Source organism: Rhinolophus sinicus, chromosome 6 (genome assembly GCF_057876585.1).
Source record: "Rhinolophus sinicus isolate RSI-liver-muscle chromosome 6, RSI-T2T, whole genome shotgun sequence".
In the NCBI taxonomy this organism is placed as follows: domain Eukaryota; kingdom Metazoa; phylum Chordata; class Mammalia; order Chiroptera; family Rhinolophidae; genus Rhinolophus; species Rhinolophus sinicus.
In genome coordinates, this window is record NC_142506.1 from 51,519,440 (window position 1) to 51,807,797 (window position 288,358).

At 40.5% G+C, this 288,358-nt stretch overlaps 1 protein-coding gene and 1 pseudogene across 9 annotated transcripts; both read right to left on the minus strand.

The window, feature by feature from the left end:
- Nucleotides 1-1,709: 1,709 nt before the first annotated feature.
- On the minus strand, nucleotides 1,710-241,748 carry PLD5 (phospholipase D family member 5). 9 transcript variants are annotated; one of them, XR_016021550.1, is made up of 12 exons: nucleotides 189,134-189,513; nucleotides 156,836-156,896; nucleotides 129,054-129,197; nucleotides 96,192-96,360; nucleotides 73,329-73,440; nucleotides 53,112-53,239; nucleotides 28,081-28,278; nucleotides 22,241-22,377; nucleotides 19,087-19,255; nucleotides 12,648-12,762; nucleotides 3,381-8,660; nucleotides 1,710-3,338 (listed from the first exon to the last, which is right to left on the minus strand). XR_016021550.1 is itself a non-coding variant. In XM_019746839.3 (10 exons), the coding sequence occupies exons 1-10, from the start codon at nucleotides 241,602-241,604 to the stop codon at nucleotides 8,404-8,406; spliced, it is 1,611 nt and encodes a 536-aa protein (XP_019602398.3). In that variant the 5' UTR covers nucleotides 241,605-241,748; the 3' UTR covers nucleotides 1,710-8,403. The 9 variants fall into 9 exon arrangements, 1 of the variants encoding a protein (XP_019602398.3); XR_016021547.1 differs by having other exon boundaries at nucleotides 129,061-129,197; nucleotides 189,134-189,512; XR_016021545.1 differs by lacking the exons at nucleotides 156,836-156,896; nucleotides 189,134-189,513 and adding an exon at nucleotides 241,416-241,748 and having other exon boundaries at nucleotides 129,061-129,197.
- On the minus strand, nucleotides 26,684-27,991 carry LOC109455318 (small ribosomal subunit protein uS8 pseudogene; annotated as a pseudogene).
- Nucleotides 241,749-288,358: the final 46,610 nt, after the last annotated feature.

The following is a 288,358-nucleotide window of genomic DNA, read 5'->3' on the forward strand; positions in this document are numbered from 1 at the left end:
TCTGCATGGTACTTAAGCTCACCCATCCCCATGGAGAGCGGGGTCAGAGTGGCCCAACATTCTACCCTCTACCCAAGGAAAGGCAAGAGAAGGAAGCAGATGTCACATAGTTACTGATTCCCCTGGAGACTCTTAGTCGGGATCTATAATTTACCCAGAAAGCCATTTTCCTGTAAATGTCCTAGGAACCAGATGCCAACACTCAAGGTTTTCCTGCTTGAATCACAGAGCCTTTTACTGCTCTTTGCATCTTCATTTCTAAATATGTCAGTTCAAATTTATGTATACGTGCCATCACGTCCATGTAAGAGCCGCTGTGTAACTGCTCAGTTCAGTTACTTATAACCATTAGGCAGGAGAAGGGATAATCACTAGGTAAAAATAATATTCCAAACCCACAGCCTATTTTTCATGTGAATTTTTAAATTTAGGACTTTTTGTTAAATATCATAAAAGAATAAAGAGAGCAGTCCAGACATAACATCTATCTTTATTTAAAGACAAGCATAGTTGGGTTGGAAATTAGCTTACAACTCAGTGAAGGAAACACGACCTCAGATTTGACTTAGCTGTCCTTGTGTCAATTTGTTTCACACTCTCTTCTGCAGCGTGGGTGGTCCTCGCCCATTTCTTTTTTCAAAATGCTCATTTTTCATTATTCACATCTTAGTCACCTGTGTACTCTACAATTCTGAAGTGTTAAAATTTTTTCCAGGCTGAAGGGTTTACCTTAGTGTTTATGGGTAAAACTATGATTCACTGGAATCAGTAAATATTCAACACAGGCCTTTCAGAAACTCATGAAAAACAAAGGAAAAAAATGCTTCAGTTATAAATTATAATAACACTTCCATGAGGCAGAAGGATAAACAGTTCAAAATTTACTGGGCCTTTAACTCTGAAATTATGATTCTTTAAATAAATAATATGAAGGCATCGTGAGAACAGAAGGAGGAGACGTTTTATTATTTCAACAGTGTTGTAGTCATGTCTTGCTGTGTAACAAATCACCCCCGAATGTAACGACTCTAAACAACACACATTTATTATGTAAGGTTCTTGCAGATCTGGCCTCTGGGCACAAGTGGAGCTGGACTCTGTTTCATGGTCTCTCATGAGGTTGCCTAGGTATAGGTCTAAGGTCTCTTCCAGGCTAGACTGGGGAATAGTTTTGTGTGGTTGTTGGAGGAGTTTGCTTCCTCACCACTGTTGGACTGAGGGTCTCAGTTCCTTGTTGGCTATTGTTTGAAAAGGCTGCCCTTCAATTCTTTGCCATGTGGACCTTTCCAACATGGCAGCCTGCTTCATTCAAATGCACGAGCCAAGAAGGCAATAGAGAGAATCTGCCAGCAATACGGAGTTTACAGTATTTTGAAACCTATTTACAGAAGTGACATCCCATCAATTTCCAATATTTCATTAGTTAGACGTCACTAGATCCAGCCCACACTCACAGTGCAATTTAACAAGTCAAGTCATTGTTTTCAATCCAGTTGTGGAGGGCGCAGCTCACTGGCCCATGTGGAAATTGAACCTGTGACCTTGGTGTTATGAGCATTACTCTCTAACCATTGAGCCAAACTGTCGCCCACTATAGTGCTTCTTTTATTTCATCATTTACTTCCCTGCTACCTAAAAATAAGCATAGGTTTAACTTTAGTAAATATGTTAGGCCCCTCTGGATTGCAAAGAACAGACATGCAGTCAGGTTTTCTCAATTAATGTGAGTTTATTTGTGTTGATACATAAGAAAATAAGGAAGATAAGAAAGCAACCCAGTAACTACAAAGTCCAGCCTCGTTGTTCAGGAATCTACCATTATTACTCCAGTAACCTAAGAGCAGAAACAGTGCATCAACAAGAACTCTTACTTGTCTTAACTGCAGAAGTTAAGTAGTTGCCATTACTGTTGCAAGGTGGTACCATTAGGGTGACTTAGTTCCTCTCTCTATTTTGGCAGCTCTCAGCACTATTCATTTTTGTTTTTACTTTCCATGCCTCATATTCAGACTCCCTAAAGGAGGGCTCTGGTTGGCTGGGCCAGGTGCCATCCAACCAGAATACAACTGCTGGGTACGTCTCCTTTCCTAGGCCACTCCCTAGCCTGTAGATGGGTGTCTTTGAGTCAGGTATGAACTTTGGTAAAATTAACTGTGACCAGCATGGAGAGTTCACATGACAGAAAACATGATTCTGTTCATGCAGGAATATGAAAACTATAGATCCACTCATGAAGTATAGATAATACAACTTTACTGCTAGGAACAAAACAGCTTTTGTTTCACAATGACACTTTCTCATGGAAGATTTTCAAAGTGCTCTATTGATACCGTAATCTCCCCAAAACTACGGTACTGCATTCTTTTATTACATTGTGTGTGTGTGTGTGTGTGTGTGTGTGTGTGTGTGTGTTGCCTTTAGTAACATGCACTTTCTAAAGAAGCAGGTAACCTCTGCCTTTAAGTACAAGTAAAATTATGGATTAAGCTTTGATTCTCATGAATGTTGTTGGAACATATTTTCTGAGTTGTGTTTAAAGAACTTCTTCCTCTATTTATATTGGAAAGTAATATATTATTTCAATATTTTAAATCCTGGAAATTGAGGTCATATTCCCAAGACCTATTGTATACTTACGTGGGGACACTCTAAATTAGAAACCAGGTGTGGCTGCGTTTGTATCTTATAAGCTCAGAATTTCTCAACCGTTCCTCATAACTGTCCTCCCATAGTAGAGTCCACGAGGGAATTAACAATTTTTCAAAATGTCTGAAGTTAAAAGGAAAGGGTTTGAGAGCCAGGTATCCACTTTATAAAAGGAAAACTTTTCCGCTTACTAATTTTTCTCTCATATAAAAGAAAAATAAATGGTAAATAATCTTCACGCTTACCATGATTTAACTGGACTCCTTGCATACAATTGTCTCTCATCAAACTGTTAGCCCAATATAAAAAAAGACCATAAATTGAAGGACTCAGAAAATGTTGATCAAATCAAATTATTATTAACTATGCAGATTCAGTTGGCTTTGTTAAGCCTTTGCTAAACTCTCAAATGACAGCTTTAAAAAAGTATGCCTCTTCAGATTTTTTCTCTTTACAAAAAGGGTACCCACCTTATGCATGTACCACACACATTCTTTCAGAGAGAAGACTTTTCCTCAAACATGATTTAGCTGAGCAAATCAACAAAATTGTATTCTGAATGGGTCTTGTGAAAGGCACTGTACTAAGCTTTCAAACATGAGCAGGCCCTCAACTTCTAATTGGCAAAATGGGAAGGAAACCTGTGCTTTTGGAGGAGTTGATTCCGATGGCTGTTAAGGTAGCTTCTAAACCTGTGATTCAGTATGTGTTTATGGAGCGGGTAGCTTCTAAACCTGTGATTCAGTATGTGTTTATGGAGTGGGTAGATATCAGGTGTTTTTGATTATGGATTTAAGTCTGGAAAGAAGAGAGTGTGGTGGGGAGGTATAGGAGGCAGCTGAAATCATATCCACAAATGCCAGTTCTATCATTGGGCCGGAAGATACAGCCAGGTCTCTACAATGTTTTCTTCACTAAAAAAAATACCTACCAGTTATTTACTCAAAACGAAGACATATTGGAAACAAACTTTATATACATATATAGACAGGGATATCATTACTAAGATGCCTCTTTGGGCAAATATACAAAATGTTGGGAACATAGCCCATTGGCCCAGCTGCAGACTTAATTCATCACTTGGAGTACAGCTTGAAAGTCGTAAGAGAGTGGTTTGTTTCTAAGATCAAGCTGAAGAGAAAAATAAATGCCTCACCTCACAGAATGGAAAATAAAACCACATATTTACTTCTGAAAAAATTCAGCACTTGCTTATATGAAAGGTTAGAGAATTTTAATGATGTCTCCAAATTCAGCCCTTTATCACACCAATTTATTTAGGTATCTTAAGGTTAGTAATATAGATATGTCCAGGTACAACTTCATCCTATTTACATAAAGAAACATTAAAAATTCAAGATATCCTTTGTAAAAGAATGAGAAATTTAGTAGTTGAACATAGCAAAAGAAAATGCATACTAGCCAATTAAATCTCACAGTTCTTTTCATCAAATTGCCAAAAGGAGCATAAAAGTGATCAGTGACCTTTTATAGAACTCCATCAATACAAGACTGCCAATGGGTCAAAAATAAGAAAATTCAGTTTTTGCCATTTCAAGAAACCTCTGAAGAATACCTCGCTAGCCAGTCACCATAAAAAGCAGTTATCTTCATAATTCAGCCAAAGATGGAAATTCTCTCAAATGGAAAAGGCAGGCTATGAACTGGGATTGACTTCAGGGCTATTGAAAATCTTCCACCAATTTAATTAGGTGAAAATAATAAATAGCTATTTGGTTACCAACATATAAAAGGAAAAGGAAATATGCTAAATCACAGCAAATGCAAAAATGCTGAATATAGATTAAATTATCCAATCTGCCTTAGGCCAAATGAACATTCCGTTAATTTCTCCTTCAAAATGTCTTCTAGTAAAGTGCACAAGGTCACTGAGAATAAGTACAGGAAACCAAAGAATTGACCATTGATCCACAATATGTAGGGCTGTTTGTAAGGAACTGAGTTTGAGTGAGCAATAACGAAGTATCTTTCATTACAGAAGATGACTGTTCTGTTGTGAGCGAAGGCAGTTTTTTCCCATTCCTTAAATGTTGATAATAATGGAATGGATTTTGGACAAAGAAACTCACACAAGTGGTCTTACATATGATAAAAAGGCAGATTCTGGGATCGAATTCCTGAGACAGACGGACCCTGGGTCTGATCTTATCAAGAAATTCTTACAGTCTTTTAATTTTTCCCCCTTGGAATTTAGTTCAGTAAAAACGCTAACCGAAAACTCAGACTGAATCAGAGTCACTTGAGAATAGCCACAGGCTGGTGGGAAATGAGCTTCTGTCACTCCCAGGTTCAGTGAGGCACTTTTAACAAACCAGTAACTGCAGTAACAAAACACGTTTTTCAAACGGTAAGATCAGCCCAAAATGTGATCAGACCCATCTCACTAAGAACCAAATCAGAAGTGAGACAACCAACAGCACAAATATAGCCCAAATGGGAAAAGTAGGGCCAGAGCTACATAGATGCAAAGTTTTTCCACAGCCCTTTCATTTCTTTTACTGAGTCTGCTTTGACTTTTTAAAGACACTAGTTTTCATTGTGTCCCACAAGACTTTGGAAGTCCCTGAAGTGTCTCTTTACAAGGTCCTCTAAAGACAGTGGGGACATTTTCAGTGTGCCTCACTTTTATCATTTTCAGTTACCCTCAATGTACAGTTTGCAGAGCATGGGTATAATACAGAATGTTCCATGTCCTCTCCAGCGTTTTCATAAGCATTTTCAATTACTTGATATGCTAGTGGACAGTGGCAGTGCAGTGGAAGCCAACAGTATTGACATTTAACAGTGTGTGTCAGTGGTTTGATTTGGGGGTGATCAAAGTTGTGTGGCTTGGGAGGAGAGCAGGATACATAAAAACTCATATGCAAGTTTTCAGCCGGAAGGTCCATCAGAAGTTCCTATGGAACTCTACAGTAAGCAGAAGTATACTCATATATATAGTGGCCACTGTTTAAAATTCATGCTTGAGAATAAATAAGGCACTAGGTTAATGTTAGTTGCACAGAAACCTAAAATACAGTCTCATATTATGTTTGCTTTTCTTCCCCCAACCCCCTGGGAAATAACTCCTGGGGAGTTTGTGGGGGAGAAGTGGAAGTCGGTAGTCTGTTTAGCATAGACAGTTTAAAAGAGGAAGACCACTTCTAGAGGGGTCCAGAAAGCATCCAAATGAAAAAGAAAGTTCTGCAGAATTAGCTTTCCTTTAGGAGACATGGACCCCTTTAGGACACTCTGCACGGGGGCTGTTTTTGTGGCTGCCACAGAAGGTCCGCTTGCCTCCTGGCGTTGGTAGCCTGGCTGCTGCCACCTGGACCACCTTGAAGAGGTGGGCTGCTGGGCAGGCAGGCAGGGCTGCTGCTGCTGCTGGTGCGTGGCAGAAAATCCCGGGGCACAGTTCCTGGTGCCACCTGTTTGATGGGGCTCAGAAGGAAATGGCAATGGTGGTCATTTGGCTAAGGACAAAATTCTCTTCTCCTATCCCATATAAAGATAGTGACAGTGAAGGGGCCCCATTGCACCGAGCATATGTACGTCCCATGGCTGTGACAAATACTCCAGGAGACAACTTGAGAACAGACAAGGAAGCAACTACCTCTCATCTTTTCACATGTCCTTGACAAACTCAGCCCCAGTTGCTTTTCTTGGCCCAGGATTGAAGTTGGTGTGTTTGTCTCTACGCCTGCTCTCGGCTTGGTTTCTTTTGCCTCTTTCCTTTTTAATCATCACCCAAACCACCTTTACTTTATTGAGATGACTGGCTGGATAGCTCCCTACAGAAACAGAGATTGGGTATATGGTAAATATTTTGATTTTACGGGCTGGCCATTATTAATGAAGAGTTTCATTAAGAATCCCCCAGTCATTCATAAAAAAATGTCACCCTTAAAAATACAGCTGTCTTCCAGCTCTTCACTGCCTGTTAAACATCCTGTAAAGCAATACTTGGAAGCAACAGGAATGAAAGTTACATGATTGCTGGACGACCAACAAAAGCCATTGTACACCAAGCAAACCCACTGGATAAGATTCATGGGTTCCTTCATCACTCGTTCTAGCATATTAGAAATCAAATCTAGAAATAGAAAAAAGTCATTGAGATTGCTTTTCTTGGCTCCGAAAACACATGTACATGCCAGTCCTAAAGACAATCCCTAGCACAATGCCTAGTTTTGTGTTGGTGTTCTTTAAGCCAAAGAGACCCGACAAACTGAAGACCATCCCAGCAGGAATGACGATCTCCAGCAGGGTTTTGGCAATGCTGTGTTCCTCCACATTTGCAACTGGATTTGTTTCCCCTTGGAGGCTCTCGGGGAGAACCTGGTATTGATTCTGATCAGGATACCACAAAAATTATTCCAAGAAAAAGATTCTACATCATAATGCTTTGCATTTATATAGGTTCTTTTGATTTCAAAACAAGGTATAAATATTTCCTACCATGACAACATCTTCCCGAGGTAGGTGAGTATTTACTGTCCCTACATTACCAAAAGAAACCCGGGGCCAAGGAGCACAGGGAGTTCCAGGCCAGAAAGTCAGGCAACAAGACTGGGCTCTGGGCTCCGAAGAGGCCGTGCTCTCTCTAGGGTAGCAACAGTCTCCATTAATATAGGGTTATACATTGTATAGATAGAAAACAACAACATACAATGATATTATAGAACAATACTCCAATATTTTTGTTTCTTAGTAAAATATGTTAAGCTCGTTATTTAAATTGCATTTCTCTGAAAAGCATTTGGTATATTAAATAGCAGAAGGTATATTAAATAGCTCTATAAACGTTTGCTGGCATACTCTTAACAGCATAATTATTCTAAAGAAATTAAAATCCACTGACACATGGAGATCTTTCCTTTATAACCCCATGAACTAGGCAAAAATGTGAAAAACTACTCTAGTCTCATAATGCAGACTTAATAGCTTGCTGGGTATTTGCAGGTGGCTACCTAATTTTTCTGAGCTTGAGAGAAAGGATATATATTGCTGGCTGTGGTTTTAAAATACCACCAACTTGGTAGGGAAAAATGTAGTTGCAAGGTGAAAATTAAAGACTGCTATTTCCATTTTGTATTCATTCTGAGGAATTCATACACTTTCAAAAGATATTATCACACTTGGAACTAGTGTTGAGGTGAATGTAGGGACACTACATCATAAGAACTTTTTGTGAAAAGAAAAACGATACAAAATAAAAGCTACAGTATTAGAAGAAAATGAACAGGGAGGCAAAAAGAGTATTTTTCCAGGGTACTGAAAGCTGGCACGAGAATTTCATGCTTAGATGACCATATAGGCCCTGGAGATGGTTTATAAGGATAAATACTTGGTTTGATCTCTTCTCCAAGGTGAGATCCTCATTCTGCTTTCTCCGTCAGTTCTCAGAATGGGGTTAAAGAGCTTACATGCTAAGCTTCCTAAGACTGGACCAGGTGAGTCAGCAGAAAAAGTTCTAAAACTAGAAAGAGGCATCAAAGTCTTAAAATCTGTATGCAAACGTAAAAACTAACTTCCAAGCCAAAATGACATTCTCTGTCAGAAATAACAAATACAAAAGTCTTAAATTTCATGTACACGTCGCGAAGATATGGTTAGATATTACATGGCATTCAGAGATTATTTTCTATAAGTGTGCTTTTTTTTTTCCTCCTAAAAAAGACATATTAAATTGATTTTCTCTCCTCAAGTCCTTTATGTATAAATATGAAATACAAGCTGTCAGTGTGTTCGTTCGTGTTACACACTCGCGGGGTCCTTCCCACTCGCGTTGTATGTGGCAGTTTTGTTTGAGGGGAGTCTGAGTTTGACCAAGCTTGTGCAGTTCGGCTGTTTGGTTGGCTGTAAGCTTCTGGCGTAGGGTGAGTACCAGTCCCTCTCAAATACGTCTTTCAGCTGCTTAATGATGCTTGTGTTGTTCCTCACATCTGCTTGGTTGATAACAAGGCCCGTGCCCGCGTTCTGGGTAAAATCATTCCCCACCCAGTCAAAATTTCCTGCAAACAAAGGAAATAATGGTGAGGACCCACTGGGGAATAGTCCCTACATAATGAAACACAGAGCAGATTCTATTAAAAAATAACAAAATAAACACCCGGGAATAATGACCGGGAGAGTAAATTGTGTTAACAGCTCAGGAAAAAAAAAAAAAATTCCAAGAAGCCTTACATATGGCATATTAATATTTGCATGTTCTTTTGTCATTTTCTTCAGCTTTGCTCAACTGGAAACTCAAAACAAGGAATCTGCTGTTCTTTTCTGTAAATGTTATTTCTTATTGACGTTCACAAGACACACTAAATGTAACAACACTTAAAATATATAGGAATCCATTTAAAAACTCTGTGAGCAATGACTGCCTTCTCAGAGACAACATCTAATCCATATGTACAAAAGAGGGATTCTAATTATCACGCTCAGAAGCTCTGGCATCAAAGAAAAAGCTGAAGCCTGAGAAGGAGAACCAGCTCCTATTGCAGAACACAGACTGGAGCTCTGCTGCATTCGTCTGCAGACCACACTCTGGGAAGGACACATACAGAGAAACATGCTTTAGGGTAGCATGGAGGGGACAAGATGAGGGCAGGAGTGATGAAATTCTGAAGCCTTTTTCTGTGAAATTCAACTTTTTCCTTCAATACAATGGGTGGAGCCAAAATCCTGTATCTTCATTGATTCTCAAAAGCTTTCATTAGGTTCTTCTCAGCAGTTATAGCTGCAGGCTGCTTTCACAAGCCTGCAGAGGGATTTCTACACCAGAGTGACCACCTTCTCCTACCTTTCACTTTCTAATAGCTTGACTAACTTCAAAATCCACACACGTCTCAGTATTTTTTCAGTTCGGATGCAGTTTCACTCAGCTCTTTCTGAGACTGCATTTCAGCTCCCAGAGTGCATGCTGAGGTCCCAGATGCCAGGAAAACTGCGGAGCCACCCTCAGGAACACCCTGGTGAGGTGGAAAGGTATATGGGCCTCAAGGAGCCTTCTGAGTGCCTTCAATCAATCAGCCTACTACCCCTCTGTCAGCACTCTAATAATTCAAACCATCGTCCAGACAAGGCTGCTAAGATCGACTCAGATATACTCTGGAGAATTAAAACGTAGAGAGATGATACTGTTTGGGGAGTCTTCTGTAACTCTTGTGAAAATTTAATGGAGCTATAATTCCATGCAAGGTGTCGTGTGGATTTCTCTTAATTCACTGTTCTCAGCACATGTCTGAATGATGGCTTAAGAGATTTCCAGAACACACTAATATTTAAATTGTCAATGAATGTTCTCTCTTGATGCCCTTTAGATATTTTTATACTAGAATTATGCTTCACTCTCGGGAATTAATGTTTTGCTAAAGTGCTATGTGTAAAATAAACTGAATTAAAAATGCATTAAAATAGAGAGCCCGGAAATAGACCCACATAAATATAATTAACTGATCTTGACAAAAGAGCAAAAGCAATACAATAGAGCAAAGATAGTCTTTTCAATAAATGGTGCTGGGACAACAGGACATCCACATGCAAAAATGAATCTAGACACAGACCTTACACCCTTCACAAAAGTTAACTCAAAGTGGATCATAGACCTAAATGTAAAATGCAAAACTATAAAACTCCTAGGAAATAACATAGGAAAAAATCTAGATGAACTGGGGCTTGGTGACTTTTTAGATACAACACCAAAGGCATGATCCGTGAAAGAAATAATTGTTAAGCTGGACTCATTAAAATTTTAAAATTTCTGCTGTGAAAGACACTGTCAAGAAAAGAAAAAGCCATACGTTGGAAATAAATATTTGCAAAATATTAATAAATAATAAGATGGTGTCATGCGGGAGACCCTGCTCGCTGCGCCATTTGTCATGCAGGGAAGCCTGAAGGGTCTCTGCTCCCGCTGTCGTGCGGGGAGTCCGGCAGGGTCTCTGCTCCCGCTCCCCACAAGAGAACGCAGGACATGGTGTCGTGCAGGGAGGCCTGTGGGGTCTCTGCTCCTGCTCCCCATACAAGAACGCAGGATATGGTGAGGCCAAAAAGGAACACCCACGGAGCCATAGGTAGGGGAGTCATACCACTACGGTCTCACTGGAGGCTGGGTTCACTGGACGTGCGACCTGCTGTCCGTTTTGTCTGCAACCCACCGACGACTCTCTTTCACTCTCCTCCACTCTCCTCTGCTAGCGTAGCCACGGCAGTTATATTAGTGGCCAATGGCTCACTGGTTACAGCTGACGGCCAACTAGCCACAGCTGATGGCCATCCAATCACAGTTGATGGCCATTTACTACCTGAGCCAGCACCTGTCTATGTGAGGCTGAGAGCCTGGAAACTACTTTCTGGGGCTCTGCCCCCACAGATGGCAATAACTATGGACCTAGAGGGTATCACGCTAAGTGAAATAAGTCAGACTGAGAAAGACAAATACCACATGATCTCACTTGTATGTAGAATCTAAAGAACAGAATAACGAGCAAACAAAACAGAAATAGACTCAGAGATACAGAGAACAAACTGATGGTTGCTAGATAAGAGGGGGGTTGGGGGGCTGGGTGAGAAAGGTGAAGGGATTAAAAGGTGCAAATTGGTAATTACAAAATTGTCATGGGGATGGAAAGTACAATATGGGGAATATAGTCAATAATATGGTAATAACTATGTACAGTTTCTCATGGGTACTAGACTTATTGAGGGGATTGCTTCATAAATTATATAAATGTCTAACCACTGTGCTATACACCTGAAATTAACATAAAATAATATTGAATGTCAACTGTAATTGAAAAAAATATTATAAAGATGTCCAAAAAAAAAAAGGGCAGAATATCTTCTCACTGAGCCAGGAGGTGGCACTCGCCAGTGGCCGATGGCAGTGTCTTCTGCAGGGCTGCAGATGGGGAGGGCTCTGGGTGGGCTGGATTCCAGACCCAGCTCTTTTCCCCTTACATCTGTGGGTTTAAGTCATTTCACATCTTATGTCCCAACTCTCCTCATTTCTAAACTGTAGGTAATAAAAGCCGCCCTCCCTATTGGCAATGTTTCTGAGAGAATAAAATAAGATAAAGTGCTTTACAAAGTTAAAAGGGCATCATTTTTACTCACTCACTAAATTTGGAAAACAAATAGTTTCCATGTTCCTTCATTCTATACATATGTTTTTCTTCTCTGCTTTAAAGATGCCACTTCATGTGGACAATGTAATAACCATGCTGCTGTTTTGGGATGTATGCACCATAGTTTTATAGATAATCTCCATGCTGCCTGTTAGGGTACCAGTGAAGGGGTTACCCTGGATGCATACACATAATGGGAAAGTAGATAGATTTGCTGCATTAGTAAGTAACTCCACCAGTACACAGGATCTCTGCATCTGGAGCTTTACTACCTTAATAAAAAGTGCTAACACGAATCAGGTATGGTCCATGTGCCAGGTGCTTTGCATATGTTATCCCACTTAAACTTCACCCAATGAAGTAGAAACTATTAGTCCCATTTTATAGAAGAGAAAACTGAGGTTTAGAAAGCATAAGTAAATTGTCTAAACTTAGACATTTAAAAAATAGCAAGAGTGGGATATTATTGCCCAGGCAGTGTTTTGGCACCAGACTCCGATGACATCTGCCTTCCGGTCACTCACGACAGGCCAGCTGTCAGTAGGGAAGGTGCCCTGTCCTTGTTCTAGCACCAGTACTCACCTCTGATGAGCCGTTCACCTCTCGCATATAAAATGAGGCAACTGAACCAAATAATGTTTGCAAAACATTTATGAAAAGACATCTTCTGTAGTCTCCTACTAGATGAACCAGCCATAGAGGAGGTGTTCGTTTGAAGAGCTCTTTGTCCTCACACTCCTGTTTCCGGATCTCCAGGGTCCCCCACTCACCAGCAGGGGCTCCCACGGCTCTGCTTCCTCACCACGGGGTACAAAGAGCACAGCTGGTCACCACTCACCTGTGTGATCCCCTAAGGGCCCTCACAGTCCTGACACCTACCGATATAAGCTGCACCATCCGTCACCATGTACTTGTTACGGTTTAATTTAGGAAAGGTGTGATTCTTTTGTTCTTTTGTAGCACAAGCATTCTCTCTTTCCAGATCAAAAAATTTCTGTAAGACAAAAGAGAGAGAGAGAGAGAGAGAGAGAGAGAGAGAGAGAGAGAGAGAGAGAGAGAGAGAGAGAGAGAGAGAGAGAAAGAAAGAAAGAAAGAAAGAAAGAAAGAAAGAAAGAAAGAAAGAAAGAAAGAAAGAAAGAAAGAAAGAAAGAAAGAAAGAAAGAAGGAAGGTGAATAGAGAATAATTTTTGTCTTGTTCAAGAGTACAAGAGGGTTTCTTATCCAAATATCGACAACAGACTTCATGTTGGGTTATTAAACCATAATCTTGTCACTTCATACAGATGAAGCTATTTTTGTTTTCAAATCTATACAGGCAACGAGAAAGAAAATTAGCAGGCTCAAGTCACTAGTGAACACTTTTAAGCTACAAAAGGAACAGTTTCATCCTTGCCATCCATTCTTTCAGGTTGCGAGCCAGAAGGTTGTACGATTCTCCTCGTCTTACTCATCAGGCACTGGCATTTGAAGTCGGCCTCAGGGTGCTTTCTGTCAAGCACGCCAGTGGACTGCATGAATATGCTTCCATGTTGCAAACTTTATACAAAGCAGCAGGCCTGTGCCAGTGACTGGCGGCTTACACTGGGGATGTGCAAACGTCAACAGATTTTGCCGACGGAACAAATGCTTCTCCTCTGAGCACCCAGGTCTAGAGCTCTTTTTAAAAGGCCACTCAAAAAACATCAACTTCAAACCATGAACCCTGAATTTCAATGTTAATATGACCCCCAAAAGAGCCAGGGATGGGGAAACTATGATACAGGGCTGACAGCAAGACTAGGCTTGTGCCTCGGGAATGCACTGAAATTAAGTGCTTCGATGAGGTGTAAACTATGATTGAGTTTATAGGATTCTATGCCTGAGCTCACAGGAAGACGCCATCGAGGGTGAGGGGCTCAGCTCTCTCCCACATTGGACAACGTTGAACATTTTCAGAACTGTGTGGAATCTTTCCGGAGTGTCTTACACCTCTGGAGGAGTCACGTGTGTTTGAAGGAAAGAAGAGGCAGAGAGTAAAATGGACTGATACCTAGGTACGGAAACATCATTTACAGTTTGAAAACTAAGTGTTCCAATTTGGTTTGGGGAAGGAGTGCGTTGGTCCTCCCCTGCCCCGCAAGGTGAGAAAGGGGTGATAAACTAGGTGATCCCTAAGGTCTCTTCCAGCCCTGAACGTTTCATCCTGAGTTTTTGTAGAGTACTTGAGATCAATGTGCACAGGCCACAATCTTCTACCCAAGAGGAGTGTTGTCCGAGGGCCATATCACCATGGTTACAGGTGATGCTGCCTGGGTCACCTTATTTCCTCAGTTCCTGTCTTCTACAAAAGCTGCGTCCTTTGGAGGGGTCACTTACAGCCTTGGGGGTTGCTTCAAACTGATAATAACCTGTGAACGTTCTTAAGTCAAAGGTGAATCCTGAGGCTTGGCACCACTCAGTAACAGCCAGCAGTCACCTCGCTTGGACATTCCATCACAACACATGTCCACACACTTGACTGTTTCCTTTTCAGGGGAAGATATTACTGTAGACTCAAGATGGATTTGAAAAAGAATAAAATATACACCCTAATTTAAGTCAGGGATGGTGTCACAGCTTGAGGCTTTACTTAGAAACCATTTGCTCTAGAGTCGGAGATGGCCCAAAGGAGGGGAATGGCTTTATCTGGGAAACTAAAAGGACAGTGGAAATCACATGGTCTTCACTAACATACTGTTAGATACCTGATACGCTATAGGGGACGGCAGAGACATTTCGAAAGTGATTTGTCAATTTATTAAAAGGTAAAAACCCAGCTGACTGAGGCAACTTTGTGAGTTGGAGTGTCTTTCCGTGAGTCCCCTCATGGATACAAACCCACACAGCCAGGGGTGGGGAGCCCACTCCCCCCTTAGGCCAGAGGGGCCCTGCCTCTGTCCAAGATCATTGCTGTATCAGTACTCCAGTCTCCTGAAGTTGTGCTTTGTGCAAAGTTCCAGTGCCCACTCTTCTTGGAAAAGCTCCTCACCCACCTGTACTGTATTGTAGATACCTGTATTGTAGGGCCTCAAGCTGATGTGTCACCTAGGCTTATCTCGATGCTTCGAAATGCATGGCCTGCCTTAAATGAAGATCGGAGTTTCCGTTTCATAAAATGGCCAAAAGGGAACTATTAACATTTGCTTTTTTCAAGTGATGTGATTATCAGTGTTGAAAAGAAGAAGCTGAGTAAGTACTGTAGAGGTTATAATGATGAATTGTACTTTCCTTGTAATCTCTTGCAAGTCTTACATGAGAGCACTTCACATTTCACACAGGAGCTTTCCCCTGACTGCACCTGAGTGGCCAGGGTGCAGTGGGGTCAGGAAGCAGTGGGTCGGCAGGGACCACTGAGCTGGCCTGAGAGGAAGGTGAAAGGGGAGATAGGAACATAGGCACCAAGTCCATGCACAGTACACACCTTCCTCTTTGCTTCTGCTGTATTATGTCTTTTGTTTTCTATATTCTAATGCTGTGACGTCTGGGGCCTCACTGGGCCTGGAGGGCTGCCCCTCCCGGGGTCAGCTAACTGCTAGAGACAGCAGACAACGCACCGGTGAGCGCGCCTTTTGTGGGCCAACCAACCAATCCAGAGCTCATACTCTGACTCACATCCTTTATCATTGCTCTCACGCTGAGCCACTACCCACCAGCCCTATCACCCCAGAGCCGTGCCAGGCACCCAGGGGCAGCCCTAGGCCCAGCGCCAGCTGAAATTATTCAGTGGCCAACCCTAAATCGGTTTATCCTGCCTCGCCTGTTCCTTTCCATGGAAACCACAACAAAGGCTCTTGTCCAGGTTTCCCCTCACTCCTTCCGCCTCATGGATGGCCCTGGCATTTTCCCGTATGGACCTCCAGCGCATGGCGTGCCCCCTTCTCTTGAGATCTGCGAATATAACACACTCTCTTGTCGATGGCCGTCATCTTCTGATCTGTTGGCTTTGTCACACCTGAATAATAAAACCTGTATTTTAAAACACTGCTATACCTGATAAGTTGGACAATGGCACCAACTGTGACTGCAAACACTTGAATTCCCATGTGCATGACTTCACCTGGTAGACAGTCACCGCTCGGCTGCCCTGCCCCTGTATATCCCACAGAAAGCGGTGACAATGTCTGCATATCCCCCACACCTTGTTGTGGACTCTGCTCTCTCCACTTGCTAGTTCACAGAACCTGTCTTATCACTCTGCCTTCGTAGCTCCCTCCTTGGACTTCACTTATGCCTTCATTCATTCACCCACAGCTTCAACACACGTTTTGAATATTCTGTGCCAGCATCATGCTGGGCACTGGGAATACGATGGTGAATGAGACACCTGTTCTTTGCCTCATTTGATTTTTCCCTGGAGCCCCACCGGCCACTTTGATTAGCTGAAAAATGCTGTCCCTGAACTAAAATAATTCCCAGCATTGCTTTGTCCATGGAAAGGTATTGAACACAGTCTGTCTCTATTCTCCTCTGTCTCTGCCTGGCTTCCTAGGGCCATACAAGCATTTCCAATGTCTGGTCCCAAGCAGAGGATGGTACCCTGACCCAACTCCTGGTTATTTCATTTGCTTGCAAATCTGGCCTGGAAAACAGATCTGTAGTAGTAATCATAGACCTATTTACATTCCCAATACTGACACTGATTTGTGAACCCACAGATATGTACACAGCTGCCTCAGTTTACAAAAACCAGTTAAACAGAGATAAGAATTTCTATTTTCCATCAACATAATCAGAATGTTAGGGAGATGAAGATGAAAATATAAGGGAAAAGCATTGTTCTTTTGGAATTTACAAAAAATTCTAGAATTTTCTTTTTAAACTGTTAATGATTTCAACTTTTAAAAATATTTTACTGGCATGGATGACCTGAAAACATTTTATCGGACATCTTTGTTGATCCTCAGGGACACAATTTAGATGTGCAGCTTCTCATGTATCTGAGCAGATGTAACATATGGTAGTTTGAATACTTACAGAAAGGACAAAAGAGAACTTTGCAACTCTAGTGATCTGTGCTACATGCAGAGACCACAGAGTATGATGTTTAAGAGCTCAGGCTCTGGATTAGAAAGACTCGTATTTGAATTTTGCTCCACTACTAACCAGTGTCCTTGAAAGAGGTTAATCTCTCTAAGCTTCATTTTCCATGTCTGTAAAATGGAAAAGGCACCTGTTTCATAGCGTAGCTGTGAATATTAGATAATACATGTAAAGTATGTAAGACAGTGCCTGGCTACTTGTATGCATTCATGAATATAACAAATTCCACAACTTGTTTAAACAATATTAAGCATTTACTACGTACAACCAGAAAATGTGAAGTGGGATGCTGCCATAACTGCAAGGACAAAAAGTTAATACATGATGTAGCAATCATTTACCCCATGGACAGCAGGCAGCAGGATGGAAAGATGGAGACCCAGATGACAACATATTTGGTAAAACCACAACCTGCACTTATTTGAACCTTTGGCTATAAGTCAGGGGATTGGAAAACAAATTGTAGTGTGTGTTGATTGCTTGCTATTAGTGCTTTAGAAAGTTATTAGAGGAAATAAATAAGCTCAGGGCAGGATTTGCTGGTTTGCAAGCAGACATGAAAAAGAACAGATAGACCAGGAATGCTGGAATTTCAAAGGGCTGCAAAAGTGGATTGTGCTTAGAGCTCAATAGTGGAGAGTAAGTTTGTAAGTGACTGAAACCAGTTTAGACTCAGTCCTGCAGGAAAGATCAGGCAATTGGTGTCATCTTACCATGCAAGTCTGATGGCCTAAGGAAACTACCATAGAGAGAGAGAGGGAGAGAGAGAGGGAGAGAGGCAAGGGGAGTGGGCAAGGAAGCAGTTAACCAAGTTCAGGAATTATGTACAACAAAAAATGCTGGCTGCTGTACTGGTACATGGAAATGACTGGAAGCAAATAGAGCAGAAGCTGACTAAGTTTCTGAGAAAATTTGCCAAAGAAACTATGAGCTGGGACCAGAAACTCCTTTAACTGTTCACGTCTTAAAACCACTTTGGGTTCTCGACTTCACACCACCCTCCCAGAAGGATTTACAACTGCTATGGACCAGTGACTGCTGTGGGGCATTTTTATTGTCCTTAATCTGTCGCTGTTTCTGGGAGGGAGGTAACTTTAATTTGGGTTTTGGGTTTTTTTGGGTGGGTGGTTATTTTGTTGTTAGTTTATCACTGAATGATGAGACGCCACATCCAGATGTACTGTGGAGAAGAGCACGCCACTGGGAGGCCCTAACCTCTGAGTTGTGCAGAGACAGTCTGGGCTGAGGGGTGTCTATGTGGGAAGAAAGTAAAGGATATAGGGTGTGTGGAACTTCAGACTGCGATGACTCACACACCTGTTCCTCCGTCTCCTCGGGACCACAGCTACCTTTCTGACCACACTCACAGGCCTCCCTTGCCATCAGGTGTGCCTGGGTGAGTGATTTCCGGGAGTGATTTGAGTGAAAGCTAAAGGCATGCTCACCCCCTCACGCATAAATGCCTCCCATCTCCTGCTTCTCCTGTTTGGCCTTATGATACGGAGCTCATGGCAATGTTGGAAGCCATGTGTCAAAGTTGATGGTGGAGCCCCTGTCACCCTGGGTCCCTAAATGCTGCATGGAGCACAGCCCCACCACCAAGAAGAGGGCCTGGCACAGAGTAGGGTCTCAACGCACCTTGCTGAATGACCGCAGTGGAGATTGGGCAGAGCTGAGACCTAAAGGATTAGAGGGCATGGGTCAGGTAAAGCATGGAGAACAGTGCTGTTGGCAGAGGGCACAGCATGTACAAAGGCCCAGAGGACCAGAGGAGGGTCAAAGATGAGCTGGAGACTTAGCATATTTACAGTATCACAATTCCCAGGCTTGCCTCCATCAGAGGTGGATTAGCACGTGGCCTAAGGGACCCGGAGCACGTGCAGGAACCCAGGCTCAGGGACTGTAGGGCTGGGGGAGTCTGTGCTGGTGCATGTTCCAATGCTCTGTTGGTTACAAATAAGAAGGCGGCAGCTCAAACAAAATGGAGAGATGCGACAGGAAGTGTGTGTACAAAGGGCTCGACGATGAGGGCACCGGGAAACTTGGGTTCTAGTCTCCACTGTTTTTTTTTTTTTTTTTTTTTTTTGGCATGCGATTGTCTTGAAAAATTACTTACCCCAACTCTTGAAGTGTTTCTCACTATCAAAGATTGTTATTCCAGTTCTCATTGGAAGTTTATGTGTATGTGTGTGCTTACAGCTTTCATGGATGTGCAAAGGGAATACATGTTTTCTTTAATAACAGTCAAAACAATACTTACAACCTTCAAACTGCAGTTGGCTATTTCAGTGCAAATAGCTTTAAGAGACGAAATAAAGTTAAAGGTAAGGGGATCAGTTTCCTTCCAGAAGCTTATAAGCAGCCGAACTTTAACACTTCGCAAAACTAATGCTTCTCTGATTTTCCCATCCAAGTCCGGCCAGTAAGTCCTATAGAAATAATATCCATATGGATAAAAATAAAGAAAGTAAGTTAATTTTGGAAAATAAATTTACTAGACTTCAGAGAACATTGATATTAATCTGATCATTACTTTGTTCTATAATATATAAATAACCTTACAAGATAGTTTGAAAAAACGCAAGCCTCCTGGGTTAGGGCACTGAGAGACGATGCTTTGTGGAGACCTGGCCCCACCTTAGATGAGCTCTTTCACCACCAGGTTTCAGGCTGTGTGGGCACAGGGTACAGACAGACTGACCACCACCACGTGCCACCCTCCCTGCACTCCAGCCTTACCTGTGCTCCAAGAACCAACTTTTCAACAGAATTCCTGTTAGGAACCTTGAGCACCCCTTCTATCCCCAAATACTGCTCAGACCTCTCTTCTTTGGTAACTGCCTCCCAAATGAGCTTCTGCTCTGGTTACCCAAGCTTTCCCATTCTTATTTCCAGACTGTCTTCTCTCCTGACCAAGCCCCCCACTACTCTGGGCCCTTGGAAGTCTCCATCAGGCAGACATGTTTCCCCTCCTGGACCAGCTTTTTCCTTGAATCCTTAACCTTTTAATTTAACTGTTGGGCTAGGTTACATGTGGCTCTGTTGATGGTTCCTTTCTTCTTGAAAATCGATTCCATTGGCTTCTTTGACTCTTTGGTTTGCTGGCCTGTCCCTTATCTCTCAGATTGTTTATCTGTATAGGGTTTTTTCTCTAAATATCAATGTTTCCCTGGATTCTATCCTCTTCCTCTGTTATTCTCTCTACATGTTACCTCCTAGGTGGCTTCATCTACACACTTGGTTTTAACTGTCCTCTATAGACCGAAGAGTCCCAAATTCTCATTACCAGGCCAACCCTCTCCAGACTTCATTCTGGATATCCTGATAAGAGCTTTACAGATTTAAAGATCTGGATCTTTACAAAAACTTCAAATTCACAAATCCGCATATTTCCCTATACTTTTGATAGCCTTCCCTACTTTGTATAGCTTTCATCATCTAATCACCCAAAGTAAAAACCTAGGAACCATTATTGTGTCTGCTCTTCTTTCTACCAATCACCACATGCGTCAGAAACCTTCCTGGAACGTACTTCATTTATTCTCTCCTTCCTGTGACTGCCCTACTCAGGGCTCTCCTAGCCCTGACCTGGGCCAGCTCCAAATTGGCTTCTCTGCCCCCAGTCTTGTTCCTGTCAAGTATATCCTCCAATACCACCAAAGTGATCCAACTAAAAGCATATCTCATCCTTTGGTTACAACATATTGGAAGCTCCCCCAAATCACAAGGCTCCCCAGTAGTCAGGCCCTCCTATTTCTGGTCCTTGACTTCTCTCCAGTTTGATCTCTTACCACCTTACCTTGGACTCTACATTCCAGCACTGAGCTTGGTACAGATTCTGGCAGGTGCCAGGCTGTTCTTGACCCCTGAAAGTGCTCATGCTGTCCCTTCTCACTGGAAAAGTCCCTTTCTCATCCTTCTTCTAACTCCTGCATATTTTAAATGTAATTCAGGTAGAATTTCCTCAAATACACTTCTTCTGACCCTGAAACTGCTCTAGATGCCCTTCACTGAGCATCTATAATAGTCTATACATCTATCTATTTTTCCATTTACCATCACATATTATGTTATGATCATTTATTCTGTGTCCATTTGCCCCTATTGGAAATAGCTCCTGAGATCACACTCTGTTCATATTTAATCACTCTTGTACAGTACCCAATAAATATTTGTTGAATCAATACATAAATGAAAAATACAAATACCCTGCAGACTAACTGGCTTACATATTTTTATTGAATAAATTTGATGTATAACATTGTGTAAGTTTAAGCTGTACAGCCTATTACTTTGATATACTTATATATTGTAATATGGTTGCCAATGTAGCAATATTTATCGCATTATATAATTATGGTACGATATTATTGTCTATATTCATTATATTGTGTATTTGTTCTCTATTGCCTATTTACTACTTGTTGCAAGTTTGTACCCCTAAAGATCAATTTTATGCCCGTCTCCCCATTCCCTGGTAATCACCATTTTACTCTGTTTCTTATAGGTTTAACTTTTTTAGATTCTACATGTAAGTGATACCAGATAGTACTTGTCTTTCTCTGCCTGACTTATCTTGCTTGGCATAATATACTCAAAATCCATCCATGTTGTTGCAAATGGGAGGATATCTTCCTTTCTCATGGCTGAATAAGATTCCATTGTGTATATGTACACATCTTTTTTTTTTATTAATTCATCTGTTGATGGTCATTTGGGTTGTTTCCATGTCTTAGCTATTGTGAGTAATGTTGTGATAAACATGGAGAATGCATACATCCTGTCAAAATCCTCATTTCATTTCCCTTGGGTATATACCCAGAAGTGGAATTGCTGGATTGTATGGCAGTTCTATTTTTAATTTTTGAGGAACCTCCATATTGCTTTCCATAGTGGCTGCACCTATTTGCAATCCCACCAATGGTGCATGAAAGTTCCCAATGATGAATTATTGAAAAAATTCTCCATTTTGAAGATGCTCTTTCTCATTCCGAAAGATAGACTGACTGAGAACATGGACATTTTAAGTTTCCTTGTCCTTTTAAATTGAAAAGATATTATGAAAATTCAGCATTTAATTAAGACTGACATGAATACAACAAGGTGATGTATCATTTATTTTTAAAATAATTTTCAAGTTGAAAACAACCCAGTCTTCATTGTAAAGTTGTTCTCATGCCTATAACGTAAACTACCGAGCTATTTCTGTTGGGTGAGATCCTGAGTCCTAAAAATGGACTGAGGGAGGAGCTGCATCATGGGTAAGCTGTGATGCATACCCAAGCGATTTGCATGAGCTCTGACCTCACATGACCTGATGGCATCTCAGTGTCCAGGCTGGTTTTTCCTGTGGTCCCCAGTTTAGTGCCTGGTCCTGGCGACTGGATTCTGAGTTGACGTCATCACTCACTGACCTTTTGGTGCTTGTGCTGGAGATGGGCAGGTAGTCCATGACTGCAATGTACACGTACTGCTTGGCGTCGTCGATCACGCTGTAGATGGCATCGATGTCAAAGCTTCTGTTTTTGGGGCAAAAGAGTTTGGGAGAATTCTGTGAAGACACAAAAACACAAACTTTTAGAGTATTACCTTTTGCCATCTGGTAATTTCTCTTTGTCATTTTTTATTCTATTTATTTGTTTTCATGGATCCTGGCTTTTAACTGCATTTTGCAAACCTACTTTCCAGTTCCTTATGAGATAAGATAAATATATTTTCAATCCGATTAGAAGAGAGGCATGTAGAGATCAAAGTGTCGTAGGATTGGTCTCAAGTTCTTTAAGTCTATTTTGGAGGGGAATTCTTGCCTTCAATACACACACCTCTGATTTTCAGAGGAATGCTCCAGCTCTCAATTTATGAGACTCTGGCATACATTCCTGCCATCCATTGCTGTTAATTTTCTCAGCCATTACCATATGATACATATATACACATAGCATGCAGTTATCCCAGAAGTCATTTCATTTGGAAGGTGATGTGGCTATAAAAATGCTCAAGACAATCTAAAAAGATTGTGTGTTTTTTTCCTGACTCTTTCAAGTCAGGAAGAGGAGTGCTGATTGTTGAAAAAGGGTCATCAATACTTCCAGAGGAAAACCCAAGAGAGTTGTTAAATGCCCAAATTCATCAGGAGAGACAGGAGAAAAAGATTTTTGAAAGACTTAAGCAAAATGAAAACGAGGCAAGTTATACTTGAGATATTTTTCTCATGTTGTTCAAAGTGGTTTCCACCTTTAGAAAAGAGTACGGTGTTTTAAGACAAAGCTGTGCTACAAAGGGAAAGGTGTATATTGGTTTACTCATTTTTTTCCACTGGAAAGGACTGAAAATAGTGTTTTTGTAGTTCCTGTCTTATTCTGACAAGAATACTCCATGGCAAGCAGAGGATCAGAAATAATGTCAGGGGTGCTTAATACCAAAAGGCTGAATAAACAGTTTCTGGAACTGCCTGGAAAGCCAGCATCGGGTTCCTCATCAAATGTTCCACCAACAATGGTGGTCAGGGTCCCTCTTCAAATGTTTGGGGACAACGCCCCCTACTGTGCTGGGGGAACCTTATCCCAGCTCACAGAGGGAAGATGCAACTGTTGGACTGGCTGCCCAGGTGGGTACCAGAATGAGTTTTTGATTGTATAAATTATTTTTCTTTTGGCATGAAGATGCGCTTCCAAGTCTTAAAAAGAGAAAGGAAGGAAGGAAGGAAGGAAGGAAGGAAGGAAGGAAGGAAGGAAGGAAGGAAGGAAGGAAGGAAGGAAGGAAGGAAGGAAGGAAAAAAGAAAAAACAAACAAGCAACCCCCCAAAAAACAATAAAAACTAAAATAAAAACCAATGCTAGTCCTGCATTCTTTCCCCAGCACACACATACATAGATACTCCATCTGTCACCAAGACAGCTGGTGCTTGTACAGTAACTCCCGTGTTGTCCCTCCCTCTTACTCCTTGGCTGTTTCCCTCATCCGGGCACTAGTGCTGTTTGCTGGGGCTTCTGCGTATCTCCCTAACTCATTTCCTGGTCTCCATGATGGTACAAAAACAAACGCATGTCACTCTCAGAGCCCAGTCTCATCTCACTGGCAGGGATGTGAGCTGCTGGGTCACATAGCTCTTGTACCTTACGCCGTGCCACACTTAGCACGTATCATGTGCTCAATAAATATTGGTGGAGATGTGAAATTGCTTCTTAAATTAATAAGTGTTGGAAGTTTGTGTGACCCCCCCAACCTGTACTCCTAGTTAGAGTTGCATCATTCTAGGCATTTCCATGCACGTGCGAACAGGTCTTTACATGCCCCAACCTGCATTATTGTTTTCTATGCTCCCACAGCCTAACTGAACGTACAGAACATGGCAAGTGCTTCCTGCGGTTACTAAGGAAATGCATGACTGTCCGTATCAGTCCCCCTGCCCCTGCGGCCATGGCGGTACTTGACTGTGTGTTCTAGAGTCCTCTACCTTTGAAAATAGTGTCTGAATCCACTGGTGGCTTAAAAATGTTTGCTCAAGGTGTAAGTGAATTAACAACACAAAGAATGGTCTACTGACCTGGCGGAGGAAGTTAACTAGCTCCAACTGTTTAGAGGGAAGGCTGTTAAGATTCTCTCTTCTCCCTCCTGAATTAATTTTCCGAGCTCTGCACTGTGTACTCCTTCATTCCACAGTGAAGTAGGAGGAGAAGGAAAATACAGAGCTTCCTCTTTGTCTGGCTCTGTGATGCTCTCTCACCAATCGAATGCTCTGGCTTCTAGGTAATCTGTTTCTTTCTTAAATCAGTAAGTGCCTTATTTATGCATGTAACTTGTTTTGCATCTTTATTAAAGACTTGTTTAGCAGACCTCTGGTTTATTTCATAACAGATTCCTGGTTTTTAAAAAGGCCACACTTCATCCTCAGAATACACATGTGAAAATATAATTAAATATAAAAAAATAATCCACAGAGTGGAGAATATTTGCAAATCATGTATCTGATAAAGGACTTGTATCTGGAATGTATAAAGAACTCTTACAACTCAATAATAAAAACTAAGTAACCCAATTGAATAATGGACAAAGAATTCGATAAACCTTGCTCTATCTAAAAAGATACAAATGACCAATAATCACATTAAAATATGCAAATCAAAACCACAATGAGGTACCATCTCATGCCCACTAGGAGGGCTAAAATACAACAGAGAAAAGCAAACATCAGCAAGGATGTGGAAAAATTGAAACTCTTATTTACTGCTGGTGGAATTGTAAAACAGTGCAGCTGATTTGGAAGATAGTTTGTCAGTGTCTCAGAATGTTCAACACAGTTACCACATTACTTAACAATTCTACTCCTGAGTATAAACCCAAAAGAATTGAAAAGAAGTAATCAAATAAAAACTTACACATAAATGTTCATAGGAGCATTATCCACAATTTCCAAAAGGCAGAAATACCCAAATGTCCATCAACTGATGGACAGATAAACAAAATGTGTCATATCCATAGAATGGAATATTATTTGGCCATAAAAAGTAATGAAGTACTGATTCATGCTACAACATAAACGAACTTTGAAAACATTACACTAAGTAAAAGAACTGAGACTTCTTTTACAAAAGCCTACATATTGTATCACTCCACTTATAGCAAATGTCTAGAAAAAGGTAAATCCTTAGAGACAGAAAGTAGATTAGTGGTTGCCAGGGGACTGAGGGAAGGAGAAAATGGAAAGTGAAAACAGAATCCATCCTGGAACTTTGTATTGATACTACTAGTACTAAAACCAAGCCAACATTTATTACAGCTTTTGGGGAGCCCTGAGTGAAGTGCTGGGAATTCTGATGATAAAGAGAGTACAGTATAAGACATTCAGAGCCTTATGAAATAGTGAGAGAGATGATCGATAAACAAATGGCTACAAAAATGTGATAAACGTTCCAATAGAGATCAAGGAGCTCTGGGCAAATGATGTTATTCCAATAGTGGGTTGCTTTTTACTTTATTAAATACATGTTAGATTTTATACCTCTGCAGAAATGGTGCTCAATTAACATATGTTGGCTTGATATTAACAGGAAAGAGAAATAATAAGTTACAATAACAAAATAAATAAAAATAAAAAAGTAAAGGCATTACATAGTTTAAAAGACTATACCTGAAGGAATGTCTTCACAATTCAACTTATTTTGTGGTGAACGGTTTAATAAAAAGCAATTTGTAAATTTGCCCTAAATTTGCAATACAAAGGCTTTGTATTTTAGTAGATTTTGCTAAAGGCCTCAGCCTTCTCTCTGTGGTAAGCGTTAACTTTGGGATCAATAAAGGAGGGTCCCCCACCCCCTTTAAGGGTCAGAATTCAAATTTATGCAAGAACCACAGTCTCTTATTTCTCAGATTCAAGCCATAAATTTCAAATCCAGCAATTATCTGAAATTGGTTAATTCATCTCTTTCTTGAGCAAGTGGCCCGTGGGGTGTCATGTCACCCTGTTGCCAACTGGATTCATGTTTAGTTGGCAAATTTCCTATTGTTACTCATCCACAAAGTGGGAACCGTATCTGACATTCTTATTGTATAGTGCTGTCTTGAGAAGAAATGAAATGGAACATATGAAATAACTGTGAGTAAAATGCCTCATACAATGTGCTACTTGCTACTGCATTCTTGACCTCCACACATACCAAAAAAAGCTTTCCAGGTCTATTTGATGAAAATCTTTCATAGTCTATTTTCTGCTATTCACATGTACGTGAACTTATCATTTAAGACAAACAACTTCAACTTCTTCTTTGCTTTCTATTGCTACATTTCTAAATTTTCAGATTGTGTTTTCCTGTTTTCTTTCCATTGAGGCATTTTATTTGCACATATGTATGGTATCCCTAGAAAAAGAATCCCAGCATTTTCTCTCCTGCATGTTTTTGTCTTGCTTCTTCAAGGTCCATAATGCCCGCTGAGGTTGTCAGTGCAATGAAACCAAAATGGCAGGATGGGAGTAGGTTTTTCTGCCATTTTTCTAGATCTCTGCATTGCACATCAAATCTGGGCCTGATCACTCTACACTCCTTTAACCTGCCCATGAGGTTCACAATTTTCCCAGCTCTGTGATCATCAGTGATTTCAAATTCGCCCATGTAACCGTGCTTCAGCGTCACGGTTAGAAACCAGACAATGACCTTGGAGCACAGCCTGATAAGAACCTGGAGTTTGCCTCTCTTTTCGGCATTATTTATGCTCTTGAGAGCATCAGCCAGGACATTCACATTTACCACTATGGTGGCACTGAAAGATGGTGGGAAAGTGTGTTTTCATTTTAATAGGCATAAAGGATACAATTCACTCTTCAGTGAAATGCTCTTCAGTGACATAAAAGTCGTTGGCATAAAAGGGCTAATAACAATCAATACAGAAACAGCCATGTGAAATTGGAAGCGTGGTTTACAGAAGTTTCTCGAAGCATCAGATCTATTCAGAAGCTTGATGCAAGGTCCAATGGATCTGATTCGGGGTGAGGGTGGGGAGACTGTAACTCGGTATTTTAAACAGGCTCCCCAGCTGTTTCTTAAGTCCTTTAAAGTTTGAGGACCAGGGCTGTAGACCCAGATATTTTATTGCCCATTGCCAGTAACATTGTGGGGACAGCTATAGTGTGTGGGGCAGTGGAGTGGCAAGTGGGGGAGGTAGGGAGGTGGTGGTTTTCAGTGTAGTCAGAGGCCTGGGAGTCATGTAAAATGTCCTCCCCTCCTGGGTGGGCCTCTTGCCCTCCAGCCTCAATCAAGTACAACAGCTACACTTTTGTCTGTTTTGCACACTGGGGTCCCCTCAGATCTGTTTCATCAAAGGGTTCTATTACTAAAAACAAGTCTGAACATCCCTGATGCAGGGCATCAAAAATAGGATCTGGTGTCGCAAGACCTGGGTGCTGGTGGCTCTCTTGGCACTTGTCCTCTGAGGGTCTTTGTGCTAGCAGACAAGCTTCAATATCTTCATTTGTAACACGGTCACAATTCTAGGTCTACCTTAAGGGACAGTTGGGCTGGTCAAATCAGGTAACACAAAGTATCAGGAATTAGGAATGATCGTTAACATTGATCATTGTCATTATCATTAGGGACAGCATACGAATGAGCATAAGAGGGACAGATTTGAATGCTTCCAGGAATGGGACAGAACGGATCGGTCGAATTCATGTTTTCCCAACATAAGATCACACTCGAACATTCCAAGTTAATACAGGGCCCCTGGAAGAGAGTGGAGGAGGAGAAAGGGAACGACTCACCGACACAAATGCTTGAGATTTGGTTTCATTCAACTGAAGTTGCAATTTCTTTTCATTGTCATAGACGCCATACAGCCTCTTGGACCAGGTCTGAGGGACTCGGCTCTTGAATTTCAAAGAGCTATATAAAGCGAATATCCTTTGCAAATCTAGGACCAGGCAGCTGCAGTTGTAGAAGATGACCCCGAGTTCTTTCATCTGTGAAATTAAAATTGAAAACATCAATGCCATGTGCATCTGCTGGTTAGTTTCAGAGAAAAACAATGCACCAGACTGATGCGGTTGAGTGCTGCCACGTTGTCTTCTCCAAGGAAGCCTGTGGCATTTCAGGGTTTCTCAACTTTGTCTGGGTTTAGCTTTGTAACCAGGTCCTTTGTCTGGAGTGGGAGTCGGGGCGGGGCTGACACTTGGTTCCCACGGAAGAAGCTGTTCCACAGGACTAGGGCCTCCCTGAAATGCTTCCTTGTCTGCCAGACCCAGGCATGGTTACCTTGTCCAGGGGGCTGGCCTTGCCTGGGGTCATCCTCAGGAAGAAGAAAAACGAAAAATGACCTGGAGAGCAAAGATGTAGAGTGAAGTCCAGGACGGTTAACCAACCAGATCTAGTAGATAAGTTTCAGTCTCCTTATTTGTAACACGGCAGGAGCCTGGGTCCACCTTAAGGGACGGTTGTGGGGGTCAAATCAGGGAACACAAAGTATTATCCAATTTTGGAGTAAAATGGGGATAAACATCGTATCTGCCTGACCCAGTGCTGAGAGAAAATCAGTGAGGCATACTGTCTTAGTTTCCTAGGGCTGCCATCACAAAGTACCACAAACTCGGGGGCCTAAAGAGCAGGAATATATGCTTTCACAGTCCTGGAGACTAATGCACTCAGCATGCTGTTATTCTCCCCTAAGTCGCAGTGTAGGGGGAAGGACTAGGTGTTCGGAACAGGAGGTTCCCTGGCAGGAAAACCTAAGGCCAAGAGCTGCTCCTGGGACCCTGTCAGGGTTGCTCCGTGTTCAGTCGCTGCCTCTGGTATAGCCTGTCTTGGAACGTACACCATCACACATTTTAATCTGGGAATCTGGTAACCGATTCTTTAAAAGCTGGAAGCATAACATAAAAACCCTTCTCTAGCAGCACCATGATTACGAGTGACGTTGGTCCCTTTTCGGGTGACCAGATGGAGGGCAGCGTGTTGATGGACATCCCAGCACATTTCCTGCTGTTGTGGAAGCTGTTTTCTGTGAGCTTTTATCCGCAGTCCCTGACATGTTCTGCTCAGTGTCGACCTTACAGTGGGAGAATCTGAAGGTGGTGGGAGAAGCCACGGCCCTCTAGAGATGTCAACAGAATTATACCTCCTCTGAGTACCTTCCTCTCAACCTTAGCATGACTCAAGCCCGTTTCTAATTTTTCATATTTGGTTCCGGCTGGTGTCAACTGACGACGAAGAAAAAGAAACTGGCTTTCATTTTGTAGATTTTTTGCCAGAGCAAAAATTCAGGACAGGTGTGTGAACAAATCTTCTTAAAATGCTGGCAGTGGGGAAAATAGCACCAATGTAATGTGGGCTTCTGAAGAGCCTCCATGTCTAGACTGTAAAAGGAACAAAAAGCTAAAGTGATTGATTGATTGATTGATTGATTGATTGATTGATTGATTGATAAGCTGAGTCACTGACTTGCCTTACCAGTAAGACAGGCCTTTCCATGCCAGGTTTCAGCCCTCTGCCTGCTGGTGGGCTGCTCAGGGCAGCCCAGCCACACGCAAGCCAAACGCCAGGCACATACCCACTGTGAGTCCTGATGGGACACCCTGACTTTTCATTTCAGTCACACAATTGACAGGCGATTGAATGGTCCAACCATCTGAAGAAAATAATCTTGAAAAAGCTGGAGATTTATCAGCTACTGATTCTTTGGAAGATAATTATTCTTAGTAAAAGGCTGTCTTTTCCACAAAAGGGGTGTTAAGGGTCAGTGATGGACCCATGGAACTAAGAGAGGCTTGGGACCTCAACAGCCTGGAGTACCCGACCAAGAAGCTGTTCTAAGGGGAATGCTTTTATTTAAAACTTGAGTTTGACACAATCCAGGAGATGCTGTGGCCCTGCTGTGTAGGGGGAAATAACAGTAGCAGGGGAACTAATTTATCTGAGTGCTTGCTGTGTACCAGGTATGTTCTAAATGCGTCACAGGATTGCATTCACATAAAACTCACAACAGCCCATTTCACAGGGAAGGAAATTGAGGTAATACAGAGATTAAGGGATTTGCCCAAGTGCACAGCCAGTGAGCAGGGAAGCTGGTATTATGATACTCAAAGACTAGTTTAATATTTCACTTTTGGGAGGAAGAATTATTTACAAAGCGGAGCACCTCATAATACCAGAGCCCTGCCCTGTGGGTGGGGGCCAATTCCCACTGTGTGTGTGCCCTCATTTCTGCTGCCCTGGAATTTCTCTTTATATTAGTAGTTTTGGTTTCAAAGCAGAATGATGAGAGAAGAGCCATTAGCGGGGTCCTTTGCTGTAATTCAAAATGATTAATACCAATTAGCGTAACGACAGCTCAGTTATCATTTACAAATGTCCAGTTTTCATGATTTTATAGAAATGTGAACAAGCGTTTCCTTAATTTTCTTGACAAAGACAAAAGAAACTGCAACTCTGAGCAACTACCATGCATCCAGTTAGCTGCTAATTTATATTCTGAGTTACTGCAGGAAATTTAATTACCAGGAGCTCTAACTTGATTTTGTTTCTGCCCTCAAGGTGAAATCTTTGTTACTGGGAATAGAAAATAAAGAATTGAATCTTAGCTGCTCAAAGGCAGCCTGCTGCTCAGAGTTGTACTCTCTGGCCCCTTCCCTCCCACGGGGGGTGGTCTATACCACTCAGCTTCTTGATGTCTTCGTTTCTTTGTTACCAAGTGAGAATAATAATGCTTGCCGAAGGAACATGACTAATTGAAGAGAGAGGAGAATGTGTGAACTTTGGGGAACAGCTAGTTCAACCTTATTTCAAATTAAGGAAACTGAGTACGGAAAAGGGAAAGTGACTTCACAAAATCACAGAATAATGTCCTGTGATTTCAAGTCCTGGGTTCCTTTGCCCAATAAGGCTGTGACTTATTGATAAAATGAACCCACACAAGGTTCATGTGTAGGATGAATGAGGGGTATTTTTTTTTCCCTTCCTCCCTTCCATCCATCCATCCATCCATCCATCCATCCATCCATCCATCCATCCATCCATGCTTCATCTTTTATAACCATCTGAAAGCTTTCCAAAGGACTACTATTTGGTTGGCATCTGACTTTGGAAAATGTTGATGGAATCTTAAAGGAATGGGGCTGAGAGAGCAATGGGATAAAACAAATTGGAAACACATTTCAGTTATTTTTCAGAGTACTTTAATTTTATCCTGCTAGTTTAGAAGAGTTGAAAGTGATTCTAAAATGCCACCACCTGTCATGCCCACTTTCTGCCTTCTCTTCTTAATGAGTAGTGAGGAAGCTGAGATCATCCCAGCACCAGTTCAGTTCACTGTTATCTGATATCCTTTCCAAACCGCTCCAAGGATCTACTTTCCTTTGACAAAATATTCGGCCAGACCTGAGTGATTATATCTACCTTTCAGGTCTATAAAATAAACACCTGGCCCTACTTAAGCACCAGGATATTAACAGTAATGTAACTATTACCATTCAGCTTCTTATTCATGCAAAGATGAAATAATAAGGAAACCGGAGAGGTAGAGAAAATCTTTGCTATAGAAAATACCAAATGTGTAAATCTTGTGTTACTTTTCTTTGCAGCCAAGTCATCTAACAGTGGGAAGAAGGGGCACGTGGATATAACTCAGTGGGTTTTCCTTTGTAGATTATAATTCATAAAACTAATTCAGCTTCCAAGCTGGCTTTCAGAGAGACCCTGAAGTACAGAAAGGCCTTGAAAATTTTCAGAAAAAAAAGGACCCAGAGAAATGTGTTGACCCCTGTCTATTCTGTTCCTCCTGATTCATTCCTTGTACTTCACAGCAGGAAGAGCTCACTAGATTTCTCCTCCTCTGTGATGCCCTCATCAGAAGTATGGCTCCCACTTTACTTATCCCATGACAGTGGGAACAGCCAGGGCCGAGATAACTAGCCTTTTAAAAAGAAATGTTGCACCTATATGCTTAACCCCATTGGTTCTCATCTCCTCCCTGTCCGTGTAGCTCTAGAAACATCTCAGAAGGGTGAAAGGAGACTCCTCTGATCTGCAGCCATGAATGTAATTACTGGCCTTCCAGGGAGTCTATCTATCTGCCTTAGTGGACAGACATGGACTCAGCCTCCAATTCTAGTTCTGCTCCCTTCTTCAGTGTGACTTTGGGCAAGTTTCTTGACCTTCTGTGCCTGTAACTAACAAGTTCCTTAACCTTTCTGTCAAGTGGGGGTAACAATAATACTCATAATATGGTGTGATAATTAAACAAAGTCATGTGCTGCTTCACGACGGGGAGACATTCTAAGAAATGTATTGTTAGGTGGTTTTGTCATTGTGCGAACGTCACAGAGGCCCTGACACAAACCTAGATGGTACAGCCTACTGCACACCCAGGCTGTATGGTGTAACCTGCTGCTCATAGGCTACGAGCCTGTACAGCACGTTACCGTACAAAACAACATGAGATTAAATCAAGCACAAGAGAAAAGGATGCAATTATGAGATGAGGTAAACAGGAGATGTATGAGCCTGCTGCCAGTAGAACGTGGCAGTCCGTTTTACAGCAAACATTTTTTTTATATGTAGAAAGAATACATTAAAATAATGATAAAAAGTATAGTATAATCAATACATAAACAAGTAATATAGTTATTTATTATCACTATCAGGTAGTATGTACTATACATAATTGTATGTGCTACACTTTTATACAACTGGCAGTGCAGTAGGTTTGTTTACACCAGAATCACCACACATGTGAGTAATGCATTGAGCTACCACCTTACAATGGCTAAGACACCCCAAGCGATAGGAACTGTTCAGCTCCACTCTATTCTTATGGGACCCCTGTTGTGCATGGTCTTTGGGGCATTCACAGGAGCAGCCTGCAGATATGACTTTGTCTTGGGCAAGTTCAATTCTGGGCAAAATAGTAGGAGGCCTAATTTTGACCACACATCTAAACTTTATTTTCCATTCTGGCTCTATCAGTGATAAAGCTGATAGTTTGATCACCATCTGTCTGATTTCTGGAGGGTTGTTTTGTTTTTTCATTCCTCTTCATCTTCCCCCCCTTTACTTTTTCAATTACAGTTGATATTCAATATTATTTTATATTAATTTCAGGTGTACAGCATAGTGGTTAGACATATATATATATAATTTAAGAAATGATCCCTCTGACTAGTCTAGTACCCACCTGGCACTATACATAGTTATTACCATATCATTGACTATATTCCCCGTGCTTTACTTTACATCCCCATGACTATTTTATAACTACCAATTTATATGTCTTAATTCCTTCACATTTTGCACCTTGCCCCCAACTCCCCTCCCATCTATCACCCCAATAAATCTAGTACCTATCTGACACCATACAGAGTTATTACCATATTATTGACTATATTCCCTATATTATACTTTATATCCCCATGATTGCTTTGTAACAATTTGTGCTTCTTAATCCCTTCCTCTTTTTCACCCACCCCTGAACCCCCCACCCCAACCTGGCAACCATCAAACTGTTCTCTGTATCTATGAAGTCTGAAATGACTTACTCTCCACTGCTGAGACTCAAATCCCATTGCACTGTCAAAAGAAAAGCAAGAATGTCAGAAAAGTGTGAGACTGCATACAAAAGGTCAAGAAGCATTTAAGTACATGAACAAAAGATGGGCTATGTGGTAAATGTGACAAGCTCAGGGGGTCACATGAGAAGCCTGACAAGCTCGGTGACAGCAAGTAACCTCACAGGGCGATCTGATCACAAATTCCTCACTGGGCAGTCTAGTACCCACCTGGCACTATTCACACCCCAAGCTAATAACTCCTTAGTAAAACTGTTAATCTTTGCTTTAAGCCAGCCCTGTCCAGTTGTTCCTGTGCATCTAGGTTAACAGAGCTTTGAAACGAGGAGTAATCCTCTTTCCCAGACCCCTCAAGGAACACATGATCTTGTTGCCATCCCTATTTACTGTAAACATCAAACTCTCCTGCACCCACCAATGTAAAAGAAGTATGGATTTCTCCTTACTTTTTATCCAGTCATAGAGATTTCCCCACCCTGCTTTTTCCTCTGCCTCCTTAATCTACCACCAATGGATTTCATGTAACCTTCCTCAGGGTCCCCATTTTGATTTCAAATGCATGTAAAGCTCTGCAAAACTGTCATTCTCTGGGGCATTTTCTCCGTTCATTGAGATCGTGCTTCTGGGCATGTCTTCAGTTTGGCTTAAACAAACTCTAATAAAATTTTCCTATAGGTTTGGATGTTCCTATGTCAACAAGGATTTTGCCATTTTTGATATGGGACAGGAGAAATGGGTTCCTGAGATGAAAGGCAACCATCCACAGATGTGATTCAAAAATTACAACCCAGGGTGGCCTGCGAGCACTTCCTTACAAGGCCCCAGGACTCCCTCTCCTAATTCCCACCTTTTTTTCTTCAATTTCTATCTGGCTTCTTAAGCAAAGTAGCTTAACTGAGTTACTCAGCATGACCTTCCAAGAAACAGTGACTGAAGATGTGAGCAATGGTCACTCACTGAGACGGCTGGCTGCCCACGTTTCTGTCATTGGAAATCCACCCGGGAACACATACCTTCATTGGTGTGTCCTGAAATGAATAAACTGGCCCCATAAAATCAAGCAGCCCAGCCCCACACTACTACCATGCAGACTAATGCTTCATTTGCCAAATGCAATGGACCGACCGCAGGCCGGGCACTTCCAGAAACTGAAGAACTAAAGAATGAGAGGGGGAAAGAGGCTGGGTAAAAGCAATTATCAGTACATCAGATGGGAAACTTGTACAATGGAATAATTAGATGCATGTATTATTTAGGAGAATTATGACGAAGAACATTAATAAAACAAATGGTGACTACTGCATGTTCTTTTCATAATTTTGCTTTAGGGGTAGGAGGGCAAAAAAATAACAGCCGCTATTTTCTAGGTGGCCATAAACAAGAGTCTGCTTCATTTACAGATAAGACAGATAAGACACATCAATAAAACCGTTCCACAAAGCTTGCCTAGGGCATAGAGATATTACAGAAGGGAAAGCCTCATTTGTCACACTCATTTTCATGAGCCCCTTCAGGGTCTCTTAACTTCCTTAATTAGAACTTTAATGAGTCTCTCTGCTTATTTTCTAACATAAGTACACTGACTAGATCACTGAATTGAAACTAGAAGAAAAAGCTCCTCTGCCTTTTTGTTTTTTAAGGATGGTATTCTAAATTTAACTTGAGATTCTTCTACCTTTATTTACTTATTTATTTGTTTAATTGGAAAGAATGGAAAGCTACACAGGTTGGGGTGCTGGGGTGTTGACAGTGTTCCAGAAGTCCTTAGACCCCTGTGGCTTCTTGGTGAAGATTGTGGAGCCAGCATCTACCAGCACAGCTCAGAGTGATTCCTCTAAATAGGTGCTTGGTGACAATTCCAATTCATTAGCCACGTCAGAACCCAGAGTGTAGAGGAAAAAGCGATATGATCAGCTTCCTTGGCATATACCCTGTGATGGATTATGCAAGTATTTTCAATAAAATATGAATTCAGCCTTAATATGCGGGGTGATCATATGCTATGTTTTAGGCATTATTCTATATTCTATAAAGAATTTTAAAAAAGAAGGTATAGTCACTGCCCTTCAGGAGGGAAAGTTGAGAAACAAAAAAACTCACCAACAACTAAAAATGAAGGCAAAATACAGGTAACACAAGAAAGATGTGACAGAGTCACTGGAGGTTTCTGAGTGCTGGAGAGGTATGATTAATTTAGGAACATGAAACCGTGTGTGGAGAATTAACGACAACGGGGAGAGGCCAGAGCAGAAAGATGACACTGTGGGCTCATCAGTCCCAGGACAGACTGCTGAGGGCACACTTCAGGGTCACAGAGATGCATAGGTGACTACACTTGTGCGATGCATAGTAAAGACTGAATCTTCATCACTTGGAAACGCACTGGATGCATGGAATGGGAAGCGGAAGAAAGAGAGGGACAGAGAAGGAGGGAGAGGGGAGGGAGAAGTTAAAGATGTTTTCGGATGAAGTAGCTGACAAGTGAATCAATCTACAGAAATAGTGATGATAATTGGGACAGGAGCTGTTAGGGCAGGGAAAGGAGAAGGTGCAGCCATGTTTGTTTTTAAGACAGTGATAAGGCTTCGTGGAAGAATAACGGTAGAAGTTTGCAAATTGTATCTAGAGTTGGGAAAGAATTTGAACCTATAGATGTTTAGATAGAAGACATCATTGCAGAGAGATAAGATTTGAAATTGAGGCAGTGGGTGTGATCACCAAGGGAAGACTGAAGGGAGAGAGAGGCTGAGGATGCAAACGGTGAGAGCACCCTGCTGGCTCCAGCTGGCCACAGCAGGGTGGTCCGGGATGGGCACCGACAGAATCCTGTGGAGTGCGGGGCTCAAAGGGAGCAATGTGTTACTGGGTTAGCAGGATCTGGCTATTTTGATATGGTGTGGTAGAAATACTTCATAATTCAGGCCGATCGAAGGTGCCAGTTTGAATTATGAGAAGTTGTAAAATAGCTACTAGTTTGCAACCTTCAGGTACATGGAGAAACTGGTTGTAGAGTGTTTCCAAATACAGATCCTGGCTGGATTGCCAGATGAAAAGAAAAACGTTCTTTATAATCAGAAACATTAATTTGATACAAACAAACTGAGAAGAGACCTGGGTTGGTTGGACATGGCCTATGGTGAGCACGCAGTGGAAGACACAGGATGGGGCTATAGAACTATAGGGTTCTCTCCAGACTGGGCTGGAGCGGTCAGTGGTCCGTCAATGAGTATTTATTGAGTACCTTCTATGTGTCCTAGGTACTTGGGGATACGCTATTGAACAAGAGAAAGTCACTGTCCTCGTGAAGTTTAATTCTAGAGGCGGTAGACAAGCAATAAACAACTGCGTAAGATCATTTCAGGCACTGACATGTGCTAAGAGGAAAATATTGTGAGATGTGGTAGAGAGTGACTGGCTAGACAAGGTGGGGAGGTTGGGGATAGCTGCTTTGAGGGGTGGGTGGCCTTGAGCACAGGGTTAAATGATGGAAGACATGGGAGAAGAAAAATCCCAACAGGAAGAGAGGCAAATGCCAGACCCCGAGAAGGGGAGCCAGCGTGGCGTGTTCAGAGAACAGAGAGAAGGCCAGTGTCTCAGGAATGTGGTAGATGAGAAGGAAAGAGGAGGCTGAGGTCAGAGAGCTATGTGGGGCCCATAAGCTATAGAGATTCAGTGTGTTGTGAAGATTCAACTGAAATGTCACCTCTCTGCGAAGCTGTCTGGTCTCCCAGGCAGCAAAGGGCATTCCATCCTTCACTGTGCTCCCTTGAATTCTGTCTATATCCCTATTACAGGATCCTTCACAGAGTCAGTGCACTCCAAGGTCAAGACCATGGTCTATGAATCTTTGTGCTAGAACAAGCAGTGTCTTGCACACCACAAACATTCATTCCATATACATCCAGTGAATGGAAACTTAGTTTTTACTTCAAAAAATTAAAGGACAGAAGATGGCTATTTATGTGTGCAGTTACAGAACTCAGAGGACACTTTAGTACAAGGAAGTCAACCAGCAATTGTATTAGTAACTTAGGAACAAGACAATCATGAACTTTGTTCTCTGTTGGGTTCTCAGGGTTTAATCTGAGCAGCCCTGTGAAATGCTTTGGATCTGGTCTGACATGCAATCTGTGAACTTCCAAAGGAGGTGAAAAGGGGACACATGACGTGACCTAAGGGAAAGTGCACAGGACAACAGATTGGGATAATATGCACCAGCAATAATCAAATGAACACCCAGTGGGGCCAGTCAAGGGCTCCTCCTGATTTAATCAGTAGCCATGGACCTTGGGAAAATCCCCAAGGCAGGATGAATTGTGTTAACCTTTTTCCTTGGAGGAACTATAAACATTCAACTCACTTGCTTTTTAAAACGAGAATTAGGAAACTGAAATGTAGTTGATTTACACATTCAAGCAAGTTGAAAGAGGTGTTTTTAAAGGAGGAAAGGAGAGAAACAGCTACGGAGAAAGAAACAAACCCAGATATGGGTGGAAAAAAGAGGGGAGAGAGAAGAGGTGCGAGACAGAGGAGGGTGAGAGGGCTGGATGCAAGAACTTAAGCAAAGTCAGTAGACAGGAAAGAGAAAATGTAGGCTTAACATGGATATCATGAAAGAACAAGAGTAAAAGAGAGTGACAGAGAGGTAGAGAAATAGTGAGGAGGAAAGGAAGGAATGACTGAGGCAAATGAGTTTGGGATGGGGGGTGATAGAGCAGAAAGCCAGAGGGGAAAGGTAACAGAAAGAATGAGAGAGAGACTCACCCCCTCCAATGCCTTCACAGAAACACCTGGAAATGGCGTGGGCACTGCCAAACAGTGGAGAGTGGATGTACAGCCAGCAGGGCTGCGTTAGTGCATGCCAGCTGCCTACCAGCATGAGTCACAGGTTTGTGTCTGAACACTGATCTCCTCTTTGAGCTCCAAGCCTGTATATTGAACTGCCTGGTTGACATGGCCTCTTGGATTCTTTCTAGGTATCTTAAAAATACGATGTCATAACCTGTGCCTGTCATCCTGTTTCCTCGCCTGAGGAGCTGACATCACCGTTGCCGGTGGCTGCCCATGTTCCTTTCCCCAGCCCCAGCAGGCCATGTCAGCAGGTCTTTCTACTGTTAAATGTGTGACTCTGCCTCCGAGGCAGGTTGCACACCCATTCTCTTTGCCTCACGTCCACTGCTGCCATGCCCGCGAGTGTCTCCTTACTGGTCACTCCTCATTTCCGTGCCTGTCCCTTCTCCATGCAGAGGCCAGAGTGATCTGTGTAATTCAGATACTCATCACTCTGATTAAAGCCTGCGTTGCAGTTTCAACCACAGTTCCAAGAAGCATGTCTTCAGGAAGAAAAACGAAACTTACAAATCCCTGCACTATTGGGTCTTGTTTGGGGAACAAGTTCTTCCAAAGAGCAGGCAAAAGCTCCTAAGAAACTAGGCAAGTGGGAGAGGATGGTAGTTTTCACTCTAGGCTGTGGAATAGGGACCGGAATGGTTAGAGGAACAGAAAAGGCAGTTAAATGTGTGACTTAAAATACCAAGGATGCTGAAGTGCTTGAGCAGGAGGGGATGGGGTGTGGACCGCAGATTCTCAGGAGGTAAAAGAAGAGAAGGAGGGCGCTTGAGGCCCCTCCTGCTCCTCCAGCCCTTCTGCACGTCATTTACTCTCCTGGGAATGCTAAGTCTCCCATTACCTTCCTCTACCATTACCACTGGTCACAACACCCATTTGCTCCTCTCAGCATCCAGCACTTTAGTTCTTTGTTTATCTGATCTATGGTCTGACTTTCCCACCCAACTCTTTTGGAAATTCTCATAAAAGATATTGTTTTGGAAGAGTTTGAGAATTCAGGGAGGTTTTCTTGGCTGGGTCCCTGGGATGGGGAGAGGAAAGTTGCAGGCTTAGCTATTAGATAGTGAGATGAAATCCCATGAAGGAAGGTGGCCACGGCCAAAGCAATCTCCCCACACAGGGGCTCCCCTTGCAAAGGGTGCACACTGGGGGCTGCCACACAGATGGAACTGGGACCAGAGGAAGCACCTGTTTCGTTGTCCACTCATCGTAGATCATGTAGGATAAGAGGAACAATCAATCATTATTGTAAGGGCCACTCATGAGGGTGTCACCTGTGTGAGGACACCAGGATCCTTTTCAATAGAGGAGACCAAAGCAGTTGCTTTGGTTTAGCCACCTGCTAGTACCATGTCCTTGGGTTGGTCATTTAGTGTTTCTGGATCTCAGTCCCACATCTGTGGCCCCAGGAGAGTGACAGAGACCCTACGCTGTCTCCTTCACCGGCTGTGAGAGGATCAGATAAATTAATGTGTGAGAAAGTATTTTATTAGCACCACGTTCTAAGCAACTGAGCCAACCGGCCACCCCAATATTTCATAAACTAAGTGTAGACAACTTGACCAGAATGAACATCCTTCAAAAGTCTTCAGTGTCAGGATAGTTGCTGTAAAAACATTTCACTTACATTTAATCTTCTGAGGAGCTAACAAATGGTGGAGGGACTTAGAAAAACAAAAACAAAATAAAGCTTTTGAACATTACTCTAAACTGGCTCCTATGCCCGTCTACAGTGACTTCTGGCCTTAGACAGACAAGGCCGCCCTTCTCCATGGGTGATATAGAAATAGTGCCCGCAGGGTGGAACAGAAGCTCCTCTGCCTGACCCTGGGCCCCCCAGGAATGCCTGGCCCCAAGGTTCAGGGTCCTCACGTTTCTGTTCTCTGATGGGATGGGTGCTCAATGTTCACAAGTTTTTAAGTGTATGTCATAATTTTTCTAGAGCTTTAGAACTGGGATTGATGGCTAGAAGGTTTGGGAGGCAGATTTTGGATCAAGATGAAGAAAGACTTTTCTAATTAAAGGAGAAACTGAGGACTAAAGGGCTTATGTGGATGTGGACCTCCCGTCACTTGAGATGTGCGAGTGGAGGCTTGTCACTGTGAGAAGGCCTGTCCCCAGCAGCCCTGCACGGGGAGGTCTCTGCTTTCCCTTTCCCACCTAGAGAGTCCTACGGGAGGCTTCTGGCATCAGAAAATGCTCCAAGGCCTTACCCACCTGTGTGTCAGCCTCTTCCACGTTGGTGCTTATGTTTTAACTGACGAAACGCGTCTTCTCCTTGGCAGTCTCTCTCACTCTTTTCTTGGAGCTGGGTGTAACCACCAAGTGATACCAAGAAAATGACACTGCCAACTAAAATAACTTGAAAGTAAAAACATTTGGGGCTGCCTGAATTATGGTATTTCCCATCTGTTTTAGACAAAGTCTCTGAGGCTGTCTGGCAGGTATTTCAGAGTTAGAGAAGGATCCAGGACTAGCTTCTCAGGGCCCTCCATGCCCTGTGTGTCCCCACATTGCACGACAATTCCATCTGCGGACCTCTACAGTGATGGACCCACAGGGAATTCAGGAAAATCTGTCTTCCTCTCCCTCCCCACGAAAAAAGCTATTTGAGATTACTGAATGTGAAACAAAGGGAAGAAGTCTAATCATTTTATAAATCCTTTAATTTGCTCAAGGATTTAAGTTTAGAAATAAAGAAATAAGGACTCAAAGTCAAGAGTTAACACATGTAACTCAAAGAAGGGTTGAAACCCAAGTGAACGGGGCAAAGGGCCAAGAGAGAGGAGGGAGAAGTAGGAATTTGTCTCAGGTGAGGGGATGGGCAGAAATAAATGAGAACTGGTGGGGCTTTGAGGTAGAGTAGAATATGCACTGGAATGTGACTGTGGTCTGAGCAATTTCTGTTGTTGTTATTTGTTTGGTTTGGGGTGAAAGTTGGCCAAAGGAAAAAAACATTACCTAGACAGAAGCAAGTGAATTAAAATTAATTTGACATCCAGATTGAAAAAAAACAGTAGCTAGAAGGCAAATAAAATACTTGAAATTTTACTAATGAACAAATCTGAAAAACATTTGTACATGATGAAAGCATTACAAGAATTCCCACGGAACCTCCTCGTACAGTTAGGATTTTATGGGGGGAGGAGTAATCCCGCGTGGAGGTCGTTGGACAATCTCAAAGTCATTGACAACTGATACCCAGTAGGGGTCAGGCCTGGGCCAGCATTACAGTGGCACTTATTATTTAGGGGCCCAGGAGGTTAGGAATTTTTTTCCCCCTAGCTTTATTGAAATATACTAATTGACATATAATATTTTGTAAGTTTAAGGTGTATAGCGTGATGATCTGATATGTGTATATACTGTGACGTGATCAACAAAATAAGGTTAGCTGACACACCCATCAATTCACAGTTACTTTTGTGGTTGTTGTTGCTAAGATCTACTCTCTTACCAACTTCCACGTATACAGTACAGTATTGTGATATCACCATGCTGTGCATTAGGTCCCCAGAATGCATTCACCTGGGAACTGGAAGTTTGTACCCTTTGACCACAGAAAGGTCTTTGATGAGGGACCCTAGGGGCAGGCCCTAGATATTGCCTATTGGGGCAATTAAACTTCTCCTGCGGTGTCTCACTCATACACACACACACACGTATACGCATAGACAGTAAATGCTTATGTTATATATGCTTGATCTATTGAATTAAAATTAAATATATTTTACAACATAATTCTATGTAAGTATAAATGGTTACCATACACTTGCAAAGGAATACTTTGGAGCAGTGAGGGTGTCTTTGGAGGAGCAAGAAGCCCTTCCTCCTCTACCTCTGCTCCCTCTCCAGAGGCAATCCCTGTGAACAGTGTGGTGTGTCTTTCCAGACTCTTCTGTGCATATCGGCATACATGCTCACATGTGCATATGTACGTTTGGGGCTTTGTTTACAGAAATGGGATGACGTTACACTCTTCCAAGTATGAGGTGAGTGGGTGATCACCTCATGACTCACCTCATGATCACCCTGACTCAACCTGGGGCTTCTTTCAGGTTTGAAATGTGACAAAGAGGAACCTAAAGTAGAGACAATGAGCCAGACTGGGGCAGCTCAGCCAGTCCAGGGGGGGACTCTCCCCTCCTGCCCTTCCTCACTGCCGTGAACTTGATTCAGCCATGACCTTGGGTGAGGAACTCACCTTGTCCAGCACCCTCACCCGCCCCATTTCTGCAACTGCTTCCTAAGTGGTATCCCTTACTCCAGTCTGTAGTCCGTCCAATCCATTTCTCCACAGCTGTCGCTCTTCTGCCCAAAACCCTTCCAAGTTTTCCACAAACTTTACGCTAAATCCATGCTTCTCTGCATGACACCCGAGGCCCCAAAACCTCTCCATCTCCTCCCTCCATTCAAGGCGGTATCGTGTATAACTGCTTTTCCTCTGAACCAGCCAGGTCTTCTCCCATCTGTGTGAGAAGGAAAACTTCTCTCCCCTCTCCTCACTTAGCTCCTCTCCAGGTAGCCCTCAAGTTCAGCTCAGGCACCACCTCCTCTAGGAAACCAACCCAGACCCCTCCTCTAGTCTGAGTTAATTACACATGCATCAAACTGTATTATAAACACAGAGGGTGCCAAAAAAAAACTTATACACATTTTAAGAAAGGAAAAAAAAAAAGGTATGAAAATTGTAATACTCAATATATACCGATAACAAAAGATGAATACAAGTCACGTGTAACTTCTGCAATAACAAGAGGTGCTCAAAGTGGTTACCATCAGCGTCCAGACACTTCTGATTACAGCGAACTACTGCTTGAACAACGTTGACCAAAGTGTCCACTTGTATACATTTTTTTGGCACCCTGGGTATTTGTTTACTTGCTTATCTTCTTTGTATAATGTGAGCTCTTTAAAGAAAAGGAACCTGGCTTCTGCATCTTTATACCCCTGGCACACTCAATACAGCCTGGCACAAAGTAGAGGCTAAACAGATCTGCTGAATGAAGGAATGAATAAATGAATGAAAATAATGGAGCAGGGAAATGACACGTTTGCAGCAGGCAAAACACGTTGCAGAGATGTTCCCTGCTAAAAACTCTTGGCAGATAAAGATGATAAATATTTGACTTCTGAGAACAACATCAAACTCATTTCTAAGGAGGCGGAGCCCAATCCATACATTTGGAAGTAAAAATACGTAATTTACGTCAGTGCCATGTGTTGAATGGCATGAAAAGCTTTTGCAGCTTTCGAAGTCCGGAAGTGTGCGGCACCGCAGGCCGCTGGACTGCAGCGGATGTGACGTCACAATGACTGGTCCTTTCAGTTGACCTTGGTCTGTTTGCCAGACAGAAAACTAGCATTTCCGAGTAAAAGCCTTAGGTCTTTAAGCTTGTGATTAACTTAGAAAAAACATATTCTGCTTCCTATTAAAGAAAGAGATGCTCCAGACCTGTGCTACCAAGATTGCCACTAGTCACATGTGGTTCCTGAGTATTTGAAATGTGGCTCGTCTGCATTGAGATGAGCTGTGAGTGTAAAGTCCCACTGGGTTCTGAAGACTCACTTCCAAAAAAAAAAAAAAAAAAGCTTTATATTATATTGAGGACACACTGAAATGATAATATTTAGGATATATGACATTACACAAAAATATTATTAACACTAATTTGATTTGTTTCTTCTTACATTCTCATGTGGCTACCAGAAACTTTTAAATTCCATACGTGGTTTGCATCAGTGGTTTGTGGTATGTATCTATTGGACATCGCTGCTTTGGCAGTTCTACGGACGTCAGCTGTTTTGATGGATCGGTGTCTCAAAAGTTTAAGCACACTTCTTGTGTCCTCAACAGGAGGCAACGAGTGGACTGTTTTCCCTTTTTCTAAAGGGAAAGTTGGGGTCACCCTGCAGGCCAGGAGCCTGGGGAACTGGCTGTGAGGCCTTCGGCTGGCTCACACAGATTGGTTCATAAAGACGGGAATCTTCAAACTCATGTGTTACTTTTAATGGTCAGTGTTCACTCCTGCCCCATGGACAGTTCTCACTTGTCTGGACAGTTCTCACTTGTCTGTTCTTCTGTCGTGTGACTTCTTACTGGCAAAAGCTTGGAAATTCATTAGACCTGTGGTGAGCCGAAGTGTAAACAGATCTTGAATAAGGCCCTAAGAGGTGTCAACGGGTATAGTTTTTGGGAGTTTGGCTGTGCAGGGTCTGTTTCATATTTTTTGGTTCTTGGTTTTATTCCAGTTAAGAGAATGCTCTCAAATACCCAGTTTCTAGATCTTTGGGATATTACTGTAGATGTGGGATGTTGCTATATATTTGAACCACTGATGCAGCCAATTATTAACTAAGAGAAAGAGTGTAGCACAGCAAAGGAGTGTTACCTAAACCAGAAGTTTGGGTTCCAGTCCTAACTCTGATGCTAACTGATGGAATAATTCCAGGACCTTCTTCAACTGGCCTCTCGGAGACAGTTATCTGATTTGTAAAATGAAGCATCTAAAGCCTGTCCCACGTGTCACACAGGGCTGTTGTGAAGACTAAGTCAATCAATGTGCAGGGGAAATTTCTAAAAAGTACAAAGCTCTTACAACAATGAACCTATGAACATCCATACCTATAGGTTTTGGTTTATCTTAATCTTGCTTTGTTATGAAGCATGATTTCCCCCACAGGCTTCTGAGAATGAAACTCAGGCCCACCGTTTCTAGAACAAACACATCTTGCATCGCAGGCAATTCAGAAGTCAAAGAGTATCTTTAGGCCGTTCTTAAGCTTTGACTTAAACAACATAGAAGCAGTTGAGCAGTTTGTGGGTGGGGTTAGGAGTCCATGGTAAGGTGGTGCCAGGCAAAGGAGCCAGTTCTCCGCACACAGTTGCTATGGGAATTAAACTTCAGAAAACGTTTTTCAAAATATGAGTTACATTTTGGTGAATTCAACAACAAAGGACTGAAGTGACAGCTAATTATAATAACAGATGCTTGAGCGGTAACACTTGACGTATTCAGAATGATTTATGGGTATAAAAGCAGTGTTCTCGCAAGTCACTGTATCGAGATAATATGTTCCACTTTTTTCCAATTAAAATACAAAAGCCATGAAGTAAGAAGAATGGGGCAATAAAATTCACCTAAGTGAATCTTTGTTAGTATAGTTGTTAAAACAAATGCATTTCTTAGGCCTGACTAAGCCCTCAGAGAAATCCAGTGTTAACATTTTTAATAAACTTTCGTTGAAGGAAATAAAATCTGTATGTATATAGTCAATGAGCTTTGCCAATTAGAGTTTTGCCTCAATATCAAAAACAAAACAAAACCAAACCCCGTGGTTTACAGTAATATTTTTAGGCATATACAATTTTATTTTCATAATGAATAACAAATTCTCAACCCTCACGAGGGCAATGTTAGAAATGTTACTGAACTGGTGTGGACCAGCTTTGAAGGAGGTCACCGCTCTGTCACCAAGCCCACCGTACAGAGTGAGTGGGCCGGGCTCTTGGGCACGCTCACACCTGCACTGTGGTCCCTGAGTCAAGGTGGGGAAGCAGATGTGTCCTGATTCCTCCTGCTGTGTACAGAGTTGTGTACAGTGATAATGATGCTTGCTCACAGCGTGCAAGCTCTGATGAAGAAACCAGCATTACCTGAACGCCTGCCATCTCTTCCCGCCCTCAAATACACGGTCCAGTAATGCCGAACCATCTTCAGTCCCCAGGACATTTCCTCCTCTGAATCCCTGCCTGTGACAGGGAGCTGACTCTCTCACAAAGTTGGCCTGTCCTTTTGAGTTAGAAAGTTCTCGCTTACACTGATGGACATCTTTTCTCCAGTAATTTCCAGTCTCCGGTGCCAGTTCTCACATGGTATGGCTTTAAGACTTGCATGGTTATTGGACACACTCTAGTCTGTTAATTCATGCATCTAATGTAAGCACCTAGTGTGTGCCAAGTACCGAAACAGGGGCTGGGGTGTCAAGTAGTTAACCATGGTCAGGTGAGCCCCTCATCCCTTTCTCAATACTGGCATCTGGACAGCTACCTGGGATTCTCAAAGCAGTCTGTGGGGAGGCAGATGGTGGGAGCGGGGGGATTAAGGCTTTGTGTATCTGTGAGAGACTGAATATACAAATGGACATTGGGCACACCGTATATAAAAACAGGTCTCTAACCCTCAACCTGCAGCAACCAGCCCAGAAAACCAAACAATAAGACCTGTAGCATTGAGCCTCCAACTGGCCAGGACATAATAACTTTCCTTTAGCCCTGCTTCCAATTAAGGCCCACTGGAGAAAGTCAAACATGTACCTCTAACTAATCACACGTTATACCCCACTTCTAGTTAGCCAGCCTACAACTTCCCCATTCCAGAAGCCCCTAATCAGGGTTCCCTGAAGCCCTCTCTTCTTCCCACTTTGAAGCTTCCCCACCCCTCTGCCTGTCTTTGAGTCTCTGCAAAACACGAGTGATGGTGGCTGACTCCCTTCCTATAGCAAGCTTTGAACAAACAGATTTTGCTTATTCTCATCTGGATGGTTTTCATTTATTTCCACACCCTTGTTCAATTTCCTCTTGCTGGCATGGGTCTCATTAACTTGTTAAAATTTCTTTTAAGTTTTGTTTCTGAACACCTAGGTTGAACTCTTTTCCCAGATTTGCACTACTTGTGAATATGGTCAACAGCCTTTAATATATCACCACTGATAAAAACTTTGAACAGCACAGGATGTAGAATCTAGCTCTAGGCAAGACATGACAGACCTCCCCTCAGAGGAACACAGCCCCTGGCCCATACCCCCTGCGTGCTGCCACCCACCTTCCTGTGCTGTTAGGCAACCCATGTGTTTTTGGACAAACTTAAGGAGATTTGTGAAATCTTCGCCAAACACAATAAATAAAAACTAGAGTCTCTGGTATTCTCTTGACCTATTGATCTAGATAACCGATCAAGGAAGGAAAAAAAGATTACTTGTCATCAACTCTAAGGCTACAATTTATTGAGCAGGTTCAGTGCCAGGGTGTGTTAGAATATCCCACTCGATCGAGGTTTGCATTATTTGTTCAGTTGTAGAGATTGAAGCTCACAGAAATGAAAAAACTTGCCCAGGGTCATATAATTATTAAAGGTAGAAAAAATTCCATTTCAGTCCTGTTGGGCTCCAATCACTAGGCTATATCGCCAAGCATCAAGCTTGGTAACAAACAACAAAAACAACAAAGGCTGGCAAAACAGTGAATCTAGACTTAGCCTATGTTTTCAGAAATATAATGCTCTTAGGACTACAAGCCCCATGGCGTGGCCACTTTTGAAGTATCGTATTGAATTTTGGGCATCGTATTTTAGGAGGGACTTTAACCAAATGGATTATATCTAGAAAGTGGCCAGGATAGAGATCTCGAGACATGTCACATAAGGAACCATTATAGATATTTCAGATTACCACGCCATTAAGAATACGTGTTGGAGGGCTATGAGGGAGAATTTTGGAAACAACTGGAAATGACCTACTGACTAATCTCATTTTAGGAAAGGCAAACAGAAGAGAGCAATGGTGCTCTTATTTCTTCACTTAATTGCACAGATAATAACTGGCTTTGTGAGAATGTCTCCCACGGGAGATTGGGAAAGAGGATTTCCTACTTATGCCTCTTTTGAACAACATTATCTGCCAAATAGTTACTTTAAAAATTGTAGAAAGTAAGCAGGACTTTGTTATTGAAAATACAATCTCCTAATACATTTCTTTTGTAAGAAACAGGGACTTCCTTCCTTCCTTCCGTTACTTTAGCTTGTATATGCAAACAAAACTGCCCTTTCGAAGCAGACCAGGTAATCTTCTAACTCAATATTGGGAGAATCAAGTCTTTCTTTTCCTTGTTTTCATGTTGCAAAAGAAACATTAATTATTTTCTGTTGTATTTGCAGTTGAACTGCCTTTTGCCTTGCTTTGTTTCCATTTTCGTCCTGGTATCTAGTTACCTGCATTACCAAGGCACCACATCCCTAGACATGGTGCTAAGACATGTCTTCCGAACCTCATCAATTCTGAGAAAAATGTCAGCTCAGTGCTAGCAGCTATAAAAACAGAGACCTCCTCCTGCCCACTGGCATGCCCATTGGGTCTTCAAGACTGTACCCCAGTTCTTTGTTCTTTTCATTGAAAGAAAGGGGGACAAGAAGACGGAATCAAAGGCTCTTTAAGTCTTGGCACGCTTTGTCCTTGCGAACTTCAGGCTATGATTTCAACTAGGGAGTCTGATCTTGGTGAGGCAGAGGGAGGGGCAGCTCTCCTCAATATTCCAAATGGCTATTGTCAGAAATAGCAGCTATGATGAAGTCAGCAGCTTTAAGGTCAGCCAAGAACTATTACTACTCATGTGCTCAAGCTAGTAGATAAAAAGCATTAATATCAGCCAATCTCTTTGCTGGTTCTCCAGCTGCCCATTGCACATCGCAGCTGCCCCTTCCTCCTGACACTACGGTCCTTCTCTCAGTGGCCCAACTCCAGATGCTAGAAATAATGCCCACTGTTCCCTCTGGCTGTGCCATCCACCTGGGTTGCCACATGGTCCCACCACCAGCACAGGGTGCCGGCGGTCACTGGAAGAAACTCCTTTTACTGCTCCTGAGCCTGTGCACCCCAAGAGCTGGCCTGTTTTAATGTATACCCTTTAGGTCTTTTATACAATAAAGGTGGACTAAGACCAAAATACACATTAACCGAGTTTAAGTGGCATTCCTCTTTGTTCTAATTATTGTAAAAAATATTATTTATTTAAAAATCTCCCATCTCCAGAGGTGCCAGATTCTTGTGGTCAACGAACCTACTGAATCCTGCCTTCAACTCCAGGCCAGTCCTTCACTTAAGGGGGTATGTTCAAAAAATATATAAAAGCAACTTTTTCTTAAAATATGATTTTCAGGTTTTCTTTCCCAGCTTCTCCTATTTCAGAATCACGCCTCCAGAGCCCTGAGGTTTGAAGACTGCTGTGCCCTTTTCTTTCTCCTTCACACACTAGCTAGTCTTTTGTTTGCTTTGTTAGTGCTATCTTTTTTGTTTCCTCCATGATGTTTTCAGGAGCTCCTGAGGGTCACAAATCCAGACCCCTCTGTGGGAAAGCCTGTGGGGGTGTTCGCTTTCCTCCCACAGGACTCCCTGTGGCCATGGATTCTAGGAGCACACAGCCCACCTCTGGAAGAGAGGAATACAGAAGCACACACAAATTGACTTCCTAGCCTTTGCAATTCAACCCAGAGATTAAGCTGAGTTCTCAGAACTCAAGTACCTGAGCAACAGTAGGTGCCATTCTGTGATCATAATATCATCATGGGTTTGCAATCAGATGTGAGTGAGTGAAGGGTTTTTCTGATGAATAGTGTTAGCTTTTCTTCAAGGAAAGAGTGTTAGAGAGGAAATCTATAGCTTAGCATTACAGCAAGATCATGAAAGAAAATGATTTTTGATAAATGTAATTCATTGTTTAAAATTAATAGCAGTGGCATAAGAGTGAAGGCTTTGGAGCTAGAGTGCCTGGGTATGAATTCTAGCTTTGCCATATCCTGGAAGGTGACCTTGGTAAGTTACTTATGTGTGTCTCAGCTTCCACCTTTGTAAAATAAAGTGATGACAGTAACATTTATAAGAAAGGGTTATTGTACAAATTAAATGAGTTCATACTCTTTAAATGCTTAGAAGAATGCCTAGTATAGAGAAACCCCTCAATACACTGAAGCTGTTATTATTATTAGTTGTATTATTTCTCCTACTTATCCTAGATTTAAGGTGATAACTAATAAAGCGATAATCTGCTCTCACTGGAAAACTTCACAAAATATAAAGCTGATGATTTAGGTTAAATTTGACACTTGGAAAATGTATTATAATTCGTGTAATTGTTAGCTTCACACACAACTTTGCTTAAATTAAAACCTGTTCTAATGCATGGGTCCTGCTGTGCCATGGTTTATGTCATACTGAGGTCGACCAAGAAAAATCCCCCAGTCAAGCACAGTTGAAAGGGAAACTAATTTAAGATAGATGATTAAGTGTAATAACATGATCCCAAATATGGAAAACTATGGAGAAAGGGTGGACAAGGTAGGAGACAGCATTTGTGCCTAAGTGTGGAGAGGAGGGGAAGGGTGGGTGTCGCTGAAAGAGAAGTCTCAATACAGATGCAGGGGGGCTAATGGGATGTTAAATGTTCATGCAGAAAAGTTTTGAACCCTGCCCACATCCCAGCTATGTCTCCTCTCCACCCCCATTAAAGAACATAGTCTCTTCCAGGAGGAAAAGACAATAGAGAATAGAAATGAGATTTATTTTAGTTTTGAAGAGTTCGGTTTAGCAGTGGAAAGATGAGAAAATGGCGACTTTGGGCTGATTCATACCTGAGTCCCAAGTTGCTAGGAATAAAGTGAAAGATGCAGACTCCACCAACTTCACCATCAATCTAAAGACTATGAGAACCTTCTCCAAATGCCTAATTACTACACAGGTTGGAGAGTGTTTTACTATTTTAACAGGAGAGAAGGGCAACAATAGAATCAGTTCTGCTTCCATTTTTCCAATATTATCTTCACTTGGAAGATGGAGATAATATCCACCCTTAAGCGGTTATGACAAATGAAGTATATATAAAGCTACACAGAAAGATGCAGCTTTCCGCAAAAGAAGTCCATGTGGAAAGTCCCATGTGGCCTGACATCACTGAGGGCTTCACGGTTTCCCACAAACATATACATTTTATTCAAGCCTGCAGCCTTTCTGCAACCCACCCAGGGTTGCTCTCCTCCAAGGACAGTCTCCAGGGACAGCTGGCAAGAAGGACCCTTCACCCTCTCTCTCTTTATGGGGATATTCAGAGTGCTTAGCGCTTCAGGGGTTTTGATGAGAAAAAAAATTCCGAGATGTTCCAAATTAAATTACAGCAGCCGGAGAGTGAAAGAGACAGAACAGTCAGTTTGGACCAGTTAACAAAAGACTGCTCACATTCCTGTATGTCTGTTGGAACTTTGGATTAATTTCCAGGTGGCTATTTCTGAGATTATTCTAAAGACAGGACAGCAGGTGTCATAAAACCCCAGGAGCCTTTGCTTCTTAATGAACTGGCCAGACTTGCCCACAACCCACCCAGGGGAGCAAACACTTCTTCCATGGACACTGCACCTGTGCCAGAACTGCCCTGCATCCCCTAATTCCACACCCCCTCCTTTGTCTACCTCTAATGTAAATTCTTTCAGAACTGCTTACATCCTTCTCCGCCCAACTCGATGTATAAAAAAATTTGACAAGTGTAGGACGGCGTGTGTGTCTTTTCACCTAGCGCTGCTGCCGGTGGTTCAGAGCCCGTATGTCCCAGGACCTGGTCTTTCTTGCTAGCAATGGCCTAATAAATCCTTTCCTTTAAAAAAGACTTTCAGCCATGGCAGTTAAAGTTTGTTGTTTAACAGTTTCCTCTCCATGCATTTTTGATGGGTCATGAAATAAGTTTATTTCTTAACCCCGTATTCCACTTACCCCATACTTAAGAAATATCATGATAATCCACTTAGGTTTTTAAAAGTATAACTTTGCTTGCATCTTCACGCTGAAGGGGAGAAATCTGACAAATTCCCTCTGTTGATCTCCCCCTCTCATAATGCAATTCAGGGGCTGAGAACAAACCAGCCATGGGACCAGGTCAGAGAACATGTTTCTAGTCAGACCTGGAGGCCCCAGCTCCATGCCATGCCATCGTGGAGAGGCTGCAATTCTCCAGTTGCTACTGAGAATGACGTTAAACGAATAAGATGGCGTTGACTAGTCCTTAGGAAAAAAGCTTGACAAGCTCTGAAACAGAGAGCTGACTTCTGGAGCTTACCCCCTCCATCCTCTGACTCATGGACAGCTCTGGTCTTTTCTATAATATGAAGGGAAACGAGGTACCACGTAGGAATGCAGAAGGAAGGACAGAACATAGGATGGCTTTGGTGCTTCAGGGGAATAATCGGAAATAACTCGCCCCTTATCCTTACTCTGCTGCCTTTGCCATATTTCAAGTGGAGAAATTGTCGCATTTCACAATGATGATGCATTTCAAAAGGAAATAGTGTCCAAACGATTCTACAGGTCATGTATGAACATTTAAAAGATCAGCCTACTTTCCTACAAAACAAACAACAAAAAAACCAAAGACAAAGGAGTGATCCTCCAGCAGAGAAACCAATACTTGAATGCCTGTGCCTTGTCTAAGGAAAGGAGTAAAAGGAAATAAAGGAAATAAGCTTGCTCTAAAATGTGGAGAAAAATATCGTGAAAGCTCAACAATTCAAACCTCATGCAGAAGGAACGCACAGAACGTCAGAGCCTGTCAATCAGTAATATCGCATGGAGAGTACCTGTCCCAGGGACCGCCAGTCCAAACCGGCGCTGCCGATGTATACGTGCTGCTTGTCCACAATCCAGAAGGAGGACTGCAGCCGGCCCTTGTTGTAGGCGGTCATGTTCATATAGGTCACCTCGGCTCCTAGGAGTTCAAAAAGAGCCCGTCAGCCGCTGTGTCAAGGCCCTCAGCTCGCAATCAGTCATCTACCAACAGCAGTATTTATGGTTTGCATTGATCACAATTTAAGGAAGCCAAATATTTACGTTAGTTTGGTGCACAGAAGGCCCTGGAGGAGTTCCTTGGTTCTTGAAAAGAAGACAGACAAAGAGAAAAAAGGAGCTTTTTCCTACAGAGCTGCAGAGGAGGCTCTGCATAGTGATAAGAGATGGCTTCTCAACTTAGATCTGACTCAAATCCAGATGGTGAGACACATGTACCGTCCTTTCTCTTCCACTTCTTCTGGAATAGTTTTCACACAATTTTGGAATCAACAAAAGATCAGCTATGTTTATATTACAGCTCTCCTCAACGAGAAATTGGCCACCTTCTACACATTATTTTCATCTTTTATCCTTTCACTTGTCTTTACTTCTTTGTTTTCCTTTTCGTTATTTAATTTTGATTTGGTCTCTTCCTGCCTTTTCTTTATCCAATAGCTCTTAATGTAAGCAATAGTGATTCAAGCCTTATAACAGAACTTTGAATGGTTAACTAGGTCACCCAGACTATTGTTAAAACAAACAAACAAATAAAACAACCTGCATTTAAGATCTGAATTTAACCACCTGTTCTAAGTATGACGTGCCATATCCATTGTCAAGCTCTTATGTATTGCCATCTCAGGACTATGCACTTACAACTTCTCAGAAGGAGCATATAGTACACTGAATGCAAAGCCATTTAAATAAATTTCTGCTAAACGTCCATTTCTTTAAAATTCAAGACCTACATGCATATATTTAATGAACTACGCTATTCTGTCTTAAATATTCAATATCAATAAAAAGGATATATTCTGGTGGCCCACTTTATTGTCAGGATCTTCATTCCCAGAGGAAGACATAATATCGTAAGCAGAAGGATACATTCCAAGACATCACAAAGGAGGGGGAGTGATTTACACTATAGACTTAACCTGTGATCCTTGAGAAAATGTAAACTATGCAGCAGGGTTCTTGTGGGAGGATGAAAAGAGAGGCTGAGGTTGGGAGAAGATCTGAGGAGAAGTGAGCATCCAGGTAGGCTTTCCTATGTGGGCGAAGCCAGTTATTTATCCTAGAAGGGAGGGGGGATGTTCCTCGACCTCCAGCCATCCTAGATAGTAACACCGAGGAATAGCTACAGGCCTCAAAGGAGGCACAGCTGGGTAGAGCCGAATCTCAATGTCCTAAGTAGGTAGTTACCATGGCAATTATGGAGAGACCCAAATCTGCATGGAGGGAGTGTTGTGCCCCAGAGATACAGCTGCAAGTGCTTCTGTGGGGTGCAGCATTTGTCTTTGAAGACTGGACTAGTTTCCTATAGCTGCCTCAACAAGTACTACAAGCTGGGTCGCTTAAAGCAACAGAAACTTATTCTGGCAGTTCTGGGCAAAGTGTCGGCAGGGTCCTGTAATGCTCCCTCTGAAACCTGCAGAGGTGACACTGTCCTTGCCTCCTAGCTTCTGGTGGTGGCCATCAACCTTTGTCATTCCTTGGCTTGCGGTGGCATCACTCCAATCTCCAACTCTGTGGACACATGACGTCTTCTCCCTGTGTGCCTCTCTTTTGTCCTCTTCTTATGAGGGACACTAGTCACTAGTCATGTTGGGTTAAGGGCCCACCTCACTATAATATGACTCCATCTTAAGTACTGTTTGCAGCAATCCTATTCCCAGACACGGTCACATTCTGAGGTACTGGGGTTAGGTCTTCAGCTAGTCTTTGGGGGATACAATCCAACCCCTAACAAAGATCACTTCTTTAGGTATATAAATGCTGAACAACTATGGTTATACCCCGGAAACTAATATAATATTGTATGTTAGCTATATTTTTAATAAAAATCTTTAAAAAATAGTTTTGCCTGTAAACAGTCTGTCATGTGACGCTGGCAGCAGACTCATGTATTTCCTGTTTACCGCATCTCTTATTGCATCATTTCTCATGTATTTGATTTAATCTCACGTTCTTTTGTACAGGAACATGCTGGAAAGGCTCGTAGCCTGGGAACAATAGGCCACACCATACAGCCTGGGTGTGTAGTAGGCTGTACCATCTAGGTTTGGGTTAGTCCACTCTATGATGTTTTCACAACGACGAAATCACCTAATGACGCATTTCTCAGAATGTAAGAGGCCCATGACTGCTCATTTTGATCAGAAATAGATTTGCAAATAATATCAGCTATTTGTTGAACAGTAGTTATCATAGCAGGATACTTATTCCAATATAAAGTTGCTAAGAATTCCTTATCATTTCCATTTTGAAGCTCCAGAAATGTGTTGTTCTGCCTAGATTAATATGAAACTCATGTTCTCCAAATAGAATACTAGAGATTTTGAAGATTAGCATTGGGTGTCCACATACACTTATACATAAGGAGGATAGCTGTGGCAGAAATGAGCAACTTACAAGACATCTGGTTGAGGAAATTAATGTTTAATTCCAATGTAGATAAAAAGTGTTTAATTCTACCTATGCTCAGATTTGTATAACCCAGATGTAGCTCCTATATATGTAGCAGTTCTCTTTCTTTCTGTCTCTCTCAGGAGAGAAACACAATCTTCACAGGGTATTTTTGTTAGTTGATGTCACACATAGTTTAGATGTTCACTGTTTCTTCCTGGCCAACAGCCTGCGGACTGGGACAATCTAGGTATCATGACTCTATTTAGTCTCTTTTTGTCCACAGCTGATGAACTAAATGAAGACACCTGACCTACGCTGAACCAATAAAATTTGTCCTTTTGGGACTTCGCTATTGAGTCACAAAGTAAGTTAATTAAAAGAAGCTGTGCTGAACAGTCATCTATAAACGAAGTTTGCCACGACTGTCCAAGTCCCCACAGATGAAGGATAGGAGAAGGCAAGTTAGAGAGACAGAGAAAGACAGCGAGAGAGAGAGAGAGGGAGAGAGAGAGAGAGAGAGAGAGAGAGAGAGAGACAGAGACAGAGACAGAGACAGAGACAGAGACAGAGACAGAGAGAGAAAGAGATTCAGAATCAGGTATATAAGGAGAAGAGATAAAAGGAAAATTTCCTCCAAAGAGAGTAAAGTAACAAGTGAGGCAGTGGTGGGACAGAGTCTATGGCTGTCCTGTCCCCTCAGATCAATGTCACTTCGTACCTTCAGTTCCCCTAAATCTTTAGAATGAATTACTTGTTATTTAAGCTGGTTTTGGAGGGGTTCTGTTTCTTTAATGGTATTAATCAGATAATATTGTACTTCATTTTGTGGATACATAATTCTAGATGTCCCACAACCTTTATGTATTTTTAAAAAATATTTCATTAAAAATATTCAGTTCTAGCCTGAAAACTCATGCAGCTTTTATCAAAGACCCAGTTGCACAAATTGCATAATTAAACGTTTCAAATTTTGAACATTTAAAATAAACATCCTGTCAAACACTCATCATAACGACACCAAAGTAAATATGCTAGTACCTTGTAGTTAAAAAGTGGAAAATAAAGTTCCATATTCCCTGAGCATCATCATGATGAAAATAAACAAATTCTACCTCCAAGTTTATTTCCAGAAAGAGGCCTGAGGAAAGCATAGTATCAACAGCTTTAATAAATGTCATGAGTTAACATTTATGGATTCAAGAGAATATATGGAAGTTGTAACTACATTAGGAAGCACCATATACAAATGGACACCTGTGAACCTTCCACCCTTGCCAAAATCTAAAACCATACTGTCATGCAGGGTGTCATGTGGGGTCTCTGGTCCCGCTCCCCACATAAGAATGCAAGACATGGTGAGGCCAAAAAGGAACACCCACGGAGCCATAAGTAGGGGAGTCATATCACTATATTCTCGCTGGCGGCTGGGTTGGAGACACAGGAAGCAGGAGCCACACTATCCGCAACCTGCCGTCCACTTCTCCCTGCCAAACAACCTCACTTGCTAGCTGCAATCCGCCATGCTAACTGCAATCCCCCCTTGCTAGCTCAGCCACCATCTTCTTGCTAGCCCCCATTTTCTGCTAGCGTAGCCACGGCAGTTATATTAGTGGCCAATGGCTCACTGGTTACAGCTGACGGCCAACTAGCCACAGCTGATGGCCATCCAATCACAGTTGATGGCCATTTACTACCCGAGCGAGCACCTTTCCACGTGAGAGCAAGAGCCTGGGAACTGCATTTCTGGCTCTGTCCCACACATACCAATCTGACTAGAGAAGTGCTTTCCAATCAGTGGCAATATTATCTCCTGCCCCTGGGGGACATGGAGTAATATTTGGAGACATTTTTGGTTGTGACAACTGGAGGGAGGAGTCCTATTAGCATCCAGTGGGCAGAGTTCAGTGATACTGCTAACACACAGGGCAGCCCCCACGCTAAAAACTTATCCCGCTCCACAGCTGACAGTGCTAAGGGTGAGAAGTCCTGCCGTAACGTTATATGTGTGTTCATGTGTGATCCCAGATCCCTACCACTTTCCTCTGATGCAACCACCACACTGAATTTAGTGTTTACCATTGTCTCATTTTATAATATTTCATCACGTGTATGTATCCTTAATAGCATTACAAAAATGTTTATCACCAGCTTGAAAACACATTACTAACGAACCTCAAGTGTCTATCAAAGGAAAATGCATCAGCAGTGGTAATTATAGATTTCTGGAAAGGCTTTCAGATCTTTCCTGAAAGCAACGTTTGCAGCCAGAATGTCCCTTCTCAATCAAGTACTCTTTCTTCTGAATATATTAATTAGTGTGAGCAATGAAGAAGGGCACAGTTAGCCATTCTTGGAAGCTGTCATAAAACCAGTATAGCTGAATCAATTTAATTAACAACATTTTGGAATCCATTGGTTTAAAGGTTAAAGGGAATGTCAAAGGGTAAAAAATCACCTGTCATGACATACGAGTAGCTGTGCTTTCAAATCATTCAGTTGGTGATATTCAGAAAAAAAAATTATTTAACCTTTTATTTATTTATTTTAAGTGAGTTTTTCCAGGACCCATCAGCACCAAGTCAAGTAGCTGTTTCAATCTAGTTGTGGAGGGCGCAGCTCACAGTGGCCCATGCGGGGATCGAATCGGCAACCTTGTTAAGAGCACTGTGCTCTAACCAACTGAGCTAAGTGGCTGCCCATGAATAACTTTTTTTATTAGTTTCAGGTGTACAAAGAAACAGGCATTCTTGAGGGTGTTCAAGAAGATATTTTAGAGAACAATCTAAAACAAGAAAATGTTCTTAGAAATTAAAAAGATCCAAAATACAAATTCAATGAAGATAATCTAGGATTGGTAGTGCTGAAAACTGAAATGGTGATCTAGAAGTTCAAATGCACTTACAACCAGAGTGAACATAAAGAAATTGAGATGATTGTTGAAAAGTTGATGCATGAAGAATATATTTGGGGAGCTAATCCCTCAATCAAATTCTCAAAAGGAGCAAAAAGGATCTTTCCAAAAGCAGTAAAAAAAGATAAATATAAGCAATAAAGGGTATGAAATTAGAGGGTTGGATAACGATATTAAAAATCCAATTATGTAGAGAGAACCAAAATCAGAGGGGAAGAAATTATAAAATAAATTATAAAGCAAGATTTGCAAGAAGTGAAGGACGTAAGTTTCTAAATTATAAAACCTTACCAATTGCTGGGCAAGAAATTTAAAAAGACCCATACACATATGTTTTCAGAGCATTGCTGTGGGGACAGAGCCCCAAAGTGCAGTTTCCAGGCTCTCGGCCTCACGTAGAAAGGTGCTGGCTCAGGTAGTAAATGGCCATCAACTGTGATTGGATGGCCATCAGCTGTGGCTACTTGGCTGTCAGCTGTAACCAGTGAGCCATTGGCCACTAATATAACTGCTGTGGCTACGCTCGCAGAAAAATGGGGGCTAGAAAGAAGATGGTGGCTGAGCCTGCAAGTGGCGCAGTGAGGGTTGCAAACAGTGCGGCTTCTGCTTCCTGTGTCTCTAATCCAGCCGCCAGCAAGAATATAGTGGTATGACTCCCCTATCTATGGCTCTGTGGGTGTTCCTTTTTGGCCTCACCATGTCCTGCGTTCTTATGTGGGGAGCAGGAGCAGAGACCCTGCCGGATTTGCCTGCATGACAAATGGTGCAGCGAGCATGGACCCCCGCACAACAATTGCAGATAAACAAGATTCTAAAAGTTTTCAGAGAGGCAACAAACATATAAAGATTGTTTGTGTAACATACAAAGATTACTAGTAAATCTGAATTATACCAGATATTTTAACAGTAACAATGAAAACTAGGAAACAGTCTCAGGGGAAATAAGTTTTATATCTAACACAGAGTGAGGATAAAATAAACACCTTTTCAGATACGAAAAGTCTTAAGTCCAGCCTCTGTCAGAAAGTTACTGAAGAATGTGCTCCACCATAATGGGGTGGGGGGAAGGAAAAAGCATAGAAGACTCTAAAGACAGAAGCCAAGTGAACACCCAGCATGATGGTGAGGGCAAGTCCCCCTCCAGGCAACCGACCAAGAGCTTGTGGGACAGTCCTCATCTCATGCAGGGTGTCAGGCGGGGTCTCTGCTCCCGCTCCCCACATAAGAATTCAGGACATGGTGAGGCCAGAAAGGAACACCCATGGAGCCATAGATAGGGGAGTCATACCACTATATTCTCGCTGGCAGCTGGGTTGGAGGCACAGGAAGCAGGAGCCACACTATCCGCAACCTGCCGTCCACTTCTCTCTGCCAACCAACCTCACTTGCTAGGGGCAATCCGCCCTGCTAACTGCAATCCATGCTTGCCAGCTCAGCCACTATCTTCTTCCTAGCCCCCCATTTTCTGCTAGCGTAGCCACGGCAGTTGTATTAGTGGCCAATGGCTCACTGCTTACAGCTGACGGCCAACTAGCCACAGCTGATGGCCATCCAATCACAGTTGATGGCCATTTACTACCTAAGCCAACACCTTTCCATGTGAGGCCGAGAGCTTGGAAACTGCACTCCTGGCTCTGTCCCCACACCTCAGACTGGAACATGAAGGAGGCAGTCCAGGAAAGACCTCTAAGAAAAAGCAAATACGATGAATACACTGATGTGTCAGACCATGTTAAGGTTATATGTTGTAGTGTTTTGAAATGATTTAATAGGCGGTGCATACAATCATCAACTAAAAGGAAAAAAAAAGGTTGTACAAAAAGAAACGTGATTGTTGTACATAGATGAGTGGTTAATAATAGTGTAAACAGTAAAATAATAATTTAACCAAACAAAGAGGATAGACCTATAGTGGGAGGACCGGGGAAAGGAAGCATATGCTTGTAGTGGGTGGGGGGTGGCAGAGAGGGGAAGGAACAGTAGGAAAGCGATAATGTTTCATAATGCCACAGTAAGTCAACAGGCGATATTTGAAACAAAAACTAAAGAAATAGCAATATAAATAGGTTCCATCAAAAAAGGTAATACCAGAAGAAACAGCTAAAAGTAAGAAAAATTGCCACCTTTGTGAATTATGAATTAGAAGGAGGTTGACATAAGTCAGGCAGCTCCTTTTGTTAATACAAGCATCGTGGTAGTTTTTGATATTTGATTTTTATGTATTACTTTATCAATATATAAATTAAAAAGATACATAAATGGAAATACCTTAATACAACATGGGCTAATTACCAAAATGCCAAACAAGTTCCATTTTAATGGTGAAATTATACAGATATTTCCATTATAATTAGGAATAGATAGTAATTATTCACTATTATTTAATGATTAAAAAATTATATTAAAAATGAGAAAACCATAAATAATGGAACAGAAAATTCTCGCTGCTGGTGATTTGAACATTATACCTAAAAAACACAACAGAGTATAGCAAAAACATTCTTGAATTTAAAAAGATAAGGTGGTCTAGATAAAAGTTAAAACAACCTTTTCTCTGAAATATCAATATTTGGCTAGAAATTGGAATTTTAAAAATCCATTTACATAATCAAAAAGGTATAAACACATACAAAGTTATAAAAACCTTACTGAAGAACTTACAAATCTAGACAAATCGGAAAATATTCTAAGGAGTGGGTGTGTATGTATGTATATGAAACTATTTGGAAGTCTTCTCACCCTGATGTTAAAGGTACTTATTTCTGAAGTGAAAATTTGGATACTTTTATTTTTATGTTTGTATTTCCCTGATTTTCTGAATTTTAAAAAGTGAACATGTTATTTTTATAGTCATAAAAAAAGAAACCATATAAATAGCTCTTAAATGAAAAAAAAAAAAAAAAAAGCGAGATGTAGCATTTTCTCTCTAGTGCCAAATAAATGCCATCAGTGTTTCATACCTGCTTTTATCACACTTTGACGGGGAAAAATATGAATCTAGAACATAAAATATAGTATATTGCCACTATGGTATTTTCCCCTGCTTGAGTGTATGTAATTGATAGGAAAAAATCATTAGATCTTAATATCTTCAAGGGCTTGTTCAAGTTAGTTCAAGAGAAGATAAGCCCTCAGCTCATTACGAAAAGAGAAAACATGATAACACTAATCAACATGATTACAAACAATGCTTCCGCATATTTGTATAGTACTTTATTTTTTATTGCAACGAGTGACAAAGGTTACAGAGAATTCAGTCTCTTGGAGGTTGGGAAAAGAGGTACAAAGGCTGGAGCCTCCAGGAAAGTGAATGAGCTGCCTGAATGCACACAGCTAAGAAGTAAGCTGAGACTCTAGGTTTTTCCTTCAAATTCAGGGCTCTCCCTGCCCTGCTGCTCAGAACTGCACAACAATCTGAATTATTCTGACAATCCATGGGGGTGCCACTCTTGCAAATGGTGATAATTTATACAAGTATGTGAAAGGAGACTGACTTCGAATGAGGCCTCTATTCAAAATTCTTCCTAAACAAAAGCATAGGAAAAAGAAGAAAATGAAATGAAAAAAGAAACATGGGAGTTCCTTGAGGGGTAGGGTTTCATTCATTTCTTTAATTCCAGCAAGTAGCACAGTTTCAGGCATGTTTTAGGGGTTTGTAAGCATACAATAACCAATTGAATGAGTGAAGGTGTTGGCAAGCACCTATCACTTTAAAGCCTCGTGTCCCTGTCTATCTCTCTTTCTCCAAATAACTAACCAAAGGGAATCGATGGAAGGAATTTCCAGGGCAAATTCTGAACAAACACATTAGGGCATAAAGGACCCAGCCATGTGAAGAAAATAAGCTAGAAGAAAAATACTCTTTATATGTGGGAGATACGGTTATATGAAACAAAACTTGGTTCCATTCCAAGCACAAGTAAAAACAAAGGAAAATTTAGGCAGTTGGACAGGAGTTACTAACACAACTTAAACAAAACACCCAACACCTCAATTGTTTCTTCCTTTGAAAACCAACAGTTTCAACATTTATTCTTCCTCTTTGAGAAAAAAAATCACAATGTTGTCTTCCATTCCAAATAAGACAGTAATCGGTTTCTTTATATCCCAAATTATCACGGAACTCAGAGGAGAGAGTTTCTTCTTATATTCACGACAGCCAACCTTGTCTTCAAGGACAGGGCTGTAAGTCCTTAAGGGACTCATGGCTGTAAGTCCCCTAAGTTCCCATGAGTTCACCTGCTTAGATGTGCCAGCATCTGACAGTCACTGATTCCTACTCTGGTTTATTCCTTTCTCAGCTCCAAATTCCACCAGTAAGTCTAACCGGAGATGGGAGGGGAGGAAAGGCAGTGGAAGGAAGGCTCGAGAAGAAAATAATTTTATGTAGACCGAAAAATATTCCCAAACTATAAAAACTGAAAACTGGCAGAACTAAAAGGAGACAAGTTTATAATCACAGTTAGAAACTTGTACACAACTCCCTGGATAACTAATAGAACAACCATAAGAAAAAAAATCAATAGAGATAGGGAGATTTGAACAATTAATAAACTTGACCTAAGTAACATATATAGAACACTACAACTAACAAATGCAGCATACATATTCCTTTCGAGTAGAATGGAATGTTTGCCTAAATAGACTATATGCTGGGCCATAAAGTCAACCTTTAACACAGTTCAGAGCATTTAAATATTATAGAGTATATTCTCTGGCTATAGTGAAATTCAGTTAGAAACCAGTAACAAAAAGCCAACTAGAAAATCTCCAAGTGGTTGTAAATGAAACATTTCATTATTCCAAGTAATGATGGGTCAACAAAGATCTCAATGGAAAATACAACTTTAAAAATTGTATCATAGTAACGAAATATCAGTATTTGCAGAATGCAGCTAAAGTAGTGCATAGAGGTCTTACAGGTAATATATTAGACAAGAAGAAAAGCTGAAAAATCAATCACCTAAGCTTCCATCTCAAGAAAAATTTAACCCCAAGAAAGTAGAAAGGACAAAATATTAAACATAAGAGCAAAAACTAATGAATAAAAAAATGCATTATAGAGAAAGTCAAAGCCAAAAGTTGAGTTTTGAAAAGATGAATAATTTCATAAATTCCTGAGGAAAGTGGTCAAGAGAAAAAGGGTGAAGGCAAAACCTAGCAATATCAGGAATGAAAAAAGAACACCATGCAGATATTAGAGACATTAAAGAGACCATAAGAGGATGTTAAGAACAACTGCATACTAATAAATTTGAAAATTTAGATGAAGTAGACAAATACCTTGAAAATTACCTAATTAAGTGACACAGGAAGTAACAGAAAATGAAGTCCTCTCATAGAATGTTGTAGGAATTAGAGGATAATATATGTACCACATTTAGCACTGGTCTTGGCATATGTTCAGTTCTTGATGAATGACTATTATTAGAATTGCTACAGGTAGGAACAGGGTCATGGAAACCCCATGTGGTAATAATTAATAGTGCAGGCTCACAGGCCACTGGCATCATTTTGTATCAGGGGGAATGACATAAGAAACAGCTGTGTGGAATTTATAGGCCAAAACAGATCCCCCTGCACAGATGAGATATAGGAGGAGGAGATGGCAAGGTGGGTGCCCAGTGGTGAGAAAAAGGCAGGGGCAGTTAGAATGTCACACTGACATGAAAATATATGTGGAAAATATACCAGCAACAGTCTTAGAATGAAGGGAATGAATATATAAAGGAAGGATATGTACAACGTTTGTGTTACAGTTCTAACATGAAAACCTGTTCATTTGCCTTAAAAATGATAATAAAAGCCTTAAAATGAATACATAGCTACCTTCGCTCATGGCTTAAAATATTAATTCTTTTGATGTTTCAAAAGTAACTTTTCTTGAGTTTAAAAGTATGACATGTATGAAAGACGAATGCACAAAGAATGTACCTTTTCCTGACCAAACCTATGAACAACTAAATGTATAAAAGGGACCAGAAGATGAAGAGAAAATTCAGGAAGAGATGTCTATTGCCACAGGAGCCTGCTGTCAGTGTAGGAGAGACCAAATCAGTCTTGTCCAGAAATTCAAGTCAGTGAGTATTTATTGAGCATTGGTAGTTCTATGTACACGGCAGGAAATTCAATTCAATTCAACCAACCGAGTGCCTTCTAGTTCAAGGGATGACGGAAGAGGGGCGTGGAGTTTTGGGAACTCTCCCTGTGCTAGCTCCTGTCCATTCTGGATCTTTTGCAGACTGACGCCTCTCTGCCGCCCACAAAAGAAGAAGTCAGAGGCACACATCAGAGCTCTTGGGGATTCTTTCCCTGCCTGAGGCTAAACAAGTGATTTAGTACATCCTGACATTATTCTGTAAAAGACTCAATAGAGCTTTTTCTGTTTTAATCTGAAACACCATTCACATCCCATGTACTTCTTGGATTGTAAAACTAATATGTAAGTTCCTCCAAACCATGATGTTTTTTGAAAAGCCGATGTACGCGTATTTCCATTTCCTGGTTTTGATGTGATTGAGGAGACACAGGATCAGCTGTTCTGTGTTCCTTAAAGCTCCCAAACTCCTAGACCATTTTCCAAGTCTCACAACAAATTTAGATTGAACATGTTCTCTATTTGAGATGAAATATATGCATATTTTATATGACGTGGCGTGTCAGCCTGTGGTTGTGCATGGACTGTCTTGGGATATACAGAGAAAGCTCATCAAAGCCATTCTTTATGATAGCATGGACATACCCTCCATTTGCACCCCTCTAACGTGTAGTTTAATATGATGGTGTACCCCTACAAAGGCGCTTGACTAGGAGGCACTTAAGCTACCCCAAAGTACTTAGACTGTGGCAGACTTGATCCAGTAAGGACTGGTCCCTGATCGTGGAAACAGGAGACACACGTGGTGACAACCAGGAGGCAAAAGAAAGCATCATCAAATGAAGTTATAGAACATGTGACGCGGATTAGATACTGATAGGAATTCCTACATGGGGAAAACTCACTGTGTACTTAAGATAGTAAGAACAGATTCACCTTGCCAAGTGTGGGCTTTAATGAGTGCATATACACATAAGTCTCTTATAGAATCAAGGGTTAGAGACCAATTAAGCAGATGAGTATAACCAGGGTGTGATTGCCGCCTGCCATCAAAGAGTAAGGTGTTGGGAGTGTCGCTTCTTTTTGGAGAATGGGCTGCTAAAAATTGAGTATAGCTCACCATTGTTCTGTGATTTCAAGAGTCAAGACACCAGTGTCTCATAATGCCTTAGCAGCTGGTCATCCCGTCTGTTGGATGCATATAAACTTCTGAGCAAGGAGCTGTCCTGGCTCAAGACATCTTTTCCCAAGTGTGGTCTCAGGAACAACCAATCAGAAAATAAAGTTCTAGCTGAAATTCCACATCAGAATGAGATGACTACCAAACTTAGAAATTCAAATGGAACTCAGAATCTTCATCAAACTTGCCCTGTGCCCAGCACTGTGCCCTGTGCCCCTCCCCCTCCTTCTATCCATGTAGGTCCTGCCGCTGGCTTGTATCTTAAGGCAGTGTTTACAGAATTGACGACCCACCCCTTCCTTCCTTGACAGCATTTCTCCTCCATAAAATACGCTGAACTTTTTGGAAAAATACCTATCGTGTGCCAGGTACGGTGTTAAATACTTTATATGGGGTATCTCATTCACATTCAGGACAACCCTATGCAGGAGTTCTTATTATTAGCCCAATGTAGAAATCAGGAGACTTAACTTTTGAGAGGTTAAATAACTCACAGAAGTCACCCAACTGGCAGACCAGGGCCACAGTTCTACTCTAAAATCTGAGCTTTTAGCCTACACCCAATACTAATGTAGAAAAGACACCACAAACACATGCTATACAATCTGAACCTTTTCCCATGTCAGGGGCTATTCTCCCTCAATTTGATTTCTGAAGAATGATTGGCATTCCATCATGTGGCTGACCCACAGTTTACACACTCAATCTCTTTCTAGTTTTAGGAACTATGCTGCAGTGCACATATGTGTACGTAATCTTTGTGACCATACCTCTGAGCAGCTGTGGGGGTAATCAGAAGGTAACAGGCTTGGAGAAGAGGGGAGGGCAGCAGTGGGACCCCATTCCCCATGAGTTGTTTCTTGGCTGAGGCCATGGCCATCTAATGGCACAAATGCCACCGTGCCGCCCAGCACCTCTGGTCTTGCAGCTTATCACGTTGTTATAGTTATAATAAAGGCACTTATTGAACTATTGTTGTCTTTGGTTCTATGTAGTTATGTGGCTATTATCCAGTTATTTTGTATTTATTAGTTATTTTACATTTGGTTATAGCTATTTTGCATGTACCCTGTCCTCAGGAGGAACCATAATTTATGAGTTTCCTTAATAATTCTGCAAAACCATGTACCTCACTCAAACCCTTTTCCAAGGAGAGTTGAAAAATAGTCAGCAAATAACCATGAGCAGGGTAGACAAACAGTAATACCTACTTTTTTGTTGAGAAGGAAATCACCTAATTCCTCTGCCTAAGTTTGTATTAATTACCCTTAGGAACAAAGGAAGAGCCTGGCACACCTCAGCAAACCACACATCCTCTTCTAAGTCTCAGTCCCTAGCCCATTGCCCAGATGGGCAATTGACTACATGAAAAAGGACATCCAAAATAAAGTTCTTATCTCTGATTTCCATAGGAGCTTATTAAAGAAACAGAAATGCAAACCAAAGTAGTTTAAATTATGTCTTCCCTTCAAAAGACATGTTTACTACTTCCTATCAGAAGAAAGGTAGTATGTATTTTTTTACGAAAATTAGCATTTCTATAGCATTCATATTTCCAAAATGCGTGTAACATCATTTACTGATTAGCATAACATTTGAGAACCATCATAAGCTTTAAATATAGGGAAATCCGTTTTTAGTAAATTCCTCTTAGTAAAGGGAGTGTTATCCCCTCGTCACCCTCAGGTCTTAATTATGTGACACAAAACTGCTCAGCTCTTCTAAATCTGATTCTAAATTTAGCAACTTGCCACATTGCCTAGTTCCTTCCACGGAAATATAGAATGCTCAATGTTATAAAAATCAATCTCAGTCTGAAATCTGGAAAATCTGAAAGCTGCTCTATGTGATGCCTCACACACCCACAGCTTGGGCTGTTTATTCAACAAACACTAGTTTATTGCCTACACATGCCAGTCTCTATCTTGCCCTCACTGAGATTAAAGCCTAGCAGTAGAAACATGCATTACAGTCTGGTGACTGCCATGACAGAGGGAAGCCCTGGGGGCTCGTGGGAGGGGGCATGACTCAGATTGGAGGGATGTGGGGAAGCCTCCCAAGAAATCTCAATGAGGGTTGTGGAGTACTTTATCTGAGCTGCCATCTGAGTTCCAGATTATCCTTATTATTATTATTTTTAAACCAAGTCTGTCTCATTTCTCCAAAGAGGACATACAGATGGCCAATAGACTTAAGAAAAGATGCTCAACGTCACTAATCATCAGGGAAATGCAAATTAAAACCACAATGACAGATTTCCTGTTAAGATGGCAGAGTAGGTTAACACTGTGCTTGCCTCCTCTTACAACCACATCAAAATTACAACTAAACTACAGAACAACCATCATTGAGAATCTCCTGAAGTCTAGCTGTATAGAAGTCCTACAACTAAGGACATACAGAAACCATGAGGAGACTGGTAGAAGGAGCAGGGACGTGGAATGGGCTGGTCCCCATCCCCACATGTGGTGGTTAAAAATCAGGAGGGATAGCTTTGTTGCAGAGGTCCCCGCTGAGGAGCAAGGGGTCTCAGCCCAACACCAGGCTCCTAAGCACAGGGTTCCAGTGCCAGGGAGAGAAGTCCCCATAACGTCTGGCTGTGAAAACCAGTGGAGATTGTGGCTGAGGGAGATGGAGGACAGCTGGAATCCCAGCACTGCTCTTAAAGGGCCTGTGCAAGGACTTACTTACTTGCTCTGAGCTCCAGCACTAGGGCAGCAGCTTACAAGGCACCAGGGATATATGGGGAGGAACTGAATTGTCTGGCTTCAGAGAGAGGGCTGGAAGGCCAGCTTTCTTTCAGACAGAAGTGCTGGCAGAATCCATATTCCTTTGTTGAGTCCCCTCCACCCCCCACATAGTGTGCAGATGCAGGCAGCTGCCATATCTGAGTCTCCATCAACCTGGCTAACACCATTCATCCACCCTGCCCTGGTGATTCCCGGAGATCTTGTCCAATCCAACTTGGGGACCCACCCAAGCTAAATTCAGTGGCTTTTCCATACAAACAGCCTGTCTTGGCTCATGCTTCAGACATCCCTAAAATCTGTCAAAGGTTCACAAACCCCAAACATGCAGCATCTGGCCTCAGCATGGCCCAAACTTCTTGCTGAGAAGCCCAAAGCACCACACTAGCAGCAACTGGATTTGGATGGCAACTTAGCATCTCTGAGGCACATCTAAGTCTAGTGTGGGTGGAAGACATCTATGGATAACTTTGTGACTCATGCCTGGTGGCTCTGGGCAGGGCACAGGAGGCAGCTGAATTTGGCCTGTAGCAGGACACATCCCAGTGGGCTCTGAGGCCGGAACACCTGGTGGCCAGCTTCAGATCCAGCCAGAGCACCACCACCAGGCTGCCTCCACAGACAACACACCCAAAGGGCAGACTGGGCAGGCACCAGAGCCCTGCTAAACTGAATCCTGCTCTGTAGGGTCAACCCTGGCACAACAGTTCCTCCATTGTAGTCACAGCCAGTCTTCAGCCAGAGGATCAATCACACCAACTGATGTGCAAACAGCAACCAAGGTTCAACTACAACAGGAGGGCACAAACAATACACACAAGGGAAACACCTGTAGCATGCAGCTCAGGTGACCAGGGAGGTTGTGCCACTGGTCCCCACATGACACCTACTACATAAGGCCACTCTACTAAGACCTGGAGACATAGCAGCCCTACCTAATACATAGAAACAAACACAGGGAGGAAGCCAAAATTGGTAGACAAAGAAAAAGGTCTCAGATTAAAGAACAGAACAAAGCTCCAGAAAAAGAACCAAACAAAATGGGGACAAGCAATCTACCAGACTTCAAAACAGTGGTTACAAGGGTGCTCAATGATCTCAGGGAAAACTTCAACAAAGAGACAGGAAACATAAAAACGGAGATAGAAAATATAAAAAAGAACCAGTCAGAAATGAGGAATACATTAACTGAAATAAAGAATACATTAGAAAAAAGCAACAGTAGATTAGATGAAGCAGAGGACTGAATCAACAAATTAGAAGATAAACACACAATCAAAAGAGCAAAAAGAAAAAAAAAAAAAAAAAAAACCCAAAATGAGGATTGTTTTAGGGGCTCTGGGACAATTTTTTTTTTTTTTTTTAATCATGATGGAAAACTTCCCTAACCTGGCAAAGGAAATAGACATTCAAGCCCAGGAAGCACAGAGAGTCCTAAATAACATGAAACCAAAACTGGTCCACACCAAGACACAGCATAATTAAAATGTCAAAGGTTAAAGACAAAGAGAGAATTCTAAAAGTAGCAAGAGAAAAGCAGTTAGTTAGTTACCTATGTGGGAGCTCCCATAAGACTGTCAGTTGGTTTCTCAACAGAAACTTTGCAGGCCAGAAGCGATTGGCACAAAATATTCAAAGTGATGAAAAGCAAGGACCTACAACCAAGATTATTCTCCCCAACAAAGCTATCATTTAGAATCAAAGGACAGATAAAGAGTTTCCTGGACAAGAAAAAGCTAAAGGAGTTCTTCACTACCAAACCAGTATTACATGGAATGTTAGAAGGACTTCCTAAAGATGAAAAAAATAAAAAAATATGAATAATAAAATGGCAATAAGTAAATAGTTATAAACAATTACTTTAAATATAAATGGATTAAATGCTCCAATCAAAAGATAGGGTGGCTGAATAGATAAGAAAACAAAACTCTTACATATGCTGCCTATAAGAGACTCACTTCAGATCAAAAGACACACACAGACTGAAAGTAAAGGGGTGGAAAAAGATTATTTCATGAAAAGGGAAACAAACAAACAAACAAACAAAAAAGGGGGTACCAATACTTATGCCAGATAAAATAGACTTTAAAACAAAGACTTTACAACAAGAGACAAAGAAGTCCCCATTAATCTCACCTTTGGGTTTTTATCCAAAGAAACCCAAAACACTAATTTGAAGGGATATATCCATTGCAGCATTATTTACAATAACCAAGATATGGAGGCATTCTGTGTGTCCATCAATGGATAAATGGATAAAGAAGAGACAGTACATGTATGGACAATTAAGTTTGCAAATCATCCTAGAAAAAGTGCTACATACCTCATTGCTGAATATCACTGTGGTCACCTTCGAAGTACTCCCCTTGGGAAGCCATACACCAATGCCAGCACCTAGTTTACCCTTCAAAACAATTTTGGAACTCTTTTTCTGGAATTGCCATTAGAGCTGTCACATTACCCTTGATGTTCTGAATGTCATCAAAATGTCTTCCTTCCAATATTTCCTTTATCTTTGGGTAAAGAAAGAAGTCATCAGGGGGCAGATCAGGTGAGTAGGGAGGGTGTTCCAATACAGTTATTTGTTTACTGGCTAAAAACTCCTTCACAGACAGTGCTGTGTGAGCTGGTGTACTGTTGTGATAAAAGAGCAATGGATTGTTGGTGAAAAGTTCAGGTCGTTTAACTTTTTCACACAGCCTTTTCAGCACTTCCAAACAGCAAACTTGTTAAGTGTCCAGTTGGTACAAATTTGTAATGAGTAATCCCTTTGATATCAAAAAAAGGTTAGCAACATTGTTGCAACAAGTTCACAAAGTTAATTGCCAGACCTCATATATTGTACTGTCTCTCTCTCTCTCTCTCTCTCTCTCTCTCTCTCTCTCTATATATATATATATATATATATATATATATATATATATATATATATATATATATAAAAGTCAGACAGGCCTACCATTGGTACCTAGGAAATAGCTATAAGAAATTAAGGTCCTGATTATTGCTCCACTATTGTAAAGGAAAATCACTTATTTTGATTATAACTCTATTATACATTGACAGAGCCTAGGTTGTAATATAGACACAGACCTGTGAAATGCAAATACTTCCTTCTTAATGAGAAGCAGTGACTATAATGAAGCCTTAATTCACAGCTTACAGTAGAAATGTAAAGAAGCCTTCATCCATAAATTCATTAATAGTTATTTCCTATCCAATGTAGCCAAAATATTCAGCAGCTCCTAAGAACTCTCTAGTCTTAACTTTTGGTTGAGTTTACAAGATTTAGAATGGGGATGGCGAGGAACAAATCTGTGGCTGCACAGCCAAGAAGTTACAGAACTCTCAGGCTCCCACGCTCTCTTCCTAACTCATCTGCTTTCTGTTCTTCTTGGATAATCAAATAGAAAGGACATGCAAGTAGACTCCACAAGAAAACGTATCTGCAAATACAGGTACCCAGATTTAGCCCAAAGTAATCTGTTCCTAGAAATGTGTTCCATAACAAAGTTTCAGATAGTGGGGACACAATTTTGTATTTTTTTTTTTTTTTTAAGATTTTTATTGGGGAAGGGGAACAGGACTTTATTGGGAAACAGTGTGTACTTCCAGGAGTTTTTTCCAAGTCAAGTTGTTGTCCCAATTTTGTATTTTTTAAACAGGAAAAGTCACAATCCTCTGTAATCCATGTGGATTGTATCTGTCTATCCACTGAAGTAGGTGTTTTCTAGGTTTCCAAAAATATTATGCTGTGCTCAGGTAGCATAGTGAAGCTTTTCAGAGCTAGCATTCTCTCCTAAGTTTTTTTATGCATAGAAAAAATAATATGCATGGTGGTAGGTACATGTGCCCATACTAATATGAGAATGTAGGGAAGATGACAAGCAAAATGCCCAGTATGTTTAAACAGCACCAAGGTGAGATGTAATGCCGTAAGATGAAACACTGACACTCCCTGAGACCAGTGCCTTGCCCTCCCTGGGGGACACCCAGTAGCTGGAACATTTTTTCCCTGGCTCACATGTACTGATTCCTTCCAGAGGCTGATAGTTTAGATAGTAAATAGAGGGTAAACATTTTTGTAAATCAACAAAAATATTTGCAAGTGAGAGTTCAGTTAGCCAAGATGATAGCAAGATGAAGAAAGTTATTTTAGAATTCCTCTCAGTCTTCACTGGTTTGTGAGACAAATTACAAAGTGGCTCATAAATGATGCTCTTTTCTGGAATTATCTTGAAAGTCATGAATCAAGCAGCGTTCCCTAGACTCCCACATCTGACTATAGCCTTTTAAAGTCTATGGAGCAGGAGGAGGGTTTCCCTTTGATGAGCAAGAGAAAAACAGTAATCCAATGTTTGCTCTGATGGGAAGTGGCTCTTTTCTCTAATTACACTCATTGAAGTGTTCAGAGGGGGAAAGATTCTTTTTTCTAGTTAATTATCATTTAATGGCCAGTAGATTATTTTGCATATACGAATATGCAACAACACTATTAAGAAAAAATCCCAGTAGTATTGGTTAATTAGTTCTTTCATCTAAAAAGCTTTAATCAGGCTATTTTTCAAAAAAGAAATAAGTATACTAAGTGAAATGTGTTGATTATAAAGAAATTATGTATTAAATGAAATTAAAGTATCTTAACAGAATACCAGTGGTAGAGTAGCATATCAACCTTGGCCTTACCCTTTAATTTCAAGGCTTCTAATACCTTTGAATCAGCTGTTACATCACTCACTAGCTTGATTTCAATATTTTGCGAAGTCAGTTGGAGCAACTTTTCGAAAAGACGTTGACCCTAGAAAAAAATATTCAGAGACAAAGAAAGTCAGAAAACCTAAATGTATGCTATTTTAAATAGGCATACATAAACTTATTAAAAATTAAAACCATTCATTCAAATTTTAAAAGGAAAGCAATTGGTATTCATGGAAAATTCCATCAAAGTGGCTTATGTAAATAGAGTGGTAGCATGAGCACAGATTACATTATGTTTTTCTGAGTATTGTATTGTGCAATTCAACAATTACTGCAATGATAATTTCAATGCTACAGTGCAAATTTACCATTGTTTTACTTTTTTATGAACTCTGAAGTTATCTACACATGAAGAGGCAGCAGAGAACATTAAACAGTTATATTTGGGTCCAGAGAGACCTGGATTCCTGCTGGTTTTCCAGTTTATAAACTGTGTTTCTTAATCTTACTGATCTCTAGGTTTTTCTCACTAATGTAGATATTAGTATTTACTTTAAAAGGCTTTGTGAGGATTAAAAGGGTCAGTAGTATGTAAGAATCCTTTAATAGCTCTTATGGGGGGAATCATGGCTACTTATCAGTGATTTGCCTGAATTTACCTTCTTGTTTAAAACTTGTCTTATTGAATTCATTTATGCTCTGACTAGCATGTATAATTGTTAGCACAGCCTAAAAATAACTGAAATTAAGAAAAAACACAAAATGAAAGATTTTTTAAGAAAGATTTTCACAAGCATATAATTTTTACAGTAAATTTTAGTCTCAGGGACTCTGGATAGTGACAAATCCATAGACATTACATGATCTCAGTGGATTGCAACATTATCCTGTTTATTTTCCCGTGTGTGTTTTCCTGGACTTCCTCTTCTTATCACAAAAGAGAATTTGTTTTCTTATATTGATTGTTCAGTATTTTGTTATTCAGCCACAAACTCAAATGCCTTCAGGGGCCAGACAGGCAAACAGGCTTTGGTCTTAACAGCCCCCACGTGACAGACTTTTATCTCCCTTCGATAAAAATGGACTGTGTACAGAGAAAGTTTTTGGAGACTGAGAAGAGAATGGAGGACATGTGGACGTAGAGCTGTGATTCCTGCAATTCCCCTTAGAAAGGAGAGGCGCCCAAGAGGAAAACCCTGAAGCTTTGACGTGTTAAGGGGGAAGGAGGTGGGTCACCTGTGCTAAGGTGAGAGCAGCGGGGAGTGTCCGGCAAAACCCAGCCTTGCTCCAGGGCGGAGCGGGCCCAGCACAGCCGAAGCTCCGGAATCCGTGGGCGGTGGAGGAAGACCAGGGTTTGCACGCATGTCATGGTCAAGTGCAGAGGCTTCCTTTTCCTTTAGGTACGGTAAGAAAGGGGAGCTCAGTAAAGTACTGGGCACCCAGAACCTGGAAGCAGCCTCGCCACAAACTGGGTGTTCCCCTGTGCTGACATTGTAAACAGCCTCTTTCAAAAGGAAGGGTAGGGGAGAGGGAGGCAGAGAGAAAGACACAGAGGAAAGAAGGGTGGGGGGCGGTGGCGGATTTGCTGAAGGGTGGGGGAAAAACTGCTGATTTGCTGACTTCAGGGTCTGTGTAGATTTCAAACTTACAGTGGAGAGCTGAGGTCTTGGGCAGTGAGAGGCTCCGCTAGCCTGGGAAGGAAGGTCGATGCCTGTGGCTTTGGGGTTGTCCTGCAGACAGTTATCTATTGCCAACACCCTCTTTGTCAGCCACGGCACTGCTCTGAGTTGGGCATGTACTCTTGTCACACAGCCTTAAAGGCTTGGCGATGTCTGCATGGCTCAGACTCTAGAGCCCAGACCTGTGGTCATCACAGAGTCACATAAATTGTTTGTGTTTGTCTCTTTCACACAGAGAAAGGGCTTCTTTGCTGTGTGTGCTTTGTGAGACCCCATGGTGAGTGGGCCAGTATTTTCAAACAGATGAATTTCTTTTTTCTCTTAGTTAATAATATATTTACCACACACGAAACGTAAGAGATCTTCTAACCTGTCTGTATTTCTGGCTCTGTGCCTTAAACTGAGTCCCACTGTGGTATTTCTGTGAGATTTAAAATGAAGAAGACCAGAATTCTCAAACATGAATGAAAATAGAAACTCCAAAATCTCCAGCTCAGTAGACTGTCATTTAAAAAGCGTATTTTTACTTGTGGCATGTCCTAATTACTTACACCAAGGATTCTTAAAATTTTTAATTATAGTGCTCACTGTAATGAACTTGGGCTGGAGGTGGAATTTCTATTGAATTTCCCCTTTTTCGTATCTTACCTCTCTGTCCACACAGTTTTGCTAAGATATTCAAAATGTAATAACTTCCAAAGGTCTGAAACACCTACTTTATGCAGAGATCTGCAGTAAGGCTCAAGGCTTTCTGAGTTAAATTGACTCATCATATTTTCATAAAGGAGTAACAAAAGCCCCTTAGCTTTTAGACATCAGCAGTATAAAAACTTGCCTTTTCTAGTGAAAAATATTAGCCAACATTTCCAACTTAAATAAATCATCTTGAAGATAGTCAGTGGCTCAGGCATGTTGACCTACTTTAAGCCAATTTTTTCTGATGTCTGCAAAAACTTTATGAGAGTCGGGTCCTGGAGAGGGGGCTGTACCCCAAGGTCAGAGATCTAGCTCAGCCCTTCTGTAACTTTGAAGAGGCTGCTTAAAGCAGGAAGCTCTTCCAATCCCAAGAGAGCTAAGGTTAGAAAATACCACTTGTTTCTGTTGTTCCAACACAACTGGTTGAGAGGATAAAATCCTGAAATATGTCGTGAAGGGGAAAAACAAAAATACCAAAGAGAAATCAAAGAAAGTCAAGCTTCATGGATTGATTCTGGGGGTTACATAGACTATGGTGGTGGTTTTCAAACTAGTTTAGCAGTTTAACTCTTTGTTCAAATGAAAAGTTAAGCTAAACATCTCTTCAATCCCTCTCTGCTCTCCTGTACAGAATCCCCAGGGTTCCACCGAGCACAACTTGAAAATATCCAAATTTGATCCCTTCATCATACTGATATAGATAGAGAACCATCAGGATACTGACTTTGAGAATGTCAGAGCTGGAAGATACCTTTGTGATCAAGCGTCTACCAATCTCATTTTATGAATAAAGATACCGAGGCCTAAGAAAATCAAGTGATGTAAGGATGGTCACACAGTGTAGTTTCCGCTATGTGACCATTTTGTTGTGTTAAAGTTGGGAAACGAAGGGGTATTCTGGGAAGAAAGTTGCCTCCAAGTCTCTCCCTCTCTTCCACTCCCAGCTCTGGTGTCTTCAATTCTGCTGAACTAAGCATTTCTGGGGCTGGAAGGCACTTGAGTGGCTTCAGAGTCAGGTTCTGGGGAGGCCATGTACCTGCAGAGCCATTTTTAGCCCCACATGACTGTCCAGTGCTGCATATTCTCCACGAGGCTGGGCAGGAGCCGAGACAGCCACCCTAGGCCTGGGGCTGAGAGAGGAAATACAGAGGGGGGAGGTGTTCTCCAGTTGCCCCAGTGGGGAACTAGTTAACCATCTAATACTGCCCCTCCCTCACCTGAAAGGAAGAAGCCATCAATAATTTGATAAAGTCAAACATCAACACATTAAAGGGGAGCCAAGAAGAGAAAAGATCCTTGAACCCGACTGACACCTGATGATATGGGCTACTTGAGAAGACAGAACTGGAGAGAAAACACAGTATAAGTACTCAAGGACAGTCAAGTATGGCTGGGACTAACATTCTACGATTTTGGAACGAAATTAAAGCAATAATTAAAAAACAGCATGGCCACTGTTGAGGCACAAATTAGTGGCCTAAAGACCAAATGAAAGAAATATCTCAAAGTGTGCACACGCACAAAAACATAAGGGTGATAAGAGCTTAAAGTGAGAGATAAATCAAAGAGCAATAGCATATGGTTAACAGGTATATTAGAAGAGAAGAAGAGACAAAATGATTAAGTTTGCAAATCACAAAAGAAAAATTGTTCCTGAGGAACAATCTTGAGGAAAGACCTACCTCTACACATTGAAAAGATAATTGAAGATGGAGGCAAAAGTAACGTGGAAAGATACATCTTGGCACATTGTGCACAATTATCCAACACCAAGGAGAAACAGGAATTCTTACAAACTTCTTGCCAAAAACAAAACAAAAAAGTTACCCATCAGGGAAAATGGATTGGACTGGCATGGAGCTAACCACCGGTGACACTAAGCTAGTACATCGTGGCCACAGATTGTGGAAGAAAGAAGACTAAAACCCAGAGTATTTAACACAGCCCAGGATTTTACCTGCCTAGATGAAATAAATACGTGCTGACATATACAATTTAGAGACTATATTACCTACATAACCCATGCAAGGAGTATATTTAAGGAAGGATTCTAATCAAACAGTAAATAACATCAAACACCATCAGGGAGGGTTAAGGGGAGAAGACACAAGAGATGAGCAATACGATACGGAGATGTGTTTGATGTACTTGCTGAATAAAGATTCTGGAAATAGGAGAGACACATTCCAGGGGCAGGTCAACTGGAATCTGTCATGTGCATTCCCATTGAGGGTGCTATTACCCTAATGGGGCTGAGAATTGGTTCTTGTGTGTGTATTCCTCTTTTCATGACTAAAACACAGACATACATAGAGTAAATATGTAATACTATCTGTAGTATACTTTCATGGTGGGGCAAGAGTGGGAAAACCTTTTTCTAAAAAGGCTCCTTAGTAAGGTGAAAATGAAAAGATGATTGAGAAACCCTTATCTACAACTATAGGATAAAGGATCTCAGTAAAAATTAGCATAAGAGTTGGGGAGGGAGTTGAAATGTACTACAAGAGAAAAAGTCAGCCATTATCACACTAGCTAACTATATAAAGGAAAAATTAAGAGAAATGTAATTAAAACACTACCACAATATAATATTTCTAAATCTGTCTCTCAAAATTGGGCTGATCTAATAGAAAATAAATGAGGATATATGAAAATTAAATAATACTACCTATAAACTTGATTATGTGTGAATATATATGTATATATGTATATAATTTATACATATATATATCCTCATTCTATATATTAAACCCCTCAAAACAGTTTTTAGTTGTTTGCGAAACATTTATAAAAATCCTGTAACTTCCATTAAGAAAAACTGAACAAAAGTTAAAATAAGGTATTCCGCAGGCTTCATTCTCTGCTCATAATCTAACAAAATGAAAAACAGACCATTAACATATAAGGCATAAAACAAATCTTATCTACTTGAAAATTGAAAAACTTACTCTTAGATTATCCTTACATCAAAGGACAAGAGAGAAGCGATGTTTTGTATTCTCTAGAAAGCTATGACTAGGTGAGTACTCCACAGCAAAACCATGAAATGAAGCAATATCTTGTGTCAGAGAGAAATTTATAACTGTAAAATGTTTCCAGTGTTATAAAAAAGAATATACCACAAAGTCACAGTAGTCACATTAATGTGGTAGAGGCATAGGAATGGAGAAATGGAAAAAGAACTTAATAGAGAATCCGGAAATGGCACACACGTAACTTTTATCAATAACAAAGGTACTACTTTAATTCAGCCTAAAAAAGAGGAAGTGGTTTAATCTCACACAAGTGGAAGGACCCCAAGATTAAACCACACAGAAAAATATATTCTCAGGCAGAATAATAACATACCAATATTTTCAAGAAAATCTAGGCACCTACATGTACCATTTTAGAGTTGAGGGAAACCTTGTTCAACCTGTAGGATGCTAAATGATGACCCCCAAAGATTTGGGTCCTAATCTGAAGCAGGTAAATGTTACCTTACTTGGAAATAGGATCTTTGCAGATGTGAGTAAATTAAAGATCTTGAGATGAGATTGTCCTGGATTATCAAGTGGGTCCTGAATGCAGTCACAGTATCCTTATATGAAAGAGGACGAAGGGGATTGGATACATCCAGGGGAGGAGGTGATGTGAAGATGGAATAGAGAGATTTGAAGCTGCTGGCCTTGAAGATTGGAGTGACACAGCGCCCAGAAACTGGCAGGGGCAAGTCATGGATCGTCCCCTAGAGGAGGGATCCTCCCCTCCACTGAGGGAGCGCTGCCTTGCTGTCACCTGGGTGTCAGTCCAGTGAAACTGACTTAAGACTTCTGCCCTCTAGAACTGGGAGAGAATAAATTTCTGTTTTTTAAGCTACAGTCTGCATTTAATTTGTTACAGTGACCACAGGAAACGAATACACAAGCTAGATATGTAGAAATAATAAAAGACAATACAGACACACTGGAGGTGCCAAAAACATGTATACAAGTGGACACTTTGGTCAACGTTGCTCAAGCAGTAGTTTGTGATAATCAGAAGTATCAGGACACTGATGATAACCCCACTTTGAGCACCTCTTGTAATTGCAGAAGTCAAACGTGACTTGTATTCATCCTCTTATTGGTATATATTGAGTATGACAATTTTAATACAGCTTTCCTCTCTTAAAATGTATATACTTTTTTTGGCACCCTCTATAGATTTATAAAAGTTAAAAACAAACAAACAAACAAACTAAAAATATATATATAGCAAAAGACACCACAAGTTAATGAAAAATAGTAAAAATGTGGGATAAATGCTATGCAAATGAGAAATGAAGGGTTAACAGCTGGACTCTATAAAAATATACTAAAAATTAATAAGAAAAGGCCAATAGCTCAAGCAAATGAGGGCTAAGTATGAGAGTTGGCATGCCTAAGAAAAGGGAGCCAATGTGGCTAAGACACATAAGGAGATGTTTTATGTAGTCAAGGGAAGCATGAAGCAAAGCGATAAAGAGATCTCTTTTGTACTCAAAGAGACTGGAAAAACATTCATGAGTGGCAACATTTACTTTTGTCAGCAATTTGGGAAAAAGTACTTAGACATATTGCTTCCTTCCACTCAGGAATCTACACCTAGAAACCTATCCCAAAGAAATATAAGCACACAAAATGTGTGTGTGCGTGTGTGTGTGCGCGCGTGTATGCACATGTGTGTGTATTTATGATTCAATGAACATGGAAAAATGCAGGCTATATCTCAGGTATACTATTATCTTACTTATGTATACTTATGTATATACATACATGTAAAGTTTCAGTCAAAATAAAAAAGGACACATGACTTATTAAACATAGTGCACATTTGATGATACAGTCACAAGGAAACAAGATTAGGATTTATTTTAAGCCATAGTGCCTTTTTGAAGCAATACACTTGCCTTGATTTTTGTTTTCTAATTTGTGTCTTAAGCGACAAGACCACATATACATGGGTCCTCTCTTGGCTCAGTTTGCTAGTTTATTTAACCAACTAGTTCAATTACCTGTAACACTAATCTTTTACTTACTTATATTTACTAAAATTTTCAGTTTGTAGATATATAAAGTTTGCCAGGGACATAAACATCAATATATTATTTCCTTGTATATTTGTCAATGTCAACTTTTATTCACACAGGACAGTGTCTTTTAAGCAAATTCATTCAATATATTTGTTTTTCAATCAAATTCATTCAACACACTTACTGGATGCCTACTGTGTGTTGGACATAAATGATAAATTAGCAAATACAGCCCAAAGGGTCAGATGCCAGGATGAAGGAATTATAGGTTTAGGGGAAGACGTAGCAGGGGCATTGATAACTCAGCCTAAGGCAGTCAGGGAAAGCTCCCCAAAGGAAGGAAAGAAAGAAAAAATGTTCCAGGTGGAGGAGACCTGCGACAGACAGGTAAGTAAGCTCTTGTAAGCCAGGATGAAGAATTTGAACCTCGTCCAGAAAGCAATGTGGACCTCCAGAGGATTTTACATACGGAAGGACGCAATAAAATGTTTGTTCTGAAAAAACAAACAAGCCCAAAAAACCAAACCAAGCCAAAACAAAACCCTGACTACAAATAGGATAGAGAATAGTACAGGGCAAGACTGGAGGCTGAAAGAGCAATGAGAAGGTTGGTGGGCAGTTTGGTGAGAGAGACATGACCCGAGAGTAGTGTCCATGGCAACCCAAACAATGGAAGAATCCCAGGTATTTATGAGCTAGCTCAGTGATGAATTTGATTGGCAGGCTTGGGCTTGAGGGAGACAGTGGAGTTGGGGCTGGTGGCCAGAGTCCCCAGCAGTTCCTGGGGACATGTCTGTGGAATATGGAATTCCTCATCCGACGACAGAAGATGGCGGCCATTACATCAGCTCACAAATATCCTGAGGTCATGGATCTATCACAGCTCAAAACTGTGCCACAGGCCTAGCAATTAGTAGAGAATGCCGGCCTTTTGGGCGGTGAGCGACAAGGATTGCCCGCCTGATACCAGCAAAGAGTACCTGCTATGTAGGTGAGCAGGCTGCCAGGTTCCATCCCATTAAAGGATTAGCTCTGAACAGTTAATCATCAAGGCCTTGCCTAATGATGGTTAGCACAGTTACAGACCCCGTAGGTATGAACTCAGCCATCTCTGTCAGGGGCAGATGAAGAGAGATGAAGGAGCTCGCCGTGCCAATAATGAGCCAGGAAATAGCAAGGAATTTCTATCAGGAGCAGCACGCTTGTAGCAGGGCCCAGGGAAACCAGCTAGGAAGTAGCTTTGGGGTTGTCCCAGCATCGCTCTGGCCACAAAGGGCAGGTCGACGATGTGATGTTGGCAGTGCCACACAGCAGGGCCACTCAGCCTGCGGACGGCGCAGCTATCAGCAGGTCTCTGCAGAGGATGGGGAGGTGACGGGGGAGGAACCCCAGGACGTGCGAAACACTCAGCTCGTCCAGTCACCAGGTGGGCAGAGGCCCCACACAGAACGGAGGCAGAACTCCCCCTCACTCCCCACAGTCCAGCTTCCCCAGGAAGTACCCATGAGGGTGCCCTACGGGCTCCCTGAAAATGCCTGGTCTACAAAAGCAGCTCAGACTCCTTACCTCGCTACTTTCGAGAATGAATCCTGGCTGAATGAGCCAAAAGCAAACATTTGTTTTGCACAGAGGTATTTACTACAGCAGAATTTATTCAGAAAAAGAAAAAAAAAAAGAAAGAAATAGCTTATAAGCTCCATGACAGAGAAATTCAATTTGGTGAATCCACTACATTGTATATTATGCAGCCAATTTAAAACTAATGTTTACCAGTGTTTCTAATAACACAGAAAGGTGCTTATGGTGTAATATTAAGTTCAAAATTACGATGTAAATTTCATTATATAATATGAGCATCTGTATGTAATTCTGCATAAAATATCAAACTATTAAAACATTTTTTGTTGATGGTCACATGGATGATTTTGTTTCTCTTCCGTTTCTCTGTAGTTTCCAAATTTTCTACAGTAAGAAGTTATTACTATTGTAATGAGAAAAAAAATAATCCAAAGTATTCTTTTAAAAGGAAAGTTGTAAAAATGAAAATTGACTATAAAGAAATAGAAAATGCAGAGATAAAGGTCTAGGAAGTAAACAAAACTAAGACAACTTCCAAGAAAAGTCATTATTTTGTCCAAATAATTGGGAAGGCTATCTTTGGGTTCATGATTTATTCATGTCTATATGATTGGATTTAAAAAAGACGTTGAACTCTTGCTAATCATAGTGCTTACGAGTTTATATCAGAATGATGATTTCCATTGGAAATATACTGGAAAGCAAGCAAGAACATAATTAGGACTACTCAACAGATGGGGAAGCAGCAGCAATTTACCAGGAAAGAAGGGCGCTGAGGGAGGACAAGAATTGACAGGAGCAGCGAGGGGGGCTGAGCTACCCACACAGAGGCCACTCTTCTCCAGCCTGCGGGTTGCCCTCCAGGCACTGCCGCCCTCCCACCTCTGTTTCTGCGCCTCCCCACCATACTAGGCACTGGCACAGGGTGGGGAGGGGTAGGGACCATTGATTATTTGATTTTGTATCTCCAGCAACAGCACAGTACCCTGTCAAATATTTGTTCAACAAAGACACGTTCAAAATCATTTTGTGGCCATGTTTGAAAAGGGAGAATGCTAGTTTATAAGCATTTGCTGAGTGTTGACTGCGTATAAGCATTTGCTGAGTGGAACAGGGAAAAGATGCTGTTTTGAAAGAAGGGGACATCTTGCCATAAGGTTATATAATGTTCACGCTGACACTGCACTAGTTTTCCTGAAATAATATTGAGCTGGGAGATGAGAAGACTGAAATCTGTTTCACATCCACAAGCAATCTCTTCCTTCCTGGTCATGTGCCAGACAATAATGACACAAGAATTAATACGACACAGGCCCTAGAATCCAGGGATGTGGAGAATATTCAAATACAAGTTGCTGCCCTTTTATATCATCGTTGGGAGCACAACCGCAATAAACAGGATTAAACTGAAACAGGTTAAATTAGGATGACAAATTGGTGGGGAGCAAGGGAGCTTATTTTGAAATCTATAAAAATCAAACAATGTTTATTAGACTAGGTTGGTTTAAGGCAGCGATTCTCAACCCAGACTGCCCAATGGTTCCCAAAATCATCTTTTTAAAAGCATTAAAGCCTGAGCCCCACTTTAAATATTCTAATTAACTTGGTCTGGAGTGGGGCTGGCATCAGTATATTTCAAAATCTCCTTAGGTGGTTGTGACTGACAGTCATGATTGAAAGGTGCCAAACTGGGGACGGGAGGTGTGAATTTACCTAAAAAATATGCACATTTTATTTTCTCCTTTCTTCAGCTAAACCCCGAAGAACAATTTGAATTAGTATTCTGGGCAGAATTATCTTAACCTCCTTTAATAGAAATTGAGATCATGATGGACAGCTAAAAATTATTCCTGCTCTAAGATTACATAGAAAGTTAAGTGTCCAGTAAATTTGAAAACAAATGTTCTGCAATAGGAAAACAAAAATAAAAACAGCAATTATCTTTTATGAGCTCCATTATTTGTTGTTTTACAAACATTATCTAATCAAACTGGATAAATTGAACCAATGAGACAGGTATTATTATACCCACTTTGTAGATGAGAAAATTGAGGATAGTCAGGGTTATGACATTTGCCCAATGTGACCACAACTGCTAAACTACTGGTCATGTCAAATGTGTTTGACGCCCAACCCTATGGTCTTTGCCCTGCAATATATGCCTCCCAAATGATGCTGCTAGCTTCCTATTCTACAAAACCAAGCTCTACAGACTGAAAATAAATAGAATAAGAATAAGCAATTCTCAACTGGTCTAAATCACAACAGTATGTATTCTAATTATATTTTTCTTAATTCAGACATGTTTTATTTTTCTCTATGGTCCTGCAAAAAAAAAAAAAAAAAGTAGCCATAATATAATAGCTCTACATCAAAACAAAGGGTGAAATTGTGTTTTCCATGTTGTATCAGAATATCCTTTCTCTGGGTGCTTCACTCCAACGTACTAATTATAATAGGCTCAAAGAAGTTCAATTATTTAAAGGATTCAGTCTCCACCAATTATGCTTATCTCCTTTCAGGAAAAATGAAAAGCAGAAACTGCTGTGATTTTATTATTTCTGGATTATTAAAAAAATGTAGTAACAAAAGAAATTCTAATTAAATATTTCATGACCAGGCCATAAGATTATTGGGCATTTTAATCAGACTTTTACATGGGAATGATATTGTCAAAAAGTGGATTTTTCTGGGTTTCAGAAATAGCCCTGTGTTGCAAAGTAGATGCTGACTGTTTGCATGCTGAGTAAATGACAGTTTCCTTCAATAGCCTGGAGAGGGAATGGAGACCCACCTTGGGACAGTAGGGATGGGAAAGAAAGGAAGAGTGGGCTAAGGGAGCCATTGTAGATGGAGAATTAATAAGATGGTTAGGATGGGGAGCGAGGGGTGCTGGTGTGTGCAGAGCCATAGCTGACTCAGGCAGACCACAGGCTTCCTGAGGATGGGTAGGAGGCATTGTGGGTGGAAAATATAAAGTGATTATAACAGAAAATGTTAATACTATCACTTATAGACAAACAATAAGAATGGCTGTGAACCAAACATGACAAAGAAAAGGTTGATAAGTTAGGTAAAACAAAAGCGCTTAGCTGTTGGTTAACCTACATTGATAGGGTCAGTTATGAAGAATATTGCCAGTAAGGAGTGAGTGGGCTTTTAAGACGGAGCCTGAAGACCTGAGTCACACATGGATGCGGCAGCAGCCTGAAGCACAATGGCAGGGTGTATCCCGCTAGCATCAAAGTTAGTCCACTGAATGTTGCCTAGTCACAGGGCTCTTCAGTTATAAAAATACAAACACCAGGAAGAAAAAACCAATAGCCAACCAACCGACAAAAATCTGTAGTGGCTGTAGGTTTGAGAAGACCATGTTACTTCTTACGTATTCAAGATTCAAGACGTCAGTTGTCCAGACGCATCTTTATCTCAAGGACATCAAATTCAAATTCTCAGCAAATACAGACTGGGGTCGTAGGTTATTTTTTTATCCAATTACACAGTTCTAAGAGCAAACATGTCACAATCTTACCAGATAACAAATGTGATGGTCAACTAACTGTATGTGTCAAGTAGACTAGGCTGAGATGCCCGGATAGCTGGTAAAACATTTCTGGGTGTGCCTCTGAGGGTGCCTCCTGAAGAGATTAGCATTTGAATCAGTAGACTGAGTACAGATCACCCTCATTAATGCCAGTGGGCATCATCCAAGCCTTTGAGAGTGTGAGAAGAACAAAAAAGCAGAGGAAGAGTGATTGCTCTCCGCTTGAGCTGGGACATATCCATCTTCTCCTGCCCTTAGATTAGCACTCTTGGTTGTCCACATTCAGATACAAACTTGTACTCATCCCATCAGCTCTCCTGGTTTTCAGGCCTTCAGACTCTAGCTGAATTACACCACTGGTTTTCCTGGGAATTCTCAGCCTCCATGATCGCATGAACCAATTCCTACAATAAATCTCTCTTTTCTCTCTCTCTCTTTCCCCATATATATGAAGAGATAGATATAGAGATAGATATATTTGACATATGTGTATATATATATATATATATATATATATATATATATATATATATATATATACATATATGTCAAATATATCTATCCCTACCTATAGCTGTATCTATCCTATTTGTTCTGTTTCTCTGGAAAAACTTGACAAATATAACAAGTTTTCCAGATAGTGATTGATAAAGAATTTCTGCACAAATGGAGAGGTAAAAAAGCTATTTTTAAGCTTGCATAATTCTTGTGAATGAGGCTTTTGGGTGGTGAGGGGATGGTTGGTCCATCTAGATCTTCACCAAGGCTGAAGTGGCCCCTGTTTCATCAGGGACAGAGCAGATAGTTCTGAGTGGATGTGTTAACCAAGAGCTGCCTGAGTCGATGTGTGGGAGCAGGACTCGGTGTGCACGTAAGGATTTGTAATTACTGAATCCAATGAAAGTCAGAATTCCATATGTAATGATACCTTGCCGAATCCTTTCTATCCACCCACAATCTCACATTTCTAGAAATTATACTCCCTTTTAATTTTACAAGGTAACCATCCCAGTTTCTAGCACAGCATAAGGCCGATAATAAGAACTCATTATTCATTAGTACAATTAAACTGACTCGAACTAGAGTCGTGGTATGAATGTGAATGGTAACATTCATGATAACAATAAACACTTACATAGACACTAAAACAGTCACACCCTCTTCTAAACTCTACATATATTAACAAGTTAACCTGCACCACAACCTATGAGGTAGGTTCTGTTATCATCCTGATTTTGCTGATGAGGAAATTGAGGCACAGAAAGTTCAGTATCTTGCTCAAGGTCGCAAAGCTAATGATAAGAAGAGAAAGGAAACCTGAGCTCCATTTCTGGCTCGTTTCCACAGCCTTTCTAAGAGTCTGCCAGCACGTACTGTGCAGAGACAGGATCCTGGCTTGTACTTTCCAAAACGACCTCGTCTATCACTGAGCTTTCATACATGCCACTCACTAAACCAAGCAAATACTGCTCAATTTTAAAAATCATAATTTTTCAAAATTAAACAACTGTGATGTACATACCATCAATTGGAAAGCATGGCTCACCATAGACCAATAACTAATTCATTTAACATAAATACGTCCTTTTAAGATACAGTTGTTGCAGCTCATTAGTTATTTTATTTGGTTCCTACAGTGAACTCATAGAGAATGGGATTTTTTTACCCCATAGAGAATGGGATTTTTTTACCCAGTGAATTAGGTAACTTTACTAATAAACCTTCATCAAGTCACATTTTCTGGCTTTTCCTGAACAGTCTTGATTTCTTAAATCCCCATCATTTTATCCCATAAATTAGCAATCAAGTTGCCCTAGATATTTCAATATTTCAGGGTCTAAACCCATCAACAGACAGAAAGAAACAAAACCTTTGCCTGACCATGTAGTTTGATTAGATTTGAAAATGTGGTTAGCATGGAACTGTAGCCCTCACTGACCCTCAACAAAGCTGTGACACTGAGGAAAGTCCAGCTTCTTTCAGCACAGAAGGAAACAAGCACAAAGATATAGCCCAGTATGAGGCAGGAAAGACAAGATGAGTTTTTCAGAATGGGAATTAGAACAGCCACTCTTTGGCACCACAGATTAAAAATGCATTTTTAATGACTGTGTCTCTTTCGACGGAAATGAAAAAGAAAAAGCAGGCATTCATCATCCTGTTAATAACGACCATCAGTCATTCCTATGAAATTGTTTCTTGTTCAGAGAAGACACAGATGTCATGTGCCATGTTTATTTGTGTCCCTTTTCTGCTGAGCTGGAGCCTGCCTGTAACTAGCACTGTTCCTTGGTATATTTTGCTCACAGCTGCATTATAACAAGCAGATGGGCCATTTTTCGGTTATAGTTCCTGTTATCAGCATGCCATTTATGGCTTCCATTTAGGATTTTTCGGGTTTTCTTGGTTTAGAAGTAAAATCCATGTTTGACTATTTTACTCCTCCCAAATAAAAATACTTTTAAAAAGTATATATTAATGAACCACATGATTTCACTGATGTGTGGTATATAAACCAAAAACAACAAAAGAACAAGACAAACAAATCAGAAACAAAAATTCATAGACACAAACAATACTTTAGTGGTTACCAGAGGGTAAGGGGGGAGGGGAGTGGTAGATGAGGGTAAGGGGGATCAAATATATGGTGATGGAAGGAGAACTGCCTCTGGGTGGTGAACACACAATGGGATTTATAGATGATATAATACAGAATTGTACACCTGAAATCTATGTAACTTTACTAACAATTGTCACCCCAATAAACTTTAATTAAAGCTAAATATATAAGTGGAAAGTGAGCTGTGAATCTGAGCTAATTTTCATTATACTGGAACATCTTAGAGAAAATTGAAATTAGCTTACTTGAATAGTTAGGGTGTGAATTTTTTCCCCCCTAGCATATTTTTGTGTCCAACAAGCCAATCAATGACTATATACCAAAATTTATAAGGTCTTGGTGAAAATAAAAGTGTGATTACAGGTCCCAAGATTGGCCACCCAAGTCTTGAATTTCCTATTTCATTTGAAAGATGAAATCAGATAAATTTTAAATCACGTAGGCTTGCAGCAGTACTTTTTTATTTTATTATTTTTTAGAAATGGTAAATTTCTAACAGGATACGGGGTTCTTAAACTGCACCCAAAGAGAAAAAGTGAGCAGCAAGGATCTGCTTTCCGTTCTCCATTCCTGATGTGTGCACAACTATCCCCTCACTGGCTTGGTCAGAGGGGAGGAATCAAGCCTTTAAAATAGCCTTTAAAATAGCCTAAAAAGGCACAAAACATGTGGCATTTAGACAAGCTCTCCTGGGCCATTTAAATTTGCAAATGCTGTTCTAGGGATTGAGGGTGGGGTGAGGGGGATGGGAAAGGGAGCAAGTTGGACGTGAAGTACTCTCAATTCCGCAGGTCTGCTCTCTCTGTAAAGACCACACATGCTTAGTGGGTGACCAGCGGGGACCAAATGCGTGGGATACCCCAGCAACAGTCACTTGGCTACCGACAGACTGGGGAGAGAACATTCCCATTATTGCTGAGCAAGGTAGGAACCCTCCAAACGTGCTGCCAACCTCACTCCATATTGTTCACCATTCCTCACAGGACATGGTACTGGGGACCAAGAGCTGGCCGTGCGGGGAGCTGCTCACGAGAGACGACTCACAGCCTGCTCGAATCTACTTTACTTCCAAAGCAGGTCATGCCCTTCTATCCTCATGTCTGCAAAAGATCTCTGCTTGTGAAGAGGCAAAGAGATTTAGGCTCAGTCCTCTACAAAAAACCAACTGGTTTTAGACTGTAATGGAGCCTGGTGAGGTTAAGGGAATGAAAAGCAGCAAAGATACGTCTGTTTGGCCAAAGCAATATGATTCTACCGGAAGACATCGGTTCAAACTGGGGTCTCCTCCTAAAGGGTTGTTGTGTGAGCTCAGTAACAGCCAGGTTATTGGCAGCAAATTGCAACAGCTCATGTGTTGATGGTAGGCCAGTTTTTAGAGTAACTTGAACTTCGCTTCTCAGTGTTATCTTCTTTTCATATCAGCAACATCCATCATAATTGACTCTAAAGTCATGCCATTAACAAAGATTCTTTCCTTGACCAAACTCTAGCCAGGCTCCTCTGAGCCCTCGTCACTGCCAGGCCTCAACCTTGGCCTTTAAAAATGGCAGACTCTCAGCACAAATGCCCTGCCCCACACCTCCCCCATTAAAAGGCTTAAACAAACACTAACATGATTTCTAACAGCTCATGGCCACATCTTAGGATGACCCTGGCCCCCCCTAAAAGTGCCTATCTGAGAAAGCTCAAGGCTGACAAAAGAATTTGCTGTTTGTTCCAGCCAACATCTGAAGATAGGGCCCCCATCTCTCAGTCTCTGTAGGACGTTAGGAGCCTAACTTTGGTAAATGCCAGTTAGCAAACTCACATGGGTTTCACATGTACCAACCCCTCTTCCCACCTTTTATAAATTTCCCTGACCCTCTCCAAGCCCCAGCCATTTACCTCCGTATTCCCTCACTCTTTCAGTAAAATGTCCAGTCATCTCCACCCAAATCTAAGTTGAGTTCAGTTCACCTGGACCCTATTCCTTAGTGCAATAGTATATTATTGATTCAAATCTGTCCTTACCACTTTAACTAGCGTCTGGTTTTGTTTATCTTTGACACAATCCACTCAACAACTACTCAACAAATATTTACTGAGCTCCTAGTATGTGTTAAGCTTCGTGCCAAGCACAGTTATATAAAACAGGCCTGGAACCTCACCCATCCATTTCCCCACCGCCCTGTGAGTGGTACTGAATGTTGACCATGAGGGAACGCCAGGAACCACAGAAAGGTTGTGTCATCTCCTAATGACCCATCTGCTACCAGACAGTCTGAACACCCAGGAGGGTTTGCTGGCTCACAGAGCAAGAGGTCAGAAAGGTTTAGTGCAGCACGTTTCAAATGTTTTTGAGCATATGAATTGCCTGGGGATCTTGTTGAAAAGGAGATTCTGATTCAAGTAGGACCAAGGTGGATCCTGAGATTCTGCATTTCTTATAAGCTCTCAGGTAATAAAGATGTTCCTGATCCCAGGGCCAAACTGTGAGTAGTTAGAATCGAGCTCACACCTGAAGGATGAAGGATCAGGTTAAAAGCAAGGAAAGGCCAGAAGTCCTCAGGCTGCTCCTGAGAATCACATCCACCTTAAAGAAGGGGGCTAAATCACCCATCTAGGAACTCACCTTTACCCATTAAGCCACCTGAGCACCCCGCTGCACTGGTTTCAGCCACCGCCACCCACTGATCCCCAGAGCTAAGCAAACTCCCAGGTGCTCCCCTTGTGGCTCCAGCCCCCAGAAGCCCCTTGAATCCTGTCAATGGACTTAATGGGTATCCTGGAAAATGCTGCAGGTTCCCTATGACCTCTAAGCTCAATCAAGTCCGAATCTAGGAATTCTGGAAGCCAACCAGGATTGAGGGCAGGGTCAAGAGAAATAGTAGCTACTGGGAAAAATAAAGCCATTTAGCAAAGATTACTTTGTAGTCGAAGAGAAAAATCCATCATTCCGAGGCACAACATATCAGAATAGAGTTCATCCAGGTCACCAAGTCCAAGGGTAAATGTAAATCTTCCCAAGGGTGTTTAACACCCTTGGCTCTTGCTTGGTGCCCATGAGGCTGGAGGGAGCTGACAGCGCGGTGCTCACACAGCTTGGACACCTGTCTGGTCTGGGCGCCAGCACACATTGCATGGCTCACCAAATCCAGTGAAAGCTATGGTTCCCGTTCTGTCCAGTGGCTGAGTGCTGGTCTTCTCTAGGACTCAGGAAAGACAACTGGAACTGTCTCTTGCTCACACCATCAAACCTGCTATATTAGATTGTCTCCCGAGTTTGCTGCCAACAATACCTCCCATTGCTGTACCTGCATGCTCCTCCTAGAGTCCCTTGTCCCTCCCCTGAATGTGGGCTGGCCTTGTGTTTTGATTGATTAAATGTGGCCGAAGTACTATTCTGGGAGTCCAGGCAGTAAGAGGTCTTGTAGTTCTCGCTTCCACCCTCTTGGGATCCAGCTGCTCTATCAAAAGCTTGGGTTAGATTATTGAATAATAAGTGTCCACTTGGGGAGAGTGAGCCTGGCCAGCCGTTAGGCAGTCCAGCTGCAGCCGCTCTCCCAGCTGAACACAACTCTGTGAGTAGATCCAGCCAGCACTGCTGGAGCACAAAATTGTGACGCCAACTCACAGAACCGTAGGAAATAATAATAAATACACTTTGGCGTTGTTTGTTGTACAATAATAGATAACCGAGAAACTACCTCAGCAAAAGCTTAAAGCCGTGTGGCACTGTGTTTTGGATTGGGTGGTGGTGGAGGCTGGAAGCTCATTCTGTTACTCAAGACTAGAAGCACAATTAAAGAAATTGCTTCTGGAGCCTTGAGGAAGGAGTGATAGGATGTTTGGCGTCACTACTGCCTGCTTTAAAGTAGAAGACAGAAAATATGACTGTTTTTATTCCTGACTTGTGGATCTGGTTAAGGAGATTATCAAAGTTTTAGTGGAATATGACAAGAAGGAATGCTTTAGTTTTTACGTAGAATTTTGAGAAAATGTAGAGAATCTAGGACAGTCTTTCAATTCAGCAAAAATAAGCTCAAAGTAGGAAATATCCTTAGAGTAGAAAAAAATCAAAGTTGTGGCTGTAAGACTCCTTGTTGAAACTTCTGAAAGATTTAAGATGGTGAGTGCCTATTCGTTCCTCTCAGCTAGACTGAGAGGAATCCTGGAAGCCCAAAAGGGCTCCTAGCAACGTTAAGATCAAGGTCTTAAAGCACCTTCAGTCCAGAGTAAAGAAAGACCCATCTGCAAGTTATTTGTGGGCGTGGCTTTTTGGTAATAGAGTGGATTACAATTGGATACATAGAAAGTCTACAAGATTTTTAAATGGTTGTACTACATTGGACTAAAAAACAACAGAGATGGTTTAACATCAAAAGAGGCCTCTGGGGCCTCAGATTTCTACTGGCAGGAAGCTGACTAAGAAAGTAAGTCTGAAACAAATACAGGCTATTTCTTATGGAAAAGAAAAATATGACACAGAGACTGGAGCCAAGAGCTTCTGAGAACAGCAGATTAGGAAGGCACTCGCAGGGAGGAGAACTAGATCCTAGTCTAGAAACATTCCCTGTTCCCAGAGTTTGGAGAAACTGGTGACATGTTCCAGACTAGATTTCAAAATTGCTGTTGACTCATGACTGATATGTTCTCTCCATTGCCCCCGTTGAACAGAACTATCTATTGTAGCTATCCCTGTTTCATCATAGTGTCTGGGGGGCACATAACTTTTTAATTCACAGGTTTCCAAATCAAGAGAAGCCTACAGGAGAAGCCTCAGCAGATTGAGACCTGATGCAGCTGAAGAGATCCTGAACCTAGAGCTTTTACTGTAATGGGATGGAAGTTTGGGGGACAGAGGAGTGCATTTTGTATGAGGAAGAGATATGGATCGCTATGGCCACAGTGGACTTCAGTATATAATTTCCAAAGATTCTTGTCAACAATTCTCCTCATTCCCATCTTGGATTTGCAACTTGCTTTGACCAACAGAATAGGGTGGAAGCAACCGGGATTCCAGAGCATAGGTCTTAAGAGTCATCAGTTTCTGCTTTTGCCCGTTTAAGATACAACCACCATGTAGATAGTTCGGGCTGGTTTACTGAATGATCACACACACACACACACACACACACACACACACACACACACGGAGGTCCAGCCAGCCACCAGATGTTCCAACCACCCTAAGTAAGATGCTGGATATGTGAGGAAAGTCATCTTGGATCCCCCAGCCCCAGGCAACCCACCTCAGTCTACACTATGTGGATCAGAGCTGAGTTCTCTCTGCCACGCCCTGCCCAGAATCATGAATAAATAAGTGACTGTTATTTTTTAAATCACTAAATTTTGGGACAACCTACGCAGCAATAAACATGCAAAACATCTGCTTAAATAGTAGAGCTAGAAAAAGTGCAGAACGCAATGACAGGTGGTCCCTGACCTATGATGGTTCAACTCATGATTTTTCAACTTTACGATGGTACAAAAGTGACACCTATACAACCATTCTGTTTTTCACTTTCAGTACAGTATTCAATAAATTACATGCAATATTTAACACTTTATTGTAAAATAGACTGTGTTAGATGATTTTGCCCAACTATAGGCTAATGTAAGTGTTCTTTGCCTATGTAAGGTAGGCTAGGCTGAGCTATGATGTTTGGTAGGTTAAGTGTATTAAATGCATTTTCAATTTATGATATTTTAAGTTTATGATGGGTTTTTCTGGATGTAACCCCATCGTAAGTCAAAAAGCATCTTTAGTAAATTTATTCATTTTTTAGTATGATCTTTGTAGTTTTCTGTTTGTTTTTGTCTGATATATTTTGACTTGAAAATAGTATAATTGAACAATAGATTTCAAAGCACCAATGAGGTAACTATGACAGGAATACCTTGGAGATATTGCAGGTTTGGTTCCAAATCACTACAATAAAGTGAGTCTCGCAATAAAACAAGTTGTAATCTTTTTGCCAGTGGAGGGTCTTGCCTTCAATTTGTAAAAAATGCAACATATGTAAAGCACAATAAAATAAAGCAAAATGCAACAAAATGAGGTATGCCTGTATAAGCTTAATGCCAGCACATTTTGTGTACAAAGAGACAAAACTGATTTCATCTATGACCCATATAGAAATATTTATGTATAGGTCTACTTGGATAGCATAGCCTGGGTAGCTCAGTACTATCATGGCCATATCAATATAAAGGAAAACACACTAAAGATGACGAAAATCATTTTCTTATCTCCAGGTTATTTCATTCAGAAAGCATTGACATCATTTAGTCCATTTTCTAAAGGCTGTTCTTGTAATTATAATTAGTATCTTTCTATGTTTCTTTTTCCTATTCACCCAAACATGACAGAGTCAAGAATATACAACTAATTAAGAAGTACAAATTACCAGTTATAAAAATAGTCACAGGGATGTAAAACACAGCATAGGGAATATAGTCAATAATATTACAATAACTGTATACGGTGTCAGATGAATACCAGACTTATCAGGGTGATTACTTTGTAAGTTAAATAAATGTCTAATCACTGTGCTTCACATCTGAAACTAATATAATATGGCATGTCAACTGTAATTGAAAAATACATTTAAAAAATAAAGAATATACGAGTACACTGGAAAGCTTGACTTCACTTTTTAAAAAGTTGGCTCTGTGCTATGGAAGGCATTGTGGAGGTTCCTCAAAAAATTGAGAATAGAATTACCATATGACCCAGTTGGGTATCTACCCCCAAAATTGGAAAACATTTATCTGTAGAGATATATGTGCTCCGATGTTCACTGCAGCTTTATTTACGGTGGCCAAGACATGGAAACAACCAAAGGGTCTTTCGATAGATGATTGGATAAAGAAGATGTGATATATATACACAATGGTATACTATTCTGCCATAAGAAGAGATGAAATAGTGCCATTTGCAACAACATGGCTGGATCTTGAGATTATTATGCTAAGTGGAATATGTCAGACCACATGATATCAATGATATGTGGTATATAAAACTGAAAACAACAAAGGAACAAGAAAAACAAATAAAGAAACAAAAACTCATAGACACAGACAATAGTTTAGTGGTTATCAGAGGGTAAGGGGGGTGGGGAGTGATAGATGAGGGTAAGGGGGGATCAAATATATGGTGATGAAAGGAGAACTGACTCTGGGTGGTAAACACACGATGTGATATATAGATGATGTAATACAGAATTGTACACCTGAAACCTATGTAACTTTACTAACCACTGTCACCCCAATAAACTTTAATTAAAACAAAAGCTGGCTCTGGGTTCTAAAGGAAAATTATGACCCCAATGAACCAACGACATGCCTCAGCAAGCAGCTATGGAATCAAAACTGTAAACACGCATGTGCGAAGCAGGATAGGATTCTGGGGCATGCCATCAACAGATACCGTGATGAAAGTGGTTCCCTCCCCCACCGAAGGGGCCCAACACTACTGTATAGACAGCCTACGGTATACAAAGGGGAAACGGGATTTTGCCCTTGAAAGCCAGGTATTCTAGTAGGAGCTAAGCGACATGATTAACAACAGCACATACGTGTAAATGTCATGATGTACATGTACTGTGGGTGAAATAGACTAAAAAACAATGAGCTTGAAGTTGAGGAGTGAAGGCAAGAACACTAGGAGTGTAAAACGCACATGAATGAAATCATCACATGCACAGAGGATGCAGCTTACCTGACATGCTGATGGGTGACTGTGGTTGAGATCCCAGTGGGAAGACACTATGTCGACAGATTTTTTGGCCATGTTGAGTAAATTCATCCAGCCTTGGAAAAGCGATAAGTGAAATGGTGCATTTTCTGAATAGTTAAGGCCTTCAGGAATATTTTCCACCAGGGCAATGCTTAGGAAAGATTTTGAAAAACAAATAAACAAAATCTAGTCACATTTGAAGCCACAGATATTGATACATGCATATCCAGACATCTGAAAAATATTCTCTATTCTTTCTAAATGTATGCGTCCCTCATAACTTACATTTTCCACCAAAGCCCTCCTACATTTCCTTTATGCTAACCAACTGTGTTCTGAGAATTTATGCTCTGTTTTGCCCAGTTAGCATTCGTCTTTCAGAAAATCATGGTATATGTCCCTAATGTCCAGTTTAAAACTAGCCTTGAGGAAAAAAATTCAGAGCTTCCTACACAATCATCTTCCACTAGGAATATATACCTTTTCCCTCCTACAGCAATAAGATAGTACTTTCGTGAGCTACTTGAGATCATAAATTCATTGTGCAATTTCTAGTACAATGATGGACATCTATTAGAACTAATTTAGAAACTATAATATTATTAGTTTTACTACTATTAGAAAATAAAAATAATAAATATTATTATTATTGCTTAATACCTCTATTAATGTTTCCCAGCCTAAGGCATAAAACGATAATGAGAAAAAAATTTAAAAACCTGCCTGTTGTGGGCTTTATTTAAATTGAAGATAACAATGTATAAAATAATAGTAATAATCAAACCCTAAATAAACTACAGTCAACAATATCCTAATAAATACGTGTGTGTGTTTACACTTCCTAATACATTGACAACATAGACACTTGGTGTTGCAGCTAAGGTTGTATGGTTGTCACCTCTGAGTTAGCCAAGTGACACATAATATTTTAATAAAGAAACGAGAAAATTGTTTTCCAGTTTAAGAAATGTAAATTCTCCTGAACTCTTGATGGGAAACTCCAAACTCTTACGTAGATACCTGCAATTGCTTCCAGAACAGAGACCTGTTTTATTTACAGCTGTGCATCCACAGTGCCAGATATATAATTAGGGCTCAAGAAATACTTATAGAATGGATTTCAGGTTCCAACAAGGGATCTAGTACTTCTCAATAAAACTGTTAACTGTTTCTCTTACTGATACTTGTTCCATTTAGCCAGTTTTAGAAACAAAAACAATGCTCTTAGTAAAACGCGCTTGTGTATTTGATGAATGTCAGCCAGAATGGGATTCAGGCATGTCACCCAGAGACATTCACAATTTGGGGAGACAATCACGCACCACCACCAGCAGTTAAATGTAATGTTTGTCAAGCCCTTATAAGCACAGAACAGGCAAATCACTGTGTGACACAGAAATGACTATGACAAATCTCTCTAGTCCTCTGGAATTTATAATCTAGTGAAAGAGCCAGTCTCACACATAATGATTCAAATAGGAGGTAAATGGTGAAACGAGAGCAAGAAGTTCAATGAGATGGAAAATGCATCACCTAATACCATTGGAGCAAGGGCAGGAAGGCAAAATTAATTCTGGTTGGGGGCACCTAGAATTGGAGGAAGTTGGAGAGATGAGTCTTCAGACACAATTTTTATGGGTGAGTTGGAAGAGAAAGATATTCAAGATGGAGGGAAGTGCTTGTAAAATGTCGTGCATGTAGATACTTGTGAGTTGGTGAGCCCAGGGGAGCGTGAGGTGGGAGAGTTATGGCAGGAACTCGCAATGGCCGAGGAGACTGGCAGCATCCATAGGGACCAGGCTGTACTGATTGTGAACCAGGAAGAGGAATCTGGACTCAATGTTGATGCACTTGAGGGCACCCAAGCACATTTTAGGGGTTAACTCTGACAGCACAACTGTATGCTACTGGAAGGGAGAAATAGGAGACTAGATGACAAGTCAGTAGAGAGCAGAGGCTGTTGCAAAAGCTCAGGAAAGGAAATGGGAAGTTTGATTTAGGTCAATAGGAAGAAAAAGAAGCATGTATGTCCTGGAGATTTTAGAAACCAAATCTTAAAAGATTTAGTCTGATGGGTATGCGGAACGGGTAACAGAAACAGATATAAATCAATGATGGCTGAGATTTTCTTGCAGGACCTCCCTATCGTCTCTTAACAGGGTTCCTATAACCACCTCCAATGGTCTCCTTACATGGGTGTTGGCCCCTCCAAACCAGTTTCCACACTACAGTTGTGTTAATCACTTAAAAAGGTAAACCAGAACATTCTGCAGCCTGATTGAAACTTCTTAGGGGGTTCCCCACTGTCCTTGGGGCGATGCTACCCCTATGACAAGTGTTTCCTGTTTGGCTGGCCCTGCCTCTTCACAGCTTCGCTAGACTCAAATGCACTCTTTGAATTTTCCATCAAAGCCACACCAGACATCTTTTTATCCTTCCCTGCTATTCTCTCTAGACTTTGGCATTTCATGTGAATCTTCCCAATCCCCATTCCTACACTACTCAGGGAGCTCTCTCTCAATTAACTTTCAAAGTCCGAATTTAAACATCATTTCTCATAAACTTCCTTATGACCTCAAACTAGACTAGATCTCTCTTATCATCAACTCCCACAGCGATCTGTTACTCCCCGGTAATCCTACTCATCACTCTTGAAAGTCCTTGTTCAAGGCTGACTTTTCCTTGATAGACTGCAGTATGTATGAAGGCAGAGACCTGTTCCATTGGTTCAGTATTGTAGCCCCCGTGCCTGACATATTGTTCAGGGCACAGTAAGTATCCAAAATTATCTGCTGAGTTTCATTAAAATCAGAACAACCAGGAAGATGGAGGGTGTTGGATCCAATAAAACTGAGAAGGAATGTGGGAAAGGAATTAGATTGAGGATTGGGAAAGATTACCAAGGGAAAAAATGAAGAAAAACTAGCCCAAACCCTAAAGCGGGGGGAATGCCTGTATTTTTCTGGTTGGTAGAGTGTCGAACAGATGAAAAGACTCAGAAGCCACCAAGAGATAAGCAGATAGACAAGAGAGGTCCAGGAGAATACAGTGTTTGGGATGTCAAGGGGAGAAGGTCAAAAACGTGGCAAGAGTTTTTTTGGTTTTTGTTTGTTTGTTTTTACCTGCTTCAAAACCATTGAAGGCAATAGACAGAGGTTGAAGTTGGATGTTTTAATTCCATCCTCATTTGAAATCCAATTATCCATGTTAATAGAAGCTCGACATAGCATGGAAAAATGAACTCAGATAATTAGTGGTTTTAGTGTCCCCTACAAATAATAAATATATTTAAACATCAAACAAAAAGAATCTCCCCAAACAAAACCAAAATACAACAGCTGCTAACAAACAGAACTGACAAGTTTCAATTTTACTTCAATATAAAAGATATGCTGGGAAAGACAAGAGGAGAGCCATGAAGCCTAGTTAAACTGAACAGAGGAAACAAGGGATGGAGAGCAATTGTACAACTGTAAATGGCTCCAAACCGTCGCTGGTGGCTTCTGATAGGCACACAGATAAGGATTCCCAATCTGTTAGAAATCTTTAGACCACGTGTTCTTAACCCTGGATCCATGGATAGAATTCAGGGGGATCTATAAGTGTGATCTGTATTTTCCCTCACCTCTAACTGAAATTCAACATTCCCTTCAGTTATGAACATAGGCCAAAAAATCAAAGGATATTAGAAGAACCTGTGATTCTGTCACCATTAGGAATTTTCATACCATGGTATTGTATTGCCGACATCTCCAAGTGTTTCTCATTACTTTGAAATTATGGCAGTCATTCAAGGGAGAGGTCATAGACTTCATTAGACTGCAAGAGGGGACTGTGCCACAAAAAGGGTTCAATTCTCATCAGATGGACAATGTTTCATCTGTTCCTTATTTTTTCCTATTTCACATGTGTTCTTATAAAATCTTTTCCCCTTATCAAAGACTTAAATTGAGTAAGATTATCAAGAGAGATTTTTAAGAGAAGAGAACTGGGTCAAAACCAAACTCAGGAAACATATAATCACTTCTGGTTGCAGACAAAGTGGGGCAGGTGAGAAAGACAGAGAAGAAAGTACTGGAGAGACTGGAGGAGGAGAGTGAAATTCCCTGGGAGCCAAGGAAGACCAGATTTATTATTTTTTAGTTTTTACTAAATACCAAAGTAAATTATGAATTTGTACTGAAAATCAAAATAGAGGACCTATTCCGGGGACCACCCTTCTGTTTGGGTAATGAGTTCCCAGAACAACAACCCCGCTCACGTCCTCCTTTCCTCCAGAAGCTCCTGATTACTCTTTTTGTGACACAGCACTTGTTTCTGATGCCTTGCTGGAAAAAGCCTCCAGAAGTCAGCTTTGAAATAACTGGACTGATTTCTGTGACCTATCATTTTATTGCCTTTAACAACCAGCAGCCAGTTACTCTCCAGGGGCCCAATCTAATTAGCATACATGCGGACGCATTTCCACTGGCCAGCAGCTCTTGCTATACACTCTTACTTCTCAAGCCAGGAAAGGAGGAGGCACCCCTCATTAAAATTCACCTTTGGGCAAGTCCTTGGAATGCCCGCATATCTTCTCTAAGAGAACTATGCCTGAGGGCTGTAGTAGCACTACGAGGGTGCAAAAAAATAAATAAAAATACATATTTTAAGAAAGGAAAACAATTGTATGAAAATTGTAATACTCAAAATATAGCAGTAACAAAAGATGAATACAAGTCACGTTTGACTTCTGCAATTACGAGAGGTGCTCAAAGTGGTTACCATCAGCATAATTTTAATACAGTTCTTTCCTTTCTTAAAATGTGTATATGGTTTTTGTTTTTGTTTGTTTGTTTGTTTGTTTTTTCACGTTCTGTATTTCCGATGCCTGATAACAAGGGGGAAAGCTGAATATACAGAGACACAATACAGCAAAAATCTTCTCAGGCTTACTTTCGTAGTACTTTGAGATAAACTACAAATGATTTGAACTGTGAAGCCAGGGAGCTTAGGTGGAATAAAAATAAGAAAAAGCGTTTTGCATTGTTAATAGATTTTAAAATAGAATTCTAGCTGTTCTTATTAATAGTATGTATTTATTCTCCAAACTTAAAGTGATCATCAAAATTTGTCTTTCAATATGGGAACAGTTTTTCACCTTCTGTAGATATCTATAGTTCCCCTCTAATAAACTCCTAAAAAGTACAGTCCCACCATTTGCTAGCTTTAAAACGTGTGTGTGTGTGTGTGTGTGTGTGTGTGTGTGTGTGTGTATGTATGTGCTTGGTAAACACAAGAATTTTTATAAAGTATTATATTTTCACACTTGATTTTGGTAATATTATAGAGAAATGTTAAGAGGAAAGGACTTGGAATAAGGTAGACAAAACTCAGCTCTGCCAATTATTAGTTGTGAAATCTTGGACAAATGACTAACCTCTTTAAATCTGTTCCTGCTTTTGAGAAAAAAAAAGTTACTACAAAGATTACAGGAAATAATCTATGTGAAGAGCTTTGCTTGGTGCTGCTTCGTAGAAAGCACTAAATAAAAGACAAATTTTTAAAAAGTAACTTATGGTTTAAAAACTTATAATGAAGAAAAAATTTCTCTAAGTTCTCAAATGGCTATAGCACAGTTACTAAAAGGATTCTACATACGTTGGCTAACAGGAGTCTTATAAGCTAGGACCTACATGACATTTTCAGAGTGAATGTGAGCTTTCTTTCATTGCCAAGTGTGATGGGTCAGTTATGAGGACTTGATGACCTACACGCCTGTGCTTGGCGGTCGATTCATTGACGTTCATTCCTTAGATCTTGGCTACTGGACGGCATTAATCAATAAAGCTGAACAGAGGGCCTTCATTCATCAATACAATTAGATTTACACTCAAAGGAAAATGACGCAGGTTTGCACCATTGTTGTGGGTCATCTGGCTGTAATTAAAGCCCAGGACTGACCATGCAAAAGCAAACCTTTCCAAAGGGATAATGGAGTCTCTGACATGGAAGCAGAAGACGGCCGGCTAGCCATGTGGCAGATTCTCCTCTCACATGGGACTCAGAGGGCCTGGTGAGACATGAAGTGCTGAAACCCTCTGGTTCCCTGAAGCTGAGACATGGATGTAAGGCATTCATTTGGAGGGGATCCCAGGAAGGAGTGAGGGAACAGGGAGAGTTGGGGGGAAGCCCATAAAAATAAACCTGAATGAGCAAATCACAGCCACAGGCAACGGGGTTCAGTCTCACTGGGCCCTCAGAGGGGCTGTGTGGAACCCGCCTCAGAACACTCTTGTCTGTCACCTGTTGAAAGCTGATCCTGAAGTGCTTTGACTTCTGGTTGTCCAGTGAAGGACAATCCAGTGCCCAGAAACCAGAGAAAGCTCTTATGGTAGGCACTAAAAATAAACTATTCCGTGAGAACTTATGTCTGGGCTTCAATTACCCACCCTCAACCAAACAGTAGTCTCCAGTTCATGTCTCCCTTTGTTTTGGTCCCTTTCATGTCTCCCTTTGTTTTGGTCATTTGCCTGAAGGGAGGCTTCCTGCTCTGTAGGATTTTGAAAACCTCTAGAAAAGGTATTTGCTCTCTGTAGTTCAGGCACACAGATGGTCAATTATCTGCCCAGTGACTTTTTTGAGAAAACAGGCAGACTCAACCCTCCTTTCATCCCCCCACTCATAAGCTCTACAGGCAGAGGGGACACCAAGCACTTTCCCAGCCAGGCAGGGCCAGCCAAGCTCAGCTGCTTGCCTGATGACAGTGAAGGCTGAGGGACATCTCAGAGAAGCCAGAGACTAAGACTCTCCTGTTAAAGCTTCAGAACCTTTGATACTGGCAACAAATTTTTTAAATGACCTGCTACAGTGCAAGGTCAGAAAGTCCTTCCTGTACATGCTGTGCCTCAAATTTCTCCGGCTTAAAATAATCAGTATGCCAAAGCACCATATATTGGGATAGGGTATCCTGAACTCCATTAATTACATATGTCTTGTGAACATACCACTGTGATTTATACTAAGTGTGAAGGGAAAGAGATTTCTGGTCAAGATGGCGGAGCAGGTAAACACTGTTCACTTCCTCTCACAACCACATCAAAATTATAACTAAACTACAGAATAATCATCACTAATAATTTCCTGAAGTCTAGCTGAGCAGAAGTCCTACAACTAAGGACATACAGAAAAACCCACCTTGAGACTGGTAGGAGGTCTGGAGATGCAGAATGGGCTGGTCCCACACCCATGTGTGGCAGTTAAAAATTCGGAGGAATATATCAGCTGCAGAGGTCCCCCTGGCGGAGCGAGGAGTCCCAACCCCACACCAGGCTCCCCAGCCTGAGGTTCCAGTGCCAGGGAGAGAAGTCCCCATAACTTCTGACTGTGAAAACCAGCAGAGATTGTTGCTAGGTGAAACAAGGGCACCTGCAGCCCCAGGAGACACTCTTAAATAGCCCACGCACGAACTTACTCACTGGCAGACTCATTTGCTCTGAGCTCCAGCGCTGGGGCAGCAGCTCAAAAGGCACCAGGGACATCTGGGGAGGAACCGAGTTGTGGGGCATCAGGGAGAGGCCAGGAGGGACGGCTTTCTCCTGTGCAGAAGTGCTGGTGGAAACCATTGTTCCTTTGTTGAGCCCTCCCGGCAAGCACATGCAGGTGGGTGCCATATCTGAGTCTCCATCAACCTGGCTAACACTGTTTACCTCACCCTGGTGATTCCCTAAGACCATGCCCTACCCAACTTGTGGACACACCTTATTGATTGGCTGAGGAATCCCAATTCTCTTCCTGACTTGATAAAAAAGTTATAGCTATCATGATAAATATGTACATCCCCTCCCACTCTCAGGCCCAACACTGGCGCTGAGAATCAATCACGATATTCTTTCCTGAGCCTGGCCTCAGCCTTAAAATGTCTCTCAGGCTCGTGCTCCAGGCAGCTACTAACAACTAGGGTTGCAGACAGGATGAAACTGAAGTTACAACATCGAGGAAAATTAGAAATGAAGCTAATTCACATTTTCTGATTAACCCAAGCTTGCCCAGAAAATCATTATTATTTCAAACTTTGTTGAAAATATTTCTAAAATGGATACTATTTTCTAAAATTGGAATAAACTGAATGGAATTTCTTTATGATTTCCAAGTTTGCCTTAGAACCTCGGAACACCACCTGGTAGAAGACACAGGATGTTGCCCCAACTCCGTAAAGTTCAGGATTTATCCCTGGTTTGATTTTAAAACAAGTCCTTAAGCACTTTTTGGATTCAAGTTGTGTCTTTACTTTAAAGCATAGTGAAATTTCTAGTAATTGAAGACTCCCCATCAAGTATTTCTGGTGCTTGTTTTCAAAGTCAGGGCCAAGAAAAAGATAGATGAGTCAGTCGGGCTTTAATAGTAGACCTTACCTCGTAACTACAAAGCAGCTAAGTTTGTTCTATCATCACTCAGGACTAGTGGTTGAGTGTTGTTCCATGAGAGGGAGATTATATGCATTGTTTTTTTTTTCCTTTCTTGTCTTCTCTATCTGGAATCTCAGCAATTCTCAGAATCTGTGGTCACATTAATAAATCCCATTATTTGACAAATTCTTCTGTGCCCACCATGGGCTACGTCACACTGACATGTACCCCACCGACACCAGCTAAATGAGAAGCTGCCTGGTGGCCACTGAGAAGCCAACCACTTTGCCTGGGGTAAATTCTGTGCCTTCACGAGACTCCCTCAAACCTTGAAGGAAAGCAGACCTGACAGGAGTCCTCGGAGGAACATGGCAGCTTCTTCTTGAGGAAAGTTGTACATGGCTGACACTACTTCTAGGACCAAAAAAACATGATTTTGGGAAAGCAGGGAAAGTGTGAACTAAAAGGCCCATTTAGAGTACAGTAATCATAAATCACAATCTTAAATCAAGAGGTCGCTACAGAGGGCCCTGTTGGCAGCAGAGCTTGGCCACTCAGCATGGAAGACGATTTTGGCTGTTGTATTTCAAGTCCACCAGGGTAGTCAGCATCCTCTGACAGAACGTGTGCCATTTTCAGAGGCTTAAAATAGCTTTTCTAACTGTGTCTTTTCACAGCTCACATACGGTTTAAGTTTCTCCTGAGTTGAGATGCTAAAGGGGATGAGACAATTTTGTAATGACTTTTGTGGGGAAACGGTTGCAGGGGGACAAGAGTCAGTGTAGGACGCCGAGTAAAAGACCACACCAACAGTCTGGGCCCTAGATGAAAGAAGATGGTGACTTAAATCTATTCATCTATTTTTTTTACAATTCAAGGAAACTTCTTCATATTTTAAAAAAGCATTACATGTAAATATTACATGTGTATATGAAACCATCCAGAGGATCCCAGTGGTAAGTGAGACTCTGCCCCCACTGCCGGTCGCTCTGTCTTCCAGTTCCCTGTCTCAGGGTCAATTACTGCCACTACTTGCTACTGTCTGCAACTAAGATGTCCCTGCGTACACATTTATTATTTTAACTTACATATTTTCTGTGATTGGACCTTTCAAAGCATGTAGGATAATTTAGTTAAATATGTAGTTTCTTCATTGGTTCACTGAGGAAGTTCAGGGACAAAAGCAGAGGGTGCCCACAAGCTACTTCCCTTCTCTATTTTGCTATCCCAATCCTGAGCCGCGGAAGAAATGACACTGTGTCATCTGGGGATAGAGAAGTGACTCTGAGAAGCACTCAGAAGAGAGAGTCCCCTGACTGGGGAGGGTGGAGAAGTCTTGCGAGCTGTACAGGACCCACTACCGGGCCACAGGCCTGTGGGGGAAGATGGCCAACTCCCAGCGGTCACAGATCATGTGTTGCACGTACCCAGGGAGGCTGGGCCCTAGGTCCTGGGGCTCCCCTTTACAGGTCTCTGGAATGGAAAGACATGAGTCTATGATGATGGAGTCTAGTGGTGACGAGTGAGGACAAACATGCATTGCCATAGTCCTGTGGATGTTCTGCTGCTGGGAAAGACCCGGAGATTTTGTACAGCCTCGGGCCTTGGGTGCTGCCAGCCAGCCGAATTCCTGCCAGCCAGCCATCAGCCTGGCAGTGCAGTGAGGAGTTAGAGTGATTCAACAACACGCATGGAACTTCTTTTAAATCTGAGATTTGGGGTTTAGCTATGTCCCCACCACACCAATGTGGCATTTGGTCTTCTTATGATGGCGAGACAGATAACTGCGATTCTGAGCCATGCTCCAGCCCCCAAAGCTTACATTCAAAGAACTCTCTGTGGTTCACACAGAACATCCCTTGGCTGCAACGGGCTCATTCTGGCAGGGACCTTGAAGGAAAGCAGACCTGGGAAGGACTCGTTGGAGGAACACAGCGCTTCCAGGCCCTGTCGTGAAACTGTTCTGGAAGCAAGAAGTGGGGGTCCCTCACCAGTGTTGTTTTGAATGTAACCCATGCCGCTCTGCCTGCACAAATAAGCATTTGCTCCTCTCTAAGTCAAAGAGAAGAACATTCAAAATTAAAATCCAAGAACATTCCAATAACAAACTCACTCACTCACCATGCAACAAACAGAAAACCCCACTCATACACCAAGGGAAATATGTTTGTTAAAACATGTACTTATGCACACGCACTGTTTTTTTTTTTTTTTTTTTTTTTTTTTTTAGGTACAGACTGAAAACAGGAAGTCCATGTAAAACTTAACTCATCCTATAAAACCCTGTATATGGCACCCACATATCCACTTGCTGGTCAGAAAATACATTTTCCACTAATTTTTGACCAAGAAATCATATCAAGCTTCTCAGAGGAGGAGTCGAGGAATTAAGAGATGTGGGTTCTGGGCTAAGCGGCCATTTGCTCTTTTCTCATCATCAGTTTGTAGGGCAGTTTCGGTCAATGGCTTATTCATTCCTAGCAAGGGAGTAAAACATCACTGAAAAGGAAACTCCAGGTGCTAATGACGCATGTGGTCTGAACACAGAAGACTAAGCCAAATCTTCCTATGTTTTAACTATTTAGCAGCCTGCAGTGCCACCTGGAGCTGAGAGAACTTTTAGTTTGTATAACTGATCGCTATCTGTCAAAACGACCCTCCAGCACAACTTAGAGATATGCACCTCAATACCCACATACGCATTGTGAATAATAGAAAAAAATGTATGCTGCTCTTTGCCCCAGTTCCTGACTCAGGGCTCCCGAAACCCTTGTAATTTCCTGGGTGATAGGAATGTCTTTTGTCCTAATGAGGTGACTCTGGATGGGCTCCTGGATGGCTCCTAAATGAGGGCTGGTCACCAAAAAGACCAAGTCATGATTAGAAGCTTGGAATTTTTACCCCAACCCCCATTCTCTCGAGAAGGGAGAAGGGCTGAAAATGGAATGAAGATCGGTCATGCCTGTGTGATGAAGCCTCCATAAAAATCCCAATAGTACGAGGTTCAGCGAGCTTGCAGGTGGGTGAATACATCCATATACTGAATGCCGCCAACTCCACGGGGACAGAGCCCTTGAACTCAGGACCCTCTCAGACCCTATGTATCTTTTCATCTGGCTGTTGATCTTTATCATTTTTCATAACCTTTAGTAAACTGGTAAACATGTTTCCATGAGTTCTGTGAGCTGCTCTACCAAGTAATTAAATCCGAGAGAGAGTAGGTCATGGAACATGTGATTTGTACCCAACTTGGCCAAAAGTTGTGGGTCACCTGGGGACCTCCTACTTGCGTTTGGCATCTGAATGGGGGGCGGGGGGCAGTCTCATGGGACTGAGCCCTCAACCTGTGGGATCTAGCTCCAGGTAGGCAGTATCAGAATTGAGTTAAATTGTAAGATACCGTGCGAGCATTGCACAGAACTTCTCGGTGTGGGAAAACCCCCACACATTGGGTGACCAGAAGGGTCAGAGGTGAAGGGTCTGTTTGAGCAGGAAAGGAGACATACAGGAGGGAAAGACTGCTTTTTTTTTTCTAATACGTTTATAGATTGAAAAACAGCAATAAATGACGAGGATAGTAATAATATAGTCATAGCTGCCATTTATTGCGTATTTCTATGTGGTAAGAAGTTTGAAGACATGATCATTCTACCTGTGACACAGGTTTGAGTATTCCCATTGTTAAGATGAAGATAATGAGGTTTGGGACATAGTGTCATGTAAGAGCCCCAAAGTCAAAAGTTGGTAGTAGAATTGGTTTTCCAATCTTGTTCTGTCTGGCACCAAACTCTGCCCTGCTCAACTTGGAAGCCTCTCTTCTGTGTGTGCAAATGACTGTGCAAGTACAACAGTGCAAACACCGGCCCTGTTGCTGAATAGGGAAGGGCAACAGTGTGAGTGATGAACTACTACTTTGGCGAGTGGGTCTTCTCCTTCCTTCTCCTTTCGCTGTATAATACAATGTATGTATTAGCTCTACTGTAATTGTCTATAATCCATTAACACATTGATGGATTTTTAATCCTAAAGGACCACATCAATTAGACAAATCGAGCTTCAATTTTATCCAGCAGCTGTTATCAATCCTTTAAAAGAGTGTTCAGTGCTCCAACAGTATAATTCCTCTACTTGAACTCTTGATGGCTTTAGATATATTTTAAAACTTATGAACTCTGTTATATAGTATAATAGATATTAAGTATTGTAAACACAAGAAAAATGAACATTAAAATGTTCTGTGAAGTTTCTTATGAATATGTAAACATTTTAAATAATGAGCAATAAACTTTTCATTCGTATTCACATTATAATTTTTTAAATTTAAGTAGCATCCTAGAAGCTATAAATTTAAGCTCCTGATGCACTTTCAAATCATCTTCTAATTTGTATTTGCTCTCATTATAACTAGTCTATGAAAAACTTCAGTCTTACAATTCTCTAATCTTGGAAGTTTATACATTCATGAGATATGATTATAATCTGCATAGGAGACATAAAAGGAATTGCTGCAGTAGGAGTCATAGGAACTTTCTTCTAAATCAGAGTTTGTCTCCTACTCAAATTATGTCTTTGAAAACAACTTTACTCACCTATAAAATGAAGAGGGACCCAAAGATACTCTTTAAGGACTCTTCCAGAATTAAAATTCTAAATTATAGATTCTTAAACTCAGAAAGCCATTTAAATTCATTAAAAATTATTACAAGTTATATATATGTATGTATGTGCAGCTATAATATCAGAAATAAGTTGCTGATACAATACAACCACAGTTAAAATGTGAGCAATATGCTTCCTGTCTACAACATGCCAAATGAGAAAAAAAAGAAACAAACCATTAAATTCTAAACATCTTAATGTTTTCAAACTATTACTACTGGAAGTCATTTATGCAATTAGTCATTTTTCAGTACTTAAAACCTTTCAACGCACTCCTTAATCTTTATCCCATAGGGAAATACTAACAGCGTAATCACTCAAGTTTAAAAAAAAAAATAAGAGAAAGGTTCTCTTCCTCTCTTGCCATGCACCCTCTTCTGAATTTGTTCTTTTGAGATTAGGGTGAGGGGGAGAGAGGCATGGAAGGAGAAGATGGAAGGAAAGGGGAGGGATAAAATTATAGTCTAAGGCAAAAGAGAAAAGGGGGGGGACTTATGAGCAATCAAGCGAACACTGGCATTTCCATGAGTGGGGAGTATGACATTGAACTAAGAGGAAGGATTAACTCAAGAAATAGAGGCTATAGAGAACACGTAGACTGTTTTTCTATAATTCAAACTTTATTACAAGAAATACTTCCTTCCCCTAATTTTTCCCCCCTCCATGAATCTCTAAATGGAATTCAGTCAGTCAGTTCTGGTCAAGTTTAAGGATGAAAATGGAAATTTCCAAGGCTTTTATATTATTGTTCAATATGGATATTTTGAGCAAGGTTCTGTCCGAGTGACATAAATAATTTACTTTTTTTTTTTTTTATTCTTAGAGTATAGGAAAATATTTTACCTGGAGAAGATCAAAGAGAACATCTTGTCATGATAAAAGGCAAAATGTACCACACAAAATTTGAATCAGGACAATAGCACACTCAATATTTCTTTTAGTGTCCACACTTATATGCCAAAGCTTACTTGGTTATAGGATTGATGTTTTTCAGCAAAATGTCACCCTCAGCAGGGGCTCTATGCCTTTCTTGTGTGGCTGGGACACCAGTCAACAGCAGCAATGATAGCAGGATGTTGTCAAGTATTAGAGATTCCAGTGCAGGCAGAGTTTCAGCCTGGTCCCATGTGCCCTAAACACACATGCTGTGAGCAGACAGCATATCATGTGGGCACCTGTCTCACCCTCCTTCTGCTACAAGTGGTGGACAGACATATGTGACTCCTGTCTCTTAGATACCTGGTCTCTTAGAGAGACCAGTGAGATTCTTTCACTTTTCTTCCAGCATACTTAATGGAACCAAATCCTCCGGAATTTAGTGGGTAAAACAGTGTCTTTTTAAAAAAAAACTGTCACACCTATTCCTTAGCCTCCCCCATAACACAAACAATAATGACTGAGTCACCGGGGGTGAGGGTGGGGCCAAAAAGTTTCCTTTTTTAATTAGCACGAATAAATGTGGCCAGAATACTTATTTTCTGTGCACCAAGAGGAGGAGAGGCAGGTGAATATCATCTTAGTATCAAGTGAAGAGTAATCAGCAACTAAAACATAAGGAGCAAGAAAATAGCATAAATCTGTGCTCCAGGTATAGCCTGCACTAATGGTTAGTGATGGAAGAGATTATGAGATTTTCTACTTCAATCCTTAATTGAATAGGGAAGAAACCAAGGCAGAGAGAGATCTCATTGCATTTCAACAAAGCAGGGCCAGCTAGTGACAGAGCTGGGGCTGGTGTGAACTCAGGCTTCCAGAACCACTGCCCACTGCTCTTTATTCACCAAACTGATCTATAATCTTTTATGTGAAAATCCTAGGGCCACGTGTGCTTATGGTATATTTACTGTAAACAAACCAGCCTCAGCAGTCTGAGGCAAACCCCTGTAACTACACATATTCACATCTTACCTTCTCCCACGACCGCATCAGAATTATAACTGATGTGACTCCTGTCTCTTAGATACCTAAACCATAAAAGTACCATCATTGAGAATCACTTGAAGTCTTGCTGACCCAAAGCCCTACAACTAAGGACATGCAGAAGGAAAGGCTGATAGAGGGGCAAAGGTGCTACTATTTTAACAGTTAGGTAACATACAAACTTTAATCTATTTTTACAAAGACGCTTTAATTGGGAAATATTCAAGAATATGACCAATCATTTTCTCCAGAAAAATATACATCCATCCTCCTTCCTATTTCTCTTATTCTAACAATTATAAAGAGAAGCTCAAATTGAAGTCAGCTATCTCATCTCAGAATGAACTGTGATTTTCTTTTAAAAATTTTATGTCTTGTTCATGTTTCCATCTCATGAAGCAAGAACGAAGTTCTCTGTTAACTCTACTTCTGGTGATATTATGAACTAGGTCAGAGATAGTTGGAAAAAAAAAAAAGGTCCATAGCTAAGAATCACACACACAAAAAAAGCACCATGTTCCATGTTCAAAATAAACTCCTTTGTCTATTCAGGGCAATCATGAGATATTTCTGAGAAAGTGTCATCATGAATATTAGCCAAGGGAATGTACCGTGGGAGCCTGACCACTTGGCAATTATGCCATCCCCTTTGATGGAGGACCAACGGCAAGTCACTGTCCATTTGTTTCTCAATGCCTCTGAATAAGGATTGTTAATGGGAATGAGGTCCTGGATACGTCATCAAGAAAATATTAAAATGTTTGCTCTTCTGGGTGCTTTAAACTGGAGCTTGAAAAGGGGGGCTTTGGAATAGGGATGTCAAAATGTTCTTGAAAAGCAGCTTGCCTAAGAAAAAGGAAACCAAAAGGGAATAATAGTGACACTATCTAGGACAAAAGGATATTCCCTGAGGCTGTGAAACAAAATGTGAGCAAAGAAAAGGTAATGGTGAGACAGGCTCGGTTTACACACACCCTTTTTCCCAGATGGAAAAGAGGTCAGGGGAGGCAAACCACAGGGAACGGGGTTCTTCTACGATGCGGGGACCTTGAGTGCCATGGTGTTCCTTTTGGGGGAGAAGCAATTGGCTTTTTTCAGACTCCTCTGCTGTCATACCTGCCAAATGCTGCCGGTGGGCATGGCCAAGACCTGACACTCTTGGGCTAGTTCCCAAACAAGTGTGCTGAGGGGCAGAAAGAACGAGAGCTCCAGGGAGAGATGGTCCTTATGTTTTCCTAGGCGAGTTTTTCATTTCTGCATTTTAGTGTACGTGAGCTACTTCTGTATATCATGAATCCTGGAGTGGGGTTGGGGGTGCCTAACCATGCCTGACATTTAGTAAGTACTCAATAAATAGTTGTTGAATAAATAAAAGTTTTGGTAATGCTTCAGTGTTATTATTGCTATTATTATTATTATTATTATTATTATTATTATTATTTTGATTAACAGAAATTTTTTGCGCTAAAAAGAAATGTTTTATTCCTTAATTAAAAACAAAACAAAACAGATAAAGCAAAAACACTAAAGAGGGAGAAGGGAAAAAACTTGAGTTGGCTGTTGATGACACTGATATTACCACGAAATTATGGTTTTTTTTACTTTGTGAACTAGAAATCTAAAAGCCACCTATGTGGCTTGCAAAGGGGGGCTGGTTGATTTATATATTCAGTGATCGTCATTGCTTTCCCTTTAACTTAGTTTTTTTTGTAGTTTCCACAGGTGGCATGTCAATGTACCCATAGAAACCTGACATCCCAAAGCTAAGGGCATGTCTTTAAAACAGAACACCCACCCCCATACTTGGCACAACAATGCAAGCAGGGTGTGCCACTGAGTTAATGTGCCTTCCTGATCTCCACCAAGTTATGTGGATGAGGAAGGGAACACACAGACCGCTCTAGTCCCTTTTGCTGACAACAGCTGGAGCCTTTCTCGAATTCCTCTAGGTGAGTTGGTGCTGCTGTGCCCTTTCAGAATTCTGCATGCAAACCAGTAAACTCTAAAATCCTTACTCAACAGGAAAGTGCATGAAAACTGGTTCTTTTCGCTCCCAGTGTAACAGTAGGAAAAACAATGTACATTTTTACAAAGTTTGCACTCTTCTAGCACTAAAATATTTCCATGGACCCTGCACATGGGGTGAGAGGCTTCCCAGATGGGCAGAAGCAGGTTTTGGCAGGTGAGGAGGAAGCAGAAAAAGCCACAGAAGTCTTGATGGAAAAAGAAGTCCAACTGACAAATGCAGTGTTCGAGGCAGATACTGTGAAATCATTGTATTTTCATAAAGAGAATAAGAACATCCCTGCAGAGTCAGATACTTGCACTTAAGCACTAAAATCTTTACTTTTACCAGATCCACAAAATGAAAAATAAAATTTGACAGAAAGAGAAAGGAACATGATCAATTTCAGTTTCACCTTCCTCTTCTCGACAAAGCAATTTATAGCAGATGTATTTGCACAGGTGGTCCTCACCACCACTATTAGGCAAATGAGAGCCAACTCCAAGATATGGGAATAAATCTAGATAGTGTCAGATCAGGTGAGTAAAAAACAAGATGATTTCATCATAATGATCAAAGGCAGTACTACACTCCCATTAAAAAGCTAATTTTCATGCCAAGCAAAAGTGATTCAAATTACTTTGCTAAAAAACAAAGTAAGTGAATTTGTGGAGTACATACTTAGTGCTGATGAAACATTTATCGAGCATAGAAAACAACCTACACATCTTGAAAGTCCTTCTAAATCCGCCATGAAACAAGTACACACTCTAGTTTATTATTTTCCAACCTTCTCCACATTCTGAGTTAACTTCCGGTACATTTCCACTTGCTCTAACTGGGAAGCAGGGATCCAAGTGACAGACTGTGGGCTGACTCCATACAGGAGGGTGGTTCAGCCTGCATGGGGTTTAAAAGGATAATATGTTGGAATCCTTTCCTGCTGGTAAGCATGGACGCTGGTTCTCTGCAGAGCCCCCACCCCCACCCCTTGCTATAGCTTACACATTTCCTCACGCAGGACCCGAAGGCCTGTTGTATGTCTTGGAGTAACCAGAGTAACACAGAGACCAACTGGCAGAATTCATGCACACACCTACACTTTGGGAAACTGTACCCCTTACCTACCAATCCTGCAGCTCTCAGAATTTACTGAGCACTCTCGAAATTACCTTGAGAGCTAAATATAATCCACGAAGTCTTATTATGTTATAGTCACATAGCCCCTCAAATCAGAAAACAAATCACCCTTATTGTTCGTGATGTTTTTTTTAAGTGTTTGCTGGAAAGGACTTTTACTGGTTTCTGAAAGGCAAACTGTAGGCTAAGTATTTGCAAACTGAACATAAGAAAGAGTGTGGTGGCTCAACATGGTTCCTCCCAGGGGTGGAAACGTGGGGAAGCGCTGGAGTCCTAAGGCTGGGGACTGGATTCTGGGCTCAGCAGCTAGTCCTGGTTCTGTGCGGATAAGTTACTTGACATCTCTCAGCCTAATCAAAGCGTGAAAAGATGTTTGTTTACTTAGTTTCTGACATACACTGATGCTAAATCAATGTTCGATCCTCCTCATCCCTTCTTCTGGCTTGAAAGAAAACAAAACTAAAAAGTACAGCCCGTCTTTGCTTGAAATTTTGTACCCAGTAGACAGGAAGCAGCACTATCAACCTTTAACATCACACTTCCAGGTTAGATTGATGTGCAGATAAAACGAGAGTGTCTTAGATTTAAAAACATATCCCTTGACTCAACTTTCATTAATTCTCTATCTTGAACCAAGTCCAAGCTCAAAACTCATTCATTTAAGAATATTTAGAGAGATACATGGCATTTGGTGTTAGTACTTTTGGAACCCTAGAAAGTCCCTTGCTTACCTATGGCTCCTAACCTTTTTTTTAAAAAATAATATAAAGAAAAGGCAATCAAATTCACAAATTATATAAGGTATCTCAGCTCAACATTATGGACTGAGTTAAACTTGGATGCGCTTACAATGAGTTCATATATCAAATGGCAATTTTCAATGACTTCAAGATGCTAATTTTACAAAACAAGCCTCCTGTGGAGATTGGTTGAATTACAGGAAAAAAACTAATAGAGTAGACAAAACTATCCCAGTAGATAACACAGAATGGTACCTGACAGGGACCCAGGTGGTCAAGGCAAACCTCTTGTAGGAGGGGTGGTCTCAGGTGAAACCCGAGAGATAGAGGGAAGATAGAAAGCTGTGCCCAAGAACAGAAGCAATAGGTCGGAAGGCCCCCAAGGCCGGGGAAAGGCTGGTGCTTTAAGGTCCAAGAGCACTGATTACAGCACCGGTTGGAACTTGGGAAAGGAGTCGATGTTAGACATGGCAGGCAGGGCACTTGAATCTCATGCATATGAGATCTTTGTGAGAGCTAAACAGTGAAACTCCCTCTGGTTCAAAGTCAGTCTCTATTTCTTATAGAAAAACAATCTCCTGACCCAAGCCTGCAGATGAATTTTGAGAGAGAAAAAAAAAAAAAATGCAGTGCAAGGATTTGTATCTTTAAAGCCTTGCAAAACTCTGAAAACCAGATTTTTTTTTTTTTAATGTGTGAAATCAATGAGGCAGTTTCAACAGTCAATATGTTCGCTGAGAAAAGCCCCTTCTTTGTGCGATGCCTGTGGTGGGTCCTGAGGGAAACATACTGAGACCTGGGGACCCTGGCAGAGTCTCCTGGGAGGAATGAGACAGGAGTGGACCAGGGTCTGGTTAAGGGTTGGAGGTGGAAAAATCCAGGGAGAAGCCCCGAGTGATGGACCAGGACACAGTACTATGTGGGCAAGCTTTGCGAAGGACTGCAGTCATTCGGAATCTACAAGGCTCCCTGGGGCTCAGGTCTGGGACACAAGGTGGTCTATTGTCATAAATCTTCATTTCAGTATTTCCTCTGCATCCCCGCAGGTGCAGGAGGTCTGCACCAACAGCCGAAGCCTAGTGATGGGAGGTGCTCCTGTTGTTGGACAAAACGAGGGCAAAGTCCTGAGGCAGAGGCTCGTGGTGAACTGAGCACGGGAGGAAACAGCGATGCCAGCTCACCCATACTGGGGAGGACGCAGGGTGTGGGAAACGTGCAAATGTCATGCACTGCTCCCCTTCTTCAGTGGGCAGCCCTCATCACAGCAGCCCTGATTGGCTCTCAGAGCATAATAAGAAGAGTCAGACAGACCCGGATTTGAACCTAGCTTGACCCCTTAGTAGGTGTGCAGATTATTTACTAACTTTGGATCTGTTATTTCACCGGTAACATAAAGATAACGATATCTGCTTCATTGTAAGAATCACTGAGGTAACACTAGGTACCTTACATAGTAGCTGGCATATTGTAGATATCTAAGATGTGATAATTGCAGTAATAAAACCAAATAATATCTAAAAGGGGTCATCTGTGGTGGCTCACAGTCCACCACCATCTGGAAATCTAGTTCCAAGTCCTTTATGTGGTAAGAACTACCAGGATAACGAGATAACCAGAAACAGCATCACTAAGAATTATGTTAAAGACAAGAAAGCATCTGCGTAATAGCTAGATAACTAAATATCCCAGCTTGTAACGTTTCCAGGAATGCTCAGAATAAAGTACTTCATTTATAATACTAGACAAGCTTGTCTCATCTTATGTAGTAAATGTCACAGTTACTGAAGCAAAGAGATTAGTGGAAGTTCACGTTCTGGAAGCATAAATGATCAATTTTCAATGTTCTATAAAAGTAAAATACATTAATAATTACCTGTGATTATGTCCTCTAACTTGATATTTTTAATTCAATGGAAAAAAAAAACAGGCTCAAAACTCTCATTATACCTCTCTCATAAAATGGATTTGCTCAGTGTATGATATCATTTACTGTGTTACTATTATTAGAATAATTATTGTATTGGTCTCAGGTATTTTGCTAGTTTTACGGGGTCCCCAATCAAGCCACACTTTTCTTAATGATGTTATAAAAGGACATGAACAGCTAAGTCACAGATGAAGGAGCAGACACAGCTCAGAAACATGGAGAAAGATGTTCAACCTTACTCATAATTTTTTTAAAGGATAATAAAATACCACTTAACCCTTCATCAGATTGGCAAAGATAAAGAATTTGATAATATACAATGTCGGCAAGAATGGAGAAAACAAATAATATTACATCTTAATGACACAGACCCTTTAGAATACAATTTGTACTATCCAAATTTTAAAATGCATATATCCCTTGACCTAGTAATTCCACTTCATGGGACCACAAAGGGTTTCAATTTGTAGCCTGTAACATTGCCCCCAAGCAAGACTTATCCTGTCCTTTAAAAAGCCTTGAAACCTAACATGGCTTGGCTTCCTTGTGTATGAAAGTCCTTTCAGGCATCTGTTTCCAGAATAGGGAGGTTTCATCCATATTGAATATTTGCCCTGGCAAGTAGGTTTCCTCCACAGTCAGCTTCTCTAGCATTTCCAAAAATTCTTCAGCTGCCTTCACATCAGCACTCACAGACTCACCATTCACGTTCATATCATATAATGAATAATGATGATTTCTTGAATTATTTACATCACCCAGAGCTAGCAGTAAATTCAATATCCATCATAGTCAGGTCCAGCCTGTTCTTTCAACTTCAAAAATAAATTTTTGCTTTGGCCATGATCTTCATAGTACCCAGAGGGATATGCTTCTGTGTCCTGTCTTTAATACAGGTCAACAGAAGTTTCTCCACGTCTGATATAGGCCCTTCTCACATCTGTTAGTCTCGTTGCCTCCACTTCAATGAAGCTGACCGATCCTTTAACAGCGTCCATCACTTTGTTCTTAGTGTTTAAGATCATAGGTATGGTGGAATGGGACCTGTCTGACTGGCGAGCAGTCATTGATTTTTCTACCCTCGTAGTCTTTAATCATTTTCAATTTCATTTCCAGGTCAATCACTCAAAGTGGCCTCTAACTGGCAACACTATTAGTGGATTTTGTACGTTTACGGTCCATGATGAACAAAACAACAATTTGATTAAATCAAGCCTCAGAGAAAATGATGCACTCAAGAAACATGAGATGTATGAGGCTGCGGCAGTAAAGTGTTTACAGCAAACTTGTTTTCATAAGTAGAAAGAGTACACTCTACAGTAACAATAAACATTATAGTAAACACATAAGCCAGTAACATAGTTATTGTATTATGTACAATACAAGTATTATGTACTGTATGCAATTGTATGTGCTTTACTTTTATAGAACAGGTAGGTTTATTTACACCAGCATCACAGCACACACAAGAGTAATGCATAGCCCTAGGATGAGATGACAGCTAGGATGTCACTAAGTGATGGGAATTTTTCCATTACTGTGGGTCTGTCACTGACCAACCAGTCACTATGTGGCACATGAGTGTATTTTTGTCTTACGAAAGTGTAGAAGGAGAGTTATCCTCAATTTTAAAATGGGGATAGTGAGGCCTCGTGTAGGTGACTTACTCGGCTTGAAGGGGCAGAAATGAGGTCAAGGTCTTCTGAACTCAGGTTCAGGGCTCTAAATACACTGCTGCATCAAGTATGAGTAATATCTCTAAACTAGCTTCGGATCTTCAATTGAGGTTCAATTACAGAATGTTTTATTGCTTGCAGCCATGTCTTTCAGACTCACAGCTCCAAGGTTTTACTCTGAAACATGACCCCATTCTCATACACTGTGTTCCAAATCTGCAAGCTGCTCTGAATCCTAAAATTTCTACGACTTTGGAAGCTGAGTTCCAGTGCATTCTGTAACAGATATTTCTGTTCAAAGCTTTGTTTTTCTCAATATAGTCTTTTGAATCATAGCAATTGCTTTAACTGAAGTTCTGATTACAAAGTTTTTGTAACTACAATCGATAAGCAAAATATAAGAATATCTGTCAGGCACATCCACCTAAGTTTTCTTTCTTCTCCCCACCCCCTTGGTCAATGTTCCTCGTGCCTCAGGTTGAGGGTTGGTTCTTCACTGTCTTTATGAGACGTCCTTCCTGCAAAGGCAGCTGAAACAGGCCATCTGTGGAAAAGACAGCTGTGCGCTCTGTCCCCAGCACTACTATTCGTGATTATCAGATATGGTTGTGCCTATGAGGGTTCGGTGAACTTTTTGAAAAATATATACCACATTCAAATAATCTTTTTAGATGACAAACCTGGCGACAGGAAATGTCAACATCGTTAATCATATATTAAGTTTCATTACCATTAAAAGTTTGAAATAATTAGCTTCTGCTGCTTCCGAAAGTGGTAATTACAGACCATTAGGAAGTGCCATGATCTCTCAAATTTCCTCCTTTAAACATTAAATGCTAAAGAAAAAAGGCTATTTTTAAAATAATCTTTGAGATTTTTGCTATGAGTATATAAACCATACTTTCAGGGTACCGGATTAATCAATCTCTCATAGTTCAGGAAATTTTAATTTTACTTGACTCAATGGTGAAATTAATATGCTAATATGTGCCCTTTCATATGAGAGTAGAGTTCAGAAGCATACACATAGCTGTATGTAAATGTCTGAGGACTTCTCTCTTCCTTCATTTAAAACGAAGCATTTATCTTTCATTCCCAATTATTATTAAAAGTTATTCATTCAATGCTAGGCAGAAAAAAAAGTTATACGTTAGGTTATACTATTTCATTTTAGAAATTCCTCCACAGGTTTCTTTCTCTAACTCATTTCCGTATGATAATCTTTAAGTATATATATAATCTATAAAGTTCAGTCTCTTCTTTCACAACCCCCAGATATTCCCCAAAAGTGGATTCCACCATAGAGGGATAATAAATTGATCTACATAATACATATTATCTCAATGAACAGTATTATTTCTGTGTTTGATACTTGTTTTTACATGGAAATTATTACCCATTAAGAAAGAATAGTTGCCTAGTTGTGATGTGTGAGCCACTGTATAAGATGCAAAAGAGAAAAGCAGATGGGGCCCCTTGTTCTCAGGGAGTTTTTGATCCAGTTGAGGAGATAATGGAAAGATAGGAATGCTGATAACACCGCCAGAAGGCCCAACTTGCCATTACAGAAACAAAATGGCCTTGTATTTTGGAAAGGGGACAGAAGAGTGAGAAATCAGATTGGATGGGGTACCTCTGCCCAGGTCCCTGGGAGAAGGCAGATAGATGCCTTGATAATGAGTAAAGGCTCAAAACAGAAAAAAAGCAACATGTAGTGAGCACCTAACCACCATTAGCAGGGTCTAAAAGGCTCTACATTAACACTGCAGAGAGAGAACGAGCTAGGCTAGTTGGTGCACAAGGAGCGAAGGTGAGAAAAGAGAGGAGTCGTGGCCTGAGGTGGGGAATTTGGCATCGCTTGACAAGAAGTAGAGGTGAAGTCATAGGACTGGGTTAGAAATTGCCAAAGTGGGGAGTGGAAAAGAGAAATAAAAAGATTTGAATAACCAATATAAAGTATTGCCTGTCTGGAAGGAGGCAGTGGAAGGGGTATGACACTGAATATACAAACAGACAATGGTCACATAGATAAGAAATAGAACTCTGACACTCTACCTGCAGCAACCTACCCAGGACCTTAGGCCATCATCTACAAGAAGCAGCCCAGAAATCCGACCTGCTCTAAGTCACACTTGTACGAAGTCAGGCCTAGTACCAATCCAGGAAATCAGACAATAACTTCTCTAACTGAAATGACCAGGATTTGACTAATCACAGCTAGCTTCCCTATGTTTTGTCGCTGCTTCCAACTTAAGAACAACCAGAGCGAGCCAATGATGCTCCTGAAAACAGCCACATGAGATGCCAGCTTCCCGCTTCCCCAGGCCCCCAGCCTCCTATCAGGGCAGCCTCCTACCTGCAGCCTTCCTTCTTTCTATTATAAAGCTTTCCCACACCTCTGCCTGCCTTTGAGTCTCCACCTAACTCACATGATGGTGACCGACTTTCTTGCTATAACAAGCCCTGAAAAAATAGTCTTTTCTTTCTCATTTGCTTGGTCTTTGTTTATTTCCAGAAGATTACGTGCATAGCCAGAGGTCAGCTTTGGAAGACAAGACAAAAAAAGGTGGGAGGAGGGAAGGATGAGTGAAGATACTTGAGGTTTCTGAGTTGGAGAGAAAGCTGAAGGAGCTGTATTAGGTGGATACTATCTTCTCAATCAAAGTAACCTCTAAACAGAGAGGCAGGAGAAGGTGAGAGTTGTAGGAAAGTGAAAGGAGTTTAGAACTGAAAAACAGGACGGAGCCAATAAGAAATGCATAAAATAGCTCACCTCTGTTTAATACAGTGGGTTAAACATAAGTGCTTATCCCCTCTCTTTCTTGAGATCCTAGAAGATTCTGTAAGAAATAGGGTATAAAAATATGTTGAAATGGAGAAGCTGGGAGAGGATGTAAGACAAAAACTCTAGAGACAGTTTTTGCCTTTATTCTTCCGTTCATCATAATTGTTTGCTTAGTATACTGGCAATCTATTTATAGTACCAGGTACTCTAGGCTTTTAGATTTTTTGGTGTTCCCTTGGGGATGAGGGTGTAAATGAAAGTCTCTCTTTCTCTTTAGACAGTCAGAAAAGCACTCAGATATCAAACATGAAGCCAAAAACCAAATGGAATTTTCCAAATTTGGGAGCAACACTCTAATTTAAAAATATGATTGGGCTTGTCAATATAATGCATGGTAGATTGATGTTAATGTGGATAAAAGGAAAAACCTGTAGTTCAAGAAAGGATGAAAAATGGATTATAAGGTCTTCCTCATTTTGGAGCAAAGTAAGAGGAACCTTAAAAGAAGACTGCAAGATTCAGAGATCCAAGATGGCAGAGTAGATAAACACTGTGCTTGCTTCACCCTCATGAACACATTAAAATTACAACTAAATTATAGAACAATCAGCCTGGAAAACCATCTGAAGTCTAGCTGAACAGAAATTTTATGACTAAGGATATAAAGAAGCCACATAGGAGCGCATAGACATGAAACGGGCTGGCTCCAAACCTCCGTGTAGCAGATGAAAATCAGGAGGGGTAGCTTGACCACAGAGGTTCTCCCCTGGAGGAGCGACGGGCCCCAGCCCCACACCAGTCTCCTCAGCCTGGTGTTCTGGTGCCGGGAAGAGAAGCCCCCACAACATCTGGCTGTGAAAAACAGTGGAAATTCTGACTGTCCAGGTGAGGCTACAGGAAACCCAGATGTCCTCTTGAAACACCCGTGCACAGACTCTCTCACTCTCAAGCACTCACCCTGGACTCTGGCAGAGGTACCGTGACTCAGGGGGTGTTGGAGGCATATCGGGGGCACATTGAGGTTTGTAACTTCAGGGTGAGGACTGGAGAGACAGTCCCCATTTTCCCTGTGTCCTTCTCCTGCACAGGTGGGCGCCATCTTTCCTTTGTTGAGCCCACCCCCGCAGGCCAAATCTGAATCTGACTGTCCTGGTGAGTTCAGCTGCTCCACCCTGGTAACTCACTGAGACCTTCCCTTACTCAATTTGCATCTTCACAGAAACCGTTCAAGTGAGACATTATATCTGTCTTCATTATATGGATGAAAAAAAATGTGGCACAATAAAATCCAGAAACTTGCTCAAGATTTTAAATGTCCTAACTGGTACAGCCAGATTCAAGACCAGGTAATTTGGCCCTGCAGTCCTGGCTCTTATGTCTACAATATTAAAAAACAGAAAGGAAAGACAGGGGGAGAGATATTGTCCAGTCACAAAAATAATTAAAAGAGCCTTTCCTCTGGTGCCATTGTATCTATCACCAATATCCCTAGGGGACAATTTAATGACATTGTTGGAACTTAGATTTCAGTTTTTAGCATTCTTTATGAAAAGAACCAGGGCTCATTGGAGACTAGGTAACACTATGTCTCAGAGCAAGAAAATTCAAACTGGGGCTAGAACAGCTTGTTGTTCTGGAGGGAAAGTCAAGCTGCTCTCAGATACGTGGAATCGTGTCAAAAAGAACAAAAGATGGTTCCCTCTAGCCAAAGTAATAATAATTTGGGCACTAAAAGGGGAAACAGTGATTAAAATCTACTGCAGCAAGTTGAGTCTGTTCAGACAGCTTCAAGGTCATGATACTAAATGAGAAAGTATGAAATACTAGGAGCTGATTGCCAATGCAGAAAGAGGTTTCTCAATGCTATCTTCTAGAAATGTTATATATTGATGAACCAAATTATGCACGTCCTATACTGGAGCTGCAACTGGGTTATTAATATAGTTATAGATATGTCTACAGATACAGTTTATTTTTTTTAAGTAAGACAATAATGGATCAGAGGAAAAGATTAAAAAACAAAGTATGTGAAAAATACAAAGTAGAGAAGTCAGCTTTTTAATAGAGAAATTGGAAAAATTTGGAAAGTATATGTGAAGTGTGTGTGTGTGTGTGTGTGTGTGTGTGTGTGTGTGTGTGTAGGTCTGTGGCCAAACCTTGGTGATCTAGGACACCCTTCATTGGAGAACCACTATGGTAAGTAATACACTGGTCACCCAGACCCAGTCCATTTTGTACAGACCCAAGTCCATTCACTTTAGGAGCAAAGAAAATTCCTGGATTTTGGAACAGTAGAGATCAGATATGTAGATTGAGTTGGTCCATTCCCATGCTTCAGACCAGTTGAAATGGACATGCACATATGTGCGCAAGAGTGAACAGAAATAGGCCAGTAGCCTCCCAGACGTGGGACTGATTCAGGAGGATGGGGCGTCCATAATTACCTGGATAGAAGAGGTGGCAAGTATCCACAAGTCTGATTAAAAGGCAATGATAACCCACCCCCAATTTTATGTTTACTCAGCTTGTTTAGTGAGAGTTTGCAGAAACGAATTCCCATATAGTTATGAGAATTAGGCTTGAGATAGAAGAGAGGTGGGTGCAGACTGTTCTGTGAGCATTTATCAGGAAGGTATGGTCAGGAAAAGCCCTCTTCCAGTAAGTGGCTAGTAGTGTCTGTAATACGTGGGTGAGTAATAAACCAAAACAACTGCTGTAGGATCTCTCCAGGAGAGGTGACACAGATGTAGCTGCAAACTACAAAATGGAAGCCTCTAATCTGAAAGGGTGCTGGTTCCGCCCTGAGCAGGTGTTCTGCACCTGAGCAGTACCTGCAGGTAAGTTCCAGTGTTTCCACTGGTCCCTGGGGATATGATACGTGGGAAACTTCACAGTGCACAGACACCTCTTGCAATAGTGTAGAATGATAACGAGAGGCAGTGCTGAATCATTAAATAGCCGAACCCCAGCATGAATACAATCTAAACTGGCAGGGTAAGCCATTCTTAGCTCTCCAGTGACGTTCCAGAGCCCACTGAGATATAGTTTCCTATATCTCACCCTGTCAAGTAGTCAAGTGACACGGATGTTTATATTTATAGGGACTGAATCAGCAATTAAAAACACACTGGGAAATGATGGAAAATACACAGAAATTCAGAACAAAGAGACAAAGAAATAGGTCAAAGTCGCGTACCGAGGTCAGAAGATCTTGTTTCTGAGCATAACAACTGAGGCTGGTTAAAAGGCACTTTGGAAGGTAAGCTGAGAGCAGTTTTTATTTGATAGATTCATGTGGAAATTATGATCATTAAGGGGATCATTATTCTACTATTAGCACAGTATTATAGAAGCAAAGAAATAAAAAGGGGGAAAGAAATAAGTCAGACAGAAAAATTATGAATAGGATCTTTTTTATAGGGAAATACATTTTTTTTTTTTTTTTTTAGAAAGATACTTAAAAGTTGGGGGAACACCAAGTGGGCAGTTTGACTTGGAATGGGAATCCACCAGAGGAGAGAAAGGTCTCAAGGCTAGTTAGTAGAGATAAGATGAATTAAGGTAATATATTTAGAAAACAGCGCACTGGGCGAGGAGATCTCAGGAAGAGGCTGTCAGAACAGTGAGAAGCCCAGACAGAGTGTAGACTGTCTCGTATTCTTTCAACTCTCAGGAGGGAGGAGAGCTACAAACACCGAGGGAGTTTAATTACAAAGCAGCAAGCTCTCGGCAAAGGTTGAACTGAGCAAGCAGCACTCCTTACGATAATGACATCGTGAGGAGAAAAGCATAAAGAGAAAACTATGTGTGTGGGAAGTCAGTGGTAGTTGGAAGCTGAACAGCACGTGATCTCGTTGGCGCCACCTTGCAGCGGGGTCTGGGAAAGTCAGTGCTAGAGCAAGAAGGATGAGGTGACAAAAGAGCTGGAATTTCGTACAGAACCGCTAGGCTGGGACTGGCGTGCTCAAGAGCATGCGCAGAGCGGCGGTTTTCCCTTCTGGTCTACATCAGCACTCCTGTGCTCAGGGGGTGCCTCCCCAGCCATCTCACTTCTCTTACCAGAGGCATTCCTGTCTGGAGGAACCTAGGACTGAAGAAGAGTGGGACTCACTCTCCTCTGCAGGCAGTTGAGGGATTGGAGCTGTGGCCAGGCTGCCCCAGGACAAGGGTGGGTAGACCCAGGAGCCAACCAGTTGATGAACTGGCCGCGTGGGAAGGATCCAGGGAGCTAAGTGAAGGCTTTGAGTATTGCAGGAAGAAACATCACAGACTAGCAAATGGATAACAAGAAAATGAAAACAGATTTAAAATTAAAGCAGAAGGCTCTGGTAGTAGAGAAGGAGGTTCAGAGAACTGGGAGGCTAAATATGCAAATAGACAATGGCCAGATCAGACATAGGTATATATAAATAGAACACTGAACCACAACCTACAGCAACCTGCCCAGGAAACCAACCTCTTATTTACAATAACCAACACAGAAAGCCAACCTACTCTAAGTCAGACTTGTAGGAAGTCAGGCTGCTATATCTAGGAACAGTCCAGGAAGCTAAACGGTAATTTTTACAACCAAAATGGTCAGGACTGGATTAATAACTGAAAGCTCCCCTAATTTTTGTCCCCTGTTCTGACTTAGACCCAACCAGAGAGAGCCAAATACACACTCTTCGCCAATCACATAGGATGCCCCACTGCTGGTCGGGCAGCCTCCAGCTTCCCAGCCAACAGCCTCCAGCCAGAGCACACCCGAACATTCCGTCTTCCACCATGAAGTGTTCCCACTCCACTGCCTGCCTTTGAGTCTCTGCCAAACACAAGTGATGTGTCTGACTGCCTTGCGAGCTCTGAACAAATAACCTGTTTGTTCTAATGTGCTTGGTCTCTGTTTACTCCACTAACTAAAATCAGGATAAAGAGTAGATTCAGGATAAGCGAGAAAGAAGGAAGAAGTTAGTTGTGAAGAGAGGAAGGAGATTTCTGACTCTTTCAAAGGAACGGAAAGGTTTAATATTTCCATATTGCTTGTTGTAAGTTTCTTGATGCTTTGTTATGAGTTCACGCAATTTATACTAAATCCTCATAAAACCTTGTGAGACAGATTTTTTAACCTACCATTTTTAAGGGAAGTGAAACTAAAATAGTCTTCATAACAAATCACAGGCGGAACTAAGTCCAAGGCCAGGTTTACTCTTTTCCCTCTCAGGCCACTCCTCCCAACCCTCCTCTGACATTCCCACTCTAGTTCTGACCACAGAGTATTGCCACGATGGTCTGAGTAACTGTATTGTAATTCCTCATTCAGTCCTTCAGTCCTGCTTTGCTAACAAGTGATGAACGAAATAATTACAGTAATATCTAGCCCACTTTTACAGGGTTGGTACGTGATAGAATGTAGATGTGAATCCAGATCGTTCTGATTTAAAAGTCCATGGTCATTTACTGCCGTAGGCTAACTTAGAAGTGAAGAAGTTTGCTGGCAAGTGCAAAGGTAATGTGGATATTACATGTACTGACTTGAGGCGGTTAAAAACAACAAGGCTAGGGTGCTGGGAAGTAAATTTTAGAGTTACTAAGGAGAATAGCAAGGGATGGGACTGACTGCAGGGAGGTCTGTTAGCCAGGCACAAAAGAAAGTGGGGGAGAATTCTGGAAGTGAGTAGGCAATGTCACCTATAATGATAAAGAGGGAGTGGATGATGTAAGAAAAAATTTCATCAAGGAAATGAGAATGATTAAGAAAAGAGAGAGGGACAGTGGACTGTCCCACTGGAGATTGGGATGAAATTGGGGTACAAGGACTCCCAGTTGCCCAACCTTTGTCCTGAGTGCTAGAGAGAGGAGAGCAAGCAGAGGGCCTCAGGATGGGGGCAGACAAACAAGAAGCGCCTGCTGTATGGCTGAGAATGTAGAACAGAAACACAGGACACGGGAAGAGGCTGTAGAAGAGAGGACGATCCGGAGAGGCCGAGAGTTCTAGAAAAGACGGCTGCCGATAGGGGTGGCACCTAGCAACCAGATGGTGATTCCACCTACCCAGGGGAAAAGCAGCAGGGGAATGGCTGGTAATGGAAGAGTATGTTCTAGATTGGTTTAGCATCATCAGGTTTAGTTACTGATTGAGATGGAAGAAATAAGCAGACTCCAATTCCAGCTATATGAGCTCAAAGTAAAAATTAAATTATAGCTTCCCCCAAGTGAAAGAGGCATAATTCTAAGGCTCCCTCTTTTTTTGTTGAAAACTACCACTGATAGCTAGTAATGTGTGTTAAAGGTACTGGGCATTTTGTCTTAAGGGCGTTGTTATAGTTTGAACTTTATCAAGTTGCTTTCTAGGTGCTGTGGATTGCCATTTAAAGTACCCAGCAGTCTTCATCACAGGCTGAAGTAATAGGGGCAGAGTCACTCCGCTGGATGGGTCACTGGCCTCTTGTCCATGGACTGTTGGCATCTGTCAGGTACTAGGATTAGCGCAGGTAGTGATGCACGTGGAACGTTCGGGGGTAAGAATCTGCTGTTCTTCCCTTTCCTTACAATCCCAATACAATGTTCCTCCCCAGTTCAGTCTGGGAAGTACATATACTTAGGAACACCTTTCGAACATGAAGGAATAAATCTAAAATATATACTGATTTCTTTCTTGTGTCTTTTGTTCTGTTTATAATACTGTTGCCTGGTAACGAGACTATAATGTATCATGGGTTAAAAAGAAAACAAACTTCAATTGTCTTTTCCAGACATCTTTTTTTTTTTTTTTTTTAAATGCCAGACATTCAACCCTCAAGGCAAAATATCCAGGATAAAACTTACACATTACCAGCTTGTTGGAAAAGAGGGGCACTTGGACTAATGCCTTCTACGGGGGAAAATTATGTGAAACTCATTAAAAGCTCTAATTCATAATAACTGTTGTGATTTCATGGTCTGACTTCAGCTTTGCAGCAACACATTATACAAATAGACCTCTTATCTACCTGCCCTCTCTTAATACTTTTCTACACCCTCCTCATGACCTCCAAGAAAAAGGAGCAGCTGCAGAAGAACAGGATAAGATTCATGGGATAAAACCATGCTCTGATGGCCCTGCCATCATCAGGAATGACCCTAGGGAGACGTTATTTAATGTAATCGCAGAGACACAATCCAGAAATATAATGGTACAGCTGTTGGTATTTCTAGATTAATAACAAACTGTGCCATGCTGGGATAGATTGAGAGGCCCATGTGTCCTCACAGTTGTGCCGATTTATGTAATCCCTAATTTTAAGTTGGAATATTTCCTGAGATGTGTGCTTTTCAACTTCCATTTGCTGTAACCCAGGTAACCAGCACAGTGTCTCCATCGGTTTGGGGACAGACTCTACAAACTTTCATTTGGTCCAGCATCCCACTGTACAGAATATGCTCAAACTGTAAAGTGAATTAAATCATTCCTCATTTTCATTTCCTTGGTCTGAAAGTAAAAGTAGCAGTGGACCGAGAGTCAGGCCTCAGCTTAACCCGAGGGGAAGTCAAGAGATCACGTGTGGTTATGATATTGTTCTCTTCGCTGTCCAGGGCCCTCTGGCTTTCTTGCCCACCCCCTAAAAGAGAATTTTTGTTTGTTACCTCTTACCGACATTTATTTTGGCAATTTTTTTCTGAGAGTCCATCTTCGTCCTCTCCCATGATGTCCACAGCCGAAAATATCAACGCGACGAGAATGGCAAAGCAGCAGACCAGGGCGAAGATTACAATGCACTTCTGCTGGGACTGCAGGAGAGAGAGGAGATGACCAAGTCAGAGAAGCAGCTCTCGCTTAGGAAGCCCAAGATGTCACAGCTTCTCCAAATGCCATGAAAATGCTTTGGGAAGCAATTACTTTCATCACTGCCAGAGAAGGGTGCTCTCTGGGTGACAAATGCCTAAGACCTTTATGCTTGTTCCTGACACAGCCTTCAACACCCCCCCCCCCCCACTACATATGTTAGAACCTATTAAATAATTCAAGCACTGTATCAAGACTTCCAAATGAGTGTGCTCTTTTTTCTAATCAAATGCAGTTCAGAAAAAGTTCTTTACGAGATCCATTATTGCAAATTAAAAATGAAATGCAGGGTGCCTCCATAATATTTTCTGGCTCTTGTTATTACCACCACCTTCCAAATGCTATGCAAACTGTCCTCAAACTCTATATCCTCTTGCTTTTCCCGTCTCATCTCTAAGAACTTTATGTGATGGTTTCAGGAGGGATGCCCATGGGTGGTAGGTTTGTGTTCTGTACTTTGATCAGAGAATTGCATCTATCAGATGCTAGCTTCATGAGTCATTTAACTGGTGGTCAATTAACGGCATGGTCAATTAACCATGGTTCATTTCAAAACAGTGAACACAATCGTAACCATTATCCGTACTCTTGATATGATTTTCACTTAGAAACATAGCTGAAGGTCCAGGAGGCCAAAGCCACTCATCCTTATTTTTAAGTCCAACTCTTGTAATTCAAGAAATCTCTATCTCCAGCGGGGTTCACGGCCAAAGGTGGAAGAAGATAGGGCCACAATAGCTGGGTAGGAACCATCGCCAGTGGGACAAATAAATTTGCCTGCATTGCATTTACCAGATAAATCAGGATGGGAAAAAGAGAAATAACTATTTTTAAAAGTCTTTGTGCAGCTTTCAGGTATAATTTAAAGAGGGGGAAAGGCTGATCTTTGACCAAGCATCCAGGAGTACTCCCCTAGGAATGGGGTGCATCTACGCACACTCACAGACACACACATTTCAGAACTTTGTTGAAACCAGCTGGCTCGGCCACCTCTTACAACGCTCCTGCCCTTTGTCCCCGTAGTCACATGATCTCCAAAGAACCAAGCAACCTCCCAAAGCTCAGGGTCCAGTGTGTCCAGTGTGTCTAGTGTGTCCTCAGTCTACAGGTTGCAGAGAAAGATGTCATCACGGAACAAATGCTGCTTCGGTGACCAGGATGAAGATGTCTCTTTCCTTGCAGTGTTCTCTAATCTCCCTCGGGTCTGCTTTCCCAGTAAAACCTTGTTCTAAGCCTGTTTCTGCCTGTAATTATGTTCTTCTCCTACTCCATTCAGAGAGGAAGTGGGAAACCCAACGAAGACACAACTACCGTTCTACCCTAGGTCCTGGTTATCTCTCAGCCAAGGATTATGTTTTATCCGTTGTATCCCCAGCAACCAGGATAGCACTTAACAAACAGAAGGGGCTCAAGAAATAGTTATTGTGAAAACAAATGCAAAGTGAATAAAGGAAATGAAAATCACAAGGGCATGCTTCTGAGGATGCAGAGTGACAAGAGGTGTTGCTCTCAATACTCAGTTGTTTCCATAGTTTGGAGATCGTAAATTTTATAGCTCATCCTTTTCCACTCTCTGCTGGAGCTAGAGCTAAATCCATGTGCCATGTTTACCAACCATATAAAAATTGGCAGAGTAGATTGTGTATTCATCTTGCCCCTTTATTTTCCATTCATCCCAATTCCTTCCTCACTACTTTTATTTTTAAGAAGATGCATGGAGAACTGGTTGAAAGCTCAGACTTTGGAATTAGATTGCTTGGATTCTGTGTCACTTACTGGTTGTATGCCCTTGAGCACGTTATTGAGTCTTTGTACTTTAGCTTCCTTGTCTGTAAAATGGGAATGATAATGATGATGATAATAACAACAATAGTAATAATAATAAACGGCTTAGAGGGTTGTTATTAAAAATTAAATTAAACGAGATATGATATGTAAAGTACTTAGAACAGAACCTGAAAAATAGCACGAAATGAGTGTCTGCTGTCATTATATTGCTGTTGTATATGTGCCTCTGTAAGGGGCTTCAAATACTTTAGGGAAACAAAGTGAAAATATGAATAAACAAAAAACATGCAACAAAAACTATAAGTAGGACTAAGAGAAAGGTAGAGAGATAGAGAAACAAACAAAGAAGGATGGGAAGAAATCTGACAAAGAGACAAAAAAATGTGACATGGAAACTTTCTAGAATAAAATTTTTGAGAAATTGTTCTAGTCCAGTCTCAGAACTCAAAACTCTAAAGCAGTGTTTTGGGGCCTAAGGATGTGCATTTGTAACAAGTTCCCAGGAGGTGTTGATGCTGCTCGTCCAGGGGCCACACCTTGAGTTATCCAAGTCCCGTCTATACTAAATCCTGCTTACACACGTTCATCCTTCAAATTCACCTGCCTTTAGTCCATTTTCAAACAAAAAAGGCATCATGATGAATATACCCTATTAATATAACATAAATCTTGTAATTTATTTTCTTTGTGGGGTTTAAAAATAATTTTAGACAATGTTTTAAATTTTGAATGACTTTTCTCTTACCCTTCACTTATTTTTTTACTTTACTATTCATTACTTGTATAGTCAGAAAATGTTTGCTACTGATTATTTTGAAAAAAAACCTAATATAAAAATGAAAATAAATCATAGTCCCATTTGGATATAGTGGCCATTAACATTTTGTTTCAGTCTTTACTATATCTCCCTATCTAATAGCATTGGTATCATACTATGTGTAGTTTTATATTCTGCTTTTTGTACTTGATCATATTTTGATGTCATTAAATGTTCTTTTAAATCGTAGTTTTAAGTTGTTGCATAATATTCCACTCATGGATATATCTCTGTCTCCCTTACTCTTAAAAAAACCCATTTTTAAAAAGCACTCATTTACAATAGAAAAAAAATGATTAAACATTTTTCATTTGATCTGTTCCCCCTATAAATTATAAACAGAAACAAACAAACAAAAAGCTTTTAGAAAGGGTTAAAGTAATCCAATGATATTCACAGTAATCCAGTCCAGAAGAGAGTCTAACCCAGGACAATAAAATTAAACATTATCTCAAAAAGAATCCTGGAGAGAGCAGCATGAATAGACCACGTCAGGTACATGGTGAGATGAGTGAATCCTAGTGAAGTTAATACTAAATGCTTTGTCTGCAACAGCACTGATCTGTTTCCCTTCATTCTGAATTTCATGATAAAATAGTAAACAAGAACTGTAGTTAATTTGTGTGCTATTGGAAGCACTTTGATGCAATAGCCCTCAAACATTTCTATTACCTTCTATTAATTCAATTCTAGATTATGAAATTCTATCAGAATGAACAATTGAGCTAGTTATTTTCATTTTAACTTTTCAAAGAAAAAAAATTCAGACTCTGACATTCATTTTTAAATGTCTCCTTGCAACAGTATGCTATAAGGTCATACCACTACTTTCCTCAGTCTCATTTATTTTCCATCTCATTAAAAGCGAAAGAGTCTATTCATATGATAGCATAAGAGTCTCATAAATGAAACCAAATTCTAGGTTACCAAGAGATGTATTCATTTTCAAATCCTTAACATACCATTTCAAATCACTGAGGAATCAATTTGAAACACACTTTTTGTTTTTTATTGAATTGAATCAAGGGAAGCAAAGTTTAAGGAGAACCCATAAACATGATTACAGCCTAAACTTCACTGATCAGCTCAACCTATTAAGAGAACAAAATTTAAAATGCTATAATCTAGCATCAGTCAATCTGTATTTTTCATTGTAGTTTATATTGAAGCTATTTTCTAGCTTGCTTGGTTAAGAAATAAACCTAATTATGCAAATATCAAAAATATTTGAATATCATACCTTTATCAAATACATTTTACATCAATAAAGAAAAAGAGATTTATGACCTCAAAATGGGGAAAGAGTATTAAACTGGAAAATTAGAAGTACTATGCATTTCCATCTTGGGCTTTTATACCATTTGACAAGCTCTGAAAAGGAATTTGCAACCATGTGCTTAGAGGGAAAATATAATTGTGGAAAAATTAACCATAAATTTAAGTTATTCATATTCTTTTTCACTTATTTACCATGACAAGATTGAAAAAAAAAATCATGGCCAGCTCTAAAAAAAAAATAACAATTTTTATGTGTACAGCTTTTAATACCTACAGAGCTAAACATTCTAGTACCATTATTCTCCATGTGAAAGATGTGGAAATTAAGATTTAAAGACATTGAGGTATTGAGGTGTCCAAGGTCACCCAGCCAGTTAGAGATTTAAGTCTGGAGATTTAATTTAGGTCTCTAAATCTGGAGTCTCTAGATCAGTTTTTTGGGTTGTTGTTTTTTTCCTCCTTCACCTTCCCCCCCTCCTTTCTAATTTTTCAATTACAATTGACATTCAATATTATTTTATATTAATTTCAGGTGTACAGCATAGTGGTTAGACATTTATATAATTACGAAGTGATCCCCCTGACTAGTCTAGTACCCACCTGGCACTATACATAGTTGTTACCATATCATTGACTGTATTACCTATGCTTTACTTTACATCCCCATGACTATTTTGTAACTACCAGTTTGCACTTCTTAATCCCACCTTTTTAACCCTGACCGCCAAACCCCTCCCATCTATCACCACAATAAATCTAGTTAATAAAACCCATCTGACACCATACATAGCTATTACAACATTATTGATTATAATCCTTATGTTATACCCTATGTCCCCATGACTACTGTGAAAAAAAAATTTGTACTTCTTGATCCCTTCCCCTTTCTTATTCATCCCTAACCCCCCTCTCATCTGGCAACCATCAAAACGTTTTCTGTATCTGTGACTTTGTTTCTGTATTTTGTGTTTATTTTATTCTTTAGATTCCACATATCAGCGAAATCACATTGCATCTGTCTGTCTGACATACTACACTCAGCACAGTACCCTCCAGGTCCATCCATGCTGCTGCAGATGGCAATATCCCATTCTCTTCCATGACTGAGCAATATTCCATTATATATATATATATATATATATATATATATATATATATATATATATATATATATATACACCTCCTCCTCTTTATCCATTCTTCTATTGATGGACACTCAGGCTGCCTCCACATCTTGGCCATTGTAAACAATGCTACAATGACCAGTGTTTTGAACTCTGTATCTGGTAGATTGCTTGCCTCTAGTTTGTTTAGTTCTTTTCTGGGTTCTCTCCTCTTCTTTCATTTGTGACATGTTTCATTGTCTCGTCATTTTGGCTGCCTCCCTGCATTTGTTTCTATTTATGAGGTAGATCTCCTAAGTCTCCCAGTCTTGGAAGAGTGGCCTTATGTGGTAGGTGTCCTGTGGGGCCCACTGGCGCCCTGGGCTGTTCATCTGAGTTGGGTACTCCAGGTGTGTCCCTTGTATGCATTGTGTGTACTCTCCTGTTGTTGTTGAGCCTTGATTGCTGCTGGCATGTCAGTGGGTGGGATTGACTCTCAGGCTGACTGGCTGTGAGGACTTGTCGTGACTACAGTGGACAAGCTGTACTGTAATGGGGTTCTGGTGCATGGAGGTAATTGGGTGGTGCTCTCATGTGGTTTGAAGCAGGCCACTAGGTATATTGATTCTGGGGCATCTTGGGAGGGCGCTGGTGTAGGCCCAGGTCAGCCGCTGCCTATGCCTGGCCTGGGGCCACCTGGTAGGAGCCACAAAGTGATCTGCTGTTGGTAGTTGCCTGTGCTGGACTTGGAGGAACCTGGGAGAGGTTATGCTGCAAACTGAGGCCAACTGCCACTAGTTCCAGGGGCCACTTAGCAAGAAATACAGGGCATGCTGAGGCCAGCCACTGCTTGTTTGGGGTCTATGGACCTTTGAGAGATTTTTAGGAAAATCTGAAACATGGGCTGAGGCTGGAAGGTTGTGAGGAACAGCTGCTGAAAGAGGTTTGGGATGGTGCTTGGGTTGAGTGGGGTGGGGTGAGTGGTGTTAGCCAGGTTGATGGAGATTCAGATATGGCGCCTGCCTGTACCTGACAGCTGTATGTGAGGAGGGTTCAATGAAAGAACAACGATACCTGCCAGCACTTCTGTCTGGGATAGCTAACCTGCAACCCTTGCCATGAAGGCAGATAATTCAGTTCCTCCCGATATGTCCCTGGCGCCTTCTGAGCTGCTGCCCCAGCACTGGAGCTCAGAGACTGAGTCCATCAACAAGTCAGTCAGTTTGCAGGCCCTTTAAGAGAAGCACCTGGTTTTCCAGCAGCCCTCCATCTTACACGGACAGAATCTCCACTGATTTTCATAGCCAGCTGTTGTGGGGACTCCTTTCCTCTGCACTTTGGTACTGGGGGTTGGGGAGCCCAGCATCAGGCTGGGATTCCTCACTCTTCAGAGGCGACTTCCACAGCCAACACTGTCCTCCCGATTTTTAACTGCCACATGGGGGTGTGGGACCAGCGTTTCACATCTCTGCCCCTCTTATCAGTGTCAACGTGGCTTCTCCTGTATATCCTTAGCTATATGAGTTCTGTTCAGCTAGATTTCAGGCAGTTCCCAAGGGTGGTTGTTCTATAATTTAGTAGTAATTCTGATGTAGCTGTGGGGGGCGGTGAGCGTAGTGTTTACCTATTCCGCCACCTTGATGGAAGCAGAGAGCAGGATTTTTCTGTTCTCACTTTGTACTCCCTCCCTCAGGGACTCTAATTTACTCTCAAATTTTCACTGGCTATATATACTGATAACTCCCGAATGAATATTACCAGCCCTGCGTACCAGACCCATTCTGAATGAGTTTCCCTGCCATGCACACAAAGGGGAATCCTGGACGTGTCCACCAAGCTCTCTAAGTTGAGGAGACAACGTTGGGATTTTAGAGAGCCCAAGTCCACTAGAATTGATAGGATAAAGTACTAGAGAGAGGATGTCTTCCCAAACTCCCCTTGGTCCAATGCTCCCAACTCCCAATCCACTCCTGAGCTGATGACATAGGGTTTCCCCACAGAAAGCACCAGCCCTCTGTCCTGATTACAACAGGTCTACAAGAATACAGATAGTAACATTTTGAGTCAGTGGATAAAGCAATGCCGTTTTATAATGTAGACAAGTCAGGTCACTAATAGAAGGGGGAAGGGCAGAGGTAAACATTTTAGTAGATATTTAAACAGAATTAGAATCCTTAATTAACATTGCTGTAGGAATAACGTGACGCCTTATGCTTTTATATACGCCAAGGCTCACCTTCTCCTCACCATTAATGTACTTATGAACCCCGTTTTCCAACAACTCAGGTAAAAGCCCATCACAAGCCATGTACATGGTACACCTATTTCCACATACCAGCAGAGCACTATGAGAACACTGCTTTGTAGAACCAAGTAGAGTGTAAGATTATCTACACACAGCACCACCCCGAGCCACAGAGCAGTCTCTTTCTACAGGGAGCGTGTGGTTGACTGTGCTCTTGAGCTGAAAGGAAGCTGAGCTGAGTTGCTGTCAGGCTATTCATAATTGTTCCTCTGGCTTAGCCATTAACAGCAATTGCTCTTGAATCCTTCAGACCTTCCTACCAGACATATTTACCACTGTCTCAAAAGCAAAGAAAACCATTTCACAAACTCCTTAGCCACAAAATAAATGATTAGAAAATCGTGGAACTGGGAAGAGAAAAAGAGTAAGCACTGTCAACCTAAAAATAAAAAGTCAAAGTGAGCGGCAACAAGCAATGATTTGAGATCCAAAAGAATAGCTATTCTACTTCTAGGCATAGATCCAAAACAATGGAAAGCAGGGACTCCAACAGAGATTTATCCACAAATGTTCTTAGCAGCATTATTCACAAAAGCCGAGAGGTGGAAATAATCCATATCACTGGATTAATGGATAAACAAAATGTGTATTTGAATATATCCATTAATTTGGATATATACATAAATGTAGTATTATTCAGTCTGAAAAAGAATGGAAATTCTGATATATGCCACAACAATGGATGAATGTTGAAGGTATTATGCTAAGTGAAACAAGCCCAACATGATAAACAAATATTTTACGATTCCACTTATATGAGTAGTCAAATTCACAGACACAGAAAGTTGACCAGTGGTTGCCAGGAGGTGGAAGGAGGAGGCAGTGAGGAGCTGTTGTTGAATGGGGACAGAGTTTTAGATGAAAAGTGTCCTGTGGATGGATAGTGGTGATGGGTGCACAGCAGTGTGAATGAATGTACTTAATACCACTGAACTGTACACTTAAAAATGGTTAAAACGATATTTTTTTGTTATACATTTTATAGCAATAAAAAATAAAAAGGAAAACCCAACAACAAACAATTGCTGAGTTTGGACTTTTATCAGCTTTTCCCAACAGCTGAGGTCTCTCCCCGAATAGTTCAAAGCCTTCCTCTTGGTTCCTGGCTTCCTCTCATCTCACTCTTGGGTCTTCAGAACCTTTCTTCCACGTTCTAAGAAGTCAACACTTGCTGATTCTAGATGGCACTCCTTGCTTCTCCCGCCTAGGAGATAGCTAGCTAAAATCATTATTCATTCAGCAGAGGGAGACCTGGGATGAAAAGCCTTCCTCTACTCCATGTAAGAGGACCCAACACTTTCGTTCTGCCACCTTGTATACAGTGTCCCCTGAGACCACCTATGCATACAGGGTTGAGTTCCCAGGTGATGTCTGTGTTCTCACCCATAATGCACCCAGCTGTTCCCAGATGGCCCCCAGACCAGAATACACTGGAACCCACCAGGGCACTTAGTTGCCCTCCCCTTACCCTCTCAGCCTGTTCCTCTCTACATGTACCTGGTTTTAGTTCCCTCTCAAATGAATTTCAGCTCATTCTCCTAAGGCCAAGGGACTGTACAAATAAAGCCATGTGTGTAATTTGCACAGGGAGATGGGGGGCACAACGAGCCATTGCTAAAATATCAGGTGCTAAAATAAAACAAGAGGGAGAGAAATGTGTTCCAAGAAATATAATGACATACAATTAACAGCTGAGTTATAGCAAAGCTCTCTTCATTTCTTTGTATTTTGTACTTTTATAATTTTGTTGTTGTTTTATAATGTCTTAGCTCAGTTAGAGGAACATCTTATGATTCACACTTTTTGTAGCTGCTATTTCCTTTTTCTGACAGGTCTAACTTTCAGTAGTCATATTATGTCCCCCTATGGTAAGTTCAAGGAGGGTATATGTCACCACCCACTTTCTGCTACTGTCCCTATCCCCCTGAATTTATGCACAAGGCCAACCTCCAAGGCTGAGACCTTTTACTTCTGCTGTTTATTGCCCCAAACATCTGCTTTTATTCTGTTTCCCAACTTACCTTTTAGTAGGTCCCTCCTTTCACCAATTTCCAACAAAAAACACACAAATAAATCCACACTAATATATTAATGGATGTTAAAAATATCTAAACAACACACTTGTTATCTGTGACTTCCGCAAGGACACTTTAGAATACTAGGGCACTTGGGGTTCAATGGCCAAACAATGGGATGACATCTCTGGGCAAAACAAGAAAGAGAACTAACATTTACTGAAGGTCTTCAACATTTCAAATATGGTACAGAGTGAAATTTTCATATGTATTTTAAGATAATACATGAGACTACTAGGACATCTCTCACTTTCAGTGGGTAAGCCCTTAGGCCCCTAGGAGTAATACATGCTTTTTTTCTGCCTCTGGAGAATTTCATTGGAAAGCCTTACTCCTTTCAACAACATTGCATAGCCATCGTCATTCACACAGATTAGGAGATTCACAAGAGGTGGGTACTCTGCCCAGGGGCCAGCATGTAGTAAGTGGCAGAACTTGAATGCAAGCTCAGGAAGCCACAACCAAGCAACAATATCCTCAGATAACACGTCAGGGCTCCAAGCACTTTCCTTCACCCCAAATTCCCTTCCTAGAAACCTATCTCCCTCTTCGCTCTGCCCTGCCACCCCAGCCTATGCATTTCTTCATCCAAGTCCTTAATTGTTTATTAATGCCCAGCTAACTTTTGAACAATTTTGATCTTTAGCTCTTCATTTTCAAACTTTATCACACATGTATTCAAAGTACCTCGGGGACCATTCCCTGGGAAATCTTCAGTCAACTCATTTCTGCCCTTTTGCTATCTGACATTCGACAACATTTCTTCAATCAACATTTTCAATCGAAACCTCAGTGAAAATCTACTTCCCATCATTATATTTATCCCAGGGCCTGTGTTCTTGCTGCTCTGGGGAGGGAGGTGCATTCTGTGTCTCCATGGCTTTGCTTTCTCTCCAGCGCAAATTACATGCTGTGACCCTGTGATATGAATCAAGTGTTTGTTGATGTGCAAATGCCTGCCTTCTCTGTGGAAACCCAGGGACATGTGAACTAAAGAATACGCCTTTCTCTGGAGGTTACAGTTCACCATATCCTACCCCCAGCCAAAGCTCACTGCTATATGTGAACGTGCACAAAAAGAAGAAAAAAAGAACAGAATGAGACAGAGAAAGTTTTTGTCTGACGCCAAAGGTGTCAAACAAGAAGATGAGATGAAAAGTACATTTTTTTCTGTACTGTCCAATTGTTTTGAAATGTACCCTGGGCTTATTTTAATTAGGTGTGGTAAGGTGGCAGACGAGGAGACAATTACCTTGAAAGAAAAGTTTGTTACTTACAGATCCCAAGACGTAAGGACATGCTATACAGCACATGGGGCCACGTTGGGAAGCCCTGGGGTCCCTCAGGAGGCAAAGCACAGGCCAGAGTGTTTACTGCACTTTCCATAGGAAGGAACGGGCGAGGCAGGGTAGGCAAGTTCAGGATGGGATTGACTGAATAAATTTGGTGGGCTCTGAGCTATATGGGTGGTCACTAGCTGCCTGGTAACTGGCACTGGAGTGATTTAGGGCAGGAGAAATATTGCTTGATGTGTGAAAATTAGATAAAGGAAGTGTTCGGGAGTGTGGGCTTTGAATTGGTTGGTTTATATATGAAAGTTGTTCTATCTCTAGAAATTAGCCAGTCCTGGGAGGGGCAGTCTCTCCAGGATTAGCAAGGTCACTAACATGTCAAAGCATCAGAAAATCCAGAAAATTAAATAAAAAAAAAAGATTAATATTACAAGGCAATAACCTATCTAGCAATTTCAACCCAGAAATAGTATAAACCAAAGGAGGATTTGGAAACGAATCAATCCTACTGCCAGTGGCCTATGGACCCACAGTACATGTCTGCCCCCCCCCCAAAAGAAGCTGTATCTTAATAAGCCAAAAGCTATCTCATATGAATGAGTAAAAAGCACAGTGGAGTTGGAATCCCACTGAGATGTAATAATGTAATTCTCTATGTCATATTTATGATGAAATGGCCAAGGCCAGAGGTGAGAAATATATATTATCTTGCTGAACAGGACGTTCTATATTATATGATGCACTCATTAATAAAAGATAGGATTTTCCATAATGATACTATATTGAAAAGTCACTATTTAAACGAAAGGCTCTTCTTAAAACTGATATTAAAACTATTAGTCTATTTTTGGACAGTGGAGACTGGGGACGTGTATACGATACGTATAGAAAGAGTCACTAAGAGCAGGGAGGCTCTCTTCCAAAGCCCAGTTCCGGTGAAGGGTTCCAGCAGTGTAAACTAAGACTTTAATGACAGTATATATTACTTCATAATAAGCACTGAGGTCCTTAGAAAATTACTTGTCTTAGCAGATAGAAACAATGAAATAATAAATGAAATACATATGTTTGGGTACACTTCAGTTCTCCAAGCTAAAAATGAATTAAGTCACACATAATGGGATATTTAACATAGAAATATTTCGGCATGAAGGTTTTGCACTAGCCTGACTCCTTAGTAATTAAAATGCAGGGTTAAACAAAATTCATTCATGAAATACATATTTATTCAGAGATTTAGCAGCAAACAAGACAAGACAAATCTGATCTTCTCCTCTTGGAGCTTCCATTCTAATAGGAGAGGCAAATAATAAATGGGTAAACAAATAATGTCCAGTGTTAAAAAATGCTGCGTAGAAAACGAAGAAGCTGACAGGATGGTGACTGGCAGTTGGCACTGTCGCTGGTGGTTAAGGACGCCTCCTTGAAAAGGGGGCATTTTATCTGAGAACTGAAGGAGCTAATCAAGGGAAGTCAGAAGGAGGAGGATTCCGGCGAGAGGGAACGGCATTTGCTACATGTCATAGGCTGTTGCTTCAGAGGGAAATGCAGTAGGTTAGAACCCAGCAGATGAGACTAGAGAGGAAGCAGAGTCCATTATAAGGGCCTCGTAAACCATGGCTAATGATAGGCATTGTATTCCGAATAATATAGAAAAACACTGAAGGATTTAAGGCAGGAAACTGTCATGATATAGTTGAACTTGTATTTACTCTAAACCATTTGCGAATAGGTTGCAGACACGATGCCCCATCGCCCCCAAACACTTTAATGCGTATTTTCACAAAACAGTGTGTATATAACCATAATACATAAAACCACAGCACAACCATCAAAGTCAGGAAATTAACAGTGATGTGATAGTACCAATCCAGAGACCCCTTTCAAATGTTGCCAATTTATAACAAGTGAATTCAAGCCAGACCGTGTACCCTCACTAGCTGTCATCTGTCCCCAAGACCCTTCAATCCTCAGCCCTTCGTGGACCTCCATAACCTTGTTATTTTTGAAGACCACAGGCCAGCTATTTAGAATGCCCTTCAACACGGGTGTGTCTAATGTTTCCTCATGATTAGATCCAGGTTACGCATTTTTGGAAGGAATATCACAGAAGTGGTGCTGAGTTCTTCTCAGGGTGGTCTATGAAGAGATACCCAATTTTGATTTGCCTCATTACTCAGGATGTTCACTGTAGTCACTTGATCAAGGTGGCATCCATCAGGTACCTTCACTATAAACTCACAACTTCCCTGTTGTAACTGAGAACTATTTTATAGGGATATATTTTGAGACTATGCAAATATTCTGCTCTTTAGCAAACTTGCACCTGCCAGTTTTAGCATCCATTGGTAATTCTTGCCTGTATCAATGATTACTATGATGGTTGCCAAATAATAGTTTTCTTTTTTAAAATTAAACTTATTGGGGTAACATTGGTTAATAAGATATAAATTTCTGGTGTAAAACTTTATAATACATCTGTATTCTCCTGTGCTTACCACCAGAAGTCTAGTCTCCTTCCATCACAAATGCTAGTTTTCTAATTCTATCATTCCTTCTATATTTATTAGTTGACAATGTACAGAAAGGAACAACTGAATCAGGCTTTCCTCAAGGATTCCTTTTTTCTTTAGGTGGAGAATACTATTTAGAAACCAAGACCTAAGTACTAAGCATTTCCACTGTTATTGGGGTATTGTCTTTCCCCGACCCTCCCAAGACACAAAGCTATGAAATACGCGTGCGCGCGCGCACACACACACACACACACTCACACTCCTATTTCTTTTGACATCTGTCTCTATATACTAAAAACCTGAGTTCACTCTAACACTTCCAATTTCAATCCACATCCTAGATTAATTCTCACTCCCCCCTTTAATATTTGTAACTCCCTTCACTGACAGTGAGAAACCTGCTCCCATTAGCTTCAATATACTTACGTATCTGTTCAGTTCCCCTGTGTGTAACCAACCTCCCAGCCTTCTGGACCACTGCCCCCACAGACAGCTTCCTCACTTAGTTTCACATCTGCCATTGTCTCTAAAAGGTATTAGGGAAGGGAAAATGGAGGGTGCTTTAACTCTTCAAAACTATTTCTATGGCTGCTGTTACAGAATAGATTTTAAGGGGCAAGAACAGTTAGGAGACCACTTGTTCACCAATTCAGTCAAGAGGCAAATAACTTATGAAGATAAAAATAAGCAAAAGAATCCAAAGCATGTTTTGGAGTTAGAGTTGGAGAAATGATTGATGGGCTTGTTAAAGTGGGTGGAGTGTTAGGGGAAAGGAGGAATGAATGATGGATAATGCCCAGCGTTGGTCTTGAGCAACTGATGGTGGGGACTTTCATAGTGATAAAAAATGCAAGGACAGAAGAGGTTGGAGTGAGGTGAAAGTTATCAAGAGTTGTATGTTGGAATTTTAATTGAAGATTCCTGTTAATATACAAGGGCTAGTGCCAAGTAAGCAGTTGAACATATGTGTCTGGAGCTCAGAGATGGGGTTGGGACTGAAGATACACAGGTTGACATCGTTGTCAGCACTGAAGGTGGCATTTAATATCTTAGGGTTAGAAGATCATCAAAGACGAGAATAAAGATACAAATGAAAAGATGGGCAGAGGCCAAGCCCTACAGTGCTGTTCTATTAAGGGTAGGTCAGAGTTGGATGAATCTGCAAGGAAAAGATAGAAGGGGAGCTGTGACACGGGAATGTCATCTGGAGACGATGCTGTGTACTGAAAAACAAGAAGAATGTTCAAGTGGGAGGGAACATCTGACTATGTCAGAAGTTGCTGACATGCCCAGTAAGTCAAGAAAGAGAAGTTCCATGGAAATCGTCGGTGGACTTGGATAAAAGCACCTTTACTATTGTACCAAGGATGACTGGGGGGAGTTGAAAAGTGAATGAACAGATGTCTTTCTGTCAATATGGAGACCTCGTTATCAGGAAAAACCTTCCTGATGGAAAACATTTAAAATGGTTAATAAAATATTAATGTATTTATTATTAATGGGAGTGCCTATGTGATAAGGGGTGTAATTCATCCACAGGAAAATAAGATCTTTAATTACATGTGTCCTCAAAATAAATATTGACATTTATTAATTACATTCAAGTCAATTTTACGTCTCTTCTGTTAAATTTCTTCAAGGACTGGTACGTTTTTAGCAAAATGTTCACAAATGTAAAATCATTTCTCTTAGGTCTGAAGTGATAGCTTTGCGGGCAGAATTAGCTTCATTAGAGAGGTTTTGATTTGCAGTGGAAACCAGTGTGAGCTGTCTACCAGATTTAGGTCTAGCACTTTCCTTTCATGGAGAGCTGCCAAAGAGGAATTGGCACTTCTTCCTCAGTCCTGAGAGTCCCACATCTCTTATCTTGAATTTTCTTTGGCCAGTTGTTGGCAAGATCTTCTCAAAATTTTTTTTCTCTAATTCTATTTCTTTTTTAACTTTCAAGATTTTTGTATCTTTAAGAAGTTGCTCTATGTTCTGATCTTTGATGTCAGGACTCTTTTTTTCCCACCTTTCCTTGTTTTTCATTTACTTTTTTCTCTACCTTTTCTTTTTGGAGGGATTCTGCTTTAACCAAATTTTATTTTTTACACATTTCTTTCTTCCTCTATTTTCTGTTTATTTTTTGTTTTTCTTTACTGATCCAGAAGCTTCTGTCTCTGCTTTTGTTTAGTTTTATCTTTAAATGTGTCAGTTTTCATAAACACAAAATTAGCCTTCTAACTGCTTTCCTCTTAGTTCTAACATTTTGGGCATTGTTAGGACGGCAAAATGTTGCCAAGACTAGAAAATTCAAGATTCTTTATTTCATCATGTTTTATGGCTGAGTAGTATCCCACTGTATATATATACCACATCTTCTTTATCCAGTCATCTGTGAAAGGACACTTAGGTTGTTTCCAGGTCTTGGCCATTGTGAATAAGCACTAATCTGAAGAGGAGGCTGCATTCAGAAGTGGATAGAGATGAAATCTACATGTGGCCTGCAATGTATTTCAAATGGGCTCAGTTAAACTAATTCGTCATCACTGGAAGAGATTGTTACACCAATTCCTTACTCTGAAAATTGATAATCAAACAGAGAAAATTATGTATTTATTTGACTTTTCAGGAAGAACAGTTATAGTCACAGCAGATGTAGCAAACCTTAACTATTATTAAATTTGGGTGGTGAGTATATGAGTGAAAATTTACCACTTTTGAAAAATTTCATAAATTTGAAAGATAAAAGACCTAATTAAAAAGAGATGCACTTGTTCATGGATCGAAGGACCTATGCATTCAACACAATTACAATCATGCTGCACAGGAGTTGAAATGCTAGCCAGTGTAGCACATGCATTGTGGGGTATCAGAGGTGATGCTTTTCCTGCTAATGATAAAATCTAAGGTGCAATCTTAGGAATGGGAGACTGAGATGGGGATGGAAGAAGTAGCCATTAAAGTCATTGAGAGCCTGCCCGGTGGCTCAGGCGGTTGGAGCTCCGTGCTCCTAACTCCAAAGGCTGCTGGTTCGATTCCCACATGGGCCAGTGGGCTCTCAACCACAAGGTTGCCAGTTCAATGGCTTGACTTCTGCAAGGGATGGTGGGCTGCGCCCCCTGCAACTAACAATGGCAACTGGACTGGGAGCAAAGCTGTGCCCTCCACAACTAAGATTGAAAGGACAAGAACTTGACTTGGAAAAAGCCCTGAAAGTACACATTGTTCCCCAATAAAGTCCTGTTCCCCTTCCCCAATAATAAAAAAAAATCTTAAAAAAAAAAAATAAAGTCATTGAGAAGCCAGAGTATTGGATGGGGCCTCCAAATTCATGTTGGAAGGGTAATAACATGAGTCTGGAAATAGAGGAAAGTCTGAGAAACTGCAAGCCACTTTTGAATTGTAGTAGTAATTAACGTCTTAACCTTTTAAGTAAATGAATGTCATTTAAAGTGTGAAAATATAATTATTCACAAATTTTAAATGCTCCAACCCTGGCATATATATTACATTGTGGCTAATTTTCTAATTAATAAAAAGAGTATTTGTATTTTAATGTACATCTTATGACTGCTTACATTTGCAACAGGTTTTAACTAACTACCCCACGAGTTTTCATAAACTGGGTCATGAATATAATAAGTCTATATATTTCTCCCAAAGGACCCTGTTTAGATGTTATTTATATTACCATGGCAACAAGTAGCATCTGAAACAATGTCTAATAAAATCCCAAAAGAGTAACGAATATCTCACTGTGCTAGAATTTTAAAAATCCCTTAAATGCTCTTTAAGTGAAAAAAAAAAAAATAATAAATAAATATATATATATATATATATATATATATATATATATATATGTCGGTTTAAGATTTTCTGAGCAGCATGTAAGCAGCATAAATATGCCACTCTGACTTTTCAATGCCCTTCCTTTTAATAATATAAAATGATACAAGACTCAAGCCAAACTGGCTTGAACAATACACATCCACTCCAGCTTTCTCTCTCCACAGTAGCCAGAGTTATGTTTCATGGGAGATTAAGATAACAGTGGCCCCTAATATACAGCAGCATCCCCTTCAACGCTCCGTGGATTTATGTGGAACCCAGTGACCCTGATGGTTGGTGATCCCTTCTATTTTAGGGACTACAGAGAGTCATAATCTCATCTGCAGTACGAGTTTGGGGTTCTGCAGCAGGTGCTTAGACCCTGCTGTATACTACTGCTGGAGCGTATACAACTTTGATGTACTTTACTAGGAATAACAACACAAATTATTAAAATACTTGCTTAGAGTAACTTGCCCAGATAAGAACAGACCATGGCCAACTGAAAACAAACAAACAAAAAACTTACGATGGAGGCACTTAAGCTGGAGTTAGGCAGAGATAAACAAGGAGAGATATACTGAAAACCTATTTCTTTCCTTGGTCTCTACTTGAACTTTTTCTTGTAACACTCACTCTTGTCTTAGGTTCAATCTTTATATCCCCTTCACTCTGTTGGCAAATAAAAGGATATACTTTTAAAATGCTTCCATGAGCAAAACCCTGCAAAGCATCAATTATTTGATGCCAAGGTCAAAATGACCTTGGTGCAACTGTTCATTCCAATTGCCGAAAGGTTCAGAATAATAGAGATGTGTTCACAGCTCAGGGATAAAGTAACGGAATAAAAGGTATCTGATTCCACGTTCATACTATCACAGTGAAATATAAAGTTTCTACATTTCAACATGCAGTCTGCCACAAAATCAGTTCTGTCAGGTCAGCCGATTAAGCTTGCAAGAAGATTATGCTCGTCTTAACGACAAATGATCTCAATTCCTCATGTAAAAGACCCTGAGAAACGGCAGGGACTCATGGCCGTACCTAAAATGATGAGCAAAGAATTGGGTCAAAGTTTCTATGGTGGTTAAAAGTCATGGCTCTGGCTATAGGATTTGTGTCTGGTTAAAGGAACATCACCTCATAGAAGACAGGTCTCGGCAGCAGATTTTTTAATAGTTCCATACTGTATTTGCACAGGGGTTTATTGTAACAGGGATACAATAATTACAATAATGCAGCAAAGTAATACAAATGGAAAAAGAAAAACGAATGAGGAATTTTTTTAACTGACTTTGATAAATAAGGTATGGGAGATAGTCAAGTTAAGAAAATGATCAAAGGAAAGTACTGTTTAGAGAGGGAGCTTGGGTTATAGGAGGAGGATGGATGTCAAGAAGCTAACTGTAGAAAGGTTTGCATTCTTTTAACCACACGAGTGAAGCTAAACAATAACCAAGAAGGAATCTGACCAAAAACAGGGTTCCACGGGGTTTCCCAGAACCTACTCCACATTCGGTTATCCTAGAAATAGGACATCTGCCCTATGAAAAGGAAAGTTTAATGCAAATAAAGCACATAATAATCAGAGGCAGGGAGACACCTGGGATACTTAGCCTTGCCTTTGGGAAAGTTTTGGGAGGGGTGAGGGAGGTCCTGCTGTCAAACAGCAACACCATGCTGGGGAATTCTAAAACATCCTTTAAAGATGAACGTGAGCCTTCAAGCTCCCTGACCGTGCAGACCATGGCTTCCTCAGATCGTGCTGACCTGGGTCAGAAGCAGCGCTGAGCAAAAACCTCTGTCCGCAGTAATGATCCCCAGGGTCTAACCTGGTCGGCGGCACCATTGCTGCTCAGTGGGAGACCAGTCAGTGGCATGACTGAGTGGAGACAAGTGGCCTCTCTCTCGGCCCTCATGGGCTCAGAGTGCTCTAGACAGCCTGATACTTAAATGGCTCTCCCTCCCTGAGCTGATCTTCCCCTTGTAGGGCTGGAGGCCCGTGGTGGGTGCAGGAGTGGCAGGGAGGCAGGGAATAATAGAGTAACTGAGAAATCCCCACACATTAGCTTTTGCGACATTTTGGCTTCTGTTTTCTCAATTAAATTGAGGTTTGCGGTGAAGAAATCAAACATGTACAAAGTGAGAGATAAAAACGTGGTTCCTAGAAATATTTTAAAAATAAAAATATTTTACTAAGATATGTATTTTCATTTATATAACAAATTAATTTTAAAAGTTTGACTTCGGAGGCAACAATTAGCTTTCATTATGCTCAGCTTGGCACTCAGGCACGATTCCTTATCCCTTCTATAGAGAATTTGCTTCCTTTCTGCTTGATAAATGATTCCATTTCTTCTTGCCTGAGTACATGCTAAACACAATCTGAGATTAGCCAGAACTGTAGACAAAATGGAGATTTACTCCTATACTGAGCTTTGCCATAACGAATAGCTTGCTTGCTGGTTGTTGTTTTTTTCCCCTGAGGAATCATTAGAGAACGAAGAAAACAATACAAAGGAGATAAGCCCAAGAGTTGACAGAGACATGACCATGTGGAAGCTTGACTGTTAATGAACAACATATACTATTGATGACATAATAAGGCTTAGAGGGCTAGGAAAGGAAGGGAGAGAGGCAGCATGAGCACTTTAAGGTGATAAGAAAGATAAGGATAGTTAATGGGACCACAGGACATAAAGAGATGGAGTCTGGGAAGGTAGGGAAAGGAGATTAAATATGGTTCACACGGCAAGCAAGGTGGACTGGTTGGGTAAAGGCAATAGTTACTACAACAACTACAATGAATTTGAATGGATAAGGAAAGGAGTAGTTGGATGCTGGATGGTTAGTAACAGAAATGTCTATAAAGAGCAATGTTTATGAAAGAAATACCCTCCTGAATCTACCTTCCCCTCCAGGTACCATCTCATTACTTGTTTTCGTTTCACAGAGAGTACTTCAAAATATTTGTCTGTATTCACTGTCTCCAGTTCCTACCCCTCCAGAGAAAATTCCCTTGTCAAGTTTATCAACAACCTCCATGTTGATAAATCAGTCCTCAACTTAGTTGACCTGCCAACAGCATCAGTCCCTCTCCATGAAAATTTGAACTCTGATAATTTTGACATTTATATCTCTACTTGAACCTAGCTGGACCTTTCCACCCAAGCTCTAGACTCAAATAGCCAAGTGAATATTTAATAGATACCTCGAACTTAACATGTCTGAAGTTGATGGCAACTCCATCCTTCCATTGCTTGAACCATCTCTCTCTCTCTCTCTCTCTCTCTCTCTCTCTCTCTCTCTCTCTCTCTCTCTCTCTCTCTCATTCTCTCTCATCTAATTGATAAAGTCCTTTCTGTTTTAACTTCAAAATACATCTCCATAATCCAATCACTTTCATTATCTCCAGTGGTATCACTCTGATCCCAATCATTATTAGATAAGAAAGATGAAAGAGCAAGCTGTAGAACATGTTTAATAGATTAAGAAATGAACAAAAATACCATTAAGGGCCAAGACTAGCAATTCCTCCATGATATATGTTCTGTTTCAGTAGGTTCAGCAGAGATCCTACCAATAAACAGGGCCACAGCATAGGAGACAGAAAGTCTTTTCACAACAATATACTCCTTATCTAGTTCTTTCAAGGCTATTCTAACATCACCTTTTCTATGAATATTTCCTTGACCTTCCTGATATGTCTTTTTTTTTTTTTTTTTGCATCCTCAACATCTTCAGAGTTCCTAGAAGAGAAGAGGAATATACAAATATTTACTAAAAGAAAGAATAAACACGTTAAGAAGTATGAGTTAATTAATGCTTCAGATGTTCACGTCAAGTCTTTCTAGAGGCTCAACAATAGCTCAAAGAACTAAAATAGAAGCATGAAAGAAAAAAGTCCCAATTCTAGATATATTTAAACTCAAGCACCTTCCTGGAGAAAAACACTTGGAATTGTATTTCCCCAAATTAGGACTTCCCTATTAATTGCAGAAGGCAAAGATTGCATGGGTTTAAAGAAAAAAGGGGTAAATCAAGGCGATGTTTTAAAAGTCCAATTCAGATGTGAGAGGCTGAAGAACAGCAGAAAACTTCCTATGTATTTATACCACAGGTGCATAGAAGGTCCAAGCAACACAGCACTTACATGTGCAACCCAGCAATACAGATTATGATACGGAGGCCAATGGGAAAAATTACCATTCCATTCCACAGACTTAATACAGCTCATACATACTAAACTACTAAAGGCTGTGTTTCCATAGAAAAGCTTCTCATTGCTCAACCAAACACCATGAAGTGTTCCACAACAGGGGCAAGCTTTTTTTCTGAAGACACTGGCATCTTGTTGCATTGTGGTCCATTGTGATCAGTCAGCACATGGCAAGAGAGGACGTGCTTATCCTCTTCCACAAAACCTTCTCAGCTGCCTCCAGCCCATACTGATGCCTTCTTCATTATTCTCTTTACGTAATTTGTTTGGCTACCAATCACTAAGTACTTTCTGGGATGTCTTGTATTATAACCATAGATGCCATTGTTTGGTGGAAAGAACAAAGATTTTGGAGTTTCAACTACAAGTTTTAAATTTTGTTATACTAGCTGTGTGCTCTTGAGCTTAGTCACTTAACTCTAAGATCCATTTTCCTCATCTGTAAAATGGGCATATAATGCCTATCTCCCATGATTGCTGTAAGAAGAAAACATGCAAAAGCCCTTTGCAATCTTCCAGCATTGCACGTATCCAAGTTATTAAAGCACAATACCCTTTAGGAAGATTAGGTGGAAGCCACAGAGAAAATCTCTATACAATATGAAGACATAATTTTAAGGATCAAACTTGTCCAAAATTCCAACAGGAAACCTAGGGAGGTGGTGAGTCCCCTCACTAACAGGGATCAGCTGAGACACCATTGGGGGGGAGCTGCAGAAGGGGCTCATGCATTAAGTAAGAGGCAGGGTGACAGCATCGTAAGGTTCATTCCAGTATTGAGTTTCTAGAATATTCCTTTCTTACAAAGCTAAACCTTCCCCAATAATTAATTCCCAAGCTGGAGAATAAGAACACATAGTAGGGGCTCAATAAATGTTTTTGAATTGATTGAGAAAAGCTATAATGAGTGTCACTGTTCTGGAGGTTTTCTCAGCGTGAGTAGGGAGAATTTATGTGAAAAGAAATAACTAAATTGCATGCATCTAACATAAACATTTTCAAATCCAATTTATATTTGAAAAAGATGTTGGCACTCACTTTTACATGTCTTGGGAATGCTTCCAAATTAAATGCATTCTGGACAAAAACATATGACACAATTAAGAAAATGCCGGATATGTAAAATTAGCACAGCTTATTCATTCTTTCCTAGAAGTAGAAGCCATACTACTAGAGAATAAAGACATAATTGGTCTCAAAAGTATTTGTTAATAATCATAAAACAGAAAGAATTCTTCTTAATTGATTAAACTGTTGCCTCTGGGTCTGGCAGGGGTAGCGGGTAGTGGGCTACGGAGGCTAAAATGTAGAAAAACAAACAACAAAAAACATTAGTTGATGATCATGACTTATCTAATATATACTGAATGTCCAAATATTGAGGCTTAATGAAGGACAAAATGCAAAAACTCATGGCATTTACCTCTGACAAAAAACAAGTTTGTCTAAAGGCCTCAGTTATAGCAAGAGTAAATGAGCAGTCCCTGATTTTAGAGACCCTAGACTTTAGCAAAGGAAACTAAAATTCAGTTTTAAATGCATTTATCAAGCACTTACTATATATTAAGTCTGTTTATAGCTATAAAACTATGCACACACAGATTCATGCCATTGCTTGAGTTTAGTACTATTATTACCCATATTTTTCAGATAAAGAACTTGAAGTCTAGGCAAGAGTGTCTCATCATGTACCTAAAACCAACATTCTCCAGTTCCAGGTCTCAGGCTCTTTCTCCAACACCAGGCTGCTCTCCCAGCCTTCTGAGAGGCTCCTGTCAAACAAGTTTCCATGTGCATAAGCCTCTTCTGCATGTAGTATTGTAAAGAAAGATAGACCCAGCCAAAGCATGAGCCCAGCGGAAACCCACATTCATGGAGCAGAAGGAAATCCTGGAGTTAGCAGAAGCTGCAAAGTAAGAGTAAACAGAGCCCCTACTGTAGCTTTAACTATTATATCTACATATTGATCATGCCCAAATTTTTATTTCTGACCCTGCCCCTTCTCCTGCTCTCCAGACTGTTATCTAACCGCCCACCCAACATCACCACTCCAATGTCTAATAAACATCTCAAACACATGAGCAAAGCACAATTCTTGATACCCCCACCCAAAGCCTGCTCCTCTCCCCACTGTCCCCCCATCCCAGTTGGTGGTGCCAGCAATCATCCTGCTTGAGCCCCAATCTTGGGTGTCATCCTTGATTCTTCGTCTCTTCCACCATCATTGACTGCGTCACGGAACCTCATCAACAGTACCTCCAAAATGTGTTCCAAAATTTGGCCCATGTCTCTGCCCCCCACCACAGCCTTCTGCATCTACTCTTGCCCCCTACAGTCTATTGTCCACGCAGCAGCTAGAGTGGGCTTCTGCAACCGGAAACAGGGTCATGTTGACTCCTCCCTCCCTCCCATTTCACTTAGGATAAAATCCGTACTCTTTCTTATGGACTGTGAGTAGCCCCCGCCCCCATGATCTGGCATCTGCAGGCTCTTCAATCCTACATCCTATCACGTTTCCCGACCTAACGATTTTCCAGCTACAGGGGTCTTGACATTACATATTTCATCGAGCCATCCATACTTCCTGTTCTCTCTGTCTGGAACACTCTCCTTTCAGACCCTGGTGTATCATCATCCCGATCTCTGCTCCAATGTCACCTCTTTGAGAAGCCAGACTTGACAGCCCTAGCAGCCAAAAAAAGAAGCCCCTGCACTCTGTCATCCTGACCTGCTTAACTTCTTCCATGGCTGTTACTGATTTGAAAGCTCATTATTCTCTCACCCATTCCATCCTCCTGCTCATAGGTCCCACGAGGGCAGGGGCTCTGCCTGTCCTGTTCACCACTGTGTCCCCAATGGCTAGAGCATTTCCTGGCAAAACAGGTGTTTAGTAAACATTTGTTGAATGAGATTAGAGTCATGTTCTAAGGTCAAGGGAAAAAAAACTTATTTGTTTCCCACAAAATATTCTCCAACACAAGCTTTAGCCTGTTACATTTCTGTTCTTCTCCAATGCGTTAGAGCTCTCCCTGCCATCAATGTTGCTGAGAAAATGACTAAGAGATTTCAAGTCCATTCATGCTGAGAGAATGGTATAGAATACATTTCGGGAGCAAGGTCAGTCAATTATGTTTGTGACAGGATAACTGTAGGATATAATTTACATAAACTTGAGAATAAATGGAACAAATAGAATTATTCATAGTTTTATAGCTCCCATAACAAAACAGAACAATACAAATAAAACATATTTTTTGCACCAATCTTCGCCACCTTAAATTTCACTGTATTAATCAAAAGGTTTCCAAAAAGCTGTTTTTTAAAATTTAAGATGTCTTGTGCTTCGTAAAAAGATGGAAAAATAAAGAGATATAAGGAAAATGATTATAGATATCAAGGCAGCTCAATATAGTACACAAAAAATACTTTAACATGTAAATAATTACGCAAATTATGTGGTCACTTATTTTATATAACATTAATTTACTGGAAGCTTTATAGTATTAATTTATTATTTAGCTGGCTATAGAGAAAAACATTTATTTTTGTTGGTAGTATTTTATAAACTATGGATTTAATGTGTCTATTAAAGATAGGTTTTTATTTAGTATGCCCACCATGAGCAAAAATTTCCCCACAAACCAGTACATTCTGTTCTTTAATGTCCAAGCTCATTTTTTCCCTTCTAATATGAACATGCACAAGAGGAAGTTTGCCTTAAAAGTGAAAAATACCACTGCATATAGTAATCAGTGAATATGGGAAGACTGGAAATCGTGGGAGTGAACGTAATGCCTGCTGTATAAACTAATAAAATTATACTATGATTAGCAAGTGGGGGTGGAGTCCTTTAAGATCCATAAACGATGCCAGGAGTTACACGCAAATTACAGTAATAAATTACATCGTGATGAGTACAAATTATAGGACAGAACACGAAAGGCTGCGCTTTCCCACCATTTCTGTAGCACTTTCTTAGAACCCTCCTCTCTTCTTACCCACCCAACCCTTTTAGCTCCAGACTGAGAAACAGAAGACATGTGGAGGTAGGCTTCTCTTTCTGAAACATGTTCAATCAATCACTCTTCAGGGAAAATAAGGCAGCATTCTTGGCACAATGCCGTACCTGCCAGTTCCAAGGTCAGATGACGTTTTGGAGGGTGAGCAGAAGGTCGTTCTCCATGATCTACGCTGCCCTGGCCTGCCTGGTTCTCAGTCTCTGATTGGGACTGTGGCTGCTGAGGCCAGGTGTGTGTGTTCTTTGACTTCCTTCCTGCTCACAGCACCTCCTCCTCAAACACACCACCTGTCTTTTGCTTTCAGCCCTGAGAATCTGCCCTAAAGCACACAGGCACAAGTCGTAAGCAACGGGGAGATTACGCCCCAGGGGCAGGTCTGCACCTAAGGAGACAGGAGGCAGTGGGTGGGTTCAGGCTTCTCGCCGTGGCCCCTGAGTGGGTAAGTCTGAGAGACATCCTATGTGTCTAGAAGCCCGTGGGTGGGAATGAGACCTCAGTAATATACTCTGAGATGGGCTTTCCCTCCTTTTCTCCTTCTTCTCACTCCCTGACTCAGTGGGAGTTTTAGATGAACGTGAGGGCTCCCAAATTGGAACCAGCATTTAACAGAATGTATATGTACCGTGATCTGTTGTTGGTTTTCTTTATTAGTGGCTTTTTTTTCCTTTGGTTCCACAATGGTTTTTTAAAATGTCTCAAGTAATATATCACACATTCCTATTTTTAAACGGAAATACAGTCTGCTAATATATAGTCTACATATAGTCAAAATTCCTCCCACCCTCACCACTACTCCTCTCCCCAGAGATAATCATAGCTGACAGTTTGCTATTATTTCTGTAGAGATCTCCATGCATTTTTATACATTTATGTACCTATACAAATATAGTTTTGCTTGTTTGGTTTTTTTTTGTTTGTTTGTTTTTTAACGAATTGGAATCAAACCACACATATTTTTTTGCTACTTGCTTTTTAGGTTACTCAATCTTTGAGATTCTTCTACATCAGTACACAGAGCTATTCTTTATTCTTCTAATAGCTGAAGAGTATTTCAGGATATAATAGATCTACACAATTTCTTTGAAAAGATCCAAACTTTTAAAAGTAAATACTTTCCAGTGAGTAACTTCTCTTGTAAATTTATTGAAAACCATAAATTGTGTGGAAGCTAAAATCCCACTGTTCTTACGAGAAGAAAATTAATGTGTCTTGGTGAAGGATGATTTAAGTAGGCTTGTCCTCAGCCAGGTGCCAGAGAAAGTGAAGTGGAGGATGGATTAAATTCTGAAGTGGAGAAGAGTTTCCTGACAGAGAAGGACTAATTACTATGGAGCCTAGTCAGGGTTTCTACACTTTGAAAAACCCAGGCTTACATGGAGAGAAGTTCCAGCTATGGGTGGTAGACCCAGCTGTGTCACTACTAGCTCATTAGTCTTGGGTAAAACAACCTTCCCATGACTGTTTGTCATCTATGACTTATCTTAGCAGTTTTCTATCTATCAAGTACAATAAATACTTGGAAGAAATATGAGTCCTCAGACAAGTTTAAAATTTGGGGTTAGGAAATTGAACTAGAAGATTCTTGAGGTCCATTTCACTTAAGATGATGGTCAAAGGCAGCAGTAATTAAACAGGAAGAAATTTCTTTCTCACATTCTTGTTTATCACATAACGGAAAAAACGCTTCACTGTTGCAAGCAGCAGCTGAAAGCATCTGGCAGGCTGGCAAAGCAGAAATGTACAGCACTTTCAGCTCCAGACCTAACTGAGGAATCCAATGGAGGAACGGGCAACTGAAGGTTATCAGTAAACAACTGGTACTGTAAGAACCATCACAAGCTCAGCACCCAAGGGAATCTGTGACTATACGAATAAGTCTGCTTGGACAGACCCCAATAAGAAACCCATTCACTTTCTGATACATATTATCTGTAATATTATGTCATGATTTCCAAATCTCTAGAGAAATTGCTTTGTTCCTAACTCTGTGTTTCAAAGGAACAGAACTACACTGAGGTACAGTTTTTTTTCACCTGTTAGATGGACAAAACTCCCAGTCTGGTGTACTCTGTTGGTGAGGCTGAGGGAGCAGTCATTCCTAAATGCTGCAGGGAGGCATACAAAATGGCACCATTCCTACGAAGGAAAATTTGGCAGAATCGAACAAAATTCACATATGCATTTAGCCTTTCACCCAGTATCCCTCTTCTAGGAAAATCAATGCCAAAGATTCATTGGTAAGAAAATATGAAAAGATGAATGGGCTGTAGGACTCTGAAACAGGAAAAGACTGGAAAATCCATCAGCAGAGGACGAGTTGATTCAATTATGGGACATTCACCCAATGGATGTACTTACTCCTTAATCATAATTAGCAACCATGTGTTCATTGATCGCCCATCCCTCAAACAGTATGCAGCTGTAAAAAAAAAAAAGAAAAAAAATGATGGAAGAATAAAATATAAAGTTAAAAGAATTACCTAAGGAGGGGAAAAATTCCAGGATAGAGTAGTCAAGATTGAAGCTGGACTTCTTTGAAAGTACCTTGTTTAGTGGATTTGACTTTGGATCTACGTAAATATTTTGCATAATTATAAACCAAAATTAAAATTTAAAAAGCAAAGCCTAAATGACTGAAATAAACCAAAAGGAATTAACCCAAACGTGTATGCACTTGTATGACTACACCAAGAATGCCTGTTATAATTGATGATAAAACACTATTTTTGTCTGTGCACTCCTAGAGGGATATATCCTAAGGACAAATAGAATTGCAACTCGTAAACTTTCAGTTTTGCAGTGTGGGCTGATGTTTTCTGAGACTGTTCCAGGTGTATTTGTGAGACAGAGCAAACAAGCAATTATGTAATATTCCTATGATATCATTTTCAGTGTTGAGAACTAAGATTCTCAATATAGGACAAAGAAGAGAGAAGATTTTAAGAAAAGATGTAAAGGAAATTAGAAAGGCTATGGTGATAAATTTTAAAACTGCATTATGGATATGTGGGTTTCATTACACTCTTCTATCTACTTTGGTACATACTTGAAATTTCCTATATAAATTATTGAAAGGGAAGGGAAAGGAAGGGGAGGGGAGAAGAGAGAAGAGAAGAAGAAAAGCCTACCACCAATGGAGGAAGTATAATTTCCTATGGGTATCTTAAGAAAAGTATTTAGGTATGATTATTTGACAGATAATACCTAAATCTGATCCTTTCAAAAAAGGCTGAAAGAAAGCTAGGATCCCTTAGTTTTATGAGCATATCATCAGTATTGTTGACACTGCAAGAAATCAACAGATTCAATGAACCAGAAAGATGGCAAAATAGATACCATTACCCTATCAGAAATACTTATCCCATCTTCTGCTAAGAGCAACTTCTTGGGTCATGGTCACTGGTTGAAAGATGCTATTTTACTTGCACTAATGGCCTATATTGTGACATCACAAAAATCAATACCATGAAATGATGCTTGAACTAGAGATAATTCTACATGTATTTATACAAGGTAATTTATACCTTTAAATAACTTGAAACAAGTCAATAATGGATCTTCCTTTCTGATTCTTAAATGGCCTCTTAATAAGCTACAGCTTTGGCAGCCCTGAAAATAAACACCTTCAGCTAAATAAAGTGGACCAATTCATTTAAAACAAAACAAAAACAAACAAAAAATGCCCTTGTTACACTGTATGAAAACAAAAATTCCCATTTGTAAACAGAGGTGTTGATTCAATAGATTCCCTTGATATTTTGAGCAATTTGGCTCTTGAAGCTGAAATGCCAGGCCAATTTTGCGACCCTGACCCATGTAAATTCACTCATTCATTCTGTAAACACTTATTGGAGCCCCTGTTATATGTCACAGAATGGATTATAGCAGCGAACCAACCAAACAAAACTTTCTGCTCCCTTCTCATGGGAGATGGGAAAGATAAGTTTTAAAAGTCAACTAAATACGTATTAATTACTTCATATGGTTATAACTGCAACCAGATGAGAGAGTTGTGATTTTAAAAGATGAGGGGGAGGGAGAGGTGGGGCATGGTGGAGTTCACTAAGAGCTAACACAGGTGTAAAGGCCTCCAGCAGGTGAGGAAGTCAGCCATGGTGTTAATCTGGGGGAAGAATAGTACAGGCGGAGGGAAGAACAAGGTATAGGTCCTGGAGTGGGAATACTCCTGGCATCTTTGTGGGAGAAGGTGGGAGGAAGGGGGCGAGAATAAGAAGAGAGAGAGAGGGAGAGGGAGAGAGAGAGAGAGAGGAAGACAGGTCAGCAAGGCAATGTGAGGCCACATCCTGCAGGACCTCACAGGCCATTATAAGTACTTCAGCTTGACTCCGAAATGGGAAAGCAGCCACTGAAGGCCTGTCAGCAGAAGAGTGACACCGCTCAAAAGGACACTTGATGAGAAGAGCCTCAGGGGATAAGGGCAGACACAGAGCTTTTGCTACAATCCAGGGGAGAAATGGAATGTAGCTTAAACTAGTTCTGTCCTGGATGTGTTAGGTTTGAGATGCCCATTAGACATACAAATTGAGCATCAAATAGATAGGCTGTTCGTCTGAAGTTCAGGGGCAAGGTTTAGGCTAAAGATATAAATGTCAGAGTGGCCAGCATGTTAATATTTACAGAGAGGAGCCTGGATGGCATCATCTACACAGTCAACATAGAAAGTAAAGGAAGTTCCCTGGGGCACGTCAGTAGTTAGCTGTCAGCAATAAGAGGTGGAATCAGCAAAGGAGATCACAGAAAAGCAAGGAGAGTGAGGTTCCTTGGAAGCTCAGCAAAGAAAGGACTTTGGGAGGAAGGAGTGATTTGCTGTATCAAATTCAAATGCTGTTGGTAGATTATGTAACATTGAAAATGGTGAGGACTTTTTTGATCAGTGATAACTGAACGTGATGCTCTTTGAACATCCACACTACATCCTACCCAGGAGTCCCCTTCATCCAGCAATAACCTGGGCTGGTGTGAGGCTGTGGCCACATGCTCTTGACTGAGGGTCCAGGAGGGGGTGTTCTTGATCCCAGAGTCAGGTGGCAATGCCAGCACCAAGTTGGAATAATGTACACATTATCTAAGAACCAGTATTTTATTTCCCTGGCTAGAGCGAGACACAGGTCCTTGTTTCTCTAAATGAGCGAGACTTCACACAGAGACGTGGAGTCACACAGCATAGGTCACGCTCGAGCAAGCTTTACACCACCTCCCACAGTCCTCCTGAGATGCAGGGGGAAGAAGAGATGATCTGTCACCAAGAGTGAGTAGTTAGGCCCTCGCCCCTCTGGGCAATGTGGAGATGGGTGGCTGGAGTATTCTCACAGCTTGTGGGACCTTCCTCATTCTTTCGGGAGGGACACGGAGAACACAAAAGTCATGGCAAAGGTGCGGCCCATGACTCGTGGTCTCAAGCTATCTTAGGGATAAAGCCCTTCTTCTATGGTGCAAGTGGAGTAGAGCCCTGAATTTTATGACAAGCAGCCAGAATTACAGGGCTCGGGCTGCCCAAGTGCAAAGTATTTCATCATCCCTTTGAAAATAGAAAGTGAGAAGCCAACCACACGCTTACATTTCAAACACAGCATCAGAACCCCAATTCACATCACTGTATTAGAATCGAAAATGTATCAGCCAGATTTTTTGCAAGGCTTAGAGGCTTCGCTTACTTTAACAGATGTTCTGACAACAAAAGAAAATACCATTAAAAAGTGTCACGGGTTTTTTACTTGGGGAGCCTCACATCCAGAAATAAGACTGTTTCAGGGGCACTTAAAAAAACTCTTCACTAAGCTTATTAAGTCTAGGGCTCCTGTTCATTGCTACAGAAAGATCTAGTACTTCTACCATAGTTTCAAATAATACCATCTTGTACTGAGCACTTACAATGAGCCAGGCACCATTACAAATGGTTCACGCACATTAACTCACTAATACAAAGCCATTGTATGGTAGATACAACTTATGGATGAGAAAACTGAGATTTAAAAAGATTAAGATACTTGCCCAAGTTACCATAATTCTCAAGCAGTAGAGTCAGGAACAAAACCCAGGCTCTCAGACTCCAGTCGACATGTTACATCTCCTGGGAATGGTTTCTTGTGGTCAAAGTCGGCACTTTGTTCTTACAGCCCCAAACTCTACAACCAAGCTATAGAATTGCAATGTTATGAAATTTCCTACTTCTGCGTCATTACTTAACTCTTTCTTTAGATACTAAAATATCTTTAAATATGCATATCTTAATAATGCCACCCAAAAGCTTACTTCTGTACCCACTTCTTATGAAGCAACTGTATGGAAACTTGAATGCCTTTTATGATTTCTTCTCCTATGTGGACATAACTATTTCAGCATTGGAAGGATTGATACATATACACTTGAATGCCTCCAGTTTTCCTGTTCTTCTACTTCTGTTTTCCTAGACCATTAGCTACCCCAACCTCATCTCATATTTACACTTCCCAGTCAGTGCTTCCCAAACTTTCCTCCCAAAATGGACATAAATGCTGTCTGTGGCTTGTCTGACATGGACCACCGGAACTGCGAAAGTTCTTAACATTCTAGCATTTTATCTTTAAAACAAGCATGTCCATTTTGCATCTTATAATTTATTTACGTTTATTTTAGTATTCAGAGTTTCAAATTACTTACTGTTAAGGTAAGTGAGCATAAAGATCGTATCTTTTTGTTCCTCACGGCATCACCAGTGCCTAGGCCTTCCCTAAAGATGTATTGAATAAATAAACAAATACTTGGTGTTCTAGACTGCAGGTGGGGTTCGGGTCTGCTTATCTTCTTATTCTGGGATCAAGGCTGAAAGAACAGCTCTTGTCTGGATAAAGCCTCTCATGGCATGTAAACTCTGCAATCACAATGAATGCTTCTGATCAAAAGTGGGCTAAGACACACACCACTGAGGTTCCATTTGCCAAAGCAAATCACATGGTCACACCTGACCGTAGGGTGTGGGAGTGCATAGCACAGGGAGTAAGGAAAGGTAACCACCCAAGCAGTCTCTGGCGTACTAAGTAAGTGTAAGCTGGGAAGACTTCAGGGAGCTTCCAGGAGAAGCTTCTAGAAGGCAATGGTCTGGAGGATTTAGTGTCACTCAACTGCAAGTTTCCTCAAAGGTCATCTATATGTAATTTTGTTGATGATGTTGCTTTCTGTAAATGTAAATATATTTTGAATGTATTAAAAGAGCTCAGCTGTAAAGAAAATAAGATAAATGTAAGGAAACAAAGAATTGTTATGAAATGCAAATATTTTCTTCAGTATGTGTTTTAGCAGTTTGGATTTGGGGCATACCCCATCCTGTCTTTAAAAGCATGATAAAATGCAACTGAAGAGAAGGGAAGCCATGCGACTGAGTGATAAGATTTACCATCCAGCCATCCTCACACCATAATCTAATGAAGCCTGGTTCTAGAAAGTTCTCCTTTTTCTGTCTGCTTCCTAAGTATTCTTATGGGAAAGTCAGTCCCTTTTTTTTAGAGACACTTACTTTTCATGCAAGGCAACTAGTCCAGATAAACGGAAAGTACTAAACGGAAAGTACAAAAACGGAAAGCATGTTCTGCTCCAGACATAAGTACCACAGGGAAGGAGGACAGGCAGGGAGGGGCACGCACAGAACGAGCACCTGCTGCAAAGCAGACGCCAAGTTCATGCCAAGAAGTGTTCACGGGTGCAGCCCTCTTGTCAGAAAGCTGCCTCTCACACCATGCCGGCAGGGTCCTCTTCTGGGGACAGAAAAGAGAAAGTGCAGCTCACGACTAGACAATTTGAAAAACGTTTTATTAAAAAGTGGATGAGCACTGCAAATTATTAAAAAGTAAACTTCCTAATATTGGCAAGATTTTCAAAATGCACTTTAAATATATATACAGGGGTGCCAAAAAATGTATACAAATGGATGCTTTGGTCAACATTGCTCAAGCAGTAGTTTGTCGTAATCAGAAGTGTCTGGATGCTGATGGTAACCACTTTGAGCACCTCTTTTAATTGCAGAAGTCAAATGTGAATTGTATTCATCTTTTGCTGTCGGTATATATTGAGTATTATAATTTTAACAGTTTTTTCCTTTCTTAAAATGTGTATACACATTTTTGGCACCGTGTGTGTGTGTGTGTGTGTGTGTGTGTGTGTGTGTGTGTGTCTGTGTGTGTCTGTGTGTGTAGATACATAAATAATTTATGTGAACTATGGAATAGTCTTTAAATTGCAACTACAGTATTTCATTAGGTAATAGTGGGATTTATTTAGGAAAAATGGAGTAGAATTTCCCCCAAAATCACCTCACACTCTTGTAAATGTTTTTGCAATGACAGATAACAGTAGACTCTGGACACCTGGCATACACAGACCAGGATTGAGAACACAGTTTGGGGGGGTACGGTGTTGGCTACAGGAGATCTACACATAGGAAATCACCCCAGTTTCCGCCTTCCTGTATTAAGCTATGAGCAAAAAGAAGCAAAAGCTGAAGATCCTGTCCACAGCAAGGTCATATCCAGGCAGGCAGATAAAGCATATTTCAAAACAATTAGTAACCAAGAGTACCTGTGAAAAGCTACAATTTTCATCAACAACAAATCAAAACTAAGAAAGCAGAAAATAAGGAGAGGCTGTGCATGGCAGACAATAAATACAGTGGCATCAGAAAAGTGAATGATAAAAAAAGGTGTTTTTATCAAAAAGGAAGAGAGCCTTGTGCCGAGCGTAAAGGTAAGATGGGGTAACTAGATAAAAGTGGGGTGAAGTTGAAGAGAAGGAAATGTCATATCTGACGACAGGACAGCATGGCAAAATACCTGAATGAGTAGAGGTACCCTATATCACTTTTATACTCAAGACTAATTGGGGATCTTGGACAAGTCATTTAGGCTCTTTGGTCCTAAGTTTCTTCATCTATAAAATGGGAATAAACCCATCAGCCATCTCATAACTATAAGCTAGAATTGTTATTATCCATTATAGGAAGTCATTCATTTTGGGGATCAAAAGTCTCAAGGATAATATAGAAACTTTCTAGAGTTTAACTCCAGAGTATATTACCAGCGTTAATAATATTGTTACTAATAATGAAAATATTAACATTACCCAGCAATACTGTCACATGGGTGCCTTTCTTTATACTTTGACCAGAGGGAAGCATCACATCTTCCACACTAGCCCAACTCTCATGTGTCATATACATTAACAAGCACAGAAGTCTTGAAAAAGTTCATTCCACAGTGATTACATAACTACTTCATAGTATATAACTATCGGAAAAGTGAAAAGCACAACGATGGCAGATGGGAACACAAAAGGCTTTCTAGTTCACCTTCATACTTTTGAAGCCATCAGGTCTTAAATTCCTGGAAATTCTACAAAGCAGAAACTACATTATCCCATATGGAAAACAAACCACTTTCCTTTTTAATGTATCTATTTCTCAACGAGTCTGTGCTTCACTGAGCAGGGTGACAATTAGCTAGCTGACACAACTGTTGCCTCCTGCCTCCTAGAACCACCAGACAGCACAGAGCCTTTGAAACTTGTCTCCAACTAACTCTCCACACCAGAAACAGATGCGAGCTTTAAAACAGTTATTTTCCTCCATTCTTCCCCCACCCCCACTTTAATGAGCAAATCTGGTTAACAGACATTCTTCAATGTTCTTGATAGTTTTTCTCTGATCTAAACAGCAAAAATGTGAGCTGTAAGGATGGGAGGAAAATAATTGTAATCAGATGGAAACAGGGCTGAATCCCTTTTCATTCTGGAGAATGAACTGCTCTTGAGCTAAAGTGGTGAACGTTTTGTCCTAGAAAATTTTCAGAAACTTCCAAATACTTTCCTTCTTACTGTCTCCATTTCCAATAGACACACAGAATTCTAACAGCCTTCAGGGAAGAGGAGGGTACCACCAAAACCTCCTCCAAGAAACAACTATTTTAGTCTATTTGATGCAGTGAGCATTTAAAATACGTGAAAATGCAGTTCACTGAGATCCGGAGGGTGACAGACACAAGAACCAAAATCACGTCCTATTTTGCCTTCAACTGTCTTGCCTTATTAACCAACTGCAGAGTCTCACAGTTTTGTTCTATATGAGGACATATTTATTCTCTGGTGAGAAAAATAGCTCAACCACTCTTCCAATATTTATTCTAAAACAAAAAGTATTTTAGGTACAATTACAAGAGAACAGTGGGATTACACATGGCCTCAATTAGTTTCAGCTCTCAGCTTCCGGTTGTCTGTTTATTAAATGCCAAAGCAGCAAATCCCATAACCCACACTCCCTCTCCTCTATTTTCCGGCACTTTGTAATCTCATATTGCAGTTCTACAGTGGAAACAGTCTTTTGAAACAAACTTTCCATTGCACACACTTTCAGTTGTACTAATTCTGATTGTACTAACTTCAGAAGCAGCAGCAAGGGGAGGTAAAGGAGCCATAATGGTAAAAATGTATGCAGGTAAAACAGGTAGAGACATGTTTATTTATTTATTTATTTTTTCTTATTTAACCACCTTATTTTATTATTATTAATTTTAGAACTAGAATAACATGTGAAAGAAAATCATGATTATAAATGTTAATTCTTTTTTTTTTTTTAAATTAAATTTATTGGGGTGACAATTGTTAGTAAAATTACATAGATTTCAGGTGTACAATTCTGTATTACATCATCTATAAATCCCATTGTGTGTTCACCACCCAGAGTCAGTTCTCCTTCCATCACCATATATTCGATCCCCCTTACCCTCATCTCCCACCCCCCACCCCCCACCCCCCTTACCCTCTGGCAACCACTAAACTATTGTCTGTGTCTATGAGTTTCTGTTTCTCATTTGTTTGTCTTGTTCTTTTGTTGTTTTTGGTTTATATACCACATATCAGTGAAATCGCATGGTTCTCTGCTTTTTCTGTCTGACTTGTTTTGCTCAGCATTACTCTCTCAAGATCCATCCATGTTGTCACAAATGTTCCTATATCATCTTTTCTTACAGCCGAATAGTATTCCATTGTGTATATATACCACAACTTCTTTATCCATTCATCTATCGAAGGACATTTTGGTTGTTTCCATGTCTTGGCCACCGTAAACAAAGCTGCAATGAACATTGGAGCACACGTGTCTTTATCTCTAAATGTTTTCAGATTTTTTGGGTAGATACCCAGAAGAGGGATTGCTGGGTCATATGGCAATTCTATTCGTAATTCTTTGAGAAACCTCCACACTGCCTTCCATAACGGCTGTACCAGTCTGCATTCCCACCAACAGTGTATGAGGGTTCCTTTTTCTCCACAGCCTCTCCAACATTTGTTGCTATTTGTCTTGTTGATGATAGCCATTCTGACTGGGGTGAGGTGATATCTCATTGTGGTTTTGATTTGCATTTCTCTGATGATTAGTGATGTTGAGCATTTTTTCATATGTCTATTTGCCATTTGTATGTCCTCTTTGGAGAAATGTCTCTTCAAGTCCTCTGCCCATTTTTCAATTGGGTTGTTTGTTTTTTTGTTGTTGAGTTGCATGAGTTCCTTGTATATTCTGGATACTAGCCCCTTATCGGAGGCACTGTTTGCAAAAATCTTCTCCCATTCAGTTGGTGGCCTCTTTATTTTGTCAATGGTTTCTTTTGCTGTGCAGAAGCTTTTAAGTTTCATATAGTCCCATTTGTTTATTTTAGCTTTTACTTCCATTGCCTTTGGAGTCAAGTTCATAAAATGCTCTTTGAACCCAAGGTCCGTAAGTTTAGTACCTATGTTTTCTTCTATGCAGTTTATTGTGTCAGGTCTTATGCTTAAGTCTTTGATCCATTTTGAATTAACTTTCGTACATGGTGACAAATAGCAATCCAGTTTCATTCTTTTGCACGTGGCTATCCAATTCTCCCAGCACCATTTATTGAAGAGGCTGTCTTTGCTCCATTGTATGTTTTTAGCTTCTTTGTCAAAAATTATCTGTCCATATTTATGTGGTTTTATTTCTGGGTTCTCAATTCTATTCCATTGGTCTATGTGTCTGTTTTTCTGCCAATACCATGCTGTTTTGATGATTGTAGCCCTGTAGTACAAGCCAAAGTCAGGAAGTGTGATACCTCCATTATTGTTCTTTTTCCTTAAGATTGCTTTGGCTATTCGGGGTCTTTTGTGGTTCCAAACAAATCTGATGATTTTTTGTTCTATTTCTTTAAAATATGCCATTGGGATTTTGATGGGGATTGCATTGAATCTGTATATTGCTTTGGGTAATATGGCCATTTTAACTATGTTGATTCTTCCAATCCATGAGCACGGAATGTCTTTCCATTTCTTTGTGTCTTCTTCAATTTCTTTCAAAAATGTCTTATAGTTTTCAGCATATAGGTCTTTCACATCCTTGGTTAAGTTTATTCCTAGGTATTTTATTCTTTTTGCTGCAATTGCAAAAGGAATTGTTTTTTGTATTTCTTTTTCTGAGATTTCATTGTTAGTATATAGGAAGGCAATGGACTTTTGTGCGTTGATTTTGTAGCCGGCAACTTTACTGTATTCGTTGATTGTTTCTAATAGCTTTTTGGTGGAGTCTTTAGGGTTTTCTATATATAGTATCATGTCATCTGCAAAGAGTGATAATTTAACTTCTTCATTCCCAATTTGGATGCCTTTTATTTCTTTCTCTTGCCTGATTGCTCTGGCAAGGACTTCCAACACGATGTTGAAAAGCAGAGGTGATAGGGGACATCCCTGTCGTGTTCCTGAACGTAGAGCAAAGGGCTTCAGTTTTTCTCCATTAATTATGAGATTAGCAGAGGGTTTGTCATATATGGCCTTTATTATGTTAAGGTATTTTCCTTCTATACCCATTTTATTAAGTGTTTTAATCATAAATGGATGTTGTATCTTGTCAAATGCTTTTTCTGCATCAATTGATATAATCATATGATTTTTGTCCTTTATTTTGTTTATGTGATGTATCACATTGATGGATTTGCGTATGTTGAACCATCCTTGTGCCCCGGGGATGAACCCCACTTGGTTGTGATGAATAATCTTTTTAATGCATTGTTGTATTCGATTTGCTAGAATTTTATTTAGGATTTTTGCATCGGTATTCATTAGATATATTGGTCTGTAGTTTTCTTTTTTTGTGTGATCCTTACCAGGTTTTGGTATCAGGGTAATGTTGGCCTCATAGAATGAGTTAGGGAGTACTGTCTCTTCTTCAATTTTTTGGAAGAGTTTGTGCAGAATTGGTATTAGATCCTCTTTGAAGGTTTGGTAGAATTCACTAGTGAAGCCATCTGGTCCCGGACTTTTGCTTTTGGGAAGGTTTTGGATGACTGATTCAATTTCGTTACTGGTGATCGGTCTGTTTAGATTTTCCAGTTCTTCATGGTTCAGCCTTGGAAGGCTATATGTTTCTAAGAACTTGTCCATTTCTTCTAGGTTGTTGAATTTGGTGGCATATAGTCCTTCATAGTATTCTTGGATGATCCTTTGTATTTCTGTGGTGTCCGTGATAACTTCCCCTTTTACGTTTCTGATTTTGTTAATCAGTGTCTTCTCTCTTTTTATCTTAGTAAGTCTAGCCAAGGGTTTGTCAATTTTGTTAATCTTTTCAAAGAACCAGCTCTTTGTCATATTAATTTTTTCTATTGTCTTTTTGTTCTCTATTTCATTTAGTTCTGCTCTAATTTTTGTTATTTCCTTTCTTCTGCTGACCTTGGGTTTTACTTGTTCTTCTTTTTCTAGTTCTTTAAGGTGTAACATGAGGTTATTTATTTGGGAGTTTTCTTGTTTCTTGAGATAGGCCTGTAGTGAGATAAATTTTCCTCTTAAAACTGCTTTCGCTGCATCCCAAAAATTTTGGTAGGATGTATTTTCATTGTCATTTGTTTCTATGTATCTATTGATCTCTCCTCTAATTTCTTCTTTGACCCAGTCCTTCTTTAAAAGTATGTTATTTAATCTCCATGTATTTGTGTTTTTTCCCGCTTTCTTTTTACAGTTGATATCCAATTTCAAAGCCTTGTGATCAGAGAATATGCTTGGTATGATTTCAATCTTCTTAAATTTGTTGAGACTGATTTTATGTCCCAATATATGGTCTATCCTTGAGAATGTTCCATGTACACTAGAAAAGAATGTATAGTCTGATGTTTTAGGATGAAGTGCCCTATAAATGTCAATTATGTCCATTTCATCTAATGTGTCATTTAGGGCTACTATTTCGTTATTTATTTTCTGTTTGGATGATCTATCCATAGCTGTCAATGATGTATTTAAGTCCCCTAGTATAATTGTGTTTTGGTCAATTTCTCCCTTTAGTTCTGTTAGTAGTTGCTTGGTGTATTTCGGTGCTCCCTGATTGGGGGCATAAATATTGATGACTGTTATGTCTTCTTGTTGTACAGTCCCCTTCACCATTATGAAATGTCCATCTTTGTCTCTTGTTATCTTTTTCACCTTGAAGTCTGTTTCATCTGATATCATTATGGCTACACCTGATTTTCTCTGGGTACCATTTGCTTGGAGTGTCAATTTCCACCCTTTCACTTTGAGTCTATGCTTGTCCTTGTAGCTGAGATGTGTCTCTTGGAGACAGCATATGGTTGGGTTTAGTTTTTTGATCCAATCTGCTACTCTGTGCCTTTTTATTGGTGAGTTCAGTCCATTTACATTTAGGGTGATTATTGATATGTGAGGATTTCCTGTCATTCTATCCTTAGTTTTCTGGTAAGGTTGTGTCTCCATTGTTTCTTTGCCTCTTTGTTGTTGTCTATTATTTCTGTGTGGTGGTATTCTATGATGTTTCCCTCTGTTTCTTTTTTTATTTCAGTATATATTTCAATTCTGGATTTATTTTGAGTGGTTACCCTTAAGTTTATGTAAAAGAAAGTTTGATATTTAGAGTATTCCATTTTCTTCAGCACGCTTACTTTCTCCATTCCCAGATTCCGGTTCAGGCCTTTACTCTCCCCCTTTTTGAGTTGTGGTTGCCACAAATTGTCCCTGTTGATGGTGGTCGAATAGCCTCCTTTAGTATTTCTTGTAGTGCAGGTCGTGTATTAGAAAATTCCCTCAGCTTCTGTATGTCTGGAAAGGTATTTATTCCTCCTTCATATCTAAAGGATATCTTTGCTGGATATATTATTCTTGGCTCATGGTTTCTCTCTTTCAATAGTTTGAATATTTGGTTCCACTCCCTCCTGGCTTGTAGCGTTTCTGCTGAAAAATCTGATGATGATAATCTAATGGGCTTTCCTTTGTAAGTTACCGTCTTCTTTTCCCTGGCTGCCTTGAGGATTCTTTCTTTGTCGTTGATTTTAGACAGCTTCAATACAATGTGCCTTGGAGAAGGTCTGTTGGGATTGAGGTAACTAGGTGTTCTGTTTGCTTCTTGGATTCGAGGGTCCAGTTCTGTCCACAAATTTGGGAAGTTCTCATCGACAATTTGTTTGAATATATTCTCTGTTCCCTTCTCTCTTTCTTCTCCTTCTGGTATGCCCATTATTCTTATATTGCTCTTTCTGATGGAGTCAGAAAGTTCTTGTAGAGTTCTTTCATTTCTTTTAAGTCTCAAGTCTCTTTCTTCTTCAATTTGTGTCATTTCCAGGTTTCTATCTTCGATGTCACTGATTCTTTGCTCCATCTGGTCAACTCTACTACCTAAGCTGGTTATTTCATTCTTAATTTCTTCTATTGAGTTCTTAATCTCCAGAAATTCTATTTGGTTCTTTTTGAAGATTTCAATCTCTTTCGTAAAATGCTCATGCTGTTCTTTGATTGAGTTTCTGAGTTCCTTTAACTGCCTATCTGTGTTTTCTTGTATCTCGTTGAGTTTTTTCAGAACTGCAATCTTGAATTCTCTGTCATTTAAGTCACATATTTCTGTATCTTTAAGTGCCTTCTCTGGAGATTTTTCACTTTCTTTCTGAGCTATCTTGTTGCCTTGGTTATTCATGGTGATTACTGGTTTACTATTTCTCTTCCTAGACATCTACAGGAGTGACTTCTGCAACAGGTTGATAGAAAGCGGTCTTTCTTTTGTTTGCCAGTACTTGTTGGTAGAATGTTTTATTATTTCTCCAACTGCAACTTATTTTTCTTCTCCCACACAGTAATGCTATGTTTTCTCTGCACTATTCCAACTTCTCACACAAAGGGGGGATTCCCTGGGAGACGGGCTTCTCCTCTGTTAATAGTTCGTCTAGGTCACAGGGCGCAGTGTCCCGGTGGGTATGCGGAGAGCTTTTGATGTTCGAAAGCTCTTCCAGCTGCTGATTCAGAGCCCGTATATTTCAGCAGTTCTGTTTACTCCTGCAGGGATCCGCCCAGATAGGTGGGGTCAGGGGCGGGGTGAGTTGTGAGAGGTGGCCCAGAGCAATGGCGGCGACCACCACCACAGCCGGTCCTGCTTCCACAGATCTCTCCCCTTTGCTGGAACTAGTTGGGCTGTGAATTTGTGTTTGCGGTCCACAGATCTCAAAACAGCAAATTTTCTATTGTTTTGATCTGACACTGCTACTGTTTCGCTTCTAGCACCGGGCAGGTGGGGGCGGGGCGAGCTCTGGGAGGGGAGGGAGGGGGCGGCTAGTCTCAGTGCCTAAGGCTCCGTTCTCTGCTCGGCAGTGCGGGCTTAAACCACCGTTTTCAGCCTTTTTCCCTCAGTCTTTTCTCCGAGGTCTCTGCCGTGAGCGTTGGGTTCAGCCGTGGTATATGCTGTCCCCTCAGCCCTGTGGAGCCCTGGCGGAGCCCTAGCAGTCCGAGTTCTTCCCTCTCCCACAGCTGTGGTAGTTCCGGGAAGCAGCGAGCTCGGTGCACTAAGCGAGGTCTGCGTCCTGCACCCGCGCGGCTCCGTCTCCGCGCACTTCTCCCTTTCCTCCTCCCTCCACTCGCGCGAATCTCCCACCTGTAGGTGATTTCAGTCGGTAGTGGGCCTCTTCATGTTGCCTGTCTGCTGTGCAGGGAGTCCTTTGTGGAGTTTTTGTTGTTCGATTCTTTGTAAATTCCGGGGGAGCTTTACAGAGGCTCACCTCACGCCGCCATTTTTTCAGAGACATGTTTAAGAATGACAGAAATGACAAAACTGTCCATTTAGTTAAGACCAGCAGTCATACTCCTCGGTGCTGGATAGCGAGGCTTCCAGGCAAAGAAAGGTTCTCAGCAATCTGTCTCAGGCACAGGTAGCCACCCTCCTCTGAAGATGGATGTGGTCCTGCCAGGCTGGGTGACATTTCACGGTCCCTTCATACCTTGGCGTCAAGCCATGGTTCTGTGAACAACAAGCTACAGTTCAAAGGTGAAGGGCCACAAAAAAAGTCATCTGATGAGAAACAAGATGTCACAAATAATATTAACATGACAATGGAAATTTGATCTTGAAAAAGTTCAAATAACCCTCAAAGCCAAATAGAATTTCCTTTGATGCTGATCCAATTTCAATGTCTGCCAAAGGCAGTTTAACTTCAGTTTGGCAGAAGATGTTTGCATTTAACTCAGGAGTGAGAACACAAGCTTTCCAGAAATAATTTCACCCACAGAAAAGCAAATAAGCAGTCTAAGTTTAACTGCAGGGGCTTTAAACAAGAATGGAAATATTCTTCAGGCATTTATCAGCATGACCCCAGATATCAGTAACAACCCAGGAAAATGGTATAAAATATTTTTGTTGGTTTTCTGACTGATCACCATTTTTATTTCTTATTGTGAGTACATTCCCAATGGCACATGCATCATTGTTTTCTTTCTATATACAAGATTAATTACTGCGTCTGCATCTTTAAATTATTATGAGGATTTGGTCATAAAGTAAAATTTATTTCCTGATACTGGTTCTAGAGGCTTGCAAGTCCAAGATCAAGGTGCTGGCTGGTTCGATTCCCAGTGAAGGCGCTCTTCCTGGCTTGCACCTTCTTCCTGGGACCTCCCATGCCAGAAAGGGAGAGAAAGGGCTCTGGTCTCCTTCTTGTAAACACTCGAAACACATCATAGGGGCCCACCCTTATGACTTCATCTAAACCTAATTGCCTCCCAAAGGTCCCACCTATAAATACTATCACATTGGGGATTAGGATTACAATATATGAATTTTGGGGGGAACACAAACATTCAGTGCATAAATAACACCCAGAAATGACCACAAATCATCCACGTGCTTACCAACCTCAACACACACACACACTAGGTTCCTACTCCTAGTGGCTGGCTACTTTCTCCGTGTAGACTCTGTCCCTTGCTACAATGGGGTCCCTGCCCAAAATGTCTGGGATCCAAAGCCCGATGGTAGTAGTCACTCCTGTGTAGTCACAGGCACACATCTGACTTTCTTGTTCTGAATTTGGTGCTGGGTCCCCATCATTGTGTTCTAACCAACTGTTGGGTCTAGATGAACTCTGAAAATGGCTTTGTGCACCACTTGCCTGTACCACAGCGGCTCTAGAGTGTGTCTCTGAGGTTGGCTCTCTGACTCATTCCTCATCTCCTGCTCTGTGTCATGGGGGCAGGTCTCGTACCTGGACCCAGCTCCTCCTCTGGCCCTTCTTGCCTGCGTCCCCTCAAGGTAAAAACAAGCCTCACATCCAAGCCCTGAGTAATTCTACAAGGTCTGACAATTAAGTTCACAAACTTGTCGCAATGATGTTGCTAATGTTTTTTGATATCAGAGGGATTATTCATTATGAATTTGTACCAACTGGACAAACAGTTAACCAAGTTCACTACTTGGAAGTGCTACAAAAGCTGCGTAAAAAAGTTAGATGACCTGAACTTTTCACCAACAATTCATGGTTTTTGCATCATGACAGTGCACCAGCCCACACGGCACTGTCTGTGAGGGAGTTTTTAGCCAGTAAACAAACAACTGTATTGGAACACCCTCCCTGCTCACCTGATCTGGCCCCCAATGACTTCTTTCTTTACCCAAAGATAAAGCACATACTGAAAGGAAGACATTTTGATGACATTCAGGACATCAAGTGTAATACGACGACAGCTCTGATGGCCATTCCAGAAAAAGAGTTCCAACATTGCTTTGAAGGGTGGACTAGGTGCTGGCGTCAGTGCATAGCTTCCCAAGGGGAGTACTTCAAAGGTGACCGTAGTGATATTCAGCAATGAGGCATGTGGCACTTTTTCTAGGATGAGTTCACAAACTTAATTGTCTGACTGTGTACAGGTCTCCAAAGAAATGTAGTTTTGATTTAAAAGCTGTTCCATGAAACAAGTCTGGGTTATCCCACAGACTTTGAAGAACACACATGTTTGTTAAAGGTTTGTGGAGGCATGATCTCTTTTAAAGGAGAAAAGAGAGCCCCTTGGATGATCTTTTCTAGGGAATTAAGATAGGAGGGAAGGTAGTTCCACATGGTAATTAAATCTTCCATCCACATCACCCCACCAAGCTCTTCAGATTTCACTCTCACTTGGATCTCAAACAATGAGACACGTGGCCTCTGCTCACAGTGCACCAAGATCCTGCTATATTTCACACTCGTGGCTTATTTATACATCTTTCTTTATTTTTGCTACTTTAAGAGGAAACAAATACAAAAAGAAGAGCAACACCATTGATCCACAATGACTGTCATCTGCCTAAAAGACAGATTTAACTTTAACTTAGGGTACTGATAGGACTTTAAGTGCCCTATCTCTGAATAATCAAGCATCTGATGACTTTGGAGATAACCTTTTCCTTTAGGTTTGTTAACTTCGGTTCCAAGAGCCCTCGAAAGCATCTCAGATGTCTTAGGTATTCCTTTTTCACTCTGTGAAAATGAAATCAGACCAGTAAATCACAACTATGTCAGAAGATCATAAAGTTAGGGGAGTTTCAATTCAGAAGGCTCAGGGACGCTCCCTGCACCACAGGTTGCTTACACTCACTCAAGTACCCTAATTCCAGCCTGGGAGGTAAGTAAGGTAGAGGATCTGATGGTCAGAGGAATCCTACACGCACATCAGAGAAACCAGCTGCCCTGCTCACCATGAGCTAAAGTGAAATGACCCCATGTCACCAGTAATGTGAAAGGAGCGTAAGTGGACAGCAGGAATTCACGGAATGGTGAAGGCAATCAAACTACATGCTGTAATTAATACCGCATCACAACTGATCAACAGTTACCAGGCATCAACGTACTGTGGGAAAGGAACTACAGGAACTATGGTGGTCATTTTATATCATATTGTTGTGGTGTTTTTTGTTTTTGTGTGTGTGTGTTTTTTTGTTTTTTGTTTTTTACATTTTTCTCAGTCCATCTACTATATATACAAGTCCAAAGACCACCGAGACTATCCAGCAGGATGGGAAGAAGGAAATGGAATAAACTTAATGGGAAATACTGACATTTCCAAGGATGAATATCAGAAATAAGCTATCGATTCCTATTGGAAACCAAAGGAGAAAATTCGCTTCTTATAAGACAAGGTCACAATGGAAGTTGCCAATTTAGGAGATTCCTTGTGAAGTCTAAGAAGCCGCCTGGTAATATAGGGGGGCCTTCACCCACATCTCTGTGTGGCCTGTGTCCCAGCTCAGTGCTCAGATCCTAAGTGGACGGTATGTCTTAAAAATCTGTTGTCCACAGCTGAAGCTTAAAACCACCAACCGATCTCAGAGACCTTTATCCACAAGACATGCGGGCTTAAGTATGACACAAGAGCAAATAATATTTTCCGTTTTCCAAGACCATCCCAAGAAAACTGACCCTGGCATACAGCCTAAGCAGGTTGCTGAGTGTTTCAGGCTGGGTCTCGGGGGTGGGCATCACTGAAAGACCACAGCAAAGGTGGGGGCAGGGCTGACGGAGGCCACGCTCCTGGGCATATTCCATTTTCCAAAACAGATTTGTGGTACAGGAGACCCAAATGGAAAAACCAGAGGAGAAAAACCACAGGGGTTTAAAAAAAAAAAGGCAAAAAGCAGACTTTAACAGGAAAACATGGCCATTTAAAAATGTGACTCAGACACAGACTTGCAATTTTTCAGATTAAAAAGCCACACTCTAAATGTTGCCAACTTGACATTGTGCCTATCTCATCCCCACGTCAAAGTTATTTTGTGGCAGATGGCAAGGAGGAAGATGACCCAAAAATGTCAATCCTTTTTTTTTTTTTTTTTTTTTTAAATAAGAAACAGAAGCTATCAAAAATACACAAAACAGCCAAGAGAAAAAGCAAAAGAAACCTTCTGAGAGCCCTATTCTATTAGCATGGAGCATTCCCTCAATTCTAATTTTCCCACAAAATACAGCTTATGCTCAGTAGAGGGTTTTTAAGTAAAATGCTCTCTTTAACTTTTTTAGTTTTCTTTTTTATTTTTTGGAGGGAAGATATTACACGTACATTATAAAAACACACACAAATGCACAGTGAAAAGTAGGTCTCTCTCTCTCTCTCACCCTTGAGACAATCCTCTTTCTGAGAAGCAACCATTGTTATGAGGTTTGGGTATGCCCTCAAAATTCATATTTAATCCTAGGAGAGAGATATGCTTGTGTGTGTGTTGTCCCCCCTTTTATGCTAACAGAGCAAACTAAACACAGCGTTCTGCACCTTACATTCTCCAGTTAATACACTGAGGATATTGTTCTATATTTATTGGTTCACTTATTTCTTCATTCAACAAATATCTGTTGAACACCCACCATTTGCAAGGCACTGACCCAGGAGCTTGGTTGCAGCAGAGAAGAAACTAATAATGTCCTTGCTTTCAGAGGGCTTATATTTAGTAAAGAGAATCATACCAAGAAACCAATGTCTAATAAATATATATTAGGTCAGATGGTAATAAGTATTCTGTTTTCAAAAGTAAACAAGGTAAGGGGGTAGAGTCATCGTGATTGTGATGGGGGAGAAGGAAGACTTGCTTTATGTGATGCCATTTCAGTAGTGATCTCAAGAGAAGATCAGGTGAGTACGAGAGGATATCTGTTCAAACAGAAGGAAGAGCATATGCAAAGGTCCTGAGACAGGTGTGTGGTTATCACACACACACAGGAGCAGCAAGGAGGTCACCGTGCACCGGAAGCAAGGGAGAGAGTGATAGGCAATGAGGTCACAGAATGAGGAGGAGAGCCATGTTAGGTAGACTCTTGTAGCCCTTGGTCAACCATTTCATTCTGCGTGAGATGGAAAGTCACTGGTGAGTCTGGAGCAGAGGCATGATCCACTAGATGTACGTTTCAGAATGATCGTTCTGACTGCTGTGCTGAGAAGCTCCAGGCAGTAAGGCTGGAAACCAGGTAGGAGATAATGACAGTAACCCAGGCAAAAGGTGATGCTGGTATGGACCAGGGTGGAACAGTGAAACCAATGGGTGGTGCTCAGATTCCGGATGTCTTGGGCATGTGGATCTGTCAGAAGTTGCTGATGAACTGGGTGTGGAGAGTAGTAAAAAACAGAAGTGCTAAGGATGACTGTGGGGGTTCTACGCTGAACTACTGAAAAGGTAGGAGTTGGTATTTCCTGAAATGGGAAGGCTGTGGGGTCAGCAGGGCTGGGAGAGGAGAGGTGACCATGACCTTGCATCTAGACACAGCAGCTTTGCTATGCCTGTCCTAATACCCAAGCAGAAATGTCAAGGACACCATGGGATGTAGGAGTCTGGAGGAAATGGAGCGGCTGGGGATGGGGGTAGAACATGGGAGCTGTCAACCTATGGATGGTGTCCTGAGACCTATCCCTCATACACGTTACATATAATCTCAGGTTTGCTTGCTCTTTTTAAACAGCTGCATGGTAAGGAACTTTTTATATGAAATGGTCATTGCTCGAAGAAAAAACCGGAATACACAGTACAGTTGATCCTCATTACTCACAGATTCTATATTTGCAAATGTTCCTACTAAATTTCCTACAATGTGTTTGTAACCCTAAAATCAACACTTACTTGCAGGGCCTTTTCAGTCACTCACAGAGAGGTGAAAAATTTGAGTCAATCCAACACACACATTCCCAGCTGACGTTGAAGTTCTTGTTTCAGCTTTCACGCTATAAAAAACGTGTCCTTTTTGTGCTCTATTTAGTGCCGTGATTCCCCCCCACACATTTTTGTGCTTTTTGTTGGTGATTTCACTGTTTAAAATGGCTCCCCAGCAAAGGGCTTAAGTGCTTTCTGATGTTTCAAAGTGTAAGAACGCTATGATGTGCCTCACGGAGAAAAGGTGTCTTTAAACAGAAACACACATTGACCAAGGTTAAATGTTGATTGGTCAAGATTGGTCAAGAAGCTGACAGACACCTAACCCTGCATTTCCTCTACAAGCAACAGGTCAGTTTTCACTAATTCAGTGTCCGTGCTGACTTTATAGAACAGAGCTGCCACAAATAACGAGAATTGACTGATAGCACTTTTAGATTCTTTTCTACCCTTCACACGGGAAGCATAAGCTGGAAATTACTTGGAGAAATCATCTGCCACTACCCTGTGTGTTAAGGTGGAACCTCATGGAATCCAACCCAGAAACGTGGAGCTGTGACCTAGTTTTAAGAAATAAGTAGAGAAGAAAAACAAATAAAACAAACAAAAAACAAAACAAAACAAACAAAAACCTCCATTTATAAGCACAATGATCTGTGCGCAGTGGACCCTCACACGTTGTCGACTGAAAAAACCCACTGGAGTATCTAACAGCTTTCCTTATCAAGAAAGTACCCTTGTGTCTTACCCAAATCCCCAGTGCAGCTTAAAACTCCATCCACTCCTGGAGTTCATGGGAGAAACAGAAACTTGCTGACTATCAGCTTCTGCTGTAACAATCCTTCATACACTCAAACACATATTAGATTGCCCCACGTTCTTCCATTCTCTAAGTAAAATGATCCCATTCGCTTTAAAACTTCTTTCTTGGGTCTTATTTTCCATCCCCTAATCAACTGAATGGCACTCAGTTTGCTTCGAAACACGAACTCATGTCATCAGTTTTGCCCTGTAAGTGATGAATTGCGATTTCTATCTTGTAGCCTCCAGAGCCCACGCCTGTCATAAATGTTTAAGTGGTGATGTCATTTCTTATCAAGATCTCCATTAGCAACTGTTTTAATATGCAATTGTTCTTTTGATCCGTCTAATGAAGAATTCCCCTTTTTTGTTATAAAAATAGCTTTACAATGAAACTGTTAATTATTAAAGACAACAGCTCAAATGCACCGAGAAAGCTTCTTATCCAAAAAAAACACACAAAAAAACAAAGACACTAAAGTAACACTGAAGACAATCAGCCTACAATTGCAAGCTAATTATAAAGAGATTTAATGTTTATTGACCCAAGTTTATAGAACATGTCCACCCTGGGGGGTTGGGGATTTGATTTGTGTACAAGCTCAGGTACCATTTGTTTTCAGTCCTCACTGGCAATGTATCTTGTCACTGCCATAATGTTCAGCTTTTTTTTTTCTTTACTATTAAAGTATAGTTGACACACAAGAGTATATCAGTTTCAGGTGTACAACATAAGATTCAATATTTATATACCTTATGAAGAGATCACCATGACAATTCTAGTAACCTGTCACTGTGCAGTTATTATATTATTGACTATATTCCCTGTGCTGTACATTACATTCCTGTGACTTATTTTATAACTGAAAGTTTGAGTCTCTCAATCCCCTTCACTTTTTTTAACCCATCCTCCTACCTCCCTTCCCTTTGACAACCACCAGTTTGTTCTCTGTATCTATGAGTCTGTTTTGTTTGTTCGTTTGCTTTTTAGATTCTACATATAAGTGAAATCATATGGTATTAGTCCTTCTCTGTCTGACTTGTTTCACTTAGCCTAATACCCTCTAGGTCCATCCATGTTGTCACAAATGGTAAGATCTCATTCATTTTTATGGCCGAGTAATATTCCACTGTGTATATATACTATATCTTCTAAATCTATTCATCTATCGATGGACACCTAGGTTGCTTCCATTTCTTGGCTATTGTAAAATGCTGCAATGAACACAGGGACACATATAGCTTTTCAAATTAGTGTTTTTGTTTCCTTCAGATAAATACCCAATAATAGAATTGCTGGGTCATATGGTAATTCTATTTTTAATTTTTTGAGGACTCCATGCTGTTTTCCATAGTGGCTGCACCAATTTACATCCTTGCCAACACTTATTTGTTCTGTTTTGATAATAGTCATTCTGACAGGTGTGAGATGATATGTCATTGTGATTTTAATTTGCATTTCCCTTATGATTAACAATGTTGAACATCTTTTCATGTTTCTGTTGGCCATCTGTCTTCTTTGGAGACATGTCTATTCAGGTCCAATGCCCATTTTTTTAATAGGATTTTTTTTATGTTGAATTTTTTAATATATTTTGGATATGAGTTTTTTTAATATATTTTGGATATTAACTCCTTATTGGCTATATCATTGGTGAATATATTCTCCCATTCAGTAGGTTGGCTTTTGTTTTGAGGATGGTTTCCTTTTATATGCAAAAGCTTTTAAGTTTGATGTAGTCTCATTTATTTATTTTGGCTTTTGCTGTCCTTGCCTGAAGCAACATATCCAAATAAATATTACTGAAACCGATGTCAAAGAGTTTACTGCCTATGTTTTCTTTTAGGAGTTTTATAGTTTCAGGTCTTACATCTAAGTCTTTAATGTATTTTGAGTTTATTTTTGTATATGGTATAGGAAAGAGGTCCAGTTCCATTTTTTGCATGTATCGCTCCAGTTTTCCCAACACCATTTATGAAGATTGTCTTTTCCCCATTGTATATTTTTGCTTCCTTTGTCATAGATTATTTGACCTTATAAGTATGGGTTTATTTCAGGGCTCTCTATTCTGTTCCATTAATCCATGTGTCTGTTTTTGTGTCAACACCATACTGTTTTGATAAATATAACTTTGTAGTAGAGTTTGAAATCAGGAAGCATGATACCTCCAACTTCATTCTTCTTTCTCAGGATTGCTGTGTCTATTTGGAGTTTTTTGTGGTTCCATAAAAAATTTAGGAGTATTTTTTCTAGTTCTGTGAAAAATGCCTTTGGTATTTTCATAGGGAAGGCCTGGAAGGAGCCCACATCACTTCTGTCCACATGTAATTAGACCAATTTCCATTCCTAAACCATCAGTGCCTGATGTACAGTGACTACAAGAATGGAGGTTATTAACCAGAGAATCAGGTAGAAGCTCTATGCCATTTATCAAAGTCTCTATAGTTGACAATCATAAGGGCCAGCTGGACCGTATGAATAGCAGAGGTGGATAGGGGGTCCTTGCCTCTCAAGGTGGCCCAGCTGTCACACCTCAGAGTCACGGATAGTGTAGCCACAAGGGTGGGGAGTGAGTGCCCTCCTGGACTCCCCCACATACTTCTCTTCTTCTGCTCCAGCCCCCTCCACCACAGACTGAGCATCCAACACTGTGTTCTTTCTGAAAACATGCCCCCATCTTTCTCTCACCTGCTGCTTCCCCCCACAGCTCTGTCCATTACGGTATTTAACAGTGTTAGAATCAGGTTATTTGAATCAGGTGTTGAATGACTGAAAGAGCAAAAGAACTGGATTGGCAATCGCTTAAACTTGAACGTACAAAAATGCTCACTCAGCATCATCATACGTAGCAATTCTGCAGAAACATTGGAAACACCATCAATGTCATGGTGATGGATGACAGAGAGCTATAGGTACTGGCACGGAACGATGGCCACGATAAATTAAATTTTAAAATCAGGATTAAACAACATGTTTATTAATAACAATTCATAAATGAATATTCACTTACACACATACAAGAAATATTCGTTTTTGGTTTTTAGACTAATACGTAGTACGCCATGCATTGTTCTAGCCATCAAGGTGATGACAGGCAACATGGTCCCTGTTCATGACAGTTTGCAGTCTGTTGGAAAGGCGGACATAATCAAGTATAGTGTGAATAAATATGTAACTTAAAATAGTGATAAATACTATGAAGCACATGGCAGGACATTGTGAATATATAACTGAAGAAAGACTTAACCTACTGCCTTTAGTAAAAACTGGATGTGGGTGGTGTGTATATATGTGTGCAAGCGAGCGTGTATATCAGAAGAAAGGCTAGAATTCTATATATAAAACAGTCATATATACACATTGAATGATCTTTTACTTTCAGCATGTTGTGAATCTCCCGCAACTGCCACGTGTTTCTTTTGTCATCAGAGAAAAACAAACATAAAAAAATTATTGGGTTCACCAAGTTTGTCTTATTTCGTTTCCTCAGTTGCATGTCCGGCTACCGTTAGATTTAGAGTCATCAGCGCTTTTCTGTCTTCCCTCATATAAAAACAAGAATTTATATTTCCTGACTTTAGAGGGCACAAGAGTATATTATTCTGACACACTTGAAATGAATAGTAATGGGAAGCTTTGAGAAAAAATGAGTCAGGCAGATGTTATTTTCCCAGGGGACATGGTTGGCCACGGAAGGTGCGGAATCCATCCATCCACGTTCCACTGGGCCCAAGGGAGCTTCCCCTTGTGCTCGGCAACTCTTCATAACTGATCCTCTGCTCAAGTCAAAGCATCAGTTATAGCTCAGTGTAAAAGTCCTAGAAAGCCTATTAAATTGTTTCTGATCAGACATTTCTTACAAGGCTATGCAGATCATTAACTTGTAACATATTTTAATCTTTGCTGTTTATAATTTATCTCTGCTATTTCCAACGGTTTCCAGTACTCTTAGCAGCTCGGCCATAAGCTTCCATATGAGGCAAGAGTGAAGGATCCCGCCCACCACTGCCTGCTGACATTAGGACAATCTCTGATGGGACCACTGAACCCCTCTGCACCCAGGCCCCAAAGCACCAGGTGGATTTGGCCTCCAGGTGATTTGAAAGATGACCCGTTATAAAACACGAGAAAGGCTTACTTTGGAGCATGATAATTCCTTTAAAAAACTGCTTACAGATTTTCATAATTAGCACACACTCCTTTTATCAAGAACATTGTTCAAATAAGAAAAAGAATGAAGAAGGAAGTTTGAAGATATCTCCCAAATTCCACCACTGTGGTGGTGGGCACATACCTCTCCATCTCTACCCAGGGACAGAGATCTACTGATAGAACTCCATATCAATGGGATTATTTGCTTCTTTTTTAAAACAAAGATGAAGGAGGGTGTATGAAGGTGAATAGGACCTAAAACTGGATTTGGGGGTTATATAAATCATATAAGTTACATAAGTTATATAGGTTATCTATATGATGCCACACGAAGGGCACTAAACACACCGGTGATGTTCCATTCTGTGAGCTGGGTGCTAATTACAAGACTGTTCATTTTGCAAAAACTGATGTGCACATTTATGATTGATAAATGATAAACTTTTTCAGTTTGCTTGAGTAAAAAGTTTTACTTAAAACCCCCTGATTTAAGTATATCGATACTCCAAGCAAATGAAGGAGAGGGTCAGTGAGAGAAAACTGAATCCTAAACCAATTAAGTCCACTTTTAAGCCATCTTTAATTTTTGGTATCTTAAAAAATTCATCCATTGTTTGTTAATGCGCTTTCTCACAAACTTAACGAGTAATTCTAAGTCCTAGACTGGGTAAATGGTATTCACTTTCTTCAATAATATTAAATGTAATTTATAAACATAGTTTTGCAAAGACTCTCCATGCTCAGTGAACACAAACTGGGCAAGTCTTAGGGGTAGCAACATAGTACAGTATAGCCTGCTCTGCTGTGACAAAACACCTATGCTGATGAGCCATATTTTCCATGAACTAATTAATCGGCCATAGTGTCAGTCATAATCATTAAAATCATATAGATACAGCATAACAGCTAGTTTAAAAGTGAGACTGATTAAGTATGTGCAGGTGTGATTTGCCCTCCTTTCTCTCTATCAGAGATTTTATGCATGTCTTAAAACATTTCTATATATGTTTCACTGTATTTTGATTTCACAATTAAAAACTAAAATACGCACAGTAATTAAATAAATGAGGAGATTAATATGAGTGCTTTTGTAACACAAGCTATAAATCCACAGTAAATTTTCAAATCCAAACACCAAACTTATCCAACTAGATACATTTACTCTTCTAGGGTGGGGCCAGAACAAGGGGTGTTGACTCAGGGTGGTGCATTTTGGGGAGTCAGAGCCCTTCACAGAGCCAATAAGCAGATGCCCACAGCTGAGTCTTTAGTGGTCCAGGATGTCTGGGCAGATTATCTACACACTGCATTGCTAAATGCAGACAGTAAGATGGGAAGTAAGAGATGAGGGACAAAGACGCTAACAGGTTCCTGGGAACGCCAGCGGGTGAGGAGTGCTGAAGCAAGAAAGTGAAAGGGAGGGGAAATGAACTTGGATTTCTCATAAGCTCAACTGGAAGTACGCAAGGAGGCTTTTGATGTTATTCCTGGATCCACATTTCCAGGAGGGCATGTAAAGTTGCAGTCAAGGCTAACGACCTGAACTAGACCATTTCTCCTTCAATCTTCTGAGCGTCTCTCCAGAGACTTCATTCATCTGGAACCTATTTAATTTCTAGGTTATCCAGGTAATTAGTTTCTTTATTCTAGGTCTTCAATCTATTACTTTGATTTTACTATCAACGTGATGCTTAATCAGCAACAACTTCAATGGCATTTTATCCATCATCCACATACACTTGCTCTGTGTTTTCCCACCACAAGGGACCTGTCCAGCTTCCATCAGGAATCGTCTGTACCCACAAGGCTGACCAATGGGATGAAAATGTGAACCAGGTTCATAGATGCTTATTTTCAGCTTTGCACTTCCTTTAGCCCATGAAGTGTGGTTTCTTCACAGAAGACCACAGAAAAAAATGATTGAGAGAGACTACTCATCTTCATTATATTGTTGATATATACAATTTATAATTTTTAATGCTCCTGACACCACCTTCAAGGAGAAACTCAAAGACACCAACACATTCAAACCCCTAAAATTGTCACAATATCCCCTTTCTTGACAATCAGTGTCTTATCCTAAGTAATACAATTCCTCATACCTTTATTCTATGTGCTTTTATTTTATTTTTTTTGGGGGGGGGTTTCATGTCCACTCACTATGCTTTACATCTTTCCATGCACCTTATCAACACAGCTCCAGGTCATCAATTACCAAGAAAAATGCACTGCAGCTATTAGTAATTTCTAGCTATATCCAATTTGTCCTCCACATGTCACCTTTAAACTTCCAAAACCTGTAGACATGTTTGTAGGTGCATAGAACGTCCTTTGAGCTTCTGAAACTATTAATACCTTCTTTTCCTCAGGAACACAATCAAAAGACCACTTTATATCTTAAGCCTCTACTTTCTCCTCGGAACACACTGCATTGTCCCTCACTTCCAAATACCTTATTGGAGTTTGGGCAACAGCTATAGGAGTCATCTGTTACATGTTCTGCCTCTCAGATGTTTTCTTCCTTGATGTATGTCTTTTTTTATTCATTCTACAACACACAGAACCTATGATGTATGACACATCCGCCAGGTAATGTAGGAATTGCAGCCAGGGGACTTTTACCCACTTTTCTTGAGCTACTCGCTTCAAGTGCCAGAGTCTTGGCTTTTCTTTTTCATGTTTCACATCCAATCAGTGGCTGGTCCAGAAGAATTTTCCATTGATGTCATCTCCTACTTTGATTTCCTTTTCATTTTCTCCCCACCATCCTAATTTAAATCTTTATAATTTCAAAAGTTTCCTTATACCTAGGTAATTTCAAAAGCTTCCTTCCGATTTGTCTCTCTGCCATGGTCTCCAGCTTAATCAAATTTGAATTCTTCTTTACACACACATATTAATGTAATTATCGCAACGACCAGATGGAGGTAAGAATCATTATTCCCACTTTGCAGATAAGAACGGTAATTGTTAAAGAGAAGAAATACTGTCCAAAATCACACAAGTCATAGGTGGGTGACACAGAGATTTAACTCCATGTCTGAGTACATTTACACTCTTCTTCCATAACATAAGACTATCTCTCAGTTTAAGGGAAGTTGGCCAGAGGGAGAACATATGGTATGAATTATGATGTTGGTACCGTGTTTACTCGAAAATAAGACTGGGTCTTATATTAATTTTTGCTCCAAAAGACGCATTACGGCTTATGTTCAGGAGATGTCATCCTGAAAAATCATGCTAGGGCTTATTTCCCGGTTAGGTCTCATTTTCGAGGAAACATGGTATGTAAATTAGGTTCCAGGACCCAGTTTCCACATGGTGGGGGAGAGAGAAAAGAAGGGGCTTCCCCTACACAAAACACCAGGAAATTCTCCAGCATCAGCTGGGTGTCCAAGAATTCTATTCATGTTGACACTATCTACCTGGGGATGGCACAGATTCCACAGGCTAAAGGTTCAGTCCTACAAGACGGCTCCCACCCATCCATTTCAGATGCTAGTCCCAAGCCCAGGGAGCCACCTGTACTTCTGACCAAGTGGCTGTAAATCAGATTCCCACAACCCCTTCTTGAGCTCAATTAATTTGCTAGAACGACCCACAGAACTCAGAGAAACATGTAACTTACTAGGTCACCAATTTCTTGTCAAAGGATATAACTCAGTAACAGCCAGATGGAAGAGAAGCACAGCGCAAGGTATGTGGGAAGGGGTTGGGAGCGTCCATGCCCTCTCCAGGGGCACCATTCTCCCACCTCTCCATGTGTTCACCAACCTAGAAGCTCTCTCCCAAGGCCATCTTCTTGGGGTTTTATGGAGGCTTCATTACATAGCCCTGATTAAATCATTGGCCATTGGTGATTGATCCAACCTCCATCCCCTCTCCTCTCCCCAGACGAAGGGGTGGGGGGGACTGAAAGTTCTGACCCTCTGATCACATGGTTGCTTCTCCTGGCAACCAGCCCCCATCCTTAGGTGCTGTCCAAAAGTCACCTCATTAACAAGACACCTTGACTGCTCTCATCACTTAGGAAATCCCAAAGGTTTTAGGAGCTCTGCTCTAGAAACGAGAGAAAACCAAATGCATAGTTCAGATTATAAACGACAATATCCCAGTATGCAAATGACAGGAAACCAAAACTGGTGACATCAAGAAGAAAGAACAGACCTGTTTGGGGAGCAGATTAGATCTGAGGAAGAAAGAGAGAAGTCCAAGATTATTTGAAGTTTTCGAGGCTGGGTCTTTGAAGGTTTGGCCTGGCTCCCCTTCCTCTCTATCTCAGAAGGTTGTAGGACGAGGTAGTTTATCACGTAAGAGCCCTGCATTTGTTCCCACCCTGGCTGTGTTTCCTTAGGAAAATACTCAACTTCTCTGCACTTTACCTCAGAACAACGGGGATAATAACCGTATCTGCTTGAAAGCAAGAATGACAATCACTAAAGTGCTTAAAACCCTTGGTACACGGCGCATGTGTCTTAAATATTGGTAAAATATTATTTGAAACACCTACATTTTTCCTTTGCTTTGGAATAATCTTAAGGTGTTTGTAATAATGTGGTATGGCTTTCATTATTTGCATTTCCTTTAAATTTGTAATTAAAACAAAACCAGAAAAATAATCCATCAGAAGCCAGAGCCCACGTCAGACCGGTTATTTGTTATAACACCCAGCAAGGCCAGACTCTAATGAGGTCAAGATGAGGTTTTAAACACAGTAAGTGTCTCTCCTCTTGGATAAGTTAGATAACTGATCACATGTGCGTGATCAGAAACAGATTTGTTTCCTTTGCATCGTGGAAGGGACTTCATGAAAATCTAACCTATAGATTCACTCCCCTTACAATAATGACTCATTTGTCACTGCACTGCTCACTGGACAGACTTGTCACTAAAAGCAAAGCTGAAATGCGGTTCCCTTTGCAAAGCCAGCTGGTTAGGGTGTCTTCCCCACAAAAGTGTTACCACGTCAGTGTTTGCAAAGCATTTGTTTTAATGTACGATTAGGTAATTGTTTGCCACTCGCAGGTAATTGTTTCCCATCTTCCCAGAAAATGGCCTGGATGCAAACGGCTTGCAGTCACACTCTCTCCCCCGCTCCTTTTTTCTTTTTTAATTCACTCTCTTAGTTCCATCTCTTCCCCCACATCAGAAGGAAAGTTCGCTCCTTTGGAAGTCTATATACTTTCATCAGGTTGTGATACTGCATTTAAGTGGGCTCAGCCCTGGACCGGCTCCTGGGGTTCTCCCCGGAATACTGGAATACTAGAAGGAATACCGACCGTAGAAGATTATCACCATGCTTGTGTCTGTGCCCACGCTTAACTTACAGTGTGCAGGGGACTCCATCTGCATTTCAGCCCAGCGCTTTCTAATCCTTACAAGAATGTTCTCAGGCTACTCAAGAGAAGAAGAGAATTATTATGCCTCAAAAAATCAGGCAAAACATTTCAAAGCATGAAGGAGCCCCATTTAATCCTCGTGCTGGATAGGGTGAGCCGCACCCATCCCGCTGGTTCAGGAGAAATAAGTGTCTTTAATGTGACTCCTCCACTGCTCAAAGGAGTTTCTAAGATGGGTGACGTGACAAATGGTCCCAGATAGCAATTAAGGAGGAAAAAAATCTGACCCTCATCTTTGCAGCTTTGTTTCTGTGGTCTTTTTGCGTATGAGTGGATGATCTATAGGATGGACCATAAGGGCAGGAAGTGAAATGAAGTGTTCTCATAAATCAGGCTTCCCGTGTCCCCTTTCTGAGTTGCTGGAAAAGCAGACTTACTTCTATAAATTCCCACATTCCCTTCATCAGCACTCACTTCATTCATCGGGATTATAAACGGAATAATCATTTCCCACACATCAGCTGTGCAGTCAAATAAGTGTATTTCAGGCATTCTTTCTGTACAGTACTAGGTCTTAAAATGTTATGTAATTTTATTATCACCAATGTCCTTCGCCCCTTAATTCCTTAAAGGAAACATTTAGTGGCTTCACCGTGAGACCAGTCCTTCCTCCTACTGCACCTTCCCCGCGTATCAAAGGTGGTGGAGAAGAGAAACTCGGAGAAGACACACGGGGAGCAGAGACCGTGAACTACCCTAAGCACAGTCACTCCCCTGACGGATTTTAATGCCGGGTCCAAAGACTTCATGTCTCCACCAGGGGATGCCTGCCCCTGGCACTGTTTGCTTTGCCGAGTGAATCAAACAAACTTCCTCCCACCAAAGTCACATCACTCTTTCCTGTAAAACGTGGGCTCCTGTCCTCGCCGCCTGCATATGATAGTTTTAAAAGAAAAAAAAAAATCCCTTTGAAGTTTGCTCCGGTAATGTTTAATGCCTCCTCTCTGCCGTGAAGCCCAGACTGTGACAATTCACTCGTCAGAGAACAACCATGATATACCCCCACATGAAAACATCCAGAAAACAGGCAGTTAGGTCTTTGAAGAGGTCTCCTGAAAATTACAGTTACATTCCAAGGAAAGCATACGCTTCAGAGATGGCATTAATCAGGGCTCTCATTTGAGGTCACCATGGGACTGTCCTTCCCAGGCAGAGCCCAGCAAATGGTCCTTATCAACCACAAGACAGTATTATCACTGATCTGATAGGAATAATTTTTCAAAAATCAGTGCTCTGGTGGCAAGGGTGTTCCCGCACTTCTAGTGAAGAACTGACAGTGCCCCAGAGCTCAAGGGACTGTCAATCTCCTGCTCCCAACAGCCATTCATTCTCACCAGCACCTGCTAAGTATTCTCTCCCAGTAACTAGGTCTCAGAAAACTCCGGGGTTCTTACCATTGTGATCCGGCAGCCCCTCCCTGCAGAGCCGGCCAGCCAGGAGCTGTTGCTGGTGTGCTGTTCCCAATGCCACTGGAGCCTTTGGCGACAGAGGATGTTTCATGTGGTGCAAATGTATCGCCACTGATTATATTTCAGTCCCTCAATGGCTGGCCTGGATGCTTTGGAAATCAGCCAAACCCAGCACGAAGAGAAAGGGCTACAGCTCGCAATTTCAGAATTTCCCCTAGAATGTACTCTTAAAAGGGTGGGCCCCTCATTATGCATTTTAGTAAAGACCGGGGGCTGCTACATTCAATGACCTCTCTCTCTCTCTCTCCTTTCCTTGTAAACTGAGTTGGGTTTTGCTGCTTGTGGAATGAAATTATGGCGAGAGCTCAAGCTGACCCAGGGGACGCAGGCACTGCGCCGATTTCCACACACCTCCAAGCTGTCCAGACTCGGCTGCTATTCCAATCAGAGAGGAGAATCTGCCTAGAAGGAGAGGGAGGAAGAGGGGAAAGCTCCAGGCACTCCTGGTTACAGCAGCTCCATTCCGGAGGAGTCTGCAACGCGCTCCAAGGAACAAACACAGGACCTCAGTGGGGCCTTAACCATTTAGTGTCAACTTCCAACAGGTGGGAAGAAAAGTGCTCTGCTCTTCGAAGGAGTCCATGGAGCACAGGTTTCTCTCAAAGAATAAACGGAAAGTTCTTCAGTGCAGGAACGCTGTCTGCTAAAATGCATTAAACCTAGCCAGGTTGCTCAATTGTAATAAACTATCAGGCTCTTGGCTGTTCCTATTTTGACATGTTATTGCTTAAAAATTTTTATCTCAGAAGGATTCAATCACACAACTAGCACACAGCAAGCTCAGGCCAGGACTTTTTAAAGTAATAGCACACAAGAGCTAAACATCCATCAATTGCCAACTGTTCACCTGCCTTCCCTTCCCCACTTACTGAAAATGCCAGTAGGACAGCTGCCATGTTTGTTTTGTTCACTTCTGTATCCCCTGCATAACATCCATTCCCTGTAGGCTATTTATTGGCTGAGTTAATTATTTTCTATAACTCTTGGAAATGTTGGCAGAGCCCCACAAATTAGTAAAATTCCTTTTATTTGTGAGTCGACTGGGAAGGAGACAGGAGGCAAGGCTCAGTCAGTCTTCCCGATCAGAGTTCGAGGCAGGGTTTTAACAGGAACAGTTACGGGTTCATAAGTGTTACTTCTAAGTGGTGTTTCCAAGGTTTAAACTGTGGCTCCGGGTCTTGATAGAGACAGCATAGGACCAGTTTGAGCTGGTTCTGCAGTTACACTTATGGCCAAGGGTTCTGATTTCTAAGAAGAGAGTCCATGGCATTTATCAGGCATGACAGCATCAAGAAGTAGCTGAGCACTGACAGAGTGCAAGAAAACTACTCACATTTTCCTCCCTGTAGGCAACGGTCTTTTAGAACAGAAAAGCAGATATGGTGGGCAAGTTAGGTGCCAAGGTGGACCACAGAGCCTAATGCAGTGGCCATGATATAGCTCAGTGCTTGCACACAGTAGGTCCTCGATACTTACTGAATTCTTATAAACCTTTAAAGGACTGCGCTGGAATTCTGGGATGTCAGACACTTGTCCTGGGAGAAGCTGGGAGAAGCCAACACTGCCTAATTTGGGGGCTCAGTTCATGCTCCCATCTCTAGGTCCTTTCTCTAGGACACTCGGCCATAGTGATTCAGCTGTTCCCTGCACCGTGCCCAATTACACTTGTCCTCAAATGGAATGAGGTGGAGACATCAACTGTGGGGTGACCAGTGAAAGAGCCTTGCCCCCCTTTCCATGAGCCTTTGTCTTTGTAAACAATGGGAACCTCCTTCTCTGGCATCAATGAAGCATCTTCCTTTTCTTCTACTTGTTCTTCAAGGTGCGATGTCATTCCTCCCTCCATCCCATCAAGAAGACACCCCTGATGGGAACAACCCATAGCAATTTCTCTGCTCCATGACTGGCACTCGCCTGTCCCAACCATTTCACATTTAATCATACACTGTCTTCTGACATTTCTCAGATGCCACTGCTTTCATTGTTTTTATTGTAGGTATATCATACCATTTAACCAGATGATAAACAGGTTGCTCCTGTATGAAGTTTGTAAATGGCATCCCAGTGACTAAGATAAAACTAAGACTACTCATCATGGCAGTTAAGGTCCTTCACAAATAGGCCGCTTCACACGTCCTTTCCCATCACAGCCTTACAAGCACCTCTGCTTTAGTCACAAAGAGGTCTGCAGTTCCTTCAAACCACTGTGCTGGCTCATGCTTCCAGGCCTTTGCCCACACTGGGTCCACACAGGGGCCCCTACTCCTCCCTCAGTCTGCACTCACAGGGCCGTCGCCTCCGGTCCTCCCGAAAAAAGAAAACCACTGGCAAGAGGAAGGCTGGCGGTGCACTCCACGTGGTGTGGACAGTCCTCGTGTTTGTGTCAGAGCCCCACACAAACCTGAGCAGATTTAGAATCCATGCTTTTTCTGCAGCGAGCAATGCTCACAGAGTGTATTGGCATTATTTTTCCCTGAGAAAAATAGACTTTTTCCCAAATAAATTACCATTTGGCAGAAACCACAAGGGACTCTGAAGGATTTCTAAATAATCACCTGTTGGTTGACTGCACCAGGATTCTGTTGACGTTAGGAATTGTGTAGACACTTGCGTTAACCAAATGGTTAGACGTCTCAGCTTAATTTTGTCAGGACACACTGAATCGCTAAATCACAGTCACCTCACTGATGCCCAGTCCCAGACAACATCGGGGAGAAGGTCAGAAATTTCTGCAGAGTGAGAAGTTGGGGGGGGGGGGTGGAATGGAATTTTCTATAAAAGAAAGTAGCCTGTATATTTTCATTAAAAATGTGAACATCCAAAAAGCCAGTCCTTTCCTCTGGAACACCTCAGGATCCACCCTCCCACCACCCCCCAAACAGCCGGAGTATCCAGGGACAGCAGTGAAGTCTCAGACCTGGGGCAAAAGGCCCAGAGGAGAACCACCCCCACTTTGAAGCCAGAAGGGTGAAAGGAAGGAGAAATACTTTTACAAATGCGTATAAATAGTACAAATATTAAAAATAGTAATATTTGATTTAATATTTTCTTATAGAACAAATCCACCTTATGTTTTCAATGAAATCTTTATAGCACCTTTAGAAGATATTTAAAACGTGTTGGAGAATCCCAACAAGACACAGTTACCTCCCTCCAAAGAGAGCTCATTACTCATCTACTCAGTATTTTAAAATGTTAGTCTTGCATTAATAAGAAGTTCATTTGGCATTCCAAAAAAAAAAAAAGGAGCCAGTAGAGATTGGAAGTTCCCTTTGGCCACTGTGATACCCAGTTCCTGCTACCACAGCCCAGGGCTCCCTGGAGAGCAGGAACCAGAGGAAATGAAGAACACTAGACTCCTGCTTATTCCACAACAGTAGAATCATGCCCATTACCCCCTCAAAAGAACAAAGAGAGATGCTGGGAACTGTTTACCTTTCCCTGTTTCTCCCACTTCCAGGTTTAACCCTAAATCCCATCTTCCTGAATTGCCTCAATGGTTTACTCTGTCATTGGATAAGTGTAGCCTCACTCACCCATCCCTGCCCAGCCCCAGAGTTGCAGCCACTTTGGGCAGCAGGGCTGAGAGCTCAGTGTGATTACAGAATCCCTTAGAAACCATTGCACCAGCAAGATGGTACTTTCAAATTTAATCTCAAGCAAACCCACTCAATCTAAGCATCACAAAGCATGTGTGGATGTCTTTCAATTTCTAATGATATTCAAACGTTTCTGTTTCAGTAGACTGAAATTGACGTTGGCAGAGGAGAAATTAGGTCAAGGCACGGAGAAGCTATCACTTCCTAAAACCACCCCAAGACTGCCAAATATTTATATTATGAAAACAGTTACACAGGGGAGAGCATATTTCAGCAGTAAAATATTTACATGAATTTCCATTATAGTATTATTTATGAAATACGAAATCATACAAGGTAGTTTCTAACCATGAAAAGTGGATACAGTTAGGAGAAATTTCAGGAGAAAGCAATAAAATGTGGGCGCTCTCGGGGAGGGTAGCATCATTCATCTATCAGAGTCCTTTGCAGGGTCTAAACTATCCAGCAGAAGCATGCAGCCTGCTTCCTAGACAGTCCTGAATTACAGAGACATCTGACTAGAGGCCTAATCTTTGCAGAACATCTCCGTTTCCGTTTTCCAGTTCTCTGACTCTCAAAGATTATGTTCCTGTTCTTCCTTTTCGCCACAGGAGGGCGCTGCAGCACAACAGGGTGGAGTTCTCCAGCCTTCTCTGAGTGGTGACGATGACATTCAATGCTAGTTACAACACTGGCGGAAATGCCTCCAACCAGAAAAGAACGTGATCATCAGTTGTTCCAAATAAGCTTTGGAAGCCGTCTTCCAACTGAAACTGCTCAAGTGTTTCACATATATAGGCATATGCATGCACACCTTGCCGCTATTCTTTCTTTTATCTACCTTAATAGCAGGATTTGTAAATCATTTGAAAAATGGTATTTAGATCAGAATAATCCAGATACACAGCCTTAGCATTAAGATACTTGAGTTTTTAAACTAAAGACTTTGATCACATGGAACTCATTGGATTGGTTCACACATGGATTAAAAGCAATCTGTAATTTGTCCTCCAGTCCCCAATTCTTTTGGCATAAATGATTGCCCCAAGAAGTTTTCTGAGGCACATTGCCAAAGATGAGGTAGTGATGGTTAGTAAGCAGTTTAATGAAGTGAACTCATCTTATTAACCTTTGGCCAAAGTCACATCTGTACCCATTCCTCCTTTCAACTCTTAAACACTCTTTAAAGCAGCAGCCCAGTTCAGTTCTAATTTGCCTCTGAAGAATTCAGCACACGCCCATTTAGAAAGGCAATTATCCCTCAGTTGGTAGGCGATGAGGTAGGTGCTTACGTGGGGCCTCCCAAAAGGCATCAGTCAGATCACAGTGCTTGTCTCAGAGGGGAGGTCTATGCCCAAATCAACGTAGGAACTCGGTTTATATGGCACTTCCTCAAAGCTATGTACGAGGTCTTTAAGTCAAATGCAGCTCTAATTAAGATGGAGAAAAGGTGCCACACGGCATAGGAACAGTAGAAGTGTCCCAAAGATAGCCCTTGAATTCCAGTTATGTTAAGTTCCACTCTGTCCGGGTACATAGGTCAGGCCTTTTGTGGTGCAGGGTGGAGCTGGGGTAGGAACCAAGAGGCCAGCTCTCCACGTGCACCATGCCCCAGGAAAGAAGCCCTAGGGGTCCAGGAATGCTATATTTGAACCTGACCTTCCAGGTGGGCAGAAGGAACACATTTTATTTAAGTGTGTCAGCCTAAGTTAAAAGTTCCATATATTTAGATGTGTAAAAGTTTGCCCTAACCCCCAGCAATGTTGGGATTTGCTCCCTTCTTTCCTTACTCTAAGGGCGAATCAAAGGTGTGCCTTGGTTTGGTCCAACTCAGTCACTCTTCGTGGGGTTTCTGTGGGGATGAGAACTGTGCAGACACCAGGAGGTAAGGCTTGAGCCACTGGCTACATGTGGCTATTCAACTTTAAATTTAAATTAATTAAAGTAAAATAAAATTTAAAATCCAGTTCCTTAGTCACCCTAGCCACATTTCCAGTGCTCTGTAGTCCCAGGGGGCTAGTGGCTACTGGACCTGAAAACACACATATAGAACATTTCCATCACTGCAAACACTCTATTGGACAGTGCGGCCTTAGCGGACCATAAACTGAGCAAATACCGGGGGTGCCAAAAAATGTAGACAATTGGACATGTTGGTCAACGTTGCTCAAGCAGTAGTTCACCATAATCAGAAGTGTCTGGACGCTGATGGTAACTACTTTGAGCACCTCTTGTAATTGCAGAAATCAAACGTGACTTGTATTCATCTTGTGTTATCGTATATATTGAATATTATAATTTTAATAGTTTTCCTTTCTTAAAATGTGTGTATACTTTTTGGCACCCTCCATATAAAATGGCGACATCCACACACTGAGGATACAAATCCACAAACCTGCACGTTTGGAATTACAGTTTGAAGTGACCTTGCTGTTATTAGACATTGTAAGTACTATCATTGCATTGGTGATGGTCTGTAAGAGAGACCAAACTGGCCACCTGTGGAATGAATATTTTCTTTGGCATCTGTTATCTTGTAAATATGGTGGAATGAGTTTCTGACATTTAAAAACTGGGAACTCATTAAAAATTCAGGTTTCTGATTTCTCTTGAAAAATTGCAGATCTAACCCTTCTGGGCCTGCATTCCCACACTGGAGCACAACCCTGGATTCAAGCAGCTGCTGTCCCTTCTAAAGGAGTGTGCCCTCAGTCACCACATCCCAAAGGCCACTCCATCCAGCCTCTGCATCCCAGGGTATTTCCTCTCATTCCTGCTGCAGGTGCATTTGAATGGGAACAGAACTAACGGTCTCTAGCATTGAAAAAAATATATCTATAATAAAATACCATAACAGACACCTAGAACTTTCCTGCTTATTCCTTCTGTACCTTCAAATCCCATTCACTTATCCAAATGGTACTCTTTGACCGATAGAAATAAGATTAGTGAATTACAAAACAAGAAGGCTAAAGTAAACTTCCTAATTTCCAATAATTACATACACAACACTTCAGGCTTTCAAATTTGATGGGGGGAAGGAAGGCAAGAGAGGGGAGAGATGATAGAGATGAGATTCTTTCCTCCCTTGTCTACTGCTCCCTGCTCCTACACACACACACACACACACACACACACACACACACACACACACTCTCACACACACACACACAAACCTGTGTCCCTCAGCTGTGGTGGGGCTGAAAAACATCTAGTAATGCATAAATTTAAAAAATGAGCCCACTTGTGAATAAGATTTCAAATAATATTTGGGAGCCTAATGGAAAAACATCTCAACCATGCACAAGTCTCTTCATTCAAAAATCTAATTTTATGCTCATGCATTGTACCCGTTTAAATTTAAACTCCTTTAAGGCAGGGACTTACTCTGTCCTGTTCAATACCAGAAAGTAGCAGGTGCTCAGGTCTCAATAAATACATATTAAATGGAATAAAAGAACCCTCACAGGGAAGAGAACATTTCCTTAGAAATGCTAAGCCTCTGCCATATTCCCCTTGATGTCAACCTGTCATAATGATATTTATATTAATTTATTCCACAAAGCCTTTTACGTGCTGGGCTCTGTTGGAGGTGTATTTTAGTATGCAGCTGTCGATGCTCTAAGTGATGAGTCATATGTTTAGGAAAAGAACTGCAATCATGTAAGAAGAATTTGATTTTGAATACCACATCACCTTTTCTTAAAAAAAGCTATATACACAAAACAATACTATAATTTGCACATTATCTGTTATAATATCCATTATATTATCTACTATCAAACATATCTATTGTAGTATCTGCCTATGATATCTATTATATTACCTATATCTGTTGTATTATTATTATTATATTATCTATTCCTCGACCTTTCCTCATGTCCTTGCCCCAACAAAAACTTGGCTTTCCCCTAGGACCACTGCCTTCTCGGCAGTTCTGTCAAGGGGGGCCTCTTTTCCTCCCTTGGTCTTGTAGGACTGGATGAAATGGGGGTAGATGTCCTCTCTGCTACTCACTGCACTTTGAGGCCATTCACATTGTTCCTCCCTTTTCCCCCACCAAAAAAGGCCCAGCTTAGAATCTCATGTCATTAGACTAGATCATCCAATACTAGATTACCCAAGTGTCGTAGGTGTCACCATTATCTACCAGGCCCCAGGTCAGTTCTCTCCTTCTTTCTCACTGCAATGGAATATCTCCATCACTACCTGTGTCTTAACCCTGAAAACTTCAGAATCTGGTGTCTAATTGCCTTGAACCATCCCTTTCAATGGTCTTCTCCAGGCTGCCCCAGCCACTCACTCCCATGTCAGTACCACTAGCTAAACAGTCTATAGTCTCAATTTAACACATTTTTTGTGGGAAACGAGTAAACTCGTCATATTGCCTCTAGTTGGAACCGGCAAAAATTTTGCAAAGTAAATAAATAGAGACCTCTTTTTAAACTAAAACACTGAAAGTTTCATAGAAAAATATCAACTAGATCGAAAGATAGGAATATTTTACGGAAAGTCTAATTTTGGCGAGAAAATGTCAAAAAAAGCCCCGTGTTACGACGCGATTTGGCGGGAAAATGCCCGCTTACAAAGTTAACATACCCCCCTCTGTGCCCAAAGCCTCCATCATTTCCTCTCATTCTCTCTGTTACCCTGACCCTAAGGATTTTTTGTCCCCACTAGGGCTGGCAATCCATTGATCATAGTACGTGTCACGGTACCTCAGCCCTCAGTGTCTTCTCTTTCCCCGTATCCAGCTTAAAATCAAAACCAATCAGTACAATCTGTCCCATGCATGTGCCCTCTATTCCCTGGCCCTCCTGCTTCGTTGTGCTTGCTTGTCCTCCAGCCCTCACCCACTCTCTGCTCCTGCCTGTATCACAGGTGGACCCCTAGTTCCCAGGCAACCATCTCTGGTCCAGTCATTCACCCACTTTCCCTAAGGGCTATTTCACATGTTCTTATCTCTCCCCAAACTTCCAACACCTTCTTCCTCCTTCTCACTCCCAGTGTTGTTCTCCCTTCTACAGCCTCGACTGCTCTAACTTCCTGCCTCCCAGTATCTGAATACCAAGCAACTGCCTTCCCACCCATTACCAAGGATGAACTAGCCATGCTCACCTGCTTATCTACTCTGTCCCAGCCCTCATGCCTACCCAAAGACATGTAATCACGCCCTCATCTAAAAAAAAAAAAAGTAATTTTTTGCTCCATACTGCATCACTCCTATCAGTGCACAAAATGGTATTTTCTCTCCCACCTTAAAAGGAAACCAAAAAGAACTTCTCTTCTCCCCACTTTCCCCACCAGCCACTGTGTCACATCTTTAGGTGCTACAACAAAATGTGGGATGCATTATCTATACTGACTGTCTCCATTCCCCAGCACTCCACTGAGGATGCTCTTGTTAAGGTCGCCATGACCTTCACCTTGCCTAATCTAATGTGGTCTCAGTTCTATTCATATATGACCTTTGAAAGCTTTTCATACGGTCACTCATTCCTCCTCCTTGATATCCTTTTTTGACTTGGCCTTTCAGTACATCAAACTCTCTTGATTTTCCGTCTACCTCACTGGCTGTTCCTTCTTAGTCTATTCTGCACGTCCCTCCAACCTCTTCATTTCAGAGTGCCTCTGGACTCCATCTTTGGTTTTCTCCTCTGTGTGCATTCTAGTTCCATAGCTTTCAATAGCAATTAAATTGCAAGGACTCCCAAATTATATCTCTAGCCCAGACCACCTTTTCTAACTCCAGACTTATTTATCCAACGTCTACTCAACGACGCCACTTGGAGGTCTAAGAAGCATCACAAATTCAACCTGACCAAATTCAACTCTGATTATTCCATCTATCCTATTTTACCCACAGCCTTCCTCATCTCAATTATGGCAACTCTATACTTGTAGGCCCAAAACTTTGGAATTACACTCACTGGAATGGCTACAATAATTTTTTAAAAATAATGGAAAATAGCAAATGTTGGCAAGACTGTGGAGAAACAGGAACCTTCCTACAATGCTGGTGGGAATGTACAATGGCATAGCTACTTTGGAAAACAACTTGGTAGTCCTCAAAAAGTTAAACATAGAACTACTATATGACCCAGCAGTTCCCCTCCTAGGTATAGACCCAAAAGATCTGAAAATAGATATTTTAACAAATACCTGTATACAAGTCTTCATGGCAATACTATCACAATAGTCAAGAGGTTGAAACAATCCAAATGCCCATCAATGCAGGAATGGATAAACAAAATGTGGGATAGCCACACAACAGAACGTTATTCAGCCTTAAAAATAACTGAAGTATTAGTACATGCTACAACATGGATGAACTTTGAAAATATTATGCTAATGAAAGAAGTCAGACACAAAAGGTCACATATTGTATGATTCCATTTATATAAAATATCCAGAATAGGTAAAGCCACAGGGACACAAAGTAGATTAGTGGCTGCCAGGGGCTTAGGAGAGACTGAAGAATGCCTGCTTAACAGGTGATGAAATGTTTTGGAACTAGATAGAGATGATGATTGCACAACATTGTGAATGTACGAAATGCTGCTGAATTGTGTAACTTTTGTGGAAAATGGCTTAAAATGGCTCATTTTAGGTTATGTGAACTTCACCACAATTAAAAAGAAAATTGGAAATCTTCCTTGATTCTTTCTCCGATACTCCAAATTTAATCTGTGAGAAAATCATTCTGGCTCTACTTCCAAAAACATCCAGAATCTTCCCACTTCTCCCCTTCACCTGGCTACCACTGTGGTCAAGACCAACACCATCTCTCTTTGGGATTACTATAGTAATTGTCCCCCGTTCTCCACCATTGTCCCCCTCGAATGGATTCTCAACACAGCATCCACTCAGATCATGTAATTTGTCTATGCCAAACCCCACAAAGGCTTCCCATGTATTTCTCGGGCTAACATGTCCACGACGGTGCAGAGGCCCTGTCCTGGGCCCTGCCCCTCACTCCTTCCCTCTTGGATCTCTTCTACTAATGCCGGCACATCCTGCTCTAGCAGTGCATCTGCCTTCTCAGATGGTCTTCAGCTTTCAAACCACAAGGCAATTCCCTCATCTCCTTCAAGACTTTGCTCAAATTTCACCTTGTCAATGAGGCTTATCCTGGCCACCGTAATTCTGATGTCCCCTTATTCTGCTCCCATTTTACATAGTTTTCCATAGCACTTCTCTCTTCTAAAATACTATATAATCCTGAGTTAGGGTGTAAGCTCCATGAAGGCAAATATTTTCATCTGTTTGTTCACCAATGTGTCTTAGATGTGCAGACCAGTGCCTGCCACATAGGAAATGTCGGTGATATTTACAGAATTGAGTTGAATAGAACTTCAAAGTACAGTAAATGGATCATAAAGATACTCACCAAATTGATAAGTGATAGCCAGTGGGAAATTAGGATAAGGCATGTGATAAGGAATAAATACAAAAGGGATTTCATCTTTACGTGGAGTGTTTTGTTTCTTTTAGTTAAAAATGATGAAGTTCGTTCAGTGTCATTATACAAAATGCTGAACACTTGCCAATTCCGAATAGTCTGTGGGTACTGGTTGTAGGATTCTGTGTACTTTTTTGTACTGCTTAAGCATCTCAAAAATGTAAAGGCCAGTAAGAATAAAAGCCCTTTATGGTTTTTATAGCAAAGAATTCTCTTGTTCTTCCAAAAAGAATAAAAGCAATCTTAGAATTTCTGTAACAATGTCTTTTCTTGACCAAATACAGTCATTTGGCAACTGCCCTCTCCATCTCTTATTCCTGGAGAAAGGAAGTAGCAGAGTTAGGAATACAGAAATATGATCTTCATTAACTTGACCTCCTCCACACTGTGTGATGATAGAGGGTAATCCACGTTGCAAACAGAGCTGGCGTTCGTGTTACACTCACTGACGTTACCTCCAGGGCCCACCAGGGGGGGTGCGTGTGCGCATCAGGATACTGAAGCCAGGGCTCTCACGCATCCCCAAAGGAACAGCGTTGTCAAACGTCCTCTCTCAGAGTTTTAGTGCGGCTTCAGCAGTCTGCTTTAGGTGTTTATGCTTAAGTCCAGAGCGCTGAAGAAAGTCCCTTTCCCCACGCTCCCCTGCAACTCCCCTTCCAAGTGATATCCCCATGTCACCACATCCTACAATTTCTAGGCAAAATTTAAATGTATTTATTTTGGAATATTTTGGAAAATAAAATTCGGTGCATACACACATTTCCTTTTCAAATGTTTCACAGCAAAACAAAGCTTGTATTGCCAAGAGTTATAAAATTAGAGAGAAAATGAAAATCTGTTATTTTCACGATAAGGTCTTTTCATTTAGCCAAAGTATTTTGCGTTCCAAAACAATTCACATCCCCAAATGGTTGAGTTTCGTAGTGATTTACCAATTTTAGGCATTTGTAGTGGGCTCTAAAGACAGCAATTTTTAAGTTATGTCTGGAACTACGAAATAATAGTTCCAATATCATTAGATTAATATCTAATAAACATACAAGCTATATGTAATACGCTCATAATACACTGACCAGATAGGTAAGATTTTTTATGTTTTCATTGTAAAAGTGATATAAGCTTGTAGTAGGTAATAGTCAAGTACTTTAGAGGCATATAAAATACAATATAAAAGCCTTCCTTTACCTTTCACCCACTCTTTGTCCCATTCCTCAAATTACTTAAATTAATGTTAACAGTTTTGTGCATGTTTGCAGACTTTTAAAAATATAATCTTACTTCTTATTTTACTAAATGTGATTTTACCTTACACATTGTTCTGAAACATTCTTGTATTCACTTAACATTTTTATGGTAGAATATTCCAGGTCAGACTATTCATTCCCGTTAGTGACTGAATGGAATTTCTCATAATAATAATGATAATAATATTAGAAAGCACTTCTGTAATGCTTACTATGTCAGACTCTAAGTGCTTTACATGTTTGAACTCAGTCACTAATGACAGCCCTGAGTTCAGCACCATTTATCATCCCCTTTACAGATGAGAAAACTGAAACATGGAGATAATAAATAGCTTGCTGAAGGTCATAGACTTTCTAAGAGGTGGTGCTATGATTCAAACTCAGTCTGGTTGCAAGCCCATGGTCTTACCCATCACACTAGACTGATTATCCTATAAACTGCTTAACAATCTCCCTGGAAATGGACATTTAGGTTGTTTAAACAATGCCAGAATAAATAGCCTAAAACTATGGGTATTTCTTGAAGATTTATTTCTAGAAGTGGCACTACTTGTACAGGCATTTACTCTTTGGGGAGGTAATGCCCAACTGACATCTAGAAAAGATTTACCCACTTACATTTCCCCCAAATAATGCTGATTTCTTGCACCTCACTGACCCTAGATGTTATTAGTCACTTTTCTTTTTCAATAAGCTAGTAAACACAAAGCAGAACCATGTTTTTGCTTTAATTCGCATGACCCTCATCACTCAAGTATGTATTGCCCATTTGTATGTATTGGTTTTTGAATGTTGCCTTCTCATATGTTGGCCCACTATTCTACTGAGCTGTCTTTTCTTATGGGTTTGTGGAAGCTCTTTGCCCCACACGCATTGTCCCCTGATGAACATGCACTCACCCTGCTAGCATCCCTGACCCGCCCTTGGGGCAGCTCCTGTGTAAGGTCCACAGGCAAAGAGCTGAGAACAGAACTCATGAAATTACAGTTGCTTCCTCAAAGCAAAATTGCCAGCATAGTAGAGAGACAAAGTTTATCTGAGGAGAGTTATGGAAATTAAGGAAAGGGACTCTAAGTATCTATTAAGGGACTCTAAGAATCTGGCCACACAATAGGTATCTAATTATCAATACTGAATAATGTTTATTATTATTACTATTAATAACACAGTTGACTCTTGAACAACATGGGTTTGAAATACATGGGTCCAGTTATACCTGGACTTTTTTCACTAAACATACAGTCCGCCCTCCAGATCCCTGGGTTTCATATCCGCAGATTCAACCAACCGTAGACTGAAGACAGTGTTTTCGATCTGAGTATGGGAATCCACAGATGTGGAGGCAGACCGCATGCATTGTTCCACGCCATTTTATTAAGAGACTTGAGCATCCTGAAACCGGTACCCCTGGGTACCAAGGGACTATAGTTAAGTTTGGGGGAAGTCAAAGGTTACACATGGATTTTGGACTGCACAGGGGTCAGCCCCCTAACTCCTGCATAGTTCAAGGGTCAACTGTACTTATACTACTGATGGTGATTGAAGAGAGGCAAATGTTCTGATTAGCAAATGTAATTGACATGACTGGCTTTGCTAGCTTAGCTATGGATAAAACTAGGTGATATTCCTTCATTTTCAAATTAAAACTCACCTCTAGCTCCATTTACCCAATGAGTAGGAAATCGGTCTCCCCTTTCTGCCCTTCTCTTCTCTTCCCATGTCCGGAAATCCCAGCTGTGCTCACACCAACCCAGCTGGCTCCCACCGTGGAGAGCTGGCCCCGGACTCAGGGATTCACCTTGGAGGTTAGCAGGCTCCTCTACCACCAGTCTGTGTCCAAGACGATGTAGCCAGGTCTCTGCACTGATGGCAGCGCAGATCCCCTTCCAAGCCACTGGCTCTCAGAGCGGTGTGAGACTCTGAATGCCTCCCCTACATAGGACTAAACTTATTCGAGAGCTCTCTGGTGGAGCTGGCCTAGCCTCGCAGCATCTCTCCTTAGACCCACCCAGGGGCGCCTTCCCCAGACTGCTGGCCTACCCCAGCGGGGCTGTCTGCCACCTCACCTACCCAGGAGCATTTACCCTTTACCCTTCTCTCTGCTCCTGCCCTCACCCTGCAAGTCGCTCCACCTCTGCCCAGCCCATGTCCTTTTTCTGTTGCAGAATGCAAGAAATTATTTCAGGAAAAAATAATGCTGGTCATGTTTGGACATCTTTTCCTCTTCTCACTTTACCAGGAGCCTTCCTCCAATGCAGGCAGTTCCCTGAGGATTCAATCCCATTCTCATTACCTACAGGCAGCAGAAGACGAGGCGGCGAAGCCCTGTAACTGTGATTTACCCTGGAGCTCAGGCAGCTCATTCCTGGCTGTAACATGTCTCCCTCCCCTGCCTGCTGGGACGACCAGGTTTGGTCATTTTTCTCTACCTAATACCATAAATGCTACCCACACACAATAAACAATGACATTGGCTGGATTTCTGAAACAGAGTTTTACATGAGCGATGACTCTTTTAGTGGCAGCATTAATTAGGGGAAAAAATGTGTTCTTTTGTGAACTTTGAAACCAATCAAGTTTGTTTCATAATGGGCTGGAGAAAAACCAAGACTATAATTTTTCTTCATGTTCCCACTCTTCGCCATAGCTGTTTGTACCATACTTGAAAGCAATTTGCTTTAATTAAGTCCTTGAAGTGATGGAAACTTGTTGAAATCATTTACTGAATTGCTTTCACAGATCATGTTTTTGAAATTAAAGGACTCTGGGAAACCAACTCCAATTTCAAAAACCCATAAGATAGTATATTTTCCTTGGTGTCGCAAAAATATCTAAGCATGCTGAACTTAAAATCACAGAAACAGAAATGAAAGCACTGATTAGCTCATGGAAGGTCAGGCGTTCACATTTACATCCGACATGTTCCTAGAGCAGAAAATGGAAAATGGAGTCTGTGCTCATCTCCCACGGCTTGGAGTTGAGTGGAATCATGGATTTTGATAAACTGAACATGTATCAATTCAATAACCTCAGTTTCCAAAGATATTCCCCAACTGTTGATGCCTAAGGAGCACACTTTGTTTGCTTGGATGTCTTTGGATGTGTGTACATGACCAGGCATCTATCTGCTTCAATGTCAAGGTGGACTGACCGAACAGGAAGTAACCCCTGCTCTTCATCCCTGTGGGTTTGGCGATGAATCCTAGAACTATACTTCAATGTCCAGCTATGTGGCCAAATGCTGGGCAAGGTCAGAGAACATCTGGCTGTGCAAAAAGTGCGTTCTTATTCACAAGGCTGTTGGAATTAGAACGGAGCACTGCTTTCAGCTGTGTAATCCTAGAGTCAAAATGGGAAGCTCTCTACTTGACATTCTCAATTAGAGATGGCTACATTTGCTCAATGCAGCTGTCTCTTTGGCTTGAATACAATCTATCACTGCTTTTATTTCATCAGGTGACTAAAGCTGTAACTAATGTTTGACAAAAATTAAAGTAAAATTATATACTCTCAAGCCTAAAATGTTTTATTTTTTCTCATTAAAAGTCTCTACTTTATCAAACTCATATTACAAACATGTATGGATTTCAGATTATGGAGCTTATGTAACACACAACTTAGATGTACCCAAAATAAAAATTCAGGTTTGACTACCTTTTAACCATAACAGTAGAATCATTTGAATTTTAAAGAATATTTTAAAAGAGCAATTCTGAGAAAATGTTTCATTTTATCTTCTTAATCTCCGGATACCTTGGGATCTTATGTAAAAAGAGAAAGAAGAGAATATAAAAAAGAGAGAAAAGAGGCAGAAAAGAATACTAAAAAATGAGTAAGAATGTCCAAGTATAAGCTAAAATATAAGTCTGAAATTGCACGTTAGCATTTAGGCACACCCTGATGTTTTATAAGAGACCGAAAAGGCTATTTCAATTAGCAGTACATCCCCAAGCTGTCAGCATTCCCAAGTCTAGATTTAAAGAGTAAAATATTATTCTTTTGAGTTCAAAATAACCAAAAATGGTAGAGCAATTTAAAACAACAAAGTAGATAGAAATAGAGTTGGGAAGACAAAGAAACAGTAGTCTGGGCTCTGTTTCAATATAAATTTGCAGAATGCCTTTGAGTAAAACACAACTGCTCCATTTTGGTTCAATTTCCAAATAGGAATGAGACTTATTCCTTTACACAGGGCCAGTGTGAAGATAACAATACACAGTACGTGGAAAGAATGTAAAAGATCGATGTTACATCAGCTAGCTGTAATACTAATGCTAGGAGAAAAAACTAATTTAGTTTGTACTTCCAGCATTATCAAATAAGAGTATAGGTATTTTCCATAACACAGCATTGGGTCTATTGACAAAGAGGAAGTTAGAAACCATATAAAAGTTTTTTCTCCCCGAAAGTAAAGTAACCTGAAGAACTAATACTAAAAGCCATAGATTAACTAGTAATTAGGATCCCATCGAGAATGTCTATAATGTTCCTTGGGACCATGAAGGGAAGGAAACAGAAGGTTGCTGATGTGCATTCAAAGAATTTTTAGGGCTATCATGAGCTAGTATTCCATCGGAGCTGAAAAACACCTCCATAAAATAGTAACACTTTGAAAGAGTCAACTACAGAAACTAATGAGTGCTGTTTGTTTTCTTTAAAATGAGTTTCAACTACCGGGGAACATTCCATTTCCCAAGACAGTAAGTTTGTGGAGTGTAATTACCTGTAAATCCATTGAATTACAAATACAAGTAAACCCAGCACCAAATGAACCATTAACCCATGTGATGACAGCTTTATTATTGAGGCATTATGGAATTAATTCCAAGGAGACAGTCTCCTAGAATTATCATCTTCAGGAAAGTAAGTCTGAGCTGAGAAGTCAGTGGTGGACATGAGTCTCACGCTTTCCCTCCACTGCCACTGACCATCGCCACCTAGATTCCTACAGAGCCCCCAAGTCAAAAGAGGAAGAGCCCCCATGTTGTGTTACCACGCCCCTCCGAAATCACTTCTTATATAGTCTCCAATTGTGTCCCTTTCTCTCAATTTCCATTGCCAGGGTTTTAATTTAGCTTCTGATCATCTCTTATCTAAAATATTGCAATGGAGTCTCAACTGGTCTTCTTGTTGTTACCCTCTAGATTCACGCCCACTTCATCACAAGCGATAGCTTCTAAATGCAGAACCTGGTTATATTGTTCCTCTGCTTAAAATCCTTTAGTGAAACCGGGACACCCATCCTGATATGCCTCCTTCCTTTATCAGCACTATCATCACTTCCGCTACCCCTCACCTTTCATCTTTATTAATAAATACTGTTGTTCTCGAAATACATCACATAGTTCCCACTGCATCCATCAGGCAAATCCTAATCCTCTTCCAAAACCCAAACCAGAAATCACCTTCTCTGTGAAGTCTTCTCTACCTGTCCAGATTCATTGCTACCCTGTCTGTGCTACATCCATCGTTTGCTCGCAGTTCTATTACTGCACTTAACACTCTGCGTTATTAATATATGTGTATATGACATTGTCCCAGCATTTGTGAGCTCTCAGAGGGCAGAGCTGTTGCTTAGTCATTCCTATGTCTCTCATGTCTAACACAGTGCCTGGTAAAAATAGTGCTCAAGGAATGAACGCTGAATTGAGAAAGCTACAGTCTCTAAGCTGTCTTGCCTGGGTGTCAAATAATAGAGACCTATTAAGCCCACATAACAAGTGAAATACACACATACTCACACACACAAAGAGAGAGAAGGGGGGGAGGAAGATCAAAAAAGCAATAAAAGTCCTCACCCTGAGAGCAAATGTAAATAGCTACCAACAATGTTTCAAATAAAACCTGTACCAAGATTACCTGTCCTTGTTCACCAAGGTATCATGCCCAAGAAAGTTCTCTGGAGCTTCTTCAGTGGAGTAAACCAAACAGCAAGGAAACTACAATCATCCTGTTATGGGCTGAGCTGTGCCCCCCAAAAATTCAAAAGCTGAAGTCCCTACCCTAGTACCTCCGAATGTAACCTTATTTGGACATAAGGTCTTGGAAGTGGTGATTAGACTAAAGTGAGACCGTTAGGGTGGGTCCTAATTCATTGGAAGAGGAAGAGACACCAGGGGTCAAGGGCATGTATGCACAGAGGGTCAACCACGTGAAGAGGCAGTAAGAGGGTGGCCTCTGCAAGCCAAGGAGAGAGGCCTGAAACAGCTCTTTCCCTGATGGCCCTCTGAGGACACCAGTCCTGCCAGCACCAGGCTCAGGAATTGTGAGAAAATAAATTTTTGTTAAGCGACTCAGTCTGTGGTATTTGGCTATGGCAGCCCCCGGGGGCCATGAGGATTGTCTTCAAGTATTTGAAAGGCTGACAGATGGAAAAGAAATCATAGGGATTTTGTTCTAGGATTACTGTATTCCAGCTCAGAATAAGGAAGGGCTAATATCAGAATTCGTTCATCTTAACGATACCTTCCAGTCCTGACATTCTATGATCATTAAAAAGAACATTCTTCTTAAAAGGATGTTTAATTACAGACAGGACTTTTAAGAGCTCAAAACACTTCCTTAAATGGCTAGTATTTTATGTCATACTTCATCTAAACTATCACGTATGACAGAGATCAAGGTCAGACCAAAACTGGAATTCAGACGCTTCTGTTACACTCCTGGCCTCCCCCCATCTGGATTTCATTCTCCTCTGTTGATTGACATACAGCTTGAAGGACCTCCTGGGAAAGTCCACTACTGGGGTTCACGCACATATAGGCATGTATGAAAACTTGGTGAGGTATATGTGGGAGAAGCAAGAGGAGAAATACTCTAAGGAGAGAGCAAGGAACCCCTGAGGAAGACATTCAAGTCCGGGCCAAAGAGAGAAGGGAAGCGCTGGTGCTGGTACAGCAGGGTGGCTGTTGGCTGAACCACATGAACTTGGTTTTCCTCACTGGTCATGGGGATGTCACGAGGCTAGCAGGATGTGTGTCACATCAGCAATGCTGCCCCCCTATATTCTGCACAACTTTTGGACCTGACAACAGACAAGAAGGAGTATAGCAGAGGAAATGTGTTATGTACCAATGTCCCCCTGCAGTAGGGGTCACACCCACAGCTGAGCACGGGCGTGGCATGGCCTCTGCAGAGGCACAGCTGCAGCTCCAAGGTGAGGGGCTTGGCACCAGGGTGGAGAGCAGCAGCAGAACATTCAGGGTAGTGCAGGCTGAGCTACAGAGCAGTCACAACGCTGATGAGAGAACAGCAAGGGACAGGGAAAGCAGATGGTCAAGGTCATCAGGCTTAGGGCGAGCAATAAGTGGTGCTTGTCCAAGTGGAACATTAAAAGAACAGAGTAAAGGGACAGCAACGTGACTGAACCTTGGAAGAATCTGTAAGAGCATATGAGCTGCACCCTGAGCACCGTCCTACTAACAGATACGGGGGATGTTAAAATGTGCTCTGAGTTCCTTCTGTCACATAAGTGGACAGTGCAGAGCTCTAGATATTGAGTTTTCATGTAAGGGTGTCCTGACTGGTATCCACAGCTGGTGAGGTCTGGGAACATTTACAGTGCAAAAGCTCTACATTAAGAATATGTTCTTTAAAGCACATTTCGAAGCATATACTTATAAAAGCAACCATGTAGACTGCCAAATCCAGGCACACTGCCAAACGGAACACGACAGGATGGTAAGTCGGGAAATATTGGAGGGCAGCTAGAGCATGTCCACTAATCACCACCGATAGGCTCTTGAGGAGGCTCTGACCCCTAAACCCATATTCCCAGAGGAAAACGTTGTCTGAAAAAGGCCGTCAGAAGCTAACTGTATGGCCTGTTATTTGGAGAAGAAATGCAGTACATGGGCCCAGAAATTCAGAAGACCTCTGGAAGTCTGGCTTGGTTCAGAGAATACAGGACAAGCTGTGAGGAAAGACACAGGAACAGAAGACAGATGACTGACACCCTGTCCTTTCTACGAGCAACTAGATGTGTGACCTTACTTTCCACCGCTCTGTATCTCAGTTTCTCCCATGACATGGCAGTATTCGTCTCTAACTTACTGACCTCCCAGTAATGGGAAGATCAAATGAGGGAGTAGGTGTTTCTTGAAAAATGTCCAAGCTTACAGGAATAAAAGATATTATTTATCCAGTTTGATGACCTGTCAAGAAGTACCAAGTCCCATTTGTCCATGGGAAATTTACTGCGTATTTATTATGTTCCCTGGACGGTTAGGCACTGGGGCAGATATAAAATCGAAATCCACTGTAATTATCTCTCAGAGATTCTCATGAAAAAAATTGTAGTTCAATGTGAGAATTACTATATCAGAAATAAGTATAAAGTATCAGAATTACAAAAAGATAACATAAAGAGGTTTGCTACAGCAGTATTTAAACCGATGTAAACAATGTAATAGTCCAATAAAAAAAGACTACTTGAATAAATTATAGAACATTCATATGATAGAATACTAAACAGCCACTAAACAGAAGTTTTAACGAAGAGATTTAAATGATATGAAGATATTTTAATGACAATGTTAAATGAAAACACAGTATAAAAAACAGGATATGTGGAATAAGATATTCTGCTAAAGTAAAACTCATAAAACTCCCTCCACTGGCTCTGATGAATTAGTGTACCAGACCAGCCCTGCCATTGTTAATAGGAAACTGGACAAAATATACAAATTTTTTTTCAGACGTTACACTACAGACAGCACAGGAAATGAGGCAAGAAATGCAATAAGCCCGATATCAATATAAAAAATGAGTTGTATTTTTATACACCATTGACAATAAACATTGCTCTGTGTACACATTGTTCTATATCGTGCATACAGAACAATGAACAATTGACAAATGCAATTAAAAGTACAACTCGAAAAGCTGAAAACATACATGACTTAGGACAAATCTAACAAGCTGTGCACTAAATACATATCCCGATAGAGGCATTGGTTCTAACAGTGTACACCTTTGTCAAAACCCATCTAGCTGTGCACTAAAACTTCCCTTCTGCAGCGTGCATGTGGAGAAGGTACTGGTAATGTGCAGAAATGGGCTTTCTCAAGACAGACAGAATGCTGACGTTGTAATTTAGAGGATGAAGCGTCTCTGTCACCAGATTCTTGACCAAAACAGAGCAAGGTCCACTCCAGCCTGACATTTCAGTGCATCAGTAATGGAGGGACCTCTGATTCAGAACTTCCCAAAGGATTCCCTAGAATAGCTGAGCTCACCTCTGCAAGAAGCATCTGCAGCTTCCTCTGCACATGGAAATGTGACATCAGTGAGTTCTTATGCCCACCATTGACACATAATGATAATAAACCTCGTGAGAAGCATGGCTCCAGAAGCAGTCCCTGGTTAGACCTGGGTCTCATTGGTGATTCTGTACCATCTGTTCCCAGAAGTTCACTTCTTACCTCAAGGCTTTTATGTATTCATTTGTAATAAACCCAGAAAGTCAAAATCAGCAAGCTGTTTCATGGCTCATAGGGACCATTACTTTGCTAAAATAAACCAAATACCATTATGTCTTTTATTGCAATTGTCTGTACACATCTATATTTTCTTTTAGTCTTTAAACATAAAATTTCAAGACTATAACTTGAATAAGATGATTAATCTTTAACCCTCTTCAGTTTTGTGCAGTTATACCTTTTCTTAACACAGTATGTTTTTCTTTCTTTAATCATCTAGGTTCCTCATTGGCTGGATGAAACCCATCTGTTATTGTATTAACTGTATTTCTAACCATCCATTATTGGGACTACATGGCAATGCCTCGGTTTGCAATAATCTTTTGACTAGAACCGACCTCTGCTTTCTAGAAGTTTTTCACTGCCTATCTCCTCTTTAATCTTGAGGATCTCAATATCCTCCAAAAGCTGTCTGTCAAACCCATTGCTATTCAGTGCCCATAAGAACAGTGCTTTTCGAACTGTAATGTGCTCTCGCAGCACCCTGTGATTTCGGTAACTACAGACTGATTCAATAAATCGGAAGGGAGGCACCTTAGGTTCAGGGGTGCTCATGCTGCTACCTTGTGGACCACACTTTGCATAGCAAGGCTGAACAAGAGCGTCTCATACACCAGGTCTTTCCCCACATATACAGAGGGTGCCAAAACAATGTATGCACATTTTAAGAAAGGAAAACTGCATTAAAATTGTAATACTCAATATATACCGATAACAAAAGATGAATACAAGTCACGTTTGACTTCTGCAATTACAAGAGGTGCTCAAAGTGGTTCCCATCAGGGTCCAGACACTGCTGATTATGGCGAACTGCTGCTTGGGCAACGTTGACCAACGTGTCCACTTGTCTACATTTTTTGGAACCCCTGGTATATATACCCTTGGGACACAGCAGTTTCTCCCCTTCAGAAACATTTTATTCCCTTGACTTTAACGAAGAGAATCCTCATGCTAAACTGATCTAAATTACATTCCTAATTCTTACTGGTAATCTTATTAATACATGCTTAAAACTCTTAGTATCTTCCTTATCTTTCCTAGTCTTTCCCTTTCATGTTCTCAGTTCAGTATGCTCACATACAGCACCTTCTTTTGTCTGTATTAGACCATCCAAATCCATACCCATTAATCTTTCCAGGCCTTTTTTAAAATTTAAATATTTCCTTTCTGAGTTAATCATGATTCTAGATGAGAAAATTCAATTAACCTTCTCTCTTCCATGTTATTTATAAATAGGTAAGTAGATGATAGATAGATAGATAGATAGATAGATAGATAGATAGATAGATGATAGATAGATAGATAGATGATAGATGTATAGGTATAGGTATAGGTATACATAGAGAGATAAATAGAGATAAAAATAGAGATACAAATAGAGATATGGACACAGCTATGGACACATATACACATGGACCTGTTTAAGGTAAACAGAACTCCACAGGCTTGCACACATTCAGAAAGCAAACACATTTGATGTACTCAAGCACCGTGGAGCTCAAAACCCAATGGCATAAAATAGTAGGAAAAAAATGTAGTAATCATGTGTTATAGCTAAATACGTCAGGTCTTTAAATCACTCCATGAATTGGGCTCTGTTCTGCAGAGAAAAATTTCCAGGGAGCCCATTGTTTTATTTTGCTCTCAGCTTCGTCTAGTCTGTTTTGCCAGTTTTATGTTGCCTCATTCTTTCTCCTGAAACTCTGCCTGCAGGGTTTTATATGCCTCATTCTGTGGTACCATGTTTTCTATTTTGGAAATTTACTTCAAGCCATCCTTTGGTGACCCTGCTTCCCTTGATGTTAATCAGACTTTGTCTCCATGAAACTGTTGGAGTAAATGTTCATATACATTCTTCAGATTTGGCTTGTTGATACCTTCCCTTTCAAACACTTCCATTCACATATGTCTGCAATTACCAAATTGTACGAACTTTGGCGATCAAGAACTGTAGATATTGATCGTGAACTTGAAACTCACCATCGATCTCTCTGCGAGTCACTGTGATTTTTATCTGTGTGAGCCACATACCAAGCTCAACATGTCTCTTTCTTATTATCGCATAGTCTAGCGATGTTTAAGGTACCAAGTAGTTTCCAATGAGGCTATCCACTGCCAAGTCCTATAGCCGAGAATGCTATGAATACACCCCTCCTCTGATGCTGTGTCTCCTACCCAGTCACCAAAGTGAACACGTAGTACAGTAACAGTATGCAGTGTACAGTATTGCTACAGTATTACACAGTATAAGAATCCCAGCTATCTGATGAATTTGCAAACACAATCTACATGTTTACTACGTGTCGGGATCAGTCTGGACTGCTCTAACAGACAACCGACCGTAGATTGGGTCATCTCGCTCACGTTTCTTCTTATAAGGGCACTAACCCCCTTCAAGTCCTAATCACGCCTAAAGGTCCCACCTCCTAATGCCATCACGTTGTGGGGTAGGATTTCAACATGTGAATTTTGGGAAAGACAAAAACATTCAGTCCGTAAGACTACGTTTTAAATACATGACAAAAAAAAAGAACAAGAAACAAACCTGATATATATTCAACTCACTAGAAAAATAAGTTAGAAATAGTTTAATTCTTACTATCTTAGACTGCCTCAGCATTATCATTAGGATTAGAAAATTTTATCAATTTTCCTGAATTGATATTAGGGATTTAGACTGTCTCACCTGGCCAATTACCACGACTGTCATACACACCTTGACCCTGGTCATACCCCCACACTCTTGAAATGAGAGGGAACAGCAGCATACGGATTTGACTAGGGAAAAGTTCGGAAACCCCACAGGGATGAAGGGGCTGCCACCATACTTTTCCTGAAATTCAAATCCAATGTCACAAGTTCAAAGGGCATACAGCAAACCCTAGTTCAGGCAAGTGTCAATATGCAAGGGTCAGAGTAGAAGGAGGAGAGAGGTGAACAGAGGTTACATTCTGGGCAGAGTCAGTTCTAAAGGTCAAAGAGAAATTTTCAGGTGGTGGGATGGGCAGCTCCAGAAGAAATGAGAAACCTCATGGGCAGGGAGGACCGGCAGAAGCCAGGTGAGAGAAGCCAAACTCCCCTCCACCTCCAAAGCCTGAGGCTGCCACATGGCCCCTGGGGGTAGATGAAGAGAAGAAAGTCTGTTTGAGAAAGCTGGCACAGGGAGCTGCCAGAATGGGCCATGTGGGAACCCAAAGCTCTCTGCTCTCACCTACATCTCCTCCCTGTGGAGCCTCCAACATATGATAATTACAGGCTCTTCATTCTCAGCCTTCCCTGAAGGCAGGGCGGGAGCTCCTGGCTACAGCGCAAGGAGGTGGTCAACCCCTTGGGACCAGTCCCTCGCAGCAGGGAGGGACCCATAATGCTAAGTGTTTTAAATAATGATCCTCATGGCTTCCTTCTCAGCATTCCTCACTGCAAAAGTCTGTTTTCATAGTTAAGCTCTGTCCAAAAGGACTTAAGGAATGAGTTCTTCTACCTTAAAATGTGGTCCTTACCAGTGAGCCCAGGTGTGTCAGGAAACCCCTTTTTATCTTCCATCCTACCTAATCAGATTTGCCCTTGCATCCGTGCCTCTCCTGCTTCTCTCTGCAGATTCTAAGGTTAGAGATCCTTCCCGACTTTTCTGCCTGCCCCATTTTACCTCTGGCCAAATGGCACCCACATACCCTTTGCACAGATTATGCAGGATGCTGTTTCTGTCCCTTGCCCTACCGAGCCCTGTTCAGTACACCAGGCACCGTTGGGTGTGATACCCCGATTGGAATGCTCTACAGACTTGCGTGAGCTGCTGGCCACACACATATGTGCACAGCCTCCTTCTGCTTTCAGGTCACAGGCTTAAGCAGATGGTTCGCCCGCTGTGCATGGATGCAGTCTCCCCCTCACCTCCCACCATCCCCTCTCCATGCCCTAAGTCCATCCCAGTCGCCGGGACCAACTCATCACTGAGTACATGCCCAACCACACACCTGCACCAGGCTCTACATCACGGAAGTGGCTGTGAGGTAGGGGAGTGGCTGTGAGGCATGCCACCTCCACCCCCAGCCAAAGCTGATTTTATGTTCCAAAATGACCACAAACCATCCCAAACTCATTTCTGGGTCTCTCATCCATGGAATCTTAGTACCTGAAAGAACATTACCCCATCATCATCAATCATTTCTTGATGGGGGTTCTAAAGTAATAATCTCAGTAGGTCCCATAGTCTCTATTTTTCTATCTGCAAACCTTCATTTTATCAGACTATTTGAAAATCAGCTAACACAACCATAAATTTACTTAATGTTTTGCCTTTATGGGTAAATGAATACAAATCGCCCTTCCTAGCCTTCCTTGTTTTTATTCTTCTAATCTTTTCTTTTCCCTTCTGTGAACACCTCCTGAGCTGTGCTTTGCTTCACATCTCTGCTAAGTTGAAAGTGAGAAGACCGTCCCAGGTTGACGTGTAACCTCTTGTCTCCCCCTCACTCACTGGTCTCTTACCACACTGCTGCATTCCTGGGTTGCCTGTGGACGCTCTTTTCATATGTCAGTTTTCTCCCCCTTAATCACATCCTGGTCCCCTAGGACCCCCTCGAATGTGGGAGTTTGTATTGTCATCCAAGTGGCCACATTCCTAAGAGACAGTAGGAAATAGTGCCATAATGCCATCATTTTTATGAAAGGCTACTGCTCAGAAACCAAGTCATCTAACCCAGTCAAACAGTTCTGCATCAGCTGAAACCTGGACTTAGCAAAAAATTATCCAAATTGGATTTTGTCTCTTACCTCGAGAAGCAGGCACCAAATCTCTTTATTAACTAATTTCCAAGCCTCTCCCCAGTCTCCCGCTCCAGTCCCTGACTGCAAACCTAGTAGGTGCTCAATAAATACTTGTTCACCAGCACCAGCACCTACAGACCGGGTACAGAGGTCTTAGCTATATTACACCATTTCCTCCAGCAGGGGTCCATTGACACCTTTTTTCTACGCATGGAAAAAGAAAAGTTTTAGAAGAACTGATTCCAAAAAAGTTCATGAATGAAAACAACCATGAAAATATAAGCTCTGAGCGACAGAGCTTATACTATGCCTGACTATGAGCATATACTATGCTATGATTTTTGCCTGGATGTTTCCAGGCAGAGAAACATTATAGAGAAATGTTATTTCTCTATAATTTCTCTATCTTTCTCTATTATTTCCAGGCAGAGAAACATATAGAGAAATATTATTTCCTGGAGAGAAATAATATTTTCAATATTACCAAGATGTTATTTCTATTTTAGTATGTCTTTAACATAACTATATTACAGACTCTTAGTGGTCAGGGAAAACTGCTGAATGAATGAATAAGTGAGTGAAGAAGAAAAATGAGGATGTTAACGAGAAGAGGCCTGGAAGGTAGGATGTGATCAGCAAGATTTCCAATCCTAACGATCACTGGTTTAAAGTCAAATACAATCTCATCTGGGGTTGAGACTTGTGACATAAAGGACACTGATTCAAATGAACAATGTTTTGATTATTTATTCAAATGTTAGAAACTGCCAAAGTACCACATACGTCATTGATAATAAAGCTCCTATGGTAATTTAATACGGTATTATAAACTACAGATGAAATGTTAACAGAAGGTCCTAAACGTCCACATTTTGTCATGTTTTATGTTTAATTATATCATCTTATTACTCCCATTAATGTTGGCATCATACTGGTGTTATGTAAATTAAAGAAGAAATTACTACCAGTACTTACATCCAAATGTTCCATTTTGGTTTTGCAATTATCATTGAAGGGAGAGCAGTTATTTCTTTAATGTCTCTGTTGTACAGCCAGGAATACTTCAGACTACAATAATATCTCAGAACGCTGGGTTACATTCCAACTAGAAAATTTTTGTAACGGGCAAAAAAATATATAGAGAACTAAAATAAGCTTAATTCTCCTTTAAATGCATAAGAGAGATAAAGCCAGAATTTTTGCTCTCCTAAGATGGAAGGCAGCTTTGAAGAAAATAACACTCTTTACAATTACTCTTGAAAAAGTCAGTTCAACTTCAGTAGGCACAGATTGACACCCCTTTCAATAATTTTTTTAAATGGAGTTTTTCGCTATTTAATGTCATATAAGGTAAGGATTTAATAGTTTCTACTTCAGCCTTATCAAACATCACTTTATGTTCCTACTGGCAGTTCTTTAAGAAGCATTTCTGGATATATTCAGTTTCTTTCACTTCATCAGGTTTTGAGAGATTGTTCCTATAAAAGGACTAAGTGAAATGGCAGTTTAAAAATTACCAACATTGTCATTTGCAATTCTTTTTCATTTCCCTACACACATACAACAAACACATCAAAATAATTTATAAAAGTGTTATTTTTAGGGATACTAAAGAATCACAGAATTCTAGAATAACCCTTAAAAGGTTGTGGCACAGATTTCTAAGTATTCTCCAATATCTGCTTTCTCAGAGAATTCCTAATGTTAGCTGGTCACATGGCGGCCCAGAATAAGGATTACATATGTCAGATTCCCTTGCAGCTAGGTGTGGCACATGACTAAGATTTAGACAAAGAGAAGAGTAGGAATGTGATGGTGCATCTTCTGAGTTATGCTCTTAAAGGGGTGGGGGAACGCCGCTTCTCCCCACTCCTCTATCCTGAGGCTCAGAAAGTGGGTGCTCCCCCTTGGACTCTGAGAAGAAAGGCCACACAGGAGGAAAGCCAAAGAGACAGCTGAGAGGGGCCTGGGTCCCAAGAGGTTATGCAGCCTTCACACAAGCCCATGAGCTGCCTATGTCTAGGCTTTCCTGTAAGAGAAAACTAAAGTTCTATCTTTTAAGCATCATTTTGGGAAGTCTCTTACCTGCAACCAAAACTCTATCTAATGAATAAAGATGTCACAGATGAGGAAACTGAACTGAGACTAAAACCCAGACCTACCCATTTCACAAAATCCAGGGTTCTTTCAATTCCACCAGACAATCTTACCAAATGTCTCCATATTTAAACAAAAAAAATATGAATAATACCTTACTATTTTACTATAGTTCTGTTAAACCTCATTCTTTCTTTCTTTCTTGCTAAAAAAGGAGAAAATGACCTCCCAAATGCAAAGCACTCGCCTAAAAAGATCTTTCCCCTCCTCTAAATTTCCTTTATTTATAGGCCACATTCTTTGTGTGGGGGGTTGCGGTGGCAGAGGGTGGAGGTGGGAGGCAATAAAATGGAGACTCACCTGGATTTGAATACCAGTCTAGCTGTTTAGCTGCTTAACTTCTCTAAGCCTCTGTGTTCCGGTCATGAAAAAGAGCTCCATTCCTCCCTCACACTGCTGCTGCAGAAATTATTTCGAATAACATATTTAAGATACTTAGCATTGTACCTGGCACATTAGAAGTGCTCAACAAATATAACTCGTTGCTTTCTTTCAAGTCTTGATTGATTGATTGATTGATTGATTGATTGATTGATTGAAGAATTATTTCTAAAGTATCCACATATGTCCAACACTATGTCAGGTACTATAACAGAGTGAAATGCTTGGACTCTGGGACTCTATCTTACTTATCCCATGGCCTGCAGGCTAATAGCTCCTGCTATAGATATGCTACTCATTAGAGCAATTCTGCTTGCAACCTGAGTTTTTAAAAGAACAGCCCCTTACCAGAAGGTGCCTCTCCCAGGGGGTGAGGGAAATGCATACAAACATAATCTTTTTATCAAAAGATCTGCAGGAGCCTCAAGACTGGACTCAGATCAGGAGGGGTCAACAGACTGGGAACAAAAAGATTCAGAGATGTCTCGGACTTTCTTGAATCCTTGCTGGTGCCCAGATATCTTCCGTGATCAATCACTTCTTGCCCGTCCCATTTTCACTTCCCCTGACACAAAAAAAGCCTGAACTCTGTGCTTGCTTAAGATGGATTTGAGGAACTGCTAGGGTTTCCATCTTCTCGATTTGGTACGCTTTTCATCAATAAACGCTTCCTTACTCCAAACTCTGATGTTTCAAGTTTTGGCCATGGTCTTTTGAGGCGTCAGGCACAGAGACTTTTGGACCAGTATCAGTACGAGGACAGGAAGTGGATAATTCAAAGAGGATGCCTGCCTTCAAGGGGCTCCCCTGGTAGATGGCAAAGAAACATAACGGACAGAGGGAAGGCAGTTTGAAAGAATAGGTTTTTAAATTTTTCTTAATTTCTTTTTATGAGGCACTGCATGCTGATTGCACAACATTTAAAAAAATAGATAAACAAAAGTGGAGAATAAATATTATTCATAACCCCACTACTATGAAATAACCACTGTTAATGTTTTGGAATATGTCCTCTCTTTCTTTCTATGTGACATATACTCTTCTATTAAACACATACGGGTTATACAAAATATATTGCAAATAGCTTTTTAAATTTTTTTTAGATATGTTCATTGTCTTTATTGTGGTGATGGTTTTAAAAATATATACACGTCAAAATTTATCAAATTATAAATTTTATTTTTTTATTCCTTCACCTTTTTCAAAATTTTCAATTACAATTGACATTCAATATTGTTTTATATTAATGTCTGGTGTACAGCATAGTGGTTAGACACATATAATCTAAGAAGTAATCCCCCTGACTAGTCTAGTACCCACATGGCACTATACATAGTTATTACCGTATTATTGACTATATTCCCTATGCTTTACTTTATATCCCCATGAAACTTTTGTAACTACCAATTTGTACTTCTTAATCCCTTCACTTTTTTCACCCTGCTCCCCAAACCCCCTCTCATCTACCACCCCGATAAATCTAGTACCCATCTGACACTATACGTCGTTATTACAATATTATTGACTATATTCCTTATGCTCTATCCTACATCCCCAAGACTATGTGTAACAACCAATTTGTACTTCTTAATCCCTTCCCCTTTTTCACTCACCCCCAGCACTCCCTCCAATCGGGCAACCATCAAAATGTTTTCTGTATCTATGAGTTTGTTTCTGTTTCATTTGTTTGTTTATTTTGTTCTTTAGATTCCACTTATAAGTGAAATTATATGACATTTTGTCTTTCTCTGTCTGACTTACCACACTCAGCACAATACCCTCTAGGTCCATTCATGTTGTTGCAGATGGCAAGTTTTCATTCTTTTGTTATGACTGAGTAATATTCCATTGTCTGTGTACCACCTCTTCTTTCTCCATGCATCCATTGATGGACACACAGGTTTCCTTCTTATCTTGGCTGTTGTAAACAATGCTGCAATGAACATATGGATGCACACATACCCTCGAAGTAGCGTTTTGTGTTCCTTTAGATAAATACCCAGAAATGGGATTGCTAGGTCCCTTTCCTCTTGCTATGCCTTTGTTTCAAAGCTTATTTTGCCTGGTATAAGAATTGCTACCCCAGCTTTCTCTTTTTTTATTTCCATTTATGTGAAATATCTTTTTCTATCTCCTTACTTTCAGTCTGTGTGTGTCTTTCAATCTGAAATGAGTTTCTTGTAGGCAGCATATGTATGGATCTTGTTTTCTTATCCATTCAGCCCTCCTATGTCTTCTGATTGAGGCATTTAATCCATTTACACTTAAAGTAATTTTTGACAGATATACAGTTATTGTCATTTTATTATTCATATTTTTATCTTTTTTTTTGTCTTAAAGAAGTCCCTCTAACATTCCTTGTAATACTGGTTTGGTGGTGATGAAGTCTTTTAGCTTTTTCTTGTCTGAGAAGCTCTTTGTCTGTCCTTTGATTCTAAATGATAGTTTTGCTGGATTGAGTAATCTTATTTGTTGGTCCTCGTTTTATCATTTTCAATATTTCATGCCAATCCCTTCTGGCCTGCAAAGTTTGTGTTGCGAAATCAGCTGAGTCTTACGGGAGATTCTTTGTAGGTAACTAACTGCTTTTCTCTTCATGCTTTTAAGAATTTCTCTTTGTCTTTAACCTTTGGCATTTTAATTATGATGTGTCTTGGTGTATCTTTGATGTTGTCCCAGAAACCCCTTAAACTGTCCTCATTTTTTTTTTTGGATTCTTTTTTCTTTTTGATGTTCTGATTGGGTGTTTTTCTGCAACCTTATCGCCTAAATCGCCGATTCTACCCTTCCAATGTGGATTCACTTTAATGTATTCTTCATTTCAGTTATTGTAGTCTTCATTTCTGCATGATTCTTTTTTATGGTTTTTATCTCCATTTTTATGTTTCCTATCTCTTTATTGAAGTTCTCCCTGAGATCACTGAGCATCCTTATAACCAGTCTTCTGCACTCTGCATCTGGTGGATTGTGTGTCTCTATTTACTTTAGTTCTTTTTCTGGAGCTTTGTGGGACTAAGCCATTATCTTGTGGAATCTGAAGTTAGCTCCAAGTAGACAGTGTCAGGATTGAGTTGAATTGTAGAACACCCAGCTCTTGTCAGAGCATTTCTTGGTGTGAAGAACGAGCCCACGCATAGATAGCAATTGGTGTCAGAATCATAATGCCAATTAATATTTTTTGACTAAATGAAGAATGAATGTTGTAATGGACATCCTCAAAGAAAAAATTTATGCATGTGTAACAATTTCCTTATTTATTAAAGAAAACAATTCTGGGTGAAAGGGTATCTATCAACAGTGTTAACTATTTTGATTTTGCCAAATTATTAAACAAAAAGGTTTTTACAATTTACTCTCCCCCGACCCCTAGCCCAAAGAGTTAAGAGTTTTACCATTCTTTTGATTTGTATCTATTTGATTGTTAGTGAAATAAGCCATTTCATGTGTTCATTGCACATTAATACCTAAGAGAAGATACTTGAGGGAAATGTTTGGACACATTTGCTCCTTTTCTCGGGCTCTAATATGCTACAAGCAGATTTCAGGAAGAAACAAAAATTAGCAGAAAGAATAATAAATGTGTAAAGGACTTAACTAAGTAGACTTGGTGTTATAAGGAATTTGGAAGCAAAATCTACTAATAAAAGAGTTATGCTGATAATGTACTTGAGCCTTTATCTGTCTATACCTATCTTTATAATTATCTATACAACTATATCTATGTAACTATATCTTTGGCCTTTATTTCTGCCATTCTTTTTTTTTCTTTTAAGATCTCCTTTTCTCTATAGTATGGTTTGTTTGCTTCTGTTTGTTTGTTTGTTTACTCCAGTGTAATGTAATTGGCAGTAAGATGGGCTACACAGGAGATGAACCAGGAGGACTTATGACCTTTTTTTAAGGAAATGTTCCTGAGGAACTTGACCATGTTGTTGAGCTGCTGAATTATCTCGCCCTTCAAATTATTTATGTGAGATAATAAATGTTCTTAACATTTAAAACATTCTGATGTATTCTTTTACTTAAGGCTAAACTCATCACAAGTGATACAGACCAAATTAGTATGAGCATTTTCTAATTTTGTGTTTCATTTTGTTTTTCAAAATATTACATGCTTTCTTGCCATTTCTTCTCTCATAAAAGAAAACTACAGGTTGTAATTTATGTTAGCCCTTGCTCATACAGGATAAACAGAAGTTAAACATAAACCATGTTGGGAAGGGAAGAAGGGCCAATTAAAAAAAAAGTTCAAAAGAAATGCATATTGAGGGTGTGAGGAGGACCAAAGTTTTGCTCAAAATACGCTTTTTGGGATATTGATTGCCCAAAACATGCTTTTTGGGACACTGATTGTTTCAAGCTGGTTATTAAGAAACAAAATACTCACGCACACAAAAAAAAGAAAGAAAAACCACCCATTTGATCCTCCCCTTTTGCCTGCCTAAAGGAATTCAGATGGAAATACCTGCTTAAAGAAGGGAGCATGACCTCAGCATCAAAATATAAACTAAATCTGGCAGATAAGGGAGAAATCTAGCAAGGTCTGTTTGTTGACCTTCCCTCTGTGTCACATAGTTTCTGGGTGGGTCAGCAAGAATTTGTGTATATGTTTGCTCTTTCTAGTCTACTTGTAAATTGCCTGCTTTCCTTTCAAATTCCCAGACCCCTAGCCCTCTTGTCCAAAATGGTACATAAACCTCAACTGCCTGAGGTGTCGGGATCTCATATTCTTATGGTTCCCCTGCATATACATCCATAATAAATTTTGGACATTTTCTCCTGTTAATCTGTCTCATGCTAATTTGATTATTAGCCCAGCCAGAAGAACTTACAAAGGTGGGAGGAAATATTTTTTTGTGCCCTCACAGGTACCTCTCAAAATACACTGTTAAAGTTCTGTCCAAAGCAGCTAGTATTGTCTTCAATTGTTTTATTTTAGTAGCCTATTTTAGGGGGAAAAATGGACAAATATGGGTGTCACCTAGTAGTATCCTTCAAAAGCCTATTAAACTCCAACATGCACAAGGAACCAACCTCTTGGATGCTGCACGTTCACAAGGCCCACTTAGGATTCATCATTCTAGAATAGAGCAAGGAAGTTTTTCACTTCCTTTTCACACTAGATAAGCTGAATCCTTAATTGCAAGGCAGTTTTCATCGCAGGGTTCTTTTCAAATCACTGCCTCCACCTATGAAAGCACATCTTATACTGTAACATCTAAAAATAAATTCTAAACTCTCTCCCAAACAAGTCTGCAACTTAAATTTTTAGCAATATATGCTTATTGATCTCCACTTTAGAAATTTGTATCTCTAAAAACTCCACTTGAATCTTGGGTAAAAGTGATTTTCATTCTGTTTTAACTTTTCATATAGACTTTTTAAGAAAACAAAGTTTTCTACTTATTCTGATTTTAAACATTTTCTGACAAACCATAACTGCTGAGATGCAAGGTCATGTATGTGATTTAAAGTTCAGAAAATTAACATGTACTATGAAATTAAACTGATGTTGTTTTTTTGAAGCTATTCCCCCTTAAAAAGAAATATTGAGTGAGTCAATACTTTTTATTCTGTTCTAAGGAGGACAGAACAATGGGAAAATGGGTTTATATGTAACAAGATTTAATCAGACACCAGGTGGAGGTTTCTAGATAAAGATTAATTTCTAAGGGAGGCTGTGAAGGGCACATTTTCTTAATACGTTTGTGATTTTTTTTGTATTCCACAGACACCACGGAAATGTTCTGGGGTATCATCTCTGGATCCTGTCATTCCATATCATGTACCAGAGAAAGGGAGACCTATCACCTGCCCTGTGAATTACAAATGGCGTCATCAGGCCTGGAGCCGGGAGACAAGCTGATGGGTCTGGCCATCCTTTACAGTTTTACAGGCCAGGCATTTCTACACCCACACACCAACCAGTCTGCTGAGAAATCATTACCGTTCTCACCCTCTGTGACCAGCACGTCTAAATAGAATAATGGCTTAACAAAAGCAGTGCAAACACAAGTATAGGAGCTGAAAATGAAAAGTCATAAAGAGGCTTTAATACAAAACAGTAAGTGAAGAAACAAATGCGGAGCACTTGTTTGAGACGGGAACTCGTGAGAAATGCTGTGTACCACTCACAGAAAAAGAGTCAAGTTCTGGTGCACATGGAAATCGATTGCTACACAACTAATATGGGGCATTTACACATAGAATTTTAACACCGAGAGGAAGCTCCGTGGTTCAATGCTTTTCTTTGGCAAGTTAATAATCTTCTCTTCACTGTATACAGATTAAATCTAAATTAGATGTTATCTGTTCTCTCTTTGGAGAACCCTGGGTGACAGCACTATTTGATTGTGATATCTCTCACCTTAATGAGCCATGAACATTTGTCACCCAGGAAAATTAACTTCAAGGAAGATAAACTTCTCAGGAAGAGGCAAGAGGAGGCTTCAGGACCGAGCCCAGGGAGATCCTATAGAATTTGTACATACTGCGGAAGGGCCAAGATCTGGAGCGTGAGGGCAATGAGCTGCCCAGGTAGGAATGCATCCTCAGAGGGAGAAGAAGAAATGGGAAATTCCACAGAAAATCTCGAGAGTCACGTTCATTATCTCTCCCCAGACAATGAAGCGACTTAAAAGAGAGATCCTCAGCAAAATGAACGTCCAGAAAGTCTTTTGATCCCTGGTCACTACAAATCTTAAAACTCAAAATTCTGTTTCTGGTGAAGAAAAACTGTGAGAAGAGCAGACCTTTGCCATTTAGACCTTTGCCATCTAGAAGAGCAGACTTTTGCGATTTCATATATTTGGTCTAAATTTTGCACAAGGCATCCTGAAATTCAATTTAGTGTAGTAATTTATAAACTTTTGAGACCCAAATCTGAATCGTGGGTGCTGTGCAGTAGAGAGCAAGGCTAAGTGGCCATCCAGCCTCTACATTTCAGTGTGACATTGCTGTCACCCCCAGCTCCTTTCAGGAAGGTGCTGCACTAGACCGTTCCTTCTTAAATGACACTCCTTTCACTATAGAGATGGTGACAGTTAATAAAATATTAAATTACTCACATGGTTGTCTGTACCTTGAGGATAACTACCCCAAGCTATAGAAATAAATGTTAACACACTGATAAATCCATTCACCTGATACCCTACTCAGATCAGACAACTCACCTTGGAATTACACCTGGTAAAGAGTATATTAAGTCTTTTTCTCCTTCAAACAAGTCCATTGGCTAAAACAACACAATTCTAAATGTAATCAGAAACTTACTTTGCTCATACCAGAAAAGAAATGTCTTTCTAGATTAATCACACAAACAACCACACAACAGTTTTATCCTAAAGCCTATTTATCTTATGTTTTAGAGTGGAAACATGCAAGTAAGAGATTCTGAATAGGGACTGGCCTGTTTATTTCAGTGGTAATCAAGTTTAATGAATGGATATAATATAAATATATATTCTCTTCTATCCACAAAACTGAGACATTTTACTTTTATTTTAAGTAATTTTATCAATGAATAATTTTTTAATCCATTTTTTTATTGTTGACCAGCAATTCTATTCAAATACTTTGTCAGGTTTCTATGTTCAATCTCACAAATCTTTTATTACGTGAGCAAATGAAAATGAACAAGTGTATCATTTGAAGCTCTTAATTGGAAGCCCAGAGACTCGTTAAAAGTTGCCACGTTGGCAAGTTTTTCACCTTGCTCTGTACCTTCAAGCAGCATATCTTCCTCTTCTGCCATTTAAACACAGAAAACTAAAGTGAATACCTCTCCCTTCCAGGAGCTCATCTTCATCTGTGAGCCTTTCTGCCTATCTGTCTCCTTAACACTCATCTTTTCCCCACCTATCAACGCTCTTTCCTCGATCTCAATACCAATTCTGTGGCAGTTATTCTAGACCCAATCTAAAATCAAGTAAAGTGATGTATCCAATTAGAAAGAAGTTGTCCCAATGAAATAAGAAAGGCAATTGCACAAAAGTCATAGAGAGCACAGGCCTGCCTCTTTCCATGCCTCCCAGTGTGTTGTTCACGGCTGCTGCTCCATCAGCATCAATGCCAATTCATCAGGAGACGGACTACATCTGCTCCATATGGCCTCTGAGCATCTACGTTTCCTTCTTCCTCCTTTATGCTCAGATGATATATGAATTCTCTATTCATCTTTGTTCTTGTTCAAGAAAATAGGAAGATAGGAAAACATTTCTTTCACAAGCCACTTCTAGCAAAGCCCTGGGAATTGTTGTTTTCCCTTTAATTCATTTTTGTAACACGTCCTAGAGTGAAAAAAGCTACAACCATAATGACAGCTCATTTATTGGTTTACAGAGATGTCCTTATGAATAAGCACTCGCTGTGCCTACATCCGTGGTATAACTAGCAAGTTACAAGGAAGAGAAAGCCAGAATTACTTGGTACCGTGTTGGGAGTGGCACAGGGACGCAGGCTGGCCAGAGTGAAGGGAGAGACGGGAGACTCCAGAGACAAAAGTACATTCTTCACACTTCTGCACACCTGAAATGCCATACGGAAAGTGTGTCTGCCTTCCCCAAGCATTTCAGTGCTTTTCTCACCTATTTCCTTTACTTTTTGCTCATCTTTTCTTGGTTCTGCTTGGAGATGTTTCCTTAGTATAAAGAGCCTGGTGTTAAAAAGATTCCAAATAAGTTTTCAAAAGGATTTGAAATTGCAGAGGATAGTATCTTGGCTCCGAAAAGAGGAAACCATGATGGCTGACAATGGAAGACTTCCCTTTCCCACATAGTCCAAGTATTCTAAGCATGGAAAAAACAAGTTGGAAAATAATGTCAAACTGGGAACCAGGGCATATAAAAGGTATATGAAAGGAGTTATATGTTCTGCCTAAGTGCAGAAAAACACACCGCTAACACTGGAAAAAAGAAAAGAATATAGTATTAGCCGTCCTAGCCGGAGAAATTAGGCAAGAAAAAGAAATAAAAGGCATCCAAATTGGAAAGGAAGAAGTAAGACTGTCACTATCTGACATGATATTGTACAGAGAAAATCCTAAGGACTCCATCAAAAAACTGTTAAAACTAATAAACTAACTCAGTAAAGTTGCATGATACAAAATGAATATATAAAAATCTGTTGCATTTCTTTACATTAATAACGAACTATCAGAATGAAAAACTAAGAAAACATTTACAATTGAATCAAAAAAGAATAAAATACCTAGGAATAAATTTAACCAAAGAGGGGAAAACCTATACACTGAAAACTATGACACCAATGAAAGAAATTGAAGAAGACACAAATAAATGGAAAGATATTCCATGCTTATGAATTGGAAGAATATTGTTAAAATGTCCATACTATCCAAAGCCATCTACACATTCATTGCAATCCCTCTCAAAATTCCAGTGGCATTTTAACAGACATAGTACAAACAATCCTAAAATGTGTATGAAATTATAAAAGACCTTGACTAGCCAAAGCAATGTTGAGAAAGAACAAAGCTAGAGGCATCATGCTCCGATTTTGAACTATATTGCAAAGCTATAGTAATCAACAGTGTGGCATTGGCACAAAAACACACACACAGATCAATAGCACAGGATTAGGAGCCCAGAAATAAACCCACGCATATATGGTCAACTAATCTATGAAAAAGGAGCCAAGAATATACAATGGAGAAAGGACACTCTACACTAAATGGTGTTGGGAAAACTGGACAGGCACATGCAAAAGAATGAAACTGGACTCCTATCTTACACCAAACACAAAAATTAACTCAGAATGGATTAAAGACTTGAATGTAAGAACTGAAACCATAAAAGTCCTAGAATAAAACATAGGTGGTAAGCTCCTTAACATTGATCTTGGTAATGATTTATTTGGATTTTACACCAAAAGCAAAGGCAACGAAAACAAAAAATAAACAAGTGGGACTACATCAAACTAAAAAGCTTCTGCACATCAAAAGAAACCATTAACAAAATAAAAAAGCAACCTAGCAAATAGGAGAAAATATTTGCAAATCATATATCTAGTAAGGAATTAATATCCAAAATATATAAAGAACTTATACAACTGAACAGCAAAAAACAATCCAATAAATGCACAGAGGATCTGAATAGATATGCTTCCAAAGAGGACATACAGATGGCCACCAGGCACATGAAAAGATGCTCAACATCACTAATCATTAGGAAAATGCAAATCAAAACCATCATGAGATATCTCACACCTATAAAATGGCTAGTATCAAAAGACAAGTAACAAGTGTTGGTGAGGATGCGGAGAAAGGGGAATCCTTGTGCACTATTGGTGGGAATGTAAATTGGTACAACCACTATGGAAAACAGTATGGAGGTTCCTCAAGAAATTAAAAATAGAACATCCATATGATCCAGCAATCCCACTTCTGGGTATTTATCCAAAGGAAATGGAAACAGGGCATCATGTACACTGCAGCATTATTCACAATAGCCAAGATGTGGAAACAACCTAAGTGTCCATCAGCGGATGAATAAAAGAAGAAGATATGCGGGGAGGGGGTGTAAATACATATAATGAAATATTATTCAGCCACAAGGAAAAAGGAAATTCTGTCATTTGAGACAACATGGAGGAACTTGAGGGCATTATGCTAAGTGAAATAACCAGACAGAGAAAACTAACAATGCAGGGTATCACTTACATGTAAAATGTAAACTCTAAAAGATAATAATAATAATAAAGTCAAACTCATCAAAATAGAGAGTAGAAAAAGTAGTTGCCAGAAGCTGGGAGGGGAGCATGGAGGAAATAGGGAGAAGCTGGTAAAAAGGCACAAACTTTCAGTTATGAGATGAACAGGTCTGAGGATCTAATGTAAACATGGTGACTATAGTCGATAACTGTTACATAATTGAAATTTGCTACGAGAGTAGAACTTAAATGTTCTCACATACAGATAAATATGTGAGATACTGGATGTTTTCATTTACTTGAAGGTGGGAATCCTTTCACAATGTATATATACATGGTATATCAAATCACCATGACGCTCACTTTAAATATCTTATAATTTATTAGTCAATTATACCTCAATAAAGCTGAAACAAAAGAACCTGCCAAGGTCATGAAAAATGAGGAAAGCCTGAGAAACTGTCACAGACCAGATGTTGACTAAGGACACATGACAACTAAATGCAATGTGTTATCTTGGATTGGATTTTGGTACATAAAAAGGACATTAATTTAAAAACTGGTGAAATTCTAATAAAGTCTGGAGTTTGGAATTTAATATTAAAGGAACTGAAATTGGGTGAGGGATGTACAGGAAATATCTTTACTATCTTTGCAACTTTTCCATAAATCTAAATCTATTCCAAAGTAAAACTTTATTAAAAAAAAAAAAAAAGGAATCTTATAGGACAGGCTTTAAGCAATGTGTACACATGTCGTGGATTACAGCAAGAAGAGCTTAGGGAATGGAAAAAGTTTGGAAACAGACAAGACAGAAAATCACAGTAGGATATTCTTAAGGCTCAAGACTGGCAGGTCTTTAAGGGGATTTTGGCAGTTTTGACACATTCCCTGCTGCAGAGTATGTTACAGTCTCAGATCAAGTGCCCTCAGCCAGAACAGGGCAGAGGCTAAATCATGAACGACAGATTTAGACATGGCCAAAGTACTTGGACAAAAATAAAAAGTGAATGTTCTCCTCTTGACTAATTAAAACTAAATATATAGAAATTAAAACAAAAAAACTGCACCGTAAATAACATTAGGTATTGGAACAGGTCACTATGGCATGAAATCCCCATTCCCAAGTCTTAGAAAAAAATGGATGGAATCTCAAGCTGTGGATGGTTTAGATGCAGCCTCGTGTATTCTCTTCTCCAAATGACATTTAATCATAACCCTTTCAGTAGTTTCTCATGGAGCTTCTGATGTTTCCTTCTACTGAATTCTTGTTGCATTTAACATCAGTAGCATGTATCTGGCAAGGAGCATATGCCATCTTATTTTATCACTCATGTATATAAGTCCTGCCTCTCTAAGCATATATTCATTCATTCATTCACTCAGTCATTCACTGTTTTAATAGTGAAGTCAATCAACATTGGATGTCTACCTGGCTGGGCATTAAGGGTACACTGTTATAAACGAGACACCATTTTTGTCCTCAAACTTTGCACTGAGGGCAAAAGACAGGTAGTTAATCAATCAAAAAAAAACAAACAAACACAGTGTGTTGAGTGCTATAACAGATGCCTGCCCATGATGGTACGGGACCACACAGGAGGGGCACCTAAAGAGGTTTTAGTTTAGAAGTAAAACATTTAAGTTGAGCTCTGAAGGACTAGACCATAAGCAACTGGGGTCAAAGACCCAATCATTTATAATGGAATTTTCCCAAGCCTGAACCTCAGTTCCTTGTAGATAGCAGGAATTAGAATGTTTGTTCATTATGATCACAATAATGTCGGTAATATGGACCTAGACAATAACTATGGCTTAGGTCCAAGATACAAATATGAATAGGGCAGAATTCCAACTCTCAAGGGGTTTTTTGAATTTTTCCTGTTTATCTTTGTGCCCATCACACCAATCACAACTCCTGGGACATCCCTAGCCCTCAGTAAACGTTTGCTGAATGGAGGCGCTTTCTCAGACTCCCCACACCCAGGAAAGCACCAAGTCCCACGAACTCTTATTTCACAATATTTCTTGCAGCTTTCCCTCCTCAATGTTCTTCTCCCACCATACTCTTGTGCTATTTCCCACCTCTACTACTAAAAGAAGCTTTACACTGGACCCCCAATTCCAGGCTCTTATTCCTAGACACTCTATGCCACTAGCAGATTTTCTGAAACCTGGACTTGCTAACTAAAGTGCCTATTGAAATATCTCCCCTTTATTTATGGAGCAAAGCCCAACATACCACTCCAATCCTCAAGCCCTCCACCATCTTGTCATAATCCACTATTGTGTTTCCACACCCAACATTCATTTAAACCAACTCTGTCCTCCGGTCGTACTTGTTAATACACTGGTCTTTCAAACACGCTGTTTGCTGCCCAGATTCCACTCAAAAGCCTTGGTTCAGACCAGTCCAACAGCCAGCAATTCTTTTTCTGAGGCTTCTAAGGCCTATACAAACCTTTGCCTAGGGGGACACCTTCTTTGACCACCTTCTCTAGACAAGAAGTGATTTAAGGTTTCTCAGCCCCAGGAGGTTACGATTCACTAAACAACTGCTCCTGATGGGAGCTCCATAATGACGTGTTATAAAGAACGAACAGTCCAGTAGGGAAGACAAATAAACACACCGGGCCAGAATACAGTGTAAAATGTGCCTCAGGGATGACATGGAAGGTTGTTGAAAGCAGGTGGTGGGGGTGAAGGGAGGAAAGGATCCAGGAAGCCATAGTTTGGGAGGTGACAAGTAAGAGTCACCCAGGTGAAGAAAACAATGAGAAAGCGTCATAGCCCAGGGTCTATGTGCTAGAAGAATAGGACCCGAGAATCAGAGTCTGAGCAGAGGTAAGCCGTAAGCAATGGGAAGGGCACTATATGCATTTTACTTTTCTTGGTTTAAAAAAAATGAAATATGACATAAAGTGTGCAAATCTTCAGCATATAGCTTGATAAATATTAGTTTGAAACCACCTTCTAAAAAATGAGATAGAACACTAGTGGCCTCCCCAGAAGCCTCCCTAGCGACCATTTTACTCTCAAAGGTAAATATTAATTCTGATTTCTATAACCATAATTTAGCTTTGCTTGTTTTTTTTCACATAAAAAAAAATCCTATAGTCTATATCTGTCTTCTTTCACTCGTTACTATGTCTGAGTCATCCACATTAATGGCGATAGCTAGAGAGATATATGTACATATATAATTAAACTCTTTTCATTACTTAATGTATTATATTGTATGAATAAATTAAAATTTATTATCCATTCAATTATATTGGATATTACATATTAGAATATAGGACATTCAACTATATTGGATATTAGGAATGCCTCCTATTGTGGACTACTAAAATAATACTTCAATGAACATTAATAGATATGTCTTCGGTGCACGTGAACACACATTTGTTTGACACATAGTTTAAATTGCTGAGTCATAAGATATACATGTGATCAAATTAGTGGATACTGCAGCTTTCCAAAGAGCCTCCATGAAATACAGTCCTACCAGAAGTTATGAAAGCTACAGATGTTCCTTGTTTTCTTCAAAACTTGTTACTGTCAATCATTTTAATTTTAGCTGTTTAGGTGATTGTATAATGGTGTATAATTTTGTTTTAACTGCTTAGTTCTTTGATGACTGATGACATCAAGCACCTTTCTTTGTTTAAATGTTTTGAGCACTTTTCTATTGGGCTGTCTAGATTTCGTATTGATTTGTAGATGCTCTTTATATATCCTGGTTAAAACCCTTTGTCAGAGTGTGTGTGTTTTATGTGTGTGTGTGTGTATGTGTGTGTACAGAGGGTACCAAAAAAATGTATACACATTTTAAGAAAGGAAAAAACTGTATTAAAACTGTAATAATATATACCAATAACAAAAAATGAATACGAGTCACATTTGACTTCTGCAATTACAAGAGGTGCTCAAAGTGGTTCCCATCAGCGTCCAGACACTTCTGATTACAGCGAACTACTGCTTGAACAACGTTCTCAAATTCAAATACCACTTAAAAATGGTCTTGTGCTCCTTGAACAGCAACTGTGCTTCTGCCTTTTTCTTTGTCCTGCCTGTAACATGGTGATGCTAGCATTCATTTGATTAACTCCATCTTTTGAATGAAAATCATACTACACATTGCTACCATAATTCAACTTCGAAAAGTAATACATAGACAACATCTCTTAAAATGTGTATACATTTTTTTGGCACTGCTGGTATATCTCCTTTTGCTTTGTGATTTGCCTTTTCATTCCCTTAATGGATTCTTTTGTAGACAAAATTACTTAATTTCAATGTAGCTCAGTTGACTAATCTTAATAAATTCAGATTATTAAAACTCCTTAACAATTTTTTCCTTGTCCAAGTTGAAGATTTTTTATTACATTACTTTCTAGAAGCCTGTTTCACTTTCTACAACCCACATCTACCTGACTTTTGCATGTGGTTTGAAAAAGAAATCAAGATCCATTTATTAATATAGCTATAAAACTGATTCAACACTAAATTTTTAAAAGACCATCTCTTTCCCACTGCACTTCCATCCCTGCCACTTTTGTCATAAATCAAGTACCTATCAATAATAATGTACATACAAGTTTGTTTCTGTACGCTCTATTCTGTCAATTGATCTATTCATTTATCTTGTACCAATACCACACTGCTTTAATTAATCTAGCTTTATAATAAGTTCTGCTATCTGGAAGCAGTCCTCTAACTTTGTTCTTCATCAAGATTGTCCTGGTTGTTCTCGTCCCATTGCATTTCCATATAAATTTTAGAATCATTTTTCAGCACACACAAACTTGTTGGGATTTTCATTGGAATTGCATTTACTTTATAGATCAATCTGGGAGAGAATTAAAAAGGCCTCACCAGTCTCCTTAAGTATTTGATATTTTTATGTTAGATTTATTTCTAAGTTTTTGACATTTTATGCTAATGTAAATGGTAACTTTTCTTGTTTTATTTTGGAATTTTTTCCTAGTTTAATTTTGGATAATCACTTTATATACAGTGGTTGTGATAAATCCAGAGACATTATTAATTCATTAATTATATCTGTAGTTTACTTTGGATTTTCAAATGTAATCATGTCATCTGCTAATGACAATTTTATTACTTCCTTTTAATTATTACGTTTTTATTTCTTGCTTATTGCATTGGTTATGACCTCCTGTAAAATGCTGAATAGAAGCGATAATCGTGGAGACTCACTCATAATCAGTGTGGATAATTTTTCAATATTTCACCATTAACTGTGATTCTTTTTAAAGAAACCCTTCATCAGAATAATGAAGTTTCATTTTATTTCCAGTTTGTTGACCCAGACACTAAAAAAATTCATCAGGTTTCCTGATCTTTGGAGCTGAAATGGTAGGACTGAAAATTGTTACATAGGTTTAAACCTAAGAGACAGATACAAAAGTCTGTAAAGAGAAGTAAAAATTTTTAAAGAAACTAGCCAGAAATTGGTACGTGGCTATTAAATGGAAGAAGGGAAGAAAAAGAAATCTTAAATCCAATAATCTCGAGCTTCTCAAATTAAATATACTAAATACGATATCACAGACTGGGGTGATGTTAAGAGAAGTCAATAAGCCACACCCAACAGAGATCAGAGAAGTCAAAGCTTCTTCAAAACAAACTGATATGTCAATTCACAGTGAGAGAAGCCCATTAGTGGAATAAATATGCTACCCATCAGTTGTGACAAATATGATAATGGACACAACACTGATATCCATTGGAACACACTCAAGAGCCCATTCCATTTCTTCACCCCTCCTACCAGTCTCAAGGTGGCTTCTTTTGCATGTTCTTAGTTGTAGGACTTCTGTTCAGGCAGATTTCAGGGAATTCTCAATGATGGTTGTCCTTTTGGTTTTGTTGTAATTTTGATGTGGTCATGAGAGGATGGAAGCACAACATTTACCTACTCTACTATCTTGACCGGAAATCTCTGGAGACTCTTTTATAAGGACACCATCCCCTTCATGAGGACTCCAGCTTTTTTACCTAATCACCTCCCGAAAGCCCCACCCCAAAAGGCTAGCACACCGCGGATTGGGTGTCAGCATGTGAATTTTGTGGGACATAAGCTTCCAGTCTATCGTGGCAGGGGATGTTGCTCACCTTCGTTGTCTGGCCTGATGGAAGCTCCAGCCTGATATTTGCTTGTATGATCGTCAAGGCTGCTAAAGAGAAGCTGATGAATCATGTAATGTCTCTCAGTGCTTCCAATCAGAAGTGATACATCCTTGGATTTCTGTTTATTGGCTAAGGCTTGTTTCAAAAGGGGTGAAGAAAGGAGATTCAACCCAGACCCAGAAGAAAGAGAAAGGGAACATCTATGACTAGCTCGTTGGGGTGATAACAACATACAAAGCTCCTAGCATAGTGCATGCCCCCTGTTAAACGCTCACTACACAGTACCTATAGGTATAATTGCTTCTCAGGTGTTGCCTGGCTGACTGGCTGAGACCTCATATTCTACCCAAAGAGCTTGTAGTTTTCACATTGGAGATCAGCCTGCCTGCATTATAGTTCTGGACCCAGTACGTACGGGTCCTTTTGCCATCAAAGCCAGCTCACTGCCCCGAGCCTGGTAGGCTGCCTCTTTGCTTGGCCTCCAGTCCATCCCCTATGGACCTGACTCTTTCCTCGGCCAGTGAGCCCCCGTTTGCTCCATGCCTGGCTATTCTGAGGATGACTCTTCTTGTTCCCACCGTCTCTGTAGGCTCTGCTAGCAGACACCAGCTCTTTGCCCTTGCTTTCCTTCTCAGCCCTATGCTGGTGGAATGAAGTCAAGTGATATTTCATTTATCTGCATGGTGGCTCAGCAAGCCTGTTTAAAATTAAAAGAGAAAGCAGAAGAGGGAATTTGTAAAGAGTAGAACACAGAATCCTTAATGTTCACCCTTGTGTTTAGCCTTAGTGTTTTGCTTGGTTTAGTAATGGCCTCACTTAAAAAAAAATTGTCTTCTCTAAGTGTGAAGTTGTACCAGCTTAAACAAAGTTTATGTTACCAGTAAATAGTAAATAAATGCCAAGTGCACGCTTGTCTCCTGGAATACATTATTCCCATGATCAGTAAAGAATAAATGGATTGGAGCAAATTTGATCACCGTGGTCTAGGCTCCTATTATGTAATGTCATTTATGTCCCACAGAGCAGATTCATGAAAGTATTATACCCCACAGAGCAGATCAGTAAAGCACCAGAAGACAAAGTTCAATCTAAGGCAATAAGTCTTTAAAATGTTCCATTAAAAATCAGTCAATCAAACAAGCAGAAAATATCCTTTTCTGTGTTTATGTATTATTGGCCAGACTGGATAATTTTAGTCTGGTAAACATTTAAGAATATTCTCAGGATTATTTCCTGTGTGATTTTAGATAAACAGAACATACAAAGGCTAGGCTGGGCAGATTGTCTGCCTCTGTAACTCATCCATCAAGAAATGAGAGCTTAGATGTCTCCTGAGTGCGTTCCAATGGATGTCAGTGTTGTGTCCATTATCATATTTGGCTCATTGCAGCATTGTTTACAATGGCCAAGATGTGGAGGCAGCCTGGGTGACCGCTGATGGATAAATGGATAAAGAGGAGGCGGTACATATATACAATGGAATATTGTTTGGCCATGGAAGGTAATGGGATATTGCCATCTGCAGCAGCGTGGATGGACCTGGAGGGTATTGTTCTGAGTGGAATGTCAGACAGAGAAAGGCAGATGCAGTGTGATTTCACAGATGCAGTGTGATTTCACTTATATGTGGAATCTAAAGAACAAAATAAACAAACAAAACAGAAACAAACACATAAATACAGGGAACATTTTGACAGTTGCCAGATTAAGGGGGTTGGGGGGATGGGTGAAAAGGGGAAGGGATTAAGAAGTACAAATTGGTTATTACAAAGCTGTCATGGGGATGTAGGGTATAGCATAAGGAATATAGACAATAATATTGTAATAACTGTATGTATGATATCAGATGGGTACAAGATTTATCGGGGTGATAGATGAGGGGGTTTGGGGAGCAGGATGAAAAAGGTGAAGGGATTAGAAGTACAAACTGGTAGTTACAAAATAGTCATGGGATATAAAGTAAAGCATATGGAATACAGTCAATAATATGGCAATAACTATGTATAGTGACAGGTGGATAGTAGGGGGGTCACTTCTTACATTATGTAAATGTCTAACTACTATGCTGTACACCTGAAATTACTATGGAATAATACTGAATGCCAACTGTAATTGAAAAATTTTAAAGGCGTGGGAAAGGTGAAGGAGAATAAGAGGTCGAAGCTTCCAGGTATAAAATAAGTCATGGGGATATAATGTACAGCATGGGCAATATAGTCAATAATATTGTGACCATGTTGTACAGTGTCAGATGGTTGAGGGAGTTATCATGGTAATCATTTCCTTAGGTATACGAATGTTAAATAACTATGATGTACACTTGATACTAATATAATATTGTATGTTAGCTATATTTTAGTTTAAAAATCTTAAAAATAAATAAATAAAAGTCTCCAAAGAGCTCCCTTATCCCTTCCACCAAATGAGGACTCCACAAAAAGAGGGCTATATATGAGCCAGGAAGCAGGCTCTCATCAGATACCAAATACACCCTCACCTTGATCTTGAACTTCCCAGCCTCTAGAGCTGTGAGAAATAAATGTTCATTGCAGATAAGCCACCCAGTCTATGGCATTCTGTTGTAACAGCCCAAATGGACAAAGACGCCTGCCTACCTACATAGATGAGAAGCGTGAGGGTGCTGAGCCCCTGGCATTAGGGGACTGTGTGTCACTGCAGTATAGACATGGACTGTCTCCTTGACTCATCCCAGCAAACCAATGACTTCTCTATGTAGTACTGTGAATGTACATCCTGGTGACTGTGAGTCCTTTGCCTAAGATCACAAAGTTAATAAGAGATGGAGCCAGAGTCTAAACCCAGGTCTGTTTAACCAGAGCCCCAGTCTTAACCACACTTTGGCAAAAGCTAACTAAATAAGCAGGAGAGAAAATAAGGCACCCCACCTCCATAAATGCATCAAGAAACACACACAATTGGCATAAAACCAGGTGACTAAGCACAGTCGCCTCTATAACTTTCCCACTTTGTAAAAAAAAAAAGAAGTTCAAACAGGGCATATACCAACCAAAGGACACCAACCTAATGATACACTGTCCTCTGGATAGTCAAACCATATTAAATAGTGACTCTCAAAGTAACCCAGCCCCAGGGAAGGCTGACAGAGGGGTGGGTCAGGGAGATAAAGAAGTGGCCCTCAGCTCCTCTTGCTTTGCTAGACCATCCTTCACTTTTACATTATGGCTACAGTAAATATAGGATCCTACACAGGAGACTTCCATTGTTTCCAAAACCTAATCCTTCTACCACCATAGACATTATGGTATGGAGAACAGGAAGCAAAATAATCAAGAACCAAGAGCACTGTTTGTAGCTGACAAGACAACATTTGACATGTGGCTAGCAATTTTACTTGTAACAGAAATTCCAGTAGAGTTCAACGTCCAGAATTCATGGTACAAACATGACTTCCTTGTAGCCTCTAATCATGACTTAAGAATGGAAGAATTCCCTCATATACATTTATTTCTTAGTGGGTGTTCATCTTAAGTATGGACCAACCAATGACAGGAATCAAATTTATATATAAGTTGAAAGTATTCCAATCCTCCCTGAATTCATGTCACTTTTCTCTTGTTCAACAGGGGATTAGTCCTGTTGCCTTTAAACTATGAAAAGGAGAAACTACATATCCTCATTTTTAGCGAAGTGGGTGGAAATATATTTTTAGGTGTCACTTTACGTCACGTTATTGACTTTCAAATTAAGCAATGCTTCTGAAGTCTGGACGGAGTCCACATACTGCCACATTTCATTTCAGGGAACTCCACGACTGCGATGACTAAGTACATGTATCATTTGAAGCCATAACTTATTTATGCCCTTAATACTAGAGTGGCTCTTAAAGCACCAGTGAAATAACAGAAGGCTGTTTTCATGCATACGACGCCCACAATAATTATTAATTCATTTTTGACATAATTTGATTAGACAGACCAAAGGGTGTTGAACTACCATACATCACCTTTGAACTTCATATGACACACTCATCTTAACCTCTGCAACATGTAAATCTGAAGGTGCCACATATGTTCAGAATGTTGTCTATAATACAGTCAACATTACATTTGCATGCTTTGTGTGGCAATAATATACTAGGTTACATTTGTTATGGGTTTCTAAATTTCCAATTTCTCATTAAAAACTAACATCAAACTACCTGAAACATCATAGCGTACACAACATGATATATATTACAAATACCCAGAGCTTGAATTCAAATAGAACTTACATTTTATGCTAATATAATTTTTCTAGCACCTTCATAAATATTATTTCATTTAAAATGTTTGTAGATGTTTCAAAGGTGCAAAATAATATTGTAAAAAATTTCCCTTGAAGCAGACCCCTTTCTAATTGATAGCAAGGATAGAGAAAAACAAAATATGTCTCATGAAATGTATTTGAGAAAGTAAACAAAAATGCTATGTTGATTTAAATAACAAACAGGTGATTGATTTTTTTTTAATGAATGCAGTGCTCTCTTTCCGAGCACCTGAGTGAAGAAGAAAGCATAGATCCTCACAAGCTTCCAAACAACCACATCCTCCGTTCTTTGGTCTCTAACTCTAAGGAGGGGCTGAGCATCCTATACTTGTCCAGAAAGGTGAGGCCGCCATGGCCCACCTGGTATGACTCATATTTCAATGAAAACCTAAAAGTGAGAAACCATTTAAATATAATGCATGCAGTGTCTGTGACTCAAGAAGACATACCCATAGAAGATTGCACTATTGATTTTCAGCAAGAGAATAAAGGAAATAGATCAGCTAACAGCACAAGCTGCAAATGAACGCCCAATCCGAATGAAATAGAAATGAAGATATATTCTATCACCATTCTAAGGTTAGACCATTCTCCCTGGTACTAAAATCAGATAACAACACCAAGAGCCCAATTACAGGAAGATGCTATTTGCTTCCCCTTAAACTAAATACCACCAGTTCCTTTGCTAAGTGTGGAGCTTGCATTTTTAAGTGGATACAGTTGCCTCTCAAACGACTTGCCCTCCTAGCAATCTCCTTCAATTACTTCCATGGTCTTAAGGATGAGGCATCCTTTTGATACTAAGAAAATGGTTCTCTACATAGAAGACGGAGCCTGTTCCCCAACTCAAAGCTTTAAATTAGGACTTTCAGTGACTTAATCAGGCCCTCCGAGAAGAGGCAGAGACCTTCCCTTCCTTTCAGAGTGTAAGAGAAATACTCCTTTGCAGGCTCCCCTCCTGGGAAGCTCGCTCCTGCAAAGCCCAGGGGAATCGGAGAAGCACCTTGGGGCCAGATGGGACTCAGGATGGCGCAGCTGTAGAAGAGTGTGAGTTGCAGAAGTCCTCCTTCTGGCCTTTCTATCATAATTGGAGTTGTGACCCAAATACATGGGAACCTCCACGTTCTATGAACAGACTCAATTTAGATTACGCAGCTCCGCGGGAAGAAGTAACACCCTCTCCTTAGCTGGTTGTGCTCTACTTTTGAGATAAAGCTTAAGTTTCATTTGATTTAAGGGGATGCTGATGGGTCAGATTTGAAACAGTGGATCCCCTAAACGCCTTTTTGGAGGGTCTTTTTCCTTTCAGAATAGCGCGCCTTAGGGGCTCAGCGCCAGAGCCCAAGCACTTGGCGGGAAGCCTGCGCTCTCCGGGAGTGAGGTCCCCGCTCGCCAGCTCCCACCCTCCGGAGTGGCGGGCTCCTGCAGTTGGGTGATCCGCTCTTGCTTTCGCCCTTCTGCTGGCAACGCGCAAATCTCTCCCTAGTTAGGCTCAAGTAGAAAGAATCGCCAACTGCTCATGCCAGAGAACACCCTGCAGAAAACTCGGCTTGTGCGCTGGCCCAGGCTGGGTCGCCAGCGGCAACAACTTTACAGATTCTTTAATTTGATAGTTTCTGAGCAGAATAAAAGAGCCCCAAAGACGCGGGTAAACGCCCCTCTACAAAGCCCACTTTCGCGCAACGTCGGGTTCCCGGGACCACGCTTGTGGTCCACTTCTTTCTCACCACGCACCGCAGGAACACGGTGCAAATGAACCCTACAGCGGGAAGCCCGTGGGGAGGTCGAGGTGAGCGAGGGGCCAGGAAGTCCCTGGAAAGAAGCCTCCCTCCCTCCCCACAGTCCGGTCTTTATGGCAAGAAAGTGAAGGAAGCGGAGCCTCCGGTCCGGCCCTGCCTCCGAGTCGGGCCACCTGCCGAGATCCCCGCGCGCGCTCGGGCCGCCACCCGGGTAGGTGTAGGTGTGCGCGCCGCAGGTGCGGGGCCGAGGCCCCAGGGAGCGAGGCGCCCTTACGTGCTCCAGCTTGTCTTTCCTCCGGAGCCAGACGCTGGCGCTGTAGTCCTGCTGCTTGACGCTGCTGTAGAAGTTCGCGCCCACTCGGGTCAGGCTCGGCGAGGGCTCTTTGGGGCGGCTTTTGAGCCTCATCTGCTCGAAGCCCTCGTGGGGGGAGGCCGAGAGCCACTCGTGCTGCCGGATCTCCATCCTGACATGACCAGGCGGCGGCGGCGCGCAGCGGGCTCAGGATAGGCGCGAGGAGCCGGCACGAAGGCGAGCGGGAGGCCGAGCGGGAGCTAAAGAAGGAGCCGGCAGGCGCCCGGAGCGCACAGCCGGGAGGGAGGGGCAGCGCGGGAGGAGGGGGCCGGAGGAGGGAGGGCAGGGTCGAGGGGAGGGTTCGGAGGTGTGGGGAGGAGGGAGGGGAGAAGGGGGGAGAAGGGGGTGAGAGCGAGAGGGAGGGAGGGGAGCCTGCTCCCGGGAGGCCGAAGTGCTGGCACGGTTGGTGTGGCAGCGTTGTCGCTCAGCGGCTGCGGTCCGGGGCCGGTGCTCCGCACGCCGGCTCCTTGCGGCACCGACTGGGACCTCGGGCCGGACCAGGCGGGAGAGCAGGGAGGCGGCGGTGCGGGTGGGAGGGGCCGCCGCCGGCCGAGCCATTCGGAGCCTGCAGGTTGGTGCAGTGAGGCGCCGCCGCCGCCCCTCCCGCCGCGCCCTGGCCGGGCGGCCCGCTCCGGCTGCGGACCCGGCGGTCCTCCAAGGGCTACATCGCTCCCTCCCGCATTTACACCTGCAGGCGAACAGCCCCCGGAGAAGCGAGCGCGGTCTCCGCGTGTCCTCGGTCCTGCCGCTGAGCGCGGGGCTGGACCAGAGAGACGCTCGGGAACCACCTCCGCCCTTCCCCCACTCCCAGCTTGCAGCGCCCCCTCACCCAGCCCCGACTCCTCTGGCTTTAAGTCCCCTCATTCTGAAAGTTCAGTAACTTCCCACCTCCCGGGGCTTAGAGCATAGGGTGCCTAGCAACCCCCAGAAAATGGCCACAAGGACATGTGTTCTCTTGATCCTTGCCCACTACTTTCTTGTGAGGGGGTAGCGATGCAGTTGCTGTTGTCCTGCCTTGCCCGAGCGCCTGCTGCCCAGCCGGGTGTCCACTTTGAACAAAGCTCCCGGCGGCCCCACCCACCGGATCCTGAGCACACGACTCCAGGGCCCTCTTGCAAATGCTCTGCCTCCCCTCTGCTCATAGGTGTAGGTGGACGGTGCTGTGCAATTGTTTCTCTTCTCTGTCCCTGGGCACTTGGGCCAGCTACTTCCCTAGGGGTTTTACACCAGCTTTCCCCGCCCAGGCCCAGTCTTAAAACAGCTAGGCATGATGATTTTTTAGAAATGAGTTGGCAGGTTAATAAATAAATCTTAAATCTCTTCGTCTTTCGCTATCTTGAGTCAGCATCTCAAAACATTCTTTTGGTTTGAACGAAACGCTAAATAATGTGAAGGATTTCTCAGGTCCATTTAAAAGCTTGGGGAAGTGTATGAGAGCTGGAGAATTATGTTGGAGATTTTAAAGGGCGCCAGCCTGGAGGGTAAGCTAATGTCTCTCTCCAGCCCTTGACAGAACTGCTTCCCAGCTCTGTCCAACGTGGATGGATGATGGTTTCAAAGAAAGAAATTCCACGTAGGAATTTGAAGTTTTGTTAGGGCAAGGGTGTGTCTCCTATCTTTTTAAAGTCTCCATAGTACAAGATGGTATTGTAATAACAGTAGTGAAATAAAATGCTACCAGCAGTCAATTTAGGGGTGAAGCAACTAAATACGAATATTGCACACAAGTTTTGGTTATTCTAGATTGGTTTTCTTAAGAGCTGAATGGTTTCTATAATATGTACCCCTGCTGGTGGGTTATCTCTAAGTTTCACAGTTATTTTACAAGATAAAGGTTATTAACCCCATTTTCCAGGTGAGGGAGCTGAGGCTCAAGCAAAAATTACACTTCAAAGCAAGGATTTGCACCAGGATTAAAAGGCTGCTAACACTATATATTCCATTGTCTTGTCTTCCATTTTTTGCCATTACAATTTAGCTTTCACTGATTTTGTTTTTTGCAAGTACAAACACAATTTAAATGACTATAAACAATTATGTCTTTTGTAATATCGGTGTTAGAAAAGCATGACTGCCTTTCTGCAAAGGATACTTCTGATTTTTGCTTTATAAGATTATACTGTATACTGTAAATTGTGTGATATATCCAAACCTTGACAAGTGACAGATATCCAATTCAGACTGTCCTACTATAGAAGAATTTAAACAGATGGTGGCCATATCAAGACAGGTTTTCATACTGAACAGATTTTTTAAAAACTATACCTTTATAGGGAAATCACTATAGTAGTTGCTACAATCTCCTTTTTTGGAAGGCATATACTGATAGAATATATGTTACAAACAAACTACTGAATTGGGCGTTGTAGTCAATCATAGATAAGGTTTGTTGTGATCAAAAATATCAGGAAAAGCATACATTTTTGTTTCATACTTAATCTGCGTGGGTATAAAACCTGAGACTGAAAATATCAAGAAGTAACTGGGAGTATTTTATGAAACGTTCCATAACAATAACGTCCATTTCCATAATATTTACATTTGTAACATGTTTTCATACCCTTTATCACACTTACTTAAAGGGGAAATTATCTAAAAGTAGTCTCCTTGGCTCCATTTTTTGAAGGGAGGACACTGAAGCTCCTGGAGATTAAACGACCTGCTCAAAGCTATATGCCTAATAATTACAGAAGCTGGTCTACAAGCCAGGTTCACTGACTCCAAATAAAGAATTTTTTTTTTTTTTACCATGTCAGATAAAAAAATCTCAAATGAATACTTCTTAGAACTTGTTTTATTTTTTGATGTGTATTTTTACTAAGTATGACCAGATTTTACTAAAGGTTTATTACTGATGAATAAAACATTTCAATTACGAGACGTCCCTTGGTAGTCTGCATTATTTCCTCCTTAGTTACTCTCACACTATGTGAGGCCATATTAAAACACTGACCCAAGAAACTGCTCCATTCTTTGTTATCAAGAAGTAAGTCCAGCAGCTTACAACAACATTATTTTTTTAAGACTTTGATTTTTAAAGCAGTTTTAGGTTCACAGCAAAATTTAGAGGAAAGTGCAGAGATTTCTCTTTAGCACAGCATAATGTTCTGTTGTCTGGATATACCGCAATTTATTTATCCCTTCACTTACTGAAGGTCACCTTGGTTGATTTCCAATTTGGATAACAATGAATAAAGATGCTATAAACATCATGTGCAGGTTTTTGTATGGACATAAGCTATTAACTCCTTTACGCAAGTATCAAGGAGTACTAGTGAGCATTACTTTTTAAAATACATATGTTAATTATGAGATTATTTCTGGAGAAAATTTAATAAATTAATGCCATTAGAACAAAGTTAAAGTAGTTCTGATTTAACATGTTTCCTGAAAGAACATGTAAGCCTTAATATAATACATTACTGTCTGAGACAGGTCTTTTGTTCTATATATAGTATTTTCTTTAGCCATGTAGTTATTATTGATTACTTTGATTAGTTATAAAGTAACAATGTGGATTTTTTCGATGTTATGTTACATCATTAACAAAGTGAATTTATCTATGTATGAACTTATTTCAGAATAACAGCTCTTATTTTTTGAGTGCCTGCTATAGATGTTCTAACCACTGTTTTGGTCCAGCATCACAGGCATCACATCATTTGTTTCTCATAAAAGTCCTGCAAAATAAACACAACCTTCTCCATGTTACAGATGAGGAGACAAAGACCCAGGAAGACTAACCTGCCCACGAGACACAGCTATCAAGAGGCAACATTATGGCTGAACCTCGGGGTGGCTCAACTCTCAATGCCTTTACACACCACCAACCTGCCTGGCCTTGCCAAGGCCCCTTGCATCTCTGTTGGGCTGAGAGCTCCACAGTGACCTGGAAAGAAGCTGGTAAGTACTGGGAAAGTCGACTAGCCCCCAGGATGAGACCCTAGTAGAGTGAATTTATACTGTTAATGCAGGGGTTCTCATTTTATTCAGAAAAGGACAACCAAATCAGATGGCACTGGGATATTTCTGAGAGTTAGCAACTTTGGCTCTAGTGCCAGCTCAGTTGACAACCAACCAACAATGGGGATTTAAACCGCTTTGCCTAATTGAATGTGTCAAGTTGCTACGGTTTAATCACAAAGTTGGGTTTTGCAATGAGCACTAGACAGATCCATCATCTGAATACATCTGATTGGCTGTGTCACAAAGAGTTAGCCAATGTCTATACTGAGAAAAAAATAAAGGGGATGGTGGACATGATTAACTGGATACTCAGTACAACTAAAAGTTTCTGGTAGGAAAAAAAATCTGAATTATTTTAACTCCTAGTGTAAATGGATTAAGTCAGTCAATTACTTAAATTGTCACTTCATTTGGCCTCCATACCCAAAGTCTTTGAACTGTGAATTAATACTTCAAAATCTGCCTGAGAGTCTAAATTCCACTCTGACTGTCTTGGACCATCTTTTATGTATGTATCACAGCATCCAGTATAAAGTATGTCTAACGCAATAGTAAAAAAGGAAATATCTGATGAGAAGGTAAGATACACCATAATTCTCACTCATTCTTAAATTCTTAAAACTGAAATTTAACTTTAAATCAAGTGATGTGAGAATCATGTGTATTTACTGTATTTGGGTGCCCATTGAAGAATGGATGTTGAACGTGTGGTTTCTTATATTTTTGTTCCACCCCAGTAGTGGTCATGGCTTTCTTTTACTTTTTGTTCCTTTTAGGAACCCATTGCTGCTATTGAAAGCAACTGTGTGGAATTAGTAAATGTCATAAAACTATTTGGACACCTCTGACATTCCCCATTTGTTCACTTGTGCAAAAGAGGAATTTACTGACTCCATAGATGGTCAGTATTCCTGACAATTGGAAGAATTTTTTTTCTGCAGTAAATCATTTAAACAAATACAAGCCAATGTGTACCGTCTCAATGCTTGTCCAACTTCACTGTTAATAGCTTCTGTACATTACACAATACCTCTTAAAGGCAGAATGTAACATATTCAGTTCCCAACAGTGAAATTAAGAAAGCTGAGAGTTAATTTTTATGCTAGTTGCTAGAGCTTTCATTGATCTTAGGTTTTCTAGGCCAACAATATTTTTCTCCCTCCCCATTATGTGGTTCTAGTTCTTTGCCCTTGTTTTGATGATGTTATTTTTCTGGTCTTTGTTTTGTTTTTGCTAATGGATTTGTTAAATGTAGGCAGAGCATAAATAATAGATGAAGAATTAGTTAACCTGTCAGAACCAAGACTGCCTGTCAACATGTCAACCTGACAGATTGGTTTCAAGTTATAAAAACTATTAAATTGATATATAGGGCTGAACAGGGCACATTAAATACCTTCTATTTTCCTCTCCTAACATTTCTATTCTAATTATGCCCAAGCCACTCCTATTCTTTCTGAAAGCATTCGTTTTAGTAATTGATGTGTTCTAGGCCATGGAGACACAAGATAAACAAAACAAGATTAAAAATTATTTAAGCTTGTTCTGGTTGGAGAAGCAGATGGATGCATCTTGTAACAACGTAACTGCTGGTGCAGGGGAAACCACTTGGGGTAGAGGGTGAGCTGGGGGACGGTGCGGCAGAAAATGACCCGAACAGGTATAAGATTCTAAAAAGAAAACGTAGTTACACGTTTAGAGGATCTTAGCAAAGAAACAAAGTTCAGCTTTGCTAAATTGAACTCATAATTTCAACTTGACAACCAAATACTGAGTTTCTAGTATATACTTAGAGTCTAATAAGCACCATAGAGATTTAAAATTCTGAGAAACCATAAACCCTGATGTAAATGAATTTGCAAGCTTAAAAGTAGACAAGTTCTAATGAAACCACAAACAACATGAAATTATGATCAAATGTCAAGAAAATAAATGTTAAATCAATAGTTCCCAAATGAGGCAGTATGTCATGCTGTTGAAAAATACACATTCCCAGAATTTTGGGTATGTAAACAGGTTTGGAAAGGCAGATCCAAGTGGCTGGCAAATCCAAGTCAGTAGGTTGTGGGCAGGAAGCTGGTCCTTACAGTTGTTCAACAGAGTTAAACATAAAAATTTAAAAAGCCTTTTTTAGAAGAGATACTAATTTATTTGCTGCAGCTAAGGTGCATACTCAGTGCACATTTTGAATCTGATACTCACCTGGGAGTAGGGTTATAAGTTTGTAGTATTCCCAGCTTCAAAATGATGATGCAAACTCGGCAGGACTCAGTCTCTTTATTAGGAGTGGACATGTGAGAAATGTGTTATAGTTAATATCATAGTAACAGGTGCATGCAATTTCCTCCTTTTTAATCCTGGCAGTCAGTTTTACTACTATAGATTTATTTAGTTTACTACCATAGATTTATAAACTACTATAGATTTATTTATTTTAGTTCTTATACTTATTTATTTTACTACTATAGATTTATAAACTATAATTCCAATACAATGAACCATCAGTGTACTTCGAGAATTCCAAATGACTGTGTGACTAGAATTTTATTGACATAAAAAAATGAATTATTGAAAACTATCGCTAAACCCTCCAGTTCCCCCTCAATATGTACACTCCCTAAAGTTTTGACAGAGACCCTCACAGCCAATGTATGCACTATAAAGGAAAAGCAATCAAGACTTCTGAGTTCTCCAAGAAGGAGGCTCCCTGACTTACACTTATTGGCACTCACAGTGGTACCTGTGATAGACGAGGGATGCACTAAGTGCCAGCAATGGAACCATAGTGCCAGAAGGACAGGTGAGCCCAAAGCGCCCCTTAGTGTGCAGGAGAGACAATAGGACTCACCCATCTCCAGACCAGGATCTTGGATGGAAAGGGTGGGGGAGAATAGGAAACAAGTTAACAAAAGCAGGTATCAGCAGCTAGGTAAGAGCCTGCCTAGCAAATGCAGGTGAAAACCCTGGTTTATGTATAAGTGGGTCTAATACACTGAATGTAAATAGTCATGAATCAGTTTAGCAAAAGATATCATTGCAACAAGCCAATTAAAGTTGCAAAGAATCATGGTTTCCATTTACAATTTTACTGGGGGAATAAAATGGTATGTGATTTATATGAATGGTCTTTATGATTCTCCCCGTCACACTCCTCATATGTGAGCAGAGACAGAGCCCGGCCTGAGACATCACTTTCCACACTCTCTCTTTCCTGAGAGATCCTTGCCCCAGGTTCTTAACGTGTAGGGTTCTACTGTAATCAGTTCATTAAATGAGCAGAAAGCATCTGTGTGCTTTCTTCGTTAACCTCAGGCTGTGGACCTGTCCTCTCCCTGCTCGTGGAGGAAACTTCTGGCATGTTTCACAGTTTACTTTTATAATTTTAAGAAGATTCAGTCTAAGAATCACATAATTCCAAATTTTCAGGCAGCTGAAAGGTCCTCCCCTCGCCTTGGGAACCTGCAGTGGGGGAGGGAGGTTCCGTGTACCCTACCACTTGCCAGCTGCTGCTTGGGGCCCCTCCAGTTCCAGTGTAGGATAAGTAGTGTTGCAGGTTGGGTTCCCCAGCAGGCAGACTCTGAGACTGAGGTTAATATCTAGGAATGCTTTGGGAATCAACACCTGTAGAACAGATGGGACAATGGGAGAAGCTGATCAACCCCATCAAAGCCTTCAGATAATCCCTTGTGCCCTGGAGTTGGGGTGGCCCTCCAGAATTGGCCTCAGTTGGATTGAGGAGCTGGGAATTCATTTGTTCAGTTGATCAGTCATTGGATGGGCTGCTCCCCTGGAAAGAGCTGTGACTTTTGGCAAGGCAGTTTTCTTCCACTGAGGCCATCCCCAAAGAAAGCTGACAGCTGAGGGGCTCTTTAGGGCAGCACTCCTAAAAACTGGGGATTAAGCCTTTCTTTTCTGAGGAGGGACCACCAAGACACACCACAACATCCCCCACAGGGAATGAGGTCTATCTTATATATTTTCTCAGATGTACCAGAGCCAAGTTTCTTGTTCCTGCCTCCCCCTCTGGGAATAGCCAGTTCTGGGAGGGTCTGGCAGTTACTGATATGAATGTTGCCCATCCAGCCAAAGGGCCAGTTCATCCGGATAAACACTATCTACTGTTCTTGCTTGGGACCATCAGCCCAAGGTTTTCTAAGTCTGGCAACGTCTGTCATGTCATCCTGATATGACTTAGCTACTTCTTCACTTCATTTGCTGATGTGGGCAAAACAGACTGAACAAAGAGGGGATTCTCTGAACCCCTGATCAAGAATTTTTTTAACCCTAAGCTAATCATCACTTCATAACACAGATAGAACAACAGACATCATGTTATATCTCCCCTGCTCGAGAGAATGAGATCAAACAGAAAACCTCATCTCATGTCTCCCCTGCTCAGGAGAATGAGACCCAGAAAGCAACACCATCTCATGTCTCCCCTGCTCGGGAGAATGGGACCAAAGGGGGAATTTATTCAACCCCTGATCACAGCACAGAAATCACCTCACATACAGGAACAAATAAAAGCTAATAGACAAAAGCTCACATCAACCAATGAAGACAAATTTTCCTCAACATCTACCCTACATCACTGCAGCTCCCAAGTAGGCTTCTTGATTAGAGATTTCAAAGGCAATCAGTGCCAGAAAACCATCCACTTCTAGCCCAGGAGGTCAGACATCCTGGTCCCTCAACTCTGAAAGTGCAGACCTCTTCAGTGTAGCCCTGACTGTGTTCTTCAAGAGGAAGACATGAGTTTCCATCTCTATACTTTCCCAGGAAGGGATTGGGTACTAGATCTAGCGATTCCAAGCTCTAGGGATCACCCCTCAAGTTCCCCAAACTGGTTCTCTGGAAGATCCCTCTTGGCTTGAGGTGGCTGGAGAAAACATTCTTTCCCCTGATAAATCCTCACCACCTAGCCTCTAACCTGTCAATGAATTTTCTGCGTTTTCTGGTCCAGTTTAGAAGTAGATGACTGGCTAATCTGGGGAAATTGTTTCTGAAACAGGTTGTTGCAAGGCTGGTCAATGATCTCAGGAGTACTTGGTATCCATGGCACTGTTCCCAATCAATGTCTTTGTGGACATTCTAGAGAGCATGGCAACCCTCAGGGTGGAGTCTCATTGGACTGCCTCTCACTTGTCTGTACCCATAGGCCTGGAAACCCCCTTTGATTCTAATGCAAGGACTATCTATAGGTTACCCATAGGAAGGAAGGAAGGAAGGAAGGAAGGAAGGAAGGAAGGAGGGAGGGAGGGAGGGAGGGAGGGAGGGAGGGAGGGAGGGAGGGAGGGAAGGAAGGAAACAAAGAAGGAAGGAAGGGAAGGGGGAGGGAGGGAGGAAAGAAGGAAGGAAGTGGTGTGTAAGCAGGGGAACTATATCAATAGGCAGATTTTCTCCCAAATTCTCTCTCTGCCAACACTGATATTATATGTCATGTCCAACAGGATCTCACCAAAATAGTGGCTGATAAGGCATGACCCAAATATCCCATGCTGAATGTATTCCATCTATACCATGTCATCCTTTATTTGATTAGAATAGACCTCAGCTGTCAAAGTCTGTCCCAAATTGCCCGTTTGCTTAAAGCACAGTTCTGACAGAAGTTCCTGCAAACATCACACTTCAGCCAAGGACTGGCCTTGAGTGTTGAGTTTGGGAATTAATCCCCATCTAATCTTTATTTTACGTATCTCAAATAGTTTCACATTTTTATGACCCATAACTCAATACAGAAAAAAAAAATATGTGTCAGTGTCTATTTTCCTAACAAACGATGCCCAAATGTTCTGATAGTGGTATTTTCAACTTAAACTGAGGAGCTTGGACTTTGTGTGGTATAAATGTGTGTGCTGTCAGCTCCATTCTCCTCCAGTGGCTCCTTTGGCATGAACCTGGTTGTGTTCTCATTTTTCATTTGAATCCACTAAGGAATGCTTCCATTTCCTGGCCGGTAATTGCTTGATCCTAGTGGGAAGCCATGGTGAAGGTTACAGCCACGCAGGCATCCACTATGGCGGGTGCAGAGACAGCGAGCCCATCTATCCTGCAGTAAGATGATCAGGGCTTCGTGTAGAATGGGTACCACACAATCCGTATGTTGAATACATCACTCTTCCTATCCCTTCAAAATAACCTTCCCTTTATTTTGACAGGTCATATTTTGAAGTCGAGAGCCTGAGAAATCTCCCTGACCAAAGATATTTATGTTTTCTTTTCACCGGAATACTTGCCCCCAACCATCCGGGCCACGCCTTGACTTACATGTTTTGAGGACGGCTGAGATCTGTTATGTACTTTCCCCAGCTGCGACAACCAATTTTCACAAGGTTACACAGTCCATTACAAGGGCATCATAATCAACACCATAACCCTGTTCAGATATATCAATCTTAAAATATACCAGCGGAGTGTCAATTCACTAATTGGTAAGGGTGAAAATGGCTTAGAATACCAAGTACCTATTACTATTACCAAGGGTACATGTGTTTTTGTAGTCTCCATTCAGTTCTAATAATTCTTCTGGGACTTAATAGAGACTCAGTTCAATTCTCACTCTGTGAATAAGTGTGTTAAGAACACCTAAGGCATTGCCCCCAGTCTTTAGGCTTCAGCAAGTGTAAAGTCAAGGAGGCTACTGGGCAACATCTTCTGTATATTAGGAAAGTCCTTAAGTGAAGTACAAGGCATATTGTATTATAATCATCATTAGAAAGAGTGTGGATAATAATACTATATATTGGAATAATACTTTAGATTTTAAAATGGCTTTTATATATCACTCCACAATGCACAATTCTGAAGCTTCGTAAGGTATGCTAGAAACCCTCCCTCCCCAATAATAATAAATGAATAATTGGGCAGAGAATGTAGGGACAACTAGCTCTACTATGTGCCACTGGACAAAATGTGTAACTGCCATTAATCACATCCCAGGGACATCCCTGGGAGTCCCAATGAATCCAGACCTGAGCAGGGGAAACCCAGTGTCTCTGATTGTGGCCTTTCCCTTATTCTTCAGCAGGAAGTATCAGTCCCTTGACTGGAGCTTCCTTTTGTTACATCAGCCTTGCTTACAAATGCACGGATATTTTTATCGATCCGTTCATTTCCCTGGCCAACAGGAAATAACAAATGGCCAAATAAGGAGAAGGTATGCATGACCAACTCAGGCTAACATATCGGTAGAATTACCCCTAGTTCTCAAAAAATAAACCCAAAGAGCAATGATAGTCACAAGTATTGACCACATTCAAGTGCTAACCACCACCTAGAAGTCACAGAAAAGCAGATCCCATCTTCTGCCTATTCCTCTTGCATGAAGAAGCCGCAGAGGAAATCTCTCTGTGATAATCAAATGATTGATTCCAGGTGGTAAAGCAACTATGTCACTCAAGTATTCATTTATCCATTTATTTAGGAAGAAATTTTTATTGAGCAGCTACTCTGTGCAAGATCCTGAGGGTGTTGTGGTACTTTAAGGCACAGGAAAGGATTGCTACACAAAGTCTAGGCATTCTCCCCTTCTGCCTCTGTTTTAAAGTAATCCACTTCCTGTATTTCCTTACAGTATGAACTGTCCAGGAAGAGAAAGGACAGTGAACATCGTCCTTTGTATTTTTTGAAGGGAAGGATTTTTATTGTTGCCATGGGGTGCAATAAAATGATCTAAATCAAGAAAGTACCCAATGGTAGGTAAAGTGGCTATTCTGTTGCTCTGCTTGTAGCAGCAGCAGAGGGAGATGCAAGATTATGAATTTTCCTGCCTCAAAATGTGATTAAGAATCATGGAATGGAATGACATCACTTTCTTACGAAGACATTGGGAGCATTGCAAAGTGCTGCCTCGGCTTCGCAGCCCTGGCCCCTGGCCACGCACCTTCTCCTCCACCTGGGCCACCTCCTGTCTCTCGCGAGATGGAGTGCACTGGTCAGAGTGTTAGCTCTCTGCATGCTTCACACTGTGCCTCGTGTGCTTTTAGAGATAAGATGGGAGAAAAGGCTCATCATGAGAGCTAATAAGCCATAACAGAGAGGGAAGGGGAAGTTTACGGCTGGTGGGATTGGGAGAGCGCAACACTTCTATTTTAAATAGCTGCCGAAACTGGGATTCACTGGAGAGATATGGTACTGTTGTAGATCCCATTCCCTCCAGAAAGTAGAATCTGTAGGAGGCGGGGAAAGAGAGACAACGGTGAGGAAAGCATACCGAATTCCACAATTGATACCACATGATGTTTTTACATTATGTTCTGTTGATTGAAGGGTATGATACACTCTGTTTCTACTTTTTAGAAATAGTTCAGGGAATGAGAGTGGCTGCCTACAAGCCAAGGGGAAAAGGCAACAAAGACCATATACGTGGTACAAGCTTATCACTTGAAAGCCACTCAGTCTTTCCTTTTTACTCTTCTTCCTCCTCTCTCTCTCCCTCCCTTCATTCCTCCCTCACTCCCTTTCATCTCCCTCCCTCTTCCCCCATCCCTCTTTCTTTTTCTTTTTTTTTTATTATTAGAACTAATCTGTGGATTTTAAACTTCAAGACTTTTATTGTTTTCTTCAAAGCTTAGGACTTAGAATACTTTTCAAAGGTCTTCTTGCCATTCATTTATAAGTCATTTCTTTTCATTTGCCTCTGTCCATCTTCTCACCTCTTTTTGCAGATTTTCTGGTGAAACAATTTGAACTCTACAGGCAGACTATCCAGGAAAAGGGGAGTGAAGAGACTTTAAGACTCAACAAAAATCCTCTGGTAAAACTACTTCAAAAGGGATTCCCTAAGATATTGTATTACTTACAAATGACACCTAAGAAATTACCATCATTTACCAAAAGAGGCAACACAAAGCATCTAATTTTATGACTTGCCAGGAAAGCACAGAGCAGTGTGTGAATGCAGGCCGTGTGAAGTCAGCTTTAAGGGGCAGCACTTATTTTTAGAGTCAGTCAGTGTTACGATCTACTTGAACAAGGAAATATGTATCAAAATTCAATAGTCATTGTGATGATATCATAGTAAGTAACTCATTTATCTTAGTTGGAGTGCAATAACTCGCCAAGACAGGACTGGATCATGACGAATGTTGGAGTTCTGACTCTATCAGTGAGCTTTACTTGCAGAACCTTCTTTACTTAGTTTGGTATGCAGGCAGTGTTGGGCTGGAGGAGGCACCTCCAGGCTTGTGAGACCCAGTGAGTGCAGCTCCTCCCAAATCCTTGATCACCAACTTCAGGTTGGTAACTTGAAGTCAGCAGTGATGGGAGTATTTTCACCATGGAAATCAGCAAACACTACAAATCAGCACCCCCACCCTTAAGAGCTGGTGGTTAAACATTTGCCAGACACCACTACCACTAGTTTATCTCTAAGAAGACAGAAACTTGGCTGTTTTCCTACTTCATTATAATGCAGCAGTCCTAGTTCATTGAAGTAGTAGTTTACGATTTGCATAGATGTGGCTGAAAACCAGCATGTTGTTTATCTGGCTTAAGGACTTGGTCCTGGAGAAAATGAACAGGAGAGCAGATATTCTCTGGAATATTAGCCTGTTGATAAAGATATTAAGTCGTTACAGCATTTATCTTGCCTGCCTCTTTGTAGGGGAGTCAGTAAAAGAGAGGAGGAAGTGGAACTGTTGCAACCAATGTCACCTTTGTCTCCTGAGAGCTGCTGTTAGAACACACTGGGGTTCTATCACTGTGTCTGCACAAGAAGCCTTTTCTCCAGTCCCCGGGTCGCTACATTGCCCATTTACCTCCGTACTCTTTGTACCTTGGTTTCTATTACTTCCATTTTCTTCACAAATAAAACCAGAGACTCACGGACACCATCTCTCTGTCCTGTTAGCATATAACACATTAACAATCTGCAGTAATGCCCCTGGATGCCAATCTTTTAGCTTTCTTCCATGAAAATCTGAAGGCACTTAGAAATAATAGAGACAAAGGATCAGAAACTTGGGGTGGAATGACCAAAATAGATAAATCAGAATCACCAGCGCTTTAAGAATTATCTGTAAAAAGAAAAAAACAAAACAAACAAATAAACAAAAAAAAATTGCATTTGGTTTCCAAGAGTTAAATTGCCCTGAGAGGGAGAAACTAAAACAGCTGAGGGCAGGCGATAATAAGGAGGCCACAGAGGCCCCCGCAACAGAGGCTTATTTGACCAAGAGCAGTTATCAGCGAAAGGAAACGTGATGTCACACTCGTGCGTTGTCTGAAGCCCAAGCGGCTCTTTCCCTGTAAATCCCACTGGAAACAGTGTGAGCTGCGTGTCCTCACAGACAGATACCAAGGCGCGTCCCCGCTCAGTCACCGTTAGTCATTGCAGTGGTAATTTGGGGCTTGTTTTATGTGCAAGAATAAAAGGATTTTTTTTCTTTCTATTTTGCAGAGCTGAGCCTTGAAATTCAAGGACAGTGAAATGGTTGTTATCTATCCCCCCCCATAAAACCCGTACCTCTCCTTTTTTCCTCATTTGTCTACTCATGTGTGATACTCAACTTATAACATTGTGTATAGATTCTTGTATATGTGCTGTCTGCTGTGTGTGTGTGTGAGGGGAGGGGGCTGTGTCATGTTCATTTTTTATCCCCATTCTCACTAGCATAGGGTCCTGTGGGGTGCTCATAAACATTACCGATTTAATCTTATTTTCACCTTTTCTGGAGATCTTTATCCACCTCTTATTAATTCAATAAATATATTAAGCACATGGCATTCTATGTATGCACTGAATTCAGTAAAATTCTTCTGCTGTAGATCCTCTGACTGACAATTTTTACTTTTCAAAGGAGAGTTTATTATTTAGTTCTCTCTATTATGTGGCTTACTATTATTTTAAGCTCCTAGCACTCTGCTTCCCGTACAGTTGATTCTCAACAAATGTTCATCTCTTTCCGTTCCCCTCATGGCCTCAGATTATTTAGCTGAGTTTGTTCTCTGTTCTACATGATTTCAGGGCCACCTTGGTGGCATGTGTCCACAGGCAGGCTGGGCAGAGGGCACTGTGCTCGTACCCACGCCTGCCCACCGCCACCCCCGCGTGTGATAGCTCAGGTTAGAGGCAAGATGCTATGAAACTTAGATCACCGGCCCTGGGGTTAAATGATCTTGTCTGCATCCCGGTTTTGTCACTGACTTGTTTTACTTTCACATGTTATTTACCTCTCTCAGCCTCAGTTTTCTCATCTGTAAAATGAGGATAACTCAAGAGGGTTGGCAGCAAGCAGGGTTAAAAGGATAATGTAGGTAACAGCCTTCGCACTTCATTATAAATGGTAACTGTTGTTAGCATTATTTTTAGAAGTTTCCCTGTGTAGCCAGCTCGCTTTCCTGGTCCCCTCATCTTGGTGCGCTGGGGAGTAAGGCATTTTCGGGCTATGGGGTTGGCGATCTAGTAGAAAATCTAAGGCATTCAAAATTTCCATTCAAAATCTTTTTCATGTTCATGTTCTGTGCCCCCTACCTGGTTCCCAGAGGCCCCTCTCCCTTGGAATTTACTTCTTTCCCTGTCCTCTGACCAATTTCCCTCCTCACATCCCCCCATACATGCAACCCAAGGTTACCACCCAGTTCTGTTCTAGCCTCACAGTTTTACCAGGTTTAAAAATACGTCTGCCAGCCTTCCATGAAAAAATTGTTTTATCTACCTCTGATAATCTCCAGATGTGTACCTTCCACCCCCTCTGCTAAGCTCCAGTATCTAAAAGTCTCCTGGGTCAGCCTGGGGGGACATGTGCATCTGGAAGGGTGAGAAACAAGCCCCACTTCCAGTGAACATGGGTGATCAGTGAACAGAAAGTACAGGGAGACAGTCTTCAGAAATTTCCGCATTTAGAGATGGAATTTTTTGTGGGGGGAGGTAGTAAATTCCCCAACACTGAAAACATTCAAGCACAGGCTGAGACACCACTGCTTAAATTTAAATTATACAAATTTAAATACTGGGAGGAACAGATGAGAGGACCCAACCCAAGATACCATGGTTCTACCAAAATGTTATGTTATTTTGGCATTATAATCATTATAATATTTTAAAGTTAAAAAATTTTAGACCAAAGTAGGACAATCTGTCTCTCACACATGTACACACACACGCTTTATCCACACTTGGAACTCTTTTTGAAGATTGAAGAAAAGTGCAATGAAAAACCTCCAGTAAAATCAAGACCTTCCAATTTTATTTTTGAAAAGAGCACTTCAGAACAATCAGGGCAAATTCAGATTTTAATTGCACTTCTTCACTTAGTTAATCCCCTTTATCACTCAAGAAGCAGTTCTGCCACTTCCTTTGGAGACTGAGCAGGGACATTTGTTATGAAAAAATCTACTTGGCATATTCCTCTTGCATAAGTTCATCGCTGTAGGTCCCCTTGATTTGAATGACAAGAATCTGTCTAAGTTGTGAATGGACCCAATAAACTGGAATACTTACCTGGAATAAAATAGAAACCTCAGTGTTGAATGCTTATTTGGAATCAGGCTGGTCTCCTAGGAATAGGGCAGATGATTTATTACTATGTCTTCAATTTAAAACCCATCTTTCATTTGACAAGTGAATCTTTATTCCCAGGGCCTCTTACATTTTCCACAATTTCCAGCAAAATATGATTCAGTAAGACTCATTGCATACTTGCTGGATACAAGACACTATGGTAAGCCTTGGGGGAAAGAGAACAATCTGAAATAAAACGTTGAGTAAGACATGGTTCCTGCCTAAAGGAATTTAAAATCTACTGGGAAAGGAAGAAATGGCTAATACTGTCAGTTAGATTATTGAGTTATTTTATTGATTTAACATACTTTAACCATGACGTACAAAGGAAACACTATTGAAGAGAAAATTTCTTAAGGAAGGAGACTGGGCAGAAAGACATCAAAATGTTAATGGTCATTGTGTTAGGGCAGTGAAATTCAAAGTCATTCATTTTTCTTTTGCAAGTTCTACATTTTCTTTAATAAGATTATAATTCTTTATAATGAATGAAAACATAAATTTAACATTCTTCTGGAGTATTTTATTTTATTTTTTTTTTTTGCTCCTTAAAAACAGCTGTGATATCATTAATACAAGAATTTGCTTTGAGGAATGAGGAAATATAAAGTTGAATCAATGTTAATATGAATAGAATTTATAAAATTTGTGGCCTCTATATGGTTCTGTAGATATATACATACATATATCTACAGGTCAGGCAATTAAGTTTGCGAACTCATCCTAGAAAAAGTGCTACAGACCTCATTGCTGAATATCACTATGGTCACCTTCGAAGTACTCCCCTTGGAAAGCTATGCACTCGACGTCAGAACCTAGTCCACCTTTCAAAGCAATTTCGGGACTCTTTTTCTGGAATGGCCATCAGAGTTGTCGTTGTATTACCCTTGACATCCTGGATGTCATCAAAATGCCTTCCTTTCACTATGTCCTTTATCTTCGGGTAAAGGAAGATAAAGGAGACAGATCAAGTGAGTAGGGAGGATGCTCCAATACGGTTATTTGTTTACTGGCTAAAAACTCCCTCACAGACAGTGCCATGTGAGCTGGTGCATTGTCGTGATGCAAGAGCCATGAATTGTTGGCAAAAAGTTCAGGTCATATAACTTTTCCACACAGCATTTTCAGCACTTCCAAATAGTAAACTTGGTTAACTGTTCGTCCAATTGGTACAAATTCATAATGAATAATCCCTCTGATATCAAAAAAGGTTAGCAATATCATTGCAACAAGTTCGCAAACTTAATTGTCAGACCTTGTTTTCATTTCACATACATGTATATGTATCCACATACATAAGTACATACCTAACATATGTTCATTACCAGCTCTAGAATGTTCTTGAACTAATGGTGTATGTTTTGGTTTCTGTTCTTTGGCTCTTTTATGACTCTAATGATTCGAAATATAGAAAGTGACTGAATTTCACCTTCCACTTTTATAAATACTAGTAGCTGTGGAGGAAAGTAAAGAACACCTGACTGGTCAGCCTTAGCTTTGGGTTCAGACCCGGACTCTAACACTCATTACTTGTCCCTCTCTGTGAGTGTATGGAAGTTTCTCAGCCCCCTGCCTGAATATTCTCTGCAGGAATGGAAGGGTTAGTCAAATCCTTGCTGATACCAGTAAGGCCACTGAGTCACCTGGGTTAAGGGTGGGTGGGAGGGAAAAAATTGAGAAGCACTTTGACCCCTGTTGACCTTAGAGGAAGTCTTTGGAAATCTAGTCAATCCTCTCTCCAAGCCTATTGTGGATGAAGACTCTGAGACACATGTGTTTCAGTTCCAAATGCCAAGCTTGTTCACCATCTTCTGACCTCTGTTACGCATCAATTTGCTCCACCTACTTTATAAAGGCTATTTCCATTGCACAGTTACACAAAAAATTGGGGAGAGATAAATAATAGCTACGAAACATAGCTATTTGTCAAAGGTCTATCATGGGCAGAGTCCTTACCTCCATCATTGTTCTAATACTCATGAGAATGCTCCCAGTTAGCTATTATTTCCTTTATTTTGCAGATGTGGAAATGAAGTTCAAAGAACCAAGTAACCAGCTTAAGGGAGGTGAATTAATGAGTGAAGGAAATGGTGTGTCAATCTGACACCTGCTGCATTCTAGAAGCACTAAGGGCAGATCAACCCCAGGTGTAAAAAATGATGCCAGAATTGGCTGTGTTTAGGACTCAAGGAGGACTCAGCAGTAGTTTGATCTGATTTCCCCTTCCCAAAAGACCATTACTTAAAGACGAGGAGATAAAGTTCCTATAGCAGCTTTAGCCATGCTTATCAGTACAGAGAGAGGAGGGAGGGAAGCTGAGAGCAAAGGGACACCCCTTGCAAAATTTTAGCCTTTGCATAACTAGAACCAAAACTACAGTTGTTGGATGCAGATCTTCGCATAGTCAGAAAAGTCCGTTTTGAGAGCCATACACGACCACATTCTTGAACTTTGAAACTCTGTGCTCCAAGGACTCCAAATCCAGGTCTTCTGGCCTCAGTGCCCCCTGGTCCTTCTCTTCCATTTGCACGAGAGCCTACTGAAACCAAAGTTGTTGTGGATTTCAAAATGGAACATTAACTGGCATAAAATAATTTTGAAAGTTTAAAAAAGTAGAGGAGGGCATAGGAGAATGAAAATTGTGGAATATAAAAATAAATAAATAAAAAGAGGTCAGTGCCTCTCCTGCTGTACCTGACATGGGTTTCTGAGGTACTAGGCCTGGTCATCTACCCTCTCTCAGTGTTAAGGGCGCTGCTACAAATACAGAGGCCAAGACTAAAGTCCATGCAGTCCATACGGAAGCTCAATGGGGAGCCACAGGGACTCTGCAGTGATGGTGGCCCCCACCCCCACAAGAAGGCAGTTTGGTGGATACTGGGTGGGTGGATGCTGCATCTCCTGGCACTTATTATCTGTGCCTAATCCCTTTGGTACTCATTCCATGAGCAATAGATTCCCAGAGGTGCAAGGGTCACCTACTCCAGATGACTACATTACCACTTAAGTCATATTGTTCTGAGCTAGCGTCCGGCTTCCTGCTTACCAAATCACTTAGCACTCAAGCTGACTCAGGGCCAGCAGGGAGTGAAGTTTCTAGAATGTGATGCATCTGCAATATAAAGGACTGAGTAGGAAAACCACATCCCAGTGCTGTAAAAACGATAGACGCCTTACCTTGTATGCATTAGCTCTAGGTTTGTTTCCATTAAACTGAATGTGTTAGGCTATAAATTGAAATGACCAAAGGGTGAGACCTTTTCTTCTTCTCTTATCGTCCCACCCCTTCTTGGGTACATTGGTGGAAATAATGAGATTAGCCAGGTCTTAAATGTCATGGTGAAAAATTTGCAACCTTATCCAACATTCTGATTATTCCTTCATCCCTCAACCGAAGAGAACCCAGGCCTCATTATCTTCCCAACGGACAACAAGGAGACATAAATAAACGTTTCATTTCCCTTCTTGTCCATTTAATATTGGTAAATGTAACTTTCACACTGAACCAGGGACTTAGAAATCAATAAATATAATTTGTAAAGGTAATCATCGTGGAAAAGACTATAAAACACTGATCTTTCAAGTTTAATGTTTATTAAGAATAAGAAAACAAAATCTATGTTTTGAGTCAAAATGTAATATTTGGGCTATAATTTTTTTTAAACTTGCAAAGATGTCATATCGAGAGAGAATACTTAATTTCAGTGGTTTGTGAACTTGCTTTTTCCTCCATTGCTATGTTTGTGAGATACATGCCTGCTCACAAGTCTTGCTGCAGCTTTTTCATTTGCACTACTTATAATATTCCATTGTATGAGTGTATCACAATTTCTTTACTCCATCCTCTGTGTCTTCTTTTCAGTTTGTGTCTGTACAATATGGTGAAAGGAGACACAGAAAAGATAATATAGACGTGGTGAAGTTACTCAGGTGGTGGGTAGGAAGTGCCTGCAAGTGAAAGAAAGAAGATTTCTCTTAGCACAAATTTCTAAACATACTTTTTTTGCCTTTAAACCATGTCAATATGTTATATAGTCAAGAAATTTAAAAAATTCAACAAGAAATAAAAATAATTTTAAAAAATACTAAAATTTTATATCAACAGAAACAAATGAACCTAACTATCAATTTTTAATTGTCAGGAGAAAACTACTAATGCAAATAACTTTGAAACCAGTATTCTGACTGTGTAGTCACTGATGATATATTCTAAGGACAAAAATATTAATAACTACAGCAACATACCAATTGGTATTTTGATAGAGTGACATGGCATTGAATTTATACACTTATTTGAGGAGCTGTCTTTAAAATATCATCTTCCTACATAAAACCATAGCATATTTATTTATTGATGATATTTAATAATGTCTTATAATTTTTTCTTTATGTGAGGCATGTATTTTATTACACTTATTCATGGCTATTTATACCTATAAATAGTGTCTTTTCTATACATTTTGTATTTATTACCAGCATATAGAAATGCAAAATATTTGTGTACATTATCAAAAATTTGCCAAATTTTCTTATTCATTCTATTAATTTATTTGCAGATTATTTGGGATGCTCTGTTCATAATAATATTTCTGATTTTTGTACCTTGTTTTTCTGCTTCCTCGGCTGCACTGACTAACTAGAACTCCCAGTGTAGTATTCAAAGCTAGGAAATGATAGTGGACATTCTGGCCTGATCCCTGATTTCAGTGGGGATGCGTCACCATTAAATGTGGTGTTTATTTTGTGTGCCCTCTATCACATTAAGAAATTTCCTGCTTGTTCTTATTTTTAAGAGTACAGTATTTTAAATCATAAGTAGATGTTGGATATTCTCTAGCAATCTTTCTGCATTTATTGAGATTCATTTTATCTTTCTTTATTTAGATAATGTAGTGATTTAGGTTTATTTATTATTGTTAATAAATCTTACATTCTTGTGATAAATCAAATGTCATTACATTATATATTTTACGCATTGCTGGATTTGGTGTGCTAATTTATTATGATTTTTTTCATCTGTCTTCATAGTAAGAGTGGTCTGTAATTTCTCTCTCCCATATTTGTTCAGGTTTGGTTTTGGTATTGAGATTAGGTCAGCCTCATTTAAATGAGGATGTTTTCTTCTTTTTCTATTTTATGAGAGATTTTGTGCAAGATTAGCATTACTGTCTTTTAAATTGTGACCTCACTGATAAAGACATATAGTGGTGGATATTTCTTTATGGGTAGATCTTTGACTACTAATTCAATGTCTTTACAGATTATGTAATTTATAACTTTTCTATTTCTTTTTGTGTCACTTGTATTTTTCTAAGATCTGTTCTTTTCATTGTAATATATTGGCATACAATTGTTTAAAATATCCTCTTCCATCTTTTTAATGTCTACATCTATAATTATGTACCACCTTTTACTCCAAATACTGTTTATTTGTGGATTCTCTCTTTTATTTTTGACTAGATTTATCATGGGTTGCTTCAAAGAATCAGCTTTTAATTTTGTATTCATTGTTTTAAATTTCATTTTCTATTTTATTACTTTCTGCATTTATCTATATTATTTTCTCCCTTATATTTTTATTTTGATTTACTTTTCTATTTTTCCATTACCCCTCAAGATGAATGGTCCTCATTACTTTTCATCCTTTCTTCTTTTGTATTATAAGTATTTAAGGCCATACATTTCTTGTTTTCATACTGCTTTACCTGCATCCAACACAAATTGATAACTGTTTTTTCATTATTGTTTGCTTTTAATATAACCTGATTTTCATTGACTTTTTTCTTTTACCACGGTAATATTTGTAAGTGTACATCTTAATTGTCAAAATGTGCCGATTTTACTTTTGCAATTGATTTCTTATTTGATTTCATTGTAATGAGATGTTACAAGGGATTTATTTCAATTCTTTGAAATTTGTTGAGACATTCAACTTAAGGTCCAACATATGACTAATTTTTGTAAATGTTCTGTGTGTGTTTGGAAAGAATATATATTCAATCATTTTTCAGTGCAAAATCTATATATATGTGTTTTAGGTCTAGTTTCTTAATCTGTTGTTTAAATAGTCTGTATCTTTACTGATTTTTAGCCTGTGTATTTTAGCAATTAGTGAAAGTAATGTGTTAAAAATATTCCCCCATGATGGTGAATTTTCATATTTCTTCTTGTAGTACTTTTTCATTTCATAACTATTTTTCTTATTGAGATATAATTGACCTATAACATATTAGTTTTGAGTGTACAATGTTATGCTTTGATATTTGTATATAATGCGAAATAATCACAATAAGTCTACTTAACATCCATCAACCACATATAGTTATAATTTTTTTTCTTGTGAGAACTTTTAAGAGCTGCTCTCTTAGTAACTTTCAAAAATACAATGCTGTGTTTGTTAACTATAGTCAACATGCTGTACATTATATGCCCAGGTCTTATTTTATAACTAGGAGTTTGCATCTTTTGACCACCTTCACCCATTTCGCCCGTCCTGAACCCCTACCTCTGGCAATCACCAATCTGTTCTCTCTCTCTCTCTCTCTCTCTCTCTCTCTCTCTCTCTCTCTCCCCCTCCCTCTCATAAGGTATTTGTCTTTCTCTGTCTGACTTATTTCACTTAGCATAATGCTCTCAAAGTCTATCCTTGTTGTCACAAATGGCAGGATTTCCTTCTTTTCCCTGGTCCCATAATACTCTATTGGAGATATACATATATATGTGTATAAAATATATATGTGTATATATATCAGTATGTATGTATATATATATCAGTATATATGTACATATATATCAGTATATATATATATATATATATATATGTATACACTGTATTTTGCTGTGTGTGTGAATATATAAATACAGTATATACACATATACATATATAAATATATTTATATATATACTGTATTTTGCTGTGTTTTTGGCCCAAACTTTCATGGAAAAAAATTTTCATTTTAATTTTTAAATTCAAATATTTATTTGTTTACATTTAGTTACTTGTTTTTGGTATTATAAAGGAATTTTAGCATTTATTTTTTAACATATTATGGTACAAAAAATTTTATATAACAAATAATTACAAAACATAAGAACAGATACAAAGAACAAGAAATTTTATGTACCGGTAACAAATTTACAATATTTGTGTATCATAAAAGGCCAAGCACTCTTTATCATCGTAAGTTCAACAAAACTGATTACCATATCCCAGGCTATTATTTTGCATACAGATATCATTATTGGTTTTATGAGTTACGCTTTTAACTCATAAGCATAAATAAAAGAATTAAAAACATTTATATAGATACAAAACTGGTACTACCCATGCATAATGTGCATCCTTACTTTTCCTTCACAAATTTGGGCAAAAAAGGGCGATTATACATGGCAAAATACAGTATTTATATTATATTATATTATATTATATTATATTATATTATATTATATTATATTATACCTAGACTTATAGTAAAATAAAACCAGGTCTTATATTAATTTTTGCTCCAAAAGATGCATTAGCGCTGATGGTCCGGCTAGGTCTTATTCTCGGGGAAACACAGCAATCTTGATGTGGCTTCTTGTTTATATCTTTAGTTATAGGGGTTCTGTTCAGCTAGTCTTCAGATGATTCTTAAGTTTTATTGTTCTATAATTTAGTTGTAATTTTGATGTGATCCTGGGAGGTAGAAGGTATAGCGTTCACCTAACCCTCTATTTTGGAACTTCTCCCCCACTTCCATTCTTATCTCTCTAGTGAGGGATTTTTTAAGTTTACAAATATAGCAGCATGTTTGTATGCTGGTTGTAATGCTCCAGTAGAAGGGGGGAAATCAATAATGCAGGAGAGAAAGGGGAGATGAGCTGGAATAATGTTTTTGAGTGGGTAAGCAAGAAGGGGATCAAGTGGTAAATGGAAGAGTTAGCTTTAGACAGAAACACACTCATCCAAAGTAATGGGAAAAGGCACGGAATATAATAAAGAACGAGTGAGAAAGAATGGTGTGGGGCCCAGGGTACTGGTTTTAGATTCAGTTATCTAGGGTTTCTGCAATCAACACTTACTAGATGGAAAAAGTCATTTCTGCCCTAGTTTTCTCACAAGAATTTTGTGAGGATTTAATGAGACTATGCCTGTGAACTAATCGCGCTTATACAAAAATAGAGGTTGCTACAAAGGTTATCGTGAATAATGGGACTTCCCCCGAAGTAGAGTAGACCGGTTTACGAGGTCATAGACTCCTCATCTTGGATCCCTTTTATATGTGGGAGGTTGGAATAGGTGATTTCTAAGACACCTTACACATCTTGGCTACTGTGAGTAATGCTGCATTAAACATGGGAGTGTACATATCTCTTAGAGATCCTGATTTTATTTCATTTGGATATATACCCAGAAATAGGATTGTTGGATCATGTGGTAGACATATTTCTAATTTTTTGAGGAATCTCCATATTTTTTCCATAGTGACTGAACGGAGTTACATTGTCACCAGCAGTGCACAAGGGTTTCCTTTTCTCCACATCCTCGTCAACATTTATTATCTCTTACCTTTTTGATAATAGACATCCTAACAGGTATGAGGTGATATCTCATGATTTTGATTTGTATTTCCCTGATGATTATTGATGTTCAGTACCTTTTCATACACCTGTTGTCCATTTGTATGTCTTCTTTGGAAAAATGTCTATATAGGTCCTTTGCTAATTTTTTAATTGGATTTTGTTTGTGTTTTTGTTTTTTGCTATTGAGTTGTATGAGTTCCCTTTACATTTGGTATATTAACCTCTCATCAGATATATGGTTTGCAAATATTTTCTCCTATTCCATATGTTGCTTTTCCATTTCGTTGTTTCCTTTACCGGGTAAAACCTAAGTGTTCATCAATGGATGGATGGATAAAGAAAATGTGGATAAAGAATGGATATATACAAAAATATATATATACAATGTTATATTATTCAGTCATGAAAATGAAGGAAATCTTGACATTTGTGACAACACAGATGAGCCCAGAGGACATTATACTAAATGAATTAAGCCAGACACAGAAAGACAAATACTGTATGATCTCACTTATATGTGGAATTTTTAAAAGGTCAAATTCATAGAACCGGAGAGAAGATAGTGGTTGCCAGGAGCTGGGCCGTAGGAAATGTGAGGAGACATGTTCGTCAAAGGGTACAAAGTTTTAGTTATAAAATAAGTTCTGGGGATCTAATGTCTAGCATAGTAACTATAGTTAATAATACTGTATTGTATACTTCAAGTTGCTGAGAATATACTCAGTGTTCTCACCACACACAAAAGAAGGTAATCCTGTGAGTTGAACTTGATTAATGAACATGTTAATTGATAATTGAACATGTTAATGAACTTGATTGTGGTGATCACACACTGTATACAAATGTTAATTCATCCGATTGTACACGTTAGAAAATTAAAAATAAATAAAATTTTTGGAAGGACAGAGTTTGAACAATTTTTTAAATAAATAAATAAATAAGATACCTTATCAAACAATGAACAGCAAGACCTAAACAATAAAATGATGTAAGAGTAGGGTGTGGCCACAGTCCTTCCTGCATGAGGCACTGTTTCAAGTAGTCCTGTCCCCGGGGAGAAGATTTCAGGTTGTATGTGTCATGGGATGAACATCAACTTGGGAGTCACCCATTCCTGCTTTGAATTATAGCTCTGTCATCTACCAGCTATACGATTTTCGAGGAACTTTTGTTTCCTCACCTATTAAATGAATAAATAAATACATCTATAAATACATGTAAATATATTAAAAGCAAAACAAATAAATCCCCGTGTTGTAAGGATGAAATGGTGTAATGTTTACAAAAGTGTATAGATTAGAACACAACACAACGAGACCTCAGTAGAAGTCTTCTCAGTGTGGGTAATGATGGCAGTTTAAATTATGCTAAAAGGAGGGGACACGGGAGTCACCTGAGAGAGGGGGAACTGATGCTGAGGCAAAGGAAAGATTAGCAGTTCCCAAAACCCCATTTTCATTTGGATTCAGTTTCTAGTGTAAATTGTAGAACAGCAATTTATTGTGAGATGAAATCTCAACACTGGTGATAAAAATATTCATAAAAATGTATAATCTCCCGTCCTCAGAGAATCTTCTCCAGCTGCAGCCATACACATTCAGATATTCCACTCCATTAAAGTTTCTCTAAGTCCTTGTTAAGACTTACCTCTCGTCTAAGAAGGAAATAAATTCTGAATATTACCTCTGTTTTAATTATCTTTCAACAATTTTCGTTTATAAAAATCAGCTTTATAAATATCTGTCTTAAACCAAGTCTAACCTTCCTGAGTAAGGAAGAAGAGACAGAAGCAAAATTGGTCAACGTATGACTGACTATAGGTAGGTATACTTTTATATTAGGAATGAGTTGAGGAAAGGGTAAGTGGGTAGGAGAAAGATATTATTAATAATTCACTCAATCAGGTTCCTGTTGGTCCTACCTTTGCTCTAAGCCAGGGGTCTGCAAGTGTTTCCCGAAAAGGGCCAGACAGTAAATATGTTAGGCTTTGTGAGCCACATACAACCTGGGGTGCAACTACTCAGCTCTGCTTGGCAGCATGAAAACAGCCATAGACAATACAAAACGAATGGGTATGGCTGTGTTCCAATAAAATTTGATTTACAAAAACAGATGGCAAGCCTGATCTAAGCTTCGTGGATAGATACCAAGGTCAAAGATTGTTTCTGCAATGTGAGACTTAGAATATTGATGAAGAAGGTGAGAGAAATTAGCATGTATAAAGAGCCAATTTTGTGCCTTAAGCTTTCATGTCCATGATCTCCCCAAACTTGCACAACCATTCTGAAAAGGGGGCTCATGACCTATGATTTTCACCTGTGGGGAAATTGTCCAACAACCTGGATGTTAGCCGCAGTGGCTTTTAAACTCAAACTGATTTCCAAAGCCTAATGTTTTTCCATTACTATCTAAAATGAGGAATTCATGAAGCACGATTTTTAAAAGTAAGAATAGCTACAAAACAACAAGGAGATAAAGAATGAGAATGACTCAAGTCCCTGATAACAAAGGTGTTTTGTAATGAAACTGGCTTAAAAAAAAAAATCACATGGAGCAGTTTACTCTGTTATCTGGACAATGGTCCACTCAACTATAGGACAAAACACCTCCCAGCAAAGCCTCCACTGACTTGTGCCAGTGGAAGGTAAGGAGGGACAACCCTGGGCCAAGTCAAGAGGCCCAGGAAGAACATTCAATGTTTCCACTTCCCCAATGGACATTTCCTTCCCAGTTTCCATTTCCCCTGTGAAAAGAAGCCCGTGTCTGGTGTCGGCTACTTTTTTCATGTTTCAGTGCCCATCAGCTCCCTCTCATGCCATCCACCTCTGCTAAGACAACTCTGTGGAATTTAGGTCCCTGTTCCCTAAGTCATTGCCCCAGTAAGATGACAATGATCTGATATTAGTCAGTCATAACTATTGATCATGTCCAGATTTCCTCTGAGATCCATGGGATACCTCGATGGGCACCATCATTTATGTTATGTTTGTCAAATTGTAAATCGCAATAAGCACCTAAAAATATTTGTTGTCTTTTACCTAGAAATACCAGGCATTAGTGAATGAGTAATTTCCTCCAGACTTAGGAGATGTGAATGGGAGAAGCAGGGAAGTATTGAAAAGAGAGAAGATGGATTACGAATGAAGAATCCTTGACCACCCTGAACATGGTAGAACTATTTGGGGGATGGGACTCAAGCAATCAGCGCTCTGGGAGCTGCAGACATAGAAGAAATACCACCAGCATCTTCCAGAGCTTGAAATCAACACCCGATTTAGCTCATGTCTTACCAAAGGCCTCTCCCTCCAAGATCCTGCACATGAGGGACTGTACTGACTCAAAGGGTCCCTTCCAGACTTAACCTCTTCCAGTCCTGACTAGGGAGGAGATAGACCACTAACTATGACGTTCTTCTGCCTCAGGACTCCCACTGGCTTGTTGGAGATATTTTCAGGTGCTGGAAGGGTGATGCAGAGAAGACCACATCTCTTTTTATTGCCGGTCCCTCACCACCCCCCGACACTAGGCTATACTGGCTGGAATTTTCCGTCAGTTTTGGAGGTCTCAGCTAGCAAGTTGGGGGTGGTCCAAAAAGAGCATAGCACAGAACAGGGGACAACTTAAATTCTAGACATTGCATTTCTGGAAATTTCCTCAGATACCCCATTTCCCTCTGGGAATGTCTCTCTGACCAGCTTTTCTCCTCTGTCTCTAATCTGCTGCCATGTGTCTGGCTCCTCTCTCCTCGGAGACTTTCCTCTGATGCCTAATTCTGGAAGTGTTACTGGATTTATCAGAGCCATTTTTAGTGATCCTGAATTTGTCTGTAAGTATTTAGAGGCAGACATCCGTATCTGAGCCCTTATAGATGAGCCTGCAACCAACTCCTGTCTGCTGAGCAAAGGCCAAAGGTTGAATAAAAACTATCATTACAAAATGTCATCCTCATAAGGTAATACAGTAATTCCTCCTTACCCAAAGGGGATACATTCCAAGATCCCCAGTGGATGCCTGAGACTACAGATAGTACCAAACCCTGTATACACTATGTTTCTTCCTATACATACATACCTATGATAAACTTTGTAAATTAGGCTTAGTAAGAGATAACACTAATAACTGATAATAAAATAGAACAATTATAGTAATAGACTGTAACAAAAGTTATGGTCTCTGTCTCTCTCAAAATACCTTATTGTACTGTACTCACCCCTTTTCTTCTTCTTGTGATGATGTGAGATGATACAATGTCTACATGATGAGATGAAGTGAGGTGGAGGCACTGGACAACAGGCTAATTCACATCGCAGGCTGATTGCAGCAGGACTACAAGAGATTTCATCACACTACTCAGAACAGTGTGCAACGTAAAACTTATGAATTCTTTATTTCTGGAATTTTCCATTTAATACTTTCAGACTGCGGTTGACTGCAGGTAACTGAAATCACAGAAAGTGAACCTGCCGACAAGGAGGGATGACTATACAAAGTATAGTAATGGTTCCCTGCTCCTAATGAAACTGGAAGTCCCAAAAGTTCAGACTTCATTTATAATGAGGGACTCTCACACGTATATGAATGGAATGTCTAGTAAGCTAAACAGTCTGTAATAGAGGGTGAGGCAGAGAAATGCCCTTTAAAATAATTGATTTGACCATACTGTGGTTCTAACCAGAGGTGAATATACCCATAGACTTCACAATGATTAACATTTGTCAAGGTTTAAAGTTCACCGCTTAGAATGGGTAGTATAAGACAGACTTAGAGAAAGAAAATTTTCTTGACTTCATTTTCACTTCTAATCAAACGTCCACTATCTGGGAGCATTGCCAGGATTTGGCAATAATGAGATCTTAGTTCTACCGCATTCAGAGTATGTGACCTTGATTTCTACATCTAAAAACATTAACTTCTCTTGATGTCAAATGGTACCTAGGTTTTCAGAACCTGGCTTACCAGATTCAAACAATTGGCAACCATGTCCTCTCCTTTACCAACATTGTGGGGTCTGAAAGCATAGCACTGATTTTCCCCCTAGGAGTGATACCATTCATGAACAGGAAGGTGAGAGGATACAAAGGCTCCAGGTTGGAGATATATGTAAAGTTTTCCCAAGATTTATGGCACTTCACTACTTTCCGCACTACAAAGGATCACTGGTGTATAAATCTGGTGAAGAAATTTCCACCTTTTTTGACAAATACATCCCTCGAGGAATGGCCCATGGGAAAGCAATAGTCTACTATTGCTGTAACCCCACGTACAGCCCATCAATCCTGCTGCCAATACTGGCATTTGGGGCCCCAGCAATAATTAATTCCACCAAGAGAGTACATAGAATAAATAAGGGCAAAAATTAATCAAAATGTGACCAGGGTTTCAATCAGGCAGCACAGGACCTGACAAGAGCAATGTAAATGTTATGGCAAGTCACATGAAACCTGTCAGCAAATGAAATCCAAATCCAGAGATACTGGTTCCTGTTAGATGGGGCAGCTCTGAAGGACCACGGAGGCTGTTAGTGCTCAGACGGTCAGTCTACTCACTTCTACCAAGATTTTCTCAATCAGGAAAAAAAAAATCAGATATTTAAATGTGTGAAAATATATATTTTTTAATTCTTAAAAATATATAATGTTATAATCTTTCAAGCTTACCTTTAGAGTGATTTTTCTTTGGGGTCCCAACCAATCGTGCTCCAGGAGAGACATCGTAGACTTCACAAAAATACATAATACCCGCTTCAAGGGCAGGATCTACACCGTCTCACTTGCCCTTACACATAGGAGGGGCTTGATGCATGATTGTGAAATAAATGAACAGGTTCAAGGATTGAATACATCACAAAAAGCTCCTCAAGCACAGAACTTTTGTTAGGTTCTATAGATAAGCTATCATTTCGTTAGACTAACAAGTGTTACATTTGAGAATTAAAGCTCCTCATTAAAATAAGGATAAACAGCTGCAAACTTGGGTACATCGATGCATCCCAGTCTTAACAACCAGATTGCATCAATGCTCAACATGAGATAGTTTTCTTCCCAGTTTCCTCTTCATCCCCCTGTTCAGATATGGCGGCCAGGAGAAAGCACCTCAGCCCTCGGTTAACTAAGCTGCATGTGGATGAAGCCATGCCCTCACCAGTTGTGCCCAGCTAATGCCCAAGAGCTCTGGGAAACTGAGCTCAGAGGAAGAAATCCGCAGACCAGAGAGAAGGAACTCTGATGGCTGACACTGGCTGGACTGTTCTCCGAAGTCTTTGCTGTGCCTTCTTTAGACAGGAGGGCAATCATCTGGGGCATTTCTACCTCCTGCCTTCTCTTCCTCTCTCCTTCACTTGGGATCAGACGGCCAATTTTCCCAGCTTCTCTGACACCCTTCCATTTTCCCTCCCATAGACATTTCGCCTAATGTCATCCCTAAACAGTTAATCCCATCGTGGTATCTTGGCTGACACACCAAGATGACGGGAAGACTGTTGTGGATCATGCAGCAGACCACATAGCAGGTGAGCCTTTTCTTTGACTCCAATAAAATTAAGACACCCAGGTACCCAGCCTTCCACACACCCTGTCACCCCTGTAGAGATAGCAGATGCTTTTTGATAAAGGAAGAACTATTGCTTTTAGGTACACACAGTTACAAAATAATAATGAACATGTGTAAAGCAGAAATTAACTAAATTTACTTAAAGTATAAAATCTGAGCACTAAAACCTAAGGAAACACATTTTACATTTTAAAAAGGTGATTGTTAGAGTTAACATTCATTGCACCCTCTGCATCACTAAAGTCATTAAAATACCTGAAACCATCTCACTTAGTTCTCCCACCCCCTACGATTTACTATTATCATCATCCTGTCAAGTTTATAGGTGATGAAGCTGAAAACCAGACAGGTTCAGGGACCTGCCCAGGGTCATGCCCAGCCTGTAATTCTGGATTCCACAATTCGAACTTCAGACATCGCACCCTTAACCAGCATCCTGTTCTACCATCTGCATCAAGCCTGGTAAATGCTTAGCTGGTTAACTTTCCAATTACCAACTTTGGCTTGCTTATCCAGTTCCAATTTCCTGATTGGCCCAGCCCCTTATGGCTTAGGCTCTGCCTCTCCTGACTTACTTCGATCGTTAAATTTAGAAAGAACAAATTCCCGAGGGATTCTTCTTCTAGGAGCACAGCCAATTCTGAAACAGAGCCCACCGTCCACATAACAGCCACGTGTATGTGTGTGTGTGGGGGGGCACTTTTTAATAAATTGCTGGGCTTACAGATGTGAGGGAGTACACCAACTGTCACCTCCCAAATAAGAACGAATCAAAGAGGGATGGAGTGGACCATCATTTGAAACCTGAACAATTTTGGCATCAATTCCTCAAAAAAAACAAAAACAAAAAAAAGTCGGGATCAGAGATGCTGATGTCTGTCTGAAGGAGGAGTCTTGAGCCAGGACTGAGGCCCTGAGAGAGGCAGGCCTTGGCCTAGCCACACTCCATTCTCAACATAGCCGCCAAAGAGATCCCCTTTAAATGTGAGTCAGGTCATCTCTCCCCTCTGTTGGAAACCTTCCCCTGGCTGTGCATCTCATTCGTAATAAAACCTAAAGACCCTTCTATAGCCCACGAGACCCTACATTATCCAGCTCCATGTAACCCCCTCCCCACTATTTTCCCCACGCCCCCTCAGTGGATATAGCTGCCAGGAAAGGACACTCTCTGGTCCCCTTGAATGCTGTAGTGAATCCCAAAGGAACGGCAGCTAGAGACTGTTTGCTGACTGCAATCCTTTCAACAGTTTCTCTCTTGCTGAGGGTCCTGGGACAGCAGAATAGGCCAGGCTGAATTGGTCAAACACAGATCAAGAGCATATATATTTTAACAATCTAACTGTTCTCTTTTTGGCATCATACATATTCTGTACGTCAACTCCCATAAATTCCACTTAATTGGGTTGAAGGATTTTTTAATTATAAAAATATAAATTATTAACTATTTTTAAGAAATTAATTTGTATCTTTCTCTCACATTCACATTCAAGAGCCTCAGGGTAACATTATGTTGACTAATAGAGGAGATTAGAAGAGAAATTCAGAGGAAAAATATAGTCTTTTACATTTACCCACACGTTTATGAATCCCCAGTACTTTTCATTCCTTCTAAAAGATTTGTTTCTATCTGGTGCTGTTTCTATTCAGCCTGAGGAACACCAGTATTTCTTTAAGCTTAAATTGTTTTATTTCACCTTCATTTTGTTCTTAAATTAACAGACTTGAATTCTTATAGCAATTTTAGGTTTACAAAAAAAAAAAGGGATAGCCATTCTGACTGGGGTGAGGTGATATCTCATCGTGGTTTTTATTTGCATTTCTCTGATGATTAGTGATGTTGAGCATTTTTTCATATGTCTATTTGCCATTTGTATGTCCTCTTTGGAGAAATGTCTCTTCAGGTCATCTGCCCATTTTTCAATTGGGTTGTTTGTTCTTTTTGTTGTTGAGTTTCATGAGTTCCTTGTATATTTTGGATATTAGCCCCTTCAACAAGACAAATAGTAACAAGTGTTGGAGAGGCTGTGGAGAAAAAGGAACCCTCATACACTGTTGGTGGGAAGGCAGACTGGTGCAGCCGTTATGGAAGGCAGTGTGGCGGTTCCTCAAAATTTACAAATAGAATTACCATATGACCCAGCAATCCCTCTCCTGGGTACCTACCCAATAAATCTGAAAACATTTATACATAAAGACACGTGTGCTCCAATGTTCATTGCAGCTTTGTTTACGGTGGCCAAGACATGGAAACAACCAAAATGTCCTTCGATAGATGAATGGATAAAGAAGTTGTGTTATATATACACAATGGAATACTATTCGGCGGTAAGAAAAGATGATACGGGAACATTTGTGACAACACGGATGGATCTTGAGAGTATAATGCTAAGTGAAATAAGTCAGACAGAAAAAGCAGAGAACCATATGATTTTACTGATATGTGGTAATGAACCAAAAACAGCAAAAGAACAAGACAAACAAATGAGAAACAAAAACTCATAGACACAGACAATAGTTTGGTGGTTACCAGAGGGTAAGGGGGGTGGGGGGTGGGAGATGAGGGTAAGGGGGATCAAATATCTGGTGATGGAAGGAGAACTCACTCTGGGTGGTGAACACACAATGGGATTTATAGATGATGTAATGCAGAATTGTACACCTGAAATCTATGTAATTTTACTAACAATTGTCACCCCAATAAATTTTTTTAAAAAAAGGGAGTTCCCATAAACCCCTCCTCCCTCACTTCTGTCTCCCTGTTATTACATCCCACAGTAATTCCATATAGTTGTTACAGTTGAGGAATCAATATTGATACAGTATTAACTGAACTCCACAGTTTACATGACTGTTTACTCTTTGTGTTGTCCTTTCTATGGGTTTTCACAAATGTGTCATAACGTGTCCACCATTAGAGTATCATACAGTGTAGTTTCGCTGCCCTAAAAATCCTCTGTGTTCCACCTATTCATCCTTCTTTTCTTTCCCCTGAGTCCCTGCGATCATTGGTATTTTCACTGTCTCTGTACTTTTGCCTTTTACAGAATTCCATCTATTTGGAATCATATAATGTGATAGTTAATTTTATGCGTCAACTTGACTGGGCCCCATGGTGCCCAGATATTTGGTTAAACATTATTCTGGGTGTTTCTGGATGAGATTATCATTTAAATTTGTAGAGTAGTAAAGCAGATTGCCCTCCTTAATGTGGGAAGGCCTCGTTCAATCTGGTGAAAGCCTGAATAGAACAAAAAGGTCAAGTGAGGGAGAATTCATGTTCATTGATTTACTGTCCTTGAGTTGGGACATTTATCTTCTCTTTCCTTTGGACTTGGACTCAGACTGGAATTTACGTTATCGGCCCTTGTGGGTCTCCAGCCTACTGACTGCAGATCTTGGAACTTGTTTACCTCTAAAATTCTGTGAGCCATATTTCCCCATAATAAATCTCTTCATATACGTGTGTGTGTGTGTGTGTGTGTGTGTGTGTGTGTGTGTGTGTAGGGGGGTAATCTATGTATAACTAGGTATGGATTTATATAGATCTATCTTTATCTATATATGTATCTCCTATTTGTTCTGTTTCTCTGTAGAACATGACTGGCACATATTATAGTACGAGGCCCTTTTAGTTTGGCTTCTCAGTAATACGCATTTAAGATTCCTCTATGACTTTTTGTGGCTTGATAGCTCTGTTTTTTGTTTTGTTTTGGGGTTTTTTTGCACTTTACACCTGAAATCTATGTAATTTTACTAACAATTGTCACCCCAATAAATTTAAAAAAAAAGATTTTTATTAAAAATAGAGTTAGGATACAATATTATATTAGTTTCAGGTGTACACAATAGTTATTCAACATTTATAAATGAGTACCTAAAGAAGTGATCACCATAAATCCAGCAACCATCTGACACCGTACCACGCTGTCACAATATTATTGACTATATTCCCCATGCTGTACATCACACCCGCCATGACTTATTTGTTTTATACCTGGAAATTTGGACCACTTATTCCCCTTCATCTTTCCCCCCCTTTTAATTTTTCAGTTACAGTGGACATTCAATATTATTTTAAATTAATTTCAGGTGTACAGCACAGTGATTAGACATTTACATATTTAAGAAGTGATCCCCCTGAATACTCTAGCACTCACCTGGCACCATACATAGTTATTACCATATTATTGACTATATACCCTATGCTTACTTTAATTCCCATGATTATTTTGTAACTATAAATTTATACTTCGTAATCCTTTCACCCTTTTAACCTTGTCTCCCAAACCCCCTCCCATCTATCACCCTGATAAATCTAGTACCCACTTGTCACCATACATAGTTATTATTAGGTTGGTGCAAACATAATTGTGGTTTAAAAGGATAAAAACAATTGCAAAAACCGCAATTACTTTTGCACCAAACTAATACATTATTATTGACTATAATCTTTATGCTATACCCTACATACCCATGACTATTTTGTAACAACCAATTTGTATTTCTAAATCCTTTCCCCTTCTTTCACCCACCACCCCAACCTTATTCCCATCTGACAACCATCAAAATGTTCTCTGTTTCTATGAATCTGTTTCTGTTTTTCATGTGTGTTTATTTTGTTCTTTAGATTCTACATATAAGTGAACTCACTGCATCTGTCTTTCACTGTCTGACATACTCCACTCAGTACAGTACCCTCCAGGTCCATCCAGGCTGCTGCAGATGGCAAGATCCCATTCCCTTTCATGGAGCTGAGCAATATTCCACTGTATATATGTAGCACCTCCTCTTTATCCATTTATCCACTGAGGCACACCCAGGCTGCCTCCACATCTTGGCCATTGTAACAATGCTGCAATGAGCATATGGATGCATACGTCTCCTCAAAGAAGCATTTTGGGTTTCTTTGGATAAATAGCAGGAAGTGAGATTACTAGGTCTTTCTTTTTCTCTTGTTATAGCCTTTGTTTTAAAGTCTATTTTGTTTGGTATAAGTATTGCTATCCCCGATTTTTTGTTTGTTTGTTTCCATTTTCTATATCCTTTTTAATGCTGCTGTCTTTTTGTTGAAGTTCTCACTAAGTTCCTTGAGCATCCATATAATCGTTGTTTTGAACTCTGTATCTGGTAGGTTGTTTACCTCCATTTTGTTTAGTTCTTTTTCTAGATCTTTCTCCTGTTCTTTCATTTGGGATGCATTTCTTCGTTTCCTAATTTTGGCTGCCTCTCTGTGTTTGTTTCTATGTATTAGGTAGATCTGTTATGTCTCCCAGTCTTGCTGGGTGGATTTTTGTAGTAGGGGACCCTTGGAGCCCAGCGGCACAATCTCCCTGGTCACCTGAACCAGGTGATCCAGGATTGTCTCTTGTGTGTGGATTGTGTGTGCCCTGTAGTTATAGTTGAGCCTTGATTGCTGTTGGCATGGCACTGGGTGGTATTGACCCTCAGGCTGACTGGCTATGGGGTTTGGCCACATCCACAGCTCATAGGCTGCTGTGCGGGGCCTTACCCCACCAAGTGAGATTCACCTTAGTAATCTCTGGTGACTGTTGTGAGCACTCTTTGTGTGTGTTGCTTGTGGGGTTAACTGGGCGGTACTCTACTATTGTCCGAAGCCAACTTCCAAGTATGTTGGTTCTGGGGTCTCTTGGGAGGGGCTCCAGGGCAGGCCCAGGTCAGCCACTGCCTGTAATTGTCTGGGGACTATCTGGTAGGAACTACAAAGTGATCCATGGTTGGTCGCTGCCTGTGCTATGCCTGGAGCACGTGGGAGAGGCCATGCTATGAACCAAGAACAGCTGCCACCAATACCAGTCTGGGATAGCTCTGCAAAAAGCCAGGACACTCCAAGGCCTGCTGCCCCCTGCCGGCGCCCGTCAGGTTCAGCTGCTGATAAAGCCTCCGGTGGTATGCAGGTTGGGTGAGGCAGGATCTTAGTGAGTCAGCAAGGTAAAGCCGTGGAGCTCGCCAGGCCAATCAGGTTCAGGTTTGGCCTGTGGAGGCGGGCTCAACACAGGAAAGGTGGTGCTGGCTGCCGGCAGTTCCCACAAAAGGGAAGTGGGGACTGTTCCTCCAGTTCTTCCCCAGAAGTTACCTAACTCAGTCTCTCCCCTTATGTCTCCAACGTCCCCAGAATCACCGTCACTCCGCTGGAACACAGGGTAAGTGCCTGCGCGGGTCCTTTAAGAGGATATCTGGGTTTCCCACAGCCTTCTGTCCCACCTGGACAGTTGGACTTACTATTGTTTTTCACACTTTATTGTGCGGGCTTCTCTAGCTGCAACTAGTACTCTAGGCTGGCGAGGCTGGTGTGGGGCTGGGGTCCCTTGCTTCCTTGTGGGGAACCTCTGTGCCTGAAATATCCCTCCCAATTTTTATAAGCCACATGAAGGTTGGGAATGGCCTGTTTGGTGTCTCCGCCTCTGCTACCAGTCTCGACACGGCTTCTTCTTTATATCCTTAGTGGTAAAACTTCTGTTTAGCTAGACTGCAGATGGTTCTCCAGGTTGACTGGTCTGTAATTTAGTTGTAATTTTGGTGTGTTCAGGGGAGGACGCAGGCATAGTGTTCATCTCCTCCACCATCTTGGATCTCCTGGATAGCTCATTTCTTTTTATCATTAAATAATATTGTGTTGTCTGGATGTACCAGTTTACTTTTCCATTCACCTTCTGAAGGACATCTTAGTTGCTTCCAAGTTTGGGGAGTTATGAAGAAAATTGTTGTTAGCATCCATATATAGGTTTTTATGTGGAAATAATTTTTCAACTCATGTGGGTAAATACCAAAGAATGAGATTGCTGGGTCACATGGTAAGAGTACGTTTAATTTTTTTTTTTTTAAATACTGCCAAATTACCTTCCAAAGTGGCTTTACCATTTTTGCATTCTCACCAGCAGTGATCACCTTCATTTTAAAAGGATATTTTGTTGGCTATAGCATTCTGGGTTGATAATATTTTGCTTTTCATGGAAAGATGTTATCCCCCTGTCTTCTGTGCTCCATCGTTTCTGATCAGAGATCAGCAGTCATTCATATTGTTGTTTCTGTAGGTGATTTCAAAATGTCTTTTTGTCATTTGTTTTTAGCTATTTGGTTATGGTGTAGCTAGATGTGAGTTTCTTTTTATTTACCTCACCTAGATAAATTTGTCCTGTAATTAAATGACTCGATAAGAATATTTTGAAATCAAGTCAATTATTTTTACGTAAGTGAATTTATATAAAGCGTTTAAAGGCACGCTTGTCACATAATACCAGCCATTATTATTAAAGACATGTTTCCAAGTTATCTGTGGAAAATATGCAAAATAGGTATTTCATTTACATATTTGAAACACTCAGTAATATTTATTATATAATTACTTTTTAAGAAAACATTGTTCCTCTAGATAGAGCAAAGGTAAACTATAGCTAAGCATTACTCATCATTATTACAAATTTTAAGTTAAATAAATATAAGTTACTATAGTTTTTTCTGTGCACTAGATCCCAAAGAGAGAGATGCAAATATTATGGTTTAATAAAGACTTTAGACTAATGATCTTGAGAAAGAAGGCAAGTGGAAAAAAGTAAAAAGAATAATTGCTTCTGCCCAGAAAGAGGCTGCTCAGATTCTTTGAAGTAGAAAATATAGTATTTGCTTTGAATTTTAAAACACTACAAAATTATGTAATGAGAAGCACTGTGAGCAGTGAATGTGTTTATTTTGTTTCTTAGAGGAATGGCCTTTTTGATCCTACAATCGTGCTCTTTTCTCTAAAATAATGGTTTATTTCAAGAGACTAATATCTAATTTACATGTGGTGCTTTCCTGGTTTACAAATAGTTTTTTAACGTGTGTGGTTTTTTTTTGTTTTTTTTTTTTTTTTTATCTCATTTAAACCTCATACTCTTAAGTCAACAGGGTGACCAGCTATGTCTTGTTTGTAGACTCAGGCAGGCTAAGCAACTTTTCTAGGGTCAACACATCTAGTTAGTGGCTGACCTGGGCATTGAAACCACACGTGTCAATGCCAAACCCCATACAGTTGAACACCCCACCATGTTGCTATTGCAAATAAAGACTAGTTAAAGAACCCCTCACATTATGACGTGAATCTGCAGTAATTAAAACCCAAACACCGGAATTCAGTGGCCTGAGCTTTAGCCAAAGTGAAGCACTAGAGAGAGTTCTAGAAATGTAGGAGAGACTTACAGGTTTAGAGCAAACAGCAGCAGCACATACAGAAGAGAAAGAATGCACAGTTTTGGGCGAGTAGCTGAGGGTGGATCCACAGAAGGAAGAAAGTAGATGGGAGAGAGGGAATGTAATGCAGACCTTAGAAGGCAGAAGCAGTGAGGAGGAGAAATGAGTAGAGGCTAAGGAGTCCTCCAGGAGAGAAAGTCATACAACAGATAAAAGAATGGTAGCAAACACTAGGTTCTGGTACCACAACAGCAACAAATGAACATTTAGCCCATGTCTGAAACAGCAGCACTTCCTGATAACACAGAGGGGCTGAGTAACCAGCCCCAGATTCACAACTTATAAAGATGATGCAAAATTTAGAATTGTGTGTAACACATTGCAGGATATGTGGGCACCGAATACATCACAGAGTGAGGCTGTCCATCCATGAGTGGGTGGGTACAAGAGGAGAGAAAATGAGACCCCGGGGGCCAGAGAGGAAAACACTAGCGTCAGAGAAGCAAGATCGATGTACCAACCTCTTTACTCCCCATAAAAGCTATTCATTGGGAGAAGCAGGTAGTAAAAAAGTCATTTCAGATCTGGAATTACTGAAACATCTTTACTAAAGATGTTTCTAAGTTTGCCCAGAATGTGACTGCTACTCACAAACAACACCATTTTTATTTAAATTTGCAGTGAAAAACCCGGGCAGGTATTATCTACAGCAGTAATAACATTTCATATTTGTACATTCCTTTTTCAGCTTTCAGAGAAGATTTGCACACATAGTATCATTTGGTTCTCAAAAATTCTGGGACGGTGTTATTATCTCAAGTTTTAGAAAAAAAAAATAATTGTCTCAGTGAGGCATAAGTCTGTGGTAGAAAAAGCACAAACCAGGCATTAGACAGACTAGAGTTCACATCATGGCCCAGCCCAACAGTTATTACTTTTTGTGACACTGGGTGGATTACTAGCTTTTCTGAACCTCAATTTCCTATATGCAAAATAGAGATTATAGTTTCCAGCTTGCAATATTCTTTGTTAATATCATAAGATAGTAGGTGTATATAAACTACCCAACCATTCCTGTAACAAAGTGGGTGTTCAATAAATAGTAGATCTTATTTTAATTCGTCAGGATTCTTGACTTCAAATGACCAAATTCTGTCCCAAATTATTTATTATCTTAACCAAAGTGCAGGAAGAGCAGGGATAAAGCTAAGCCTTGAGAACTACAAGGAAAGGAACTGGGCTCTCACCCCACGTTTTCTCCCAGCTTTTCTCTGGATGTTGTTTTCATTCTTTCTTATTACAGATTCTGTTTCTTCACATGGTGGCAAATATGGCCTCTGATGGCTACCAAGTTCTATATCCTCTGCCACTGTGCAGAATTTGATTTTAACTCTCCAGGTCTTGATCTGGGGTCAAGGTGCCCCACCTCCACCCCCACCCCCATTCCACCCACCTAGCCATCGGGCAGACAGCATGTGAGAACTGGCAGCTCTATGTAGCCATGTGGGGTGGGGGGGCTGGTGTGGGGCACAAGTGCCCAGGAGAAGGTGGTGATGAGAAAGCAATCTCATAGTCATCCACTAAAATAATTACAATTTCCCAAGGTCACAGACCTTGTGTCAGAGGTGGAACTCCCAATAACCATAGTGAACCCTGTGTACCTCAGACGGGCTGAAAGGAAACAAATAGGAGAGATGGCTTGCTGCTGCAACACTCGGGCTTTGTTCTAGGAAATGATAGGATGTTGGGCTTCTGGTACATCTGCCCAGAAACCAAAGCTCAGCCCCCTGGCACTTGGGCTCTTCCTCTCCGTTCAGCAAGATGTGGATAATCCTATGTATCAGCCAGGGAGAGGGAAAAGCCTGCTGAAGAGTGGGGAGTTCAGACATAGTGTAGAGTCATAACTCTGCTGCACCCGCAGCATCCATAACTCCAGGCCTTCAGGGCTTAACGCAGGGCTCAGAATGGTGCCTCTTTCCAACGTCACACCTGGATACAAGTGGTGGGGTCAGCACTTTCCATGCTGCCCTGAATCTCATCCAATTCTGGAAGACACTAAAATACAAGCATTAAATAAAAGCGCAAGTGGGTAGTAATATTTGCTTTACATTGTTTAGTTCTTCTTTAATTATTAGTTTCAGGTGTAATACTTCAGTTTTAAAAAGCATCACACTGGGCCTTGGGTGACCTTCACGGAATTGTTATTGTTTCTAGCTCAGTAAGAGACTGCTCTTCCGCGTGGTGACTCAGCTACAAAACAGGGCTGATATATGGTGGATGTAGAGTTAATACGAGTTGATTGCTTGGTGCGTGCATGGATTGGTGATGCTTTCTCCCAAACTTAGGGTAGGTGGGGTGTACATCATGAGCACAGCTCCTTGGAAAGTACTAATTTGCCTTACAGAATCTGATGCAATCACTAGACGGTTAAAATTCTCTCCACATCATCATACATTGAAATTTCCAAGTTAGTATGTTGTGTGTGTCCAAAGGGAAGGAAAGTAGAGCTTTAACAAAATAAGTTCATTGACATAACTGATTAACCTTTACTGTTAACTCTTAATTGACATCAGTAATGTGATTTTTCACTTGTAGAATTTATTGGCATTCATGTGAAACCTGATGCATTGGACACAGTTCCACAGCACTGCCCCGTTCTGTGCATCCTTCCCCCTGCTCAGGTACCACACGCCACATAAAAACACCCTAAGGAGCAATGCAGGCATTCTGTCTCATATACACGTGTCCCCATAACCTGACTTTCTAAGAGAAACAAACAAACATATATGTTGGGGCCTTGTTCTTCTTCTGCCAGAAAGTGCCTTCTACTGGAGACCGTACTTCACGGTCGCTGACAGTTACAGAGTTTTTAGGAACTACCTGCCAACTGTGAGACAAGTTGATCATGGGCTGTAGCAGCACATCTGGCCACATCCAATGCCAATGCCAAGTCACATTGTGCTATAGTCTGCCCACAGCCAGCATCATGGTCTCTGATGGAAGCCAACCCTGGTTGACATTCCAGACTAACTTTTAGGTTCTGTGACTTGGAGCAAAAATCACTTTCTGAACTGATGTTTCCTCATTTGCGAACTGGGAATAGCAATGAAAGAATCTACTTTGTTGGGTTTTTGTGAGAATTGAGTGACGGCAGTGGATCTGCGGTGCTGACACAGGCCCAACAGAGTGAATGCTTGTTCCATAAATGGCAAACACTTTTGTCCTTTGAGAGAAGCTGGGGACTGGCTGGGTCATGTTTTTGGTCATGGCTAACAATCAACTCAAGACACACTCTTTGAGACTCTACTATGTACAAGCTCTGTGCTTTGTTTTTCTCTCCTGAATCTTGCCCAAGGGGCACAGGAAAGGAGGAGAAAAAATAGACACTACGGGGACTCTCCACATCTCAGGAAGCTCTGAGAACAACCAGTATTCCGTTAACTGGTGAAATATGTTTTTCCCTGATTAGAAGGTTCAGGAATAAATTCTACATAATGGTTTCTTATGGTCAGGGGGACCGTTTTGTTCGAACTGATGTGTTGGCGAATCAGCATATACCAATTCACTTTGGTATCAGCTCTTGGGAATTCAAGAAACAGATGTCTTCTCGGAAAATTTCCAGTGTAATGCTTAGAATTCCTTGAACAAACAATAGTGGCAGTGTGTGTGTGTGTGTGTATTTATTATATTTATCTATTTAATCTATCTGTTCCTTAAAAATAAGTGTGAAAATGTGTCATCCTATTTTTCACCTTTTTGTTTAAGCCAACTTACCCTTTGATGCCAGGAGTTTCCAAGATGTAAGATACATAGCATGAGCATTTTGGACACATCTGGCACACAACACTACAATTTTATTGTTTTGCTTTTTACACTTGAGGCTGACATTCATTTTTGAGTGAAGTAGAGTTGTATATAGATATTTGGTTATTCCAGCACCATTTACTAAAGAGAGCTGTTCTCTCCTAATTCCTCTGCCATGCCGCATTTGTCATAAATCATATCAATAAGTAAGTAACTGTATTTGGGCCTTCTTTTTCATTATTTTATTTGTCTATCCCTATAACAATAATAGATTGGCCCACTTTTTAAATGATTATTGCTATGCAGTGGAACAATTTCTCTCATATTTGTTTTTCAAATGTGTTTTGATTTATTCTTTGCTGTGCATTCCCCTATGTACTTTCAAATTAGACATGCAAAAAACCTTGGAATATTGCCTGGAAATACACTTAATTTATAGATCAATTTGTGGGTAACTAACATCTTTAAAATACTGAGTTTTCAATCCAGGAAGGTGGCATCTCTCTCCATTTATTCAAATCATTTAAAATTTTTCATTAAAAATGTTTATAGTTTTCTGCATAGAAATTTTGCCCATCTTTTGTGAAGTTTATTTGATTATTTGATATTTTTGATGTTACAGAAAATCATATTTTTAAAATTTTGTTTGTTGATGGTACTAATACAATTGAATTTTTTATATTGACCACCATGTTTATTACATAGACATGGGGTCAGGGAAAGTATGTCGCTTCTGGTCGTCCTCTCCCTGTGGAGTCATGGATGGCCATATTCGCTCCTTTTGCCCATGTGTGAGGCAATATGCACAGAACATTGCCAACTAGGGAAGCTTACCTGAGTGTCTGTGTCCAGAATCTGCATCTGGTGAGATAATCATATACTTCTCTTTTATTCTGTCAATGTGGAGGATTACACCGATTGATACTTTAATGTCAAAAAAGTATTCATTGATGAGATAAACACGACTTGGTCATGATGTATCCTTTTTATGTATTCTTATATGTTAGTACATTCTCTTTGTTTTTTTCCATTTCACTCATGAATAAAATTTTGCTAAAAAGTTTCTGGAATTCTTATAACATTCCTGTTGAATTTTGGAATCAAAGTTATACTGGCTTCAAAATGCAAGTTTGGGATGGTTACTGTTTTTTATTTTCTGTGCGAGTTTATGTATTATTGACATTATTTGAAATCTAGCCTAACTAAACTGGCTCATCCAACTCCAGCTTACTCTATTACTCTGTTTGCTTCCTTGATAACACTTACCAAAATTGATAATTATTTGATTATTATCTTTTCTTACTAATTAGCTTTCCCCTACCACTGAACGTACACTTGGAGAACTGGCACTATTTCTTCAATAGCTAGTATGAAGCCTCACACAAAGTAGTTATTCAGTAAACAGAGGTTTACTGAATGAAGCTTACATTAAGTGCTGAGACTATATTTCAATATATTTTAAAATCATTTAAAATCATTGTTTTTGTCATCATACCGTGTTTCCTCGAAAATAAGACCTAGCTGGACCATCAGCTCTAATGCATCTTTTGGAGCAAAAATTAAAATAAGACCAGGTATTATATTACATTACATTACATTACATTATTATGTTATGTTATGTTATGTTATGTTATGTTATGTTATGTTATGTTATATTATATTATACTATACTATATCATATCATATCATATCATATCATATCATATTATATAAGACCAGGTCTTATATTATATTAAAATAAGACCAGGCCTTATATTAATTTTTGCTCCAAAAGACGCATTAGAGCTGATGGTCCAGCGAGGTCTTATTTTGGGGGAAACACGGTACTAGTAGTAGTAGTATGGCAGTTAAAAATAGGGATATTGCAGTGTGAAGAAGTTAGAATCATACTGACTGAGTTTGAATTCTACTTTGCCAGTGTATGACTATCTGTGTGACCTTGGACAAGTTAACTAACTTTTCTGTGTCTTAGTTTCCTCATCTTTAGAAGAGTGATAATCAAGCCTCTATCCCTTATCCAAATCCTGTTGTAAAATATGTTTGAAATTAACAATTTCTTCTATTTTAGAAAAGTAATGTACATATACCATGCATACATCCTATAACAATCCCAGCAGTGCTAGGGGCAGCATGCTTGTAGATTATGAGTCCGCAAGGAAACATAGAAATCTTAACTGGAAGTGGAATAATTAGACTACAAATGGGTTTACGTCAATTCAGGTCACATTTTCTTATGCAAACTTTAAAAACTTGGTTTTCAGAGCTGATCACTGGGAAACCAAATGCATGCACAACCGTAGAATTTTAGAACTGGGAAGAATCCAAATGGTCTTTTTTTTTTTCATACCTTCTCTAATTTTAATAATTAGAAAAACTGAGATGCAGAGATAGTAGACAATCTTCTCAAGATCACATCAGCTAGTTTCTCATAATGCTGGAGACTGACCTTCATTTTATGTCCTCCTTGTTATACCACATAAAAGATCATTTTATTTCAGACTTGAGAACTAGAACTAAATGATCTTTCTTTGATTCCTTTTAATCCTGAAATTGTTAAATGTGGACTGACTTTCTCATTATTAATGGATTATTTTTCTGATCGCCCAAAACTATGAGTTTCTTAGTAGATAGTGATAATGAGGAGGAAAAAAATGCATCAAAGGTACTTACGAGATAGCGAAGAAAACATGCAAAAAAAGATGAGTAACAAAGAAGTTAGCATGAAAATCTTTCTAATGGATAACAAATGCTACAATATTATTGACTTTGTATAGAAAAACTATAGTGAGCTAATAAGGAAGTTAGAGTTGGTAAATGAAAATATCTGTACAGTTCTATGGATCCCCCCCTTTTCAAAATGGGAGCTTTCAGTTTTATTACTCATATAACAAATCACATTCTGAAAAATGTGTGCAGTTGACTGACATATACTTTAGCTATTGAGAATCAAGCCATTATTAGTAGAGGCATATCGAACAGTAGATCAAATTAATTCAATGAAAATATTAAAATTGCCTGTAGGGCAGTTAGTACATGTTTTTGTAAGGATAAAAGTGCATCTCAATTTACTTATACAAGTTTCAGAACCCGTCATTCTATGGGGAAAGATTTTAAAGTTAAACCTGAAATCAGATTTAGTTGTGGCCCTCATAGGATGATTAAAACAATACCACATAGACTGCCAACGTGTTTTTCTTTTAGATCCCTTAGAGGCAGAAAATTGTCTGAAGGCAGATGCCACAACGTGACAGGAGGTGACTGCAGCAGCTACTCAGTTCCAGAAGGGCACTGA

Coding starts and splice junctions, on each gene's coding strand:
- PLD5 (XM_019746839.3), bottom strand. CDS start 241,604: ATGGAGATCCGGCAGCACGAGTGGCTCTCGGCCTCCCCCCACGAGGGC. Junction 129,198..241,415: donor GGAAAGACAAGCTGGAGCAC/GTAAGGGCGCCT, acceptor TCTCTCCTGCAG/TCCCAGCAGAAGTGCATTGT. Junction 96,361..129,060: donor AATTGCCAAAATAAATGTCG/GTAAGAGGTAAC, acceptor ATCTTTCCTAAG/CATTGCCCTGGTGGAAAATA.